Here is a 206,624-nt window from a genome sequence, read left to right as displayed (position 1 = left end):
TAAAAACGACCAATAAAACTGCCACGTTCAAACGTAAAGTAACGCAACATTGACAAGGAGATTTAAGGAACACTTATAAGATTACTGTTGTTTGTCGGTGTGGTGCGTACCTTCACTGGTCCCTGGTGTGAAGCTGAACGTCGCCATCTAGCGGCCGAGCAGCGTATCCGTCTCTGTTGCCACTAGCGACCGAGCAACTGAAACTTTCAGAAGTTTCTCGGACCTGAGCGTAAACTTAAAAGTAACAACAAAAAACAACACGTAAAACTGAGAATATGCGGTTCTAGTCACCATGGCAACCCCACAGAGCAATGCTGAAAACGTCATCAGATCCTCGGAGGTATGTTAATGTAATAACAAGGAAAAATCACTGTTTGCTAATGAGTCTGCAGAGAAATGTGAGTTCACAGTTTCCTAACAATGAGTGTTACTTTTCTGTTTACACGGCTGCATGAACCTCAGAGACTTTGCAGCTGCTCGTCCACCACACTGACACCTCCACTACTGGCAAACACACACAGTCTGCATGTCATATCGTGCATATTTGTTACACATGTTTAACTTTTAGTCTTGTATGTTTCACTTTTATTATATAGCGTTTCACCCAATGCTTTTGTACTTTAGGTTGCTGTCTTTGTATTTCCCCCCTGAAGTTCAGTATTTGCCTCTTAATTTGCTCAATCTTGGGCATTTTCTTCCTAATTTATATGTTTGTTATGTTCCCAAACAACAGAGTAAATTCCTTGTGTGTTGAAATGCCACTTGGCTATAAATCTGATTCTGACACACAACAATCAATACTTTGAAGCTATAATGATAAGTTCATTGTCAGAAATGTAATTTTTTAAATTTTTAAATAGTTTATCCAATTTTACGCCATAATTCCAAATATTCATTGATGCCAGCTTCTCACCTGTAAATTTGACCGTTTCCCATTTGTCTTGTTAACTCTAGATTTGACTGTGATGATAAATTAAGCTATTATAACATAAATGCATAATAATGAAAATCAATAATCAAGAAATAAAATTATACAAATGGCAGGAAATAGTTTGCCTTTATGAATACTATCACATGTACTTTCACATGTATATTGCCTGAAAATACAGCTGTACATTTACTTTAAGTGTTCTAATGTTCATATGAATTGTCATGTATTGGGTTAGCCTTATGGCTGTATTGTAAAAAAAAACCAATACATGTCATATTGACTATGATGTTTTAAACATGTTGCTAATAGAGTACTCAATTCATATTCTGGTCATGTCGGAGAGCATAGTCTGAGTATGACATCGAGCAGCTACACATCTTGAAGTCACAAAATGTCTCCAATAGGACCTTATAATTCGATCAAGCTCTAGACATGTCTATAAAAAGTGATAATGTGTTGAATTACTCCTCATCTCTTAATTTGGTAATGGCTATTGGTCCAAAAGATGTGTCTGTCAAAATAAACAAGTCTAGTCGGGTTGTAATCAGGCAATTAAAGAAGTCTATTGTCCACGCTGAATTCACAGTTTGGTCGATTTATTTTCCTGTTCAAAAACAAAGACAAACATGCGCTTCTCCTCATTCTTCTTTCCCTGGGCCCCCTCAAAACACACCTGCTACCTTTACTGTGAATCCTACCTGGTCTAGTCTTTAGTGCCCCCTAGTGTCTAAAAATATAAATGCAAAAATAACAAATATTGATAATCATTGGCCCTCTGCACTTTTGCAGATCACATGCAGTGCCTCTCCACTTTTCTCGAAAATTAAAGGATAATGTCAGCACAATGTTTCTCATGTTTGATGGCATTTCCAAGTCCTTCATGTACATGATTTGTTCTGTTGCATTACAGCTTCCACGGAGAAAGAGAGCAAAAGCATGTACCGCTTGAACATCTTCACCTTTAATAGGTGTCTAGCTTATAACTCTCTCTATATAAGCAGAAAACATTTTTCATTAATTTCCAAAATGTTCTCGAAGAAGTTTTTAGGAAGATGTTGGCAGCTGTGCACTATGTCTCGTGAGGATCTCCATTAAATACTAAAATGTGTCTTAGTGGATCCAATGATCCACAGGAATGTAGATGTTCCTTTTTCCAGTTTTCTTTTTCCAAGGGTGGGTTTTTACTCTGATGTTCCAAAGGAATGTTTTTTACTTTGATGTTCCAAAGGATAGTTTTTTTCTTTATGTAGTGGTTTTTGTCCAAAAGATGTTTCCGTCAACATACACTTAAGCCACCGAGGCACCTGTCTTGTTGGGTTGTACACAGGCTAAAGAAGGCCATTGTCCAAGTTGAATTCACGGTAGGGTAGATTTATTGCCCTGTTCAAAAACAAATATATATACCTGTGCTCACACTGTTGTAAAAAAACAAAACATTTCCCTTCCTGGTGCTTGCCCTCAGTAACACACCTGCTACCTTCCCTGTGAATCCTACCTGGTCTAGTGCTTAGTGCCCCCTAGTGTCTTAAAATATAAATGCAAAAATAACAAATAATAATAATCACAATATATCTAACTAATGAAATAGGTCCTACACTAAGTATTCCTTTATGCGGCTTGAGTTAATCAGAAAATGCTGTTTACATGGAAGGGTGTTACACGTTTTTTATTATTTAAGTGTAAAAGGTTCTCCTCTGTTTATATTTCTCATCAGCATCTGTTTTAAAAGCTTAAATACAGCATGAATTAGCTATCAAGCTGCTAAATGTCTATTAATATTAGTATGTGGTTATAATAAGTAGTGTTAATAGTGTCTGTCTATCATGTTTTACCATCTGCCTTTTCCTCTCCCACCAGCATATGGACAGTTTTCGGAGGTCACTGGACAAACTTCTGAGTCTTTCCACAGAGGATGTGACTGAAACAGAAATGCTGCGATCCAGGATAAATGAACAGTCAAGTATGATCTGCATCCTGAAACAGAGAGCAGATGAGCTGACACTCCAATGCCAGACCCTGCAGAAAGTCAACACAGAGCAGGGGGACGGAGTAACAGACCACCAGAGAGAGCTGGCCAGGGAAAGAAAGAAAGCAGAGTTAATAGAGAGGAGGTTTATGGATTTAGCTGCCAACAATCAAGCAATTATTGTCTTTATGGATGAGCACAAAACTCAGAATGCCAAGTTGAAGATTGAAAACAAACGGCTGCAGTCAGAAAATGATACACTTTTCTCCCAAAAATTGCAAGATAAAGAAGTGTTGGTACAAAAACTGATGAAAGAAATCCAACGGCTGACCGAGAATTACACAAATAAAGAAAAGGAATATCAGTAAGTTTATTAAAATCACTCATATAACAATAACCATGAAACATTTAGTGGATAAATCTAATTGTAAAGGTACTGAAAAGTCAAACTACCATTCACTGTTTTAAGCTTCAAAATCAACATCAGACTGATGCATGATTGTGGAATTTAAAAACAGAATTGGACTTAATGCAAGCAATATGGAGATGTCAATTGTGATAGGCATTTTTTAATAATTTCATTGATAATGTAAGAAATAATGTAATTATAATTCAAAACTTTCCCTAGCATTGTTAAACTGTGTTTTACATTGTAGATATATGGATTAATCAGTAATGCAACTGGTTAACCATAAGTTGCTACTGCATGCTGGATATTTTGCATTTCTGTTTCAGGAAGAATTTAACTGAATGTCAATCAAAACTCCTGGAAGAAGCGACTCAACATAAAGCCAAAGAAGCATCTCTACTTGATCAATTGTACGACACTGAGCAACAGCAAAGAGAAGCTGGAGAGATGTGCAAAGGTGAGTGGTCTACGTTTTCTCATTCTCAAGTGCAACAATTACAAGTTTTTATAAAAGTGTTGTCTACATTCAGAGCTGACGCTGAAGCTACAAACAGATGAAGAGAAGTACACTGCGAAGGAGATCGACATGAAGAAAAGCACAACACTTCTTATCAAAGCGAAGGAAGAACTGTTGTCTCTGTCCAAGGAGAGAGGGAGAATTATACAGGTGATATGAAAGAGTATTTGTTGAAAAAATTGAGAATGATTCAGTCCCTTCATGTAAATACACCTTGGTCTTAAATTCAGGAGAAACAAGAGGAAATCCAGCAGCTCCAGAGAAAATGGGAAAAGGAGAAGAAATCCAGAGCTGAAGCAGAAGACAAGTAAAGTTTGGATCAAAATTGTATTTTACATTACAATGCCTAGTAGTATAACTAATAATGTCTCCATCGGTCTTTGACATTGACGCAGGTTTGAGCAGGACGCAGAGACTGTGAACGCAGACGTCAAAGTGCAGTCGCTCATGTGTGCTCTGGATGAATCCGCAACAGAGTACCAGAGGCTTCAAAAGGTTTGAAATCTGCAGCATTGAAAAGTGAAATCAGTCGCCCATGAAGAAATGAGGACATACCCAACATGTTTTCTTCTTTAAATTATTTTGCAGGATTTTGATGCCTTCAGAGAACACAGCGCCAGCCTCCTGACACAGGAGAGGGAGCTGAATAAGAAACTTCGCCACATGATAGGCTAAATTTTAAGACAGAGATCACCGGCTCATTAAGAAAGTTAATGAAAATGACACAAGTTGACTCACCTTGACTACGAGTAATGTGAATATTATTGTCTAGAAGAGTATCAAGCTTGTTCTCTCTTTTTGATGTAAATTTAAATGTGTTATTATATAGTGTAAACATTTTTTATTTGTGTCTTTAAAGGTTATCAACCTGAAAAAAATAAACTCTGAAAAATAAAACTGTGGAAATTCTACAATCAACATCAAAATTGTGCACTTAAGTGGATTGAAAATAAAAAGAGGAAAAGAAGAGTGAGTTGACCCGTGCATCCTTTAAAGTTAACCGGGCTGTTTTCAAGTGCGGGCAGGAGGTGAACAAAAATCTTGGAGAACTTGACATTTACTATGATACAAGTGTTGTCATCTTACCAATGAGACATGGTTTAAATACAAATTAAAACCTAATGTTAAATTTCACAAATAATGTTTGCTAACCAACTGCTGGCAATGAAAGGCCATCACAAAGTTAATATCACAACAATATATTTTTTTATTTCATCTTCACATTTCAACAGAAATGGGGCAACAACACATCACGTGTAACTTGACACCTCAGCAGTTTCTCTACTAGAAATTAAACTGTACGGAAATACATCACGTAAAACCGACAAATCATTGTGCAGCGTGCTCGTCTGCCAGTCTCTGAGCCTTTTCGACGACTTCTTCGATTGGACCCACCATGTAGAACGCTTGCTCCGGCAGGGAATCGTATTCACCTGGAAATAAAGAAAAGGATCGAGTCATTACCATCAAAAGTCCTTAATTAGCCCTAATTTCGAAATGTCTTAGCGTCGGTGCAGCACTCTACCTGCTAGAATACTCTGGAATCCTTTGATTGTTTCCTTGAGAGGCACCAGCTTGCCCATGTGACCAGTAAACACCTCAGCCACCTGGAAAGGCTGTGACAGGAAACGCTGGATCTTGCGAGCGCGGGAAACCGTCAGTTTGTCCTCCTCAGACAGTTCATCCATTCCCAGGATAGCGATGATGTCCTGCAGGGATTTGTAATCCTAAACAAAAGAACAGATTAACCGTGAGACAAGGGTTCATTTAAGTGAATGGATTGCGGCAGTTGTTTACAGTCAGTCAAAATCATAGCATTGTAAATGAAGAAGGACCACATGACAGCTACTCAAAAGTGAAGCGAAATCCTCTTTATCGCTCCCTGGTGGCTCCCTGCTCCTGCCTCCTCCATGTTAGTGGATGGGACATGGACCAAACTTGAGTCAAAGTTCATGTTTTAAAAAGGGTTTCTGTCATTTTAGGAAGTTCTAATCACATTGATGCCTGTTCAACTGCTAATTTCAACACAAGTTTGGTTTTATTTAGTTATTTGATGCTATAAAAATGTGGTTGGCAGTAGGGGTGCAACGATTAGTCGACGTCGTCGACAAAAATCGATGACAAGAATAGTCGCTGACGAATTTACTCGTCGATGATTCGTTGGTTACGTCACAGCACGTGTTTTTCGTGCCGCGCAGCGGAACTAAACGGCGTTTTACCGGAGGTGCTGATGAAAGCAGCTGAGGAGTGAGCCATCTCGCTTCCTTCCTATCTCTGAAAGTCGCGCATGTGCAATAGCGTCAAAACACGGAGCATTGCCGGCCTCCGCTGCAGCTGCCTCGCGCACCAGAAAGTAAAAAGTTCGGGAGAACTTCACCCGTAACAGCCCGAAAAAAACTACCTGCAGTATCTGCACAGCGGACCTGCTCTCCATGGAAGCAGGACACGCGCATGTGAGGAGTCACGTGTGACATCGTAACGGAGACGATGCGGACTCGCCTCGGTCAGACGTTATATATAAACGTATATACCTGCGCGCAGGATTCTAGCATCCATTACAAAAATATGGTTTAAACTTTTTATTAACGAGTTTAAAAGCGAAAAGTTATCCTATTGCCTGACAAACGTCTTTTTTAAATCACAATTATTTAGTCAAAAGAAGACTGTAGTTTCGTTTGTTGATGTTTTTATTGCTGTTACTTTCCCTGTTATTTTTGTTAACAGGAAAAATGGATACTTGATTTTTAATTTATCTTTTTTATTAGAACTTTGCCTGTCCTTGGTTTTAAATGGTCAAAAACTTGATTTGTCTTTGCGTTTGTGTCACAGTACCCTAATATGCAGCAAAGTTTATTAAAAGACATTTTTTTTAATGAAGTAACAATCTTTATTGCCTGTTTTTTCAGTCATCACATGCCTCGAACAACCTCAAGCAAAATTTAAAAGCTGTTTGCTAAATAAGAGCAATTGAGAATTTGTGTCATTCATAATCCGATTAGTCGATTAATCGTTTCAATAATCGGTGACTAATCGACTATCAGAATAGTCGTTAGTTGCAGCCCTAGTTGGCAGCCTGATTGATAGCTGAGCGTGACTTGTGATTGGTCGAGTGCGTGTATCAGCAGGATATCGATATCGCTCCACACCATGATAACTACAGCAGACTCCGGCTCCAAATTAAAAAGTGCAAGATGGCAGCACCCATATCCAGAATGTTTTAGCTTCATTTTTGTACAATAGACTGAATATGCAACATGCATCTTTATTCTATGGTCATACTTTGTTGGCAATACACCGTGAGGCTAACCTGAAGAATCTTCTGGACACCACGGGCAATATCGTAGTGTTCGTGCCCGACAATGTTGGGGTCCATGATACGGGAGGTCGAATCCAGAGGGTCCACAGCAGGATAGATTCCAAGCTCAGCGATGGCACGGGACAGCACAGTTGTCGCATCCAAGTGAGCGAAAGTTGTGGCAGGTGCGGGATCGGTCAAGTCATCAGCCGGCACATAGATGGCCTGTAACCCAGTTTACAGTTTGGGTATGAATAGACGAAAAAAAGCAGAGTGTGCTGAAATGTGATTCGTATCTTGTGTCTTCTCACCTGCACTGAGGTGATGGAGCCCTTCTTTGTGGTGGTAATTCTTTCCTGCATGGTACCCATGTCAGTGGCCAGGGTGGGCTGGTAACCCACAGCAGAGGGGATACGACCCAACAGGGCGGACACCTAGAGAAACACAAACGTTCAGACACCAGATCCAAAAAGTAGTGTTCCGTTAATGACATCTGCAAAATTTGGAGAAGAAAATCGAGCATTGTGAACCTCCGATCCAGCCTGTGTGAATCTGAAGATGTTGTCAATGAAGAGCAGCACGTCCTGTCCCTCCTGATCTCGGAAGTACTCGGCCACAGTCAGACCAGTGAGAGCAACTCGGGCACGGGCGCCGGGGGGCTCGTTCATCTGACCGTACACCAGCGCGACCTGAGAATGTGAAAACCCGGGAAGTTTAGCAGGATATAACACAGCGTATCTTTGAGTGTACAGTGAACTAATTAGAGATCGTTACCTTTGAGGTGTTGTCCTTCAGGTTGATGACACCGGACTCGATCATTTCATGGTACAAGTCATTTCCCTCACGGGTTCGCTCTCCCACTCCGGCAAACACGGAGTAACCACCATGAGCTTTGGCCACGTTGTTGATCAGCTCCATAATCAATACAGTCTTGCCCACACCAGCACCGCCAAACAGACCTGAAGGAACACATCATTAAACAATAACCAATCAGCATGATCAGCATGTAGGAAAATGTGTCAGAACGAAATGGTGGTAATATAATACACCAACCGATCTTTCCACCCTTGGCGTAGGGGGCCAGCAGGTCGACCACTTTGATGCCAGTGACCAGGATCTCCTGCTCCACACTCATGTCCGTGAACTCAGGGGCCTCAGCATGAATAGCAGCAGTACTGCACACATAATAATTCTCAAGATTAAATGTGAAATGTATACAATACAACTTTATTGTCAACAAGAGACCCAAATCACACATAGGAAATTCAAGCGTTCCCTTTTCAAAAACAATATCGTATAAATTGTGATGTAGTTTTATAAGGTTACATCCACAGTAAAATAAATGAGTTTGTGGCTGCTAGAGAGGGTAGGGAAGTCAGAAATTATCCGACACAAAGAGACAGTTGTGGGTTTGGTATTGGGGATTTGTTAACATTACAGCTGCTTTCAGACTGTAGAGGCAGCATAATGAGAACGTGAGTAGGCTGCTCCAGATATTACCAGAAAATTCTGGAAAAATGCCCAGACCCAAATTTCCTGGAGGTCATATTCGAAAATGGGTTCAGAAAAATATAGAACTCCAGCATCAATCTTTTCAATAGAATCCTCACTGTTTGGTGGTTATTGGACCCCTCTCGTCGATGGGTTCTCCAATGACATTCATGATCCTGCCCAGGGTCTCAGGACCCACAGGGATCCTGATGGGGGCCCCTGTGTCCAGAACCTTCTGACCTCGAACCAGACCTTCAGTACCGTCCATGGCAATGGTCCTGACTGTGCTTTCACCTGGAGAAACACACGAGGACAGATTGTAAGACAGCGTTTAAAAGGTCATAGCAGGCGTCTTAGCTGCATTACAAACTTCCACCCACTCACCCAGATGCTGGGCCACCTCGAGCACCAGCCTGCTCTCCCGGTTAGCCACCTCCAGGGCATTGAGGATGGGGGGGAGGCCCTCATCGAACTGCACGTCCACCACAGCACCGATCACTGCCACGATGCGGCCCTGGGCCACTGTAGCCTCAGCAGCCGAGGCTGTGTAAGCCCTGTCTGCAGGGGACAGGGACAGAAAGGGCAACACGGTGGTGAAAGTGAGACAGCAGCAGCTGGATCTGGAAAATCTAAAAATAGTTTGGTTTCTATTTGTAAGGTTTGATTTGATATCTTTTAGATTCTAGTAAAAGACTGAATGATGATCAATATATCCATGCATGTTAGAAGACATTATAAACTTAGTTACAGTTAAATGAGTTGATAAAGACAAATAAAAAGATTTTAAAAATATGTAAAATACTATGTAAAATGTAAAGAGAATCAATTGACATCTTAATAGATTCGTCAAATTACACTGATTAACAAGTATTATTGTGCAGCTAATCCAAGTCATTGGAGCTGTGTCGCAGTTGACTTGTACAAAGTCACTTTGCAAGGTCATTCATTGCAGTGAGCAAACCGAGCCACTGCTGGAGCTGCAGAGTCCGACTGAAGGAAACACTGCGATCACAGATCAGCTTCTACTCGAGCAGCTCCAGCTGAACAACGATCTGCTCTCCATGGAAGTGAAGGGGAGACGTCATGGGGAAGTTGTGTGCCCGCGAACCTGCTGCGTCACAAACCAGTCACGGAGAAATAACACTGACAGTCGCTCCGTGTTAAACACAAAGAGTTCACTTACTCGCATTGAGAGCTGCATGGCTGGCGGTGACCGTCTTCAGGGCGTTGATCCCGGGGTTCAGAGCCCCCAGAGCGCGACGTCCTGCACAGCCCAACATGGTTAAAGATGGCTGAACTGAAGGTGACACACACACAGACAGACCAGACGAGCCCCTACTGGTGATCACAGGAACTGCTGAGCCCTTTATCTGTGATGTAATGACCTGCCCTGACCGCAGGGGGGCAGCACCCACCAACCTAAAGCCGCACCTGACCTCCAGGCTCCACTGCAGTAATCATTCATTCATTCAAATGAGAACACGAGAAATTATAAAAACAGGTGAAAAACAAATAAACTGGGAAAAGTATTATTTAGATACACTGATAAACGGGAATGAAACTCAAACGCTCATTGATTTAATCTACATATTCAAAAAGGCATGAGAAGAAGTACAAATCTATTTAAATCTCACCCCTTCTCCATAAATCATTATAGGGATAGTTCACCAGAAAATTCACTCATTATCTACTCACCACTATGCTGATGAGGGGTGGGTGACGTGTTTGAGTCATGAGTCCACACAACGCTTTTGGAGTTTCAGGGCTACAGCAGCCAAATCCAATACAACTGATGTAACTGGTGAGGGGAGAAGTGGAAAGTGATTCATCTCAAAATCCACTTTTCTATATATTTTCAATATGATTCAGTTGATTGATTGATCAACTGAATTCTGATCGGTTCAAATTAAAACACTTTACATATAATTATCTTATCTTGTAACTGTTTGCAGTCATAAACACAAATGGGAATATGAACACAAACATTCAGTCAGTGATGAAAGTAAATGAACGACAACTGGATTTTAAAGTCATTTTCCACATCTTATAAATCTTGCTGCAGCACACACACATCGTGAACGGCTGTCATTCGTCATAAAACAAAGTGACGGGCTGAATTTTGCCAAGCGATCATTCAGCGCCACATTCCTTTGTGTCAGGGAGTCTCCTCTAATTGCTCTGTGCCTGAAGCTTCAGAACACAAAGCATCTTCACCTCTGCCACAGCAGGCAGAATGTTACATGAATCTTAAGCCATGTCTGCACAGGACCGGACCCCATGCGTCTTTAAATCACAGCAGGAGCAGTATGCTAAGAGGTCACTACCATGAGTCAGATGGTCATCTCTCAGGGTCTTAGAGGTGAACCACCAGCGGCGTTCAGCAAGTTATTTTCTGAAAGATATCTTGCATGTCACTCGCCTTCTAAGTGCAACTCTCCTTTTCATGAAATGATAATAAAAACAAGAGATATCTTTAATTTGTTTCTGATCTTAAAAACGAGCCTTGATCTGTTACGAAGGTATTGTCGATCTTTGTTTCCTTGGTGACTTGAATAAAGTTAACCCAATTTATACATAGTTGATGTTTTTTTCCGAATGCTTTTACTATCCACTGTAAAACACAACAGAATGATTTCTAGCATCCTGTCTCCATTTATCATGGCTTAGTAACTCCCTAAAAAAAAGAATCCTGGACCTTTTAACCCTTTTTTCCTCGGGCGGGTCTGTTGGTCATTCCAAAGTCCAGAGTGTAGACCAAAGGTGGCCAGACCTTTTCCATTAGGGGCTCTAAACTTTATAACCCTACTTGTGGTATTTATGCCGACATTATGCCCTTTTTCTATACTACTTCTTTAAAATTAACATTTTTGTTGAAATTAATTCTCAGTGTTATTTTATTCAATGCAACTTATATTCACGCTTTTCTACTATGCAAACTTTTTTATTTGCAACACAACCTCTATACACTGAGAATAGGTAAGTCAAGTATAAAAACTGAAATTCTATTCCAAAGTCTCCATGTAAAGCCCAGCAATTCCACCCCTCCTCCTCGCTCCCTGCAAACAAAACAAAGAGCCTGAAGCTGTACTATCCAAATTATAAAAGGCATAGAGGTATGTTGTGACCTGATGTATCTCACCTTAACTATAACTTAGTAGTTGAACCTAGTGGTTAAAGTACTATAATTGTCAAATACAAAGTTTAACAAATTGCACTGCATTTTAACTTTAAAGCTGCAGTAATAAAATAACTTAGTGGCCTTCTAGTTAACCTATGTATCTAGAGTTTATTGTGCTTGTAGTGATCAAACACTAAATTCATCAAACACACATAATGTTGCTTCACTGCTGCACACAGCCGGCCCCCTGCCCGAGGGCAGAACTGGAGTCTTGGCAGGGCTTCATGGGATGTGGTCCGAAGGTGCCGTCTTATAAAAGAGGCGTGAGCGTCTCAGTGTCCCTCACTTTCTGCTCCACACGACTGCGGCTGCTGCAGAATCAATGAGCTGACTGGAGCCAGCTGTGAACCCCGGGTCCTCCGCCGTCCCTGCTGCCTTCATCACGTCTCCATTTCGGGCTGCACTCAAACTGAGGTACAGCGTTTCTGACTGAAAGGTAAGTCCATGTGGAAACTCAATTGTTTTTAGGACTTATTCCTTTAACCTTCTACAACTAAACGGTTGTCCTGTTATAAGAAGTGTGGATGCACATGATTAGATGCTCAAACTACTTTTTGTGGACAGTAACATTGATGGAACTTTGTATTCTTGTTGCCATTTTTCTCCAAAGCTGGGACAAGGATGTTCCCCTCCGTTGCATCGGTGCTGCTAGTCACTGCACTGACCAGTGTCTGGGCCCAGGACCTCTATGAGGAGAGGAAAACTGCTAAGAAATCCAGAGTCAAACCTCTGGCTGCAAATATTCATGATGGACAAGGTAAGAAAATTAATGAAAAACAGTATATTCAGTCTTTTTGGAGCTCATTATATTGCTGTGATACATCACTCAGCATTTTAGGTGGTTTAGTTGTGTATGCCCTCCCTCCTTTATATAAAAGAAATCATATTTAGGATTTATATATGTTTTGCTTAATACAAATTGTATAAAAACAATGCAGGATGTTTACATGAAATCCAATGAAAGTGTATCATTGAAATCTCTGGAAGAACAACTTGTAAAATAGGTTGTAATGACAATGGAACATGCTGCATCTTGTTCTGTGTGCACGCAGCCATCCAAGACGAGGACTGCAGCTTGGAGGTTTCCTTCCTGTTGGACAGCTCTGAGAGCGCTAAGGACAACCATGAGCAGGAAAAGCAGTTTGCCATGAACGTGGTGGACTCACTCCAAGGGTATCGACTGAAAACCGGCCGCGGCACGAGTTTGAGGGTGGCCCTGTTGCAGTACAGCAGCCATGTCATCACAGAGCAAACCTTCAAAGACTGGAGGGGCACGGAGAACTTCAAGACCCGGATCGCTCCCATCATCTACATCGGGCACGGCACCTACACCACCTACGCCATCACCAACATGACCAAGATCTACCTGGAGGAATCCAGTCCCGGCAGCGTCAAAGTGGCCATCCTCCTCACAGATGGCATTTCCCACCCAAGGAACCCTGACATCTTCTCCGCTGTGGCTGACGCCAAGAACCAGGGTGTCAAGTTCTTCACCCTGGGCATCACCCGGTCAGCCAATGACCCAGCCAATGTAGCCCAGCTGCGTCTGCTCGCCAGCTCCCCTGCCTCCCAGTTCCTCCGCAATTTACAGGACGAAGACATAGTCCACAAAATCGTCACTGAGATTGTGAGTAAAATACCTCGTCTTTCAGCGGAGAGCACTTAGAAGGAACGTTGTGCATTTGTTTTGACGAAGCATCTTTTGGGAGTTGACACATACAGGCTTGTTCAGGTATTTAAATAGAGATGGAATGATGGCAATGCAGCAGAGAGACAAAGGGATAATGTATGTGTGACAGCTCTGGATTTAAGTTTTCTCCAGAGAATTTACACAAAAAACTCGATGTTTTTATGAGCTTATCCCGTGGATTTCCTTTAGGAAAAGGCTTAGCGTCTCTTTTAGGACAAAACCTCTCATCACATTCCTTTATGTGGAAACAGTTGCATTTAAACAAGGATTTTCTTTACAGCAACACACAAGCTATGCAATTCATTCCACTTCATCTCGAAGGGTAGAAATGTTCAGGAATGTTATTTGTCTTTATCAGCTTTTCTTTGTGTTGTTTGTGCTACATTGAGTTATTAAAACACATCTACATCTATAGGCAATGAATGAACAAATCTGATAATGTTTTTTCATAAACTTCTCATTTCTTTGCAGACTGGCTTGGCTGACGAAGGAGTAAGTATTATAGTTAACTGTTACAGACATTGAATAATGTGTAGGTGAAGATGTCCACTTTGATTGTGTAGAATTAGACCCGTAACAACACTGCAATGATGTCTCTTCTTTTTGAAGTGCCCTCTGGCTCAGAGATGTGCTTGCGAGAAAGGGGAGAGGGGGCCCAGTGGGCCTGCGGTGAGTACTAATCCTCAAACTTTTCAAAATACCCCACAACCAAAGATCAGTTTTCCTTTTGAAGTGTCAAAGATGTTTGACAGAACAAACGATATCAGAAATCTGGCGCGAAGAAATCTGACATTGATCCTGTTATGTAAGGTATGATAATTGTGCCGTTTTGAACAATCAGGATAACTGTTTGCTTTTCCCCCACCAGTATAGCTTGCAGGCATTTGCAAACTCACAGTAAGTGGACAGTTGGTGCCAGGGCTGGACTGGGAGAACAAAACGGCCCGGGCATTTTTTGGCTCAGACCGGCCCACATAATTAGCCGAGCACATCTGCCATTAAGACATTTAGAAGACATAAGTTACGTCAATTTAAAGTAGCTCATATTAAAAGTACTTAAGTATCAAAAGTATCTGGTGTTGAAATGTACTTAAGTATCAAAAGTACAAGAACTAAAATTAAAAATGCAAATTGCTTTTTATAGTAGGTCTATACAGACACAAAACAACCCAAAATGTTTCTCCTCAAGATTTATCTCAACTGACTGAAAAATTACAACAACAATATGCATATAATGTATAATTTTACCAATTTTGAACCCTAGATGCTGAGGTTCAAATAGTAATGGACCAGTGCATCTGAACTTCTATTTAACTATAAACAAGTGCCTCTTGTGTCTGCCCAAGAACATTAATAAACCACAGTATAACCACTATACTATAGGCACACAAAATAAGACACTATCTCTTATCCTATTCTAGAGGAAGTAAAAGTCGTAACAAGATTTCTGAAGGTGAACCTGCGGAGGGATAGACCAACCTCTCGCGCTGTGAGCGAGTGAGAGAGAGAGAGAGAGAGAGAGAGAAGGGGGGGTGCGCCGTGGGTAGAGGCGTGCGACGCCAACCTCCGCTGCTCAAGTAACGAGCCAGTTTGGAGAATGTATTGAAAATTGAAAATGCGCGCTCACATGTCTGCCTCCACTCGCTCATCATTGTCGAGTCCTCCTCGCTCGTCTCCCGGCGCACCTGCTGCTGCTGGGCTGGTGAACCCGGCACCACATAGGTCCGTCAGTTTGGCACATTTAGCAGCCTCCACCTCCAGAGACTTCTGCTTTTTTTCCCCGATGCGTTTTTTACTCTTATTATCCATTTTAAGTTTCTGTTTCAGCAGCAGCCCGTCCCGCGACTCCCACCGCCAATGCAATGAGGTCCCGCCCCACCCTGGTTTGTGTTGTGATTGACAGCACTGTCAGGGCTCTCTGAGCCTGTCAGCCCATGATTGATTGACAATGACAAACAATAGACCAATAATATGTGTCGATGCTGGCAACACACTGCTAGCCCTCTGTAGCCAATTGGCCGGCCCAATTGGAGGGAATTTAGAGAGGAAGAAGAGAAAAAAAACAAAACAACAACATAGCGGACCAGACCGGCCCACATTGGGTCAACGGCCCACCGGGATTATGCCCGGTATGCCCGATGGCCAGTCCACCCCTGGTTGGTGCGGTCCTACATTCTATAAGCAAACCTATGGCAACTGGGAGACAAGAAGAGAGACGGGGGATTGTATTTGCCAGAGAAATATGTTTGTCGCTACTCCAAGTGCCCTGTCCCAGCTAGTTTCTGTGCATTTCTCATGCAACATAAGATGTCCCATGGAAACCAGAGGCACCACATTTAGGGCTCTTCTCCCTATAAAACTGGACCTTTGGCCATCATAAATCTCACATGCAACCCCTTCTGCCACCAGGTCAGTGAGACAGGGACACAGGATGAGGGAGTGCAGTATGGAGAGCCAGATATTCTACTGTATGTAATGATTGATGCTAGAGGAAGACATTCACAGCCCCTTTTAGTAACCACTTGCACTTTCAGACATACTTCCAAACTTCCGCTCTATCCCTCTCCTTCTAAGACAGCGGTAATGTGAAGCTTTCCAGCAACCGGACGGGTAATCATGTTGCTGACAGACAGCTGCATGGTCATTAACCAGGTGCTTTCTCCTCGGAGAGATTCTTTAAATTCTTACACTAAGACAGAAAGGTTCTCATAATTGCTCTCATTAGTTTAATGGTCAAAAAGTAGCAATTTCTGGTGAACAGCAACTGAAAGTCATGGTCCAGGTGCAGCTATAGACAATGACCTATGGCTCCGTGGACAAGACACTTCATGCCCACTAATGGCGTCAACTGACGTTCAGCCCTCAAATCCATGAGAAAACCCATACGTCACATTCAGACACGAGGCCAGTGGTTTTCTTAGCCTCTGTCTGTCTGTAGTGGAAAAAAAAATCCTTGCACTTTGACTTTGCAATCAACGTAGTAGACAACCCTTCATTTTCAGGTTATGGGTCATGGACTTGTGTATTTGTCATTCGTGATTTTTATGCATACTGACTGGAGAGAAAACACTCAGGAGAACAAGTGATCCCAATCTTGACCCGTATTTTGTTTCGTTCTCCAGGGAAAGAAAGGTCGATCTGGAGATGATGGAACCCCGGGGCTTAAAGGGCATAAGGTGTGTGGTTTTTGATTGACATATGGGCTGACATTCTTGGCTGGGAGTTTTTTTGCCCTTCTGAGTGCACTCCTAAATTATATGTTTCCGTTTTGTGTCATTCAGTATCTGTTAATTGTCATCCATTAAGCAAAACTTCAAAAAATATATATCTGTGTCACAGTTTATGTATATTTTTTATTATGTTTGTTCTTATGTTATTTAGATTTTATTTATTTATCATGTTATCTGTGATTAGGATTACTTCCAGGGTTAGTTAAATTACATTCTTAAACAGATGTTCACATTTTGATGTAATTTGGGAGTAACGTTAGCTACTGACCCAAGCATTTCTGTGCTCTACTTGACATCTAGTGACAAGTATTTATGCAAATATTGAGCATATTATGATTTCTTGCATCTTACTCTTCCCTGATCTCCTGTAGAGTACCCTAAGGTTTGCCATTGGGCCCTTTTTTATTTACTTTGTATACTTATTAGGCTCTATTTACAGACAAAGTGACAATCTTTATTGTTGCACTGATGATACGTAGCTTTAACTTCCTTCAATAACAGATGATGCCAACTGGTGTTTAGTCTGCTCATCCATGGATCTGTTCCTGTATATTTTGCACTATTTTAGAATTTGTTGTTTTAAAATATATTTAATATTATTAATATTACTGACTTGTTTGTATGGGGCTTATAAACAGGGATTTTAAAGGGTCTGAAGTTTTCAGTCCATAAAGAGGTAACAGTTTGATATGTTTGATATGTTTTTTATTTTTCTTTTAAACTTGTTCATAACTGCAAGGTCAGTCTCTGAACTTCTACAACAGGCTGGACAAACTAACATTGATTACTATAATGAGTCTGTGTAATCCCTTCATATCAGGGTGAAGCAGGATTGAGTGGACTACCTGGACGAGAAGGTTCTGAGGTAAATGCTGATATTCATGACCAAAATAAGAATAATATTCTCTACTGTCACATTAGTTGGTTCACACATATTTCTTTTATTCTATTTGCAGGGGAAATTAGGTCTGAAAGGAGATAAGGTAAACAATTCAGTTTCTGACAATGATGATGTTTTATACTGCTGCACAAAAAATGGACCTGTGCTGTACTTGTAATCTCTACACAGGGTGAGGGGGGGGAATGTGGCACTCCAGGAATCAAAGGAGACAGGGTACGGTGGTACTACGGACATTACTCGTATTGAATATCATGTTTGCAGTTTGAAAACACTGTATTTGATGTATTGATCATTCTCTTTCCTCCAGGGGCTTGAAGGTGGACTTGGTCCAAGAGGAGTCAGAGGCCCGCAGGTGAGTCATAATTCACATGTTTATAGAGCTTGTCTTTGTTCGTCAAGACTTTATATTGTTTAAACAGTCATACAGAAGAGAACAAAGAGATGTTTCACCTACATCCATGGATACTCTGGATACTTACAACTTGAAGTACAATAAAACTTATTTTAGATACTGTAGATAACCATTAAAAATATAGATATATATTATCATGACATTCTACACAGTGCAACTAACATCGAAATCGACAACTACAATGTCAGTCGACGACAATGTTCATTAAAAAACGTAACACTACAGCAGATACGAAGGACTCCCTGAATCTCTCATTACAAGTCTCACTAGAGGAAAATCTATATCAATGGCGTGAAAAATTACCACATTATGTCCAACACTTCCTCCTATCCTTACAGATTAATGTACAAACCAACTGTCTGGTTGTTTTCTAATGAATGGTTGCTTGTTGTCTCTGCAGGGGGTACCAGGACCACATGGAGACTTCGGACCAGAGGGCCCTCAGGGAAAGCAGGTCAGCCCCTTTCTGAACAACTCTCACCTCAGCTCATCGTGCACATCTGCTGTGACCTTTACATTTCCTTTTATGATAAGTTTAAACAAGAGGTTGGAGTTTTACCACCCAGAGTCTTAAGCATCCTGCACAGAGGCCTGTTTGTCTGCTAATAGACCCCTGCATGAACATTTGGCAATGAGCCGAAATCCTCACCATTATTACTGTTATTCACCAACATAGAAAAAAGAAAATCGTATTACTGCTTCTCCTGTGTGTATCCTGTTTCTAAATACAGACTAGAAAGTGCCTACAGCATTGTCAGCTTCTCCAACAAGAGCTCCTGTTAATAACATACATGGATAGTCAATCTATATGCTCAGTCTCGCCATGTGAGGACATGCTCGTAGGTGGCATTTGCAAAGATTAACAGCAATCCTGGTGGTCTCTATTTAGTGTGAATTGCATTAGATCCCAAAAACAGACTGCTGGAACAAATGCAACAAATGCTCAATTAAAACAGGCAAAATGATAACATCTTTTCGTGTCATGCTTGCTGTATATAAAGATGGACGATGTATCTCTGCTTCCTAACTGTTAAAAAAATCAACAAAGCTAAAATAACCTGAATATAGATCCCATCATTTTGTGATTCGTGAGGGTGCACCAATACATGCTCTCGACCAACCAAATTCTCAGTCTCGGCTGTCAACCATGACAGTTCACTTCGTTTTTATAACATCCATCAAAAAGTAAAATGTTGTTTTAGTGGCATTGATTGAATTTGAAGGATGAAGCCCAGGTGTGTGGGCCAGTTGGCAGAAGATGAAAAAGCCAGACGTCTCGTCTATCCAGCAGCACTAGCAGACAGGGAAAAAAAACAAGTGGGGATAAAGCAAAACACCCAGGCAGAAAATCTAGGAAGTTGAACCAGAAAGAAAAAGACAACAAAGAGCTTCCACCAATTCTCAGTTATTTTGAGACACAGTTGTTTGGGGATAAACATTGAGACATTACAGGGGCTTAAGTTTCGCTCATATTTGTCCTGACCTGCAGGAAGAGATCAAATACCTTGCCCATTACCCAATTTACTGTACACACAACACCTCAAAGATTGACTGCATTCATTTCAGCATCTTGTCTACATGTGTTTGTGTGTCAAATAAGTCTAGTTTTAAGTTCCAGTGTACACTTTTGTCAAGTGTTATTATTTTTGTCCTCACAGGGTGAACGTGGCCCAGCTGGTCCTCCAGGAATTCAAGGAGAAACTGGTATTGGACTTGCTGGACCAAAAGTAAGATGTGTAATGGATGATCCAGTGAATAAGTTATTGTACTCTATTTGGGTTGGTGTTATTAAACTAATCATTTTATGAATCTGCAGGGTGACATGGGGTTCCAGGGCAGGCCAGGTCCTCATGGTCCTCAAGGAGTGGGTGAACCTGGACTTCCTGTAAGTTAAGAACCAAACTGTCTGTGGCAAACTGTTGAAAGTTTTTGTGTCTATGATGGCCGTAGTTGAATCATTGGTAAATTGTTAAATGTTTTATTCAATTTAACTTTTGGGTGACGTATTCAACACTCTGGCTTTGTTTACAGGGACCTCAAGGATCTCAAGGCGTTCAAGGGGACAAAGGACCCCAGGGTGAAGGGTTCCCTGGACCAAAGGTAGGCCTATTATTTTGAGACTATCAAACAACCGTAACATTGTCTAGGTCAAAACTAGAGTATGGAATATTGCTTTGGTAACAGATTTAAACTAGAGATAAATACATTCTTGAGAGTAAAATAGACTGCGCAAATACCCATCTATCCCCTGCACTGATGATTCTGTCAAGCTGCCCTTGAAGAAAGCATTTAACCTCCAGTGCTGCTGAGGCAGTGTTTCAGCAGTAAATATGTGGATCTGCAATAATATAATCTGTACAGTGCTTCTGGGAATGTAATCAAAGCCTAATTGAAGTAGAAAACCAAAATAAAGAAGTCAGTAAGTATCCAAAGAGCCATAGCTTGAACCACTGTAACACTCTCTTAGGTTATTCCACATCATTTAATAGTTGACAGGAAACATCACAACAACAGTAGCAAGTGAATACATACTTTGAGTGTCTATGACGTCAGGAAATTTGGCCTCACGCTCTATTGATCTTTGAGTTTTGCAACAAGTTAATTCTGTTGAGTCATGTTCCCGTGTCTAATTCTGTGTCGCTCCTTTATCAACATGATATCAATATAAAGTTAGGGGCAGCAGACATTCTGTAGTTGATGCGCAAAACAGAGATTTCTGAACCAATTCGTTTAAAAGCAGTTCTTTCATTACCACCTAATCTAAATAACTACCTGCTCTAATTTTGACCGAGTTAAAAACCCACTTGCATAATTACCACATCAAATGATTGTTGGATCCTGAAAATAATGGGACACCAGCTGCCAGTGTGTGTGGCTGGCATTGCTCATAGACAAATTCTTTCAGGCCTACAATTAACACAGAAACACAATGTGCTTACAAACTTCCTGATCTTTCAGTGTAATTGTAGGTAACAGGGGCATTCTTCAGTTCAAGGCCTACTGTCAAAACCACATCTCTTTCTGTTCTAACTCAATGGCTCACGGCTCAGGTGTTTGTTCAAGCGTTGCAGCTGATGTGTTAAACCTGTAAAAACTGTGATTTTGTTTTTCCTCCCGTGCTGCAACATGCCTCACAATGGAACATTGTATTTTACAATCGACCGCAAAACTCTTCATTCAGAAGCACATTGCAGGGATTCAACCAGAGTTTTAACTTGACATGCAATAGCGTGTGGCTCACAACGTAAAATATATTTGAGGATTATTAATGACAGCAACATGTCTTAGTGTTCAAAACAAAAAGCATTGACAAGTGAAATTACAAGACGCAAACTATATCTCATTTTACAGCGGCTCATGACAGAGCTTGTCAGTAAATCTGACAATGTAAGGAACATAATTATGAGGTTGTTGAGGAAACCTTGGGACACTTTTATTGGTCGAAGGAAGCTCTGAGAAATGATCGCTGGGAAATGTCCTCAAGCAACTGCACATCTGTTCGACCCGTACCAGACTTCCTGGCTGTTGTAAGTTTTACTTCTCCGCTCACTTTTACCTCTTGTAAAAGAGGGATTCTCTCACAGGTGATCAACTTCTCAGATCAGGTCGGCTTCTCTGCATTTCATTAAACTAGCATTGCTTGTTCATCTCCTATCATCACCCCCTTGCGATTCATTATTCACGGGCAGTGGAAAAAGTTGAACAATCACGCGGCCATGAAGAAAGTTGAAAAAAAAACTGTATCATTCCTTGTGCATAGGATCATTGTGCATCAATCATGAAAAGCAGGACCAAACCTGCTCTTTCTTCCACACTCTCTTTGTGAGAACAATGCACATTTGGCTTTGACCCAATCTGGCTGTGATGTAACTGACGAACATGATCTGGTTTTCGTTTCCACAGGGGGATCGGGGGCTCCCAGGACCGAGGGGGCCAAGGGGACAGCAGGGTGCAGGAATCAAAGGAGAACCGGTGGGTTATAAATGTATAATCTGACACAGAGTATTCACACAACAAAGGCACAAATGAAATCCATAAAAGGAGCCCAAATGTTCTCTACTCTTTGAAACACTAGACAGAGACAAGAGGAGTTTAGGGAGACCTACACTAAACATCTGGTTAATATGGAAAATTTTAAAGTTAATGGTGGTAAAGACGGGCTACACCATGTGCTATAAATAATGTGTGACTATAAAGGTAATACATATCAGCAACAGCATAAAAACTACCCGCCATAATATCCGACAGGTGGTTTCAATGGTGTGGCTATAGTGTCTGTAGTATGATTAGATGGAATCCCTAGCTCTGGGAGGCTCTGTAGAGTAACTTTGGCACAAAAAAAGGTTTTGCGACAGAATTATTCTTAACACAATCCAGAGGTAGGACTCACAAGTAGTTCACAAGAACTCCTTTTGCGTGCAATACAAACCTGTGTACGTGCATGTTTATGTTGTCTCTTTGTGTTGCCTGTTTTTACGACTTTATGTCATTCATTTTTTCTTGTTTTTATGATTGTCTTCATGTTGTTGCTCGTTTATTGGCAAGCTGAAGAAAATGTTCCACTTCGGTGGACAATAGAGTTCTGAGTCAGTCTCAGATGTCAATTATAATGTTTCACTCCGTTTTTATAGCATCAGTTAACTAATTAAAACCAAACATTACAGAAAAATGAGCAGTTCAGTAAACAGCAGTGTGATAAGAACTATCTATGCCAGAAACCGTCTTCTAAAAAAATTGTTTTGTCATGTACTTTTGGAAATTTACTTTTTAGTTGCTTGTCCCTTCCACTATACTTCAACCAGGGGGTGATTGAGCTTCACTTTTGGGGGGGCTTTCTTGTCGTCCATCTTTAAATACAGTTTAGGAAATTGAGTTGTCAATGGTGTTCTGCTTTTAGGGTGAAGTGGGGCCTCCAGGTCCTCTCGGGCCAACTGGACTGACAGGAGCCGGCATACAGGGAGAAAAGGTCAGCAGGATATGTTTCTCTAAAGGTTTAAAAAGTTGTGTATTTCATGTCTCTGTCACACACTCTGAAACATACAAATGCAATAATAGAACATTCAGTAATTATGTTTCTCTACTCTTTATTGTTACACAGGGAATTGAGGGTCCAAGAGGTCCTCCAGGAGTCAGGGGGCTAACAGGAGAAGGTTTACCCGGATCTAAGGTTTGTTTGAACACATGTAAAATTCAGGAGTCCATTTGCTTGTTTGTTAAGATAGAGCTGGTGCAGAATTTATTATCTCTCTCATACAGTCAAGGTCAAGGGTTTTACATTAAGGATTTTATTTGGTTGCTGAGACTTAGGATGTGATATGACATGTGTATGATTATACGTAGCAGTGGGAATGGTTGAATAGACAGTAAACAGAAAGTATATTTGAAGTGACCATTATTGTTGGCTGTGTTAAAGGGGAAGTCAGTGGAGTCAGAAGAGTTTTGAAGGCTTACATTCTCCTGGTAAAGATTGTTCCTGATGCTGTGTTACATTTTTATTGATGACCCATGCCATTTTTCTGTTTCTATTTCTAGGGAGACCAAGGTTTACCAGGAGAGCAGGGAGGTCCAGGAGAGAGAGGCATTGGTGAGCCTGGCTCAAAGGTAAACCAACAGACTTTAACCAATCAATTCAATGAAGCTACGGTCCATATTATCACTGCCCATGTACCAAATCCATGAACAACCAATTTTGCTGTCACAGGGAGAGCTTGGAGCAGCTGGTTTGGGTGGGCTGCCTGGTCTTCCTGGAGAAGATGGAGCTCCAGGACAGAAGGTACAGTATTTAATGCCAATTTAGTGGAAAACCTCTACTGTGTAACCCAATTTCCTCTTTGAATCTTACCATACCGTCCTTCCCTTTGTCAGCTGACTTACAAAGGTGAACAAGATTATTTACAGAGCTCTTTGTGTTAATAAGATTGTGTCTTTATCTCTTCTAATGTTCCTCTCTTAGGGGGAGCCTGGTTTACCTGGTTTAAGAGGTCTTGAGGGAGCACAAGGAATTGGCACTCAAGGGGAGAAAGTATGATTTTAATTATACCATATATCATTGTGTAATTCACATTTTTTATCTGGTAAAATGCTAATCAGATAATGTATGGCTGTCCTTCCGTCCAGGGTGACCAGGGTATGAGGGGTATCCGTGGGTTACATGGTCCTCCAGGGATTTCAGGACCCTCTGGACCAAAGGTAAGAGTTAATGTGGTATTTTGCTATGGTATGATAGCTTCCTCCTACAACCAAAAAACACATCTTCAATTGGCATCTGAAGTCTTGTCAATATAGAGACTGAATATCTCTAACCAATTCTCACTTTTCAGGGAGAACGTGGAATACCAGGTCAGCAGGGCATCGCAGGTCAGCCAGGACGGTCTATATCTGGTTCAAAGGTAAATGAATAAACACGTGTCATCTACCTTGGCAGATAGACTATAACCACACATCAAGAGTAATTTCCTGATAGTGTCTGATGAGATGTAATGCAACCAAATACTGTTGTAGCCAAGAATCCATTTGACTTCATTGTCCTGTCTTCAGGGTGATCAAGGTCCTGTTGGGCCCCATGGTCCTGTTGGGGAAACAGGCCTTGGACTGCCAGGTCCAAAGGTAAATACCATTATTCTTTTACTTTAGAGTGTTATAGAACTTTAAAGACTATGTTTGTATGGACTGCAACATGTTTTTGGTCTTCATCAATGAATTTTGTTCCAAGGGTGATCGTGGTCATCTAGGTTTACCAGGTCCACATGGTCCAAAAGGAGAAGGCTTTCCTGGCCCTGGGGTTTGTATTACCAACCAAGAATTCACAAATCCTAATATGTTTTATTCTATGAAACCCCGTGGACGTTGGCACAGTGTGAACTGATCTATGCATTGTCATTTAGGGTCCTCCAGGCCTGCCAGGCTTACAAGGAGAACTAGGCCCAGAGGGAATTGGAATTCCTGGTCCCAAGGTTTGTGTTGAGTCTAGGTGTTGTTTTTTTGTTGGTTGTTTGTCTTTCTGTTTGTGTGGGAGTGTATGTGTGAATAAGGTGATGCTCATTGTCAATTTGATTATGTCATGTCTTTTCTAGGGTGATGTTGGCTTTAGAGGATTGCCAGGATTGCCTGGCCCAGCTGGAGAGGGCTTACAAGGACCACCGGTAAAAAACATTCTTGAACATTGAGATACAAACCACCAGAGGTGTCAAAAGTATTCACATTCATTACTCAAGTAGAAGTATAGATACTAGGGTTTAAAAATACTTTTGTAGAAGTTGAAGTATCAACTCAAACTTTTTACTTAAGTAAAAGTGTAAAAGTACTGGTTTCAAAACTATTTAAAGTATAAAAGTAAAAGTAATGTAAGGGAAAATTTTTCTCCATTAAGGACAAACTCTTAAGCCAGGGGCCTATAGTGCACTACCCCACCTCCTCCAAAAAAAACAGTTTTCTAAAGGCCATTATGACTATAATGTTATATTAAAATGTTGTGTTGAAAAATGTGGGATGCACTAGGCTACCTGTTTCAGCTGCATATATGCCCATTGAAAATTATCACATTTTATTACAATGCAAATACATTAAGGTGCCATATGTGTGCATTAACGTGCGTTTCATGTAGCAGAAGACATGATAACTAGTTGCCAATAAGTATTGTAATAATGCAAAAAGTCAAACTTCAGTGGAATGTTATCAATAACCTTTATTGGAAGAGACCTTGAGTCCTTAATGACGTGATTCTCAGCCAATTTAGCCACAGGAGATTGAGCAATAACAGGTCTGTGATGCCCTTAGATGTCCGGGGCTGCACGCGCGCCACACTGACTGGATCAGCGTGTGTCTACCCTTCGCCGAGAGGCGCGGGTAACCCGCTGAATCCCACTCATGATAGGGATTGGGGATTGCAATTATTTCCCATGAACAAGGAATTCCCAGTAAGAGCGGGTCATATTTATTATCATTTATTTATTTTTTTGATGCGGGCCAAATAAAAATCTATGGCGGGCCGCAGTTGGCCCGCGGGCCGTAGTTTGGACACCCCTGATCGAGAGGAAGTAAAGGTCGTAACAAGGTTTCCGTAGGTGAACCTGCGGAAGGATCATTACCGGTACAGCCTGATTCGACACTGGTCGAGCATGGCACCCAAACCCTGCTTAGGGTCTCGCGCTGCGCCCACATGGCCAGTCAGTGTGTGTGGGTTGGCACGCGAGTGCTCCCCCCCCCCCCCCCCTTCGCTTTTTCTGTCTCCTCCACTTTGTCTGAGCCCTGTCCACGACCATGCTGTGCCTCCTTCTCTTCTGAACCCCGACTCCGTGCGCCTTTGCCGGCCTGCTCCGACGGAACCGACAGCGGGGGCGGGGGGGAGGCGGGTGGCGCACGCCGCGCGCAGCTCTGGCTTTGCTCTCCTCCTTTTTCGGAACCCTCCGGTGCGGTTGTGTGCCAAAATTAAATCGGAGTAACGAGGCTATTTTAAAAATGTAAGGAGTAGAAAGTACAGATACTTGCGTGAAAATGTAAGGAGTAGAAGTAAAAAGTCGTCTGAAAAATAAATACTCCAGTAAAGTATAGATACCCAAATTTTCTACTTAAGTAAGGTAACAAAGTATTTGTACTTCGTTACTTGACACCTCTGCAAACCACTCAAATCAATCTAATTACAATTGATATTCAAATCTGAATCGCGACTAATAAAATATAAAATTAACCACACACATTATACTTTGTAAGATTAGAAATTGTCCAACAGATGAATTTGATCATTAACTAAATGCAAGTTGGTCGTAAACTAGTGTCATGATTACTTCTAAACCTTTGTTGTAGGGTAATCTTGGGAGATCAGGACCCCCTGGTCCAACTGGACCTCAAGGCGAAGGCATTCAAGGACCAAAGGTAAATAACTGTGGTTTACAGTTTGTGGATATTCTTTATTTCTGGCATTTACCAAGCTTCTCATAATCAGGTTTGTTTCACAACTCTACTTCCTTGTAACAAGTGTGAAGCAATATGATTTATTTATTTATTTCTGACAAGTTACACAGTAGAGAACTGTCTGACGATCTAGCTGCAGGACAAATCATAAAAGTAATTTAAGATCTTTCAAGAGTCTGGATGAATGAGAGTGTCCCATGTACAGTCAGTCTACAGTACAGTCTAATTTCAGGGAATGCCTGGATCTCAAGGTATGACTGGGCCAAGAGGTCCACAGGGAGACGGCTTTCCTGGCCCTAAGGTGAGAAATTTCAATGTAGTTTTCAAAAATTTAATGATTATGTGATTAACAAATCTTTGACTAGACTGACAATACTCTCCTTGTTGCAGGGTGATCGTGGATTACTGGGTGAGAGGGGAATTAAAGGTTTCAAAGGAGAGATGGGAGATTCTGGAGTCGCTGGTGAAGCAGTAAGTACTGACATTGCCATTATGACTTAACTTACTACATGAATATGATTAATACATATCTATAGTCCAAATAAAACAGCAGAGGGAGCTGTTATTCATCAGATGATGACTTAAGAAGACATTTTCAATTCAATTTCCTTGTAAAATTAAAATTAGTCAAACTGATGCTTTTCTTATTGCAGAACAATTAAGTTATAGTGTATAGCACATGGGCGAGAGTATACTGTTAGTATTATTATTAGCATCACAAACCTATGACATAGAAACTGAACCACTTACCACAAAGTGAAAATTATGATATTTTATACTTTTCTCAAACCCCAGGGGAAGCCAGGAGCTAAAGGAGAAACAGGCCTTACGGTAAGTTTATAAATTCAACAAATGTTTGACCATTCAACAAATTAAATAGATTTTGTACTAATGAAAATGTTCCATGTTTTACAGAGAGAAGACATTATTAAGCTGATCAAAGAAATCTGTGGTAAGAGTCAGACCAAAACTCAACTCGAGTTAAACTATGACGTTGCTGGTAGTTTTTAAATTCTGCTTTTAAACTGCTATAAATGTAGAGCAAAAGTGAAATTGACAGTATAAGTATTTAGTTTTCAAATCTTATTAGCTTTGTCCAAATAATGGCAATAGCATTTTTAATAAGCTACAATTAATTTAGCCTGTTGGAACATTTGGATCCAGATCCAAAAATCTTTACTACTGGATGGATAACAATGAAGTTGTGTGTATAATTCATGGGCCACAGAGGATACATCCTTTTGATTCTGGTAGCCCACTAACTTTTCCTTTCCTAACGACCTACCCATCAGACTCAGCTGTGTCTGATGCTAATTTTAGCAGGCTAACCAGCTTATTTAAGATCATGAACAATGTCATTGTGAGCATGTTCACCTAACACAGTCAGAGCCATGCCTTTTCCCATTGTAACAGAGCTGTTCATGCGACTGCGGTTTTTGCCCTTAGCTAGCATAAGGTTACCTAGAGTACTGGAGACGTGTGAGATATGCTAAAACCTATGGACCTTATTATGTTTCAGGATGTGGCATCAAGTGCAAGGAGAGGCCCATGGAGCTTGTGTTTGTCATCGACAGCTCAGAAAGTGTCGGCCCCGAGAACTTTGAAATCATCAAAGACTTTGTCACACGGCTGGTGGACCGCACCACAGTTGGTCGAAATGCCACCAGGATCGGACTGGTCCTCTACAGTCTGGAGGTCCATTTGGAATTCAACTTGGTTCGCTACACGACCAAACAGGATGTCAAGCAGGCGATCAGAAAAATGCCTTACATGGGTGAGGGCACCTACACTGGCACCGCCATCAGAAAAGCCACTCAGGAGGCCTTTTTCAGCGCTCGGAGTGGAGTCCGGAAAGTGGCCATCGTTATCACTGATGGTCAGACCGACAAGCGAGAGCCTGTTAAGCTTGACCTAGCTGTGAGGGAGGCTCATGCTGCCAACATCGAGATGTATGCACTGGGGATCGTCAATTCATCTGATCCTACGCAGGCCGAGTTCCTGCAGGAACTCAACCTCATTGCCTCTGACCCCGACAGTGAACACATGTACCTTATTGATGACTTCAACACACTACCAGGTGATATTCACAGCCAGATGTTGTAAATATCATTCTTTAAGCTGGATTTTCATTAGAATATAAAGCTAATTGTTGTCAGCTGACAGGTTTGAAAGTGCCTTAAATTAACTGATGAGTTCATTTCTTTTTTTCAGCACTGGAGTCTCAGCTCGTCAATCAGTTCTGTGAAGATGAAAACGGCGCAGTCTTTTACAATCGCCTCGTAAATGGCCACAGGAACGGCAACAATGGGCATGGTAGCAATGGACACAATGGAAACAATGGACACAATGGATATAATGGCCATGGTAATAATGGTTACGTTTATGGAAACAATGGACATGGGAACAACAGGAATACTTATAACTACGAAGAGGAGATTCTAAACGAGAGACGCACCAACAGCAGAGGCCGTGGAGACACTTTCACGCTGCCCATCAGTGCAGATCCTCTCCCTTTTCAGGTATTGCTGAAATACTCAAATTCTAGTGTTCTTAAAAAAAAATCTCTACTGATTGCTAAAAATTCAACTCTGATTAAAAAAATGTATGTTGTTTTACTCTAGGTGGTGGAAGATGATGATGGTGAAGATTTAGACATCAGAGCCCAAGTGCGGGCCAGCATCACTGTGGCTGTTGTTAACAAAACAACAGTGCCTGAACCTTCTGTGATAGAAAGCTCTGTCCCCAATGAAGCAGTCATATCATCTTCTTCCTCCTCATCTTCATTAGCAACATCTTCTTCCACGCTGGATTCAGATTCATCCTTAAACTCTAATCAACTGCAGCCAGTGGTGACCCCAGTTCTGCTGGAAGGTGAGAGCTGCACTCCTCCTCAGTAGACCTTTTTCACAGAGAACATTTTGACATGTCACAGGTTTCATAAAGGGCAATCCAAGACTGAGTTGGCTCTCCTGCCCAGTTTATTTATACTTTTGTGTTATGTTGTTTCATCACCTCCAACAATGAGGAACTCCTCCATTTCCTTTGTGCATTGCTCTTTATAACAAAACCTGCTTACCAAATTATTAGGTACACCTAGCTAAAACCATTGCAGTCAAGAACATCAACCCTACACGAGATCCTACACCAGTGAAGGTTAAAATGCTCTGTTTCAGTTGAAACTGTGAAGTGAGCGGTTTTAATACAACTGAGTGGTCATTTTGGAGGCTGCAGATTGCGGTGCTGATTTGTACTATATTCATCCCACCCGGCTTGGACATATTATTAGAAAAACCTCTCAAGAAAATGAAGTTTCAATTAAAAGCACCATAAATTGTAGCCTCCAAAACGACCATATAATCAACATCTCTAAATATAAACAACTGATCATAATAACTTCATGGAGAGATGATTTATTGCAGGATTATTATATAACCCTGATTTGTGTTTTCAGTTAGTTAGATACAACTAATAAAATGCCATTTTGTAATATTCAGTATCGATTTTGGATATGCTGCTACTCTCATTGGGTAAATAAATGTTTTATGAAAAATGTGGGTCTCACACACACCATTTCTCCTGCAGAGGCCGCTATTTCTGTATCCCGCTGTAACCTGAGCCTGGACCAAGGTACCTGCCGAGACTACATCATCCGCTGGTACTATGACAAGCAGGCCAACGCCTGTGCACAGTTTTGGTATGGAGGCTGTGGTGGAAATGACAACCGTTATGAAACAGAGGACGAATGCAAGGAGACTTGTGTTCTATCCAGAACAGGTGACTTTTAGAAATTTTTTAAATCAACTATATTGGAAATTGTTGTCTCATTACTATTCATATCTATCTGTTACACTTTTCTGTCTCCAGCTGGATAAAAAGAAGAACGGAAGAAAGAAGCAGAACGTGACAGAATGTTGACAGTTCAACTCTACATTCTTCTGAATTGTTCTTTCAACATGTTCAGAACTTCTCATGCACTTTTGTCACGCAATTGTATTTTTTGGTCAAATAGCAAAGCCGTGTGAGATAGTCATGACAAATTGAATCAAACGCTGAAAAAGTGCCATTATGTTATTGTTTTAACCTACTGACTTAATAACTCTTACAAGAACTGACTGTATTACCTCAATGAAATTGTACAGAAGAGAAAATAGTCTTAATCCTTGCTGTTCTGGGTTTAAAGCGACAACTTCAGGGAATTAACTACAGTTCAAAACGAATCTATAAATAAGCTATGGTTTAGATCGTTTGCCTCTTTGACCCATGTATGCTATACATACAGTTAATATAGTTCTAATAAAATAGCAATAGTGAGATGTTTGTTTACATTATGTTGGTATGCTGAAATATGTCCTGACTATTTTTGTGCAGCTGTAATAAAGGGCCGGCCTATGTGGGTACTGTTTTCAGAGGTCTGGTAAAAGTGGCAACTTGTACATTGAAGCATTCTGAAATCAACCCATTTAAATGCCTGTCTACTTGGGCAGCGTGTGTGTAGTATGTTTTGTATGTTTTTTTAATAATAAAATATAAAATAAGAGTCGTGGTGTGTGTCACATGTGCTTGTTCAGCAAAGTATTACTAATACCATTATAAGTATTAAAACATTTGTGCACCCTTCTTTGAGTTCCTACTGTTAGTGTTGAATACAGTTTTTGCACACTATATTAGTTTTATACAAAATAAATACACAATACAGAGAAATAAATGTTTTGGATTCTTAGGTATGAAAGTACCATCGCTTAATTTGCATTGCCTTGAAAGGTTGAAACTCTGTGTTTGAACGTTTAAAGCCTTGCAGCATGTTTTGATAGACCTCCACCAACCACTCAGAAATAAGTTGAGTCAGACGTCCTACATACATACATACAGACAGACAGACAGACAGACAGACAGACAGACAGACAGACAGACAGACAGACAGACAGACAGACAGACAGACAGACAGACAGACAGACAGACAGACAGACAGACAGACATAAATATATACATAATACTATAGTAATTATATTTATGTATTTCTAAATTCATTTATTTGTGTATTTAAATGTTTCATCTATTTCTATTTTGGCAGTTTGGTTCTGCCACATTTTTGGCCCTCCTCTGCCACCGTTTGTTGCCACGGTGATTATGACGCTACAGGCTCGCTCAGATTAGCCGATTAGCTAACCTAGTGGTCGCTTGTCCAGCAGGTAAACCGACCACAGGTAGTGAACGTGGATAAACTAACCTGTGGGATCTATAACCCGAGGCCATGGCGTCTGTGTTAGACGCTCTGTGGGAAGACAGAGACGTGAGATTCGACATCACAGCGCAGTAAGTTTACCCTGAATTCCTTCCTCCATCGTAGCAGCTTGTTAGCTCAGCTACGCTACATGGCCAAATGCTAATAGTTGTTTACCCAATAACATTGTGTCCTCGGTGTTTATGAATCGCAGCCATGTGGTAGACATGAGTATTATAACCGTATAACACACCGACCTGTCTGTTAACGAATCGCTGTTCACAGGCAGATGAAAACTCGTCCAGGAGAAGCGCTCATCGACTGCCTGGACTCCATCGAGGACACGAAAGGAAACAACGGAGATCGAGGTCTTTAACTCTCTCTGGACAACTAGTGTGTGATCAGAGACTTTATAACCGACCATGTCCCTTTTATCTTACAGGACGATTGTTGGTAACGAACCTGAGGATCATCTGGCACTCGCTGGCCCTGCCAAGAGTCAATCTGTGTAAGGCTTCACCATCAGCTGCATATTTCTGCCCTCTCTTGGAAATGCAGGGGCATTAAATGACACTTTTAAAAGAGTGATTGCCAGACCCACTTTTTAGTTTTCCTTTTAGCATTTACATCATTCAAATCGAAAGATTTATAAGCAAAAATAGTCATACATTTCTGAATAATTAAATTAAAAAGTCTCACAAACTTTAATGAGAAATGTGAATCTTTTTTTGGTTTTCAGCCGTGGGTTACAACTCTATCATTAACATCACAACAAGGACAGCTAACTCAGTAAGTAAACCCTGTTTAACTATTAAGTATTTTAATGTAATATTATGACTTATTATATGAATATAATCTTGTTTTTATATACTGCATTACTTGAATTGTTATGGGCACTGCCTCAAGGTTTGCCAACCTCAACGACTTTTTAAAAACTGTTGTCAATATGATATGAAGTATATTAGTAGACAAGGCGAATGGAAATGTAAGAATTGAATGTTCTCTTTTATAGAAACTGAGAGGCCAAACTGAAGCGCTCTACATCTTGACAAAGTCCAACAACACACGATTTGAGTTCATTTTTACAAATGTGGTTCCAGGAAGTCCACGGCTCTTTACTTCTGTCATCGCTGTGCACAGGTAAAATAAAGCTGTGGACATATTCAGTCCTCTTACATTTCTACTTCAAATAAATTTCCTACTAAATGTCTTTCCCTTGTTGTGTTTGGTTGCAGGGCCTATGAGACCTCTAAGATGTACAGGGACCTGAAGCTGCGAGCGGCTCTCATTCAAAATAAGCAGCTGAGACTTTTGCCCCGGGAGCAAGTGTACGATAAAATCAATGGAGTTTGGAATTTATCCAGTGATCAGGTACTGGTGCTCATCATGAAATGTGTCTGTTGAAAGAATATTTAGCATTTACCAGTTCAAGTAATGTTAAGTTTGCTTATGCAGATTTAACCTGGATTAGCTTCAGGTTACTCTACCATGCTAAACCCAAATATTTTGAGATTTATGTACTTTCAATTGTAATAATTCTAATCATCGTAATAAGCAGAATGATTGTAGGAAAAGTAAACAATGTAAGAAATGAACCAATCGACATTAACTGCAGACTTAATTAAAGGTGAACAGTTTGACTCTTATTGCTGTTTTTAATTTGATTTGCAATAAATAGTAAACTGTATAAATGTGAGTTACTGGATTGTACTAACTCCTCTGATGTTGGCTTTCTTTCTTTCAGGGTAATCTTGGGACTTTCTTCATCACAAATGTTCGGATTGTGTGGCATGCCAATATGAATGAGAGCTTCAATGTCAGCATTCCTTACCTCCAGATTGTAAGTATAAAACACTATGTATCAATAATGATTCAACGGTCAGACTTTCTATTTAACATAACTCCTATTTGAGCTTTTATCAAACATCATTTTTATTTTCACTAACAGTTTTTGCTTCTTCGTTGATAAAAATATTTTTGAAATGATATCTCTATAATACAGGGACTAGATACTATAATGTAGACAGTAGTAACAATCACATACCATCCCTGTTAACATTGTTGTTAATGTCTTATCTGTCCCCCCCCTCGAAGTGGTCTATCAGGATAAGAGACTCAAAGTTTGGCTTGGCTTTGGTGATAGAGAGTTCACGTCAGGTAAACTTGTTTTTGAGTGTCATTCGCCTCCACATATCACAAAACAAAGATTGAATACTAGTGACAGGAGTCCCTTCTCTGATCAATTCACTGGTAATCGACGAACATGCTTTGTCTGTTTTGGATTTAGAGCGGTGGCTACGTGCTCGGATTTAAGATTGACCCTGTGGATAAGCTTCAAGACGCCCTGAAGGAAATCAACTCATTGCATAAGGTTTACTCTGCCAACCCTATCTTTGGAGTGGACTATGAAATGGAAGAAAAGGTAGGAATATCTGACTTTCAGTATTCTCACTGTAAAATACGATGATGTCATTTTTACAAGTGAATTTATTTAACCTAGACCCTCATTAGTGTTTTTGATAGTTTTCCATATGTTCAGCTGATGTTGTTGTCATAGCACTGTTTGTCCTGACTGTGATTGCAGCCCCAGCCACTGGAAGAACTCACCGTGGACCAGCCGCCTGATGATGTGGAAATCGAGCCCGATGAGCAGACTGACGCTTTCACTGTGAGTGTGTCTGTTGGCCACCGCGTCACTCCTCTGGGAGTCAGTGGTTTACTGTTCAGACTCTCAGAATAGCTGTGAGCTAATGCCCCTCAGCTGAATGAACAAACATGAATTATTGTTGCCTGGTGCTCCTGTTTGTATGGGTGCAGCTCATCAGACAACAATAACCTATTATCACAGCTAATTTGACTCAATATGTTTTTTGTTGTTTCTGTTTGTTTGCTTTCAGGCCTACTTTGCTGATGGCAATAAGGTAAGATGTCACACAAATAATTAATAATGATAATCATCATCCTTAAGTGTGTTGTACAATATGCTAAACTTGACTTGTTCATTGTTTTTCCAAAGCAACAAGACCGTGACCCAGTTTTCTCTGAGGACATGGGCCTCGCCATCGAAAAGCTTAAAGATGGCTTCACCCTTAATGGACTGTGGGAAGTGATGGGCTGAAATAATGTGCATGTACATTGTGTCATTATTAAGAAAATAAGGTATTTATTTATAGCTCAGGTTAAAAATTGTACATCTCATCTATACACACATAATGAGAAAATACAATACCATGTGTGAATACTTTATTCTGGAGTAATTTGTATAAAGTATATTTTATTGTCATGGGTAGAGTGTGAAATATAATAAAGTTTGTACAGTTTTAAAGTTAATAAATAAATGTATTTAAATAAATCATGTAGAGTACTTTTTTCACAATATATAGTTTCTTGTTTTTTGAAGCAATATGTTTGTTGAGATTTGATAAAGTAATAAAAGCAAACAAAAGAGAAAAAATATCTTTTAAAGTAAAACAGTATTTATATATATATATATATATATAATGACATAAACATACATATATATACTCGTCATAAATGTCAATTGTAAACTATGCATTGAGAAATGTGTATATACAAAGATTCGTAAAAATACAATACAAATAGATGAGGTTAGAATGTCAATCGAATATAAAATAAGAGATGATAAATAATTAAATAAAATAATAATTAAAAGGCAGGGTAGCCTCCTGTGAACATACTCACAGTTACAGAATATTTTGTTTTTAATGTATCAGACAAAATTCATTTGTGTGGGGAAGGGACACAATGATCTCGACAAAGCTGCACAAGTATCTAAAAAATGTCAGAGGAGGACAAACTGTCACCTCCTGCTGCAGCAGCTGTTCACTGTCCCTGTCCAGGGTTGTGACGCACTCCACACTTAGTATCTAGAAGTATCTAGAACACACTGGATTGTGGTAAATACCAAACATATCCATCATCATGTACAGTAGAGAAGATGGTCCTGACATTGTGTGTGGTGCTTTTACTATGTACTTTGCTGAAATTCTTTTAGGAATATATTTTTATTAGTTAGACCGGAGGGAATCAAACGAAAAGATCAGAGGTTATTTCTGTGCGGCTATACAACAATGTTGTCACTAATCACCAAGGTGACAAGGCCGTCACAGTTGTTCCTGCTCTGTGACAGCTGTGTGAGCTCTCCCATTTGGCCAAGCGGAATACTTTGTGAATGGGGTGGTTGGCTATATTTAGAGGGGCACAGTTATATTGAAGTAGCCTCAGACCTGACTGCCTAGAGTTCTGCCTTCACAAGCTGGGACAGACGGTCGGTACAAAACTCATCTGCTCATCCACTCCTTGCCCTGAAAGAATGGATCCCCAATCCATGAGGGACGATCTGCGTCTGTTCCAGAGCACCCTGCTGCAGGACGGACTCAAAGAGCTGCTGAATGAGAATAAGTTAATTGACTGTGTCTTAAAAGTTGGAGACAGGAGCATCCCCTGCCACCGGCTCATTCTCTCAGCATGTAGTCCTTATTTCCGGGAGCTTTACTTCGCTGAGGATGGCAAGGACGTGAACAAATCTGAGTTTGTTCTGGAGAACGTGGATCCCAACATTATGGAGTTGATTGTGAACTACATGTACTCAGCAGACATAGACATCAATGAGAACAACGTGCAGGATATTTTGGTTGTTGCCAATCGCTTCCAGATCCCCTCGGTGTTCACGGTCTGTGTGAACTACCTGCAGAAGCGGCTGTCCAAGAAAAACTGCCTCGCCATCTACAGGCTGGCACTGATGCTGAACTCCGCCAGATTGGCAATAGCGGCTCGAGATTACATCGCAGATCGGTTTGAGACCATTTCCATGGATGAGGATTTCTTAGAACTTTCTCCTCCTGAACTCCTTGCTATTATGGGAGCCGATGCACTAAACGTGGAAAAAGAGGAGGTGGTGTTTGAGACTGTCATGAAGTGGATCAGGAAGGACAAAGAGAAGCATGTAAAATCCTTGGGAGAGGCTTTCGATTGCATTCGCTTCCGTTTGCTCCCGGAGAAGTACTTCAAGGAAAAGGTAGAGAAAGATGACCTCATCAAGGCAGATCCAGAACTTCTCAAGAAAATCAAAGTCATCAAGGAAGCCTTTGCGGGGAAGCTGCCCGAGAAGAAAAAGGTAGAAGATGGTGAGGAAGGAGAAGAGGAAAAGTTGCCCGGCTACCTGAACAATGACCGCAGATATGGCATGTATGCCAAAGACATGGTGCTGATGATCAGTGACACTGCCGCCGTGGCCTATGACAGCCAGGAGAACGAATGCTTACTCGCTGCGATGGCAGAGCACATCCCACGGAACCACGTCAGTCTGACATCCAAGACCAACAACCTGTATTTGTTGGGAGGACTCTTTGTTGATGATGAAGACAAAGAAAACCCGTTGCAATGTTACTTCTACCAGGTAAGAAAAACGTGTCGTTATAACCAATGTTCCCTTTTGGTCAGTACTCGGTACTTCACATTAGTAGACAGGGATTTCATTTGAATATATCCACTTTCATGGATGTTTTAACAAATTTCTCAAAATGTGTCTTCCAGTTGGACAGTCTTTCTTCTGAATGGATCGCTCTGCCACCGATGGCCTCCCCCAGGTGTCTCTTCGGTATGGGGGAGTTTGAGAATCTCATCTTTGCTGTAGCAGGAAAAGATCTACAGGCTGAGGAGTCACATGACACAGTTTTGTGCTATGACACCGAGTAAGTTCAGCCCATCAAACAATTGGGTTTTAATTAAATGGATTATATTGAAATAATTTGTTTATTCACATATGCTTTGTTACTTTATCTGCCCTTTTTAGAAAAATGAAGTGGAGTGAGACGAAGAAGTTGCCCCTAAAGATCCACGGCCACTGTGTTGTCTCTGAGAACGGGCTGGTTTACTCTGTCGGAGGCAAAACAGATGACAAGTAAGAGTGCGATGCCAGAACATTAAATATAAAGTCAAGATATGGTTGTAGCAGTATACTAACTCTTTGGGAAATCAATTTGTCTCATCGGTAAAGTAAATCAACCAACAAGATGTTTGCATACAACCACAAGAGGTCAGAGTGGAAGGAGGTGGCCTCCATGACGACGCCCAGATCGATGTTCGGAGCAGTTATCCACAAAGGGAGAATCGTTGTGGCTGGAGGCGTCAATGACGACGGACTCACAGCTACATGTGAAGCCTACGACTTTGCAACCAACAAGTTTGTGCTTTTATACCTAAAGTTACTATGGACCCTATAAACATAAAATGTGTTTTATGGCTATATTTGGATATGTTTTTTGGATCGCTCTAACATTTCACCGTAAAAGTAAACACATAATGCTTTTTCAGATTCTCTCTCCTCTAGTGTGTTAGGTGGGTTTTTGTGTCTGTAAAAGAGTTAGTCTGGTTTGGATCCGTCAAATTAAACAGCCCAGAGTCCTCGGTAAATAATATACAGAGGAGCTGTAGCTATATGAGTAAAGTGATGCTTTTTCTGAATATCAGAGCAGGGAAATCTTAATAATAACCAAGATTGAAATTGTGAATCTGAATATGAGCAGAATACGTTGTCTTTGAATTTCTATAATATTTAGTTCTTGTGACATTTTTATCTTCAATTATAACATTCAAATCAATTTCAGTCAATTATACATGACATTTTTTAGCTGCCAACCTTTTTGGTTTGTGACCCCTCTGCAGTTCACCTGATCTTAAATCGCCAAATCCCAAATTAGAGAAAATACAGAAAAAATAAGATTAATATGTGTCACTGAATTGTAGTTTTTTTCCCTCTAATTATCTATCTTAATCCATCTAAATGTTCTGTGTGGGAGTGGTTGGGAGCCACTGATTTAAATCCACAAAGAAATTAAAAAGTCAAGGAACAAGAACCATAAAGGGGGAAAGTATCACATTACTACAGCTGCGGTCACTGTGTTGCAGGTGGTCACCCTTCACAGAGTTTCCCCAGGAGAGGACTTCAATCAACCTGGTCAGCTGTGGTGGGCTGCTCCACGCTGTGGGAGGCTTCGCTGTGATGGAGAATGAGAACAAAGAGTGTGCACCCACTGAAATCACTGACATTTGGCAGTAAGTGTGGATTTTCTTGCATTATATAACATATTTTATCGCGGTAATCCACACAATTTTCTTTCCTCACATCTTTTCTTTTCTTTTCCGTGCCAGGTATGAAGATGACAAGAAACAGTGGACTGGTATGATCAAAGAGATGCGTTACGCAGCTGGAGCGTCGTGTGTGTCCATGCGTCTAAATGCAGCCAGAATGCCCAAACTGTAATAACAGTTCAGGGACACTCAGTTTTCTGCTGTAGAAGAGTACATCCTCAGAATGGCTCACTGTGGTCAAATGTCATTTTAACATATCAGACACCTCCCGGTAACTTGTATTTTTTTCCAATATAAATTCCTATCATGATTCATCATTCGAATGTCTAACATTGAGGTGTTACTGTTATTTGGATTCGAAGTTGTTGTTTCTTCAGTAAATGGTTTGAATAGAAATAAATATCTCCTGTTGATCTTGATATGTTCCTCTTTTGTTCATCTAAAATGTCTAGTTTGACTCTTAGGCGTTTGCAAATCCTCGCCCACTCTGACATGTTAGTTTTATGTTAAACCACATTTATCCTTCACTTTATGCACTTCATTTTACAAAATGTGCATGAGCATTAGCATTTTTAACATGACTCGTGAAATATTAAGTCTCCTTACTTCGGACATGAAGCCCTTTGCGTATATACGTGTCTGACAAACTTCAATAACTTTCAAGAGATTATTGCTGTTTTTAATACAAGAATAATAACAAGTCAGATGTCTGCTGATGTTTGTGCAAATTCATATATCATACTAAGAAAAAATAACTATCTATATGTTTCTATGCAGTGATTTTGCACATTGACTCCCATTAAGGCACATTATTTGAATGCTTTGTTTAAAAAAAAAGATGTGGTGCAGATAATAAAACCATCCATCCATCACTTATCCATACCACTTATTCCGTGAGGGCTGCTGGGGGGCTAGCATAGTAATACCAAATAACAGTGAATTATTAACAAACTGTAAACTTTCAATTGCAACAATTATCTTTCCAAAACAATTATACAAAAACTTAAAAAATATAGAACAAAACAAATGCTTCACACTTTGTTTATTTTTGTAATATTTAATACAAAAGCACATTATACACAATCGTTCTTAACATGAATGAGGTAGATTCATGTCAATTGTAGGCTCTTTGACAAAAAATAAGGAGCACTTCATTATTAAACAACTATATCAAAAAACTGGTATCTCTTCAGTCATGCTGAAAGTGTTCAATGTAACATTTCTTTCATTCTTCAATAAATACGGCTTCATAAAGAAAGCTCTCTGAATATTTTCTTCTTTAGATATTCCTTCCAAGCATCCTGTGTTGAAAGCTCCATGGAGTTCCATTCAAAGTGAGGGATCTGTAATCAAAACACATGCTTATTATTTCACTGTCCGTGTTTTATACAACATTAAACTGGCCACTAACAAGATCCAGTCCAAGAGATGATTCATGCAATGTCTACTGGAAATTTGTCTTTTCACCTGAACAACACGATATCCGAGAATCTCAAGGTGTCGTTTTCTCATCATGGCTTCACCTTTCATGTGGTGGGAGTTTTTGCAGAAGCACCGTGAGTCAAGAAAGTTCACAGCAACTCTGAAAGATGAGTCAAAACAGTGTCCAATGAATTTCTGAGTGATTATTCATGTTGGATATTTCCGGTCGTGTTCTGTAATAGTTACCGCTGAGCTCCGGGTGGCAGCTCATGCTTGTCATTTTCCAGCGAGCTCACCCCCCAGTGAGCCTTCCCTCTGTCAGAGATCTGCAGTGTGTTCAGGTGAGTGTACGGCAGCGGCTGTAGGTGTTTGTCCAGAACACATTCAAAGTCTAAAAGAGAAAACAAAGACATGGCTGCATAACATTCTATCATAGGAATCTGGACTATTTCCCATTTATCTCCATTGAAGTTCTTAAGACGGACAAGTTAAGCCTGTGTAGCCAAGTGCAGGCAAATTTCATTATACAGAAGATACTCAAATACTACTCACCTATGGTATAAAAATACGGAGTGACGACAGCTGCTTGAACACAGTTAATGCCACCGAGAACTTCACCCAGCATTTTGTGGATCTGCTGCTGCACAGGACCCACAGAGATATTCCCTGAGAAAGACATTTTGATTGAGAGTCGATCGATAGTATAAATTGATTTGAATTGAAAAGTTGTAACCGGCAGACTCTGGAACATATTAGACAACCACGTTACCTTTCCTTTGCAGCTGCTGGCAGTGGCTCTCGTGAAACCACGGCACCTGGAACTCAGGACACTCGAGGCACACGGCGCGATTGAGCTCCATGAGGCGCAGTCGGGTTCGCATGTTGAGGGAATCAGGCAGAGCTGAAAGATATATCAAGAATTTAAACTTGTCCTATTGAGGAAGAGTGGTGAGTTTATGTTTCGAGATGAATAGTTTGAATTTCCTACGAGGGACTTCATATTTAGGATAATGTTTGTATGACTGTCACAATTCAAAAAAGGGTTCAAGTAATAACACAAACGTGTTTTTCATTAACAAAAAGATTATTTCATAGTTAACAATGATGGATATAGCCAGAACCTGTAACCGAGACACAGATATGGGGATAAATGTGTCAGTACTGTTATATTATTTGACCATTAGTCATTGTGGAAAGTTACTTCTTAAAAAGAGTGCGAACTAGTCCATCATAGCTGACCACAGTTAGGGATGTATGGCAAAAATATTTAGGATTTAACATTAGCAAAACTCAGTGGGGCACTATATGTCATAGTATCTTTCCTTCATTGTCTTGCAATGAAAATGGTTGAACAGAATTATAAATGCATGCACAGAATGAGCCAATCCCCACTTTGATGGAGTAAAATGTGCCCTAATTCATCTGCCAGAAGTCACTGCTGCATGAGGGTCAGCACTTCTGGGGGGGGGGGGTTCACGGCCCAACTGTTGAGGTCATGGAAAGGCAGTTGGACTTTGCACCAACACAACGACTTTTGCTACAGAACAGTACAGAACCCTAGGCCCTCTATCTACAAAAGGGATTGTTATAAGCATCTCTGAACAGAGGAGGAGGTTTAAGACACTATCTATCAGCCACATACAACGCAGTCCTGACGTCCATCTCCAGGAAGTTTCACTGCAATTGTGGGTCAACAACTCTCGACGACCCGCAACAACTCCCAGTGAAACCAACAGCAGGGTGGGTCCAGCCTGTCAGGTTATCTCAACCACTCCTAACGACCCTTCAATTTAAATACCTGGGACTCCTAGCAGTCATTTAGAGCTGAAGAGCCTCTTCGATGAGAGGTGAAACGTCTTTATTTAACATTTTCAAACAGATCCCGAGTGAAACATTACAACTGAAACAAACCACCTATACCCCTTCTCCCCTTCCCTTCTCCATTAGTGTATCTATTAAATGTCTGTTTGAAAAAAGTTGAAAATTACCAACTGGGCACATACTTTCTAGTTGAGAATCCAGTTTTCCCAAAAAGTCAATACTGAAGATTTCTCTGATGAGTTCTTCAGGGAAACTGTCAGCCACAGCCAGCGAGTACGCCATGAGAACAAGCAGATGTGGGTCAAAGGAGCCTGCGAATACACAAAAAGATGGTGTGAGTGCGAGCTCTAAATAAGGACAAATAAAAGTCTGTATCCCAATATTCACTTACTGATATGAGGAGTGAAACGCTGAATGCACACGTCATACAACTCGTCTGCTTGTGGAGGATCATAACTCAGGACAGAGAAGGGGAGCAGGGTGGCGTATGTTGCAGAGTAGTGAATCTTAAAAAGTAGACAGGAAATGTAAAGTTAATATAAAATCAGTTATTACAGATTTAATGTGGTGTGAGGGTCCTCGAAGCACCTTGTCAATCTCTTTACTGTCCTATTGAGGAAGAGTGGTGAGTTTATGTCTTCCAGATGAATAGTTTGAATTTCCTATGAGGGACCTCATATTTAGGATAATGTTTGAATGACTGTCACAATTCAAATAAGGGTTCAAGTAATAACAAAACATATTTTTGATTAACAAAACGATTATTTCATAGTTAACAATGATGGATAAAGACGTAACCTGTAACGAGGCACAACAATGGGGATAAATGTGTGAGTACTGTTACATTATCTGAGCATGAGTCATTGTGGAAAGTTATTTCTTAAAAAGAGTGAGAACTACTCCATCATAGCTGACCACAGCTAGGGATGTATGGCAAAAAGATTTAGGATTTAACATTAGCAAAACTCATTGGGGCACTATATGTCGTATCTTTGCTTCATTGTCTTGCAATGAAAATGGTGTGATGGTTCTCGAAGCACCTTGTCAATCTCTTTAATGGCCACACTGGCGATTCGGTCCATCAGCGGAGGGCAGAGGTGATTCATCCTGGTTAAAAAGAAAGCCAACTCCGGCACACTGGTCCAGTTGATCTGATCCGTCATCCTCTGCAGCGTGACCATCGTCTCCTGCAGCAGCATTTCTTCAAACCACTCCCCCGACACGTACTTCAGCTCCTCGAGCAGCAGGTCCAGCCGGTCGGTGGTCAGCAGCCTCTCGTGGCCGCAGCGGTTCAGAGTCTGCAGCAGGCGCACGTACTTGCTGGGGGTGCCGTGGCGGTAGGACGGATCGCTCCGGACCCACTTGGCGACAGCAAAAGAAATGGTGTTGAGGTCGTTGAGGCTGCACTGCGGCACCACCGCCTCCACGCGTGCCTTCACGGCCTCTTCGAGCCGCGGGCTGGGCAGCATGGACAGGACGCGGGTCAGCATGGTCACCTCGTGGGGGAAGACGCTGTGCAGCAAAAAGCTGCAGATGTGAAGAGTCGTCAGTGTTTCTGTTCAATCGCAGTGTTGACAAGACAAAGAACGGCTGAAAGGAAAACCTACTTGACCAAAATCCTTCTTAGTGTCGTGAAGAATTCCGGGTTCTGGTACTGCAACAGATAAAGGGCTTGTGTGATTCTGGCCACTTCCACTGGTTTATACACATGAAGGTTCCTCTGGACCACTGATGCAATTCTGTAAAATATAGGAGCAATACAATATTTAAGCTTTTATGTACTTAAAAATATTCAAAAATCTGATAATGTGGAGATTTTCTTAACATAAAATACACAAAATGATGATAAAGATCCCTAAAATTAGATTTTTAAAGAAAAGACATCAAGCTGGAACCTTTAAATATTACTTGTTTCAGCCACATAAACGCAAATGCAGCAGCGAAAAAACATGAAGATGTCCAATTGCATGACAGCAGGGAAGCTTCATTTGCTGAGGTCGATTGTGTGATAAAAAATAAAAAGCCACACACAATCTTTTTTCACAAAAAGCGTACAATCTTTTTTTTTTCATATGTCCTATCCGGGTGCTAGAAGGCAGACATATAAACTCACTTGTTCAGTAAGCTGAGGTTCCTGCTCTGAATTTCCTCCAGTGCTTCAGCTACAGCCAGAGCCTGCTGTGCACTGAGCTCATCCGCCAACAGGAAGGCCGTGTTCTCCAACCTGAATGGATGGAGAGCACAAAGCAGACGGGTGACACTCGAGGACTGCTGTGAGGTGAAGAGGTTGGATTTTCACTGCACTCTTACTCCACTTAGAATGATACCAACCCTTCTCGGATCTCCGGACTGGCCATGGGAGTCAGCGCCACAAACAGTTTAGAGAAGGAGAAAGGATCAGTACTGGAATCGATCAGTTCTACCAGTCTTTGTTTCACAGCGAGCCTGAAGTCACAGTTGTTGAACTGCAGGGCCTGATACAGCCCCATGATGATGCTGATGTTCTCTGCGTCCAGCCGGGTAATGCTGGACAACAGGATCTGGTTGCACTTCTCCAGCAGGGGGCGATGGCTGTACTTCATGTTGCGGAGGAACTGCACCACTCTGCGAGGGTTATTGTAATTTGTGGGATCCATAGTGTCCAGGAGTTCATCTGCTTTGCTGACAAAGGCGTCCCGCAGCCGGGTAGACACCAGGGAGGATGTGCTTATCATGAGTGTCGTGAGGATCCTGAGAAAAACAATGCCAGAGTAAATACACACATTAAGATGATTCAAATTAATCCACCGAGGAGGTTTTCATAGTCTGTTTCTTAGCAGGATTACACAAAACCTACCAAACGGATTTTACTGGTTGAAGGATGGAGAATAAGCAGAGAAATAACCCATTAACCTTTGGAAAAAATGTTTTTAACTTTCTTTAACGAGATCAAGATCTTTCTAAATGTTTGTGAATTTCTTAAGAATTAATGCATAGACCTCAGTGAAAAGAATCAGGCATATTTAAGAGATCAATATCTATGAGTGTGTGCAATTGAACTGAATTTAAGGGAACGGTTATTTGTCTAATTTTTGTTTAAGAAACCAACCTGGCATCATCAATGGACGACAACCTCTGATCCACAATACTGGTGATGTGGCCCATGAGAGGACTGTGTTGAAGGTGCTGATCACTGAGACAAATGGCAAACTTGGACAGGGAACCCATTTGAAATCTGCAAAACAAATACGTATACATATTATCAAGATAAAAGTGATATTGTTATTTCTTTTAAGATTTTTTCTCCTGAGTGAAGTTTGTGGTTTGGAGCTCTTTCTTAACAGAAAAAACATCTATCGATCAAATTTTTGTTAAATTACTATTGATCAAAATTACATTGTGGATATATTGAAGGAAGATTTTCACAATTGTCTGGCATCTTAGAGACTAGACAATCACACATTTAACTGAGGAAAATACTTATTAATGCTATATTATTCAGTGATGAAAATAATAGTTGTCCCTTTATTGCCTAAAAACAAAGATAAAATAACAAAATAGTGTAATATGATCATACCTGTCTATTCTGAGCCATGCTTCAGAAACCAGCTGTTGTATAAGGGAGTCATGTGGATCCACATTCAGCCTGCAGGACAAACAATAATACAGTTTCATAATTCAGATAGATACTCTTTAAGTCTGATAATGGTGTCTGTGTGTTCAGGTACCTGAGGAAATTATAAAGCATGTCCACCAGGATGAAATCATCCATTAGAGCGATTTTGTTCTCAGCTAAAACCCTGAGGGTGAGGAACTGTGGGTGTGTCCTGACGAGCTCCACGGTCCTGAGCAGCTGAGGCTTCTCCCTCTGGAACTGCCACAGCATCCCCACAGCACAGCTCACATGGCTCACCGTGAGCTTGGCCTTGTTCTTGCCCACCATGTCCAACACCTGGTCCTCGGCCGAGCAGACCCTCAGCTGCTCCAGAACCTGGTCCCGGGTCCCCGTACCCCCGTGGAGGAGCCTACGGAGGCAGGAGGTCACACGCCGGAGTCGAAACATGATCACAGGACTAGGGGCTCTGGGTTAAGTGCAGACTGGGGTCTTCATTGTGTCAACAGTGTCCACCACCACCGTCCAAGTCAACCTGACAAGCAGGGTCAGCAGTCTGGTGTCACTCCCATCAAGTCTCAGTGTGGAGGTGGTAGATGTTAGCTGCACCTTTAAGGACCTCTATCAACTGAGAAAAAAAACAACAACACACATTATTTTAATCTAAACCACAATTTCTAACATTGTCTCTGGTTCTATAACATTAAAGAGACAAACACCTGACATGTCAGATCTCTCAGGGTTCAGAGGATCTCACCTGCTCTGAAGCTTGTGAGGAAACAGAGCCACTCAGACACTTCCTGTGACTTTCCTCTGGAGTGGACTGGAGTGGACAGCCACTGACAGCAGCTCAGCTCAGTTTTGCAACGAGGTCTTCACGTGGATGAAGAACCAGTCAGCTCAGATGATTAAATGACCGCACCCCCCCCCCCCCCCTGCTCCCCCTGCTCTCAGCGGTGTCTCTGCAGGTTATACAGAAACAGACATTATAGATCAGGCAAAAACACAAGGGTCGCACTAAAATCGCTCATTCAAAGTCAAAATCACCTAGCATGTGTGCTACAGAGAAACACTTCCGCAGCCAGTGACGTGGGTGTGTTTTCAACCCTGGGTTTTGTCTTTCAGGCAGCAGCTCACTCATCCTGGAGAATGAGGGAACTGTCAACAAGTACTTTAAAACTTTGCTTGAATACCAGTGATTTCCATTCGTATGAAATCTATGTATATTCATTTTTTTTGTATTTATTGGCTGAAATAACAATTTTCATGTTCATAAAAGTAAAAAAGTATTTCATGATTTTTCAACAGGGAAAAAAAGAACAGATTTTAAACAAAAACTAGATATTAATAAATGATATGAATATGAATTATGAAAACCTGTACTGACCCTGTGCTGTGAATAACAAAAAGTGTATCTTTTGAATCTGTGAATTCGGTAAGATGACCAGAAAGTTTAGCCAATTTAAAATAAATAGAAAGAGAAATAATAATACGTTCATTCACAATAACATTTGTATGGATAGAGTTGATGATACAGTACTGAAGTTATTTCAAAATGGGGTAGTACCAAAATAAACACACAGCAAGGTCAAAGCACATATGAGCAGTAACAGCTCGTGTGAAGTGTGTCCCCACAAATATGAACGTGGTTCCAGAGGAGGATAACAGGACATTTAGTCTAAAAGTAAATGTAAATGGCCTCAAACACTTCACCCAACCCTTCATTTGCATTGTGGTGAGTAAATAATGAGTGGCTTTTCATTTTCGGGGGGAACTATCCCTTCAGGCAGGCTAAAACGAGGTTGTGCCTGACAGGTAAGACTCGGGGCATCAAAGCACTTGCACTGAACCGACGTGAACACGAGCCTGCGCAGACGTCGACGCGCCATCTTTAGAAACCCTGATCAGCGCTGAATGAAACTTGCTCTCTGTCGCCTGTGAGGAGCCTCTCGCTGCATGGACAGATTCCTCTCCTCCACAGGTACAGTGCTTTCACATCACCGTCATCATGGCGACCTCTGTGTGCGGGGTTAACACACCGGGACCGTCTGTGTGACGCTGTGCTCGTCCCCCTACGTGTTGTGTGGCTGAGGCTAGCTGAGCGTGCTAATGCTAACACCAGGCCTGGCGCTGGGGGGAGAGACGTGAACACGCCGCGATACGAGCCTGTTACCTGGGACACTTACAACACAACACTGTAGAATGTAACGCTAGCTAGCTAACGTTAGCTTACGAGTGAAAACACTAGCTCTTGTATTTTGTTTAGATTTCTGCTGTTTTAGCATCGTTTCCCCTGTTGACCTGCCATGTTGCCCACCTGATTTACAGTCAACACCAGCATCGTTTGTTATTGTGATACGTGGGTTTCAGAAACGCTTCAACAAACCAGGATTTTCACTGTGTTCCTGAACTCGTTCATCCTGACGTCACTCATCTCTGTGATCTGTGTCTCTCACCTGCAGGTTTTTGATCACTTCAGGTTATCATGGGGATCAAGGCTCCGCGCACTCGGTGCTTCTTCGATGTTGGCATCAGTAACGTGCTCGGTAAGAATCGAACCTCACCTCACTCTCTCAGTCCAAACTCCACGAAGATTATCAATGTCTGCTTTGATTCACCTCTAGAGAAGAGCGATTCAGAGCTGTGCATCTTCACCAGCCTCCCGATTCGAATGCACAACAATTTATCTCAATGCATCTCAATGTATCACATCCTCAATTTTCTATATATTGTTATATATTTTCTGTTACTGTGCATGGTGGCTTTTTCATCAATTAATACAATCAGTGACCTTTTTATGTAGAAAGTGCTTTAGAAGGTAAATAGACTGTTATAGCAAGTGTGCTGAAATTTACAAAATTAGGGTTTGAGTTAAGATAATCCGACAACAGTAAGTTTATGAAAGATTGTTCGATGCAGAGTCGTCCACGTCGTGATCCATCTAAGAATTAGGAAATTTGCATTGCAATTAACACCTCTACTGTGTTTGTAGCCACCACCACAATATCAACGCTGAACAACACATCATGATTTGATAAATCAAATGGATAAAATCTTACTGCACAATGATTCGCTCAGGCTCCCCTGGCTCAGATTTTCCTCTCTCTGTTAATTACACACACACACACACACACACACACACACACACACACACACACACACATTGACAACAAACACATTTGTATTGTCAGATTGACTAAAAATCCCTTTTATATTTGCATATAAAGAGGTTAAGGGAGATCCGATCAGAATTGGTCACAGGAGACAAATAGTGTTACATTCTTAACCCAGGTGTGAACTGACATACTGTACTTGGAACTGCCCCCTTGTGATTTAATCTCTCATAACACTTGTTAATACCAGGTCTGAAAGGGGCCTTCGACTGCATTAGTTTTAGTTGGGTGCATAGTTACAATACAAAGACAACTAGAGTACAGGGTTTCACCTCAGTTAAAACCCAAGTAAACAATTCTAACCCACTGTCTCCTCTCAGTTGGCAGAGTTGTGGTGGAGTTGTTTTCAGACATCTGTCCCAAAACATGTGAGAACTTCAGATGCCTCTGCACAGGTAAATATTTAATTTCCTAACCAAGAGTATTCCAGCAGCTCTTTATCTCTGATCACACATGGAATAATGATAATTGCTGATGTGACCTCCAGGTGAGAAAGGCGTCGGTAAAGGAACTATGAAACCTCTGCACTACAAAGGATGTCTGTTCCACCGTGTTGTGAAAGACTTCATGATTCAAGGGGGAGACTTCAGTGAAGGTGAGTTAATAAATGGTGACACTTTGTTGAGAACAAATGTGACATGTGAAAGGATGCAGTTCCTGACTGTCTTGCCTGGTTTATATTTCTACACAGGTTCAACACAGTGTCTACACTGTGGCCTGCAGCATTTTGTCTATTTGTGCACTAGTGTTTTTGTTGCAATTACACCATCAAAACGCAGATTGCAGATAGAGCTTCTGTACCACTGTGTGTTTACTTCAAACAATGGCAACTGAAACGGAATAGATCATGTTGTAGTTGAAGTTGATAAATATGAAACAACTGTTACTTTCAAATTACCAGATAGCACAAAAGACAGAAGATGTTGGAGTAGATCATTTGTAATACCATTGAAACGGCAGGAGGGATAGAGCCATAGACATCAGAAGGACCAATCCCAGTTGTTGTGGTCTGCATGGCTGTGATATTTTGTTACTTTTCCTAGATGGTTCATGTCAATCTACAGCAAAGGCTATGGTAAAGTGTGCTCTCAGGTTTTACCTCCTAGATATATCGTATGCAGATGGTGATAGCATCTTATAATGAAAGCCGCAATAAAGCTACTATCAGCCTCTGTCTTGAGTATCCAAAAATCCATAGTTTCAAAATTCTATAATTTGTATTTATTTTTTTTTTGCTTCAGCTCCTTTAACTATTCTTTCTTTCACATTTCAGGCAATGGAAAAGGAGGTGAATCCATCTATGGAGGCTTTTTTGAAGGTAAAGAGGCCACTACCAGAGCTGTCAGTTGTTCCAAATCGACGTTGCTTCAAGGTGACGATACAATCTTCTGCTTTTCCCCCAGATGAAAGCTTCGCTGTTAAACACAACAAGGATTATCTCCTGTCTATGGCCAATAGAGGCAAAGATACAAATGGATCCCAGTTTTTCATGTAAGCAGTGTTTATATTACGTGTTTATTTTTTTATCATTCTGTTATATCTAAGCCTTCATAATAATGATATGCTTTTGTCTTTTGAATTGCTCGCTGTGACACATCAGAACAACAAAACCTTCACCTCATCTGGACGGGTAATGGCTGCTTCACTGTCATTTGAAAGTCTATTTGAATGCAAAGTGCTCAATGTACACTTAATGGCCCACAGTTTAAATTCAACACCACTTTACTTTCTCAGAGTCCATGTGGTTTTTGGTCATGTGATCTCTGGCCAAGAGGTGGTTCAAACCATGGAGAACCAGAAAACAGATCCTAACAGCAGACCCTATTCAGACGTGAAAGTTTTGAACTGCGGAGAGCTGGTCCCTAAATCTAAATCTAAAGGTGCAGCCAAGAAGGAGGAAAAAAAGAGAGCGAGAGCCTCCAGTTCTAGCAGCAGCTCCAGCGACTCTGAAAGCTCCTCAGATTCCTCCTCTGACTCTGAAGAGTCCGAGAAAGAATCCAAAAAGCGGAAAAAAAAGGCAAAGAAGCTAAAAAAGAAACAGAAGAAGAAGGACAAGAAAAGGTACCTAATGAGTTTTTCGCATTTTCCCTGTTTGCAGTGTAAACATTACTTGGTGTCTTTATATTGAGCCACAATTGTTTTCTAGGTCAGAAGCTGAAAGTGCTGAAGAGAAGGAACAAGAGGAGACGGTTACATCTACTGTACGTCCTGAAGAAATCCCGCTCATCCCAGAGAACCGGTTCCTCATGAGAAGAAGTCCACAGGCCGCCCAAAAGTCGAATGAGGGGGCTGACAAGGATCAGCGACATAAAGAGGAAAGGCCGAGAGAGAGGTGAGAGATGAAATTAACTATGCTGTGAACTAGTTCAGAATTTAAATGGTGATCTATGAACGTGAACCAATCAAGTTTACTTGTATGAACTGCACTTTGTTCATGAGAGGTGTGAACTTGCACAACACTGCCCGGCAATAAGATTGGCCGACATGTACAACAATGGATAGGGACATTTGTCTTTTCATGACAAACAAATATGTCTGATGAACTTGTCCTTGGGCTTTCATTAGATCAACATCAACTTCTCTGAATGTCATCTTAACAAAATGGAGATATAAACTCCCTCGTTACATATGATTTCATCACACGGTGTGACCGTGGCGTGTCACTTTGATGATTTACCAAAAAAGAGGGATTTATTATAACTCCTCTGTGCATTGTTCTTTCAGCCTCAAACCTCATTCACAGATTCACAGTCCCGCCCTGATCATAACCATATCAATATTGACTCATCATTACAGCGCCATCTGCTAGCTACAGGAAGTGACATGTTCTAAACTTTGATGAACAGCTCTTGGCTGCTTTACAATATACAATTCAAATGAGCTATATATATAAAGGAACAATTCAAAGGAAATCATTCTTTGTTGTCAGTTTGTTTTGTCACAGTGTCAGTGATGTTAGAATCCTTTGATGTAGTAGATGCAAAGATGAAAGATTTATACGATCTGAAGAGAGAAGAGTGTTTTTGACCTGGACAGATCTATTAGTCTAGTATAGTGATAGCGATGGCACCACCTATTGCCAGAAGGAGGTAAGCCTCGTTTTAAAACTAAATCCGATTAAGATAAAGTTTTCACTATGGGGTCTAACTTGATGAGGTGGACCGTAATGCGTGATAAGTGAGCGTCGACCAGCGGTGCATGACAGACGCAGGAAGTAAAGTGTTTATCCTCACAGTGCGCGAAACGCATGCAATGCGGAGACGTGCGCTCGGTCATTGATCGCTCTCTCCACCGACCGCAACAGGCTTCAAAATGCGTGTGCTCGGGCCCGTCAGTGCTACAACGTAGCCCTAGTTATATAATATAATCTCTAGCATTTAATTGGCTCTGTCAATTAATACTTACCTATTTTCCAGTTCTAGCAGAACATATGATTCTCAGTCAGCATACAACAGAAGACTGGTGATGACAAGATCTGGCAGGAAAATCAAAGGCAGAGGTCCTAGGGTAGGTGGACCAAAATCTTGTCACTTTCATTCTATTGAGCCGTCGTTTTAGTGTCTTTATTGAAGAGGAAGTAATTGATGTCATTTCTCCAATCCAGAGGTACCGGACACCGTCTCGTTCAAGGTCCGGCGACCGTTTTCGGCGAAGTGAAACTCCTCCTCACTGGCGTCAAGAGCTGCAGCGTCAGAGGATGAGAGCAGTCACTGGAGAGCGCTGGATTAAGGGTGACAGGTAAGATGCAGTGACTTTGGATGCTTGTGGACAGTTTTATAACAAACTTCACCTGATTGAGCAAACATAACTTTTACTGTAGGTCTGATCACTCGATCGTGATTGCACCACATGACATGCAGTTGGAAGACAATGAAACAAGTGTAATATTAGCAAAATATACCTTTTGACGCAATTTTACATTGAATATTAATATTGTGAGTTATTGTCTTAAGTGTGAAAGGAATTTGTGAAACGGAATTTCAAATCTTAATATTAAAAGCTTAACAGGCTGCACCTGCAGTCGTGGCAGATTCACACTTCGTCATCCTGAATCAGGATATTTGTATGTATGTAATGTAGGGGTGCAACGATTAGTCGACGTCGTCGACAAAAATCGATGACCAAAATAGTCGCCGACGAATTTACTAGTCGATGATTCGTTGGTGACGTCATAGCGCGTGTTTCTCGTGCCACGCAGCGGAACTAAACGGCGTTTTACCGGAGGTGCTGATGGAAGTAGCTGAGGAGTGAGCCATCTCGCTCCCTTCCTATCTCTGAAAGTCGCGCATGTGCAATAGCGACAAAACATGGACCAATGTCGGCGTCCGCTGCCGCGCGCAGTCGCGCACCAGGAAGTAAAAAGTTCGGGAGAACTTCACCCGTAACAGCCCGAAAAATACTACCTTCAGTATCTGTACAGCGGACCTGCTCTCCATGGAAGCAGGACACGCGCACTTGAGGAGGAGGCACGTGTGACTTCGTAACGGAGACGATGCGGACTCGCCTCTGTCAGATGTTATATACACACGTATTTACCTGCGCGCAGGATTCTAGCATCCATTACAAAAATATGGTTTAAACTTTTTATTAACGAGTTCTTTTAATCAAAATGATTTAGTCTGAAGAAGACTGTAGTTTCGTTTGTTGATGTTTTTATTAATGTTATTTTCCCTGTCCTTTTTTGTTCACACAAAAAATGGATACTTGAGTTTTAATTTATTTTTAGTTCCAGCACTTGGCCTGTTCTTGGTTCACAGTAAAAAGGGAAACTTAAATTTAAATTAATATTTTTTATTAGCACTTTGCCTGTCCTTCGTTTTAAATGGACAAAAACTAGATTTTTCTTTGCTTTTGTGTCAACAGTACCCTTATATGCAGCAAAGTTTATTTAAAAGACATTTTTGTTAATGAAGTATCAATCTTTATTGTCTTTATTTTCAGTCATCACATGCCTTGAACAACCTCAAGCTAAATTTAAAAGCTGCTTGCTAAATAATAGCAATTGAGAATTTGTGTCATTCATAATCCGATTAGTCGATTAATCGTTTCAATAATCGGTGACTAATCGACTATCAGAATAGTCGTTAGTTGCAGCCCTAATGTAATGTTATTTTTCACATTACTGAAAGCATAACTCTGCCTGATGACAGTTGTTGTTATGTCAGTAACATATGTTCTCCATTTTTTTTTTCTTTTGCAGAGGTGATATGAATGAAGCCAAGGATGAAGCTGCTAAAGCACCAAGAAGAGAGCGTGAAAAAACCGCTGAGGGTAAAAAAGACAAGAAAAGTCGGTCACATAGATCCAAAAGCAAAGAGGAAGAAATGGCTGAGGATGAGAAGCATAGCAAACACAGGGCAAAGAAACACGATAAATCTCCAAGTCGTAGTAAAAGCAGAGAGAGGAGTAGAAGGTCAAGAAGCAGAGATAAGGGTCACAAGCACAAAAGTGATGACAGGAGAGGTCGCTCAAGGAGCAAAAATCGAAACAGTGACAAGAAAGAAAAAGAATCTGAAACTGATCGTAGTAAAGATAAAAACAAGAGCCACGAGTCTGACGAAAAACATAAAGAGGACTCAAAAGGAAGAAATGGTGAGGGAACTAGAGAAAAGTCAAAAAGCAAGGAAAGAACAACCTCAAAAGATGGCCATAGATCGAGTAGCAAAAGCAGGAATAGACATGGATCTTCACCGTCAAAAGACAAAGAAGAAAAACGAGAGAAAGACGGAGAGAGGGGCAGGGAACATAGCAGGAGTAAGGAAAGACAACGCACCAATGAGAGAGAGAACAAGAGGAGAGGATCATCCAGGGATAGGGAACGTCGTACAAGAAGTCCAGACAGGAATAAGACTAAAGACTCTCACAGAAGCAGGCGCTCCAGAAGTAAGAGTAATAAGAGTGATCACAGCAAGGACCAATCATCTCATAGAAGAGACAAAGCAGCCGCCAGTCAAAGGAGAAGACGTAGCAGCTGCTCCGAGAGTGACAGAAATGAGAAAAGTCAAAAGAGACCAGAGTCCAAGACGAGACCAAAAAGTAAATCTAAATCTAAAGACAGAAAAAGTCCAGATAGATCCAGATCAAGACCAGATAGTACAAAAGGCAAAGACAGAAAGGACAGCAAGAGGAACAAATCGAGTTCAAGCTCCAGCTCTGACAGCGACTGACCCTGTGACAGTAGCCTAAAGGAACAGAAATCTGGTTTGTCTTCATTTTATACCCTCTAGAGACACATGCAGCTGTTAAACTACAGTGGAACATATTCACATTCCTCATTCATTGCAAAAAACTTAAAATCAGTAAAGAAAATTATTTTCAAAACACTTTTGAAAGCAGGACAAGCCCTAAGGGGGAATTCTGGTATTTCTTTTTACCAGGTTCCTGTTTATATATGTGGCAGTGTAAATGAATGGTACTTTCTAACTTGCTGTTCGGTAGGTTGACGGCAGCCACAACATGGCAGCCGTGGCTACAAGGTAATCCTTTGGCGTAACAGCAACGGTCCATGAAAAGTCCACTAAGAGTGCTTTATTTCACTATAAAGGCTTAAATTAGTAGGGAGTCGGTAACATCTTCATAGTCCACACCAGGATTCAGCCATAGTTTCAGTAAAATATAAACTCCTCTCTCCAATGCTCACTCACATTTCTACTTCCGTCTTGCTACAGCAACCAATGTCTCGTGAGACTTCTTGTTTAGCACATGTGTAATCTTGTCGCACTCTTTGCAAAGACCCAGAATATGTTGAGCCTTTGATTGATAGAAGTGTAAATTTTGCGGACTGCCGCAGTTACCCCATAACATAACATTGAAGACTCTGCTGTTGTGTTGTTGCTCCTAGTGGGGGGGGGGGGTTTATTGGACCAATTCCAAAAATGTTTGTAACCTTTCATTTCTAGGGTCCTGAGTCAAAAATGCCGGAATTCCCCTTTTTAAACAAGAGAGCAGAAGAGTCAAACAATAAACAAAACGGGAAACATTTAACTGCTTAAACTTGTAATTACAAACTGAGGCATCACATAAAATTTGGCTGAACTGTTTGGCTCTGAATGGGGATTTTGAATTCATTATATCTCACTTTTGATGGTTAGCTGAAGCTGCACGGCTGTTTAAAGAGAAGGACTTGAGACTGAAAAAGAAACTAGAATTACTACCAGATTTTATTTTAATTGTACATGACCAGAGGAAGTTGGGTTGAATTTTTTTTTATCTTGTGTTTTTTTGGGGTCAATTTTGGATTACTTGGTTAAAAATGTTTTGGCTTATCATTTCAGGCTGTAAAAAATTTGATAAATTGAGATTTTACTACACAGATCCTCACAAACTCTTTTCCCCTGATGATATATTGTACTCAAATTTGTTTTAATATTATTTAAAGCTGTTGGTTTTGGGGAGGACTACCCTCTGCCAAATTTGGGAAATGACTGCTGTTCAAGTTATTTTCACCACACAGTTAGTCAGGAAAAGCCCACCTGAAACTACTTGCATGTGTGCTTAGCCCTAACAACAATGGGTAAAATCTCTTTTTTGTTGTTGTGCATCCACAACTGATAACTGACTGTGTGATTTCTCTGGATTGTGTTTTGTTTTCTTTCCTTTTTTGCGTTCATTGAAGAAATGTCATTATGATGCTGTAAGTACAATATAAAATCAGTTTGTATAATTGTGTTTTGTGCAAGTTGGTTTCAAGTACTCGACTACGGTGTAGAATGATTAAAGTGCTCAATTTGGATTTTAATCTCTTGTTTTGATATTCTGTTAATACCGATATAATTATAATTAGAGAAGAGTTTACAATTAATATCGCAAACATTCAGCTTCCAGCATTACAGTCACTAGTCCAGTGTCTGTTCTTAACATGCCTGTTTGGAATGAGCCTATCTGAAACTGCAGAAGTGCAGAATTCAAATATTGCAAATGCCGTAGATCTCAACGATCTGTTTTATCTCCCCCTTCCATAGTGGGAATAATATATCTTTTTAATGATTTTAAGTATAACTACTTTTTTGATACACTCCAGACCCTCTGTCAGAATTGTTCTGTCATTTTTGAGTCCTCTTCAAACAACACTACAATATTGTATGCTAAGACGTTGTGTGCAGCATTTTAATAAACAGACGGTGCAGAGCAAAGTTAGACCAGTTTGTTTTCATCCTACCTGGTTTATCCGGAGAGAAGAGTTTTTCAGTTTTTCAAAAGACAAACCCGTATTCACTTAATTTCTGATCCTGTAATGTGGCCTATCTACAAGGTCGAATGATTTACCAAGTTGCTGTTATTTTCTGACATTGCATTTCGGTTATTTCAGACGTCTGTTAAGCAAAATGGATACAGATTTTCATTTCACATTTGGCACAAACCATTGTTTGGACTTAAGGATTAAACCACTTGATCTTGGTAGCCAAAGGTCATGGTCATGGTGGCCCCTCAGAGTACATTTGTTTTTCTTGATCATGATATCTTAAGATTGGCTTTCACTACGTCTGGTACACAACACTTGGACTCACTAATTCAATTCTGGTGGTCATGGTGGCCACCTGCTTAAGGGAATTTCTTAAACTTTTGATCAGTCACTTGAACTCAAAATACAAATTGATTTTGTCTCCGTGTTCAAAGTGACAATATATCTGTGCGGGAAAAGTATGTAGACAAATGTAAACCAAAACGGCTCTGGTTGGTGGAGGCCTACAACCGCAGTGCATGGATTTTTATTGGTATTTTTGGACATATTTTAGCTTTGAGTTAATTCAAAGAAGAGAAGAGGCTGCTCGAGAAGCCAAAAACAAAATGGTAATAAGAGAGAAAATGAATCTGATCAAAAATAAAAATAGTAAGACATTGATGTATATTCTGGTCAGCCGAGAGGTTGCTGTGTTGTAGAAGCTTGATGATGAAGGAAAGAACCGCGGACCCAGAACTTGCAGTATAACAGAGTGTTTATTACACAGAAGTTTCACAGGTCAGGACGAGCTCTAGAGACTCGGAGAAATCACACAGCCAAAAGGTGAAGTCTGACAGGCCTTGGTCAAACACACATTATATAGAGAGTTTGGTTCCGCCCATGACTTCAGGTAAATGCCGTCCCCTATGGGATTTCTGGCTAAAGATGGACATGTTTTTGTGTCCGAACATGAAGACACATTGGTCAAGAACATTCCTTCTACTCGCATCCATTAGCAAGTGAGAGGTCACTCTGAGAGTCAAAGGTCATTTCAAAAAGGTAGAGAACTTCTAAGATAAACATCTGGAGGACTCTCTGAGAGACTTTTATCTGGTAAAGCGAATGATTAGAGGCCTTGGACCCGAAACGATCACAACCCATTCTCAAACCTTAAATGGGTAAGAAGCCAGGCTCGCTGGCTTGGAGCCGGTCGTGGAATGCGAGCCGCCTAGTGGGCCACTTTGGGTAAGCCGAACTGGCGCTGCGGGACTCTGTCTGAGAGTCCAGAAGATAGGTATCATAAACGTAAGCCCGTAATTATGTTTTGAAAAAACACCAACATGTTCTACTCTAACGAATACACGACAACATTTTTATGCCTAAAGTAATATCGTGACAGGAAAAGACAAATGGGGATCAACAGTGAATAATATAGTAAGGTGCAGCTCAAACATCTTAGTTTTCACCAGATAAATCCCATTCTCTTCTTTGCTTCATCAATAAATACTGTCTCATAAATGTCCTTGGTAGGACCAGCGTTGATGGGCATCGGAACACCGGTGTATTCCTGAACCATGTAGCTGGGCCTGCTTCCCCCGACAATAGGACCGAGCCCTCCTCCAATCATATCGCTTGCAGCTTTGCAAAGTGGAAAGACGTCTCGCTGAGCATCTGCTGCTGCATGGATGACCTTGTGTGAATAGATTAGAAACTGCTTTTCTTCCTCAGCCAGGATATCTCTGTTCTTTGCCTCAAAGTCATCTTTCTCCCGTTTCAGTTGCTGCTTCCTGGCATTTTTTGCAGCCTGAGTGTGCGGAAAAAAACGACATTTACTTTCAGAGAACAAAGGCTGCTGTTACATGTGATGGTGCAGTGATGGTGAGCTGTGTCGTTACCAGTTGTGTTGAATTGCAGTCTCGGATCTCTCTTAGCTTTCCTCTGATCCTCTGAGCCTTCGCTGCTTCTTCCTCAATAAAGATCATCTCAGCTTTTTTCTTGGCCTCAAGAATGTCGCTGCACAACTGTTTTTCATCTTTGTCCCTCTTCTCCTTTCGGCGCATCTGACAAAACAGTGTTTTGTTAAAGGTGCCGTAACATTTAGTTTGCTTCAGCAGGACAAAGAAACACAGCAAAGTAATGTTTTTTAGATATTAGCTCCCTTAATTAAAAGCAATGAAATTGATTAACAAAGGTTTGCTTCTATAATATCATGACTTGGTTTTATCTGAACCAGTGTTACCTGCAGATGTCTGTGTTCAGCGATGGACTCCACCAATGCATTCCTGTTCTCCTCCTCCTCCCTCAGCTTCTGCTCACGTTTAGCCTCCGTTTCGGCGATGGCCTTAGCGATCCTCTGATCCTCTAGATCAGTTTCCTGCTGCTGTTGTTCTGACATGAACTTTATGAACACGTCTTTTCTTCTCTGGGCCTCTCTGTGGAGTAAAGAAACTCATACGTTTAAACTATGTTAACGGAGGAACCACTGGGACGTGGAGGCAGATGAGTGGGTCTACACTGCGTGTTGGATGAAGAGATGCTGGGTCTTACCTGAACAATTCCATTTCTTTCTCTTTCTTTAAGTCCATCTCTATTTCTTTCGCAGAGAGAAACAGTTTCCTCTGCTTCTCTTCAACCGCCTGTTTTTGGGCCTCTGCTGCTCTCAAGATGTCTCTTTTAGTGACATGGTCCTGTATAGTGAAGTTGTGGGTTAGAAACTAAAAATAATACGACAAAACTTGTGTTGTTAAGACCCTACCATATTAGCTTGCTTCAGGTTTCTCTTCTGCTCTTCTAGTCTTTCTTCCTTCATTCTCTTCTCCACCAGATAGAGCTGATGACGGCGAAGGCTTTCCTCTCCCTCCTTCCTGTGCTCTTCCTCTCGTCGCTCTTTAGCCAACTCAAATTCCTTCACCCTAAAGAGAAGAAATCACATTCTCGTGAACCAAATGTTTTTTTACTCAAGCCTTCTAACTTGAAATATGTCACAGCCAAAAACAGTGGGGCCGCACTGTTATACTTTACTCTGTTTCCAAAAAATAAGATGTTAAATGTACATTTTCATGCAACTTTACCAACAGTGATGCATATGTTTGAGATAACTTTGGAGACAATGAAACTGATCTGATGTGAGACTCACTGTTTTTCCAGGTCCTCTGCAAAAGCCAGTTGCTTAAGCTTCCTCCGGACTGCGTTCTCTTCCTCCTCCCTCCGAATTTCCTCCTTGATTTCATCCAAATTCACAAATTCTTTTGTCACAACTTTAGAGGCCTGCATTTTCTTCATCTCAATCTGAGCCGCCCTCTCCTTCAACACCTCTGCCAACAAGAGGGCACCCTGTAGAAATAGTAAAAATCAATTATCCCAAAACAAAAAGGTGGTACATTGATACAGCCTAGTGCAATTATACAAAAATAAAGCAATACTAACATGTAATCCTTGGACTCGGTTGGTTTGATTGAAGAGCTGAGCCTTGGCTTTCACAACGATGTCTTTACGTTGTTGGTCCTTGTATTCCTCCTCTTCTATATCCAACTGTCTCCTTTTCTCCTCCATAATCTGTTCCCGGATCTTCTTCGCCTCCATCTTCTTTTTCCTTTGATTCTTGATAAAAACGAACACAGACTTATACTCACAGGTGGAAACAATAAAAGTAAAAATCGGACGAGAAGCCCTATGAGGACGACTTACAGTGATGGTGTCTGGCCACTCTTTCACCATCTGTTTTGAGCGCAGGTGCAGGGCTTTCCTCTGGTTCTCTGCTGCTCTCAGACCCTCCACGTCTTTATCACCCTGAGTGAATGAATTTTGAATCCTCTGCCATTCAGTCTTGGTCAACACGTTGCCTTGTCGGGTAGCAGGTGCCCGGAACATCTTGCTGTCTTCTATATAATGTTGTGGAATACAAATTAATTTCCTCCATGTTAAAAGGTGGAACATCTGCTTATACTGGCTGGTTAGTGCAGCCCACTGAGGTCATTTTAATTGCTTAGAATATGGGCAGGTTCGAAAAAGCAGACATGATAACTCACACTGTTAATTACAAAGTATGCGACTGTATTTTGTACTACACTGACTGAAATGATTTGTTGCTGATTTTTTGGTATGTGTATTGTCATACCATTTTTAACTTATCTTTTGCGGACTAATCGTTTCGGTGTTTTAAAATAATTTGATTTCAACTGACGCTGCTGGCTGTGGCTGATGCCGCGTTCCATTATACCTTTGAATACGGAATCTGTATTGTGATAAGTGTTGTGTGGTGAAGAAAAGTTTCCATATGGGAAAAAATATTTCTTGGTGGCCACTTCCAAAAAATAAATCAAATTATATAGATAGATAGATAGGCAGAGTCAGTACTCCAATAATAATACTGCATATTATTGACAAGAAACAGTAATATCCTACTTAACATGTACACCATGGTACAGGAATGTTATCCTTTTAAGGCTTGCTTAAATATTTATTTGTAGAAACATGACGTGTCGGGGCTACTCTGACGTTGTGCATTGTGGTAGCGACTCATATATTTCTTTAATTTCTTGGTTATATAATATATTAAGATTTTAAATCAGTCATCATGCTGCTAATAAACCAGAAAAAGGAATCCTCAACCCCTTAACTCTTGTTTCTTTATTTCTCACCTCTCTTACAGGATCCTCCCCGCTTGCCCACTGGAACCTTGGACGTCATTTTGTCACATATATTGTATATCTATCTAAAAAGCTGATAAATGGACCCTGTTATGCAGCTGCATCAGTCAGAATTTGTTGCGCTGTTTCCACGTGGGCTGGCCTCTTCATCATCAAAGGGTCCAATCATAGGTTCTACCTTATAGGTTGCTACTTCCTTTGAACCTACAGTTACATCACTCATTTGTTGCTGAGCTGCCGCTTTGAAGCAGTATTTGACCAGCGCCATCTGGGCAGTTTGGAGTTGGACATTTCCAAATATGGACAAGAAGGAGGAGCTGGAGAGGATTGTGTCAACCCATTTTACCAGCCCTCCTGGCCCAAATGTCAGTCAGGACCACCAGGAATCGTCCAGGTTCTCCCTATTAGCCACCTGGGTATGGACAGGCCCGTAAATGATCCCAAAGCGGAACTAATAAAGGACTTCTTATATCTGTCTCTGAGTGCAGATTTGCCTATTAAGTCCCTTTGGCTTTTATTTTTTTGAATACTTCTCTTCTGCTCCCTCCCGGACTAGGCATAAATTGTACCTTCCCTCCTAAATGAGAAATGAAAAGATTGGGACCAATTCTTTATTTTTCCATAATAGATCACAATGAATCACACACGCAAATATTTAGGGCCCGAGCCCTGAGAAGCACTGACAGACATTGAGGCCCTATATGGTCACATTGACCGATCTTCACAAAAATTGATACACATGAGTATCATGACCAAACAAACAAAAAAGTCTGTAGGTGCAATTTGAAAAACGCAACAGGAAGCCTGCTTTTTTGTATTCAGTGGCCATTTTTGTCATATTCCACAGTTTTACTTTGATTACACTCCATCAAAACACAATGTGGATACATGGACCATGAATCCTTCGATGCTGAGCCGTAAACAAACAACTCCAATCCTGCATTAAGAGCGAGCGAAAACAAAGGTGAAATGTTTAATCAAAGGGTCTTTGTATAATTCAATAATTTCTATATTTGTGAAGGTAGCTTTCAATAAAATGTTCGACTACAACTCAATACACTGTACTTTCTGCTGCAGTAAACCAACTAGCACCACTGATGTAAGCCTCAAGCGTTCACACTAGGTCTATAGAGAGATAGATGGCGTATAGCACTGCGGGCCGGTCAAATTCCCACTTTAACTTAAACTGTACATTTGAATGTGGAGATTAATAGCAAGATTATTCACAGTAACAATGATTTAGCAATGAAATTAAACCTCACTCACACACACACAGTGTCAGTACCTGAACCTAAACACACATTTGCTCTCAAAGGAACTCACTTCCAGATCCCGTGCTTCAATGGGAAAGCTGCGCAGTGCGTGAAGTCATACGTAATAAAGAAATGCCCTGAAGGGATCGCAAATTCAATCCCAGAGTCCTATTGGCAGACCGAAAGCTGGTTATATATTGTTAATTATTCTAACAGTTCTAAAAAACGTTTGTGGATACTGATCTTTTTTCTCAATATAAACATTAATCTAAACCTGCTGTATTGTTACACACAAAAATACACACACAGACACACACACGCCAATAGGTAAACTATATATAGGTTGTTTTGCTTTATACTGAGTTTGTGTGCTTTTTAAAGGATACATAAACCTAAAGAACTTTTTTTTACCTTTGTTTGAGCACAAAGTCATGACAATCTGAGGGGAGAAAAAGAGTGCCGCTTAAAGCTGTTCACTGCTCTGTCACTAGTGTATATTTCGAATATAGAGTGCTGAAATAAATTTTCAGCCTATACAATGTTATTACGAATACCAGATGTTCAGTTTCCTTCTCTTGGTGTCAGCGTGTTCCAGGACCCATTTACACACACTTCATAAACAAATATTATTTCATTTTAATGTAGTTTATTGGTTTGAGTGTAGATTAGGAACACCCCCCCTCCCAACCCTACATGCAAAACAGGTGACAAATTAACAAATTAAAAGTAAAATCAAAATGAAGGGAAAAGGGGATAAACGTCACAAACACAAAGATAGGTTGCTTGACGAGCAAAAACTGAAACAAACTCTGTCTCTGAATGACAGAGAGAGACATGGGAACAACAACTCCTGCAAACATTTTAGTCTTCCCACATAAACCCCAGTCTCTTCTTTGCTTCTTGGATATCTACTGCCTCGTGGAGCTCTTTAATGTTCTGGGTAGCACCAGAGATGTAGTTAGGCATCTGAGCACCGCTGCGGTCCTGAACCATGTAGCTGGGCCTGACTCCCCCGAAAACAGGGCCGAGCCCTCCTCCGATCCCTTCGCTGGCAGCTTTGCAAAGTGGGAAGACGTCTCGCTGAGCCTCTGCTGCTGCATGGATGACCTTGTGTGAATAGATAAGAAACTGCTTTTCTTCCTCTGCCATGAGGTCTCTGGTCTTTGCCTCAAACTCCTCTTCCTCCCGTCTCAGTTGCTGTTGCCTGGCAGCTTTTGCAGCCTGTGTGTGCAAAAATATCGAGATTTACTTTCAGAGAACCAAGGCTGCTGTTACCGTCTGTGATGGTGCAGTGATGGTGAGCTGTGTCGTCACCATTCGTGTTGAATTGCAGTCTTGTATCTTTCTCAGATCTTCTCTGATCCTCTGAGCCTTCGCTTTTTCTTTCTCACAAAATATGCTGTCAGCCTCTTCCTTGGCTATATGCATGTCTTTGGATCTCTGTTGCTCTTCTTTGTCCCTTTGCTCCGTTTCTTGTCTCTGATAAAACAGTGTTGTGTTAAAGGTGTGATTACATTTTGTTTGCTTCAGCTGATTAAAGCAGCACAAACAGGGTTTACACAGGGTCTTAAAAAGTCTGAAAAAGCCTAAAATTTCATAATCAGAAGTTCAGGCCAAATGTTAGTTATGTGAACATCCATTTAATGCAACTTCTGTCAAGCTTTAAGAATTGTTCAAATGAAACAAGAGATATCTTTTTGAGAAATGTTTTTGGTTGAAAGCAGTCTGTAATGTTCACCTCTTGAAGTTTTCTCAACAATTACAGATATCGGCACGTTGTAAAAAAAAATAGAAAGGATGCACAAACTGATTACATACAAACACCTTTCGTCGGAATTGATCAATGGGGCACTGACCCGAGCTGAAATCTGATTGGCCCTTGAAGTGGTGCCCCTATCCTTTCAGCAATCTCTTCTATTTAAAAAAAAAATAACAAGTCACTTACTATCAATTGAGATGAAAATGTGTGGAGAATTTGTATTTCCTCATCGTTTTTGAATAATGTGCTTGAAGAAGGAGCCTGAATGTATTACTTTGCTCAAAGCCGAAGAGCTAACACTGAACAAGGAAAGACTTAAATATGCAACTTACTTAATCAGGAATTGTTCATAGATGTTGGAAGTATATTTGCCCTTCTGTGTAAATTGTGGTCCGTTTATAAAAAAAAAAAATTAAAAGATAATTTAAAGTAACCTAGTTACCCTAACCAATTTACCATCAGTTCTCTGTGTTCAGCGATGGACTTCAACCCTGCAGCCCTCTTCTCCTCCTCCTCCCTCAGCTGCTGCTCACGTCTGGCCTCCTGTTCGGCGGCGGCCTTCGCGATCCTCTGATCCTCGTTCACAGTTTGCTCCTGCTGTTGGTCTGTCAGTTTCTTCATGAGCCCCTCTCTCTGCCTCTGGGCCTCTCTGTGGGGTAAAGAAACTCTTTGGAACGTGGAGGCAGATGAGTGGGTCTACACAGGGAGCTGGATGAAGAGATGCCTGTTCTTACCTGAACAATTCAGTTTCTTTCTCTTTCCTTAACTTCATCATTTTTTGTTTCGCAGAGAGAAACAGTTTCCTCTGCTCCTCCTCAGCCGCCTGTTTTTGGGCCTCTGCTGCTCTCATGATGTCTCTTTTATTGACATGGTCCTGTATAGTGAAGCTGTGGGTTAGAAAATAAAAATAATGGGACACAACATGTGTTGTTAAGACCCTACCAGTTGAGCCTGCTTCAGGTTTCTCTTCTGCTCTTCCTGTCTTTCTTCCTCCATTCTCTGCTCCATCAGATAGAGCTCATGACGGCGAAGGTTTTCCTCTCCCTCCTTCTTGTTCTCTTTCTCTTGTCGCTCTCTGGCCAACTCATGTTTCTTCATCCTAAAGAAAAGAAATCACATTCTTATGTGAACAGATATTTCTATACTTAAGTCTCCTGCAGGTTCTAGGCTGCACTGTGATACTTTACTCAATACATACATACAATACAATGTTAAATGGAACCAATGAAACTGCTCTGATGTGAGACTCACTGATTTTTCAGCTCCTCTGCAATAGCCAGTTTCTCAAGCTTCCTCTGGACTGCCTTCTCTTCCTCCTCTCTCAGAGCTTCGTCCTTTCTGGTCCCCGCCAAATTGATGAATTCTTTTTCCACATCTTTAGAGGCACTCTTTATTCTTTTCTTCAGCTCAATCTGAGCCTCCCTCTCCTTCAACACCTCTGTCATCAAGAGTGCACTCTGTAAAAATAGTAAAAATCTGTTATTATCCCACAATATTTAACATGCAGCCTATTACAATTAAAAAACAATAAGCAATACTAACATGTAATCCTTTGATTTGGTCGGTTTGATAGTAAAGCTGAGTCTTGGCTTTCACAACGGCCTCTTTACGTTGTTGGTCATTGTATTCGGCCTCTTCTATATCCAACTGTTTCCTTTTCTCTTCCTCGATCTGTTCCCGGATCTTCTTCGCCTCCAGTTTCTTTTGCCTTTGATTCTTTGATTAAAACGAACACAGACTTATAATCACAAGTGGAAACAATAAAGTAAATAAAATTGGACGAGAAGCCCTGTAAGGACGACTTACAGCGATGGTGTCTGGCCACTCTTTCACCATCTGTTTTGACTGCAGGTGCAGGGCTTTTCTCTGGTTCTCTGCCTCTCTCATTCTCTCCTTGTCTCTATCACCCTGCTTAACTTCATTTTGAATCCTCTGCCATTCAGCCTTGGTCAACACGGTGACTTGTCGGAGATCAGGTGCCTGGAACATGTTGTTTCCTCTGCTGAAGACACGATTAAAAGGGAGGAAATGACCCCAGGAAGACAAAACTTTAAATGTACCACTACACCCAGGACACTCTATGTTTATTCAAACCATAGATTCATTATTTGAAATAAAATCCTGAATGTGTTACTCACTTTGTCCACCAGGACCCACTGATGAGCTTTTCAACAATTGTGTCATGGGATCGTGTAGAAAACAGATTTTTTTTAGATAGATATATAGATTAATAGATGACCTTAACTTGCATATGTAAAAAAATAATACTGGATATTATGAACAACAAATCATAATATCATGCTTAACAAGTACAGTTTACAGTGTAAAGTATTATTTTATACTATCTTAAATCTTTGTAAAGATTAAAATATTAAAGTTTTCGGACTAACTCTGGGCTTATTCTGCATTTTAGTAGCTTCCCCCATTTCATAAAAGCACATACATTTTAAAGCTGTTATCATGTTGCCTATGAACGAAAAACCTATTCTTATCAACCTCAACCCCAGAAACCCCTGTTTCTTTTACCTCCTCTACTGGATCCTCTCCGGTGGCTGAGCTGTACCTCGCAGGTCCTTTTAATCACATATATTATCTATTTAAAAAGACGATTAAATAAACTTGCACGGTTGCCAATGTAACAGCCAAGTCAGTGTGGATTTGTTGCGCAGTATCCAGGCAACGGCAGAACCAACCCGAAGCAAGCATTTTCGTTAATGGACCACAGGTGGCGCTCTATCTATCTATCAATAAAATTCAGTGGTAGTTATTTTTGGTTTAGTATTACATCATCTAGTCAAGACAAGTCACAAAAAAATCCCCATCCAATAGGGATTGTAATAGGTTGTTTCTATTTAAATGTACTCTTATTCAACACAGAGTCAGGGAAACACTTCTCCATCATATTGGGTTTACATTATAAAATACAGACACAGATTCTGTTGAAATTCAAATGACATGCATTTTAATACCAGAGTTAAAAGCATATACATAAGGGTTGGACGTGTAAATACTGAGCCAATACTGGCTAGGCAGTCATGTGCAGCCTACAATGAGTCAGGTGATCAACACTGTCTCTTGAATTAAGCCTGAACTCGTCTGACCTCAGCGAGTGTTCAGTGTAAGAAGATAAAATCAAGTTGGATGTTGCTTGAAGGGATTAAAGTGATTCCTGGTGTATTTGAACAAAAAAAATCTATCATATTTCGGCACCACACTGTCTGTAGCCTCCTGTTTACCAACTGTTAAGCATGAGGGTGGAAATATGCCTCCAGGCAGAGGGGGAAATAATTCCAACAATTCTAATATGCATCAAATTCTGCAAATTTTAGAAATCTGATGTATATTATTCAACACCTTTAAAGAAAATAAGAAAGGGAAACATTATAAATTATTAATAATAATTGTTGTTATTATTAAAAATCATATTTTTGTGGGTGTATACCTTTTTCTTCAATTTCATGTATTTTCTGTTGTTTATGTATGTCTTAATAATCTTGTTTTTATTTCACCATATTGGTGGGGGCATCTTCTTCGTCCTTTTAAATAAAACTTTTTTTTTGTATTTATCAGTCATAATCCTAAACATGCATGCGACATATCGACACATAAATCAGATGACAAAGGATAGAAAACAATGGTTTCAAAAATATTCATGGGGAGACAACAAGAAAAAAATCATTGAAAAAATGTTATAAACCAAGTAATTATCTGTTTGAAGTACCCTCGTCATGGCTTTAGAGTTCTTGGAGCCTTTCATGACGTCAGTACAGTCTTTCATCTCAACTTCAACAACATGAAGAGATGATTCAGAGCCTCTGGACTTACATCTGTTAAATGTGGTAGTTCCTTATTAGAAAGAAACGGATTATCATAAAGAATATTCAGCTTCACTATTTATCTGAGAATCCCAAACGTGCAGCTGCGTCACAGTAGACATGATGGAGGCGTGTCCACTGAGTGAGGGGCCGGCCCCAAACCCGAGGGATCCATTCAAAACCAGCAAGGTCCACCATCACTCTCTTCCGGGCACCAAGCACTCGTCCTCAGCTCCACTTCATCCACCACCGAGAGAACCCCTCCGCAGCAAGATGGCCCCTGTCTCCATCAACAGCGTGCTGATCAGTGAGAGTGTGGACCCTCGCTGCAGAGAGCTGCTGCAGCAGAATGGCATCCGGGTGACGGAGAAGCAGCAGATGTCAAAAGAAGAACTCATCGCGGAGATAAAGGTGAAGTTGTCTCTCTGCTTCCACGTGCATCGTCTTCTTTCTTTTTTTTCTGTTACGCAACATGCAGGCGTTTTTTTTCCTCTCCTCCCAATCCTGCTCCACAAAGTGTGGTCATTCGTTTTGCTGCTGCAGTTGTCGGTGGGGGGTCTGAATATGAAATATGCATCAGCCGAACAGTTGTTTTAGATTCATTCAAACTTTCATGTTTGAAGAGTGCTCACTTTGATTTGTAAGCCTCGGTTCCCAGAGCGTTTCCACCAGGCTGAGGTGTGATCGCTGGAGTTATGGTTTAGCACCGCCCCCGTGGGAAGCTGATGCAACTCATCCATGGTTTTACCAGTTCTCCAATCACATGGAACTACCACAGAAATAAAACAACGGGCTATGGATGGATCTGTCCTCACCACAAACTAAATGGATCCATCACATGAGAGAATCTGAACAGTGATTCTTCTCAACCCCATTTAGCTAGATCATTTTTAAATCATTCATGTTCCCATTGGCTTTATTTAAATATTGTTTTTAAAGATAATTACTGCAAACATAAACTCACAGTGATGCACAGATCATTTTTTGATTGTTGTGCATTTAGGAGGAGGCTCTATATTTTTCAAGAGCATTTCAATTTACTGTATCTGCACCTCATGGATCATAAATAGTGACAAACAGACAGGAGAGAACCACTTTAAATTTAAATTCACTAGGTACAGATTTCATGTGGATCTGCACCAGATATTCATAAATATTAGTCGTCTAAACATGCCAGATTTTTAATACTTTTTTGGAAAATGTTGAGAAATCTAGCTATTTCAGGGAAAGTGGTTGGAGAAATCCTGGATCTACATCTGATCTGGATGTGCACCTTAATGCAATAGGTTCTTCCCTGGGTCATGCCCCTCCCCCCTTTAAAAACATTTGTTTGATTTAAGGTTTGTTGTGAAATCACTTTTGGTTCTTGATAACACCAGAACACACAAACTGATTCCAACAAGTAGGATTTGTGCTTCACATTAAATGAACTAAGTGACAGTGTTGGAACTTATTATTTTATATAAATGATATATTAAGTTAGTTAGTAAGTAATACAATAATTTATTATTAACTTATTTTGCACATTTCTCCCTGAGAAAACGGCACCAGAGTAACCGCAAAGTGACTGACAGAATTGAATTTGTGGGCCTCAGGGTTTTGGAATATTTCGAATGGCAGTTTATTTTGCCGCTTTGCATTGTTACTATTCATAAGATCAACTACAGATATATAAAATGATTTCTAATCAACAATGTGCCTCTCTCACCATCCCAGAACTACGATGGCCTTGTGGTGAGATCTGCAACCAAGGTAACAGCGGATGTTATCAATGCTGCTAGTAATCTCAAAATCATTGGGAGAGCTGGGACCGGTGTGGACAATGTGGATGTTGATGCTGCCACCAAGAAGGGCATCATTGTAATGAAGTAAGTCTGAAGGCTTTTGTTTAAAAATTGGACTTGGATTGAAGCCTCAATATAATGTGCAGTTCATTAACTGGAGACTGTTTCCTGCAGCACACCGAGTGGGAACACCATCAGTGCTGCAGAGCTGACATGTGCCCTGCTGATGAGCCTCTCAAGGTAAGATGACTTCTGTATTCATGAGCTTTTGTCCATATGCTCAGTCTTTATAATTGCACAATAACACTGTGTTTTCTATATGTCCGTGTGTTTGCAGAAATGTGCCTCAAGCTGCAATGTCGATGAAACAAGGGAACTGGGATCGCAAAAAGGTCAGCAGAGATGTTGGTTCACCCCTTTTTCCCCTTTGAACGGCCGGGTCCGCAGTTGGCTCACAAAGCGATTTACCGTCGCATGGTCGACTCCATTGTTGGTCCAGTCTGCAATAATCAGACACGACTCTTGGATTTGTGTAGTTGTGGATTTCGTAATCAGGGTCATTGTCTTGTTTCTACATTTTCAGTTCATGGGTGCAGAGCTCTACGGCAAAGTGCTCGGAATTGTGGGACTTGGCAGAATAGGAAAAGAAGTCGCTTCAAGGATGCAATCATTCGAAATGAGGGCAAGTAAACAGATTATAACACAACAAAACTGGGTACACGCATTTAGATGAGACACAAATGCTGATATATTTTCTTTTCTCTATCTTCAGACTATCGGTTATGACCCAATCACTCCAACGGAGGTGTCGGCCAGCTGGGGGGTGGAGCAGATGCAGCTGGAGGAGCTCTGGCCCCAGTGTGATTATATTACTGTCCACACTCCCCTGATGCCCTCTACTGTGGGTGAGTTTTACACAGGTTCTCCCCACTGAGCAGAAACAGACCTGGTGTTAACTTCCAGCCAGTGGATCTCACTTCCCGGCACTATATGCAAATAACACGACTGTCATTTCTCATTTGGGTTTCGGCAAAAGCGAGAGATGGAGAGAAAGAGGGCGAGTGGAGTCAGGAGAGACTGAATTACGAATGATACTTTAGGAAAAGGATCAATCATGATGTGCGGATCAGTTTTGATATTGCGGTGGTGGCTAAGACAAATCAATGGATGGAGAATCATAATAACATCTTTGATTTATTGTGAAACTGCAGCGGGTCAGAGGACGTCAGCTAGGTTGGAATGTGGTCAGACCACCTGGAAATGTGGTCTGAGCGATAGGATCTCAGGACACCCAGGATGGTTGTTAAAACCTGGTCTGAATAGGCTCAATGAAATCTTTGCTGATAACATCACTTTTCATCCAATGCATTGTACTTGCGAGTTGTAGAATGCACTTATCAGATATTTTTTGTGTGTGTGTGTTCAAGGTCTGCTTAACGACGAATCATTCGCTAAATGCAAGAAAGGAGTGAAGGTGGTGAACTGCGCCCGAGGCGGCATCATCGATGAGGACGCCCTCCTCAGAGCGTTGGAGTCCGGACAGTGTGGAGGAGCAGGACTTGACGTCTTTGTTGAGGCAAGTTTTACGATCCTCTATTGTCACACATTAGTCTGATCATGACGGACGGCGGTAACACAAATCAAACCGATTTCCTCAATGGAGATGTGTTTTATGTTTGGCCACAGGAGCCACCGAAGAACCGCGCACTGGTGAACCATCCCAATACCATCAGCTGTCCTCACCTGGGAGCCAGCACCAAGGAGGCTCAGGCGCGCTGTGGGGAGGACATCGCCCTGCAGATTGTGGACATGGTGAAGGGCAAGAAACTGGTTGGAGCAGTAAGTTGTACTCAATATCATAACAAGTTTTTTGGTTGCAAAGAATATTTAAGAGGTGCACTAGGAATTTAGTTTTGCCCTTCCATAAAGCTGGGGGATTGGTAAGAGATGGTGAAAATGAAAGCTGGAGAAAATCCGGACATGTCCCCAAAAAAGGATAAATCAACGACAACAATAAAACCTCTTTGATAAAATAAAATGTTTTTAACAACTGCTCCCACATATGTCATTATATAGTTTCATATGTTAAATCCATTTTGTGTTTCTCTTTTTAAAGCTATTGCATAAAATCCAAGGTAGGTAACCAGAGAACAGAATGAACCCATGTGACACTAACACTCACTTTACCTGAATGGCAAGATGACAGCGGCGTCACACACAAAGCTTTTTTTAGCATGAGCTCTCACTGTCTTCACTCTTCTACACTTACAATGCACAGCATCAAACCAATGCATTAAGAACATGCAGCTTTGTGTGCACACTTCTGGCAATAATCTCCATTTGAAGACTTACTCTATGAAAACCAGTTTGCAGTTCAGCCCGTCTCAGATGTCACAAGTCTACCACTTTATTGAAATATGCGATGCATGCAACCACAAATTGAATCTGCAATGGTCACATAATCCTCCAAGTTAGCCTTTACTTTAACAGTCAACGATTCTATAATACTTGTCAAAGCACGGCCCGGTAGTGGCATTATGTCATGTGAGTGACCACACCAGAGACATGTGTTAAAACAAGGTCACAACAGGGTCTTAGGGGAACTAACACCTGATAAGTTCTGAGGTTTCTACATTTCAGTCACTATTTTACATTCAGACCCCCAGTGTTGTTGATGAAGGATTGTGCGTTTTTCCACTGAGAGACTGAAGTGATAATAAAACATGTTTTATATTTCATCATGTATAAGATGAGATTATTAAATGTGATTAAGTACAGCCATAGATTATAGGGATTTGTCAATAACCTTCATGTTTCATCAAAAAATGTAAATTATAACATTATTCTTACGTTGTATCCCCGAGAAAGCAACAACTCTGTATCTGAAAATTAGTTTTTAACAGCGAACTGTCAATAACCTGTTGCAATTACAACACTTCCAGCTAAACCAGCTTCAGAGACCTGAAACAATTCAAGCTCAAGTCAAATTATCAACAATCTAATCTGGATAACTCGGGTGTTCATGTACAAGTAGCAGGCTTTCACTACTACTGTCTTTATACATCTGTATTTATGTCACTGAATTTTGAAAGTCAAGAAGAAAATGGCAAAATCATGATATTGTAATCGTTTGACTGTGTGTGCTGCTGAAAGCATCTGCTTCTGTTCACAAAAACACACCTGATCCAATCCGACATGTCTTTTTTCTCTTCTAGGTAAATGCTCAGGTTTTGGCGAGCACCTTCTCCCAGGAATCTCATCTGCTGATTAAACTCGGAGAAGCCATTGGAGCCGTGCTGCAGTCGTGCTCCAGCTCTAATAAACCGTTCAGCCAAGTGAAGATCAACACTCAAGGTAAAACTATACTATAAATATATACAGTTTGTTTCACCAGTGAACTCAAAGGGAGGAAGACAATATTGCAACAGTGGCCCTTTCCCCCCTCTAGTGGCGTGATTGTGATTCAGATGCTGAATTTGATATCAGTTGTACATGAGCTAATGTAAAAGATGCGATCTTCTGTTTCTGTCTTATCTGTTTTTATTAAATTAACTAATCGTATTCACGGTTTTCTACAGGTGATGGCATGAAGTCCTCTGGTGGTTACATGACATCATCAGTCCTGGTTGGACTGCTGAATAATGAATCTGGCTGCTGCCCAAACCTCATCAATGTCCTGAGTCTAGCCAAGGATTCTGGAATCGAGGTACAGTGGCATCTCATTGTCACAAATGCCGACTCACAAGGAGTGTGTCTTTTTGTTTTTAGTGGAATAATTGTGTCTGGCATGTGAACTGACTCTGCAGGTAAACCAAGCCCACTGTGCATCCGACGAGGCGGCTGATGGAGTGTGCGAGGTGGAGATCGTGGCCAACGGCTGCAGCTACAAAGCCGTGGGTACAGTTCATGGTGGTGTGCCGGTGCTGCTGGAGCTGAGCAACAGTGTGTTCAGGCAACCGGTCCGTCTCACTGGGAATCTGCTGTTCTTCAAAGCTCCTGCGAGTCCCAAGCTTCTTACTTCTGTGGCTGGTGAGACACTTTGAAGATCATTTGTGTGCCTTGTAGAAGTGACTGTGTTTGAATACGGCCACAGTTACAAGATAGGAACCAGTTTGTCTCTGTATTGAAAGTCTTTTCAGATTTATAAATTAATAGCTAAGTCCTTTCTTGTGCTTCAGCATTTTACAATGAAAAACTAGCAAAGATTGGGTCTGTTAGGTCATCGCTAACATCTTGTTTTTGATCTTTTATCAGATTGAGCAAATTAGTACAATGGCAAATCCTCACAAATGGAATTCATCCATCCATATCTATGGGCCCTTTCCCATTTACTTTGTATAGTTCAGATTTTCAGAAGTTGATACATGATTAAACAAAAGAAGAAGAAAATGAAAAGGAAGAAGCCTGAAGGACTGTTTGTATCTGTTGAAACCATGTTTATTTTGCTGGTAGTAATAATACTAGAGTGGCAACAACATTTACAAATTGAACTGAAGGCTATTATTTTTTTAATGCACTTTATTCAAAAATCTTAGCGAATACAACAGCCAAACTGACAACACACTGAGGTCACATGCACAACCATCTAGAAAACAATCCTAGCTGTCATAGGGTGAGAGATGGGATCAAAATTAGGTTTTTAAATTTTTTGTGTCATAGGCCCAACTAACAACCTTTCTATCATGAAGCCACTGAATGGGAAAATTAAGTTCATGTATTTCTGTCAGAAAAGCTGTATTTAGTTTTACAGATGTTCCTTTTTTAATTTCAAGCTTTGCATTTAAATAAAAGATGGAATTGAGTTATGATCTCTAAGGACTAAATAACAGTTTTCCCTGAGTTATTATATTTATTTTTTGCCTTCAACTCGCACCTGTTTTTCTCTCTTTCCCATTGTCCTTTTTTTAGGAGTGCTGGCCACAGAGGGAGTGGAGATCGAGTCTTTCAGCACTCCCTCAGACCGCAGTGGTGATCTGTGGTATTGTGTGGGGGTGTCCTCCCTCCTGCGAGACCTCGGTGCCTTAAAGTCCTTGGTTAAGGAGTCTGCACAGCTCGCCATTTAAACTGACTGCAGCAGGAACCGCTCCAGTGCCTGGATAACATTCAGTATCTGAAAAAGCCTAACATGCCCGATAGTGTCTAATTTTATTGATCTGTCTTGGTCTTCATGTTTACAGCTAACAACTTGTTTAGAAGTTGAAATTGTGTTACACACTTTCAAACACTTGAACACTTTAAAATGTCTTGCGTTCTGATAACATTCCAGTGGTGAGATGGGTTAGGAGTTCTTTGAAGTGAAGATGGAGTGACTTGTTCTTTTACCGTTTATTTGACCATTTCAAAGCAGATATGTGGAATAAAATACACTTACTAAAACACTGTGAATGTTTGTTTTATTTTTACTTAGTGAGATTGAAGAATGAATTACACGGGAGGCTTATGTCAATTGATCCGGGGAACTTCAGTTTTGGATCACATCACATTGGACTGGTCAACATAACTGACAGTAACAGTGTAAATAACATATAAATATTATTTTATGCAAAAACAGTCAATAAAATATGATTCATCACCTGTTTAAAGTGTCCCAACAGTATGAAGCAATGCAACCCACAGCACCATTTTCAACAATTTGTAAAATTCTGTCTATAAATGTACTGTTTGAATTGGCCCATTTCTTCATTCAGTATGATTGTGCCGGACTTTTAAATACATTTACTGTCTGAATCTGACAGTATGACTTAAAGAATGATTTGATGACATTCTCCCAAAATCGTTTTATGCATTCAGCTCAAGTTCTGTATTTCAAATCCATTTGCCTTTACTCTCCCATCTGCTTGAACTTCAGGTCAATTTTCTCTAAAACAGGACGCAAGTATCACTACGTAAAAAAATAGAATGACTCCGTAGATAGCACACACAGAACGCATAACACAAACTGCACAATTGCCCACTTTGACCTACAGCCTCTTATAGTAATTTAACTGAAACCACAAGGAAAGCTTAAGGGGAACTGTCCCTGTGGTGGAACTCAGGGGATGGATGTGTTATAATAACCCCCCAATAATCAAAACCAGTCTGTACAGCTCCCCGTTAATCATACCTCGACACTGAATGAAAATGATTGACTGAATATGATCAAACATGATAAAGTGGTTGGTTTTCTTGATTCAAAATACTTTTTCTTATTTCTGTACAACTTTTTTCACCCCCAAATTTATAGCTATGTTGGCTACTATAAATAGGGATTTATTTCTAAGGTACTGTATATCAATGACATTTTCATTGGTAAGTATTTATTAGAACTTATTATACATTTTGTGTTTGGCCATGCCATTTATTCTCCAAACCCACAAATTCAACACGTATTTATGCCCTTGGTGGAACTGATAACAGGGACATCTGAGACAGGAGGCCCCAATAGACCCTGGGCCCTCTCTGAGAGGTCACGAGAGAATGAGGGTAACCAGTGGTTTAATATTTAACTATGTTGTTTTCATATGTTTGATCATATGATTTGTTTGTAAATTCATCATTAAACATCAGATGGTGAATAGAAACATAGTATCAGAAATAATCCTCACCAGTGGAAACAAATGTAAACCAGCTCCTGCAGTTATACATACCTCTGCGAGCACTGTTCTGTTAACCTTTAATCCTTGTTAGGATTAACAGGCAAAGCCCTTGACCATGCTGGAAGTGGGCTCAGGATGCCATGGCAACCGCAAGAGTGAGAGGGGAAAACACATGAATGGCGAAAAGAGGCAGTGGAGCAGCACAGAATAACATTTGTATTCCAGCGGCGAAGCCTCTCCTGCACAACGCGGGGTCCGTGAACGCACCACGGGACTGTGATCATGGATGTAGCTTTTATATTCAGGCTCTGGGAGAGAAAGTAGCGGTGCAGGGGGGTAGGGGGGGATTCCTGTCAATGGAGAAGGACCTGCTGGTGCAGACCTGAGACTGCTGGAGGAGGAGGAGGAGGAGGAAGGTGCAGGAGGAGGAGGAGGGGGGTTGAGGGGGGTTGTCCGCTGCACACAAATACCAAAATAGGATCTGAGCTGCCTGCGACCGTCCTGCCTGAGCTAAATTGAGCTTCATGTGTATGTTAGAGACGATCTGTTCACACACAGGGAGAGAGAGGACACAGAGGAGTGTGAGTGTGTGTGCGGGGGGGTGTGTGTGGAGCTTCAGCCTTTATTCATGGATATAAGATGAGAGGTAAGACCTATGTTTTGTTACATCAAAGAGGTAAATAACTGACAGCGTGACTGTCATTCATTATACATGGGAATATGACACTATGCTTTGAATGTGCCCTTGGATCACTGCCACGCGTGTGTTTTTCCCGCAGACACCATGTCACACAAAGAAGGCGACATCTACACGTACGACTTCACTGATGGAGATCATCCATCGCAGCTCCTGGACGCCCTCCGGCACTTCTACGTCAGCGGCCTCTTCACGGACGTCTCCCTGCGGTGCGGTGGCTCCGGGGCGCAGGTGTTCCACTGCCACAAGGCGATGCTGTCGGCCCGCAGCTCCTACTTTAAGGTGATGTTCACGGCTGACATGAGGGAGAGGTCCGACAGCAGCATCACCCTGACCGGGGTGCGAGCCGAGGTCCTGGGCGCCCTGGTGAACTACGTGTACACGGCTCAGGTGCGCATCACCGAGAGCAACGTGCAGAGCCTGCTGGAGGCCGCCGACCTCCTGCAGTTCCTCCCTGTCAAACAAGCGTGCGAGGAGTTCCTCATTCGCCTCCTGGACGTGGACAACTGCCTGGGGATGCACGCCTTTGCACAGCTGCACCTGTGTCCTACCCTGGAGAGGGAGGCCAGGAGAGTGAGGCTGAGCAGGTTCTCAGAGCTCCTGCTGCAGGAGGAGTTCCTGGAGCTGGACCATGAGAGGATGAGGGCGGTGGTGGCCGCACAGAGCCTCACCGTGCAGAGGGATGAGGTCCTGATAGATGCTGTGGTCAAGTGGGTGGCCCATGATTTGGATAACCGCCTTCACCATACTGTGGACCTGCTGCACTCCATCCAACTTGACCTGGATGAGGTTTATTTCAAAGCGTCCATAGAGGGTCACAGGCAGGGCTTGCTGAGCAGTGATGGGAAACTCAAATCTATGATAACTCAGGCATTGAGGTCCAATAATGGCAAGGAATTGTGTGCAAGTAAAAAAATGTCTTCCAGCATGTATATCATCGGTGGATACTACTGGCACCCGATGTGTGAGGTCCACTTCTGGGATCCTGTCAGTGACACATGGGTGCAAGGGAAATCAATGCCTGACCATGAAAGAGAGAGTTACAGCATCAGCTCACTGGGAGCAAATATATATGTGACGGGAGGTTACAGGACAAACACGGTTGAGGCCCTGGACGCTGTCTCGATTTATAACTGTGACTATGACGAATGGACCGAGGGCTGCTCCATGATCACAGCGAGGTACTACCACTGCTCCGTGGCGTTGCATGGCTGTATATACGCCATCGGAGGCTACAGAGGAGGAGCTCCAGAGCGAGAGATGGAATTTTATGATCCTTTGAAAAAGAAATGGTTTCCAGTGGCCAAAATGATCCAAGGTAAATAATTGGTGACATGTTATGGATTGACTGAAAAGCAGGAAAAATGAACGAATTAACATTGAGAAAACTCACCACATTTATTTGTCTGGAGCTTCCAATTAAATCACATGAACTTCATCAATTGGTGGAGTTTACCCAGTGTACGTGGGTAACTGGACTTGCTTGGGTTTCTTGAAGACTTTTCAACTGTCATCCAAGAGGCCAGAAGCTGAAATACACTGTTGACCTGAGGTAACACTGTTCCACAACTGAACTGAACAAGCCTCTTGGATGAGAGGTGCAATGTCTTCAAGAAACACAAGCAAGTCCAGTTGCCTACGTACACTTGTACAACTTCTAAAGATACCATTACCTGGATGTCTGAGAAGCTCTCACAGATATCTTTAAGGAATTCTCGACAATTGAACCATTTACACGAATAACCCTCATAGGATCCATAAACCCTTTCAGCTGAGGCTCAAAGTTCCTTAACCTTCATATCTCCTGATGAAGCTCGTGTTGCATTGTTGAAAGCTCCTGAACAGATCATAGACCTTGTTTTGAAACTTTCTAGTTGTCTTTTTCTCCAAAGTCAAGAGTGAACACTGATTAAATTGACTTTTTGTCCTCAAAATACTATTTGTTGATGATACTGAGAAGAGTTTGTACATTCCATCAATTCACATTATCATGTATAACCCCAACTTTGAGCTTAGTGTTTCATTCTTGACCTATGGAATTACAGTAAGACAAAAATAATCTTAACACAAGGCCCACTCATGTTTCTGATCAGTGCTATCTTAGGTCTTTCATCAGTAGCTGGAGTTGCTCAGTTATCAGTGAGCTGGTTCAATCCCTTGAATCTTTAATATAAGATGACACAACCATTTGTTGCTTGTTGTGACAAACCTACATAAAAGAATCACCTAACCAAGTTTTTTCAGCCCACAAATTCCCTGTTGTGGTTCATTCTTCATTCACAAGACATGGGCAGCCAGCTAGAATGAGCAAAAAGCTCTTAAACAAACTCACTGTAAAACCCCTTCTCACCAAACAACAGACAGTGTTAATGACTAGATGGTGAACGTAGCCCGGCATCTGTTGAAGAAACCAAGATATTTCCCTCTGCAGTTTGTGGTGAGCTAAATTTAGCTTAAAACATTAGACATACAGGTGGCCAGATACGGAAATACACGCTATGGCTGCTTTGTGTCTGTTGAATGTGTAACCTGTTTGATAATAATTCACCATGTCAACTTTGAAACCTGATAATGTAGGAGTGTGGTGTTTACAGCTTGTCACACTGCCCCCAAGTCAGTCAAAAATATTGAGTTGTTGATCAGATGTTCGTATGACCTCTGTTCTCTTCAAAGGTGTTGGAAATGCTACTGCCTGTGTAATGGAAGACAACATCTACGTTACCGGAGGCCACTATGGCTACAGAGGAAGCTGCACCTATGAAAAAATCCAGGTCTACAAGCCAGAGGTCAACGAGTGGAGCATCATTACAATAAGTCCCCATCCAGGTATGAACGTAGGAGATATGAACGTAAGTGATAATGGTCTGAATATCATTTTCTTATGTTAAAATTCTGTGTTTTTAGAATACGGGCTGTGCTCTGTGCCTCTCAACAACAAGCTGTATTTGGTGGGCGGACAGACTACGATCGCCGACTGCTACGACCCCGAGAAAGACGAGTGGAGGTCAATATCAGTGATGAAGGAGAGGAGGATGGAGTGCGGGGCCGTAGTAATAAATGGATGTATTTATGTAACAGGGGGATACTCCTACTCAAAGGGGACTTATCTGCAGAGCATCGAGAAGTACGACCCTGAGCTGGACACATGGGAGATGGTGGGGACTCTTCCTAGCCCGGCCAGATCCCATGGATGTGTGGGTGTTCACAGCGTGTAATGTCAAACCCTCATCACATTCTATGTTTATTTATTGTCATTTTGTGCCAAATCGATGAAAGTCTGAACAGTATTCTGTCAAAATGCAAATGCCATATTAACCGTCACACAAGATGCCAAGCTAGCCCATGTTTTGCACTGTAGAGAACTACACTTCTGCCAAACTGTCCAGGATCGACTGTTTATAAAAATGAATGGCATGGCTCCACTTCCTCACACTATCTAGAAATGAAGCCAAAAACATCTCATATACAAATGCTGTCTACTTGCACATTTGGAACCAGAGTCTCTGCAGTAGTGATCAAGGGATGAAGCCATCGTAGGGTCCTGTCGATACATTTGTATATAAATAATAACTAATTAAAACCAAATTTACCAGAAACACCCAGCAGGTGGCTTTTGGATTGCATTGGCTTAATTTTTGCGGCACAGTCAAGTTATTCATCTTTATAAACAGTCTATGGTCCATATAGTGAAGAACAAGATTATATTACCTAACCTCAGGGACAACTAGTATTTAACTGAACATTTTTGAGTATTTCTGTTTTATCAGATTAAAAGGAAAGACTGAAAAGAGAAATGCAGAATCCAGCTCAGACCAATGATGCACTGTGACACTTCAAAGCATCTTTTTTTTGATAAAGCTGCACCACCAGGCTGCTACTGATTAAATAAATATCTACAACTGTGGTGTGATTTCTGTCTACGTTTATTATTTACTTCCATGAAATGTATAACCCTGGACTCCATTTGACATTGACCAGCTACAGACAGGTTTTATGTTTCACACAGACTTTGAATGTAATATACTGTTGACAATTCATTAGCTTTGTGTAGCTCAAACATTAATAAAAAAATAATTAAATTAAATTAATTTAATTTACTTTAATTTGAGTAAATTTAAAAAAAAATTATAATTTTTTTTTCTATATATATATTTTTTCTTTATAGGTTTCCCCTCACTGAGGCGGAGAATTAGCTCACACATTGGCTGCCAAGCTGCTGGGCTGCCTGGTTCACTGCCTGCTCCTCCTCCTCCTCCTCCTACTCCTCCTCTTCTTCTGCTGCTTCTTCTTCTTCTTCTTCTCAAGGGGTTCCAGTGTTGAGCGCTGGGAAATGATGTCAATGTGCATGTGGGCCCATACTGTAACACAGGGCCGGCACTGGCAATGTTGGCACCCTAGGCGAGATTTCAAATTGGCTTGGGTTTTTATATTGTGTTTAATTTACATTGTATATATTGGTTTATTTTTGTTGTGCACTGGTTGCTGGTTGTACATCAAAATTCCCTTGAAGGATAATAAAGATTTATTTTATGGACAGCTTTAGTTAATCACAAGCTGCACAAACCAAGCAAGAGCAGCAGAGGAACACAGCAGCCAGTAGGGGGCAGCCTCAGGACATCACATGGAAACAAGCAGCAGCAGACTGTGATTCTTGGCATAGAATGACACAGGCACACACACGATAAGTTGTCCATCTTCTCAGGCTGCTTAGTTCCTTAGTAACGGGAGTCAGCAGGCGGTTTGGCCTAGTTGGTAGAGTGGACGTTCTTCAACACGAGGGTCGCGGGATAATCTATCTTATCTTCGTGCCGGCAATATACTGAACTCCTGCACTCACAATGTGCGTGCGCAGTTTTTTAATCTTTTTAATTTAATTTAATTTAATTTAATATTTTTTTTTATATTTCATTTGAAATGGTTATGGTTCATTTTTGTTTTTAAAATGACATATTATTAGATATTGTGCAATGATTAGGTGGTTGAAGTCCTGCCAACTTACCCATGAGTTCGGACCAAGCTCCTGTGTTCACTGGTGTCCTGGTTCCACCCATGGCAGCGTAGTGGCCTGGGGCTGACTCATCCCTGCGGCCCAGGGAGCGCAGTTCTCCGCACCCATGAGAGCTCAGCTGGTATCAGTACCACTGCAGGGCCTGGTTTTATGAGCAGCAACTTTTGCTGCTCATAAAATTGATAGTATTTCTAGTATTTCGACTGGCAGAATTGACAAATTGATTCAACTGAGAAATTATTTTATTATTTAATATTATTTTATTTTTTTTCGAGTCCCTTTATTTGTCAGTGTGAAAAACCCATATAATATGTACAGTCAGCCATGAATAGACAATACAGTCCAATTGTAAAATGCAAAATCAATCAATGTAGAGATAAATCAAACCAACTATCAATCAAATGAAATATAAATAAAACCGGAAGCATTTGATCTGCAGACCAGATCAGCAATGCTAAGAGGTGCAATACTGTTTAGAGCTTTAAAAACAAACCACAGAATTTTTAAATCAAGACCGAAAATGAACTGGGAGCCAGCATAGCTAGTAGAGGAGAGGAGAAATGTTGTCTCAAAAGGAGAGGAGAGGTAGAGAAGAGGAGAGGATGTGTGTGGTTCGGAGAATAGGATTTTGCAATGTTACCAACGCTGTCTTCTGGATTCTTTATGTCAGTCATTATTGTGGGGGGATCACAGCGACACCCTGAGGCTGTGAGCGGCACCACACATGTCCGCTCCCGTAGCGAGGACCAGCTGTCGCGCTAAAGCAAACTCTTTTTGGTCCTCGCTGCTCGCCGTAGCACGCAGTCCCACAACGTGCAGGCGTCGAACTGAAGCACTTTTAGATTTCAGCAGAAAACCCGCTGCTAGCGCCGACTCTTCGTACTGTAAGTTTCCGCTTTCTAACGTCAAACTTCGGTTTTTATAGTGTTTTTGTGTCACCTGGTTAATGTTAGCAGCTTTACAAACGAGCCTATTAGACATTATTCAACGTAAGGCGTGTTTTAGCGACATGCTGACACGAGACAGGAGTTACGCAGTTTTTTTAATGACTTAAATTACTATTTTAACATAACGTGTACAAACAACTAGCAGCCGACCAAGTCTCACGTTGGATTAAACACGTTTGAGCCGCGTGTCTGCTCCCAAAACATCTCCGAGTGTACAGCTGGTGCTAGCAAGCTAACCTAGCGTGTTAGCCACCAAGCTAGCTGCAGCACCGGCAGCGTGAGAACAGGGTAAATGAAAGATGTCCACTCCTCATGGCAATCAGGCTCACACGTTCTCATTGGGCCAGTTATAAATCTGCTGATTGGATTTTCATATTTCTAATTATAATTATCACGATTAACAGCTGTTATTGCTGCTAATGGCTAAAAGGGCCCGACAGGACGGGTTCAAACAAATCTAAATAACTCCCCTCCATTTATTTCCATTTGCAATGTGCAGAATTTTTTTAGTCTTGTGAGTGAAATAATCCTTTCTCCGCTCATTTTTCATACACAGTGACTGAGTCGAACTGAACAATGTAGATGCTCAATTTTTTTTTATAAAAATTGCATTATGTCAAAATTCTGGCAGTCATGTGTTAAGGTGTACCCAGTTTTTTCACTTTACCATATCCCTGCGATACTAAAAGTTATCAAAAACTCCACTCGATATCAAATTTGGACTGGAACAAACTTGAAGCAGGATATTTCACCATTATTAAGAAGCTAGAGGCAGTGGATATACAGCTTTATGACTTAGGCCATTACTCAGCACATTTGTTGTGGTTTTATTTGCTGTAGACATAATCATTGTTTGTTGTTTTAGGACCTGGGGTTACTGTTGTCTCCACTGGACAATCATGGCAGAAAAGCAAGAGATGTCTTCAATTGAATTGAAAGTGGCACGACAAGTAGAGGTAATTTCAGTGCTTCATTTTTATTTATATTAATGTAACAATGACATTTAATTGACAAATCTGTTTCATTCTCACCTAGTACTACTTTGGAGATCACAATCTTCCCAGGGATAAGTTTCTGAAAGAACAACTGCAGCAGGATGAAGGCTGGGTGTCTTTGGAGACGATGCTTAAATTCAACAGGTTTGCTATTCTCTCAAACTGCTCCATACAAAGTCTGGGACAGAGGTTGTCGCACCTTGTACAGATTGTTAATCCTTATTAAGCAAACTGTGGTTGTTGAATATGGGCTATACAAATACAATTTAAATAACAGGTAGGACAAGGTTAATGTGCTCCCTCAAACCTGTCCATTAAGTGAACCTGTCCACACACAAAACAGCCACACCTCAAAAATAAAGAGGTATTCATAATTATTAGAAACTCCGCTCAACTGGTAAGAAGTCGGTGTGACTTGGCACAGATCTGCTTGATGAGAACTCTCATCAAGCCTAATGGAGCAGTAATTCAGTATCATCCAGTGTCTGTAGTTATGTACTGTCAATTCAGTAAAATGCTGTGCTTGCTTTCTTTCCTTCCTTCCTGAGTGTTTAAAACATTTGTGTTCTCCTCCCAGACTCAAGACTTTAACTACCGACAGCAGCGTCATTGTTGCAGCTCTCGAGAAATCCAAGTCCGGCCTCTTGGAAATCAATGAAGACAAGACAAAAATCAGGAGGTTTTCAGATAAACCCTTACCTGAGCTGAACGATGAATACAAAGACGTCGTTAAACACAAATCTGTGTACATTGTAAGTTTATGAATTGATTCCCACACATAAAGAAAATAGTCTTTGTAGATACATAATTTTTCTTGTATCCCAACTGTATTGAAATGTACATGAGCCATTTTTGTTTCAAAACTTTACTATAAATTCACAGTCAGTCTATTTTCCAACTTTAGATCTTGGTGTTTTCTGCTGCTGTGTCGTGTTTGTGTAATGTTTTTATCTTTCAACATCTAGAAAGGCTTTCCTCTTGAAACCACCCTCGATGAGATTCAGGAGTGGTTGAACGGAAAAGGCGACATAGAAAATATTCAAATGAGGAGAAACCTGCAGAGGCAGTTCAAGGTAATATTTTTGTATTTATCACTCAAGTTAGTTTTTCTGTGTTTTTGGAGGAGATATTTTATAACTTCCGTCTTTTCAGGGATCAGTGTTCATCTGTTTTGACACAGAAGAGTCATCCAAGCAGTTCCTTGAACGTTCAGACATGAAATCATTCAAGGACAATGAGATGATTGTGTTATCGAGGTAAGTTGGCCTGCTTCTTGGTTTAAGCTTTATCTTCAGTGGACAAATTCTGTGTAGTGATAAGAAAAAAAAGCACCACATCTGAGAAAGGGTACAAGTGGACGTATTCTGCTGGATGAAACGCTTTCGGAAGTTTTTGCACCCCTCAAGTCAGTCAGAGCTTATTTCACTTTCTTGAGCTCTCAGGATGCTTCGTCTGAGCTGCTTTTGAGAAACTGGATAATGGAAGTACTGTTAATCATTCTTACATGTTGTTGGGGCCATGGATATGTGCTGTCTGATTACGCTGAATGTAAAAAATATTACTGGTAATGTGTCTTTGATACAAAAATAGGTGTACTATCCCATTAAACTACATTTGACTTGGTATAGAGTTCACCAGGAAGTAATCACCTTTTTATTGAGAAACTATGTTTCAAATATATTTGTACGGGTAAAATGCACTTAAGATGATCCAAAGATCTAGAGTAACAGATTAATGTCCCAGATAGATTAATTACTTAAGACAGTAATCATTTGATTGCTGTTATGTTTTCAGGGAAGACTACCATGCAAAGAAGGCTGAGGAGCGAAAACAGTTCAAACAAGAGTCAAAGGCAAAAGCAAAACAGTAAGTACAATGCAATACAATTTTGTCCTAGTATTCAGTTTATAAAAACTAAATTTCTGTCAAATATATTATTTAGAGACAAGGAGCAACTGCAGAAAAATACAGAAGATAAAGAAATGGTAAGATCCCCTCAAGTTCTATCACCTTATATTATGCCACTGCGATGGACTCATACAAACGTGTTATGGCCACCTTAATAATACATTGTTATTTGTGTTGCAGGGTCTGCTCCTGGACGAACAGACAGGGTGCTTGTTGAAGTTTAAAGGGGAGCTCGAAGAAGTTTCCCGAGAGGACTTTCATGAACTGTTCTCAGGGCACGGAAAGATAAAATGGGTGGACTTTACGCGAGGAGCTAAAGAGGTAAATAAAATCTGCACCACTCACAGCCTTGAACTCAGTATGAAGAGAGTGGGTTGTTAAAATGTTTTTATTTACCTTCCAAATAAGGGTACCCTTCTTTTCGATGGAGACGCAAAGGAGGCCTTTGACAAGGCCAAGGAGGCAAACAAAGGAGAGCTAAAAATCAAGAACAACAGTGTTACATGGGAGGTGCTTGAGGGAGACGAGGAGAAAGAGGAGCTGAAGAAGATCATCGAAGCTCAACAAGAATCTTACAGCAGGTCCAGGGGTAGAGGTGAATACTAAACTTCCCAACTGAATGATTTGTAAATCAATTAAATATATAAGATCATCTGTTAATAACAGTATTGATTAGTTTGTACTGATGCATCTTGTTGGCCTTAAAGGTGGTAGAGGAAGATCAGGCGGCAGAGGAGGAGGAGGAGGACGAGGAGGTGGAGGAGGAAGAGGTGGAGGAGGAAGAGGAGGACGAAGGGGAAGAGGTGGACGGGATGGAAGCAGAGGTCGGTACCAAGGCAAAAAGGAGAGATTTGATAGTGGTGATGAAGATGATGGTGAGTGCAGCATCTCAAGTACTTCCTTATCTGTTATGGCAAGATAATTATAGACTTTTAAAAATGTATTTACTTTGCGTTTCTTCTCCAGCACCCGTTGCCCCAAAGAGAGAACGAGAAGATACAGACGGTCCTCCAGCAAAGGTCATCAAAACTGAAAACGGATCTTAGTCACACGATCTCAACCAGATATTTTTTTCTTTTGTGGAAACATTTATTATAAACAGTTAAAATGCAGAGACAACTTAAATCCATTCCAGTGAAAGCTTCAGGCTTTGGAGAATCGAAGGAAATCCACCTGGATGTCGACCTAGAGAAACAATTTGCAATGATTGGCATCAGTTTTTCAGCATTTTTAAGTCCCTGTATTATATTGCGCCTCCTACATTAAATATGTACCTTTTGTTTGTATGATCTTTTTTTAATTTTATCATCTTCAGCATAAAGACAGTCATTTGATTTCACTGGGACATTTTAGTTGGTCTTGTAAGGCCTGTGTGACATCTAGCGTTGTGCGCCATCATGTGTTTTGGTTTTTCCTTTGTAGAATTCCTACATTACGAGAGAACATCTTATTTGCTATTTTGTTTTTTTATGTTTGCATATGTGAATAGCAAATAAAACATTTATTAAAATTAAAAAGGTTTGTTTTTATGTGTTTGTCAAATACAGCTTCAGATATCTGGAGTAAAATGTCTGTGATGCAGCTCATTAGCTTACCGATTTCTTTTTGTGGAACTTATAAGAGGCTGGCAAGTCGTATCTCAGCTCTGTAAAGAAAACACATAGTTAGACTTCAATTTTAAATTGTAGAGGATATGTCCTGTTTTTTTCTTACCTGCTAATACTTCCATCGTAACTCCCCAGTCCTTGGCCCTCTTTTGTATGTGCTGAAGATGGAGGAATACACACCAGGCATTACACACACTATAGATATCAGAGATGTAGACATGACATTTATTAAACTGAGATTTGACTAGTTTTGACCTCGTCATTAAAAGGATGTGTTCAACAAGTGATGGGTATGAACTTACTTCTCGTGTTGATGTTTTATGAAGTGAGTACACTGCTGTCTTTGCCATTGTTAGAGCAGCCTTTAGGAACTTCATGTCCATCCCTTAAACAAAGAGTAAAGGCCACATAAAAACTACACATTAGAGCTTCAGGTACCTGCAATGATTTTTTTAAATATTAACACAAAGGAAATGTGTTCAGGAAGTTGTGAACATGGGAATTTGTCTCATCTCTAAAAAATGTCCCTTATGTATTAAAGGTGACATGAAGTCAGAAAAGGGCCACTATTGCATTATGGGAATAACAGTATAGAGTATTTCTTGATCTTGACGCAAAGTACGTTGTATGAATCAGAATATTTCACCCTCTCCTGTTACCACATCTGTCGTTCAGAAGTGCCAAACCTAATGGATGTGAAACACTGAATCATTGGAGCAGCAGTTTTAAAACGATTCCCCACCTTGGTTGTGTTTTGTCCCAAACGGTGGATTCATTATTACGGTGTCGAACTTGGAGGCATAAGCATCTGGGTCCAGAGAGCAGAGATCACACTGGACCAGATCCACGTTGGAAATCTCAAATTCCTCTGCATTACCTCTGAATATTTCCAGTGCGTCCTCGTCAATGTCGAAGCCAATGCACAAACTGCAGAGGAGAGAGGGTGTTAGGAGGAGAAACTCCTTTAAAATCAAATGTGTGAGGACGATCAAAAGCTCTCACCCTGCATCAAGCAACGCAGCTCCGACGCTGAGGACACCACAGCCACATCCCAGATCTGCCACCAATCTGCCCTCAATGTCCCCGAATGTGTTCTGGATAGTGGAAAGCATGCATGCTGCAGGAAGAGATAAGACACAAAGTTAGTGACAACAATCTTTCCACACAAACTCTCCCAATAAGCACATGTTTATCTGCTCCAACCTGCAATATGAGGACTGGTAGGATACTGCTCCAGAAGGATTTTGGGTTCGTCAAACCCGTCCACCTGCTGAAGACAGCTCTCCAACTCCTTCAGTTTCATCACTGGAGACTGGGACAACACACCATGCGAGGATCCAGCGCCACAACCCAGAGATCAGTTACTTCACACGGTCTGCTTCAGCTGTGATCTGTGAGGGTGTAAACATTCAGCATGGTTCCAGACGTCTTCCGCTGGGGAGAGTGCATCCTTCAAAACAATCCGACCAGATCGAGGCCAATCTCGTTAGTTCCTGTTCCTGTTACAGGGTTAGGAGAGAAAAAGAGAGAGAGTGAGAGAAAATAATAATAATGAAAAAATGTTTATACAAATACAAATATGTATACACATATACAAACACACACATATACACATATATATAGGATGCACCCTGTGTGTGTTTATATAGAGAGAGATTAAATAATGTTCTAGTCTTCCTGGTCTCATTTCATTTATGGGTGCACTTGAATAATGATTTCATTTATCAGGGCGATGAGGATGACGATGGTGGTGAAATTATGATGAGGCTGATAATTATAAGGAGGATTGTGATGATAATGATGAGGATTGTGATGAGGATGATCAGGATGATAATTATGATGATGAGGATTGTGATGATGAGGAAGATGAGGATTGTGATGACGAGGATGATGATGGTGACGACTATGATGAGATGGAATATGATGGTGATGATGATGATGAGGAGGATTATGATGGTGATGATGATCTTGAGCAAAGGACGGTCCCACGCAAGGTTTATCAGTTGCCTAGAAACCAACGAACCCAACGGTGACCAACGGTTCCGTGTAAACGTCACAGCTCAGACTCTGCTGGATCGAATCGCTGCTCGAGGCTCAGCGGGATTAAACTACTTCACAGCACGTTTATTTGCATTCACTGTGGACCGGGAGCACATCGGGAGTCCGCCAGCCCAAAGCGAGGCGACGGGTCGTATCGCGAGAAAGTCCGAGAACATGAGAACAGGACAACAAAAATAAATTTGTGGACAACAAGCCAGAGTGCATGATGGCGGCGTCGCTGCTGCGCCGGGACAAGAAAACCACTGCCGTCCACCTGAAGGCCGACCTGACCCGGACCGACGACACCAGCGGGGTCCGGCAGCTCCAAGAGCTGCTCGACGTGGTGCTAAACCCCGAGACACCCGCGGGGGACACGGAGGCGCTGGACTGGTGCAAATGTCTCATCGCAGGAGGCGAAGGGTTCGAGGAGTTCTGCAAGACGGTCCGGTCCTATGACAACGCGACCCTGTGCGGCTTGGTGTGGACCGCCAACTTCGTGGCGTACCGATGCCGGACCTGTGGCATCTCCCCGTGCATGTCCCTGTGCGCCGAGTGCTTCAACAACGGGGACCACACGGGCCACGACTTCAACATGTTCCGAAGCCAGGCCGGCGGGGCCTGCGACTGTGGAGACAGTAATGTCATGCGAGAGACTGGGTGAGACCGAATTAGCTGCGAGCTAGGCTAGCTAGCTAGCTAGCTGCAGAACGGGTTCAGCCGGGTGTCGCTTTGACAGCTCTCAGATGGAAATAGTCCCACCTGGTTATTTACTGCGCTGTCGTGGGTAATTTGTGGGAGAGACATGTTAGACTGTTCTGGTCATTTTAATAATTTGCTCGCAGAAAAGGTTCGATAGAGCAGTTGAGCCTGGATGGTTCACCAGCACAGCCGTTACAACGGTTCTAACCATAACACTAATGTCATGCTCGTTGCCACAACTGGAGGCTACAGCAGATCCGTGTGACACTGTGTGACACAAACATGAGTCTGCATGTTGTGGCATTTATTATCTTAAACACTGAGGTGTTGCTACAGCTAATCCAGCTGTTATCTGTGGGCTAAATGAACAGTGGAAACCTCTGTCTGTCTGACATATCAACATTCGTGATGAAGCTGTCTGTATTAAAGAGATGGAAACAAAAATACCCATCCAAAATAGTGTGACAGTGTTTGACAGTGGCCCACCTTGTACTTTTAACTCTTTTAATAATAATAATGTTTTTATTTATATAGCAATTCTGTTAAGAGCTTCCTGAAGAAAAAAACAAGCAACAAGAACAGAAAAACAATTAGACAGCCATAAAAGAATACAAAATACAAATGTATCCATGACCACCTAATATGATACTGATAAAAACCGATTTATGTGTAGATTTGTGTGTAGCAATTCCTGTGTAGTCTTAAGCAATATGAGTGAGAAATGTAGTAGTCTGTGTGTTGCAATAAATCACACCGTCACCGTCGTGTGTATTTAAAGAGATAAAAAAAAAACTCCCATGCACTCACCTTGGTTTAATCAGCAGATCCTAAACCTGTTTAACATCAGCCCAACTCTGATACTCAACTCTTATGAAATCCCCCTAAAAATTATAATTACTGAGCTTATTTCCTGTTCATGTAGGTCAGAAAACTTAAATAATAAATTAATTAAAAAATAAAATTTAGAGAGATTTTGTCTGATTTGTGGTCGATGAGTTTTTTGCAACAGTAACATTTTTGTATTTCTCTTCAGATTTTGCAGACGACATCGGTTGAGAACGGGAGAAAATATCCCCTCAATACCTCGAGACCTTCTCTTGATGTCTGAGATGGTTCTTCCTCGCTTTATCCTGTGTATCATCCAGTACCTGAGGGATGGATACGTCGAAGCAGGTGAAAACACTCACGACAACGACCTTCTTTTAATAAAGACATGGAATATTATTGTGACCAATTTAACCTGTCAAAATGTCTTGTGTCTGAGACCATATCAAATGCAAAACACGCTCTTCTGTGTCAGACAGATACCGTTGTGTTGTACAACCCTTTCCATCCCCAATTATGTATTGAGTCTCGTGGCTTCTCTCTGTTATCTTGCTTCGTCAGACACCACAGCTGAAAGAGATCTACATAAAGTCCTGCAGCAGCTGGAGCCTCAGATCTCTTTCCTGGAGGAGCTCACCAAGATGGGTGGAGCAATGAGGACTGTGCTGACGAAGATCTTGACCAATCAGCAAACATTCAAAGAGTTGAGCATGGGTAAATATCTACACCCCTGTTTGTGTTAAAACAACATAGAGTGAGACCACAATCATTTAAATAAGACATTGTTTGTAGTGGTCTAAGATCTTATGCTACTTTGCGATTGTTTTATTCTCATCTGTTAAAGTACAACAGCTACTTGCTTGGAAAGTGTAGACTGTACTTGATCTTCTCAGGCTTTTTATGTAAAAAAAGACAACCAGATAAAACATGAACCCAAATTGAGCATCACTATTAACAAATAAAGTAATTGAAAGAAGGCAAGATTCCCCTTTCCTAAAAATCTGTACACTCAAATTAAGTTTTCTTCAGCTTGAGATTTCAACACAACTCTTGTTTTTACAGTGTCAAGTGTTTTTCTTCCTTGTTGCAGGCCAAGAGGAGAATTTGCACGCTAAAAAGAACTATGACAAGTATTTGTCAGCGTTAAAGAATTCCGGTCTGGTGACTGTGGAGGAGAAAAGTCAAGGTGCTCCTGGTGATGTCCCTGTTGGTGCTGAAGGAGGTGCAGGGGCAATGGTCCTAATGGGTAAGATAACATAACATTTAATGTGAAGCATATTTTGGAAACACCTTATCCTTATTCATCTGCTCCACAGGGGTCAAAGTCTTGCACTTGCCAGAAATAATAAGTAATTGGCAGACATTACTGCTTGAGAGATCAAACTTTGCCGAAGTGATTTTGAATATTTTAGAATATTTCATGTCTGGTTCTAACCAATGCTAAATACTGCTGTTAAAACAAATTGTCCCTTATAAACAATTTTATATTTCAGAAAGGTGCTTTGTGTTTGTCTAATGTCTCAAGATGTGGCAAATTTATACTGATGTATCTGTTTTATTTTGTTAATAAAAAATATTGTTTATTTATGTATGATTTTATTTATATTAGGAACCACTGCACCAGGGGGCCCAGATGAGTCTAGTAAAGAGGTTTGTGTCAGCATCAAACACAGAAAACATTAATGACCATTTACAGTTAAATTTACGTTCAGGCTTCAAAAGTTTATTCTGTCATTTGTTATTAGTAAATGAATAAATATCCATTATATGTGAAAAAATAATGATTTAATCACAATTTAACAGATCCACTGAAGTTTAACTTGGTGTGAACTGATGTACAGTTACTAAGTGTTTGTTTTATTTTTACTCCCAGGAAGATCAAGATGCTGGGCAATCTGTTGGTCAGAGGAAGAGGGTGAAACTGAGCAGCAGTACCAAAGGTAAGAAGGGAAAGAAAATGTAATGCACCAATTCAGTTTAACATGAATTACCTAATTTATTATGATTATTTTTTCTGCCCTCAGACCCAAGGATTATTGATTCTCTGAAGCATAAATGCTTTCTGGAGGAGTTGCTGTTTTGGACAATAAAGTACGAGTTTCCTCAGAAGATGGTCACCTTCTTACTAAACATGTTGCCAGATCAAGATTACAAGGTATTTCTTTTTTTGTGTTCGAATTTATTCACAAATATGTCTCGTGTTGCTCTAATTTCCCTGTCAGATGTGTGAGTGAATTGAAATTATACTTTAAACAGAGAGACAAAATCGTAACAGTCTGCTCAAATTGTGATGTGGGTTTTTCCCTTTTCCTCTCTGGCAGATCACCTTTACAAAGACTTTTGTTCAGCATTATGCGTTCATCATGAAAACGCTGATGAAAAGCCACGAGTCGGACACCATGTCCAATCGCATCGTGCATATCAGTGTGCAGCTGTTTAGCAATGAGGAGCTGGCTCGACACATGACCGAGGAGTGTCACCTGCTGGACATAATGGTCACAGTCCTCCTCTACATGATGGAGAGTTGCCTTATTAAAAGTGAACTTCAGGGTAAGTTGTTGCGGATTCTGCACAGCTCATCGGACTCTTCACGTGTAATTATTGTAAAGCATGAAGTAGACCGATGTAGGGATGCTTATTACGGATCACTGCACAAACCCTGTGGCATTGAACATGGTAGAAGTGGTGCTTTATTAAACTAAAAATTAAGTTTTAAGATGGAGCTTTTATGTCATATCTCAAAATATCAAATTGCACACGCTTAGTCAAAAGATCTTGTGTAATGGATCGAGGCCGAGGGAATGGATAGCATCATACAAGGTGGTCCTTATTCTTTGTTGCTCATCAGTAGCTCCAAATTCATAAAGACCACATCCAATTTGTATTAGTAGAGTAACTGGTACATGAATCCTGTGAATTGTTGAATGAGATAAAAATGAAATTGCTTTTCAAACAAAGAAATGCAGCTGTTAATTTTTATTTCTAATCATTTTCAGTGTCGACAAAAACATGCACAGATGTCTCATCCCTCTGGTATTTTTAATTTGTACAGGGTCTGAGTGAAATGAGCTTCAATATATTATATGAGAGCTGTCCTATTGATCTTTAAACTCTGCATATGACATTGTCTTTCTGTATTGGCAGCCAGGTGTTGAAATTGCAAGTGAATTGTCGCTCTATATATTTGCCTATATCTTTCAATGTGTTGCCTATAAATATAAAAAAACTGTAACCTAACGTGCACATTCGTTTCCCCCCTTTTTTTTTAGATGAAGAGAACAGTCGTCATGTCGTGGTGAACTGTAGCGAGGCACTATTGAAGAACAACACCTACTGGCCGTTAGTTAGTGATTTCATTAACATCCTCTCACACCAAAGTGTAGCGAAAAAGTTCCTAGAGGACCACTCACTGCTGATGCTCTGGATGAGCTTTGTGTCATTCTTTCAAGGTAAAACAGGATTTCAACCTGAGCAGTAAACAGACACACTCATTCGCTGAATGTTGCAGTGTTTGTTGTTATTTCTCACATTCAGATAATAGCTGCACAAATTGAGGCAAATACTCAAGAAAGATGTGCTCATTTGTTTATAATTTGCTTGTTCCCCATTTATTCTATTGTGGCAGTCTGGTGGTTTCTCGGTTACTCATGACTATCAATATGATATGTCTGTCATTTCGTATTGGAAGCAACATGGGGTCAAACACAACAGCTGATTTAAATCACAGCTCATTATACTTGTGCACATTCTCATATTTAGACCTTATATACCCTCTATATGCTTAGTCAAGATAAAGGCAACCTCATCTGTTCCTTGGTATAAATACCCCTAACAGAAAGGGTGTGTTTTGGGGTATATGACGCTTTGTCACTGAATTAGAATTGAGGCTAGTGCTGCTCATGTGAACTGTACCACCACCCTAAAAATAACACTCACCCTTGCACAGTGGGTTTGAGTATCCTCTTGCAGAGGCCATGTGCAGTGTCATTATTAGATTGCATGCATGTCTGCTGAACTACTTTTGTATTTTACTACCGTTTCATAACAGTTCGTTGGCAGTTATGAGTTTAGAAAATTATATTAGGGGTCAACAGATTTTCACTAAACTTAAAAAATGCTAGTTTATGTTAGCATATAGACTTCATGTAGCATGTGTCAACTCTCTTACTTTTTCAAATCGTTTCCTGCTGTGACAGGTATGAACCTGAATAAGCGGGAGCTGAATGAACATGTGGAGTTTGAGTCCCAGACGTACTATGCAGCGTTTGCAGCAGAACTTGAGGCATGTGCACAGCCAATGTGGGGTCTCTTAACACACTGCAAAGTCAAAGTAAGTCCCGTCTTCACACCAGGAGTGCTCTCACACACAGCTCCCATATCCGAATGGTCTTGATAACCGGAACATGCTGCATACATATCCTGTACTTAACGCCCTTAATGTATAAACCTGCATTTATTTTAAAAACATTACATTATGTGTTAACAGGAGACTCAGGAATATACTAAAACTGTGGTACGCTACTGCTTGGAGACCCTTCAGATCTGGTTTGATTCCATTGGCTTCATAGACGAGGTAAATTAAAACAACAAAGTGTTATGAGCAAACATTCCTCTTTCCTGTTTCTCACAATTTGTGTCTCTCTCATAGCCTGCTCCAAATCAAGTGACCTTTCACCTGCCACTGCACCGCTACTATGCCATGTTCCTCAGTAAGGTATGTCAGACAGTTTCATCTCTTTAAGACATGCAGGCATATCTTTTTATGTGGTTTAAAGCTAATCCTGTGGTTTAAAATTCAGGCTGTAAAGTGCCAAGGCCTGGACCTGGACAGTCTCCTGCCTGACCAAGAGATGCTGATGAAGATCATGGTGCATCCACTCCAAATCCAGGTCTGATATTCACAGCCCAATAAACACATTTACAATTTGTATTCACCTGCTTGTTCTCGTAGCCACATTTCGATAAACACTGTGTTTTTTTTTATGGCCGTAGGCATCCTTGTCCGAGATCCACAGCAACATGTGGGTCAGGAATGGACTACAGATCAAGGGACAGGCTATGACCTACGTACAGTCGCACTTCTGCAACTCAATGATTGACCCAGACATTTATCTGCTCCAGGTTAGAATTTCTGAATCCCATACTTATATAATTTTACACAGTTTATTTTTTGAATTTTGTTATTTAAATCCTTTTATGCACATGTTTCTTGGTTTGCAGGTGTGTGCGTCGAGGTTAGATCCTGACTACTTCATATCAAGTGTTTTTGAGAGGTGAAGCATCTCATACACATAGTTTTCTTCTTCCTGCAGCATGCACTTAAATTCACACACAGCTTAGTAGTCTTACCAACATTTTACACTCTGTTGTCTGTAACACAGGTTTAAAGTGGTCGACCTGCTGACCATGGCGTCTCAGCATCAGAACGCTGTGTTAGACTCTGAGCAGGAGAGACCGATGCTGGAAGGAGCTCTGACCTTCCTGGTCATACTCACGAGCCTGCGTGTACATTTGGGTAAGTTGTACATAAATACAGTGATTACCACAATAAGAAATACCTTACTATATGATAAAGTAGCTCTACAGTGAATACAAATCTTAAAAAATCATAATATATTTGCTGTTATAACGGGCAGTGCGATATTTATCCTTGTCAAGGAAACTTTCACTTTCATCTCATGGCTTATTTGGAGACATTGAAAAATTATGAATCTTTGATTTTAAAGTGGGGCTGTACTTTGTGAGTTATTCACTCTCACTCATTCTCACCAACAGGGATGACGGACGATGAGATCCTTCGATCTGAGATGGTCTCACAGCTGTGTATGAATGACCGCACACACAGTGCACTCTTGGATCTTGTATCCTCCAGTATTTAAGAGATGTATAACTTGGCTTAGAGATATTTTCAGTTTTCCCCAGAAAATGTTTTTTCTCCTTAAGAGTGTTTTCTTAGATTCCTGAGAATCCCAACCCAAAGAGTGGCATTGTACCAGGGAGTTGTAGTTTTGAGGAGATGCTCTCTTCTGTGGCCGACTTCAAAGCACCAGTGTTTGAGCCCGGAGGCTCGATGCAGCAGGGCATGTACACACCTAAAGGTAGGATGAGTTAAATACTCAACATTCGAATAAGTACCCTGTCATTTGAAATAACTGAATACTTGGAAAGCCTGTAATTCAAAGTGCCTAAAAGCGACACCATAGCACTGTTGCCTGTCCGGCTTATTTTAATATCAAGTTTGGCACAATGTTGCACAGACTCAAAGTTCCCTGCCACTCAGGCAAAACAAACTGAATTCGATACCTGCAGGACCTCCAGTGAAGAGGTAGATGTTTCTATGTGCCATCCTCCACTGAGCAAGTCTAATTATAACAGTAAGAAAGCTATGCGAAGGGAATTGGGCGTTTCAGATTAAGAGAAAATGGACAAAATAGATTCAAAAAAGTACAGCATGTAATATTAAGAGAATCAGTCGGCTGTTTCTTTTAATAATGAAAAACCTATTATCAATAATGCTTTTATTACTACCCTATTGTGAAGAACTCAATACTGCAGTCCAACAAATGTTTTTATTTTTGCACAAGTTAAATATTGTGGGTATGCAAAAGTTTAAATTGCTCTACAGTAAGAAGAGCAATGTCAATATGTATATACTGGCACATACAATAATGTTTTTTAATAAATCAGATCAGATGATCCTGAGTACATAACTAATTTGCTTTAATACACTACGTTTTATACTATTTTTATACTATTATTGTTTTTTGATCTATAACACTGTAATTTGTCTCCTTATCTGTGAGCTATGTTACTATTTGAATCACTGGGTGACTTCATTCCCCTGTCCACTTGGGGTCAGGCTTGCACCACTCACAAAGAGAAGGTGAAAATGGTGAGAAAGTGAATCATTGTCGCTTTGCAGCACAGTTAACAAATCATTTCTCTCTCCTTTGATCAATAAGCCGAGGTGTGGGAAAAGGAGTTTGACCCCATCATGGTCGTCCTCAGAACAGTCTACCGGCGCGACGTCCAGTCAGCGATGGACAGATACTCAGCATTGTAAGTTAACACTGATGCCTTAATTTCCCCTCAGTAAATGCCTTGGTTGCAGCAGTGATTTTCATTTAAGAATGTCATAGCAGAAGGCCCTTTTTATCTGTATCCAGCTTGACAATACTCTGTTCTTTAGTGGGAGTATTAATGTTCAGTCATCCCCGACAAAGCCAACCTGCATCATGATCTGTTCAGTGTCACAGGGTCCCCTCTCTCACCTGCTCATGAAGGGACATGATAAGAAAGGTCAGGTCTGCTCGGTGCCAGAGCTGCTTCCAATTAGATAGCTGTCGAGAAAAATCAATTTATTATTTCAGGCTAAATTGTATTAGAATCGAGGAAATCTTTCTTCTTTGATTGCACTTGAGACGTCTCGGTGAAGGTGGTGAAGGAAATTGTTTTAGACTTAATTTTCTAAAAGGTTACTGGAGTGTGTGGGGGATGCTAAGTATACCATAGCGTCCTTCAGGGTTTGAAATCGTACTTGGGCTTGTGACCTTTTTCACAATGGGATTTTAGTAGAGCCCGGACAATAATACTTTCCGACATGAACCTTTCACAGTCATATCGGTATCATTGTTTGTTTGCTGTTATACAACAAGACGAAAACTTACATTTTACAGAATGAAAACTGTAGAAAAGATGTACATTTCCTCATAATATATTATGTATATATTTGGTTGTGTTTATGTTTTATGTTAGTTATAATAAGGTTGATAGTTAAACCGAAGAATATCAAGCATCTGTTACATTTCTTTGTTATAACGACAATTTGGGAGTCGTTTATTTTTTTAAATATCTATATAAACCTGTGTTGGAATATTTTATCTCCCTAATGATGGTGGCATTAGCATTAGCCCTCCAAAAAGTTTGGTATAAGTTTAATTCAAAGTCTGGATAGATCAGCCATGTAGTGAACTGTATGTCCTTAATGTAGTACACCCTTTTCTCTGCCACTCTTTTCTTTTCCAAACCAAATGGAATGGAGCCATATTTCTCCTTGAAGCATATTGAAGCTGCCACTTCCACCTTCAGTCTGATACCAGCCTCATGTTGCTCATTCACGCTGTTTGGTTATGATGGATTGCCTGTCAAGCTGGCCTTGGTTTTATATAACAATGATCCCAATATCACTAATCGCGTGCGTGACCGTGATGCCCATTGGCTGTGCTGTTGAATAGACTGAAATCTTTTGTACAGTGAATTATTCTATAACAGTGTCACCTCATCAAAGTGTGGAAATTCAAACTTCTGTTGCGTGTACTCCGATTGTTCTGCTGATATATTTGTTCTTGTCGATGATGACTTCTCCTAGTTTGAAACAGTCTGGGATTCACACTGGCAACCCTTGGCCGCCTTACAAGGAGAGGACTCCTCTGCACCCGTGCTACAAAGGCCTCATCAAGCTGTTGCACTGCAAGACACTGCACATTGTGATATTCACTCTGCTTTACAAGGTGAGCCTCAAAGACCATTCATGTGATAATACAGTGCTGCCCTTGCATCTCAATTTACTCCTTGAACTTAATCAGAAGTGACTCTGTTTGCCATGTTTAATTGGTGCACAAGTAAAATGACTTGGCAAATAATTGTTGCTGACGCGTTACAAGAATTTGCTTGAAATCACGATAAGACACAGAAGGTGCAGCACTAAATGAACAGACTGTGTAGATGAGGCATAATGCAGGAACAAAAGGACCAGTGCATTATGGAGTGTGCATCAACTGGAAGAGCATTGGCATAGTCAGTATCAATAATAAGACATATTCTGATACTGATACCAGCATCCTCTTTACCTGGAAATCACTTCCTCACTGCTCCAAAACAGCAGTTGCACACTACTGCCACTGGCAAGTACTGTTTTTAGAGCGGCTTAAGAAGAAGTCAATCCCAGTAGTGTAGCGTTACCCAGAGCTAGCTAAAATTTTAGCAGGTTGGCAGTATTTCAAGCTGTTAGGTCCCACAAGCCAAACAGCAACATGTTCCTTAAGCAAGACTGTGCCTAAGGGTGGCACCACTGTTGTAATTGTCAACACAATGATTTTGCAAAGTCTTGTTATCCGGAAGGGGAAAATGGTATTTAACATCTCTATGAATATCATATTGTTTGGGGATCATGTTTTTACCGCTACCATTCCAGGTCTAAGTCCAAGCAAAAATGTTGATGCACTTGCAGAGACATTTTCCTCAGGTTAAAGTAATGATTTAATATGTTATAGATATGGATGGATCATCCGAACATGTCGGAGCATGTGCTGTGCATGGTCCTGTACCTGATCGAGCTGGGCTTGGACAACCAAGTTCAAGACAACAAGGACAATGAGGTGAGATACAAGACCTGTGAGTAGCAGTCTTCTCACTGTGTAGACTCCCAAACCAGCATCCTTTTGAACAATGTGTATCTTATACCTTAAGGAGCCTTGCATTGAGGAGCACTGCCATGACAGCTGGTTCCCAGGCACCAACCTCCTCTCCAACCTGCACCATGTCATCAACTTTGTGAGGGTTCGGGTCCCTGAAACGGCCCCAGAAGTGAAGAGAGAGGCCCCTCCCAGCACCAGCACTGAAGCTTCCTCTTATGGCCAGGTGAGAGTTCTGCTAAAGGCTCAGCTGAGTTATAGTGCCATTAATGACACTGCAATGCTGCTATAATAAAAACATCTGGAAGTGAGACTTCTAGTGAGTCTAGCTCTCAGTTTGTTATTCACTGTGTTCCACCTGGCTGCACAGAATGTAGAATATCTCTCCTGTCTGTATACAAGAGTGCCGTCAATTGTTTTGAGGGCACTATGTCCTCGTTAATGTTTAAGGTATGAAAGGATTTCCCTCAAATAGGTCCACATGTACAAGTTTCCTTTGCTCCTGCTCAAAACAGTTTGTCCGCATCCAGCTATGCTCATATTGTGCAACTGACTCTCAGGCTGTTCCAGTCCACTTCCACAACCTCTGCTGTCAGAAATGTCTGCCCTCGCTCCGGGGCCTCATGTGAAACTACATGAGCAAAATTCCTTTATATTTATTGGTGAAATATTGAGGTTCTGTTTCAGTCGTATTTACTGTGCTGCATATCAGATAATTTCAATTAAGTTATACCTTTATTTTAACTCAGAAATACATTGAGGTAGTGTGAATTCATTTACCAAGAAAACCCAAATATGAAACTCAAGTAACAGCAAAGGAAAAACCCTCGGAATATTGATCAAATCTATTGTGATGAAATTTTGACTAAGAATATTGGTTTAGCTCGACCAGATTGACTGAAATGTTTATTATAACAAGTAACAAAACTTGAATAAAATGTCCAGATTTGATTTTTTTGTGAATTAAAAAAATTCTGGTAGGTTATAATGTTTCTCTCTCTTTTGGGACTTTGTGCTAAATTAACATAACTGGCTTAATAATAATGGTTAAGGCCTGATGAGTGTTGCCCTCACCATGAAGTTAGGTAAGCGTATTTCCAGAAATGTTGAACTACAGCTTTAAATAATTCAGAAACATAACAAGTACCGAATGAAGTGGCTTTTATCTTGGAATGCAGGGACTGAACGTGTGAAGTACTTGATTCATTATCACAAAATCATATATTAGTAATTAACTGACTTTACAGGTCTTGCTGACAGTTTCAATGTTTGGTGACTTGGAAGATTCTTTTTGAGATTCTTTTTTTCCCCACATTTTCTTTCAGCTGAGCCCTGGCATGTGCATGCTTCATTTACCAGGTTACATTGATGGTTTGGTGCTCATGGTGTGTTCATCTGTAACAACATCATCATCATCATCATCATCATCATCACTGTTGTTCACTTTGCTGTACTTGCTCCACAGAACTCCAGTCGTCTTTCAGGGAATTGGAGAGAGGTAGCTGTCTTTTTCTAAACAAGGCTGATTGCTCCGATGCCACCAGCAGCTGCATTTGTCCATGTGATCTTTTACTCTCAAAGATTTCCAGTGCACGAGTTTGTTTTGTGCCTTTCAAAGGAGGTCTGCCTTGGTGTGTTATGGCGTGTGTATAATGCCGTGCTTCAGCAGTTTCCCTCCCTCTTGACTGCTGAAACTAATTATGTGTGTAATGCAGGTTTGGGTAAACGCTTTTTAACCGCATGTCAGTATGATTGATGTCGCCTTGACTGGGGTATATGATTTATGTTTATTTAACGGTGCAGCTCAGGCCCTTTTTGTCAGGTCAGGGCAATCCTTCAGACGGCTTGTGAGCTTTTACATGGGGAAGATCAGAATTTTCTCCGGAATATGGTTGTTTTGAGCACTATCGGCAAAGGTATTCGTGAGACGTCAGCTGAAATTTTAAAAAGGACATCTAATCTGACATTTATATATATTGTCCCGGTCAGACTATGGTAATGAAGCACCTGTTCAATCCATCAAAGCCAATCAGACCATTACTGACATAATTGTAGGAGAGGGTGTTTGTGTTTGAAGACAAGTCAACCATCAAGTTTTTCTTGTCTTTCTTCTCACATATTGTGTTGATGCAGTGGCGGCTTGATACTTGATGTGTATCAAGTGATGTAAATGAGTTTGTGTCTGTGTGTGACAGTATTTGTACAACATTCACAGTGGGTTTCTGTATCTTAAATCATGGAACATCACATTAACATTGCCCATGTCAAAAACAAATGTGAAAAAAGCGGTGTTGTGTAATGCATGTCTGTTCAATGTTCTCCTAGAACCTGCGGGAAGCTCAGGTCTTCAGCCTCGTGGCGGAGCGCAGGAGGAAGTTCCAGGAGATAATCAACCGCAGCAACACCGAGGCCACCCAGGTTGTCAGGCCCAAGAGCTCCTCAACCCGCTGGGTCCCGCCAGGCACACCTCCCCAGCTGGTGACGGAGATCCTGGAGATCCGAGAGAGCATGCTGTCCCTCCTCATCAAGCTCCACCAGAAACTGTCGTCCAGGCCGAACTCCCTGTCGCCGACCTGGCTGGAGGATATGGACACGAGCCGTCACGCTCACGGAGACGGCATAACGGCCATTGAGCGTATCCTCACCAAGGCAGCCTCGCGCAGCTGCCAAATCAAGCGTAGCATCCTGGACATTTGTGGAAAAGTGTGTCCTCCAGTGCCACCAAAGAAGAACAGTCCATCTGACAAGAAAACCATGGATAAAGATGAGAGGTATTGTAATCTGCAAGTGCTTTTGTACAGCTCCATTTTGCATTTAACATTCCTCTGTAGAAGACATAATCTATCAAATTGTTTTCAAGAAGTGCTTTACAGTATATTTGCTTCAAGTCATGTGTTCAAGGACAATGAATGTGTATCCTGTCACTATTCCCTCTATATATCCACTGCCAGGAAGAGGTTTATGTCAAAGAGAATGCAAATCAAAACAGTGATAATTAATCATGGTTCTCGGCAGCCTGTCACATTTTATCTTTTCAACAGCTGCCCTAGGCACTGGATGGGCAGAGTGTCGGGATGCCAATATTCTGTATGTCACCATTAGTATGTGTGCCATAGACAAAGCCTCTTTGTCTAATTCCTAAGGTTGTAATCAATTTCTGAAGATATCAATTCTCTACTCACCTTCTTTATGGAAAGACAATATCCTCATGCACTCACATGGTTCATCATTAAGCCCGTAAACTTAGCAAAAATCAAATAAAACTCGGTGGGTTTTGGCTTTTCACCAGTCCGCGTCTCCCTTTCCCCCCCTCTAACGATGATTGAATGGGCTATAACCTTGTGATAATGGCCTGCTTTTGGGGTTGGTTTCACCCCACAGACAAAGGTAAAGGTAGAATCGAGTCCCACTCAGTGGAACTAGTGCCAGTTTCCATGGCAACAGTCAGGCAGCAGTGCGCTGTGGGCAGCGAGGAGTGAGGAGCTGCTGCCCATTCCTCAGGCTGGTTGTCGACACCCCTGAAGCCATCAGTGGAAAATTATTGAGCTGCAACGCTCCTGTCAGTATTTGTTTATGTGCTCTTATTAGGAACTTAATTTACAGTCAGCTCTCACCCCGTACGTCTTCGGAGTGGAGCTCAACCCTCCATTTTAGACCTCTTTTACACCAAAATTGAACAGGTCTATGCAGGTTTTCGAAATGCGGGTAAATCCACTAATAATAAAAAATAAAATCGAGTTCGACGTCATGAACGAGCCAAACACCGAGCCACTCTCTTTCACTTCGCTGTCATACCAAATTAGTGCGTTCACCCGAGTGTCACATTTCATCCCTGCCGATCAGACCCGAGTAAAACCCATGTCTACTGCCGAGTCATTCTGGAGTGGATGCTTTTTGTATCCATTCCCATTGCAGACAAAATTTGGATGTTAGTTGGTGTTTTTGACCAGTGGAAAGGGGCTTAGTTTAACAATCAACCTTTTGATGTGTCTCGTTAATGTACCTACAATCCAATCTAAATTGGGTGAATGTGCATTTAGTCACTATGGTCTTATTCTGCGGAACAACCTTTCTAATGCAACTGTATCTTCTTTTAAAACATTTCTTCGCTTTCAAGCTTGAAAGTGTGTGTGAGAGTGTGAATGCAGTAGTTTCATATATGTCCTGTATTGGTGTCTCTTAGGTTATTTGGTTGGTGTGGAGCATCTATATGTATTTTCTATTTAATGTTTTCACTGTTTTACTGTACAGCACACTGAGTCTCTCAAAAAGTCATAATTCTGCAGATTCATCAATTAATATTTTGCTTGTTCTTTCTTTCAGACGCCAGAGGGCCAGAGAGAGACAGCAGAAACTGCTCGCTGAATTTGCTTCCAGGCAGAAGAGTTTCATGGAAACAGCCATGGATGTTGGTAAGAAAAGGCTGATTTAATTCTGTTTGCAGAGATTTCGCCACCAATCACTTCAGGACGCTCTGTATATGCAAAAAGCAGCAGCACTGCGGCTTGTTTGCTGTAGTTGTTAATCAAAGTGCAAAGTTCAGTCTACAATAACCAACTGAGGCAAGTGATGAATGGTGACAGTATTATGTACGGTGAATGAGGTACTGACTCCCCTCCGTAAACACATGCATAAGGTTAGATGTGTGGTGGAGCTGCTTAACAAGTGCAAATACAGTTCCCTTTTCTTTCTAATATAGGGCTCTTGAAAGTATGAGGAGTATTTGGATGGTGTGAATGCAATTTTTTTATTTTTATATTTTCAGGAATCTTTTTTTTTGTTAAATTTGCTTTCACCAAGGACGTTATGATTTCACCCTTGTTAATTTGGTAGTTGGTTAGTTTGTATGTTTGTTTGTAAGAAAGATTACACAAAAGAAACTGAACTGATTCCCTCAAAACTTTCATGGATTTTGAGCCCAAAAAAAATCAGGAACATAAAGGTAACTAATTTCCATCATTGTGCGAAATTTGATTTAGCCTGAGTGAATTTAAGCGGACTTTTGGGCCTTGGATGTGCTAAACGCTCTACTGACAGCAACATTTTCTGAAATGTCTTCTATTAACAATATATCTCTTTTTTATATAAACAACAATAACATTAATATAAAAACAAAACATATGAAAAGACGTTATTTACACAGAGCTCTGTTGTGGAAATTCATATTCTCAAAAAAATTGATTAGACACTGATGTGTCCTCTGTACGGATACTACAACCACTCTGATAAATCGTGCTTATCAAACTTGTTTTGTTCTGACATACGTGTACAGCCTTTTAATAAAGCACACACATTACTTTTTTTTTTTGAAGGACATCCTGCTTCTGTAGACCTTTTAAAGAAAGTGACCGCTGGCTGAAATGCACCTATCATTGCTTTTCCTTTTTACATTGGAACAAGGTGACAGTGGTCTGAGTACGTGGCTGTGGGCCTGTTAGGAGAAAGTGAGAGGAGAGTGCTCCTGTGGGAGTGTGGGTGGCTGCTGGCTGAGGGCACACAGGATCAAAGCACTAATAGTGGGCTGGACTCCCAGGACCCACTCTGACACAGCATTGTTAGTGAGTGAATAATAGCTGCTGTGATCGGATGGACCACTGTGGCAGGACTGTGTTCTGACCTCTTACTGCACACTTCCTCCTGTGCAGTAACTTTAGTTTGCTTTGCCTCAAGCTAATTTCGGCGTAAGGATCCCTTGTACTGAAGTAAAATTTAAATGGAATTGAAAGATGATGATATAAATCCAATTATATGAATGTACTGTAGAATGCTTGCAAATATCTTTTGAATTTGCCTGCAGGATTTAGCATTTGTTTTTGTTTCAGGAGGGAAATACATTTAAGGCATCTCTCCTCCAACCTGCCCTTCGTGATAGGTTTTAAAGAGGTTCTATGCAGCTGGAATTGCTCTTTGTTCTTGAAGATGTCTTTAAATTTTACAGAATATACCAAAGTCACTTAAAGACCATGACGTTCGGTTTTCTGCAGAAGGAACTTCTGTTTTTATCTTAACATATTCAGTTTTCCCACCTGGACATTGGTGTTGCTACTGGAAAAGATAAAGATTAGATGAAGGACTTGATCTCAGAGTGGTAATTTGATGTTATTATATTAATAAAGAGACATTCATATTAAAATTGATTGTAAAGCAATCTGAAGTAAACACACTAAAACAGTCATTAATCAATCAATCATTTATATATATATTTTTTTGCCTAAGTTCTGAGATATGTCTCTGTTACTTGAGTTAATCCACAGGCCTTCATTGTGAGGTTTGCATTGTAACTTCGGTCTATGAAAGAAATAATCCTTTGTGCCGTAGAGTATTGGATGAGATTCTTAACAGAGATTAGTGGGATCAATAATGTTGTGACCTTTTCCTTTCAGACCAATGACTGTTCATTCAGACTGTAATTGTAGTCTAGATGTGTTTAGTAGTGTTGTTCATTATCATTGGCATAAAAGCTTCTCTCAAAGAACGACTTACCATTAAAAAACGTATCTGCTACGTGAATACAAAACTTAAAAGAGGAATCACAAATGTATGCTGTTGGAAGCATAAAGCTGTAGCACACCAGTGCTACAGACACTCAGTGTGTGTCCTTGTCATTTTACCTTGTGTGTGCGTGCGTGCGCATGTGTCTGAGTACTGGGATGGCCGGGGGCTAAAGTTGTAGCGTTGACATCTAATGCAAACAGCATTCATTTCCCCAGGAACACAGTGACCTCTCCTGAGAACATATTATTCCAAAAAGCAATAAATCAATTTCCGACACAGCTTGACATTTCTACACAATACATGCTGCAAAAATGTAACACAGTTCTTAACATTTAAAACTAATTTCATATCAGTAATTAATCTGTAGTGTTGTTGCAGTCACGCAAATAGTAGCAACATAGTGCATTCATTTATGTTCTCAGTATTGCCATGTAGACCGTACGTATATATATTGCATTGCCTAAATCCCATTTTGGCTGTCAGTCCCTATTCTTTGCCCATAACTGTTGTAAAGAAGCATACGTTTTGAATTCTTGAAGACACCATAAGCTCAACATCAGAAGTAGCTTCTTACGCTTTATTATTTTCAGTGTTTTCAGAGTAAGTTTTAGCGAATGAGGGCTTGGCCTGTTCCCTCTGTATCTGTCTTTCCCGAATGGAAACCTTTCAGAAACCATGTGTTTGTGTTTCATGGTATTCATAATTGTTCATGATCCCCATTGTGCCATATTTAGTCATATCTTTAAGGTTCTGCTCTTTTTGACAGAATCCCCTGAGACCGAGGCAGCCATGGATCTTGGAGCATCTGAAGTGATGGAGTCCGAGGTTCTTTATGACTGTGTCATCTGTGGCCAGAGTGGACCGTCCACTGAAGACCGTCCCACTGGCCTAGTAGTTCTCCTGCAGGCATCCTCAGGTACTACACTTCCCAGCTTCCTCCTCTTCCAATTTAACTGTCTTGATTTTCTTTCTACAATTTAAAAATACCTGACAAAAAGGATCCTGGTCGGGTCACATCAACAGGATAGGTCCTTGACAAACATCACCTTCTATCTCACCATTGACTGCCAGAAACATTTATTCCTATCACATTTGATCCACCATATTGTGAATCACATGTTAAATAGGCAGGTTAAGCTTTGTTTTAATTGGCTCATTTATCATTCATGTTGATCCCTGCTCACTTGTACATGGAGACTGCTCTTGTAAGAGGTAATTTCTTTCCCATTTTGGGGACAGGGAGGATCATTCACTGTCATCCAGATAAATGGTATTTTTGATTATTAATTACTCACCTTGTAAAACCGTTCAAAAGGCTCTGACCTCAATGTCAAAAAACAGCTCGTAAAAAAAAAACAGCAGGTCCATTATAGTTTACAATTACATTGTCCTTTCTAGTGACCTGAAACCATTGTCATTGAAAGCTGCACATGTTGTGATGTTGTTATTATTTCAGTGTGTTACAAAACCATGAACATCTCATTATGGTTGTCACAAAGTAATAGCAAACCCTATTGTCTTGAGCTGAAATGAGTAATTCATTAAGCAATTAGTCAATGAATGGAAAATAGATTGCCATTTATATAGATAATCCGTTTTTGATTAATTAATCACGCCAAAATGCCAGACTTTATTTTGGTTCAACTTCTGCATTGGGAAATACTTGTTTTGTTCTGATTTGCATCGTTGAAAAAAAAATATCATTGTCTTTCAGTGCTTGGGCATCGCTGCAAAAACCAAGAGGCTAAGAAGCTACCGACGAGCGATGAAGAGCACATCTATCCTGCAGACACGTGTGGAGTGGCTCATGATGTCAAGCTCACGCTAATGCAACGGTTCTTCAAAGATGTGGGTGTATTGCTCATAATAATGATAATAACAATACCTTTATACCAGAATATATGTTGTAAAATGCAGTATTTATTGTAAAGCACTATTTTACAATTCCTTATGCTGACCCCTCATCTATAATGATTACACTAATCCCTTGGATATAATCAAATACGGCACAGTTTATTTACTCATTTAGAAAATAAGCTGTCATTTAAATACCTCGTACAATACACCAGAATAACAAGCTTCTTTATTTTCACTTTGTAATATAGTTTTTAGTTTATTTGCTAATTCAGCGCCACGAAACATCCAGACCTGTATGCATTCTCTAATTGATGGCATTTCTTCTCCTTTGAATTCTCCAGAGTTCTTGTCTGCAGTCTGTGTCCATAGGTTGGGACGGAGGCGTCTACGTCCAGACCTGTGGACACACTTTGCACATAGATTGCCACAAGTCCTACATGGAGTCTTTGAGGGTAAGAAAAATCTTGGACCTTGTTATGTGATTAGTCGACAGACAATTCATACACACTTTTTTCAAGTTTTTAGTCAATGTTTCTTGCTCAAGTTGATTTCTTATCTCTTATATTATGAGAAATTGAGTAATGTAGATTTTTTTAAAGTTTTGATGAGACAGATACTACAGTTTTAAGCTCTGGTGAACTGTCGATAAGCAGACACATTACATAAAGTAAAGAAACTACTGAAAATCACATGAGGCCTAAATCCACCGCTTGTTTAGATTTTCCATCTTTACTTGGAGTATGATCCAAATATACTGGATGACATTTTCTGAAATTTTGCAATCCTGAAATGTATTACTAATAATATAACTTAGTATCAATTGCCTCTTTCAAGTTTTAATTTTTAGTCAAATTCAACTTTCTTTTGTGTTTTTTCTTTTTTTCAGAATGACCAGGTGCTCCAGGGTTTCTCAGTTGACAAGGGTGAATTCACGTGCCCACTCTGTCGCCAGTTTGCCAATAGTGTCCTTCCCTGTCGCCCCGGGCGGGGCACAGAGGGCGGAGCCTGGCACGCTCCCACAAACAAGAAGTTGTGTGTGCTTGTGAAGGAAGTAGAAGATCATCAGGAGAGACTCGGACCCTTTCCCGTAAGTTTTACAAGAAATCCTGGGGTTCATCACTAATAGCATGAAAGTATCCTGTATGTTTTACATAGCTTTTTTTTCAACACAGTCATCAGTGGCTGGTAGTAACAGACAGTGATTGTAATTAGAACAAACAATCAGCTGACGCCAAATCACAGGGGATGTTGACCACTGATGTAAATAGAACAGGACGGTTAATTCTCTCAGGAAAAAAGCTCCTGTTTCATCAAGCACCTGCCTTCCTCAAAGTGTCAGTGTTTATCAGATCCAGTGGTAAACTTACACTCTTTAAGGACACTTTAAGCACCACACAGTGGATTTTACATGTTTTATCCAGATTACAACAAATCACTCTAAATACTTGATCAGTCTAATACTTGTTCACAGCATGTTTTAGTATTGTATGGGTTAAGTAACAATTCATTTAAATTTGGCTTTTACTGTATTCAATGCAGGTGTAAATGTAAATTATTTGAAATATCTAAAGTACCATTCAACTATACCATCTTTAATGGTATTAAATTGATTACCTAGTATTACCCTTGCAATTGCCCAGCTGCTGTTAACCACCAGCAATCTTACAGGCCTGATGCAAGATTACTCCATAAAAACTTTTTGATGTATGATTGCTCACTTCTTAATAGTAGTAGTTCTAGTTTCTGGAAGCAAGAGGCATATAAGAACTGTACTATAAAATCATGACTTGTTTGTGTACTAAAAAATCATTGCATTACTTATCATAAACCGCAGTCCAAACTGCTAATGGAGGAAATTTCATTAAAGTTCAATCATAAACACAATTATGACTAGCTGCCTTGGAAAGATGAGTTGTTTTTGATTACGTACTGGGTCAATGAGTTTATGATAAATACCTCCATCTTAAAGCTTCTCACAAGTTGACATTTCAAGGAAGTTGTGGGCAAAAGTTTGATTTCATCATTCCGTGCAGATTTCTGGAAAGTTCTTTTGATCGATAAATGTAGGTTCTGAGTTGAGGCTAGATTCCCAAAGTTCATTCCAGAAGAATCTTGACTTCATTTTGTTCCTATTTTTTAAAGACGGAGTCCAACTTAAGTAAGGAGATGGAGTTGGTTATCAAAGACATCAAGAACACCACCCAGAAGAAATACATGGACTATGGGAAGAACGCGGGCTCTCCTGACAACGATTTCCTCTTCATGTACTCGGTGGCAAGGTAAGAGCAGAGTCACCTGGAGATAAGATGAGACGCAGTGATTTTTTTTTTTTTGTGGTTTTAGAACCATAATCTTCAGCACTCTAAGAATACTTCAGGGATGATGGAGTGTGTCCACCCAGCCAGCACATCTTTGACCAGGATTTGTACCTTATCACTGAATCTGTTTGTGATTTTCATGGACGGAAACTCCACCACATCTGATATATGGTGTTGATGTAACTCTTCAGTAAGACTTCTTGCTTTTGGGCAGTGTGGTGAGGGTTTGCATCGGGCACTGTCCCGAGGGGAGGAGTCAAAGTGTCTCAACATGCAAATTGGTACAGATTGTTGTGGGAAAGAGGAAACGGCACCTTAAGCAATAACTCTGGATTTTTTTAGTAGGGTAAAGTACTTTCTCCTATGCATTAAATAAAGATGGTTAATGTTGGGTGGGAATCTGCTTAGATACCTCCTGGATATACATACGGAGGTATTCTAGACACGTCCAACTAGGAGGTGACCCTGGAACCCAGAAGCCCAGAGTGCACAGAAGGGATCTCATATCCCAACTGGACTTGGACTTTTCCAGCATCTCATTGGAGGAGTTGGAAAACACAGCTGGGCAAATAGTGTTTCTGCTATATGTATATAAATTATACATACACATATGGGATATGTAGAGCTCCATTCGTAGATCGAAGTGAAGTGAAGTGTGTGTGTGTGTGTGGGTGGGGGTGTGTGTTCAGCAAAAGTGAGCAATGACTAGGTCGTATCAGGTTATCTCTAGGTTCCTCTGTGTGGCTGCTGACCTCTCTATCTGCAGCACTCAAACCCATTCACACACCACTGACTGTTGAGACCAGAGGAATAAATGCCAACTCGCTCTTCCACTTGCCTCTGAAGGTCAGCCACTCTCATAGAATAACTGTGAACGCGCTGTACAAGAAAGACAGAAGTGTCCCCTCTGCAGTGTTCAAGTTTTACTTTGTAAGTTTTTTTTACTTCAACTAGAAATGAAATTCAATACTGCAGTTGTTGCATAGAACTTGAAGTAAGTTGATGGATTATTTTCCCTTTTTTCTCAGTTGTTCAGAGAGCTGTGAAGGTTTTTGATTAGTTTTCTTCATATTTCTCATTTGACTGTTTGCTATGTATTGGTTCTGGAAGTCGTTCAAGAGTTTTTTAGAGCAGCATTAGCAACTTTGCCGCTATGTGCTGCATTGAAGTTGTATTGAGTCTTTCTGAGTCAATTGTCTGTGTCTCCACTTGATGGGACATCTAACTGAGTATGAATTTATAAAACGTCCTATGTCTGAATTTTATGACCAGTACGTTTTTGTTTAAAAAGGCCGCACCTTTACTACGTATACGACTGGCATCCACACTACAGAGTTTTAGAGCTGCTAACAAGGAGAAGTTTGGACGTGCTGCAGGTCCTATTAGAGTTTCAAATATCTGGGGCGGCATTGTAGTCTGAAGGGGCAGAAACTGAGATGTTTGGCAATGATGACCCCGACACTCAAACCCATTTGCTGATTCGTAGCCTTCACTGATTCCTCAGGCTCTTATCACATAACCGTCTTCCAGAAGAAAACAACTTGGATTCAGCCTCAACTACCAGTGTGGAACGCAATGTGGATAATCAATTACAACGATGCTGACCCTGTTGTCTTTGTAAAATGCAGAATTCAACTGCAGCTGTTAGCAATGATACAACTGCACCTACTTTAAGCCATTGGTGCATCTAGTTTGTCATCTAGCTCTTTCTACAACTAACAACCAAATGCTTCTTGTGTAAGCTTGCAAGCGATATACTTTTTCAGGTGTGTTGATATGGACAGGGATTAAAACCGATACAGCTCTGAAATGCTTGAGTGGACAGAGATTGTTTAGTTGAGTTGTAGTTCTGCTGATTGCTCATTGACATTAGGGATGCACCGATCCGCTTTTTTCACCTCCGATACCGATATCTGAGGTTTAGTATCGGCCGATACCGATACTAATTAAACAGTCGGTTTCCCCTGGTCCGCACCAGTTCTAAGTCACCCGCGGGCGAGTTCACCAACTTTGCAGCTCCGCCGGTCCCGTTCAAACTGAGCAGGGCGGGAGATCCGGACCGGGACCCGTCCGGCACCGGGCCGGCGGAGGGACCGGGACCGGGAGCCGGACCGGGAGCGGGACCCGGAGCGGGAGCCGGCAGCCCGGCTCCGGGGAGCACCGCGGCCCCGGTGGAGGCGGCTCGGCTCGCACCGGGAACCAGGGGAGAGGCGCCGGACACTGTCTGCTCCGCACGGCGTGTTGCTTGCGTATGACGTCACTCACAGCGCAAAGCATAGAATTACACTGAATTGTCACCGATACCTGATCTAGAAATTTCTTCAATATTGGTACCGATCCCGATACAAATATCGGATCGGTGCATCCCTAATTGACATGGTCTGCAGTTCCTCTTCATTAGTCCCAAGTCATCTTGGGGTGAACTAGCCTTGTAAGACGCACATTATTCAACTTCAATGTTCCTGTTAATTTTTGACTAGAGATCTTAATTGTATGTCACCCTCCGTCTATCATCTGGAGAATAGGCCGGAAGTGTAATCTTGGGAAAGAAAATGACCTGGTCCCTTTCTCTTGTATTTGTATCTTCTCAACAGATTGGATACAGGTAAGAGAAATGACCGGCCTCCAGTTCACCTTGGGGCCTATTAAGTCCACACCACTCCCCTCCCAAAAAACCCTTCCCTTCCTGGAGCGTAGCGATTCAGACCTTTTTCCCCGCCCAACACTGTGGCTCCCTCAGCCCTCCACCCTGAACAGAAACATCCCCTGAGTACGTCTGGGTGCCTGTTGGCTCTCTGAAGTTCAATGAACAACGCAAATTGCCTGAGGAGTGGAAAATTCCTCTGTCACAGGGGCGCTCTTATCAGCAAAAGCCAGATGGAGCTTCACCGTGGCTGCATTATCTATGTGAAATTGCTTTTTCTCCCAGAAAACCCAAGGATTTGCCCCCACCTTCCCAGCCCATATAAAGAAATGGCCAGTGGCAGGATAAAAACAGGCTAAGATCAGTCTCATTTTAGTAATTCCTATCTGTTTTCGCCATCTATGTACTTTGTTAAAGCTTTTAGTTTATTTTTTCACTGTTTTGCTGTTGAGGAATTAAAATTCAGGGGTAGAATGTTTTTGGATCTGCATGGGAAATGCACATTGAGGATTATGAGTGAACCGTAGCTGGAACAGCTTTTATGCTAATGGTCCAGATTGTGCAAAATCAGTCTTGGAAAGCTGTCACTTATTTGATACGGAATTGCTGCTTCAAAACAGGCACATTAAATGGCAAATGGCTTAACTAGAAGTGCATCTTTCATCTTCCTAATCAAACTGGAAAAGACGCAGGCCACGTAACCAGAAGCTGAATATGATGATACTCACTCAGCAGCATTAATACCAGTGCCCACACTCCCTTTCCCAAAAAGAGTGCAATCTGCTTTTATGGCTGGTTTTAAAGAAATACTGCACCCAAGATGTAGGAATTTGTTTGTGTGTATCCCCCACGTTAGCATACTAGCCTTCAGAGACCAGTCAATTGTGTTTTGTATTGGCCAATATCACACATTTCTCCCAAGGGTCTTTTACAATCTGCACAGCATAAGGCTCTCTATCCTTAAACCCTCAATCAATACAATGAAAGTGAAAATTAATACAAAAGGCAAACCTTCCCTGTTAGTCGTGCCTCATAAATTCAGTATTAGAACAGATGATGAATTCCTAAAATTTAAATTTTTTCAAAAACCCTTTAATACCTACCTGCGTTCACACTTGGGCAGACTTGTGTGTTCATTTAATTCCATAACTGCTTCCTACTTGTTCTTTGGCAAGCAGTCCCTCACACTGCCTGACGATCACTACATGTTTGTGTTGGTATAACATGAGAAACTGTGAGTTGTGTAAAACTGTAAGATATTAGCCAATGGAAAACCAGTTAAATGTATTGTTGGGTGGCCGTTACCCTGTTTGCTTGGCAAATTTATTACAGCTAGATTGAAAGGAGGTTAACAGGTTGTGGAAAGTAGAAATATGATCTTCAGTTGGAGAGACTTCTCTTATATTTCTATGTCTGTATATTTTACGGATATGCAATATAAATTCATTTAAATGTTTTGCCTCTTTAAAAGCATTTCGGAGTAGTTTACTTTACTTACTTTAAAGGGTTTTGTGTAGTGTTTGTGTCTTTTCACATGTGTACCTGCTGTCCATTGATGCTCAGGCTCTGTCTCCTCAGGACCAACCTGGAGTTGGAGCTTGTGCATCGGGGAGGAAACCTGTGCTCTGGAGGAGCCAGTGCAGCTGCCAAACGCTCATGTCTCAGTAAGTACTTTAAGACCTCCTCAACTTTTATATCTCATATAATGTCTCCTTTAAATCTGTGTATGGTGGGTGTGATATTTTATGTCAGTTAGAGAGCTATAAGCCTGATATTGCTCCACATATGGGATCATTAATTACAGGGATGAAAAATCAGGTTTTTATGGATCATTTTATGGACCCTGTATACATTTTTACGTCACATTTCAAATATCATCAACACTGCACATGCAACATTAGAATGAATTGTTTCCAGTACTGACTGATAATAATAGAATTATAATAGAAAGACATTTAGTAAACCAGGCGACCAATTCCCTTTTCAAAATAATATTCATATACTGTATGTTTATTCGAAAATAATAATGGTATTTCCTAAATAAGACTTGATTTATTTCTTATTGTGTAACTGGTTATAGTTTTTCAGTGTTTCCACAGATTTTTTTTATATATATTTTTTTAATGAAATGGTTGTCAGTTGTAAGGGCAGGTTTATGTGAGTTGTACTCAAACCCATTGTTCAATGTTACTGCAATGAACCATGAAAAGAAAAAAAGAAAAACACTGAGGGGTGATTAGCAATGGCATGTAACGACAGAGACTGTTTCAGGTGAACTGTTGGGGGCAGTCAGGGTAAATGAAGCAGACAAATGGGTCAAATGTTTTTGTCAACCGTGTCACAACTGATGAGAATGGTGATCAAAGCTAAACATCAGTCCCTTCTAATATTTATCACATTGATTACTGATCAAAATCTACAATGTTTATTAATTTTTCGAGCATTTGTGAATGAATGACCTTATGTTGCAAGACAAAGTCATATATACCTATTAGCTGTCAACGTTTCCTGTTCACATCCGTCCCATTTCCTATTTCTTTAATTATTCTATCAAAGTTGCGGCTGCTGCAGTGAAATGGCCTGTCATCCTTGAATGGCTGAAAAGAGATTTCAAACTAGAGGTTTGCCATTTATGAGCTACATTAACCATGTAGCCGCACTGACAGCCAAATTTACTCAGTTGCAGTACATTACTGTTCGTTCTTCTTGGGGAAATGGATCTGAAGGAAAAAGGCAGACGTGTGCTAACTGTGAGAGCCCAAGGGGTTCCAAAGCCTGTTTCCCAGCAGGCACTTCCTCTGTTCAGTTGATGAGGATATGATGGACCTCAGAGACGAGCTGTCCGCAATTCCACTGAAATGGGCGAAATCGGTCCAGAGTCTGGCCTCAAAATAGACTGTCCTTGGTTTACTTAACTGCAAATATTTGAATTAATCCCTGGGACTGTGTGGCTGTTACTCTACAGGGAGTTTAAAGGCCAATCCCATTGACCTCAGTTGTGCAGACTCAGAAGGCTGTTGACTGCTGTATTTCACTCACCTCAGTTCTATGCCTCCGTGCCAGCGTCACCAGTGGTGGAAGGTGTTATTGGGTGGTCTACCTGTCCCATTCTTTTGAACCCTATATCTCAAGAATGCCTTTTGGGAATTTTTTCATTGATTTCTCCTGGATGAACTGATTCGAATTTGGTGGTCAAAGGTCAAGCTTGCTGTGACCTCACAAAGCAGATTTTTGCCGCGTGAACAAAATATCTCGGGAACACCTCCAGGGAATCCTTTCAAATTTGGCACAAATGTTCCTTTTGACTCAAAGAGGAACTGATAAGAATTTGCAGGGTCGATCACAAAACATGATTTTGCTCTCTTGAACATGATATCTGTGATTTTGTTTGTAGAACACTGTATGATCATATGCACCAAGACGACTTATGAAATTGTTATTCTGCCATGAAAAGTCAATGCACAGATCAAAACCTCTTCTGTGAATAAGGTACATTTTCTATACCGTGTGTGGTTGACCAAAATGTATGTCAACTGATGAAAGAAATTAGCAATACAGAAATATAAATGTCCCCTCATCAAGAGTTAGAACATGGGAAACAGAAAAAACATGCGTGAGTTGACTACATTTAAGCATGTTGTCCAGTCAGGTAGATCGGACTATAGAAAGATTAGTTGGCGATGACACCTTTCATAAACCAGACAAGTAGCATGAAAGTGCAGTCATTTACATGTGAAGTTTCTTATGTTTTTACTCATTTCGTCGTAGAGTACAGTTCAATTTGTCGGGCAAAAAGGACACATCCCATTACACTGGAAATGCTTCAACTCCCACTGTCCCCTCTTTCCCGTGTGTCTCAGTAGCGTGGGAAGCGGAATAACATGCTTAATAGTTACCTCAGCCTAGGAGCTTATGATTCTTTAACATTGTGAGATGGGGTGTTCTGTAGTACTGTAATACTACAACTCAACTCATACAACAATTTTTTTTTTATCATTAAATAACTGATTAGATCTTGGACCTGAAGCTTCATACATTTTGGAGTTTAATGTCAGTAGCTCGAAATTACTACCTTGATATTATTCACCCCTCGTCTATATCTCATTTACCTTCCTGCCTTCCTACCCTTGCCGCTCCCAGGTTAATTCCTTGCAAGAGGTGAGGGAAGAGAGGAAACGATGACACAGTGAAGACAAATGGGATGTAACCACCGACTGGAACAGACACGTTTTGCTTTCAAACTGCTGTGTCCATGTCACCCTGCGGAGGGCAGTGTTGCTCCAGATATTGACGATTCCGTACGAGTCAAATTGCAGAGCTGATTATTGGATGCACTGTATTACAGTATCATAATTCCCTGTAAAACAAAAATCAAATAGGATTAGTGTTGCTCGATGGAAAAAGGTTTAGGTTGAACAGGACGTTGTTACATTCACCCAAAGATGAGAACAAATGGAAGTGATTGGTTTAGTGGCACTGATTTCAAATACGATTTTAATCTGAATTACTGGATTTACGAGACCTTCTGATTTCACAGTTAGTAAAAGTAGGTTAATTTCTTCCAGGACTAATAAGCAAGACGAGACACATTTTTTAACTTTGGATACGAAACATTTAAAATTAGTTCTTGCCTTTCACCCAGATCCAGTCAGCTATAATCTCATGAAGTTGGTGCTTCTACATTTTATAGGACAGGCTTGATCTGGGCAAAGACTTAAGAGGCTCTGAAATGTCCTGCTTTTAAAAGCTAGTGTGTACACAAGAGATTATGCGTGCACAGGGGGTCTCTGTTCATGTTCCATTAGTTTCACAGCGAACAGGTGTGACCTGACCAAACACTCGCTCGAGGCTATCGAGGAACCACAGTGCGTCCACCTGACTTGGTCTGGTTTTATCTGAGTCAAACCATTAGCCTGCAGTCACTTCAAGTCAACCGCTTTCATCCTTCTCATCTGCACTGGTTGCTGCTGCTGGGTTGTGACAATGGGCACTGAGATAAACAGACACACGCTGGTTTTTGTGCCTGTCAGAGCTTTGTGAGAACGTAACAATGATGTGTTCTGTTCCCCCCCCTCCTCCTCCTTTTCAGATCAGCTGTTCCATGTGCTGGCCATGCACATGCGTCTGTACAGCATTGATTCAGCCTACAACCCCTGGACTAAGCTGACTCAGATTACACAAAGCAAAGAGGCAGAGTGAGTTACTCTCTCTTTAAGCACCGCCGCAAACAGTACATCGATAAATCCGATCGTACGCGTCACGTACTCCCCAGTCCCTACTTTTTCTGCCACTTTTCCGCTCTCTCATAAACATGCAATCAAAGAACCACTTTGTGCTCTCTCTTTACGCCTCCATATCCTCCTGCCCCCAACAGCCTTTTTCTTCCACACAAAGACGAGCTAAAAACATAAAAAGGGACCCCGCGTGGTTTCCATAGATACCAATAATTGCTGCATCTGGCAAATTACCGGGCACTCTGCAGAGAACAAAACGACCCTGTCAAATACACTGTAAGGAGAACAACTGCACCGCACCAGCACCATACCAGCATGCTGATCCCTGTATATCGGAGTGTTTAATAAGCCATAACTTTAAAACCCAGGTCAAAGCAGCAGTATTTTAAAAAGGTTTTTTTTTAAAAGCTATCAGAGCACAGGTCTTGCAGTGTATATAGTTTCAAATTTGCTTAACAAATAAGGGTCTTTTAAAAGGCCCACTCCCTGTGTTTCCACCTCAACGTCTCTAAGCCCTAGTTCCATATTCATATTGCGTGCCATCTCCATTTACATGCCTTCTCCTCTGTTGACAATTCAACAAGGTTCCAATCTCCACTCGACTATTGAAAGGCCTCAGGGGTTTCGAAAAAGAGGAACTGCACTTAAAGAATAATACCTTCCATTACCAGAGCACTCACCAGTTAATTCCACTGTGCATCGAAGGAAAGCAATAGAGGACAGAGCTTTCAACCCCGGTTCGACTACTGAACCACTATACTTTCCATACGTTCCTCTTAAGATTCTCTAATAATGAAACATCACTCTGTCCTATTTAACTGGGCTAGATCAGGTTGAGCGCCTCAGGATGTCATTGACAGTGCTCCCTCCTCAAACCCCGAAAAAGTATTTTTACACACCTAATGGCTCCTCCGAGAATACTGTATGGCTGTGGGCACTTTAGTAGTAACAGGTCTGAAAGCTGTCTTACAGCGTTAACAGGGAGAAAGGTTGTTAAAGCTCATCTCTCACCAACTGTTGCAATGACAACTGACAACAGAAATAATTTGTACATTAAATAACACGTTCTTACATGCAGTCCAGATTTAAGACAGAAAAATATGTAATGTGTCAGACACCAGGACATGAATGCGCATCTGCTTATATTAAATAAAACTGAAAATATCGGAATAGTCTTCTTATTCTTCTCCATCTTTTTGTCATTCAATGAAGGGAAAATACACTTTTATTGAAAGATAAATTCAGACATAAAACCAGAATGCTAAATTGCTATCGCATTAATGCGATGGCAATTATCTTCAATTGAATCCGCATATAAATGCAATGTAATAAAAAGCTCTTCTGCTCTTTGTCACAGCAGCTTCGATGAAGAGAGACCCGAGGTACCCATGCTGTTTCGAGACGTCCCTTCCCTCCTGATCATCTTTGTGCTCACGATGCCACAGCCGCTGCGAAAAGGTACGGTCCCCTCTGTCTGTATCATGACACCACAAGAGAGCGTGGAGTCGCTCGGCGGCTGCTCCTCAAGGACAACTCCGTTATCTGTGGTAATCAGGGCTGAGTGCAGGACAGAAGCATTTCACATCTCTTATCGATGCTCCTGTTGTTGCTGTTTTGACTGTGAGCATCAGAGAGAGGCGACCCTGGCGATGGGAGGGCTGCAATTTCATCTGCCCCCTTATCTTTGACTTGTCGTTGCATTTCTTCCATCTTAGAGCTTTACAACAAAACGTAAGGGGAGGGGGGGGAATCCATAAAGACCTGGCCTGACACACTACAGTCACGTTTAATGGGAGAAAAGTCGCAGCAGGCAGATCATCTCATTGATGAGTGAATTGGGTTGACCGCTGGCAGGGACAGGGAGGACTTTTACAGCACGACAAAGATGGTTTTAGTTGAAAGAAGCCTTCGATGGAAACGGTTAACATTATAATAAGATATTGTTAGGTTACATAAATTGTTTTTTGTTAATATTTTGTTACACCAAATATCCATATTGGCATCTGCCTCCAAAAATTGGCTTGGCTCTTGCAAAAACATTAAAAGAGAATTAATTTAAAAAACAGGATAAGAGGCACATTAATGAAGAAGTAATGTGCTGAATGAATATGCTTAAAGCCAAAATAACATCTTAAAAACCTCTTGATTTTTATAAAGTGAGCAACAGAAAGGGAGAGGCATGATTGGTCTATGAGTGGTACTGATTGCACTTGTTGGTTAAGAGGGATGACCTTTTTTGAATTCTGTTTTCTTGTGTGTACTGACTCATGTCACAGTGACCAACACAACCACTTTGCTGTGAAAGAAAACCAACACCACTCTCTGATGTTCTTTTCCGTACAAAATCTAAATGTCTTTCAGCCTTCATTTTCCACCTGACATGCTTTGGTAATTATCCTGCACACTGTTCAGTCAGGCTCTCTATACAATGCAGCGGAAACTAACACAAAGCCCTTGTGAATGACGACCAACCTCCCTCAAAGAGCCCTTTTTAATGCTCTTTTTTTCCTCAATTCAAGATAACACATGCTCACTGTGTCACCATCTCTCATCTCTCGTAGAACACTTCACCTGTGTGGTGAAGATGCTGTACAACCTGCAGTTCATCCAGGCTCTGGCTGCTCTGTCGACCAAGTTCAGCCCAGAGGAGAGGCAGGCCTGGAGCACGTCTGGAGCACTCAAGAAGGTAGAAGTGAAATCAATTCACACGACTCTGAGACATTATTCACCATCACATGCTAATTTGACCTCCATTAGTGAAGGTTGACACTTTCTTTCTTTTGTCTGCTCTGCAATGCTCAGAGCTTTTAATGCTATAAACAGGGTCAGGGCAAGTTAATTACTTAAGAAGTTTTAATAATTATTTTTGACTATTTTGTGTTTCTTTTCTTTCTACTTTTTTCTTTTTGCTGATTTTATTGGTTGGCCTTTGCTTCGCTTGTGCTTTGCTTCTGTAGTCAATGAATCTCTGTGTAGCCTAATAATTAATTAAGTGAACAGACTGTGGCTCCAAATGCACAAGATAGCATCGTTTGTATCTTGTGGGTATTTTGGCTATATTTCTGGAAAGTTGGAGGAAGTCCATCGTCCATCTTTATATACAGTCTATGGTCCGCACACTTAAAACAACATAACCTTTTCAGTACGCCTGAATAATTCTGCTCTAAGTGCAGTTTCAGGCCTACACGGGAATATGTTGTCTGTCCACATGTATTCTTTGCTCGTTGAACACTTCCCTGGAACCACAGTACGTCCACAACCTTAGTAAATCATTGTTTGTGACTAAGTATTGAGATGAATTAAGCCCTTTCCGATTTCATTTATATGCTTACCACAGTCGACAGTATCGATCTTCATTATCTGGAAAAGTGTGATTACTGGAGAGTGTTGCATTAATTGGCTATTTATCCTCAGTCTATTAAATCTGTATTAGGGAGCGACTGCCTTGAATGTCAAATGACAAATAGCTGAAACTGTCTTCCTGCAGGGTGTTTCCATCCATAATGGGGGCCTGGATTCCTATCTTCTTACTACGCTGTCATTAAACAGTAATGCGGGAATTCACGGGCTGCCGTTTAGATGGATTTCAAATCCACGACGAGAACGGCATCCATATTTGGTAGAAAGTCATTGTAATTAAATTGAGGTTGTTAGAATAGATAAAGTCTGAGCAAGGATCAGAGCCTGGAGGGAAGAAATCCATGGATTAGAAATTCCTCCTCTATAAATCTATGACAAGGGACGGCAGGCGAGATAAGACTGCTGTTTTATATTCTATCACCTTCAGCTTGATAAATGCTCTCAGCTTTTCCTCTTTATAAAATACGCCAAACCAGTTGAATTTTTATCAGAACATACATTCAGTAATGTCTCTACCACTTATCAGATGTTATATTGTGTGCAAAGAATGATTGTCCTGTGCTTTTTCTGCATAAGTCATTATATTCTACCGTGAATCAGATTTTATACTAAAGAGGAGGAACAGGAAGACACATGCGTGACGTATCATGATATGTGACCTTCATACAATTGAAAACTAACAAGAGATTGATTAAGTCAGAACAATTTGATTCTTTCATGTGTTTTTGTCCATAGTTACAATGCCTTACCTTTTTCTGAAGGCCTACAAAACAAAACTGAATAAACCTTATGAGCAGACACAATCTCTTTTGTCTGCAATCGAAATTGATTCAATCATCTCAGGAAATGAGACATCGAGGTGCATGGGCTAATTTAGCAAGACAGCGAGGTCATAGATTTTCTCAGTTTCCATTGCGTTCATGATGTCAAATATGACGCACCGGGGAAGAAAACAGAAAGATGAACTCCTCTACTGGCAAATGGAAAGGCATCAATCACCATTTTTCTTTTAGCAGGTTCCCCCGTGTATAAATAACCTGCATATACCTGCTAATTTAGGTGTAACAGAGAGAGAAGTGAGTGGAGTTTGGTGTTTTCTCATTTCACATCACTGAGAAACTAAAGAGACGATCGCAAACTCGATTAAAAATAAAATCTTTGTCATTTAATAATCGATAACTTGCTCTGAATATTCTGCATTTCTGCTACAGAATGCTGCAAACGCTGAGAGGTCGTTTGAAGCGCTGCTCAGTCACACCATCGGCGTGCTCTCCAAGGACAAGACTGTCTACAAGGTGAACGCTGAGGAAACGTCAATGGTGAGACATGAAACTGACTCTTTAGCACTTCCTAACATAACCGCCCTCAGGATCTCTGTGTCTTTCTCTCTCATGTGGCCATTACTGTGAGAGACAGTGGTCTAGTATCTCTGCTCATCTCCAGGGGGAGATATACATCACGGTGTTATCACCGAGCTGTTTGCTGGTTATTGATCAAGTGTTGCTATTGTTTCCAGCTGAGCTCCAGTGTGTGGTCCCCGCAGTCTATCGAGTTCAGCCTCCAGGAGTTCTGCCTGCCTTTCCTCCGCCTCTCCTGCCTCCTGCAGCACCACCTCTATGGAGATAACCTCACTAGCTGCATGGTATGTTATAACATCAGTGTCATTCTACAGGCTAATTTAATGCTCTAAGTTAGAAATGGAAATGGACAGAGCCTTCTGCCCGTACTCTGCATTCATTTTTGTATGAATTTATGTTTCGGGATGTAAGTAGGCATGAGTTTGACCCCCTCTCCTTGTTTGTTTGTTGTCAGGAGGAGGAGGAGTTCTCGTCCTTGGCTGTGTGTGTGGGGCTCGTACCATCGGCCCCTCAGCCTTCCAACACTGTGCACAGTGCCTCGTTCCTGGAGTGGACGGTCAGCGCCTTCGACTTGGTAACCCAGTGGTGTGCTGAGGTCCAGGGGCTCTCTCAGATGAAGGCTGAGCAGTCAGTGGTGCGTGAATTTCTGTCTAAACCACGTTATTCGGTAAATATCAGCATTTAAGTTCATTCTTTTTTTTTTCTTGGACTTCCAATCTCTCTGCAGTGTCAAAATTCAAAGCACATATTTTGAACTGGGCATTTTGTAAAATGATTCATGTAACTAAAACTGCTATTGACACTTAGAATTTGAGTTCCAACCTTGGTTGACAAGGTCCGTAGCTGTGTCTCTGAGGAGAGTGACTGCCCAAATAACCCAGTGTCTAACGCCCCCATGATTCAGCACTGCTGTCATCTCGGATATTACACATTTGGGGAAACTTCCCTTGCATGTCAATTCATATTGGATTTAAGGTGTTTTGTTATTTATTACATCTGATAGCTGAACAAAATCATAAAAACTAGGAAGGCAAACTGGGTAGATTTAGTAAACTACTCAGATTTTCCCCCTCAACTTATTTAAAAAACAACAGATAGCAGTAGCATATTCAGTTTTATATTTTTGTTGATGACTAAAGCTGAAGGGTTTTATGATAACGAGTCTGGAATAATTCATCACTGACTGTGGTGGACAACACAGCTGTGGCCTGACTCTTGCCGTTCTCTTCCTCTGAAGACGTTGCTTGGCCAGGATCCTCAGTGGGCGTCCCCTCGCCTTTTGCAGCTACCTGACAACTACAATATCATCTTCCAGTACTATCACAGGAAGGCCTGCACTGCCTGCAAGAAGGTGCCAAAAGACCCTGCACTGTGCCTCGTGTGCGGCGCCTTCGTCTGTCTCAAAGGCGTGTGTTGCAAACAGCAGGGTATTTGTGAATGTGTTTTGGTAAGTGTCTCAAACGCAGGGCCAAACTGTTAATGACATCTATATGACAGCTTTTTGGCAGTGTTATGATCCGTGTGAAACTCACGTGTCGCTTGTCATTTGTAGCACTCGCAGCATTGTGGAGCAGCTACAGGCATCTTTCTACTGATAAACGCCTCAGTCATCATCATCATCCGGGGACATCGGTTCTGCCTGTGGGGTTCTGTGTACCTCGATGCTCACGGAGAGGAGGACCGGGATTTACGGTATGAAACATCACCTGCAGCCATTACAGAAGTGATATTGTGCAGTGAGCTTTTAACTGTTAAAACCAATAAATACACATATACTGTGTTCATCGTACTTACGTTCAGTATTTACCAATACTAACGGCCATATAGTGTACATGCAGCTTTCGAGAAAGTAAAATTAGTTTGAACTATTCCCTGACGTGGACAATGGTGCGCTACAGCAAACTTGGAAATAAGTATAATAAGTAATAAAAGTATTATATTGTAAGTATTATGACATATCAGTGTGCATGCTGATGTTTCTGTAGTAAAAACACATAACGTCCTCAAAACCCCATGGTTTCTATCCAGCATGGATTTAGGACGCAGCTTTTTCTTTTCTGTTTTTTTAATACCTGTTGCTGCAGTGAAAACACATTTCTCACTCTTGTTTTCCCCTCTGGCCTTTCTCCAGCCGTGGCAAGCCTCTCTTCTTATGCGAGGAGAGGTATCGAGTGTTGGAGCAGCAGTGGGTATCGCACACCTTTGATCACATCAATAAGCGTTGGGGGCCTCACTATAACGGACTCTAAGATCTTCCAGAGTCCAGAGAAAACCGCAACCCGTGAACGGAGAAGGATTTTTTTTTTCTGGCTCATGCGCCTGTCTCGATCAAAAATATTTGGGACTTTTTAACGTGATAAACACAAACTTGCGGTGAGGGTTTCTGCTGCCACAGCCTTGGTTTATGTGAAGTTTGGTGTACAATCACACCTAAAGATTAACACGCGTGTGTGTTTAAGTGATTTATTGTGTGGTTTTCAACAGGGAATAAAATAATTTGGTGAGATCTAAGTAAAGCAAGCACAACTTTGCCCAAATTTGAAATTGGTTTGGAGCAGGCTACTGAAGCCTTGCATATTTATTTGGGTTAAAAATGACATACGGTAGAGAGTGCTGATAGTCCCTGCAAAGTTTGACAACTTTTTTTGCAAAATTTCTGATGTTGATGCATATCCCTTTTTATTTATCAAAACGTGCTCTGCTGTACTGGCATGAGTTTCAAGCTCCTGATGAGTGAAGCGATGTTTTTGCACTCAGTGTCTCGGCAGGACAAGTCCACCCATCAACACACTAGAGGTTTTTTTTGCAAACGAGCAAAGACTCTTTTGTTTTTCTTTTTAATGGGTCTTGTTGCAATCCATCCTCAGGAATTCTTTTTTTCTGTTTTTGCTGTTTAAAAAAATAAGTTTTAGATATTTAAATAAATGCTGCTGCTCATTGTTCAAGTAAGTGATTTTAACTTTTGTGAAGACTTTTTTTTTTTCTAAGGTTGTGCTTTGGGTTTACAGCAGATGGCTGGGAACGTTGACTCCAACTCACTTTAATGTTTATGGAGGTTTGCGGTCGCTTTGTTTCAAGATTCCCCTCTTCACCTAACCTAGTCCTGCCCCATCTGCTCTTTTTGTGTCTGGCTAGTTCTGAAGAAGCAACTCAAATGCCAACTCTTTCAATTGCTAAACCCTCGACTGTACATAAAGATGGTAGACGTGTCTCCACTTCGTCACGTAAAACTAAAAATGAAGCTTAAATATCCTTGACACAGGTTTGGCCATCTTGTGCTTGTGACGTCATTTGGAGCCCGAGTGGTGATTGTGGTGTGGAGCCACTTGACCAATCGCGAGTTATTATCAGCTGTCAAGTACGACGTTTCACCTCATTTTAACAGCATCAGATAAGTAATTAAAAGCAAAGTTTGATGTTTGTTTAAATCAAAGTGATAATGACAGAACACATCTTTTAGAAAAATGTATCCGACAAGTGTTTTGACTTTTTCATTTATCCATTTCCCATCTGCTAACATGGAGGTGGCAGGTTTTATGACCTATACAGCAGCCGGCCACTAGGGGGCGATCCAGATAATTTGGCTCCACTTGTGGGGATCTGTCATGTCGTCCATCTTTATATACAGTCTTTGAGCTAAACTCGCTGTCCCTGCTCCACAGAAACCCTGAATTCAAACCCCCAGAATCAAATATGTTTTGATTTGGTGTCCTGCTGCACCGGCAGAGCTGAACTCCACATGAGAAAAGAAACATATCAGCTTCATCAAAGTTTTCTCTCAAAATTTAAAACTCTATGAAATCTAAGTTGCTTTTGCCAAGAAAAGTCGATACTCCTTGTGTGTCTGTGCTGTCTGATAAAAATATTTTCCTTTTGATGCTTTTTTAAATTGTCGAGTCAAAACTGCAGTACAGAGCATTTACTGTGAGAACTATCATTTAGTTGTGAATCATAGTTGCATTCCAACTTTACAAGATCATCAAATTTGAGTATCTGGTCTACACTGTGCATGACATCCTTTACACCACAATTATTCAAGTGTCTTAGCTACTTTTTCTTCTGATTATCATCCGTTGTTTTTTTCTGGTGGGGAGGAGATTTATCCAGTGCCTGCAAATATATAATTTTTCTTCTGAGTGATAAGCGGCACAAACTGCTGATATCCCTGATGTTGTATTTTTTTTCTCTCTATGAAATGCTGGGCCACATTGTGCTGCATCAAGGAATTTTTAAGGAACAAGCTAACACTTGAAAACCTTCCTCTTGAATTCATGCATGCTGCTTTTTCTGTTTCCTGAGTTTCTCCTCCCTTCTGTGTTCTGCAGACCCAACTTTGTAAATGACCGCAACCAAAATAGCCAATGAGTAACGGGGGGGTGGGGTAAAAGTAACTGAAAGCTCTTGTGTGTTCTCCTGTATGAATGAAGAGAGAATACAGTATATTACTGTAGGTGCTGACTCAAACTTTCTGAGTTTGTTCAGAAAGTGTGACTTGGACATTTAATGCAAATGTAACATATGTGAATAAAATATAAACACACCGATTCTTCTCCTTGACTTTTCCTGTCTGTGGATATTCATATAAATTATCCTGTCGACTATATTTACCAGATGATTGTACTTTTTTTATTTGAGTATTAATGCTCTCATGAGGTATTATTAAGTATAATACTCATTAAGAGTCACTTGTAGCAGGTATAAATGTTAACGGACAACAGGACATATGGTTTCAAGACACTAGATTTAGCTCCATTAAGCTAAAATATTGCTTCATATAATTATTTTTTTCTCCTATCTTCAATCACTATATTGGCTGCTATGGTCACATGTGTCTGTTTTAGATACAGACATCCACCTCAAACTGTGTTGAGTGAGGCTCTTGCCTCATTCGAGCTCGAATCTTAAGAGACAACTTCCAGAGCACATCCTGTGACCGTGGCAACCGAAATGTGACTGTACATGAAAATAGTTTGGACATGTTTTTAAAATGTTGCATGTTGAGTGCTCGAGTACACAGAAGATTATTAGGGTCAGACTTGAGAAAAAGACTAGCACCCTTTTTTATTTTTACAGAGGGAAATATATTTTAGTATTTTATAAATTGAATGTGTAGCAAAAATTACAATGTTGAACACTTGACACGATAGGCTTTAAAAATAACTGATTTATTAAGACTTAATTTACTTCAATCTCAATATCCACAATTTTGGAGATTGTTCAAGACATTTCAGCTTTTTTCTCTGCAAAATAAAAAACAATCTTTTGTCACAAACTTTTTTCTCGACGTTTGAACTTTATCTTCGAAATAAGAAAAATAAAAACATTTCTCAACATCCTCTAAATGAAAAAATTCTTGCTCCTCTAATTTATTTCCATATGCCTGGCCTAATAGTCCTCTGTGCAGTAGAGTCCTGAGACCACTGAAATACCTGCTCCTTAAAAAAAAATTCCAGGAGAAATGACTACACAGTAAGTATTTGGTTGATTCCTTTCAACTGCTATTCGGGTTATTCCAGATAGGGGCTTCAGTTACCATGTGACTGAGCTTTTTTCTTCCAGGGTAACTGGGTTGAAATTTCATAAACAAGGGAGGCCCTTAACCCCGGGTTAATGACGGGAGGCCGCACAAAGCCTCTGGTTTTCTGCCTGTTAGACAAAGAGAAAACAGTCAGTACTATGGAGCCACAGAGGAATTTTCACTGGGTAAAATCACCGGGACTGTTGGACGGGTTCGCTGCAGAGAGATGCTGGTGCTGGGGAGAGCTTCACTGGACCTGTCCTCACTTCCTCCAGATCCAGGTCAGTTTCTGGAGCCGGAGCAACAACAAACAACAAACCTCTGTGTGTGCATGAGGTGATGCAGGTGATATCACAGCTTCCGGTCCAGCTGAACAAACAGGCTCGGGTGTCTCTGAATTATTCAAGTCCTGCTCTGAGTAAATAGGGAAATCAGTTCGGAGATGGTTCTGTGGACATGGGTAAGTTGCACATAGAGAACTGTTGGTTTAGGTCAGCGCAGTGAGTCCAGTGTAAACTGTCTCCGGTGATGGGATATGTTGACTCGTCTAAAGATGGACCCAGGAGTGTGCAGGGATCAGCTGAGGTCTCACACACTTTCCCATGTTTTGCAGATTTTAGAGATGGAAACACGGCGGCAGAGATGTCAAGGTAGGACTCACAATACACACAATACACGCACTAACATACCTTCAAGGTCACATCAGGTGCAGCTTGAGTTGTATTCTGATGCCAGTAGGCTTATTATTTTACATTGTAGAAAATAGGCTCCTTCATATGGTGGTGTTAATCTTTTCATTGGAGTTTACAGAGGTGTTAAGAGGTAAGACATGCAAATCACATAAATGCATCGTTGTTAGCACTGACAGGACTCAGGGGTTCAATAGGTGAGCATTAATGGAACAGGTTTTATAACTAGGTTAAAAGAGACTTCATGTTTACCTAATTTCTGCAAAAGCTCCAATAGGATATTGTTTTTATCTGGGAAAATATAAAAAGATTCTGAAGCCGGCTAAAGTTTCACGAATTCATCTACACCAGCATTTTGTAGATCCAGTCTTATTATATATAATGTTGGCTAACGTTTAATATATTATCAAAAGTTCGATGTTTATCTTGAAATTTCAACTTTATTCTCGATAGGCTTTTTTAAGATATAATTTTTATCTGGGAGTGGATGACAAAATATAAATAGTACTTTATTTGATGTTTTTTCATGAGCTTGTAGATCTATGGTAAATAAAAGTGACGGCCAAGTTCTGCTGTTATTAAGCTTTGGTTTGGTTTTGTCGCCTGTTTCATTTTGCCTGAACAGAAAAATTGCTGTGGTCATTTTGTCCAGATGTCACAAAAAGAAAAATGTGCATTTCGTGCAGAAACATTTTTAAATGATGTAGAATAAAAATGACAAAAACCCACATGCAATGAAATATCTCAAACCTTTATTAATAACATGTGACATGTAGCTGTGTTGTGCACAAGCAGGAGCATTGCACTGTATCACATCACAGGCATTATGAGAACTGCTACGATTCCTTTAAGTCTGTGGTTAAGGTGTGCTGAGTCATTACACTGATCATAATGTTGTCTCTTTATTCATCGGGTTGATTCAGTTTGAGTTAGATTTGTTTAAAAAAGTTGTGGATGCACAGATATGATTTAAAGGCCTTAACATTAGAAAGATGTGTTGGTGTCTGGACGAGTGAGACTTTGGACATCCAGTGTGACAACAAGGGCACAGGGCTTTAGGCCTGACTCGTGGCTACCGGAGGTTTACTGCAAAGCCTCCTCATATCCCCTTAAAAGGGATTATACATGAGAGGTTTTTTTTCCCCTCTCTCCGCAGACTTACCAAAGGGTTTACCAAGTTCCCGAAGGGCTTAACCAGAGAGGGTGGGATTGTGCGAGTTTGATGGAAGCAGAAAATTAGATTACTCACTTTTACTTTGCGTTGTTTTCTGGTTTGAAAGACCCCGACTGGTCCCTGTGCCGCGTCCGAACCTCGGAGCATGGTTTAGCTCAAGCTTAGCGACAGATAGACACACAAATATCCCGGGATTTACACAGTTTACAGCCATGTATGTTTACTTTACTGATGTTGGATTTTTTTTTTTTTTTAAACTACTTGACAGGGCCACATAGGACAGAACAGCATATTGAACTCCAGATCCAGTCGATCTTTTTCAGACGCTGACACACGATGGTAAACAAAGGGAAACCTGAGCTCAGCCATCGAGGAACCCTGGTGTCCTGTTCTAACACACTGCTTGTGTGTCCTCCATCTTGAACAGCGCGTCTACTATTCAGGGAAAGTTAGAGTTTTGTATTTATTTAACACTCTGCCAAAAAGTCCTCTGTATGTCTGCACCATAGGTTTGACATTTTACATGGAGGACATGACAGGTAGTGGTAGGAAGTGTAGACGTGTTGTCCATCTTTATATTCAGTCAATGTCTATGCTCATATACTCTATATCCCAGCCTGTCTCGACTATGCATACACAAGAACCCACATTTGGCAGAAAACACAAATATGGAAACCTATAAGGCTGAATGTAAATATATACAAATATAAATTTTGGCGGTTCTGTCTCAGGAGGAAGCGGGTCGTCCACCAACCGAAAACTCGACAGTTTTAACCCCAGTCTCCTTGAGCAAGACCAAATTGCCCCTTACGGCTGTAGCAGCAGTGTGTGAGTAATGCGTGATAGATATAGTGCTGCACATAAATTCCATTATGAATGTGGGAATGGAAAAAGCACTCTGAGTGATCATCAAAACTAGAAAAGCTTCATAATCCAGCCATACGCTGGTGTTTGAAGTCCCCAAGCCCATGCATTTCTATCTGTGACCCTGCAGGTTACATATATCTACAGTTTATAAACATTTGCTTTTATGTTTCTTGGTCTAGAGAATGAAATCGATTCAGCAAATAAGAAGATCTGACACTTTAAACCTTGTTCTTCAAAAAATCCATTTTCTGTTTTTGTCTTGTAACTGTTTCGAGCGGATGTGACTCTTGTCCTTGTTATATTAGGTCCTTGGGATTTTTTCAACAGAAACATCCAGTGTTTTTGGTTCTTCAGCATGTAAGCTCTGTTATTTAGATGCAGAGATGTGCTTGCTTCCTATTCTGGACATACACATGACTTTATAGACGCGTTGTGCTCAGCTCTCTTGAATCCTTTTCCAGTTCAGGAGACCAAGATGTCAGAAGTTGTTTTCTCAATAAGCGACAGCCGAACGTGTAATGAACACTGTGTTCAGAGGGGGGGACGGGGCACAAATCACGTGACCTAGCAACTATCAGGAACTTCCTGGTAACCTGCGTGCAACCCGAGACGCTTCATATCAGCAGGCCATTATGAGTAGCTACATCTGCCACTTGAATATTGAACAGTGCCGGGGATCAGGTGGCAGATTACCGGTGCATTATTAATCCCTATAGATTGGCGTGAATTAGTCTGGTGCACGTCGCTGAGCGAGAGAGAAAGAAACACTTTCACAGAAACAGGTAAGTTTGACTTGTGGCTTTATGATCTGAGCTCTACTGATCTTTGAACTCCAGTTTGAATATTAAATAGATGCAAATGATTGAGTGAGCACATTAGATATTTGTACACAGGTTGCCATAAAACTGTTGCTATAGCGACCTTTCTTTAAGTATATGCAGTACTTTTTGTGTTTTTGATGATTGATGGTCAAACAATAGATTCTATTATTAAATCAAATCCTTTGGTGATGTTCAAGCTGATGTTACACTTGGTTTGTACTTGGAAAGCTCTTGCAGAATGAGATAGTTGTACATTAATAGCCAGTCAGGTATGTTGTGCATTTAACTATGTGTCACATCTGCCTGCACATGGGACTTAAACCTGTATTTAAAAGTTGCAGTCAAACATTGTATCGGATGTATGTGGTGCTGCCGGTGAGGAATAGGATCCATCTGTTAGAGAAGTTGGTGAAGGTGCCTTGGCAACAGGCGACCGGTGATGTGTTCGACACACTGTGCACGTTACCAAACAGAGCGACAGTTATAAATGGCAGGTAAACAGGTTTGGACCTTGTTGATTAATAAGGCAGCTGCGATGCATTATTCATGGTCGGTTTGAGATGGACGATTAGCTTCAGAAGAAGTCAAAGATGGACTATTAGACTGGAGACAAAAAGAGACTTTAAATGTGTGATATGAAGAAGTGTAATTATAAGAGATATTTGGCTTGTGCTGTCACAGGCGGCCTCTTGAAGGACACAGTGAAGGAGATCTGTTGCATCTCTGCGTTGCACGTTTGAACGCCTCCCAGGAACAGTGGTTAAATCCATCTAATGTCAACCTGCGTGCACAACGATTCATGAATCTGTGCTTGCATCTCCTGAGGGTTCGACATCATTCAACGGCTTTTACATCAATCTGCAGCTCGAAAAACGACTTCTCCTTCCCCTCCTCAGGGTCGCACAACCTCTGTGATGCATAACATGTTTATGACAAGCGGCACAGTCGTGTGATCGCACACAAACATTACCCTCCATCATGTTTATCTGGAATTCGTGTCATTTTCCAAAAATAGGATGCGTGTCGCCCCAACATGGCAACATCGTCTCCTCATCCATCATGCTAGTGGGCTTCAGCTGCTTCGACAGTCAATGCTTTGCATCGCTAGTCTTGCATGTTGCATGCATAGGTTGTATGCAGGCGCGGGAAATCATCACTTGCCTGATGATCGACGTCGGCCTCTTCCCTCCGGTCGATCATCGGTCTTTATAACCACGTCAAGGGCCGAAGACATTTTATAAAACACCTTTACGTAATAATCATTTTTCAAAACTGTTTGTGTGGGGGTGAGTTACCGGTTCACCGCTCATTCAGGACGCCACTTGTCAAGTTAATCTCCGACCAATCCAATTGATCTCCAGGAGATTGCACTTCTTAGCGGGCGGTGACAAGGTCCCCATGGAGAGGGCTAATTCAGTGCTGCTGTGAAATGCCACTTGTTGCCCGTCCTCCCGGAGGAAGCCCTGGCTGTTGCTACAGGTGTTGTTGTATTATGGTCCCCGGAGACTCCTTAGGGGAGTTTTTTCCTCGACCCCGATGAGTCAGAAGAAAATAACATTGGCCATGTAAGTAGAGTCTTGTTCTCTCCACCTTCAGCTTTGTCTCTGCTTTGATTTGTTCTGCTTTAAACCTGTTAAGTGTCTCCCTTGGCAGATGTAGTCGCTTCACTGAGCTAAACGAGGAGGCCTTTTGGGAGCAGATGTACCTGTGTGCACTGTGGGCTGCCCACTGATCATACATTTTAATTACCTGCCCCTCTGTATAACAGTATGTGTTTCTCTGTCTTGAGGTGAGAGTGTTCAAGCCTGTGTGGCTCATTTTTGTAGGACAGAGTGTTAGGAATTCGAAAGGGATTTACATACCTTATAATCACAAGTCATTATTATTGTCCTGGTGTGAGATTTGAATTTGTCACTGTTGATTGTAGATTGTGTTGATCTTCCAGCAGGTCGCTGTACGGCCTGTACCCCTACAATTCCAGCATGATCGGCCTTGAGACTCTGGGCGATCCGTCGGGTAACTGGGACATCGTGGAGACCATCGGGAAAGGAACATATGGAAAAGTCTACAGAGTGACCAACAAGAAGGATGGAAGTGAGGCAGCAGTGAAAGTTCTGGACCCAATCAATGTGAGTCAGACAAAAGCTTTATTTACATTTGGGGAAAGTTTTATGCTACGATTTTTATGCCTTGTTCGACAGAATAATAACCTTAAACTATTTGAACCATCCCTAACTGTGATGGTGCAGGTACTGACACCTGCTGATGATATAGAAGGAGTCAAAACGTAGTATTTAATGTAATAACCTAAAGTATTACTTTGCATTTAATATAATGTATCAGAGCATTCAGTTCAACCACACAGTAATTTAAAGCAACATTATGCAACTTTTTAACCTAAAAACAAAAGCTTTAAAGTGATTTTGTGATTCACTGACTTGGAATAGGAGGAATGTTTCCCCCTTTCATTCCCACTCCTCACCTCGAATGTCAGTTCCTCTTCTGTGTTTATTGAGTGTGTACGATTTCCTGTGAGAAGTGTGTAACTGACGGATAGTCGCAGCTTAAAATGCCAGACTCAAAAGATCAGTTAAAAGTTCTTATAAGAGTTTGGTGCATTTGTTAAAGCAGCAGTTCTTCTGGTTCAAGGAGCCGGGAATCATGGGTAATATCCACCTTTGAGTTGTGTTTCAGTTCAGTGAACACACTGATAGATTTGTTTTTCTCTCCATGAAAACAATAATATCATAATCGCTCAGACCCACAGCTCAACAGAATGTATCACCATATGTGGCTGCAGAGGGCGCTGTGGCTCAGTCAAAGTGACATAGGGTTGCTTTAAGGTGGTGGTTTCCTGTAAAATCAACTAGATCTAGTCATTTGTGTATTTGCCTAAAAAAGCACAGAGTAAGGCACATACCTCCACATAGTCCTTTGCATATATTTTGCAGGATCCATAAAATACTTCCTGTGGAGTGGATAAACTTAGCCAACGCCAAATGTCCCTGTATCAGTTTAAAATATACTTTAATGTAAAGCTTGATGTGCAGTTGACAGTGTGGATAAAGTAGATTATTCATTGATGTGACATGTGTGTGTATTGCTCCTCTCTGTAAATTGCTGTTATCAGTATTGGAGAAGGAAAGAATGCCCACCAGCCTCTATTCTGACAGTTTTATTTCATGACTACAAAAACTCATAATATTGTGACAGAAGCCCGAAAGAGGTAAAGACTAAAATCTCTGTGTTTTTCTTTATAACTATGTAACTTGTCTCAGCATGCGAGCCATACAAACAGAGTAAGTTACTTTTTCCCTTCTCTCCATCTTGATGCAGTTGTTCTTGCTTCCGTGAAATACATCAATGTCTCCCCTTTTCATTTATTTCCTGTCATGTTAAGTCCAACACACCCTCACCAGAGAGTGTAGCTCTTTCCGAGTGGCTGTATCCTCCACTCGTTTGTCTGCGTGATAAGGAACGCTGTAGACTCTGCATTTGCACCGCATTGTGCTCGTGACACTCTGTCTCTGGAGGGGCCTGTGGTTGTGTGAATGGAACAATCTCCATCCTGGCAGTGATATCCACCAGGATGCTCCCCCGATGCCCAGGAAGATGAAGCTGCCTCCTCCTCCATCCCTCTCCCTGATTAGACTGCTGACATTATCACTCAGACATCCAGGAAGAGAAATTCTGCCTCTCTGACTGTTGCTCTTCCGTCCCTTCAGAGATTTACTTTGATAGAAAAGTGCTTCCAGAAATAGATTAGCACCCAGTGCCTCCCTTTTCTGCTGTTTCCGAGTTTACAACCCTTGCATTAGGCGTTCAATTGTCGTTATTCTGCAGTGTTTCGATATCTAATGCAACCTGAAATATTTCAATCTTATTACTGTTGTCACTGTATCGGTTTGTTTACATGTGCTTACCTAGATCTCTTGCAATTGTACAATCCAATTCAACTTGTCTGTCGCTGTCTTAAGGATGTGGATGAGGAGATAGAGGCTGAATACAACATCTTGAGGTCCCTGTCCAACCACCCCAATGTGGTGAAGTTTTACGGCATGTTCTACAAGTCAGACAATCTGTCAGGCGGACAGCTGTGGCTGGTGCTGGAGGTGAGCTCACCATTAAGTCTTTTTTCAGCTGGTTCTGGATCACAGAGCACTCGCGTTTGGATCCGTAGCACACTGCAGTATAGCATTTTGATGGATTTTTAAAATGTGTGTTGGTGCTAAAGTTGTATGTTTACATTTTGGAAAATATACCCCCTCACATTTCCATTTTTTGCGTTGAGCTTAATTAAGTAATAGCTGTCTGTAACCTTACTCTTGAAAAATATAGAATTCAGTGCGATTCCCCAAGAGTCAAATAATTTTAAATTTTATATAAGTTTTTGTCCATTAGAGGCTCCTGGATCCAGTATTTTCAAAACTGCCACATCTGTTTACTGTTTATAAAGATAGACCAGCCCTCTCCAGGTTAATGGATGGGACACGGACAAAACTAAATAGTCAAAGTACATGTTAAATAAATTGTTCTCAAAGATGGTTTCTGACATTTTAGTGAAGTTCTTATCCCAATGTAACATTTTTGTAAGTTTGGGTTTAATTAGTTATTTGGTGTTAAAGCTGAGACCGACTCGTGATTGGTCGAGCACATGTATCCACAGGCAGTGGCGGTTCGTCATACAGGGCGCTGGGGCGCCGCCCACCCTACAATTTTGAGATGAAAAAAAAAAAAAAAAAAAAAAAATGACATGTCAAAAAACATTATATATCAAATAATTTAATAAGAAATGTACTGTTTTAAAGCATTAAATGTGTGCCGGAGACCGTAAGCCCCTCCTCCCTGTGGGCGCCGGGCAAGTGGAAGTCTATGGAAGCCAACAAAAGGGGCAGGAACATTTGAGCAAGGACAGCTTCTCAATGGCGGATGACAGTTCGAGCCATGGGCGCACTTCACCTGCGCCTACAGCCAATGAAAGGGTTTCTTATACATCATGCTGACAGGACTGTCCAATCAGAGACCTTATCACTGATCTACAGGAGCTGCATAGTTAGCAGATACTTTTAATCTGCACGGAGGTGCAGCTCCGGTCCCGGAGCACTGAGTGAGACAGGTAGAGGACAGACAGTGGACAGATAGAAGCATTGTTGTTTACTGTGTCGTGTGTGTAGTTTTATCGATCAGTAATAATCAGCTGAAATTTTTAACCACATGTTAACGTGCATGGGGACGTGCTCCTCCGGGACCGTCCCCGGGGACATCCCGGTCTCGGTCACCTCCCGGAGCACCGGAGCACATTCCCGGGGACCGGGACGTCCGGGACGACCGGGACGCGACCGGAGCACCTCCCGGAGCACCGGAGCACCGGAGCACCTCCCCGGGGAGGTGCTCCGGGAGGTGCTCCGGTCCCGGTCTCCGGAGCACCGGAGGGAGGTGCACCCGGGGAGGTGCACCGGTCCCGGAGACGGTCCCGGAGGAGCACGTCCCCGGGGATGTCCCGGTCCCGGTCCGGGCACCGGACCGGAGCACCCCGGAGTTTTTTTTTTCTCATTGCGGTGGGCTATTTAAACCGCGCCGCCCAAGTGCGCCCCCCCCAAAAAAATGTCACCAGCCGCCACTGTCCACAGGTCATTGCTCCATCACCCATTCACTAATGTGCAGAGTGCGGCGCCAAATGTTCAAGATGGCGGAGTTCGTATCTGGGTTATTCTAGCTTCACTTCTGGATAGTGGGAGGAATAGTAGATGCGTTGTCCACCATTATATACCATCTATGGTTCAGCTAATCAAACCACTCTGGTGTGGTTTTCATCCTCTTAAATAGCTAGCTAGCTACCCCCATGAAGATTGTCTAGAGAAAAATTGCGACAGCCATTGATGAAATAGTCCTGGCTGTATAATTTGTCAATATGAATAAACAAACTGTCATGTTGTGGCTTTTTTTACAGGACCACACATCGCACCTTTAGCTATTTTCACTTGCATCAAAAGACAGTTTGTTGTTTTTTTTTACCCCAAAAGTGTTTAAAACTCGTAAGCCTAAGTAAAACCTTTTTCTTTAAAGTAGTTTTCCTCAGTTTCACAACTCATCTACAGAATGTTGATGCTACATGCTGCCAGTGTGATGCTGCATTGCGTGCGTGTGTTTGTGCTTGTGTGTGTGTGTGTGTTTGTGTGTGTGTGTGTGTGTGTGTGTGGGCCAGCTCTGCCTATGAATCATAATCTGGAGTGTTGTGAAAGATGGACGAGTCACTGTGAGTTCCTCTGTCTCCCTCCCAGCTGTGCAATGGCGGCTCCGTCACAGAACTCATCAAAGGTCTGCTCATGCGAAGCCAGCGTCTGCAGGAGCCCGTTATCTCATACATCTTATGCAGCTCCCTGTTGGTAAGACGGCCCGCTGCAAAGCTGCTGGTGTTGGGGAGGAGGTGGGATGCAAACATGTAAAGAACGTGCTGAGGATTTATTCTCAGCGTGTGAAGTGTGGCAGGTGGTAATGGATGTCTCTTCTCCTTAACTGCTCCTTCCACTACTCAACTTTGGATTCATCATGTTCAGATTTTCACTAATGACAAATGTGATTCATGCTGAGCACTTTGTGTTTTCTGGCCTCTCGTTTCAAAGGGTCTCCAGCATTTGCACAACAACCGGATTATCCACCGTGACGTCAAAGGGAACAACATCCTCCTGACGAACGAGGGGGGAGTCAAACTGGTCGACTTTGGTAATTTGAAAATGGCAATTAAACCACATTATGGATTGTTAGAGAGAAAGAAATGTATCAACGCCTGAGTATTGCCTCTCAGATTTATCTTTGTCTCTGAGGTTGATTGTGAGATTATCTTTTTGTATTTGACTGATCTGTGGAAAGTGTCAGCAGCACGGGAGAGGAACACAAGCACAGGACTAATTGTTTAAAGTGCTTCACACATTCCAGTCCTTCGCTCAGCACTACATCTCTTTATGGGTTTGGTCGACACCTGGAGCATAATTCACTACATCTACAAACATCCACTTCAATTCCAGGATGAACTGATTTGAATTTGGTTACCAAACGAAAAGGTTACTCTGACCTCAAAACAGGATTTTGGTCATAAATCAAGAATTCACATGACAACATTTAAGACAAATATCTAAAAGGGTAAAATGATCTTAACTAGAATCTAGAATGTCACTCAGTAGAGCACGTACCTCTGCCAGTGGCTCATAAACATGAGACCCCTAAACATGATTGATCTTTTTGTTTTTTTAAGAACCATGAATGAATCTCTGGGTAATCAGTCTTATCTTAATCTTAAAGAAACTAGAAAAAAGATCCTGGATTTGCCCCCTAATCTGGATCTAAATTGAATGAGTTCTTCATTGACATCATCTTTCCACCAGGTTTTGTAATAATACATCCTGTAGTTTTTGCCAAATCCTGCCACCAGACCAACAAAGGCAGATGAAAACCTATCAAAGTTCAACTTCATGATGTTTTCAAAAAAAAACAATATAACCATTATTCAGAGTCATACCTTTGGAGCAGAAGGGGACATTAGTGAGTTGGTTATTCCAGTTAGTCCACGGACTGTAGCCTGGACCCAAGGCTGTTATTGCTCATTTAAATTGCATTATTTGATCCTTTGCATATTAAAAGAAAACTGTTATGGCAAATGACTTTGAGTCACCCCCAGGCAAGTTTATGTCCTCTGTGTAGCGGAGACGAAGTGGACCCATGCTGATAAAAATCTGTCCCACATAATTTGAAATGATTATAGCCCATTATTATTACTGCTTGGCAGGTTGCCATAGTAAATTATACGCCAGGATTTATTGATTAATTCAAACGTTTAGTCCCTGCTATAAATTCTATTTTTATTCATAGTAATTTCACATTGATAGAAATACTAAATATCTAAATCTTGATTATTATTAGACTTGATTTAATTTTATTTTTGTTAATTTTTTTCCAGGTGTTTCAGCTCAACTGACCAGTGCACGGCTGCGGAGGAACACTTCAGTGGGGACTCCGTTCTGGATGGCTCCTGAGGTCAGACTCTATACTTAATGCACACGCTCCTCTCTAGTAATGCAGCAGTGAAATAGCCCCAGTGTCTCGGAGCCTAGTGGAACAAAGTCTGTTTTCATGTGATACAAAGAGAGGAAAGAAGAGGAAAGAGAGGGAGGAGAGCCTGGGTTATTTCAGTGTGGCTCTCCCCTGTGTCATTGTGTATTCCCCTCCATGGGCCCAGCTCTCGAGGTCGCCTGAAGGTTAATAGCCGGGAGTCTGTGGCCCCTCGGCTGACTCTGTGGCAGGAATGAGGTGCGGTGATTGGGTCGGCGGGGAGAGACACCTCATGGGCAATTAGAATAAACTCGGCTTTAGAATGTAGTGTCTGTCATAATTATCGACTGTGGAGGGAGAAGCTCATAGCAGCGCCCAGTGAACTGACCCACCTCTCAGTGTTTTAAATAGTCCATAAATATAGATGTGTGTGACTCTGCCAGATTCTTGTCTTAAAGTAGAAGAGAAGATGAGACATTCAGCTTTATGAACCTTAAACGATCAGGTAGCCTCTCTAAGGCTGTGTTAATAAAGTGCTTTATTAACATACCTAATGTTTTGGTAAAATCTGCTAATTTTCCGAACGTGCTTTGATGGAAACCTGTATATTGGGAAATGCTCAGATGGTCACCGTGGTGTCGTGTTGCCAGGTCATAGCCTGTGAACAGCAGTATGATTACTCCTACGACGCCCGCTGTGACGTGTGGTCCCTCGGCATCACCGCCATCGAGCTGGCAGACGGAGACCCCCCCCTGGCTGAGATGCATCCAGTCAAAGCCCTCTTCAAGATCCCACGGTGAGTCCACCAGGGGGCGCTCCTGCCACACAGCTGGAGGCAGCCCACACAAGGACACACAAATACTGTTTCATCTCTTTCAGTGAGGAGGACAATGACAAACTGAATTTGACAGCAGAGGTGATAAAGGGGAAAACGACATTAGCTTTTTTCAAATTGACATTTATTTTTTATTTCCTTGGAATTGTAACTGGATCTCTGTGGTTTCATTTGTGGTTTTTGTTGCCATTGCATTTTTATATTTTCCATTATTTCTTACATGAAAGGAAGCATCTGCTGAATAATCAGTGTTTAAAATATGTATCATCCAAAATATGCAGTAGCATATTGTCTTGCTGTATTGCTATAAATCAATGCAGTGATTAATCTGTAGAAATATTCCCTGCTGGAGACGTTGTGTGTGTGTCTGATAATCATTTGAGAGCTTAGTGGCTGCACGCCGTTGACCTTTTGTTATCAGCACAATCGCGCAATTATCTCTCAGTTAGGTGGAGATATGCCCTTCTGATTGCAATTTGCATTGTTGATGAGCTCCATTCACACTGAGATGAGGCTGTCATCGCCTCCCCATCACAATGTTATCTCCTCCCTGCCAAGCCAGGGGAGGAACGCGGGCGGCTTGAGGGGCAGGAATTATGGGAGCCGGTGCAGTATTTCATCAGCACCCGAATTTAACCAGAATTCAGGATGATTACAGGGAAAGGGGATGGTTAAAAGCAGGATGCAGAGGGATGGGTAACAACACGGCACTTTATTTGGGTGGGGAGAAAATGTAGCTTAAACATTCTAACCCTAAGTCACCTGGATCTGGATGAGTGCTTTCTGTCAGGCATGTTTCCTTATCAGCAGACATAATAAGAGGGGACATATGTATTTGCCCTTGTCAATTTCCAATCCTGTTTCATTACTGCAGATTTGTTAGTGTCTTTGACTTTGGGGATAACTAGGATGTTAACAGAATCAGACGTATATCTCCGACTGACATTTCTCCATCTCTGTCCCACTCAAAATAGATATTCTGCCCTCTTGTGTGTGAATCAGGACCTTTTAAAGGCGCTTCAGTCGTGGTATAAATCACGGGGAATGTGTTGAACCATGAAATGATTCTGTTAACATGTCATTTATCTCAAATATATTTTCTCATCACCGCGGCGAGGCAGACCAGACCACAGGAAAACGTGCCGTAAATTATGACTCCTGTCTGAATAACTTTCTAAATATGGAAATGCGTCTCACCTTTGGGTCTTTAGTGGCGGCGACAGTGATTCACGATTAAATCAAAGAGATTCATCTTCACCAGGTTTTGATGATGGCAAAGTTCGACATTTGGACCTAGATTTTTTTATTTCTTATTTAATACATCACAAACCATTGCCAGGGAAGCCTTGTCTGAAGTATTGTCCTTGGGTAGCGCATGCTTTATGAAATCCATATAAGCACTAAAACATGCAATAAGCATTTTCATTATTCAGATATTTTACAGTTGCATGTTTCCAGGCTAAAGGTTTCACTGGCATGTTGTTAATCTTGTGCGTATCATCCACCTTATCCTTCCTCTTCTTCTGAAACAGACTGAGACAGTAAAATACTCCCATAGCTGCAGGTAATGTTATTCATTTTCCTTATATGTTCTCATATTGTGTAGTCAGCCCTCTGTAGTGTGACTATTTCCTTATTGTCTGCTACACAAAAGAAAAAGTCAGTCTGTCTTGTCAGGCCCTAGATTTCATTTTTCTTGGTGAGGACAATCTCAACATACAGAGTGAAGCAGCAGTAGCAGCAGAGAACCATTATGTCCCAGTTTTGGTTGTGCAAGTGGAAACATGCACGGATTCTTGTCCCAGCAGCTATAAACGATAAGAGCAGCTCTGATATCTGTCAGAGGGGACGCTGATGAGCTCCATGAATTAGGGTCACCTTGGTGCGTGGTCTGTTTGTGCTTCAGAAATATCTGATGCCTGATGAGTTGTGACACACTGTCCACCCATGCATGCGTTTAAACCTCTGGTAGATCATTTGTAATATTTTTGGTGTTGTAACTTCGGTTCTCTTGATGAATCAAAGGGATTTTTGCTCTTTGTTGTGATCAAAATTAATTGAAGGTGTTACAGCGTGTTCGACAGGTATGTGATGTCCGTGGTGACCATGAATGGAGGTAATGGAGCGTGTCAGAGGGTAAAGTTGTAAAATCATCAACTGCAAAATTAATTACAGCCACTCAAGACAAAAGGGGGCGTGCGATACTTAATATGTGCGAAGGTTAATTGCTTGAACCGATGTTCTTTACTCGGCACGGCCCCGGAGTGTCCAATGTAACGTTAAACCAAAGTGTGTGTAAAATGCGCTGTAAAGGTTAGAGGCGATTGGCAAAGACGCCCAAGGTTGCATTTATTCGGCTAGATCGCTCGCAGATACTAGACACATATTTAATAGCAGTCGTATCTGTCAGAGCGGAGGCAGAGAACGGGTGAGAGAGGAGTAAATGATGGCGTGTCAGAGGAAACAGAGGCTAATCACATCAAATCATGAGGCTCAGGGAGAGGAACCCAGACCTGGTGAGGGACAGGGATATCAATGTTGTTTCACTCATAATCACAACTGTGAAACTCAAGGTGGCAATGGAGGGAAAAGACAGAGGACTGAAAAGTCATGAGGAATCATCCTCCCGGGACCATGAATTTCTGTCCAGAGTTTTGTGCTGATCCATCTTGTAGGTAATGTAGGTGTTGTGACCTTAAATGGACAACAGGAAAGGTCAGGGATTCACCATCATCCACAATAAGATTTTGGTCCAAATAGTTCTTGATGTATGTCTGGATCAAACTTGTGGTCTGACCGATCAACTTACCTACCATGGCTCCATGAAGTCCTGACGTTAGATGAACCCGAAATCCCGGATCCGTCAAGGAAAGTAAAAGTGTTTTAACTCTGTTAGTGAGCAGGAGTACGCAAAACCTACTTAACCGATATCTATGAAATCAAATTTTGTGCAAGGATGAGGCATAAAGCCTATAACATTTTCTACAGATCCAGGATTTTCTTTCACTATCTTAAACATCGTGAGATCATTTTTAACAATGTCGTTGATTTCTCCGAAAATAATTCATGGATCTTGATGAATAAAATTCCCTAAGGGGACTGATATTTCTGAGTGTGTGCAATTTGGTTCAGATCCACATACAAATCCAGATCTAGTGAATTGGAAAGTGGTTTCAAACTGGAGCTGTTGGGCCTTGGTGGAGGTTTGAGCTCCACTGAGTTCCATTCTAGTACATTTGGATGATTTTGATATCTGTCACAGTTGAGTGTCAGAAGTACGCTCATTTGGAAACTGTCGGAACCCTGCCAACGTTTAGCTCAACAAATTTCTCATAACTGTAAAAACCAGACACTATCTAAAATAACTGAATTGATTTTCCACATTTTATGTGTAAAAAGAGTGTCTTTGAATCAAGGGATGAAACCTCATCATCGTCATCATCAGACTCTGATCCAGTCCTGACCCATGTCCAGAGGTTTCTGGCTGGTTGGATGATTTTAACATTTACTGTATCATCTCCTTCTTTGATGCACTTATTTTACTGCTATGTGCGGTGTTCGGAGAGCTGCTGCATTTCGGTGATGTTTCCGCCACAGACATGATAAATGTGGCAGCAGTTCTCCGTGCTCATGCATGTGTGCTCGAAGAAGTGCCAGTGCTCCGGCTCAGGTGATGGATGAGTTGAGGTTTTAAGTGGGTGGGCTATTCACTGGATAGGTCTTCATTTTGGGCCCTCACTACCTTGTCTAAAGGCCACTGTGTTTTTGCTTTCAGAAACCAATGCCCTCTACAGTCAGTCAAAGAAATGCATGAATACTGTAAGTGAATTCAAGCGTAAACTCTTTGTTCTCCTCAAATTGTATCAGAATCAATTCTGCATCAGCAAGGTTATGCAAGGCAGCTTTAAGATAGTTTTACAGCAAATGTAGATTTATCTTTGTGCCACTTTTACATTTGCGAGAACAACTCAGTATTGGCTCCTGTTCTTGTGACACATTAATCACCTCCAGAGTTTTCATGCCTTCTGCTCTAGAGGATGTAAACCGTTGATTTGTGATACAGAAACAGATAATTTCAGATTTGTATTGGCATTTATAATAATTGTACAGTTTTAAAGTTTAAATTTACAGCACAGAGCTTTAGTGAAAGGTTCTAAGTAGAGTCTAACTGATTTATTGGTAGGTTTATCTCACGGATATTAACAAGGTTTACGTTTGTCGATATATGTTTTTATTTCACAGAATTGTATTTCATACAATGCAGAAAAGATGTGCATTTATATTTAAACTTTACTTATATTATCTTTATGTTCTATATATTTGATTGTATTGGTGTTTTTTGTTTTATATATATTAACAATATAGTTTATGGCTAAACCGTAAAATATCAAGGTTCAATCATAAAACTTAATCTTAAGGGTTTGATAACATCATCTTCGGAATGATTGCCAATTTCTACCTGTGCCAAGTAGGTTGTTTTCATTTTGTAGATTTGTTTTTGTTTGTGTGTTTGTTAATAGGATTACACAGAATTACTCCATCAAATTTTGTGGAGAGGTGGGGCATGACCAATTTTGGTGCAGATCTAGATCAGGTCTGCATTTGATTTCTCAAACGTTGTGAGATCGGGCGGAAAGAATTATGTGTGGATCTTGATGAAAACATTCAGACATATTTCGGGGGTTGGTCAGTTTAATAAGGGGACCCTGGCAGAGGTGTGCAGCAATCCAAATCAGTCTGACTCTAAAGTCTTGATCACAAAGTAGCAAAGACAAATGTACATTTCAAACTGAAGAATTGCTTGAATGAAAAACTGGAATATTCAACATCATATGGAAAGCAGAATTATAAATCCAGCTGCATGGGGCTGATTTTTGTCTTCCTTCATGGCTTAGTAACAGCCGTCAAACGCTTTTGACACCTCTGTGATTTTTTTTTGCCTCAATCCACTGTGAGGAACGTCTGACAGTACGAGCGCTGCCTGGTCCTAGATTGGAATAAGCCATTTGTGTTTACAATATGAGCCAGCCCTCTCACAAATGGTGAAAGAGGGGGGGGGGAATGCCTGAATTTGCTAAGCACAATGAGCACAGTTGACGGTGTTATCAGCCGTGCTGCTATATTGACTTTGTAATGTATAAGCAGTGTGGTACAACATCAAGGCGAGAACGTGTCTTCAGGCTCATATTAGAGGTTGCATTGAAGCAGTCAGTTAGAGGCTTTGATCTGCACTTTGGAAAGGATTGGCTGCCTGAATCCTTATCAAAGACTCCACCAACTTAGTGCAGCGTAACATGACAGACTCTGTGCCCCAACATCCTCCCCACCCGTTTCAAAGAGATGGAAAATAGACGTTGAATATATTGTAGTGGTTTTATGTGTAGCGTAGCATCTCACTCTGGTTTGTTTGTGAAAGAGTTTCAAATGTTTTAAATCCAAACTCACGTCGTGTTTGATAGATTGACGGCTCTGTGGACCAACATGCGCGAGCTAATTAAAGCAGTTAATAAATATCTTCGCCGGGTGTGTCACAGTTTTACTGACAGTGATAAAAGGTTCAGCCTCCAGCTGTCAGCTCCCCGTGCAGATGACTGTACTCAGGTCCGTCCAGCCTTGGCTCCCCATACAGACCTGCCTCCTGTCATCCTGTGCACTTGAAAAGCGTTAGCCTCATTATGGATGGCCTCCGTAAATGCTGCTGACAGAGGTATAACTAGCTCCCATAACTTTTGGCTCCCAATGGCAGATGCTTGCTGCCAGACAGTGGAGGAGCTGTTATCATTTGTCACTTTTTTCTGTGGCTGCCAGAGACCTGGAGCCCGACCAGCTCCTCCTCAGACCAACGGCCTCACAGTAGTCTCCACCGGCCCCTCTCTGCCGGCTGCTGGTCGTTTGTCAGCAGAACTCAGGAGACAAGTCTTTAATTTGTAGCAAGGATCGTGTCGTTTATATGCTTTTGATGAATTCTGTTTTTCACACACTGTGCTGACTTTTTCATGTTGTGATTTTGTTTCAGAAATCCCTCCCCAACTTTACGAAATCCAGAACAGTGGTGCAGGAGTTTCTGTCATTTCCTCGGACAGTAAGTCTCCTCTAACTTCGTTAAGTTGTCAGCCTTCTTCCTCTCTTTGTCTTTAGACTTTAGTCTTAAGAAAAAAGCTGTTACTTACCAAGCAACTCTTAAAGCCTTTCAAAAGACAAGTGAAAACCCATAGGCCTTTGTCTCACCTTGCCCCTTGTAGTTGAAACCCTGCATTTTAATTGTCTTTTAATGCATGCAGTTATTGTTTATTACTACATTTATGGTGTTATTTTATTTATGTGAAGCACTTTGTGACTTTGCTCTGGGAAAAGTACTATACTGAATAAACTTTACTTATCTAATTACTTACTAAAAGGGTCGTGAAAACACACAGTTAATGGAGAAATGTAATGATCCAATAAGACTGTTTTACCGTTTCTGAAGAACTGAGGCAGATTGTTATTTCTTTATATATAAATATGTATAAATGGATGGAAGGATTTTAATAATGTTATATCTTAGTAATTATTATTAAAGGGTAAGATGTGTATGGGGGCATACACACACACACACACACACACACACACATGCACGCATATATATTTATATAGGAAAAGACAGGAGGAACATTTTACATTTGTACTTACAGCTACATGTTTTAAATCATAGATTTTACTTTAACTAGTGCCCCCTACCTGTGAATATGCATGGGAAAAAATGAATAAAGAAATGCCCACAGTATTTTATAAAGAATTTGTCCAGTATATAATCATAGAACATTCATTTGTAAAAAAAAGCCTGAGCAGGGATAGCCTAACAGTAGCTATCGTATGTTATCAGCAGGCGGGAAGGTGCATGTAGACATGGAAGGAATCGAAATTGATATTTTATAGCCAGATTTTATCAACCCTCTTGTCTTTCTGTTCATCGACTTTCATTTGTGTAAATCTGCCACAGAGGAACAAACTAATTCACCTGAGTTATCAGCTCCATCTGTGGCCCAGATAACTTCTCGATGCCTCCACTGTGCAAAGCTAATAATGTCAGGGGGTGGCCTGTAATGGTTGCTCACAATATACAGCCGTAATATCTGCTATGCAGAGGTGTGTGAGCCTCCACCATAATGAGAAAATAGAATTCAATTTGCCCGGAGAATTATTTGTGTGTTTGTAACACATGCTGAAGTGAAAGGGGAGCAATTGAGAAAACAAACAGACCCTCTGCCTCGTCACTAAAGATATTGATTAATCAAAACAGCGTCAAGGCATATTACCTCTTAAACCAGACAACACACATTTAAGTGATACTGGTTTTTACACATCTACAGTGTCATTGCAATGGTTTTCATTGGATACTTTGTGAATTGCAGCTCTGTAATCTGGGTTAATGGATTGTTTGATATCATATCAGAATTAATCTCCCCAAACAAAGCCCAGCAGAGTTCAATGTGAGGAGGCTGGACAATGTTATCAAGGTTTGCAGGCTGTTTCTGAAGCCTTTTCAGTCCTGTCAGGTCTGCATGTGTGTGTTGGGAGAAGTGGAAGGGTGGTGGTGGGGGGGGGTCCAGGATAATAAATCCATCACCGGTGTCTGCACATGTGCAGGCAAAGGGCCGACTCCTGTGACAAAGTGGCCCGCCTTGCAGCATCCCGGCAGCACAGCCCTGCTAATAGCAGCAACCTCTGCTTAATGTCCTGGTGCTAATGAATTCATGGAATTAACTTCCAGAGCCGAACAAACTGATAAAAGAAACAGAATTTGAGTGTAGATTAGGTGCTCGTAATTAGATTGGTATTTTTCTCCTATCTTCCCTCCGCCTGCAGTTGTTGGTGTTGTAGCTCTTTGCACACACACAGTCACATGCTTCAGGTCTTTAGCTGAACAAATGAACAGAGCACATGTGGAATATTGATGCCGGTGCTTTCTTGAGTTCAGGTGAGGATTTCAGGCCTTATGACTTCAGTTTTAATATGGACGGGTTGCTCTGGGTTTTCAGTGTACGGTGTTGTCACAGTCAATATTCTGAGAGGCTTTGTAGCAAAGACAAAGTGAAGCTGAAGTGTTGCCGCCGGCCAGTATCACTAAGTGACATCACCTATTGGCAAACACTGCACATCACAGATAGGACTTACCGCTTTGCCCCAGCAGGGCTTGTTTGGACTCGGGGCCATGGTGACAGTGACCATGTGTTACTCGAGGAGAGACAACGACAGATTAGTGACCCAGACTTTAAAACACTTGCTCCCTGCTGGCATGACCATCAGTCTGAGCTGACCCAGACAAATCAGCCTTCTAAAATGTTCAGGTGACTCCGCACTTAGCTGTTTATTTTGTGACGTGTGACGCCTTTTGCTGACTGATAGTTTGTGTGGAGGTGAGGTAACGGTGTGTGTTGTTTTTGTGTCTGTAAAGATGCCTGATAAAGGATTTCGAGGCACGTCCATCGGTGACCCACCTCCTGGAGCATCCCTTCATCAAGCAGGCCCACGGCAAAGAGCTGGCTCTCCGGCAGCAGTTGTCTTCTCTCATCCAGGAGCAGCAAGAATTGGGCTGCAAAACCAAAACCAAGTAAGTCATTTTGAAATAAATTTGGAATAGAAAAAAGCCCTTTGAAGAACAGTGGCAATGCTTATTTTCCTCACTTGTGTGCCGTCATCTCTGCTGCTGCAGATAGCCACTGACTCAGTGTTGGTGTTTTTTTTGTCCAGTAGGGGGCAGGGTATCATCTTCTTACACTCCAGCATAGAGATGATGATGATGAGCGCCAGTAATGGACATTACAGTATGTGATTAAAGAGAAGTTCGGGGAGTGTGACTAATTCAGAAGGAGTGATTGTGCTGACTAACCTTAGATTAATAAATGCTATTTAGGCCAGTTGATGAGAAAACTGTGTGATGGGGACAAGTCTTTGATTCCAAGCACTTTCCCACCAGTCTGATTAAACCAGTGATAGAGTCAATGGATTACTTTTTCTGGGTTAATTTACTCCTGAAAATGAATTACTCCTCTATTAGCTGTTTTTCAATTAGCTATATACGTTTTTCCTTAGTTATAGATGGATAGATATTTTATTGTCAAACAGGATATGATGACTCTCATGTCAGTGAATGACAGCACAGAACGCCTCCTGTTATTTCCTGGAGAAATATACTACTGACGTTGGCAATGTTTAATCTTCATTATGAAGGAGTTTGCTGAACCTGCCCTTGACTGAGAGTCTTGATGTTGTGCCAGCTCTGTTTACTCCCGCGAGTGTGCAGAGTCGCTGCCTGAGCCTGATCCCGAATTCCTGTCCACAGTGAAAGTGGATAATGGGATTAGGAGCTTGTAGGGCGAGAACTGGGCTCGCCTGGTTTAGTCTCTCATGCCACAGATCAGCGCACAATGACTTCAGATAAGAATGAAGACATAGGGAACTTAAAAGTGGCTGCCGTAGGTGGAATATTGTGATTTACTTCAAAGCAGGAGAGAGGGAAGTAGAGGCTACAGGTCTCAAGTCCTTCTCCAAAGGGACATGATGATGACAGTCACTTTATCAGGAGCAGATGTTGAGTATTTCCATTATATTCAGAATACAGGATGAATACAAAGGCAGAGGAGGAAACAGTTCATGACCTGAAGCATGAATATCTTTATTTATATACTGTGATTGATTATTTATTGTAATAGAATATAGATATATCTTGTGATTTGGATTTTTATTTAATGTTTTGGAGATCGAGAAGTAACCAAAGGGGTTTTCATCAATTTTAGAAAAAAGGTGGTGCTATTCTGTATTTTTCTTATTGCCTGCAAATCCAGTAAAAAAAATGAAAAACTATTTTAACAACATGTTTGTGCTCCTTAATGACACTCATCCATATATCCATCCATATATCCATCCCCTCATCCATCCATTACCTACACCACTTGTCACCGCTGCCCTCTGTGACACCCATTATCAAGTCAATTCTTTTCAATTTAGGATACTTAAAAAACAAAAACAGATTACAAGTAAACGTTTTGTTTCTAATAAACCTACACCAACAATACGCAATATCATATTCGTAGTTAAAATTATGGATAAATACATGTTTGTGTGAAGCCTTTAAGTTTAAACTTAGCCTTGGAAAGGTACATTTTCAACCCATTTTAACTTCATTAAGTGGTCAATTACACACCACTGAATAAAAACACACTACAATTTTTGCTTTGGCTACATAGAAAATACACGGTGGTAGAATCGATTCTTTGAGAGGGTTGATTGTGAACAGTACATTACTGTGTGCTGCGCATACACAACATTTATACAGGCACATAAAGCCCTCACAGTCTCTATTTCTCTCACACTCTCCCCTGGGGTTTGCTGCAGCCCCACAGAACCAGCTGGTGGTTGACCTCTGCCCCCTGGGGCTTGTTGGATAGTGATCGGTCAAAACACAGATGAAGTGCAATCACAGCCTCTGATAGTGGGAGATGTGTCCCCTGGGATCAGGCTAAAAGGGCTTCACACAAACCTGGGAAGAGACTGGGTCTTACATCCAGCCAGTCAAACTACCACCACTCATCTGGTGGTTACTTTACTGAGGCATTATCATGTCCTTGGCTTCTTTCAGGCACGAGCGGATCAATACTCGTAAAACCCTCATAATAGAGAGCTGCCCCGATGATGATCTGGTAAACCTGGAGTTCTTAGATGAGGTAAGATTTAACGTGTTTATCTTATCGTGCATTGATCGGCGCAAGGTATAATGTTCCTGATGCAATGTATTTTTTTCTTCTTCTTGTGCAGGAGACAATAATCAGCCATCTCCATAAGAGGTTTGATGAGCTCCAGGTGTACACCTACGTCGGTGACATCCTCATCGCTCTCAACCCTTTCCAGAATCTCAGCATCTACTCTCCCCAGGTTGGCTTTCGACCAATCAAACAAATGTTCCGAGCAGTTTCTCATGGAAATGATGATTGATTAATTGCCATTAGTCCTATTGTAGTGGGCGTACATAATATGCTATACACTGCTATACTATAATACTCTGATATGTGTGTGTCTATGGCATGTTTTGAAAGAGGTCATACTGAACCATTAGTCAACTGATTTAAATTGTATTGTGTAGTTTCAGTTAATTAGAGCTCATACAAAGCAAAAAATTAACTAAAAAAATCTATGACAACATTATACCATCTACCTTTTTTAATAGTGTCGCTGATTGTTGTATGTGTTCTATAAACAAGGTGAAAATCTGGCCTGAAATCTGACTTTAAAAACATTACTTTCAACACAAACATTGTGTAATTGAGCATTTTAAAGTCTCTTTTAAAAAACGATCGGTAATTTCCCTACATTTTTTCTCTTGTTACATTTCTGATCTATATTTTTTGAGATTTTCCCATCACAATACAACATCATCTGTAAACTGAAAATTGTGTTTGACAGAGGAACATAAACATGTTAATGTGTGGGTGTATAGCTAATGTGTGAAAATGACTTTTAACAGATATTTTCATGTTAATATGTTTTTTGGTGGTCAAAAATATATTATATATTAATATGTATCAATGTGTATTTCCTCAGTTCTCTAAGCTGTATCATGGTGTGAAGCGCGCCAACAACCCTCCACACATCTTTGCTACTGCAGATGCTGCGTACCAAGGCATGGTGTCATCCTGCAAAGACCAGGTATTCTGTAGAAATATAATGATGATGAAGATGAAAACTTTAAAGAAGAATATTGAAAGCAATATACAATTCATTTTAAAACGTTTACGTGGTTAAATAATGTGTTTTCTGTAATGTAAATATTTTTGTCACCCCATTTGTTTCCTCTCTTTTTTTTAGTGCATCATAATCAGTGGGGAGAGTGGCGCTGGAAAAACAGAGAGCGCTCATTTAATTGTTCAACATCTGACCTTCTTGGGAAAGGTACAGCAGTGGGGTCATTCTCTTGTGGTTAAATCTGACGTTGTTTCTGCTGAATACTGCATAAACCTCATCAACCAATCATACCACAGCTCATTAAAGAAATGTGTTTTGGTTTCCAGGCAAACAATCGGACGCTGCGTGAAAAGATTTTGCAGGTGAACCCCCTGGTGGAGGCCTTTGGAAATGCCTGCACAGCGATCAATGACAACTCCAGTCGCTTTGGGAAGTACCTGGAGATGAAGTTCACGCCGACGGGAGTGGTGATCGGGGCCAAGATATCCGAATATCTGCTGGAGAAGTCGAGGGTCATCAAACAGGCCATGTGTGTACTGCCCATCCTCGATCTTGTTGGATTTGCACATGTCATATTTCTGACAACTCTGTTTTTCCTGTCCTCCAGGTGGGAGAAAAACTTCCACATATTTTATTACATATACGCCGGACTTTACCACCAAGACAAGCTGAAAACTTACAGGCTTCCAGACAAGACACCTCCCAGGTTGGCGCTGCAACTTTTCTCATTGAAATCCTGTTGTCTTTCACTTCCTATCGTGGAAACTAACATTATATGCATCTGCAGGTACATAGACAACCAGCACTGCAAAGTCATGCAAGACATCGTGTCGAGCAAACTGTACACGGAGCAGTTTGACGCAATTCAGGAGTGCTTCCGGAACATTGGTTTCACCGAAGAGGTGGTTAAATATTCAACTAAATGCTCTACACTGCTTTCATCTGTATATCCATTTTGTTCTATGTAAATTAATGTGTTGTTCTTTTGTTCTGTAGGAAGTCAACTCTGTCTACAGAATTCTCTCAGCCATTTTGAACACAGGCAATATTGAATTTGCAGCCATCACATCCCAACACCAGACTGATAAGAGTGAAGTACCAAACTCAGAGGCCTTAGAGAACGGTGAGTTGTTACGTGAGGTGTAGGAGTCGGTAATAACCTTCTTTTCAACATGGAATCAAGGAGTTTTAATGGTCTCCCCAGAGAGGACAGAGACTTTTATGTGATTTAGGTGAGATTAAAAGAGAGCGTCTATTTTTCATGCTTTATTTGTGTGATGTTTTATGGAATCTGTCCTAACATATTTTGTGGTTGGATGATTTTTGGTTTTAAAAATCAAACCTTTTAGTGGTGGATTTTTATCTGCAGCGCGTGGGAGAGGAAGAATGAAAGACACATGTTAAAAACTCTGGGGTATATTTTGTTATGTTGTGTAATAGTTTATGCTCTTTTGTGATACATGATTCATTATGGATTGTGAGTCTGTGTGGGCTGGGCACTTTTACACACACAACACAAAACCAAACAATCGTCAATCTCATCTTTTAACATCTTTTTAATTAAAGGAAAAAACTTTTTGAGTGCAGGTGAAACCATAATGCATCTTAAAGCACAGAATCACTTTCCACTTACATTTATCTACCAATAGGAGTTCTGCGTTCTGAGTCGAGCTTCACTGAACTTTGAATAAACAGATAATCAGCTCTTTGGGTCGCTGCCACAGGTCTTTACTTACTGTGGCACAATAACTGTTGATCACTTTAACAGTTTCAGGAAGAAAGCTGCAACCAGCATCATCACAGGCCTAAGAAACATGTTCAGAACAGCAACTGCATTGTGAAAATGCAAAGACGCAAACAGATCCACAAACAAGATCTTCATTATCAAACAAATGTTCTGATCCCTCTTTCTTAGCTGCGTCTCTCCTGAGCATCGGCCCTGAGGAGCTCCAGGAGGCGCTAACCTCTCAGTGCGTGGTCACCAGAGGTGAGACCATCATCCGCACGAACACCGTGGACAAAGCCACGGACGTGCGAGACGCCATGTCCAAGGCCTTGTACGGACGCCTCTTCAGCTGGATAGTGAATCGCATCAACTCCTTGCTGCAGCCTGACATGAATATCTGGTGAGTTGTGCTCCGGTGATGAGCATCAGTGCAGACGTCCACCACTACTCTCTTGTCTTCTTCTTTGTCTCAAGCAATCAGGCGGCCTCTCTGCAAAGCTCTGGCGACCTTTATGGAAGTCTGCAGAGGTAGATGCAAACCTGCAGAGGAGAATATCAATGGGCAAGCATAAGGAGGGCAGAAAAAAGTTTCGATAAATTTTTGATACTGAGTTGCGTGCAGAGAAAATAATGTTGGGATGATTAAAAAGACATCAGAGAGACTGCAAAGGGGCTGTTCATTGATCCAAAAGAATTCCTTCATAAATATGGGCGTCTACTGTCAAGGACTCATCTCTGAGATGTACAAAAGCTCAGAGTTCCTGTCTGCATTCCACTCATCTTTGCCATTTCCCTTATTGCCATTAATAACCCGGTCGCCCAGGCTAAAGGTGACCTCTGCATACAGCGGTTAATGACGGATCGTGGAAAGCAGCAGCTCCGAGCTCCGAATATAAAACACCCAGTGTTAAGTCTTCATGCTGTGTTTTAGAAATGTGTTGTTTGTGCAGAGGATGAAAATAACTGGATGTTTAATCAATAGAGACAGAAATAACAAACATTTAAGAAGCTCAGACTATTTTTAAAGCTGATGTTTATCATTTCCAATCCATCCTGACCAGAGTCTTTATTTGGGTTGAACTTGGATTATCATTAAAGTTTAATCAATTAATGTGGCTGCTGGGGATGTGCTCGTTCCATGACATAGAAGAATTGAAGTTTGTGTGTCCCCGTTTTTTCCCTCTTTGAAGTGCGGCGGAGAGTGGCATGAACGTGGGAATCCTGGACATCTTCGGCTTCGAAAATTTCAAAAAGAACTCGTTTGAACAACTGTGTATCAACATCGCAAACGAGCAGATCCAGTTTTATTTCAACCAGCACATATTTGCCCTGGAACAGGTCAGTTCTACACACACAGGGATGCTTTTTGTGGTATGTAAAATACCTCTGAAAGATTCTATGAAAGCGACAAACAAGGACAACAACACACTGTTCTGGAAATCAGTGATTATATTATTATGTGTGTTTTTATATCCATCGGGGAGGAGATACTCTCAACATGAACATTTCTCTCTGAGCCAGGCTGTGATGTGTAAAGGATTGTTTGTACTTTTGTGCACCACCAGATTACTCTCTTAATTGATTTAATGAAGTTGTTTACCCTGAAGTGCGAGAAGTCTTTATTTTCCTTGATGGAAATGAAAAGTCATTAATCAAGAGGGGTTTTACCATAATGCCTTTTAGTCTATGTTAACTGCAACGCTCTTCCTAAAGGGAAAAGAAGGAGAGGTAATTTTATTTATACTCAATAAAGCACTCAATAAAGCACAAACCTCCACCGAGGTCCAACAGTCACTTAAGAAACCAGATTTCAATTCAGTCGATGCATGTGCTATTAAGAACAATAAACACCTCCAACATACTTTGGTCATTTATTTAACTGTCTTTGTAAATATTTTCTTAATTGTTTATGTTGAGTATAAATATGAATGGTAACACAAATACGTTAGCAGGCGACTCACAAATGTGGATCAAAGATTCCTGGATCTACTCTTTGATCCGGATTCGTACCAAAGGTTTTTGTGTTTTTCCCTGACCCATATTGCATCTATCCACTAAATTTCATAATAATCCATCCAATAATTTTTGCGTAGTCTTGCTTACAAACGAACTAACCTCCTTGGCTGAGGTAATAATTCCATTGCGTGCAAACTCACTGTGCTGTACCTAAAAATACATACAGCAACAAATGATAAGAAAAATACCCGAAGAAATACAAACAAAATAATTTACTGAGGCGGGATTTCACTTAGCATGAGAACTGCTCATTAATTATCATTTCCCAGCCCTCTGCAGGACTGGAACTGTTATTAGAAGCAACTTTTGCCCCTTTAGACATTAAATAAAGCTTCAAGCAGCTTCACATTCCTGGAAAAGTTGCTTTTGTACAAAGAAGTGCCAGCTGCCCCTGACACTCAGTGGAAAAGCACTTTTACTTAGTGTGGGTATCAAACAAATCTGTGGCTCTGGCTGTACACAAAAACTGATTATACAGTGTTGATGACTTATACATGAGGACGGTTTAGATCCAATGGTTCCACTTTATTTGTAAAATATATATTTAAACCAACTTTTTGATCTGAAATTAAATAGATGCAATAATATGATATGACTGTGGGTTATTTGCAAATTGAAATAAATTATGAATAAGTAAGTGACTCTATTTGTTAGTTCAGAGCTGTTCTGTTTTATGCATTCAGTAAAGACTCTATTATGCTGTAAACTTCAGCCATATACACACACACACACACACACACACAAAAACACACACACACACACACATACGCTGCTGCTGTTTGGTTTTGTTGATGAGAAACTTTTCTCTTTTTTTTTCACCACATATGCAGAAAATCATATTTAGCCCAGATTGTTTAATTGGGTCATTTATAGAAATCATTAACTAGATTGTTCTACATTTGCTGGTTCTAATTAGATGGAATATCAGAGTGAGGGAGTGGATGCCAGCCTGGTGGTGTACGAGGACAACCGGCCCATTCTGGACATGTTCCTGCAGAAGCCCATGGGCCTGTTGTCCCTGCTGGATGAGGAGAGCCGCTTCCCTCAGGCCACGGACCAGACCCTAGTGGGTAAGACTGGAATTACACCTGACGGATGCTCACACGTTTCCCCGAACAAAAATTCTGAATGGAATGAGAGGTCAGAGGTCAAAATAGTTTCATCAATTTTCAGTGTAATTTGTAAAGTTTGTATTGGTGTTTCTTTTTCTTTTCTTGCTTACAGATAAATTTGACGACAATCTTCGCTGCAAGTATTTCTGGATACCGAAACGTGTAGAGCTTTGTTTTGGAATCCAACATTATGCTGGAAAGGTATCAAATGAGCTTTTGGATCAATGCAACAAGCAATCTACTGACTTGATTCCTGTCATGACAAAAGTATAGATTAAGTTGTGTTTTAGAAATACTTGCTAATGTACTATCTATGTGTATTGTGTGTGCCCTGTTTACAGGTGATGTACAATGTGAATGGATTTTTGGAGAAGAACAGAGACACTCTTCCTGCAGACATTGTTGTGGTGCTGAGAACATCAGAGGACAAACTTCTGCAGCAGCTCTTTTCCAGTCCCTTGACTAAAATAGGTAGGTTTCTATAGTCATCAATAAAAAACATATACACATACATAAGCCTATAAACATTTACATATATACTCATACTTATACACATGTATGTACATTTACATATATAAACATACAAAAAATATTCATGTACATACATATAAACATACAAAAAATATGCACATATACAGACGCATACACATACTGTATACATATACTCATGTATATGTACATACACATACACATATACATGAACATACACACACCTACACATTCTCATACACATACATATACACCTACACTATACACATACAAATAAATATACAGATACATCAATACAAATACATGCAGATACGTATAAACATACATATACACCTAAATATATAGATACAATTACACATATACATAACATACTCATTTAGATAGCAGTTTAGAACATATCAAGCCCTGCCGCTAACAGGAGCATTATTCTCCCGCTTACCACAATAGAAATGGAAATGGAAACTTTTCTTTGTTAACAATGCCGGGCTCTGACTGTATTACTCACTGAATTGTGCTGGTGTCTCCTGCTCCCACGAACGTTCAGGTAAGTGGGTTTCTTAAAGACGCGGCTCCCAGGCACCTCCTGGTCCCCCTTCATTTCAAGCCTCTGTGTGCCGCGCTTGGATAAATCTGCAGTCTCCATTATCTCTTCAGAGGCTCAGCTCTCTGCACGGCGCTCTGTTTTTATTTTCACTAAGCTGTCCCTCTTGGTTTCCAAGTGCTGAATGCTATCTACAGATTGTGGGTGCAGTAGGATATTTTTATGATAAGGTTTCTAAATACCCGGGGGATGAAGAAACAGTATTTAGAGAACACAAAAGCAACTCTCCCCACCTCTTTTCTGTTAGTTAAATGAAGGTGCTAATGTGCTCGTCATTAGCCGCAGCCGAGGCCTCCTGGTCACTTGACTTAGCCGAAATGCTAATAGATGTGTTAAATTATCAGATTCTCACTTCCTCCTTTATTTCAGCTAAGCCACAGTATGTGATTCACTTCCTTTCTAGGGACCTGTAAATGGCTGCTTTCGCTCCCGGTGGCATTAAAAGGCGCTTCACTTCACAAAAGGCACCTCAGCCGAGACTCCACTAGGAATCTGTGTGATGTGTCTGTAAACTCCAATTGCAGGTTGTGCACGAGGGAGCCTTCAGCCACTTCTCTCTGCAATTAACGGCTTCTTGGGAGTGCACATTATAAAAACAAATTCAATGAACACTTAATGTCAGTGCACTAAGGTACTGTTTACTGCTTGTTGACATAGCTTCAGTTAGGTCTAAAAGCTTCTTTATTTCCTTTTTGTTCCACTGCACTTTTGTCTGCGCTGGCGGATCGAGTTGATGCGATGATGCATCAGAGAAAAAAACTGTTACTGCGTCGTGTCGTTTTAACCTTTACGTCTTTAAAAGCTTCACCAGAACTCACAGTCGGTGCATAAGTTCTTTTCCGTCTTCATTGAGAGCAAGTTTGCCTGCAACGCGTCTGTTCTCTGTTGTTTCAGTGGAGTTGGAGGTTGAATCTTCTCATTGCAGTTTTGCGAAACCCCGCAGATCATCTCATTAGATAAAAGCTATGAAACACTCGGCTCCGGCTTATCATTCTGGAAAAGATGGAGCACTGTTTACAGTGAGATAGAGTATAGCATAAGAAAATTACAAATCTATTCTTCAGGGTAAAATATGTGGGGGATTTAATTTGCATTTTACTTCACATTATAGATTCACTGTTATCTGTGAAATTACCATTATCTGGGGGGATCTGATGGAAATCTGTTTTACACCAGGGTGGTTTCACACTCTGGGTTGCCTCCGCACTGTGTCACCACTAGGGGACACCCTCATAGACCTGCAGCCTGACTCTGGGATGGAAGACAAATATGGCTACACACACGCACACACACACACACACACATTGAATGGTAATTCTCCGCTGACCCCACATATCAATCTGAACATAAAAAAATCCACTACTCTACATAATTTTCCTTTATTTTATGTTTAGTTTCAAGTTTAACACAGACCTTCTGTCCAGATTTATGTGATTTGTCACGATGTCCATGACCTGCTTTATTCTCCACACACCAGATTGTAGATGCTGGTGTCTCTGGGTCATGTTTGTGGAACAGTAGGAAACTAGGAAGGCCCCACAAAGTAAAAAGCTTCCAGGTGGTGAATAGCGCGGCCACTTGAGCCGTGCAGAATGTGGGTCCTTGAAGCTTGGACATGTGGTGGTGTTTTGTCAGAGGAAATGGGATGTATTTGCATGGACAAATTCCTCAGAGCCAGGGCCTTCCCTAGATCAGGGGGATCACACTGTTTGAATTGGCCGAGTTCAGTCGGGCCTACCAGGGTCCGGGCAGCCTGCAGTCACAGTATGGGTCTCTCCATGTGTGTGTGTGTGTTGTGTGTCTGTGTGTGTAGCCTCAGGGCTGCCTGGCCCTGGTGGTTGTAGCACAGCACATCTGCACACACACACACACTGCACCTCAAGGCTGCCAGTCCTTTGTCAGAGCTCGATGAAAATGGAGAGATGTGCTTCCCAATGAAAAGTTGAAGTTCACAGATAGTGGAGACATGTATTTCCTCAATTTGTCTTGAATATTGATTTACATCATTTAATCTTTGGCAGGATTTCATATTTTACTTCATAATGTATGCTGTATGTAGAGAAATATTAACATCAAAACCAACTGCCTCTGAAAATAATGTTATCAGGCTGAAAAATCCAGAGATTTAAGGAACTTATTACGTTCTTGAGAATGTTTTTAATCAGTGACTTAAAAATATCGTATACAGCAGATGACTATGACTAGAACAAGTCTCATTAGGAAAATGAAACATTTGCCCTCTGGTTAGTGTTTTACTGTCTGCAGTGGTGGAAAATAATCTAGTACATTTACTCTAATGCTGTATTTGTGTACCAATTTACTTATACCTTTGTTCTAGTACATGTCCGAGGTGAACATTGTACTATCCATTTACTATTATTAGTTACTTTGCAGATGAGCCTTTTTCATAGACAACAGGATCTCTTCAGATATAATGCACTACATATCATGGTACTGTTACTTTTAATTAACTTAAGTATAAAGAGAGAATCTTGTTACAAAGAAACTTAAATAATTCAAGGCATATTTACTGTGGAACATTTCAGCAGCCTTAAGCAGATCGGCGAATGCATAGCAAAGATTAAACAACACACTTAAAGGAGTGGGACTTATGAGGAAGTGACAGTGCAAGTGACTTCAATTAGAAGAAAATAATCACAATCAGACATGACCTGTGGAGGATCTCCGGAGAATTGGGTCCTGACTTTCATTGCAGTTTTCCTTTGACACATGAACAACACATCGGGGGGGTTCCCTGCTAAGATGCATTCACAACACCAACACAGGATCCAGGTGATGGGGGGGGGGCGCAGCAGGCTTAGGCAGGAGGCATCGTGTTATTTCCGCTGAGGAGATCACATGATTTTGTTTACATCACATCGATAACGGCGTCGGCTCTTATCACCACAAACTCCCTAAACAGCTTTCTCACCCGGAGAGATTTACCATTCGTCATGTTTCAGAAGTGTCATCAACCCCCCCACTCCTGCGTGGTGAATCCTGCTGCAGATTCTGTGGACTTTCTGAGACTTTACACTCGGCGCCAGGCGGAGGAAGTCCGTAGAAACTCCGGAGTCTCTCACTCAGACATGTAAGAGTTCAGTCCACGTCTGAAAGCAGCTTTAGACAATTTATTAATTTCATTGTAATGTTTATATGGCAATTGAAAAAGGCCAAACTCCTCTTATATTTATTGAGTGATACGATTTCTGGCATGAGTTTCTGTCTTCATTTATTTATTTTAATTTCAAAAGTGTGAGTTAACGAAACAAGCTGATCCTGTAAGAAATCTGATGTTTCGAGAAGCTCTTCATGTTTGCGGAACAATTTACATATTGGTTTTACATCTTCACATGAAGCCTCAGTTGCCACTCTCCGACCCTCTGGGTCTCCCTTCATGTCAGGAGATGCTCCTGTGTGGAAGTGACAGGCTTCTCCCAGCGATATGACACTCTCAGCTCTTTGTTCTCTCCCAGCTGAAGCCTCTTTCTTCATCCCAGTGGACAGACACCGCAGTCTCCCTCCAGACTTCCACTTGCACACTCGCCAACTCATACTTTTTTTTCATTTTCTCTGCTAATCGTGGTATTGGAGATTTTTCTTTTTTTTTTGAGTCAGCAGTGGGATTTTCGATGGTGAGGAGTCGCTTCTCCTAAGTCACGTGGTACAACATCCTTTGATAAATTCAACACTGTGTTGTGTCACTAAAAGCCAATTACACCATGCTTTTTTTATGATTGATCTGCTCTGACAGTAGTGTATGGCATTTAAATCAACAGCCCCCCGAGCCATCTCTGGGCATAAACGGAGATGGTTATGGAGGGTGGAGGCGAGGGTTGGCAGGGGGGTTACGGGCGCTTTAATCTCATTTGCTTGGTTGCTGAGTTGAGTTTCTAGATCACATGTTTTCAAAAAGAGAGCGGGAGAGCGGCGGAGATATCCAGCAAGCCTCTGCTCACTCAGCTCGGGATGGCTGCACTCTCTTACAACTTTGATTGTCCCCCGTGTCGACAGCTCGATCCACAGCTTCTGAAGTACAAGGCGCACACTGGCACTCATAAAAGCGTGCAGGGAGGTGTCATATTGAACGCGGGATTGCTTTTTAATCCCAAGCACATTGACTATTCTTGTCAATAGAACCCCAATACAACTGCCAGCTTGAGCTTTTTAGCTTTTTTTTTCCTACAGGATTCTTGCTGGGCTTAATTTTCAAAGTGAACGCACAGATGCCAGGGAAGGTCTTTTTTTTTCTTTCTGCACACACCATACACACATACACACACACACACACACATGAACACGCACACGCACAAACCACTCTGTGTTTGTCCTGGGAGTCCATGCCAAGAGCAACATGCATGAAGCAACAACGATCAGTGGGACACTCCTCCACCTCCTGTTTCTCAAGACTGAAAGAAAGACCTGATGGGAAATATTCACCGCTCTCCTTTATTAATTATTAACCTTTTACATTAAAATGTCTCTTCTCCCTCATTTCATTTTCATCATTCCAGAGCACAAAAGTCAGACCTGCCATTCGCTGTAACAAAAAACAAATGTGGCCTTTTTCTCGTACCCAATCCACTGTCAAAGAATAAATCTGGCTTCTCCTCGCTCCTCTCTGTTTGAATAATTATTATCCACATCATTAGACAAGTCCCCCACTGTATCTAAATTAGAAGGTCTTCTTTCAGGCCGGACATCACAGGTGTTCCCTTGGTTTCATGTCTCAGGAGGCGGAAATCTTTGAGGATGCTGACTATTAACCCGTGCTCTAATCATGGAGTCAGGAGGGGATACGAAACCCGCCAGAAGAATGAATTAATACGACTCGCCAAGGAATACACGAAGAAAGCAGCGAGTGGCCGTTTGCGCGGCTTAGGTACAACTGTCATAGTTTCTCTCATCGTGGCGCAGCCCCTTCATCTCCCCTTGATGGTGTCATGGAAGTGAGAGGCGTGAAAGCACAGTGACACTCCACGGGCCCGTTCCACCCGCAGCCGCTAATTCATCATGACAAATGTGCTCAGATGATCTGGCCCAGCAGCACTAATGGGGAGAGGAGAGAGCGCACTTCATTTGCACAAGACCCACTCCAATTAATCCATCCAGCTTTACTCTGGGCTAATTGGAGCGGGGCCCTCCCTGCCTGTGTGCTGGTAATATACCCGACACAGTTTAATGGCTCCTGTTCTCAAAGATCATACTTTTTTTTGTGTGTGTATATATATATTTTTTTGTGTGGATTTTGCTGAAGGGCTGTTTTGAGGATGTAAAATCTGTCCCCTCGATTTAAAACATAATGCAGGCTCACACGCACGCCTTTAAATTTAGCGATTAGCTGATCACATTTCCATGTAACCATATTTTACACTTTCTCCTATTTTTAAGTTGTAATTCTGAACCTGTGATTACGTTTTCAAGCTCGTTAGTAACAAATATACAAAGTGTATGTTTCCCAGAGTATCATGTGAGGTTTGTTTGCCGAACGCAAAATGTATTAAAAGCAGAATAAATTAGATAAATAAATAAAAATATGCAGATAACTGTCAAAAGCTAAAAGCAGCATCACTGCTAGCTTTAAGGAGTTGTTTGATCTGCTCCCACATCATATGTTTTTGGTTGTTTTGAATAAAGCAGTGTGTGCGTGTGTGCGAGCGTGTGCATACTTGCACAGATGTCTATAAGGGGACCATTTTGAGCCAAGACTTCCCTGGGTGAGGACATTTTTGCGCATCTTCACTTTGTCCATGGGTTGTTTGAGGGTTAAGGTTTACTTCTAGGGTAAACGTTAGAATTAGGCATTGTTTGTCCTCCCTTATACAGAAGTACAGTACAAGGTTGTGCGTGTTCACGTGTGCGTTTGATTTTGTGGACACATTTTTGCTTTAAAACATCGTTGTAGGGGCACTTTGATGGGTCTGCACAACATAAGTTTTAGGTTAGGGTATAGGGCAAGGGATAGTGGTAGGCATGTAGCTGTAAAAGTGAAAGCTAACGTAAGGGACAGGGAATGTGTCAATGAGTGTCCTCAACTAATCAAACACATTGTGGCTCATATTCACAACTTCAAAGGCCTTTTTGAAAGTTCCGACTTTGCTTTAAGGTTCAAGTTAAACTTTATTTTAGGTTAGCGGCAGGTATTTAGGTGTGATATGGAAAACTAGAGGAAAGGGCCAGGGACTGCTTTATGTCAATGAGTGTCCTCAGCTAATGAATGACAAGTGTTTGTTTTTATGTATGTCTTTGATTTTGTGTAGATTTTTGTTTTAAACCATTGCTGTGAGGACAGGTTTGTGTTTCTTCACATCTTAAAATTGCTTTTTAAGAGACGTTTAAAGGTTCATGTTAGAATAGGGTGAGGGATAGAAGTTGTCATTTAGCTGTGATGGTGAAAGCTAGGGTACGGGGCTCGAGAATGCGTAATGTCAACGAGTGTCCTCAACTAATGAAAGACAAGTGTGTGTATGTGTGTGTGAGAGATAGAGCGACATCACATTGCTTTGTTGCCTCGCGCCAAAACCTTTGGCACAAAAGGAACATTCTTTGTCTAAAGTTAGAAGTGGTCTGCTTGTTAATTAATCCATCGTAAATTGATTTTGATCTCTCCAGTGTTTGATTGATGCGTCCGCACACTTGATAGCGCGGGGTCCTCTGAGGAAGGCAGGCGCTGATCCAGTGTTTTAAGTTTCTGGCTCGTTGTCAGACCATGTCCTCAACAACTGACGTCTGAGTCTTGAAGTTACATGGAGAAAAGCCGACTGCACATTTGCATTTTCGAAGTTGGGCTGTGTGCGGCTGAAAAATCTAGAACAATTGTTGGCCTGTCACTTCAGCTTTATCTTAAAAACTTACAAAGGTTTCCCTCCTTGCCGTACACGGCTGCTCTGGTAATGCTGCCTCCTGTGTCTGCAGACGTATTTTTCTAAAGGTGTGTGTGGCACATCTGTGCAGCTATTGTTTATTCATGGAGTAAACCCTTTGAAATGTGTTAAGATACTTCCCACTCATTATAAAAATCCTGCCACCCATGGATTAGGACTTTGATGTCACCAATCCTGCTTCAAAGGCTTCTTTCACTGCTATTAATCACAGTTTAGCCTCTGAAGATATAGCCAGTGAAAACATTTGGACATCTTGTGCAGAAACTTTGAAATGTTCAGACTGTCGTGCATATGCTTCGTTCATATCCTCTCGGCTGTGTGTGGGGCTGTTGGACTGCTGTGCACGCAGCTGCACTCCTGAGTCTATGGGATTCAGCTCAGATTTAGGCTTTCTTCCGAACTGTCTTTTATACTGTGCTGCATATGAGCGTTTACACTGTTAATACAGTAGTGGAGTTGTTCACCTTACTTTTCTTTTTATCTTGTATATTGAAAAAGAAAATCACACAAAATGCTGGATAGTTCACTCACAATAATTGTTGCATTCGCTCATACCTCGTCCTGATGTTACAAACTTTGAATATCAACTGATTTTTGTTTTTTTTTTTAAACAGGAAATCTGGCGACATCCAGAGCGAGGGTCACCGCCGCCTCCAGGTCTCTGCCCCCCCAGCTCAGTTCAGGACGCACCAAGGTGAGGCGTGTGCTCCTGTAGCACAAATCATCACACCTGATAGCATATTGTTTTTACTGTTTTTTTTTAAATTATTTGTTGCTGATAGACATTCCACCAAGAGAAACCCAGTAAAAAGCTGCGCTCTGTAGTATTCCACATTAATTGACTCCTCTATTATGTTTGCTGTCTTGCTCGTGGTGATGCAGCTTCGCCATCTGGCATTCGGTGTCTACGAGAGGAAAGTTGTTTCTTGGAATCACTTTTTTGTAGCTTCTCTAAAATCCAAACAGCAGCTTCACTATAGCACATGTTTCAATAAGAGGCCTTGATGGTTTTATTAGGATAATCTTCTACGATAATTCTCTTTGTGTAGTAACTTATAAAGGACCAGAATTAAAATATATTAATAGTCATTAATCATGTTCATTCCGTGTTTTTCATTGCAGAGTTTGTTTGAGTAACTTTGTATGCGATCACACACACTGTGTTTTATGAGCATCAGTAGCAGGGACAAACTTCTTCTGATTTCACTTCATTTCTGATTCACTTTATTTAAGGGGACACATAATACTTTTAGTTTAATCTTATTTCTTATGAATGTGAAAGTAGTTTTGCCTGTTGTTGAATTACTTAGTCTGTGTAAGGGAAAAAATAAATCACCTTTTGTTTTACATAAAAAACTACAACTTCTTTACTTCTTGTCTATCTATTTCTCTCTTCTTTTATTTCGATCTTATTCTTCAACATGTGCTGGGCTCTAAGTCTCCCAAATACCTACTGAAGGTAAGAATTCTGTTAAAAATGAATCTTTTCAAATTGCCAGCGCTCTCTTGAAATACATTATTAATTGAAATCAGCCAAACATAGCTTTAATCCAAACTGAGACTCTAACTCTGTTTCACTAACTTTGTTTCACTTTTCTATCTTCAATTACAGTCTGGTTTTGTTAAAAAAAAAAAATCTAAATGGCCACAATTCTGATACATTAATATAAACAAAATTTCTTTGATGTATCATTTTAGTTTATAGAAATACGTAATGTGAGACACAAACATAGGACATCATTTTGGGTAAAAAATAACACTAGTAAAACTACTTTGTTGAACTTCCACTAAGCACCTACTCAGTTATTCTTTAACAAGAAAGGACTTTTTTAATATCGACTCGGTGTGATTGATGTAATATGTATGCCATCATGTTCTCAATCGGAGTTCGGTAGAAGTTGATCGAAAGTGACACTTACGAAAAGTTTGGAAATTAAAGTCTTGCGGAGGTGGTTAAGAGTCGTGGAAGTTAGCCCCAGATTTCAGGAGCTCTGTAGGATTCTCAAAGAATCTGATTCCTCTGTTCATGTAAAGCAGATAACGTTTGACGTACCTTTTCTCTCTCTGTGATGGGATGGAATCAAGTATTAACATACACGCTTTGCTACGTAGACTTACCATAAAATATCCACTGCATCATTAATTTTGATGAAGCCATGAACTGGGAAGGCCATTAGAAAGCTTATATTGTGTCCTCGTTAATCCGTCGTAGTCAGGATGACTGTCTGCTTTGTGACGGCTAGTCTCATTACTCAGAACGATCCACAATTTTCCCATGCCCCACAGCAGTGCCGAATTATTCTCTAGATTGTTAGCTTTAAGTGTTTATGGGGCTGTGTTATACAGACGGCACAGTTAGTACAGCTGTGAATTCCCAACTGGCCTATTTGGAGGAAGGAGACCTGCTGTAATAATACCTTTATTTCTACGGAGCCGACAGAGGACTTCAGGTTGCAAATAAACGACGTCTCATTTGAATCTGCCTGGTTTTCAGTGATGCTCCTGGCCTGAGTCTGGCCTGTTTGTCTATGTTGCGTATTCAGTGTGAATGTTTGTGTCCAGGTGGACACTATGGAGATGATGCGGCACCCAGAAGAAACCACCAACATGAGGAGACAGACGGTTGCCTCCTACTTTCGTGTAGGTTTACGATCTCTTTCATTCTCCCAGCAACTACCACACAACATCCAATCATTAAAGACTTACATGTGTTCATGAGCTAGAGAAATATAAGATATTCTACTATTCAGTTTCATTAAAACTCACAGTAACTTGATCGTAGTCAAAGTTTCGTAATATTTTTAATTTTTTAACAATAATGTCCCCAAATATTGATACATTTATTTTGAGATTGATTGTACTTTCTCAATGTTGCTTTTCCTAAAAATAAACATTAATTGTTTCATGATGAAAAATTTTGAACAAAGCAATAACAGCACAAACACAGCAAGTTCTCTGGAGGAACACATGGACAACAAGCTTCCCACCAAATTAAGATCAGATATACATTCAGAAATATAAATATACTTACTTTGAGTTGATACTAGTGAATATGAAGTTGGTGCAGAACATACATGAGCTAAAAGGGACTCAAAATAGGACGTCACTTTATCAGGTATTCAAAAGTTCTTCTCCCAATCCATTCTAATTTGAATCCATGTCTGCTGGATAAGTAGGTGGCCCGATTTGATCCCTAGTCCCTGCAGTGTCTGAAAAAGTTGGAATGGACATTTTAGGTCAAATGTGTTCACAACAACAGGAAATTTCATATCAGGCGAGGGATGGCACCTGGATAGAGCAGGAGGCAGGACATGATGTACAATCATTTTCTGTTGCCCCCAAGTTACAAAAATCTTCAGTTATTTACATTTGTTATATGAGAATGAAAAACTTTGCTCAATCCCATCGGGACTGATTAATCCTGCCAGTTACTATTCACCTTAAACTTTATAATGAAACACATTTTCGTCTGGAAGAAGTCGGTTTCTCTTTGATGTGCAAATCCTCCCGACTGAGCTATAGCACCAGACTTTGATAATGTGAATTAATTTAACCGCCCTCTTGTGTTCTTGCCCCTGCCCACTGTTTACTGTTGTCTCCTTGTGTTCCTGCAGTACTCCCTGATGGACCTGCTGTCTAAGATGGTGGTGGGTCAGCCACACTTTGTGCGCTGCATCAAACCCAACGATGACCGGCAGGCGCTGCGCTTCTGCAAGGAGCGGGTCATGGTGCAGCTGCGCTACACCGGGATCCTGGAGACGGTGAACATCCGTCGACAGGGCTACTCCCACCGCATCCTGTTCGAAGAGTTCGTCAACAGGTAAGAGCGGCGTGGAGGCACATCCTCTCTCCGGCACGAACACATGCTGAGCGCCGTCATAACCCTGGAGACAGTGCAGAACAAGTGAGCCATGCTCTGCATCACACAAAAACACAGGTTCTTTAATTAGATAGGGGTACAAGTTGAGCAGAGCAAGAGGCAGACTAATTGGCAGTCATTAGTGATAGTGCAAGACTAAATCCTACAACTCTTGTAGCTGGGTGGATACTCCAGTCTGGAGAATATGGATAAAACTCAAACAGGGAGGAACTGTGATTATAAGGGCTGATGCATTTTAATGGATTTCCTTTTGCTATTCATAAAGAGTTTGTTCTTTAACTCAGTGACCTGGAAAAGCTCTAATGTAGTCTCCTCGTCCCATTGGTATATATTAGAACACAATTAAAACAAGATTTCCTCATTAGGGGGTCATTATGTAAGGGTGTTGTTTTTGTTATTAGAACGTGGGACAGGATCTGATAACTATGCTGCACACTTGTGTTCAGATTTAAAAAGTAGTAAACCTAAACATTAAAAAAACCAACACACATTTTTAGACACGTCTGTGGGGAAAATTCAAGGAAACCTAAGTCCGATCAATTTTCCTTTGAAAAATATTCCAGCCTCTTCTAATGTGCCGACTTTAAAATGATGTAACACTTAATTAACTTGGGCTTGTGGCCTCTAGGAGAGAAGGAACTTTGTCGGCCAGTCTCACTGATTTAGTGAAGCTTTAGAAATTTGCTCTTTGAATGAACATATGGTTTTTCCTCACAACACTTTATAGCTGCTTTTATAGATGAACTCCGGATATTCCCCTGAAATTATCAGGAGGGGCTGTATGTGAGAACGCAAATTTCCGAGTCAGTTACCTCGGAGATTCTCTGGAGTTTCTCCCGTCAGCGCCCTAGTAAAAACTATGCATCATGTGAGCCCATGTATGAATGAAGTAGGATATTGGCCGGAGGAATCACTGCGATAAAGTGGATTATTTGATAATATTTATCACATGTGACAGATGAAAAACTAGGGGGAAAAAATAAAACAAATATATCAGGATGAAAAAGAGGATCCATACACATAGATGCCAAAGAAGATGTCAACTGGGAAAGAGACAACGAGGTCCCAGAGCTTTTTGCCACAGGAGCCGACGCTGGTTTCTGCAATGGAACTTATACGTCATGTCCTGTCTGTTGCTTGTGCCGGCCAGACGCCAACCCTCACCTCAATGTGCCGGACATTTTCTGTTTGTGTGAACAGAGCTGACCAGCACAATCGCCTGTAGCGTTCGTCATTTGTGAAAGGCAAAGTCCAGAGAAAGTCCGTACCCAATTGTCCAAACATTTTCTGTGTGTGTGTATGTGTGTCTGTGTATGTGTGTCTGTGTGTGTCTGTGTACGTTACCGCTTCAGACCACATTTTAACCTCACCACTGAATCCATATCATCCTACCTGAGCCTCGCAGAAGTCGTACAAACAGACCAGAATGGATAAACTGCACCTTTAGTGAAAACTGATTTCAATTTGTGCGCTCATATCAAAGGCTCGTCTGATGTTGCCAAGCAGTGCTTTGTATTTACCATCAAAGAAATAACAGGTATCAACAGGAATTAGAATGAAAGGCTGTAGACTGAGGCGGGTACGGGGAGTTCAAAGAAGTTTCTCTTCTTCTTGTTGTTCTTCGATTTTGACCAACGCCAGAACCCAAGAGATTAACCAGTAGTTTTGCAGCCTTGATGTCCTCTGAGCAAACAGTCAGAGCCACTTTGTCCCATGCTGGTATATTGTAAACTACAACTACAGGATCATGGGACAGATCCAGACAGCGTCAACGATAAAACATGCAAGGAAGCTGATGCACAATGATAGGCCGAGGCTGATGGGCATCGTCTGTGGTCACTGAAATATGAGACGATGATCTGTTCAAAAGAGCTGCAACAATGGGCCTCTGTTGCAGACTCATGTCTCAGTCCGGCTCGTTTTTCTCCTCAGACTGAGCAGCCGACTTTCTAACTGTGATGCTACAATATAGTTGTATGCATAGTTCATTGTCGCTTCTTTTGAACATGGTCAGGTAAAAATACTCCGTACCGTTGTCCTTTACTGCGGAGGAGCCACATGTTTGTGATTAAGATGACAAAACTGAGGAATAATCCGGTTTCTTTAAAATCACATTTGGATTATATAGTCATCCAATAATCCCAAATTTCACATTTATACTTTACTAAGGCAGACTCGGACAAAATAAGCATTTGGGTAAAATTTTAAGTTATAATAATAACATTTTGGGAATTCTTATCATTTTGGCTTTTTTATGAGTTAAGAGGTTGGGAAGGTAGATTCATATTAAGTTCATGTTTAGCTTACAGACATGACAACGGTTTCAATCTCCTCGTGTGACAAGAGTATTTCTAAAAATGTCTACTTCTAATGTTACTATTCTACAACTTTTGACTATTCTTACGTTTATGTGCTGTGAGTTATTACGTAAAAGTTCCATAATGTTATTTAAGTGAAAACATGCCTGAATATTTAATTGCTGCTCATGTCTCAAACATAGTTTCCCACAATATGCTACACTTTCATCTCAACTTTTTGGTTACACTGTCTTTGTGTTCCTGCCAAAGGGTTTTTGGAACAGATGAAAAAGACACAAATATTATAGTAAAGTGAAACCTTAAACTAAAACTTTAAACCTTTTTTAAACTTTATTTCATGATCTGATCATAAATATTAAATTGAATCAAATTGTGAATCCTTTCCTTCTTTTTCCTCCTCTCACAGATATTACTATCTTGCATTTCGGGCTCACCAGATGCCCGACACCAGCATAGAGAACGCGGTTGCCATCTTGAAGCGGGCCAAATTAGAGGACTGGGTACTGGGGACAACAAAGGTAAAGTTTTTACACCTGAGAATTAAAACGGTGAAGAAATCTGTGTATGGAAATCCCATTTACCTGAGCATAGTTTTAACATTTTATGTGATCAAGAGTTTTTGTTAAAGAGAAAGAAAACATGGAACAATACAAACAGAAAGGCGGCAGATGATAAAGAAATGAAGTCATGCTATGGAGGCAAAAAACTGTCTAATCCAGTGAGTGTCAGTTCAAAGAACTAAAGGACTGGGACGTTCTGACCTGGTCTTCATGTCCTGTCAGGTGTTTCTGAGGTACTACCATGTGGAGCAGCTCAACCTGCTGCTGCGGGAGGTGATCGCTCGGGTCGTGGTGTTGCAGGCGTACACTAAAGGCTGGCTGGGCGCCCGACGTTACCGAAAAGAGAAGCAGAAGAGAAAACACGGCGCCATCATCATCCAGTCAGGTACACTGGAGAGGGAATTATTCTGATTTAAATAAAAAAATTATACAGCATTCTTTTTTATCTTGCAACAATTAAACAGGTGCCAATTCAAAGTGATTCTGATTATATTGGATTCTTAACGACCTCGAGTCTATTATACGTCGGCAACTCTTCATAAAAGAGATGAGTTTGATAACCAGAGCTTGACCTGCGAGGGTTAAGAGCAATGCTTCAGAGAGCAGACAATAAGACCTCAGAGAGTTCAAAGGGATCCATCCCTCTGCCACCTGGTTTAGCAGTGTTTTGAAGTGGGATCTTGTGTAGTATATGCCGTCTATTTTGTTTCACAGAGGTAGGTCAGCAATCTCACACACCCACTGTCTCTCTCTCTCTAGCCTGGAGGGGCTACGTTGCTCGGCAGAACCTCAAGCAAATAAAGAAGGAGCGGGAAGGGGCCGCTGTCTGCATACAGTCAGGTAATAAAATGTTTATATTTTCCTCTGAAGCTCTTCATACATTCAAATGCAGACCTCCTGGAATTTTCTCATGTACGGTGGACCCGTTTCCGGTGGAAAAATTAATCCCATTTTTCCTATGTTTTTCAAAAGGAGAAAAAGGAATAAAAGCACAAAAACCTTGCATCTTTGTGAAACACCTATTTGATCTCAATTAGTGGCCCACGAAACAGTAATAATTAATTAATAATGCATAGAGGAAAGCTTTTGAAAGTTTGGGCAGCATTTGGTCCCCATGTTTCAGGAGAACAGTGCATACTGAGATCCTTCTTTTCCTTTCATCTCTTTCCCAGTAAAGGCAGGAGAGGGGCTTATCCCTTCTGTTTCCTCACGACTTCCTCTCTCAAATTCCTGGCCTATTACACAGCTCTCACATACCAGAAACAAGATGCCTTTTTATACTGTCAACCTTTTCATCTGAAATGTAAATTAATTCTTACTCAGTGTGCCTTGACGAAGATCAAAGTGGGCACATTAACCTTCCCGGGTCCCCCCCACCCTCCACTCCCTCCTTGGAGCCTCTCACTGGAGGACAGGGGAGGGTGCCAAAAGGGGCAGGGGAGAGGAGGGCAGAAGGAGGAGATTTGGCATTGTTTCCCCTGGCTTCCCTAAGGGCTGCCCTCATCTGGCACATGGAGCATTTCGGTCGCTTGCACACCTTGTGTAAATGTCCTCCATTAAAGCCCTTGTAAATAACGCTGCAGAATGGGTAAACATGCTTTTGGTGTGAGAAAAGCTTCTTCGCCGCCGCCGCCGTCGTCTTTCTCTTTAGAAAAGTGTTTGTGTGTGGCCGCCGGGGTTTGTTGGATGGGTGGGGTGCAGGGGTGGGTGGGGGTGGGCCTGAACCTGACATAAGTGGGGCCTCAGCCCCCCGGCAGAGCACTCCAGCACATTCACATTGTGTGTTCTCTGCAGCTTATAGCCTTTGAGGTGGACTGCATTTGCATTCTGAAAATAAACAGATGCCTTTCAAATGCATGAGCGTGGTGGCTTCTCAGATCTCAGCAGGGCCGGGGGGACATGCTCACCATCGATCAGATTAGACCATGCAAAATAGAACCACGGCTCAACAATGTACTTGAGCTTTCCTTTCCTGTGCATATAATTTTACAAGAAAAACACAAAGCCGGTTGACGGGGTAAATCAGCGGGCTCCATTTACCATCCATCTCCGTTCAGTATGTTTCAATAATCACACTGTTTTCCTACTGCTGCACTATGCTCCGTGTGTAGTTGTAAAACACAGTTCTCCCAGGGAATGCATTGTTTTTACTACAAATCTGTCGTAACGCTTTGATAAACAGTAGTAAATTGTGTTTGACTTGATAACTGCATCAATGGACTATCCCAATGTTGTTTAGATGTATTACAGAGGGAGGACAATGGTTCTCTGACCATGTGAAAGCATGTCTGACGTATATTTTCTGTGCAGCTTACAGAGGCCATCGGGTGCGTCGCCACCACGGACCCCAGAGGCACAGATGTCGCCCCCAGGCCGGCAGTAAGACCACCAAGGAGGAGCAGACGAGGTGAACTTTGACATCTCTCGCCCTTCAGGGTCCCTATTTCCCTGCAGTTAGATTTCCCCCCCCCCGTTTCAGACAGTAGTTTTCAAATGCAGCTGAAAACGAGACCATTAGAGACGACTTATCGAACAAGAGGTCTGACACACTCTTCACTCATCTCCAGCCCTGTCGGACGGGCTCCTTTCACCACGTAATGTACGGTTGTTTCAAGCAGCAGAGAAAGCTCCTCCCCACGCGCCACCTCTTTCAGTTTTATAAATGTAATAAATATCTTTCCACCAGATTGCACACTTGTCTGACCACAAACGGGGCTGGGCGCTTCACTGGTCTCCAGATGTACGAGTTGAGAACTTTGTGTTTATTCAGCATTTGGGCAGGCCAGTCATTAAGAAAGTATGTGCTAAGCAGGAGAGCAGCCACCGACCAAACAGCAGCACACGTGGTGTCCATGGAGGCTTTTAGCAGAAAGGCAGCACCGCAACTCTCAATATTCAGTTTATTACAAATCCCCTGATGTAAGGTTAGGGAGTACAGAGTTATTCTTGAATTATTCTGTGTTATGAGAACCAGAGAATCCAGTGAAATTACAATAGGGACAAATTCAATGATTCTGAGTATGATGTTTAAAAATCTGTTGATGTCTTAAAACAGCTCACATGCTAAGACACTGCTTTAAAATACTCGATTCACACATCTGAAAATGTTATGCTCCTTATATGCTCAAACCAAGCGCAGCCTCATCAGGGAGTTTTCTCTCCATGTTTACAATCATATTCCTTGGTGAGAAACACTTCAAACCTCCACTCAACAATTCTGTTTAATCAGTGTTGGAATCTCTCCATATAGATTTATTTTGACATGATCTGGCCCATTTTCCTCCTGTAAGATCTATGTTCTCACCTACATGCTGTTCTTTTCCCTTTTGATATCCCTCCTCGCTGCCACGCATGAGTTCTGCATTTTGCATCCAAAGAGCGGAGCCTCCAGTTGCATCACCGAGTCCAAACTGGGAGAGATGTTGTTTTTCTAGACTCGGAGCGTGATTGTGACTGGTGTGCACCTTTGTGTTTGCAGATGTTGTTGTGGGTTTTTTGTGTGTTTGTGTTTTTAAATAATGCAACAGTGAGTGATCACACAGAAACAAACCTCTCTTTCTCTCACTCTGCATAATCATTGCATAATCATGAACTAAGGCTGTTTTTTAACACGAAACAAGGAGATAAATACAAATCACCCCGAGCGCAACTAATGTTAATACTGTTTGAACAGTTATTAATATGTAAATATCATAAATATAATGTTTGTGCTTTAATGATATTTATGTTCATTGCACCTAAAGATGCTTCTTAATTACACAGGTCTGTCAGCCCGAAGAGCAAAGAGTCCCACACAGATCCCATAAGCAGAGGAAATGTAAGTAACCACATATAAATGAGCTTTTTCTTTCACGCCTGACTTTAGCCATATATGTAAAAATGCTGCTCCTTTTAAAAAATACAAGTAAATAAATAAATAAAAAAGCAGCTTTAACCCAGATTATTCTTTGGGAATTTTTGAGTCCTTGAGACAAAAGAGTTCTCTTGCTCCAACCTCCATCTCAGTGGAGAAGACAGGGTGGTACGGGAGCGAGAGAATCAAAAGGCTGGAAATTCACGGCTGAGAATAAATGCCCGCTCTTCCCCGAGGTGATTTGTCTTTGCGCTCCTCTTTCTACAGATGTTAGACCCCTTTTTTAGTAAAGACCTGAGGTTCTTTGGTAGCACTTTGATATCCTGCTCGGATTCAATATGTGAAATAGAAGAGCCACTCCGTGACTTGGAGCACATCACAGTCTTTGAAGTCTGATCCAATTTTTGCTGCTCACCATTTGATGTTGAAAGGATGAAATGAGGAAAATGTACAGTTTTTGCCAGTAACTCTGCTGAGCATATGTAAGATTAAAAAAGCAAAATCCTTTGGAGGATGTACTTAGAAATGTTAAGCAGATTAATACTTTCCTATAGCTCTTTTATTCAAAGATAAAATTAAATATGAGAGGAAGTCTGTATGTGCTGTTTTTTAACCTCACAATTAAGTCAGTGTGGTGCTGTTTGCTGGGAGGTAGGGCTACTAAAGGGGGATATGCAATTGCATTAGCATTTGATTAACATTGCAAAGCACATTAATGGGTGTGAGTGCCAAATTGTAAATTATAAATAAATGAATGCAGCATCTACATGACTAAATTGAAAAAAATTACGGAGCCTGCTTCTACTTGTGTCTATTTATCCAGCGCTTTTCATTGACATTGCTCTTCTGGGTGTGTTTACGCCTCCTCCTTCAAGGTTGGCCCCGACAGCCGAGACAGACAAGTGAAAGACTTCAAGAGAGACAAAGGCAGAGCGGAAGACAGTGTAACGAAACCTTGCAGGGAGACAGCTAGGCTGCGAGACATGCAGTGTAAACAAGGTAAGCCCGAGCGCAGAGCTGGCGGGTGCAGGTAATTACACAAAGAGACAGCAGAAATCCCGCTTTAATGGATAAAGTGCCATTTTTAATACGGGACCCCTTTCAACCTTTCATCCCAGCCAATCCCCTGCTGCCATTCTTTGTTGACAGCACAGGGAGAGGAGTATTATGGATGATCATTTCTGCGGTATTTTAATAACCCGGGTCAGCTCATCACAAACGTCTCATGGCAAGTGGTGGAAGGTGGTCGGGGGGGAGGGGGGGGCTTTTTGGAAGTGGCACGAGCACTTCAAAGCTTTCGCTCTCCTGCACGGTGAGTCCTTCACTAAGGATCTCATCAGTGACTCTTAATAGACCTGCACAGTAACGGTGACAAGAAAATACACAAACCCTGATTTGTTGAACATATGTTTGGTTTGCTTTTTGCCCCAGGCGATGAATTACATTAATTCCCGGCTGCCTGGAAGGCTGAGTGGGTGGCTGCGCAGGGGGCCTCCGATTACGGCCGTCACCCAGCCCACCACTAGGGTAGCCTGGGTAATGGGGGCCCGGCCCGTCATTAATGTTATTAGAGGGGGTATGAGGTAAGAGACGGAGGTGGAATAGCATTTAGCGGCGCGGCTGAGAGATTACTGGGATTAGACATGATAATGTAACACAGACAGGGCTCTCCAGCGGGCCCGGGATTAGTGTCAGCACGCCACAGCAGGTCTGGGTTAGATAGCGGCTAATTCGGTAATGCTGCATACAGGTGACCTCCGCTCCCAGGCATCACTGCAGCTGACGGGAGGCAGTGTTTGATGAATTTATAATGTCAGAGTGATTATGTGAGTCGCAGTCGATGCTGGTTACAAGGGCCTTTTGCTCTAATGTGTGTTTTGTCCTTCATCACAGGAGCATCCATTACTTTTAAAACACAAAGCTTCGAAATAACAGTTGGACTTCCTGGTTTTTATTATTTCTCTGATGCTTGAAATCTAGAGATACATCTTACGTATGTTTAAGTAAAAATTTGTTCAAATGTACAGTGTATGAATTACGATGTGACCTGTGATATGGAACATAGTACTCAACTCCATCATCTAATGCACCAGTTTAAGAGAGATGTGTACTCGCTGTTTTCTAGTGGTGGGATGTAACAAAGTCCATTTACATTGTTACTGTACTTAAGTACATTTTTCATCTATCTGTTCTTTACTTAAGTAGATTTATTTTCAGGTACTTTTCATGTTTACTCCGTTACATACATGATCTAATATTTGTACATTGTGCTCCACTACATTGTCACATTAGGGAATAGGTTACACTCAGAAAGTACTTGACTTTTAATACTAAAAATATATTCATAAGCAAGTTCTTGTTTACTTTTTCTCAAGTAAAATAGTGTATTTCCTCCACTGCTCTTTACTCACTGCACCTTTAGTGTGGATATGAGTTACGAGCGGTTTTACTTCTCAGGTTGTTAAACTTGAAGGATTTTTTATGGGTCACAAAAACTGAAAGTATCCAGCTTTGACAGGAAAAAATATGAATACAAACTATTCATTTAATTTTATACTAACTTGTGAAAGTACCCAGGCCACGGTGATTAAAAAGTCTAGATTCATAGATTTCAAATTGTTTCCAGATTAAATCAAGTTGTTACAAGAGTTAACTCATTACAATTAGATTTTTGAAATGATCTCAGGACCCCACCGAATTACACGGGGGCTCCCAACTTCCAGGATTGGGAGGTTGCGACCTAATGTAACCTAAAACCTTTCAGACTTATTTGCAGCATTTATTGCAAGAAGTCAGACACGTGGCTTCGAGCATGTTCTTTCATAACTAACATCACATCTGTCAGTCCAGGTTTATTCTATTATATATATATATTCTATATTCTAAATGTCCTGTCAAAAAAAAAAAAAATTCCTCTTCTTCTTCCGATATGGGCTTCTCTGACTCTTAAGATTTTTTTCTGTGGAGTGCACACAGATTTTCAGGTATTCAATGCGGCCCGTTCCTGCAGCGATTATTAAGGTCTGCTTGTGGCTGCGACTCTTTCAGGAACCCCCATTTGAATACGTTGAGGGAGGCCACGGTGGCTCAGGCACCCAGGGCACACTTTGATCCCTGCAGATCTGAGGGCCCTTTTTTTTCATCCCGAGATTGAGCGAGTCATGGAAGCCTTGCCCTGCCAGATGTTTGGAGACCAGACTCCTTCCTGCGTCTCATCCTGCTGTCGCCTCTGGTGATCGCATCGGGTTCTTTTTTCGGGGCTGGAGCCCGACCTGGAGTGTTTCAGGACACCATAGGAGAAAAACAGAAAATTAGCCATGGAAATTGAATTACCCCACCCCTCCAGAATCAGTCGCACACACTCCACACCCTGCTCCCATTAATGCCAAAACACCGGGGCGTGTTTGAGTGTCTTTGACGGACGTTTGGTCTTTTCTGAGTGATTTACCAAAGCCTGATGTTGCAAGTGACAAGATAATCAGTATTTTTCTTGAATGTATTAAACAAAGCGGAGCACATGACTTGGAGAGATGTCTGTTTGACTGTGTATCTGACACCAGGCGAGGCGACTAGTCTTCCTCTTTAGCCAAATACCCGCAGTGCTGCATTTTATGGCGTGAAGAGAGCATTAAAGCACTTTGTACTCCAGGCATTCTCAGACGTCTGAAGCGCCAACCTTTGATTTCCCGTGTTCTGTCAGTGAAAAAGTTCCGTCGTCGTGTAAGCTGCGTGTTCATAAAATATGTCACCTCTCGTCACCTGTCTCCCAAGCCTGAATATTAATACAACATATTTATAAATGAGTCACAGAGGCGTTTGCTGAGAGAAAGCTTTTGGTAGCGGCAGATACGATCAGAGCACTGCTTATGCTCCTCAGCGTGGTAAACAGGATGGTGCCGAGGATCAGTCAGAGCTGACTTTATGGTTTATGAAAACTGAGCTACTTATGTTAACAGGCTTTTTGAAGATTATAGTTGTGGTAAACATACATGTCAGTGGAGAGACATGTGAGAAAACAGAGCAACAACACAGAGACCAATTACCTTTGCACTCTGGGAAATGGTTAACCTGTTCGAAGGGATGAGATGAGGAGGGGAAAGAAAAGAACGGTTGAAGTTTACGTCGAAATTATCGTTTAAAGTCATGTGCTGCCAGTGCATAGCGCGGTGCAGTCAATAAGAATTGATTGTGTTTGTTGCCCGGAGTTGTCCCTGTGCTTTACAGCCACAGCTGGAGAGCTTATTGGAAAACGTGGACCACACTGAGGTCAAACCCACACCCACCAGTACATCTCACTTTCGTCTCTCGTTCCCTCCCTCGCCTCTTAAAAACGTCTTCCCACATGTTCCGCGAGATTCGCAGCCACCAGGTGCTGCTCCACCCCCCACCACCACCACCACCACCACCACCACCACCACCAAAGCGGCGGCATCACTGTATCAACATGCATCTGCCAGACAAATGATCCACCCTCTCCATGTTCTCTAGACAAATACTCTCCCTCCCTCTCGCTGTCTCTCAACCTCCTGATTTATCTGTCTGTCTCCGCGTATCTTTGCGACTCAACCGGATGCCTTCAGTTTTAGGCAAATTACAGGCTCGGTGAAGCGGCAGAGGAGATTTGGAGGGGATAGGAAAAGACTCAACTTAACGGAAGGAGTTGCCTCTGTCTGACGCTACCTACGTAATCCTCTTAATGTCAGTGGGAGTAGTTAACAGGATGTACTTCCAAACTACTCATCATCACAATTCCAACAGAAATAATCTCCTCAGACATGAAATCAAGGTGGAAGATGATGCTCCAAGTTCTCTGTTATTTCGCACATGTGGATCGAGTCATTTGATGTAGTTGGACAAGTTTTTCCAAACACACGAAATCGTATTACTTTATTTTTGTTGACAGATTTTATATATTGGAGTAAAACGTGTTTTATCTAACTCCGGAGCTTAATGCTGTTAGTTTGCATATTTTAATCCATTTTTGCCCTGGTTTCCTTGTCATTCTTGTCTCCCTCCTCGCTACTTACTTTTTACTCATCCTGCGAGGTCACAGTTACATGTTTTATGCCTCTGACAAATGATTGACTTCCACAAAGTTGAGAGATTTCTTTTTTTTTTCCTCCACGCAAACATTGCTTTAGGAGTCAAAGTTCCGAATCTGCTGTCAGGCCAAATGATTGATTTCAGTGTGAAAAATTACTCGCAACTAACAACATCCTCCGCTCGCAATAGTGAAAACAGATGCGGTAACGACTCCTTTTTCTGAATTATCTGCAGGACCTGACCAGCGTGTCCTGTAATTTAAAGCACATGAGTTTCTTTATAAGTATGATGTTCAAAATGACGAGAGCGGTAATGGATCTTTGGAACACTAGAAACTTCTGGAAATTCTCATCGACTGCAGCTATCTGTTTAGGGTCTTTGTTTGCAACTGACAGATAATGTCTGTGTGTGTGTCCATGCACATGTTTGTATGCGTCTGTTTGGGTTTATGTGCCTGTGTGTGTGTTTGTGCGTGTGTGTGTGTGTGCAAGAAGAGGCGGTTGTGAGTTAAAGAGAGGGGTCTGGGTTGCACATGCCTCATTTAGACATCAAAGCGCTCTGATGATGATTTTTCCTTATAATCCATGCCTTTTGGTGCCTCTGCTCCCTCCATCTGAACAAACAAAGCCCAAGTGGTTCTCTGTGGTCTGGGAGAGTCAGGTGATTGTGGCACGTGATTTGGGAAGTAAATCGATACAAATCTAATTTATTCGACTGAAGTAGAAAAAAAAATCCCTCTTTTATGTTGTTTTTGAGGAGCATTCAGATTTTTCAAGGGATTTCAAAGTGGCATTTAGAGATGTAATATGAGTCATCTGGCGCTCTTTGAAAATGAAAGAAATACCTATCTCAAAAAGAATTCCAGCCCTTTTATATCTCAAGATGCAAACTTGTACAATATGTTAGTCTCTCACCGAAAAGAGCAAACTGTGCTAGGCTTTCTTTTGAAAAAGGGAGGAATCAATATTGCATGAACCACACAGCCTCTGTATTCCCAGTCGACCATTATTCCACCCCACCCCAAACAGCAGACGTTACCCACGATCATTTAGCGAACCCCCAGCGTGAGCCACTGTCTGACCCCTTCCCAGCTCTGCCTCTCCATGTCCAAGCCGTGCTCCCCTGCCAGAAGCCAGTTTGTCTGCCTCCCTGCCTGTAATATATCTGCAGGAGCAGCATTCCTCTGGGGCTGGCCTGGATCAAATGGCAGTGATTTCCCAAACAGAGGCACAGAGATGGGAGGCTTGACCCATCCTCTGATCTGCTACACGCTCTAATAGCTGCAGGTCAGGATGGATAAATGGAGATGTTGAACTCCCATGGGTGATGTTCTGGGCTCCAGATCAGCAGCAGGATGTTGGAGCCCACAGATTAAGGCCTGAACGATTTATAGGAGAACATCAAATTGTGTTTTTCTCAACTAATACAGTATTTTAAATTGTAATTATTTTCTATAAACTTAACTGCAGGCCTGTGTTGTACATTTTACAAAATAAAATAAGATTAGATCTGATAAATAAGGCACATGTTATTGTGCTTAACGATTAATTAATACAATTATGTATTTTTATAATTAATAATGTATAGGATGAAATAATAATGCTAACATCTCTACTCTGTAGTTGCATAACTGACAGAAGTGACATACTTAATGTGTCTGAAATCGATGTGAGACAACCTCAATCCCTGAGACTCCGTGCTGTTGTTCATTCTCAACAACACAAAGTCTATACAGTCATGGCAGCAGCTCTGTGGGGTTATATTTAGACACAGTGCAGCTTTGATCTTAATTCTTATGTCAGCATGCTCACAGTGACAATACTGGTTTAACAGGTACAGCACATTTACCATCCTTGAGCTATCTTGAGTTAGCATGCTAGTTTAAGCCCTAAAGACTTGCTATGATCTAAATAGTGTCCTTTTTTTGCAGGTACTTGATTATCAAATGTAAAACCCAACAAAAAACATTTCAACAGGATGATGGTGCTAGAAAAATCATGGCATCTCCCAAAATATATTACAGTTCATCATGAGGGGAGCATGAATATGTGAACCAAGTTTCATGGCAGCATATCCAAGAATTGTGGAAACATTTAACTCAAAACCATGAATGTTTTAAGCGTTTTAAGAATCCTCCTGTGCTACACATGTTATTATTACTGAGGTAGCCTGTATATAAACATCTCTACTTCCCTCCACTATCCAGAAATGTGTACATTTGGACCTATAGTTTATGCGGTAGTATTTGCTGGATGGAGCCGTAACTTTACTATCTTTCCAATGTACATTTTGACCAATCATTAATTAGTCTCAACTATCAATAATGAACTTTCACCCTGTTTATAAAGCATCACTTAACTAATTAAACCCGAACTTAGTTTACAAAATTAACACTCGCACAAACATCAGCGTAAGCAACCCTAAATGACCAAGAACAAGAAAACATCTTTAAGTACAATGTATTTGACCGGCTTTTTAGTATGGTCCATGTTACAATAATAACATGGAGGAGGCAGGGTTTATGACCTATATTGCAACCAGCCTCTAGGGGGCAATCGAAACACCCTGGCTTCACTTTTGAGGAGCTGTCATATCGTCCATCTTTGTATACAGTCTATACAATAAACAGATAAGATATTAGCCCAATTAATTGTAACTCGTTAGATTTATCAGTTACACCAAAGCCAGTGATCAGTTTGAACTTTATATATTTAAAATTAAAATCTTTCAGATTAAGATTTTGAGATAAAAGCTTTAAATTGTTCAGCAGTTCTCTCTTTTAGTTACAATCAAGAGTCTTAAACAAACAGGAAGTCTGATTCTCTAATGTTTGCTCTGAATGTAGTTTTGGGTCGGTGCCTCACTTGTTTTCATATTTGTGGAGTTCATATTTTATTAAGATAAAACATATGCTTGTTAAGAACCAAAAACAGGCTCTTTTTAGACTGTTTTAAAGTAGGATTCAGTTCCGAAACTTTGTCCAAGGCCGTCAGAATTCATTATTTGTGATTGAGTGCTTTGATGCAATTTCAGGGGAATTAAACATTTCCTTATCAAACCCATTTTCTGCATCATTAGCCCAACATTGTCCTACATACTGACATTGTTTTGTTTTTGTTAAAAGAGAAAGGTACAAATGTTTATTTGTGCAGGTTCATTTAATCTGTTATTATCAGCCTGTGATGCAGATACAATGGTTCTCTCAGTTTTAAAACAACATGTTGTATAGTTTATCTCAATGATACATCTAAATATTAAGAGTGATTATGATGTAGCCACACCAAGCTACTTGTCAAGAGAAAATATACTGGGCCATATTTTTTTTACAGTTACATGAGCTCCATCCAAATATCCTCAAATACTCAGGGGCAGCAGGGATTCAGACAGTGGCTTGTTAGCGCCTCTGAGGCATGGAGAGATAAGATTCACGGTAAAAGTTGGCTAATATCTCTGAACTGACAGGAACTTTCTGGGCATTTAAGCAGTGTGACTTTAGTAAACCTGCACTGGTTTGAATAACATCAAGAAAACCGAGGAAAGATGGGGGGGCTGAGGAGAGGGGCCTGCTCTTTGATGTATAGGATTGAGATGTGATGAGGTCTGTTCAAAGTGAGTACAAAGTAGTGTTAAGATGGAAAAAGCAAATGCAGCTTTAGTCAAGGTAGAGAAGCCGGGGTAGTGAGAGATGATGAAGAAATGTCCTGTCTCAACAAGATGAAACGTTATCTGACATTAAATATATATGCTCCCTTGTAAAGGTGGCTCAGCTCTAAAGCGCACTTTTGTAAGCGAATTCCAAGATTGTGGTAAGGCTTCATAATTTACTTGTGTTTGAATAATCAAAATTCTTTTCTATCTTTAGTGAGACATCAATAACATTTCACTGTCTGTGCTTTGATAATTAATTCATTCTTCGGATTTCATTCACACAGTTTAGTTTTTTTAAATCGGGGGAAAACAACTTAACGCAGCCACAGAGGACTCGTGCAATGGATGGGAATCCTAGTGTGAATGTTTGCGTTTCAGGAGGTAACAAGGTGAAGATCAACTCCCAGGAGTCGCCGATCAAATCCCAGGATGTGTCTGTGTTTCATGGGCTCGATATGCCGAAGGGAAATATTGCTTTTCCATCTATACATTTTACTGTGCTATATAAAGATATACTCAAAAGCATTTAAAAATGGCTCAGGGCTTATACAGATCAGAAAAGTGCCTTAGGAATTCACAACCAAAGGATGATTAGCTTAGTTAGCATCAAGACTGGAAATGCCGCTAGCCAAGCCCTGTCTCCACATCAACCTACCAACACATTTAAATACACTTTTGATAGTTTGAGGAAAAAATAAGCTGATGTCTAATGAAGCTAGAACCAACAGATGATTATCTTATCTCAGCATAGAAACTGGAAAAGGGAGGTGTAGCTTTAGATTGATGGTTTTACTTTTGGACATAGCAAGGTTGTTTCTCAATGCGAAGCTAAGGTAACCCATGTTGTTTTTGGCATGTTCAGATATAGTCAGATATCACTTGATTTTTTTCATCGAATCTTAAAAGTGTTTTATTTCAAGAACTATTGGATGATTTCACATTATACTAGGGTTTGACCGGCAGCTTACTAAAATACATTCTATCACATTTTGGATGTTTTCGCTTATTTCCCAGGGAATAGTTCATGGATCTTGATGAAAACAATGAGGCACATTTAGGGAACTAATCTCTATGAGTGTTTGCAATTTGTTGATGTTTGACAGAATTTAAGGACCCGTTGGGCCTTGGCGTAGGTATGCCATCTTCTGATTCTAGTTTGCCACAATTGTCTGCAAAATGTTGTGTGATTTCTACTGTGAAGGTATGGTAAGATCTGATCTGAGCATCAGTTTAAGCCGATTCAGGAATTAAATTAACCTTCTCTGTGAGACTTGGCCACAGTATATACCACACACATCACAGTTTCACCTCAGCCTCTTGCAGTGGGGCTGTTTGGCAAACTTAACTTGTCATCATCTGTGTACCTGTGAGGGGAGATATAATTCGATTTGGTTTATATGTGTGGATTTGTGTAACGTTAAGCTGTTATTGAGTCAGCTCATCAGTGAAATTACATAATCTCACCAAAGTATCAAATGTTTGCCACTTTGTCACCCACGAGGGTGCAGATTTGAAAAGTCGTGGGGCAGGATCTGTTTACTGCTGCTGTCATCACCGTCGATGTCATTTTGGTGCTTCTTCTTGTTGTTGTTGTTTTTTCATAGTTGGATCATTGCCCTCGTTTTTCCTCTGTTGCAGGTCCAGTGATGAAGCTGCAGCAGAGAACTCCTCGCCGGCGGGGCCAGCAGCCCAAGCTGCTCAACAGCCCTGAAGACAGCCTCTACTACAACCAGCTAAATGTGAGTTCAAAGTGCCGATAAGGCCTTTGTCTGACTTTGGTTCCACATGATAATACAATTAAACCTACCTGTGCCAGACCCTGGAGCCCCACCCCCACGCTTCTCTGCCTCTTGTCTTGAACATGCGCTTATGCTCTTTATCTGTTGCTTTCATGTCAGGATGTCTGCCTTCACGGTGAATAATTGATGTGGTTTATCAAAGCTGAGCAAGATGCATGCTTCATCAGACTCACTTGAGCCCTTTGATCAGAAAAAAATTATGCTGTGACTTCTGATATTATCAGCATCTGCTCGCATTCAACACAAAATCACTTTGAATTAAAAATTAATGACTCTCTGCTCATCTTTTGACTGTGTGCTCTTGGCCCTTTCCTCAGAGAACTCTGGATTACCAGGGGAGCAAGAGGAAGCCGAGAAAACTTGGGTAAATAACTGCTTTCCTACTTACAGCAACTCTAAACAGAGCAGGCCCTTTGTGGAATAGGAGAATCCAGAAATGGAGTTGTTTTCTCATAATGTAAATGGAGAGCCGAAAATAACAGGGTTTTTATGAGCAGTTGCTCTGCGTCATTAGAGAGGGAGTTACATATTAGGGCTTTGTCAGCATGCTAATTTAAGTTGTTGAAGGTCTGACTTGTATTTGTTCTATAAATTACGTCCTGGTTCAGATCAGCGAGAAGACGACGCCTGAACGCCTCATCTGCAAATGTTGTTTTTATATCCGCATGTCTGTTTTATCCCATCACGAAAACTCAGTTTGTAGCGCAGCCACTTCTGACCACTTTCTTTTCCTTCTTCCGCATCACAGTCAAATCAAAGTGCTGGATGGAGAAGATGAGTACTACAAATTACTGTCAACAGTGGAGTCGATCCCTGAGGAGGACTACGCGCCCGCCCCCTCTCCCGCCCTTTCTGCTGGGCCGCTCGTCAGTCAGAGCTGAGCCTTACAACCATGTCAACCGGTAAGACAGATGCAGCAGACATGTAGACAGACACTCCAAAGAACATCCTCCGTGTTGGAAGTGCTGTGGTGTGTGGAGCCAGTGGCAGCCGTGCGAAATAAGCGCCCTGCACAGGCAGTAGCCTCAGCTGTGAATCTTAAGTGGTCAGAAAGTGTTCACATGGAACAAGTTACTCATCAGTGACTTTATACTAACACTTTTATAAGGATTGTGCCATTTTCCCTGAAGTGACTTGACAGTTCCTCTGTTTCTGAGGATCTGATAGTGAGAGACGCTACATTTTGTAAGAAGAGGGGCTCTAGACATCCTCCTAATCTTTTTGTGGTCTTGTATACTTGACTTGCTGCTATCGTATAGTATCGTCTCAATATGGAAAAAATTCATAATATCATTTTGATTTTTATAATTTACCAGGGTCTTGAATCCTTCAATGAATAAGAAATTACTAGCTGGCTCTTAAATGGCTGTGAAATGTTAAAGATGTTGCATCAATAAATGAATTAATGACGTTGGATGTAACATCATCATGTAGTGCAGAGGAGGGGTGGTGACTTTTTGATAAAAATATCTTGCAGTTTATCATGTATGTTATGTATTTTACTGTCTCGGTCCTAAGTCTAAGAAATATTTAAAATATTAAATAAATTAGACAAAACGTTTGTATTTTATTTATTATGTTTTGTGTGATGGATCTATGGTCAAAACAGCCAAAGTAGTCAATTTAAATTGATGTGAACTCAAGAAAATAAGCTATCCTTTTCATTTTTAGCTTTAACTAGTAGATGTTGTATGATCTAACATTTAAATGACATTAATATTATAATTCAAATTTATAATTTCCTTTGTAAGATTTTCCAAATCGACCCATCATTCAAATACCACTTTATATTTACAACAAGGAGTCCTCCCCCTTCATCTTGGAGTGTGTTTCTAAACTCGTGGTGTTTTCCTGACATGGAAACATTTACCTATTTTCAAGCATTATGTTTGTTGTTGGAGACAGATCCTTTCTGAACCCTGAAACTCTGGTGATGAGAGCTCCCACAGCGAGCTGCCTGTAGTTTGAGGGTCTTTGTGCTGTCTGAGTGCTGGAATCACCACACATAGCCTCACAGAGGCAGAGCCAGACCTCACTTTGAATTTCACCCTAAATACAGGAATTTTCTTTAAAGATGTGAAGTGTCGGAAATGCAGGGCTGGCGAGTTGATTTGTAGAGGGTTTTTTTTTCTCTTTTCAATTTGCATATCATTTACTGCATCTCCCTTTGTTGACACCCGAGGGCCTGAGAGGAGATTTTGATCTTAATAGGAAGAGTAGGGTGGTATGACTGAGGATCTCATCCTCCTTATACTCAGCAGGGAAAACATTAGAGCTCTGCCTAGACAGTGAGACCGGCTTCACTTTCAGGTTCAGGTTCACGAGAATCCTGGTGGGTTGAAAGAGGCCCAAAGTGTTTGTCATTTCCCTCAGCTCGGTGCTGTGGAGGTCAGGAGTAGGATGAGACGCTGACGACTGACTCATCAACGAAACATCAGTGGTCATCCATAATTAAAAACAAAGTATGATAGGAATTTAACTTGATAGATGGATTAAAACCACCAGTTTTATCACCTGACAACACTTCCTACCATGACTATGCTGTTTGTTGCTGTTGTAGTGAACAACCACAATGCTTGTTCACACAAACTCGACACAGTGAGGAATTAAGTTTTCAATCTTAAGTAATAGTTGAAATACACCAAAATACTATCGTGCAAGTAAGAGTTCTACATTAAAAATGTAAGTAAAAGTATGTAAGCACGTATGAGCAGTGGATAAATTGATTATCTACTTGTGATTTCATTGGATTATCGTTATTATTAGTGATAAATTAACCTTGAACTCATATAGTATACTGTTAAATGGATTTATTGAATAACAAATTTCCTGCCGAAAAGTCTTTAAGTAGCATAAAATGCAGATACAAGTAAAGTGACCTGTATTTGGACTTATGGACAATGCAAATGTACTTAGTTACATCCCACCACGGCTAGTAGAAGACGAAGAAAAGATGGAACACACATCAACCATCATTATTCAAAAAGCTCATTCCGTGATTTAAATAAAAAATAGCTCACCAAATTAAGCTCCATCAATAATATATCACTAGTCTTTTCAATTTGCCATATGTAACCCTACTGAAGATTCCGAGGTAATAGTCTGGACCACTGGCAGTGTTATAATGTGGTGTCACAGTTAGTTCATAAGCATTTCACCTCCGGTCGTAGCCACAGATCCTACAATAATTAAAATCCTCGCTGTGCATTACTCCCTTGCTGGGATAGTTGGTTCCTCTGAAGAGCCGTCTGAAATAGGTCACCCCAGCACCCTGTAGTGCATCTTAAAAGTACACTGAATCAATTAAGTGTGATCATGCTCCCCTGATTATTTTGGCCCTGTTTTACCACAGAGAGGAATTTCAAATAGGCTCACTCGTTTGAATAACAAGGTTGGACTGTGGTGACAAATGGTGCCAGAGTGGGTGTTTCTTCCCCTGTTTTTCACTGCCAAATTAACTCCCTGGCTGATTGCCTGCGTTAGCATATGAGAGGAGGTGAGCGGAGGTGTGTACGTAATTGCCTTGCTTAGCTGATTATGCGCTGCAGAAGGAAAAATGTTATGAAATACTGTTGTCACTCTCGGGAAACATGTTCTGACCTAATGAACTGATGCGTCTGCGTCTGCTTGGACTGCTGGTCGCCTTAGCACAGCGTCAAGTTCGGCTTCGAGGCCCGACACCTGTGTTTTCTTTAATGCGACTTCGTAAATCCAACTCCCTCTTGTTTTTCCTCATTAAATCTGACAACATCTGGCGTGCTAGAGAGGGGCTCCTTTAATGTGGCTGCCGTTGCTGCTGGTGTTATTTTTGCCATTCTGCCTATTTTCTGCATGTGCTGAACTTTCATTAGAGCTCCATCCAAGCCGCAGCCACAAACACTGTTTTCTAAAAGTTTTAAATCACCTTTATGAAAATCGCTCAAGCTGCAGCCTTAACAAATGATGAAAAGCTTTTATTTTCTAAAGAAGTATACTTACCTTTTCACCTAATAGTGTTGTCTCACTTCAAAGGGAGCGCACGATTAGGCCAACATTGTCCTGCTTCTGTATCCTTTGAGTTCAAAGGGAGAGTTTGAATACCTGTATTTCATGTGCAGCCTTTTCAAATACTGTTTTAATGCAGTTTATGTGCTCTTGATATCCAGATGTGTCAGATTTACCCCACTGTAGAATATAGCACACTACATTATGGTTGCATACAACAGCATTTTGCATAACTAAAGAATTAATGTCGCGTCTTCTTCCTTAATAGTTTTTGTTCCTCTGAACTTCAAGGACAGAGGATGAACAAACGCCTTAAGTAGCTACATACTCAGCATTGTGACGCTCTTTCCCGGCTAATGATTGGCGCCAAAGAAAGTGGCATAACATGAGCGTCGACCAGATGTCAGAAGTGCGTCGAGGGCTCTGAGAAAAAGAACATTCCCTAAAGACGGCATTAATAAAGAACCTGGTCGAGCCTGTGGAGAAGGAGAGAGTGAGAGGCAAAGAGGAAGGAGGAGATAAAAGAGTCTGTTGAGTAGATACATCAAAGGTCTGTTAATGACAAGGGGATGCCATTAGGGTTACAGTGGCTTTTGTTTCAGCTTCCTCACACCTGCAGTTTGTTGAGGGCTCTCTATGCACTGTTTTGTTGTCTAACATTTGCATGAATGTTAAATGCATGCATGAGGGCTGCCACTCTTGGAGTTGACCAGATGTTTTGGTCAAAACGACAGCTTCCCTTTTCATTTGCAGAACAGGCTGCCACTGTAAAGAGGGATAAAGAGGAGGCTCACATAGAACAAGGGGAACCGTATGGAAAAGCTGTTATCCTGTACACCATGAAATTTATTGACTTAAAAGTTTTCTCAGTGCCTCCGGTGCTGGAGTGGGATTTGACAAATCAGAGCGTGAAATTGTGATTAGCCTCTCTCAGTTTGTAGACGGACTGGGGCACCAGCAGACTTGGCATGGCCAAAGGTGTAACCTGTTTTGTTTTGCCCCGGCACTGCTTTCCCAGATGGTGGGACCAGCTGCCACTGAATAAATGCTGGACGGTTAACAGTGTGAGAATTACCGCGGCCTTGTTTCAGTTTGGAATGCATAACGGAAAGCTTGTCTTTTTTGCCACTGCCAGGAGGTGCAGGGACGTATCACCTGGTGTTCAACCTAACGATCATTTTATTAAGGTCAGATTAAACTGGTGTGTGTTAAAACTGCTCTAAAAACCTGTCCAGCGGCTCCTATGTATTTCTTTTATTTGCTTAGTTGTGAATGGAGCCCCACGTAGTTGATTTACTGTGTTATTGCAGGATTTCTTTACATTTCTGGTAAGATACACATCAGCAGTAGAGTCAGACCACTAAGCAACCACCTACGTACTTTCTGTCTGCAGACTGACACCAATGCTTGTATGTCAAGAAAATCACGTGATCTCCGCTTGTGGAATTAATACGTCACTTCCTGCCTCGGCTTGCTGCTGCCGGCTGCACCACCTCTAGCCTGAATAATGCGGAGGATTTGTCGCAGTCGTGAATGCGTCTTTGCAGAGAACCTCCCGCTGCGTTGTGCATGTGTGAAAAGCAAACTGCGGATTAGGTCCGGACCCAATTCTCCGGACTTCCCCGCAGGTCATGTCTGAAAACGGCTTTAGATTATTATTAAACCTTGTGCAGCAAGGAATACTCCTGTACTGTTAAATACAGTGTTTAAACTGAATAGATTGATGTTGAAACTATCAAGCTCTTAGTGCCTTGCTCAAGTGCTCAGTGGCAATATCAACTGGAAAGTCGTCACCAAAGTGAATGACTGTTACGAGATTTAATGATATCTTTTGAAAAACATCAACCAGTTCTCTTTAAACCACTTGATTATTTAAGGACCTCCTGTCCTTGGCATTGCAGTGTAATAACTGATGTCTTTTTATTGTAATTTTTCCTGGGAGAGCGCTGCAGGCTGTGACCCGAGCTGTACATCATCATAGAGGGGGAGGATATCCCCTTTTTAAGGCTGGATTAACACATGCAGGGTGGGCCGGGAGAAGGTAAAATGACCTGTCCTGCCTTACATGACCCCAGGCCCACCCCGCACATTGCCAAGGCTTTGCTCTTTGCTCTTGAATATGCAGAGGTCCCCTGCCTCAGAGACTCGGAGGAGAGAGAGAAAAGAGTTGTATCGCGTTGCAGGGAAAATTAGTGAGACCAAAGTTGGAGTTTCTGTGTGTTGGGGGCTGCGAACAATGGCAGCTCTCTGTCAGACAGCAACTTCAAAGGTCTGCTGAGTGACTGCTCTGAGTTATACTTTGTTGTAGATCACTGAGGAAATTCACAGATGTTTTCTCATACGAGACACCATTATAGCGGCTCAAGTACCCAGTAGCCCCGAGCGTCTCTCTCTCTCGCTCTCTCCCCTCTCCCTCTCTCCCTCACTCTCCTTCTCACATATGCAGCCCGCCCCCCCCCACTCTCACCCTCTCCCTTACCCTCCCTCATCCCAAGTCTCTGATATCTCTCGTATGAGACAGATGTGGAACCTGTTTTCGCTCCAACTGTCCAGAGAATAGGGAAAGTTAAAAAGGGGTTCATGTTGTGGCGTTGCCCCTCGACTCTGTCAAATCCACAGAGCTGAACTGTCAGTTCACTCAGGATGTCAGAATCACACACAGCTCCCTTCTATCACATCCACCCGTGGTCAATTCAATAAGTTGCACATTAAATGATTTAACCTGAAAATTGTAGAATGATTATGAATGATGTTCCGGTCGTGCTGCATAATTAGTTTTTCTGTCTCCTCTGCAGATTGACGTCTTCATCACCGAACTGGACCAAAACAAAATGCATCTCAACAGTACACTTTTCATTTATTGTATATTATTATTTATTTATAGAAAATTTCTGTTTTATATGAGTCTAATAAATGTATTTAAACCATTGACTTTGATTATCTTCCTTGTAGTTAATTGTCTTTTTCATATTTAATGCAAAACTTTTAAAAGTATGTAGAAGAATACATGAGCACCTTCACGCTCACACTTTCATTGAAAGTGATTGCTATGAGTTGATTCTTTGATCAGCTCTTTGTTTTAAACTCAGAAATCCACATTTCTAAGCAAAATAGAAATGCGATGTGATGCACTTATTCACCTTGTTGTTTTCTATGATTTTGATTGTTAGTAGATTCAAAAAATGCCTGCTTCCATTGCGACAACTGTTGACAGTTTTGTCTCCTGTATCCACTGCAAGACTTTATCTTCTTTTAAAATATTCAGCTAATCCCTGCTGCAGCTCTGTACATGTCTGCACCTCTCAACCGCGTTTCTGTTGATCGACTCTCTGCTTTATGCTTTTAAGTACTTTATGAAGTACACGGATGGTATTGACTGATACCGTGTTCAAACCTTTGAGTATCCAGCCAGAAAACTATTGCAGTAGGGTTTCCTTCAAGTTAATTTCCCCATCAAATGCCAGAGGAAATTTTCTTTTAGCCAAACCACTGCTGAGGTGACCTGCAAAACTTGAGTCACGGCCATTAGACGGTGAAGGTTTGGAGCAAGTAAATTACCTCGGGGACTGGACATTGTGTCAACGCACACAGTCAGGAATTTCTTACAAACTGTATCAAAGTCCTGCTCCGGCAGAATCCTCCCTTAGATGGAGTCCCATTGAGATGCATCATAATGTAAGAACTTGCATTTGGGGCTGAACCGAGTATCTCAAAGGAAGATACTGATAATTTAAGCTGATGGCTCATAACATTGATGCAGTTGTCACCTATGGCAGATTTTCTTCCTTGCATTGCATGACAGCTCATATGTAAAGCTGATTTAAGTTAAAATCCACCCTAAGGCAGAGTTAATAGACTCAAGTTTAAGGTCCACATCCCTGCTTTTCAGAAATGCAGAAAAGGGGATTTTTTTGGGTGGATTGTCCATTTAACAAAAATAAACTGACAGCTCTTTGCTGCACAGATGCAAACTTATTGTAATTCAGTTAGTCCACTTTAGCTAACTGGCCATTGCAAATAGTTAGCACGGTGTAGCTAATGATTGTATGTAGTCATGGTTATGAAATCATTTGCTAATACTTTATAAGCAATGACTACAAATGGGTTTTGGGTTGCCAGGGTGTGATCCTCCTTCTGCTTGATACGGTTTTAACATATACAGTGAATGTGTGTAAAAACCCTTTATCAATGACTTACCAACATATTGCTGACTTGATAAACTGGTCGAAAATGAGAAGCTATGAGTATTTACCAACATTCATAACTCTATTTTGCCCTAATAGAAATGTTAGACACCTCACAAGGATTTGTTTACAACCTGGCAACTCAAAACATAAATCTGTTCACCTGTTTTTATCTCCTTTATGTCAAAATCATTCAACACCCAGATAACCTAAGTAAATACATGTACGTCACTAATGTACTCAACAAGTCGCTAATGGCTTGGATAATAGTAAATAATAATATTGATGCTGCGGTAAAGATCAGTTAATAATAAGGATTTGGAATATGAGCCTTATTAAAAAGTTTCACTAATGTTTATTGATCATTAAAGTAACTTCCATCCACACATTCAGAGGTTGCGTTCGTTTATAACCTGACCTGCAGGAGGATATTCAGTAAAGGTGTGAAGGCGCCAAAAAATGTACAAACACTCTCTTGTGTAAATTTGGCTCGGAATTCAAAGCAATGATCTTTTCTTTCTCTGCTTATTTTCTATAAACGTAACTCTGTGCGCTTCTTCACCAACAGCTGCCATAAGTTGATGTAAACAAGGTTAATCTCCTCTGTTTTTTATTTTATTATCATTCAACGGTGTGACTACACCACTCCTGTAGCCAGTTTTGTAGTTTAACATGGCTCCAGTGCAGCCCAGCAGGACTCCTCCTTTCCCTCATGACTGTGTATAAAGCTGTGGGAGAGGACTGGGAACATTAATCCCTTCAAAGGAACAGATCTAATTCAAAATCTGCCGCTCCAAACTAGTTGAGAGGACAGTGATTGTTTCTGCAGGGAAGCCAGATAAAGATCAGAGGGTTGATATAGAAAACTACAACTTCCATTTCAACTGCTCTCCCACCAAAGTTTGGATGTTATCTCGTGAAAACTGCATACTTCTGCCTTCATTAAACAAAAAAGGGAAAAATGTGATGTGATATGTCAGTTTAGCCTTTGTTTTAAAGTTTCTTTAAATTACAATCTGTTTGATTTGGACTCTGCAGTGGGATTTTGAACGTAAACTTCCTCCTCAGATATATTGACATATGGATGTTTATAAGGAAACCTAACAGAGCTGTCACTTTTGTGTTGCTGTTGTCACCTGATTTAAAAAACAGAGCTTCCGCCTGTGTGACACGTTAACGAACATTCATTTGAATTAGCTTGAGAGTTAAGATTGTATTGCTCGACAAAGGGGGCGAGAGAAAGAGAAATCTCAATTAGTGATAAGTTGTGATAAAACATCTGATTGAAATGCGAGAAGGAGAGAGAAGCGTCGAAATAAGTCAGTGGGGGCATAATTAAGTGTTTAATGCTGTGTTGCGGTTCAAAGGCACAACAAAGACAAGGTTTTTAATTCAAATTAGAAATGAGAACTTTGTGTTGAGTCACTTGATTTAGGTCTCTCTCTTTCCTCCGTCAAGCGAGTGAGGCAACTGCTCTCCGAGATCTCCAGAGATAACAATGTCATATTGTCACATAGGGTTCTGCTACAAATCCTTAATTACAAAAAGAGGATCAGATGACTTACAGCATCCAATACCGGGGTCTCCAGGCGGCATGAGGGGGTCTTTGATCAAGAAAATCCAATTATTTGTGTATATACATTTCCCACATAGTGATTACTTCATTAATTGTCCCGCCTTTATCTCCTCCCTGCCCATCCCCCCTAATAATCAGCCCCTTTATCCGGACCAACAAACACACCATTGGAGCTTTGTGGATTCAAAGGATTTGCTTTCCCCCTCTCAAAGAGCCGCCATTCTTTGATGATTGGGCAGCGGCGAACTTCAAAGTAATAAATCTTATTTCTGACTGGCTGGCGGCCCACCAAAGTCCTTATCAAAGCCTAAGAAGTGATCCCTCAGTCTTCAGATACACCGCGGAGATCCGGAGGAGAGGAGCCACCGAGGAGGAGGCAGGCACCGCTGCACCAGCTCTTCTTCCACATTTATCTGAATTACAACTTTTTTTATTTTTTATTTTTAATTTGGGTTTATTCCGTCCAGAGGCAGGAGGAGGACGCCTTTTTCAAACCATGGCGGCGGTGGCGGTGCTGCGGAATGAGACACTCCAGGCTTTTCTCCAGGTCGGTGCGCCACTATACTTTCTACTTTTTCACGACTTTTTTAATAAACTTGTAAAAAAAACTCGCTCAACCTCGAGGATCTGCGTTGCATGGCTGCACTTCAGACTTCTCCATCGCTCGGTGTCATATAATTTAATTGCCAACACTTAATAGCGTGCGTGTTAATGATTCCTGCGTCAACTTTTTTATGTCACATTCACACGGTTCAGGCTGCGGGATCGATTTAGTGCGCATGAAACTCAAACCATCCCAGCATTTAAGAATAATAAAAAATTAAAAAAAAGACGATGAACGCTTTACCTCATTAAATGTCTTGAGTAATGATTGTATTATAAACATATCCGTGTGTCCTCTCTCCAGGATCGCACTCCGAACTCCTCTCCAGAGAACTGTAAGCACTCTCCGCTGGCTCTCCTGGCCGCCACTTGTAACCGGATCGGACACCACCACGGGTCCGGCCACACGGACTTCCTCCAGGTCCAGTACGACCCCACGCTGGGCTCCCCCTCGCGTTTGTTTCACCCGTGGACCAGCGAGGGGAACCCGGGGAGCAACTCCACTTTCGGACTATCCTCCAAACCCCAGCTCCTCCAGAGCTCCTTCAGCGGGCACCACGAGCTGCCCCTCACCCCCCCGGCGGACCCCTCGTACCCCTATGACTTCTCCCCGGTGAAGATGCTGCCTTGCTCCATGCAGTCCCTGCAGGCCACCTGCCCCCCCACCTACGTCCCGGCGGTCAGCTACGCGACCCCAGCTCCCATTCCGTCCGCGATGTCAACTTTTGTCACGGGACCCTCCGGCCTTATGCACCACCACCACCACCACCAGCACCACCACCAGCAGCAGAGACAGGTGTCCCCGAGCCCCGGGGAGGACATCCCGTGGTGGAGCCTGCAGCAGGGGAACCACGTCAGCCACTCCGCCTCGCTGGGTCACCACCGCTTCCAGCTGCAGAGGGGACTGGTACTGGGACACACGGACTTCGCCCAGTACCAGACGCAGATCGCCGCCCTCCTGCACACCAAGTCCCCGCTGGCGACTGCCCGGCGGTGCAGGAGGTGCAGGTGTCCCAACTGCACCTCCTCCACGTCCAGCGACGAGCCCGGCAAGAAGAAGCAGCACATCTGCCACATCCCGGGCTGCGGGAAGGTGTACGGGAAGACGTCCCACCTGAAGGCGCACCTGAGGTGGCACTCCGGGGAGAGGCCGTTCGTGTGCAACTGGCTCTTCTGCGGGAAGAGCTTCACCAGGTCGGACGAGCTGCAGAGACACCTGAGGACTCACACCGGGGAGAAACGCTTTGTGTGCCCGGACTGCTGCAAGAGGTTCATGAGGAGTGACCACTTGGCCAAACACGTGAAAACGCACCAGAACAAAAAGGTCAAGTGCCACGACAAGACTCTGGACCACGTCAAAAGGGAGGACACGAGGAATATGTTGTAACCCACTTTATAGTCCTTCTAAAACCGTAGACATCATAGTGCAATACAGTCTGTCCTACATTAGTTAACAGTTTCTATACATGGGGCATTTTGTTTCTTTCCTCGGGTTGATTTCTCACATCCTGACAAGGCTTCCCGACATTGCTGGTCTGTGTAACACATTTTTTTGGTCTGTGTACATATAAAAGTTTCATAAGTTAATTTTGGGACCATGGAGAAGTTCTAGGTCATGAGTTTGAATTCAGTGTCTTTGTCGTATCAAGGAAGACGAGTTTTCAACTTGTGTGTTGATCATTGTCTTCGGTGGAAGATTTCACTCCCCTGTACATTATATTCAATAGCTTTTGTTGAATGAAAGTGTCCGTTTTTCGCTCCATATGGGGCTGTTTTTAAAAAGCATGCTCTTGAAAAGATCTGCTATTGTTGATATGACCCAAATACTGTGTGAGAATAAAGATTATAACATTTCCCCTTCTCAGAATAATTCCTTCCATCTCCCTCAGTTATATGAGCGACGAGACGGTCAGTGTTTTATATTTGCTAAGAAACTGCATATGATATTACCTGGAATAATATATGTGTGCTTTGTAAACTGGTGTCAAAAGTTTTGCAAGTTAAGTTCTACATTTTTTAACTAAATTAAAACCAGTAAATGTGATAAACAGATGTTGTCCCTTGTGGTGACAAATGTGATCTTTACTTTGTACCTCTAGAAAAAGATCAAAAAAGTAATTTACCCCAAAATGGGTCTTTGTATATTATTTTGAAATTTTATTCCAGTCTGAACTCTCATTGTTTTTGTCTCGTACAACCTTAAAAAAATCTTAAATTACATTTAGGTATGGTTGGTCTGCACTGTAATGGAAAATCCTTACAGAAATATGTTGGAAATGTATATATATGATTTCAAACAATTCCCAATACAGTGTTAAATGATGAAATGTAGCTGTGTGACTGCTGACAATCAGCCAACAACTGTGTTAAATCTGACATAATTCATGTAAATATTTCCTCTCCACTGAATAACCCGAGCGCTTCATAGGTGCACACAGGTGCACATATTCTAAAACACAACTCAATCAAACTTCACACTTCAACGTTTCACTGTAGGGGCATTGAATTAAAAATCACAAATTTAGTTTTATAGGAAAAGATGCAAAATAATCTACAAAAGAATAAGTAAATTAAATACGTTGTTGGGAAATTATCGTACATTTTCTTCACATTGTATATTTGTCTATTTCTTACATTTGAATAAAGTGTGCAGATGTTACAATTTATGAATGCACTCTAATCGATGTGGTCTATTTGTTTCTGCATTTACATTTACCTCTGAGAACTTTGTAGTGAAACCGTAGCCTTGAGTTCTCTGAGATCAAGTCACAGAGACACTCTGCCTTTTAACAGAGATATCCCTGGATTCATGTTATACACATTATATACAGCAGCTTCGATGTCTAACTTTAACGTCACTCAGGCTCTTGATTGACGAAGAAGTTTGTCTTTTTCTGTGGTTGACTCATATTACATTTTTGAGGGCAGACTGCTCATTGATGACATGTCAGCACCTACATTTGATGTCATGTTATATCACTAGCTTCTCTACCACAGCAGTGTACTGTGAATCACCTTGCTGAAAGGCACTGCTTTGTGGTACGCCTGTGTATTGATGAGTGTGCAACTACTCTTGGGCGATTGTTTTTCATGCTGACCTCCTCCATCAAGACTTTTCAGTGTTGACTGGGGACTTTAAGTGATGAATGACTTTCTGGGGATAAAAAAAACAATAATCTCTAACCATTTGAGGCTTTCTTACATGAAACTAATGATCGTATTGAAGGAATGACCTTTTCAGCATCTAAAAGATCTGAACAAGAGGGAATCTGAGAATAGCCTCTGCCTGCACCGAGCAGTCACACTGTCGTCCTGACTGTCTTATGTGGGATCAAGGAAAATGTCAGTATGAAGACAACAACTGCTGCCACTCACTGGAGTTTTGAACTGTCAGTTGCTGCCTCAACAGCGCCCCCTTTTGAAAGATACACCCAAATATTCTCAAAAAAAAAAAAGTATCTCATTCAAAGTAAAAGAGTAAAGACCGCCTCAATTCAACATCTTCTATTGCTTTACTTCTCTTATGTAGCCATTTTCCTCTGTCTTGTCATAGGTAAATAAACTCACATATACATAAATAACAAAAACTTACATTAAAAAACAATAACAAGTTATAACAATGTTTGTGTCTTGAAAGGTTTAATTACATTAGTGACATTTATAAATATCAGCCAATCAGGATTGTGTTTTTAAAATTATCATCAGATGACAAAACAGTTATTCACAGTACACAACATCTCTGTACTTTATATAGTCATAAATGACTGCTGCCTCGTGCACTTGGTCTGAGATGTGCCAGTGAGACTGCGGGACTTGTTTCACCAAATCCAAAGAATGAAGAATCTGCGTGAGTATTAACACACAGTCATCTCAAAAGAGTGAGGGGGAATGAAGATTAAAAAATTTACAGTATCAGAGGAGATTTGACCATTTGAACTGTAAAGTCTTTAACCAAATTTCATGATCCTATTATAGAAATTATGCCAATATTAAGTTGAGCACAGTCAGACAGAGGCATTGTGAGGCTCACTGTTCTTTAGCACTGTAAAAGACCACAATGCTTAAATGCTCACAGAGAAGAATATCATTTATCATAGAAAATCATTAAATTTATTTCCAAAAATGAATGAAAGACTTAATGACCTAGATTTTGTTCCATCTGCCATTGTCAGTATGTGACTCAAAATTATTTAACCTCTACGAATAAAAGAATTATTTGGAAAAAGGATAAATACTTATTCATAATCTTTTTCTTTGTCATTTAAACTTTCAATGCCCCTTATGTAATATATAATAAGTATATAAACAATGTAGTTGTATTCATTTATCAGGACATATCATAGAAATGTGTCTTTATATTGTAATGAATATGGAGCATCTAGATATTAAATTATTTATTAAGAGAGTAGTTTTCACTCTGCGTGAATAAAATACAAATCACTGAAGATGACCGCAGGACGTAGCTCAAAGCTCCGGAAGCAATGACGTAAGTGGACCTTGAGTTAAGAATTTATCTTTATCAATATGATGTTTCTGATGCCAAGAACTAATTTTGAATCAGTGAATTATTTGTGCACGTTACAACATGTTCTATTTCACACTCTAGAAAACCCTACAGTAGATAATACTGTAAACAGCATTTTTTTATCTGGTTACAACTGCATTCTAGCATGTTATAAACAACATATTAAGTGTTTATATAAATGTTGATATTCACACTAAACAAAACTTCTGGGTTTGTGCTGAAATGATAAAAGAGGAACTTCCATGTTTAGGAATCATATTGAAAACAGTGATTTAGACCTTCAAATTAAAAATTGAATTCTCTTTGGTCATGTGAGCTGTAGAGATGGAGTTCAGTCAGATGTTTTCATCAGACAGGAACAGACTTCACTGTGGCTTTGGCTCCATGCACACTATCAAAATAAAATGACTGATAGGCTGTGGAGTGATTTAAATCCTGATGTCAACAACTGTAAATGGCTGCATCGATGGAGGATACATATTTAGTGCTTCTGATTTGGCAGCTGCTGCTTTACATTAAGAAGGGTCGAGTAAAAATAGTTTGCACATTTGATAAATGAATGTTGACTCCGATAGCTTAAGCTGGACTATGTGAGAAAAGTTTTTGGGGAAATGTTGGTCCAAACATGAATTGGTATTATTAGTTCTCCTTCATTTTGTGATTGTTTGGATAGATTTCATTGACAGAGGCCAAAAGTTAATGCCTGACTGGTGAGAGGAAATACATCAGGGGAGGCATCACCTGTCTTCTAACTGAGCCACACCCACCTCAAAACAGTGAGTAAAAAACATAATACAGAAAATATGTCAGGTTAACTAACTAACATTTTTGAACAAAGAATCCCCAAGCGATTTTCCAATACTGATACAAGCATCGGAAACATCTCCGATACTGCGAGTACGCAAATATATGTACATTTCGAATACAATGTCTTCCAAAGTTGCAATTGTCTTTTCCAAAAAATCGATTCTTCTTTGCTGCTTCCAAACAGCAGTTATGCTTGAGTTGTGCACTACTGCCACCCGCGAGAAGAAGTAATTTCCTGTTGAGTTGATTCAACCAGAACTAGATGATATGTCGGTTGTTTGACAATTTTGTCAGCATTTTGGCAATATGTCACCACAATGACAGTTCTAAACATTACATACAAATACACAATGTGTTGGACATCAACAATGACCATGATTGTTCCCAAACATAAACGATTAATGTTGCCATGACGAAGACCCTAACCTTTGCCAAGTACAAATTTTGACCCAAAACAAATGTGTGTGAAACCTGAACAGAGCATGAATTTAAACCCAAACCATGACGTTTGACCTTTCACTGAATCTGACGTGGTCATTTCTTCACCATAGCAGATTTACTTTTCAACAGTGATGTGTAATAGTTACGGAAGTGAGAGACCGATTTTGTGGACATGCTGATCAGAAAACGCTTTTTTGTGTCATGGACAACCATCATATTCTATTTATCAATTAAAATGTATCAGAATCAGACAATGAAAGCTTTTGTGAACTTTGATGAATTGTCTTACTCTTGTACGTATTGAAGTGAAACTAACAAATGAAGCGATTCCCTGATTAAGATACAGGTGAACAAACTCCACAGTCAGTGACTACAAATCTTTGAATTGAAGTGAAAAAAATGATGTGATTCAGCAAAGTTACTCGAAAGGTACTTTATATGAATAAGCAGCCATCCGCTCTCTGACACTTGCTACTGAAATACAGAGAGATTTTTATCTGCAGCAGTCAGAGGTGATGGGAGGTTTTCATGTTCCAAAAGAAACATTCAAACACAACAGACTCATTCAGTCAAACACTATAAACCTCCTCTTGTTGTGTAATTGAGACGTCCACATTACATCTCATCCAATTTTAGAAATCACAACAGCTGGAGAAATTGAAACAAATAATATCCCTGTTGTTACTTTGTTTATTTAATCTACACATGTAACTTTGACAAAGACTCAGATGACATTGCTTTGTAATTTCACAAAGATTCATTTTCCATTGTTGGAATAATTCCTCTGATTGTAACCAGGCATTTTGAGTCATTTACATTTTTATGAGAAAATTAAAGGATTGTACTTTTGCATATTTTAATTGGCTTTTAACGGGGGAAAAGGGGGTACTGGGTATTTAAACCATGAAAAATTGTTAAATTGGATTCTAACTTTGTCTTGTTATTTCTAGACGTATAAAACTGTTAAAATGATAAAGATGAAATTTCATGCCAGCTCTGATTAAAATGGTGACTCTTGAATGGAGACTTATACGTGAGGGGTCAGACAGAGTCAGTCTCACGCTGGGCTCCATGTTTAATACATCAGTACACAGTGATTAAAGTCTAATTAAATCCTGATTTTTCCTCATAACTGATTCCCATCTCTTTATTGAATACATAAATATGTTTAGATGCAGATAAGCATGTACATAGCTTCACAGTGTTTGCCCAGTAATAAAACGCAGGGAGGGTACTTGAACCAGCAACTCCCCATGGACACGTTTTCATCCCCTGAGCATTAAACCTTGTTTACACTTTGTCCTTGACCCAATTTGAGCTAAAAAAGACAGATTTGTAAGTAATGTTCGTGCGTCTTTACCAAAAAATGGTTTTCATGCATTATATTTGCCTGGACTGTTTTCCTTCATACAGTGTCTGTGTCCTTCCCTTAAAAAAACAACTATTTCAACTACTACAGCTAGCAACTAATACAAATAGCTTAGCATCATTTCACAAAAACATATTTTTTCCTGGATTAAAACCTCATTTACCTACTTATTTTAGAAGCTGAAAGGCTTGTAAGTGAATGCTAAGCTAACCAGCTGCTGCAGGTTATTTATTAAGTTATTTTCAAACCCTTTTAAATACAGTGGAGCATCAGAATGATAAGTTACTATCAATGTGTTTGTACCTGACTCAACATCCATCCATCCATCCCTCCATCCCTCCATCCATCCATCCATCCATCCATCCATCCATCCATCCATCCATCCATCCATCCATCCATCCATCCATCCATCCATCCATCCATCCATCCATCTATCCATCCACTCATCGATCCATCGATCCATCCATCCATCGATCCATCGATCCATCCATCCATCCATCCATCCATCCATCCATCCATCCATCCATCCATCCATCCATCCATCCATCCATCCATCCATCCATCCATCCATCCATCCATCCATCCATCCATCCATCCATCCATCCATCCATCTATCCAACCATTCTGTGAGGGCGAGGGGCAAACAGGGCATCTGTCCATCATTCGGTCAAACAACCTTCCATCCTCACATTCACACCTAAGGCCAATTCTCCAATTAACCTAACCTGCATGTCTTTGGACTGTGGGAGGAAACTGGAATAGCCAGAAAAAACCCTCACAGACGCGGAGAGAACATGCAAGCTCAGCACAGACAGCAAGGCCCTGGTCGGCCATCAGGTTCCAGCCCAGAACCTGAGCATGTTGG

The 206,624-nt window shown here is 41.1% G+C and overlaps 16 protein-coding genes across 19 annotated transcripts; 11 read left to right on the top strand and 5 right to left on the bottom strand.

The window, feature by feature from the left end:
• Positions 1-292: 292 nt before the first annotated feature.
• zgc:172182 (coiled-coil domain-containing protein 89) lies at positions 293-4,498 on the top strand. The gene is made up of 7 exons (XM_061087954.1): positions 293-341; positions 2,769-3,261; positions 3,633-3,763; positions 3,837-3,973; positions 4,054-4,130; positions 4,219-4,318; positions 4,412-4,498. Exons 1-7 carry the CDS (start codon positions 293-295, stop codon positions 4,496-4,498), a joined length of 1,074 nt encoding a protein of 357 aa, XP_060943937.1.
• Positions 4,499-5,006: 508 nt separating this feature from the next.
• On the bottom strand, positions 5,007-9,933 carry LOC133021511 (ATP synthase subunit beta, mitochondrial). The gene is made up of 10 exons (XM_061088402.1): positions 9,793-9,933; positions 8,994-9,167; positions 8,729-8,903; positions 8,172-8,293; positions 7,893-8,077; positions 7,649-7,807; positions 7,430-7,552; positions 7,131-7,343; positions 5,349-5,550; positions 5,007-5,256 (listed from the first exon to the last, which is right to left on the bottom strand). Exons 1-10 carry the CDS (start codon positions 9,887-9,889, stop codon positions 5,153-5,155), a joined length of 1,554 nt encoding a protein of 517 aa, XP_060944385.1. The 5' UTR covers positions 9,890-9,933; the 3' UTR covers positions 5,007-5,152.
• A 2,475-nt stretch (positions 9,934-12,408) lies between these two features.
• col28a2a (collagen, type XXVIII, alpha 2a) lies at positions 12,409-30,715 on the top strand. Its single transcript, XM_061088030.1, has 34 exons — positions 12,409-12,544; positions 12,840-13,414; positions 13,949-13,969; positions 14,087-14,146; positions 16,600-16,653; positions 17,528-17,572; positions 17,664-17,690; positions 17,777-17,821; positions 17,916-17,960; positions 18,421-18,474; positions 19,679-19,747; positions 19,837-19,905; positions 20,052-20,120; positions 21,924-21,992; positions 22,918-22,986; positions 23,119-23,187; positions 23,553-23,621; positions 23,722-23,793; positions 23,974-24,042; positions 24,138-24,209; positions 24,341-24,409; positions 24,558-24,626; positions 24,733-24,801; positions 24,905-24,973; positions 25,094-25,162; positions 26,823-26,891; positions 27,163-27,231; positions 27,321-27,401; positions 27,726-27,761; positions 27,846-27,882; positions 28,450-29,007; positions 29,142-29,449; positions 29,552-29,801; positions 30,513-30,715. Exons 1-34 carry the CDS (start codon positions 12,409-12,411, stop codon positions 30,713-30,715), a joined length of 3,714 nt encoding a protein of 1,237 aa, XP_060944013.1.
• Positions 30,716-32,103: 1,388 nt separating this feature from the next.
• Positions 32,104-35,352, top strand: bbs5 (Bardet-Biedl syndrome 5). The gene is made up of 12 exons (XM_061089119.1): positions 32,104-32,243; positions 32,437-32,519; positions 32,594-32,659; positions 32,891-32,940; positions 33,164-33,291; positions 33,387-33,522; positions 33,896-33,991; positions 34,246-34,308; positions 34,439-34,573; positions 34,736-34,819; positions 35,049-35,072; positions 35,168-35,352. The coding sequence occupies exons 1-12, from the start codon at positions 32,182-32,184 to the stop codon at positions 35,267-35,269; spliced, it is 1,029 nt and encodes a 342-aa protein (XP_060945102.1). The 5' UTR covers positions 32,104-32,181; the 3' UTR covers positions 35,270-35,352.
• Positions 35,353-36,484: 1,132 nt separating this feature from the next.
• klhl41a (kelch-like family member 41a) lies at positions 36,485-39,436 on the top strand. Its single transcript, XM_061088972.1, has 6 exons — positions 36,485-37,570; positions 37,708-37,865; positions 37,967-38,074; positions 38,171-38,356; positions 39,082-39,228; positions 39,325-39,436. Exons 1-6 carry the CDS (start codon positions 36,485-36,487, stop codon positions 39,434-39,436), a joined length of 1,797 nt encoding a protein of 598 aa, XP_060944955.1.
• A 905-nt stretch (positions 39,437-40,341) lies between these two features.
• fastkd1 (FAST kinase domains 1) lies at positions 40,342-47,000 on the bottom strand. Its single transcript, XM_061088805.1, has 15 exons — positions 46,857-47,000; positions 46,215-46,727; positions 46,064-46,132; positions 45,596-45,721; positions 44,839-45,237; positions 44,621-44,731; positions 44,115-44,246; positions 43,548-44,034; positions 42,899-43,013; positions 42,690-42,818; positions 41,456-41,587; positions 41,239-41,352; positions 40,933-41,077; positions 40,732-40,846; positions 40,342-40,607 (listed from the first exon to the last, which is right to left on the bottom strand). Exons 2-15 carry the CDS (start codon positions 46,547-46,549, stop codon positions 40,512-40,514), a joined length of 2,505 nt encoding a protein of 834 aa, XP_060944788.1. The 5' UTR covers positions 46,550-46,727; positions 46,857-47,000; the 3' UTR covers positions 40,342-40,511.
• A 1,013-nt stretch (positions 47,001-48,013) lies between these two features.
• Positions 48,014-57,010, top strand: ppig (peptidylprolyl isomerase G (cyclophilin G)). The gene is made up of 12 exons (XM_061088807.1): positions 48,014-48,080; positions 48,562-48,645; positions 49,593-49,667; positions 49,760-49,867; positions 50,546-50,590; positions 50,676-50,763; positions 50,873-50,902; positions 51,007-51,333; positions 51,419-51,604; positions 52,689-52,779; positions 52,877-53,010; positions 54,473-57,010. Exons 2-12 carry the CDS (start codon positions 48,585-48,587, stop codon positions 55,437-55,439), a joined length of 2,112 nt encoding a protein of 703 aa, XP_060944790.1. The 5' UTR covers positions 48,014-48,080; positions 48,562-48,584; the 3' UTR covers positions 55,440-57,010.
• A 1,593-nt stretch (positions 57,011-58,603) lies between these two features.
• LOC133021245 (cilia- and flagella- associated protein 210-like) lies at positions 58,604-61,303 on the bottom strand. The gene is made up of 9 exons (XM_061088029.1): positions 61,121-61,303; positions 60,860-61,033; positions 60,570-60,766; positions 60,189-60,345; positions 59,981-60,120; positions 59,673-59,865; positions 59,329-59,493; positions 58,941-59,237; positions 58,604-58,708 (listed from the first exon to the last, which is right to left on the bottom strand). The coding sequence occupies exons 1-9, from the start codon at positions 61,301-61,303 to the stop codon at positions 58,604-58,606; spliced, it is 1,611 nt and encodes a 536-aa protein (XP_060944012.1).
• A 2,893-nt stretch (positions 61,304-64,196) lies between these two features.
• cfap210 (cilia and flagella associated protein 210) lies at positions 64,197-67,083 on the bottom strand. The gene is made up of 8 exons (XM_061088028.1): positions 66,901-67,083; positions 66,637-66,810; positions 66,346-66,551; positions 66,037-66,193; positions 65,829-65,968; positions 65,551-65,743; positions 64,650-64,814; positions 64,197-64,556 (listed from the first exon to the last, which is right to left on the bottom strand). Exons 1-8 carry the CDS (start codon positions 67,081-67,083, stop codon positions 64,197-64,199), a joined length of 1,578 nt encoding a protein of 525 aa, XP_060944011.1.
• A 2,003-nt stretch (positions 67,084-69,086) lies between these two features.
• On the top strand, positions 69,087-76,069 carry phgdh (phosphoglycerate dehydrogenase). The gene is made up of 12 exons (XM_061088398.1): positions 69,087-69,320; positions 70,626-70,777; positions 70,868-70,933; positions 71,031-71,085; positions 71,277-71,375; positions 71,466-71,598; positions 72,121-72,269; positions 72,380-72,532; positions 73,909-74,047; positions 74,272-74,399; positions 74,500-74,722; positions 75,602-76,069. The coding sequence occupies exons 1-12, from the start codon at positions 69,183-69,185 to the stop codon at positions 75,754-75,756; spliced, it is 1,590 nt and encodes a 529-aa protein (XP_060944381.1). The 5' UTR covers positions 69,087-69,182; the 3' UTR covers positions 75,757-76,069.
• A 1,983-nt stretch (positions 76,070-78,052) lies between these two features.
• Positions 78,053-81,180, top strand: klhl23 (kelch-like family member 23). The gene is made up of 3 exons (XM_061089247.1): positions 78,053-79,283; positions 80,639-80,791; positions 80,870-81,180. The coding sequence occupies exons 1-3, from the start codon at positions 78,053-78,055 to the stop codon at positions 81,178-81,180; spliced, it is 1,695 nt and encodes a 564-aa protein (XP_060945230.1).
• Positions 81,181-83,770: 2,590 nt separating this feature from the next.
• ssb (small RNA binding exonuclease protection factor La) lies at positions 83,771-88,340 on the top strand. The gene is made up of 12 exons (XM_061088696.1): positions 83,771-83,857; positions 84,786-84,876; positions 84,956-85,059; positions 85,493-85,667; positions 85,881-85,988; positions 86,068-86,171; positions 86,710-86,781; positions 86,858-86,900; positions 87,004-87,144; positions 87,232-87,418; positions 87,531-87,698; positions 87,790-88,340. Exons 2-12 carry the CDS (start codon positions 84,820-84,822, stop codon positions 87,867-87,869), a joined length of 1,239 nt encoding a protein of 412 aa, XP_060944679.1. The 5' UTR covers positions 83,771-83,857; positions 84,786-84,819; the 3' UTR covers positions 87,870-88,340.
• Positions 86,541-89,869, bottom strand: mettl5 (methyltransferase 5, N6-adenosine). The gene is made up of 7 exons (XM_061088697.1): positions 89,634-89,869; positions 89,433-89,547; positions 89,173-89,357; positions 88,733-88,815; positions 88,537-88,588; positions 88,419-88,468; positions 86,541-88,008 (listed from the first exon to the last, which is right to left on the bottom strand). Exons 1-7 carry the CDS (start codon positions 89,731-89,733, stop codon positions 87,967-87,969), a joined length of 627 nt encoding a protein of 208 aa, XP_060944680.1. The 5' UTR covers positions 89,734-89,869; the 3' UTR covers positions 86,541-87,966.
• An 813-nt stretch (positions 89,870-90,682) lies between these two features.
• ubr3 (ubiquitin protein ligase E3 component n-recognin 3) lies at positions 90,683-129,217 on the top strand. Of its 4 annotated transcripts, none has more exons than XM_061088130.1 (39): positions 90,683-91,127; positions 92,203-92,342; positions 92,556-92,708; positions 93,085-93,240; positions 93,604-93,644; positions 93,868-93,934; positions 94,019-94,149; positions 94,316-94,544; positions 95,264-95,443; positions 96,191-96,324; positions 96,481-96,567; positions 96,643-96,708; positions 96,794-96,883; positions 96,987-97,115; positions 97,215-97,267; positions 97,376-97,509; positions 97,770-97,855; positions 97,951-98,092; positions 98,957-99,053; positions 100,363-100,504; positions 101,267-101,371; positions 101,463-101,633; positions 103,733-104,178; positions 105,731-105,819; positions 108,669-108,818; positions 109,617-109,750; positions 110,101-110,211; positions 110,646-110,846; positions 111,902-112,038; positions 116,300-116,385; positions 119,811-119,916; positions 121,316-121,413; positions 122,517-122,641; positions 124,527-124,634; positions 124,832-124,957; positions 125,128-125,307; positions 125,911-126,120; positions 126,226-126,365; positions 126,805-129,217. In XM_061088130.1, exons 1-39 carry the CDS (start codon positions 90,694-90,696, stop codon positions 126,920-126,922), a joined length of 5,532 nt encoding a protein of 1,843 aa, XP_060944113.1. In that variant the 5' UTR covers positions 90,683-90,693; the 3' UTR covers positions 126,923-129,217. The 4 variants fall into 4 exon arrangements, with proteins under 4 accessions (XP_060944113.1, XP_060944111.1, XP_060944112.1 ...); XM_061088128.1 differs by having other exon boundaries at positions 125,128-125,340; XM_061088129.1 differs by having other exon boundaries at positions 121,313-121,413.
• A 6,061-nt stretch (positions 129,218-135,278) lies between these two features.
• myo3b (myosin IIIB) lies at positions 135,279-195,097 on the top strand. Its single transcript, XM_061088905.1, has 37 exons — positions 135,279-135,307; positions 135,688-135,871; positions 137,021-137,041; positions 137,720-137,854; positions 140,024-140,128; positions 140,366-140,465; positions 141,697-141,773; positions 142,439-142,584; positions 148,640-148,705; positions 151,058-151,213; positions 153,242-153,326; positions 153,418-153,534; positions 154,201-154,305; positions 154,465-154,548; positions 154,668-154,870; positions 154,949-155,047; positions 155,129-155,243; positions 155,338-155,464; positions 156,257-156,467; positions 157,258-157,405; positions 159,000-159,153; positions 159,308-159,396; positions 159,537-159,666; positions 167,784-167,863; positions 168,608-168,628; positions 169,732-169,809; positions 170,784-170,989; positions 173,774-173,885; positions 174,150-174,312; positions 174,687-174,767; positions 176,238-176,334; positions 177,699-177,744; positions 178,656-178,779; positions 188,110-188,210; positions 188,588-188,634; positions 189,019-189,172; positions 195,050-195,097. The coding sequence occupies exons 1-36, from the start codon at positions 135,279-135,281 to the stop codon at positions 189,149-189,151; spliced, it is 3,975 nt and encodes a 1,324-aa protein (XP_060944888.1). The 3' UTR covers positions 189,152-189,172; positions 195,050-195,097.
• Positions 195,098-198,510: 3,413 nt separating this feature from the next.
• sp5a (Sp5 transcription factor a) lies at positions 198,511-200,004 on the top strand. Its single transcript, XM_061089204.1, has 2 exons — positions 198,511-198,561; positions 198,922-200,004. The coding sequence occupies exons 1-2, from the start codon at positions 198,511-198,513 to the stop codon at positions 200,002-200,004; spliced, it is 1,134 nt and encodes a 377-aa protein (XP_060945187.1).
• Positions 200,005-206,624: the final 6,620 nt, after the last annotated feature.

This window comes from Limanda limanda, chromosome 16, assembly GCF_963576545.1.
Source record: "Limanda limanda chromosome 16, fLimLim1.1, whole genome shotgun sequence".
Lineage (NCBI taxonomy): Eukaryota > Metazoa > Chordata > Actinopteri > Pleuronectiformes > Pleuronectidae > Limanda > Limanda limanda.
The sequence above is the reverse complement of the archived record's forward strand: the minus strand, read 5'-3'. Positions and strand labels throughout refer to the sequence as shown.

Coding starts and splice junctions, on each gene's coding strand:
- mettl5 (XM_061088697.1), bottom strand. CDS start 89,733: ATGAAACTGAAGGAGTTGGAGAGCTGTCTTCAGCAGGTGGACGGGTTT. Junction 89,358..89,432: donor GCTGCGTTGCTTGATGCAGG/GTGAGAGCTTTT, acceptor TCTCCTCTGCAG/TTTGTGCATTGGCTTCGACA. Junction 88,469..88,536: donor TACGATGGAAGTATTAGCAG/GTAAGAAAAAAA, acceptor TTTTCTTTACAG/AGCTGAGATACGACTTGCCA.
- klhl23 (XM_061089247.1), top strand. CDS start 78,053: ATGTCACACAAAGAAGGCGACATCTACACGTACGACTTCACTGATGGA. Junction 79,284..80,638: donor AGTGGCCAAAATGATCCAAG/GTAAATAATTGG, acceptor TTCTCTTCAAAG/GTGTTGGAAATGCTACTGCC. Junction 80,792..80,869: donor TACAATAAGTCCCCATCCAG/GTATGAACGTAG, acceptor CTGTGTTTTTAG/AATACGGGCTGTGCTCTGTG.
- fastkd1 (XM_061088805.1), bottom strand. CDS start 46,549: ATGTTTCGACTCCGGCGTGTGACCTCCTGCCTCCGTAGGCTCCTCCAC. Junction 45,238..45,595: donor TCGTCCATTGATGATGCCAG/GTTGGTTTCTTA, acceptor TGTTTTTCTCAG/GATCCTCACGACACTCATGA. Junction 41,588..42,689: donor ACTGGATTCTCAACTAGAAA/GTATGTGCCCAG, acceptor TATATCTTTCAG/CTCTGCCTGATTCCCTCAAC.
- sp5a (XM_061089204.1), top strand. CDS start 198,511: ATGGCGGCGGTGGCGGTGCTGCGGAATGAGACACTCCAGGCTTTTCTC. Junction 198,562..198,921: donor CACTCCAGGCTTTTCTCCAG/GTCGGTGCGCCA, acceptor TCCTCTCTCCAG/GATCGCACTCCGAACTCCTC.
- myo3b (XM_061088905.1), top strand. CDS start 135,279: ATGAGTCAGAAGAAAATAACATTGGCCAT. Junction 141,774..142,438: donor CGTTCTGGATGGCTCCTGAG/GTCAGACTCTAT, acceptor TCGTGTTGCCAG/GTCATAGCCTGTGAACAGCA. Junction 188,635..189,018: donor AGGAAGCCGAGAAAACTTGG/GTAAATAACTGC, acceptor TCCGCATCACAG/TCAAATCAAAGTGCTGGATG.
- klhl41a (XM_061088972.1), top strand. CDS start 36,485: ATGGATCCCCAATCCATGAGGGACGATCTGCGTCTGTTCCAGAGCACC. Junction 37,866..37,966: donor GTTTTGTGCTATGACACCGA/GTAAGTTCAGCC, acceptor TGCCCTTTTTAG/AAAAATGAAGTGGAGTGAGA. Junction 39,229..39,324: donor GAAATCACTGACATTTGGCA/GTAAGTGTGGAT, acceptor TTTCCGTGCCAG/GTATGAAGATGACAAGAAAC.
- ubr3 (XM_061088127.1), top strand. CDS start 90,694: ATGATGGCGGCGTCGCTGCTGCGCCGGGACAAGAAAACCACTGCCGTC. Junction 95,444..96,190: donor CTTTGTGTCATTCTTTCAAG/GTAAAACAGGAT, acceptor CTGCTGTGACAG/GTATGAACCTGAATAAGCGG. Junction 97,116..97,214: donor CAGACATTTATCTGCTCCAG/GTTAGAATTTCT, acceptor CTTGGTTTGCAG/GTGTGTGCGTCGAGGTTAGA.
- phgdh (XM_061088398.1), top strand. CDS start 69,183: ATGGCCCCTGTCTCCATCAACAGCGTGCTGATCAGTGAGAGTGTGGAC. Junction 71,376..71,465: donor TGCAATCATTCGAAATGAGG/GCAAGTAAACAG, acceptor CTCTATCTTCAG/ACTATCGGTTATGACCCAAT. Junction 74,400..74,499: donor CCAAGGATTCTGGAATCGAG/GTACAGTGGCAT, acceptor CTGACTCTGCAG/GTAAACCAAGCCCACTGTGC.
- LOC133021511 (XM_061088402.1), bottom strand. CDS start 9,889: ATGTTGGGCTGTGCAGGACGTCGCGCTCTGGGGGCTCTGAACCCCGGG. Junction 8,078..8,171: donor CGCCAAGGGTGGAAAGATCG/GTTGGTGTATTA, acceptor GTGTTCCTTCAG/GTCTGTTTGGCGGTGCTGGT. Junction 5,257..5,348: donor ATTCCAGAGTATTCTAGCAG/GTAGAGTGCTGC, acceptor CTTTATTTCCAG/GTGAATACGATTCCCTGCCG.
- LOC133021245 (XM_061088029.1), bottom strand. CDS start 61,303: ATGTTCCGGGCACCTGCTACCCGACAAGGCAACGTGTTGACCAAGACT. Junction 59,238..59,328: donor ACTGCAATTCAACACAACTG/GTAACGACACAG, acceptor CCGCACACTCAG/GCTGCAAAAAATGCCAGGAA. Junction 58,709..58,940: donor CCAAGGACATTTATGAGACA/GTATTTATTGAT, acceptor CTGGACTCTCAG/ACAGAGTCCCGCAGCGCCAG.
- bbs5 (XM_061089119.1), top strand. CDS start 32,182: ATGGCGTCTGTGTTAGACGCTCTGTGGGAAGACAGAGACGTGAGATTC. Junction 32,520..32,593: donor AGGAAACAACGGAGATCGAG/GTCTTTAACTCT, acceptor TTTATCTTACAG/GACGATTGTTGGTAACGAAC. Junction 34,309..34,438: donor TGATAGAGAGTTCACGTCAG/GTAAACTTGTTT, acceptor TTTTGGATTTAG/AGCGGTGGCTACGTGCTCGG.
- zgc:172182 (XM_061087954.1), top strand. CDS start 293: ATGGCAACCCCACAGAGCAATGCTGAAAACGTCATCAGATCCTCGGAG. Junction 342..2,768: donor CGTCATCAGATCCTCGGAGG/TATGTTAATGTA, acceptor GTTTTACCATCT/GCCTTTTCCTCTCCCACCAG. Junction 3,262..3,632: donor AATAAAGAAAAGGAATATCA/GTAAGTTTATTA, acceptor TTTCTGTTTCAG/GAAGAATTTAACTGAATGTC.
- col28a2a (XM_061088030.1), top strand. CDS start 12,409: ATGTTCCCCTCCGTTGCATCGGTGCTGCTAGTCACTGCACTGACCAGT. Junction 17,573..17,663: donor CTGGACGAGAAGGTTCTGAG/GTAAATGCTGAT, acceptor TTCTATTTGCAG/GGGAAATTAGGTCTGAAAGG. Junction 25,163..26,822: donor AGGGCTTACAAGGACCACCG/GTAAAAAACATT, acceptor CCTTTGTTGTAG/GGTAATCTTGGGAGATCAGG.
- ppig (XM_061088807.1), top strand. CDS start 48,585: ATGGGGATCAAGGCTCCGCGCACTCGGTGCTTCTTCGATGTTGGCATC. Junction 49,668..49,759: donor CTTCAGATGCCTCTGCACAG/GTAAATATTTAA, acceptor TGTGACCTCCAG/GTGAGAAAGGCGTCGGTAAA. Junction 50,764..50,872: donor AATGGATCCCAGTTTTTCAT/GTAAGCAGTGTT, acceptor GTGACACATCAG/AACAACAAAACCTTCACCTC.
- cfap210 (XM_061088028.1), bottom strand. CDS start 67,083: ATGTTCCAGGCACCTGATCTCCGACAAGTCACCGTGTTGACCAAGGCT. Junction 66,194..66,345: donor GCAGAGGAGCTGAAAAATCA/GTGAGTCTCACA, acceptor TCTTTTCTTTAG/GATGAAGAAACATGAGTTGG. Junction 64,815..65,550: donor CTGAACACAGAGAACTGATG/GTAAATTGGTTA, acceptor CTGTTTTATCAG/AGACAAGAAACGGAGCAAAG.
- ssb (XM_061088696.1), top strand. CDS start 84,820: ATGGCAGAAAAGCAAGAGATGTCTTCAATTGAATTGAAAGTGGCACGA. Junction 86,172..86,709: donor GAGATGATTGTGTTATCGAG/GTAAGTTGGCCT, acceptor TTATGTTTTCAG/GGAAGACTACCATGCAAAGA. Junction 87,699..87,789: donor TAGTGGTGATGAAGATGATG/GTGAGTGCAGCA, acceptor TTTCTTCTCCAG/CACCCGTTGCCCCAAAGAGA.